This window comes from Canis lupus, chromosome 14 (genome assembly GCF_003254725.2).
Source record: "Canis lupus dingo isolate Sandy chromosome 14, ASM325472v2, whole genome shotgun sequence".
Lineage (NCBI taxonomy): Eukaryota > Metazoa > Chordata > Mammalia > Carnivora > Canidae > Canis > Canis lupus.
Window position 1 is genome coordinate 36,423,149 of NC_064256.1, and position 288,358 is coordinate 36,711,506.

Here is a 288,358-nt window from a genome sequence, read left to right on the forward strand (position 1 = left end):
CCCCCAGCGCAGCGAGGAGTCTGCTTCTCCCTTTGCTCCTCCCCTTCCCCCATGCTTTCTCTCTCCCTCCCCCTTTCAGATAAGTAAATAAAAAATTTTTAAAAAATAAAACAGAGGGGGGCAGCCCCGGGGGCGCAGCGGTTTGGTGCCACCTGCAGCCGGGGTGTGATCCTGGAGTCCCTGGATCGAGTCCCACGTCGGGCTCCCTGCGTGGAGCCTGCTTCTCCCTCTGCCTGTGTCTCTGCCTCTGTGTGTGTGTGTGTCTCATGAATAAATAAATAAATAAAATCTTAAATAAAAATATAAAGTAGGGACGCCTGGGCGGCTCAGTGGTTGAGCATCTGCCTTCGCCTCAGGGCATGATCCCAGAGTCCCGGGATCAAGTCCCAGGATCGAGTCCCACATCAGGCTCTCCTCGCAGGGCGCCTGCTTCTCCCTCTGCCTGTGTCTCTGCCTCTCTCTGTGTCTCTCATGAGTAAATAAATAAAATCTTAAAAAATAATAAAATGAAGTAGTCAGTCCCTCCAACCAAGCTAATCTCAAGTGTCCCAGTTTCGAGGCCCCAGTTTCCAGGAAGCCCCGCATCTCAACATCCCAAAGCCGACTAAGGCTGCAGGTGTCACCCGGGGCTGGGGGCTTCAGGGCGGGGCGGCGGTGCTCGGGCGCCTGCGGACCGCGCAGCGGGAAGGCGGGGCCGCGGGGGGCGGGGCGGGGGCGGCGCCGCGGGGCGGGGGCGGGGGCGGGGTGGGGACAGACCCCCGCGGTGTGGGGCGCCCGGAGCCTCAGCTAAGCCGCCGCCAGGGAGGGCACCGGACGCCGCTCGCAGAGGCGTCGGGCGGCGCGGGGCCGCGGGCTGCCGCCAGGGGGCGAGCGAGAGCCCCCGGGGCGGGTCCCGGCCGGGAGGGGCGCTCGGGGACCTCGCGGGAGGTCGCCCCCGGCCGCCGGGCCGCCGAGGCCTCTTTTAACCTTGGTCCCTCCCGCGCGCTCGCTCTTCCGCCCCGGCGCGCGACCCGGTAAGTGTCTCCCGAGCGGCTCGACGCCGGGACGGGCCACGTGGCCGGGGTCTCGGGGGGCGCCCACCGGGGGAGCCCCGGCGCGCGCCCCAGCCTCAGCTCGGGGCCCCCGAGCCCCGCAGAGGAGCCCCGCAGAGGAGCCGGGGAGCCCCGGACCCCGGGAAGCAGCCGCCCCGCCCCGCCCCGCCCCTGCAGGTGGCCCCGACGCCCGAGGCCCGCGGGCCCCAGGGAGCTTCAACCTCCTACTTCAACGAAAAGGGGGAGCGGAGGGGGGCGCGGAGCCGGGCTCCCACCTGCCGAGGCGACCCCGACCCGGCGGGTGTGGACAGAGCGAGGTGGTGGGTCGCAGCGCTGGAAGGTTCGGTGCGGAGCCGGCAGCAGGCGGGGCGTTCCCCGGGCACCTGGCGGGCACCCCGCGGGCACCGCCGCCCACACCAACGCCTTTTAAAGATTTATTTGTTTATTTATTCATGATAGAGATATATATAGAGAGAGAGAGGCAGAGACCCAGGCAGAGGGAGGAGCAGGCTCCATGCAGGGAGCCCGACGCGGGACTGGATCCCGGGTCCCCAGGATCACGCCCTGGGCTGAAGGCGGCGCTAAACGGCTGAGCCACCCAGGGATCCCCTACTTGGGCTTTTTTAAAAGTTCCGGGGTGAGTCTCGGCGGGAGCCGCAGGCTGCTGGGAGCCCTCGGGAGGGAGCCTGCAGCACCCACCCCCACCCCCCACCTTTTCCGGAGGTGCCTTGTGCAGCTCAGGACCCTCGCTTCCAGCATTTTCAGGGCGTGAGGCTCGTCTTGGTTTGTGTCCTGGGGAAAGAAATCTGAACCATTGGGGTTCTGATCTGTGTCCGCGGAGACGCTGGCACACCTTGCCGCAGAAAGGGTTATTCTCCGAATTTAGTAAAACTTGCAAAGATCTACACTGAGAGTGGAATGAAGGACTCGTCGTCGGTATCTCCTAGGCATCACGTGGTGATCTCCTCTTGAGATGTGAGGCTGGGGGGCTTTATAGGTTTGGCCTACCGTTATTGGAGACCTTTTCACTTGCTAGAAAATACCTAATTTTACTGATTAGGACACTGAGTGGGACATCCATTTTATCATGCTTTTAAAGAGGAAAAAAGGGCAGCCCCGATGGCCCAGCGGTTTGGCACCGCCTTCACCCCGGGGTGTGATCCTGGAGACCCAGGATCCTGCTTCTCCCTCTGCCTCTCTCTCTCTCTCTCTCTCTCTCCCATAAATAAACAAACAAACAAATAAATAAAATCTTAAAAAAAAAAAAAAAAGGAAAAAAAAGTAGCGTTGCAAGCTGTGCTGTAGGCACCCCTTTAGCAGCCGTGTGTTTGAGCCCAAAGCCCAGGGCCAATTTTCCCTGCTTGGAGTCCCTCAATCTGGTGACTCCCACTATGACACCGGGAAGCACGACGGTCAGGCTGTTTTACAACTGCTTTATGTGTGGGGGATCCCTCTGGGGCCCAACTGTTTCAACATTTCCCTCTGAGACCGAAACATGGGCGGAGAGAGCCAGACAGCATGACAAGGAAGCCGCAGCTTGAGCCAGAGTCTATTTAAGGATTGTGGAAACTGAACAGGAGCGGGGACTGTTCTCAACTTGCTAGCTCTGCTCTGGGTAAACAAGTTCCAGGCTTCCTTTGGTTTTTAAATCTGTTTAGAGTTTGTGACAGTGTTTCCTAGGTACAAACTGTTGCCAATAGTAGTCACTTTTTTTCTAAAATTGCTACTATTCCAAAAGAAAAAAAAATGCTACTATTCCATGCTAACTTAACAAAGAGATCAAGTTGGAAAGATCCTGGCTGGGGACATTATATTCTATGGAATCCCAGAGGATAGGAGCTTAATTCACTGCTCATTTTACTCCCGGCTGAAAGTTACCAAGGAGATTTCCCCAGTGAGGACGTTTTGGAGAATGTAGCCTTTTTACAGGAACTCTATTCACAGGGAGCTTTTTATTCATCGGGGGTAGCTACTAGATAATTACAATAAAAGACACTACAAAAAAAAAAAAAAAAAAAAGACACTCTACAAAACAAACAAAAACCCAAACCATAAAAAGCGACATAATTCTTACCGTTGTTCTTCTCACCTTCCTCAGGCTCAGTCCAGTTCAAGATGCTGATGAAGTTCAGGTATGGACCAAATGGAGGGAATTTTGCCTTGAATTATTAAAGAGCTGAATGGAATTCTTGGCCGAGGATGAGAAATCTAATCTGATTGGATATGCTTCTCTGATGGCGTTGAAGGATTTACCTGAGGCCAATGTGATAGGAATTGATTACTTGGTCAGTCCCTCCTCCCTTTAGGAAGTATGTTTTAAATAGGAAGGAGGAAAGCCTCTAGAAAACAGGTAATACTTAATTATGCCAAGAAAAGGTTATTTTTTAAATGGATTTTTAAGTAATTGACACTTAATCTTTCGAAGGATCTTTTCCAATGGTGGCCATTTTGCATTGGAGTCTTCCAGAAGGCTGAGGTGAACTGTTAGCTTTGGTAAGATAGGATTTGGTTAAACATTCACCTTTATGTCAGAATGTTGCTAAATCTGAGCTGTGAGCCCTGAGTTGACAATACATAGTATGTTAGGGAATTCTGTTTACTTAACTTGCATCGCTTTTATAAACATGGTCTAGAAACTTGTTTATTTTCTTAACAGCACATCTTATTCGGTACTTGCTGATCTAACCCCCTGCTGTGTTACTTCTTTTACAGGGCTGGTGCTTGAAAGACAATTGGGGTGCTTGAAAGAAGCTTTTCAAGTAGAAAAAGTGTATTTGAACATGTAATTGATACATAGAAGCTTTTGCTTTCCTTGTCCCTCTTGTGGTAGTAGCAGGGGTGAATTTTGTGATGACAATTATCTCTAAAAACCTATCCCTACCTGCTCCCATAGAGAATTTTGTAGAATATAGTTTATTATTTAATGTAGTCTTTCTACCAACCAACCAGCCCCAGCCTGAAGCTTGGCATAGGAACCAGACAAGCTATTCTACAACTGAAATCTTATTCTTTTGATTTGTCCTGAAGATATGTTTCAAAGTATCCTTTTAAAAATTTGGTTTTATATGCTTACAGATTTTTCCATAATAGATCATTTTAATGATTAAATGTGATCCTTTTGACAGGGGACAGATCAATGGATTCTCAAAGATTAGCAAGGGGTTGGTTACAAAGGGGCATGAGGGAGCTTTGAGGAAATGTTCCATATCTTGTCTATGGTAGTGATGGCATTTGTCAAATTTGGGGGTGAGTTTTGCCACATGTAAATTACACTTCAATAAATTGTGACTTTTAAAACTTTCCTGGTATTTTAATAACCTTTCCAATGAAATCTCTGGCAAGACAGTTTTGGATCAGCACTTGAATGAGTTCCTGAGATGTTAAAATGGCAAAAACATCAAAATCATTTTGGGGATATAAGTCACCTAAATGACTTGTGCATGTAATAAATACCTGAGAAACAGGATCAAAGGTTTATGTTAGCTACCCATCAAGGTTATAAAATTTCTCTTTATGAATCTTTCAGGCACTAACATATTCCTTGTTGTCTCTTTTTAGTTTTAAAGGGTTTTTTTTTTTTTTTAAGATTTTATTTATTCATGAGAGACACAGAAGCAGAGACATAGGCAGAGGGAGAAGCAGGCTCCCCCCAGGGAGGGAGTGTGGGACGTGATGCCGGGGACCCCCGGATCACGCCTTCAGCTGAAGGCCAACACTCAACCACTGAGCCACACAACTGTCCCTTCCTTGTTTTAACAGCTGCATCTTAAAAGTCAGCAGTCAGGCACTTCGCCGAATCTCTGGACAGTCCCTTCTAGTGGCCACAGGGTGGCAGAGTAAGGAGTGTGAAATTTCTATTATGTTTCTATGCCCTGTAGCCTTGATTGGCACTACTTTGGGTTTCTTCTAGCTTTGTTTCCACACTGTCAGTGTCCCATTCTAAGAAAATTGAGAATCGCCTTGACTGACACTGACTAGCCCGGGAATGTGGGAAATGAAGTGAGGCTTTAGCTGCTGAGTAATTGGGCTTGGGTTGGATCTCAAAGTGTGATGCATAAGCCACATGGTTTACTCCTGAAGAGTCTAAACTCTCCCTTTTCCTCAAGGGATATTCAAGGATGCTTTTGAAAGGAAGGATGGGCCAAGTATTGGCTGTGAGTCATTGTTCTTCACTGTAGGTAATAAGTAGTTGTAACCACAGAGCCTGTGGAGACCTGCCCCCTCCCCCCCACCATGTGTACTGAGGGCTGTGATGCCATCTCGCCTGCAGGCCAAGCAGTACCCTTTAGATGCCTGTGTGCTTCCAGGTTTGATACATTCTCTGCTGTCTCCCATCCCCTTCCCTCTATGATAGCAATACAGTTGCCCAACACCTTGGTTAAATAAGTCTAGCATACAGCAAGGAAGATGAGATTAGGAGTTGGAGCCCGTCCCACAGTTCTGCAGAGTCAGCTTGCCCTCCTTGGCACAGCACATGCCTGCATGCTGAGCAGAGCTAAGGCGAGAGTGGGACTATGCCAATAGGACTATTCAACTACCAGCCATTTTGTGCTCAAGTACCCTGAGAAGTGAAGAAACTGGAGTTGAGTGAAAAGTTCTCAAAGGGTCTATTAATTCCAAGGAGGAAGTTGGGCTTGAAGAGAATCTTTAATCCTATAAAAGAAAAAGTAATAGGGATATAACTTTATGCTAATGCTAATGTAACTGAACATAATTCCAGTCACTATCTTCCCCAGATGTGACATGCCCAGTATCATGGGAATGCTGTTGCTTATGTTGGTTCAGGTAGATTGAGTCATGTAATTGGATTTCAAGAATGGACATATCCCGTTTTTGACGTAGGCACTCTACAGTATTCTTAAGCTCTGACTACAAGTAGTTTCTTGTTCTTAAAAGCAAGCAAATCTCTGTAGTTCAAGTGAATATTCCAAACTAAGTATTTTTGAGGTTTCTAAAACCTTAAATATTTTCATAATCTGGCAAATAGTCACTGTTTCTCTTGTGTGTGAAATCCTGTGATAGATGATTCCTGCCTTTATGGTGTTTGCACAATGTGACTTCTACATATCACTATGTAAGATGAAGCCAGTTAGAATATGCCCCAGTCAACTTCTGTTATAAGGAATAACTTCGTATCTGAGTCAATATCTGAAAGATCCAATTGTTAGGACGAACTCTGAAGAGGCTGTTATATCTATTTTTACACAACACACATCACTACCACATTCCTGGAATGATTTAGGGCTTCTAAACAAACAGTAAACAATACAATAATTAGAAGAGGGGATAAAAGCCCAGCAAGAAGAGAGCAGGATTATAAAACCAAGCCATTAGACCTCATGCATTAGGCTCCTGCCAATTTGGCTCTGAGCCTCCTAGGAGCTGGAGAAAAGAGCCAATTGGCAAATTTGTCATTAGGCACTTGAATATAAACTTAAAATGGAGGAGGAAGTGGGGCCATTTGCATTCTAAGCTCCTTGGAACCAAAATGAAAAGATGTTTTTCTTCCCTTCAAGATCTCAAGTACCTTGAAGGGAAAAGTAGAACAGAAAAGGTGTCTGCATAACTAGACAAGGATTTAGAGATCAAGGAGACTAATGAATTTGACTCAGAATAATGAGGTCTGTCACTGGTGACCCCAGCTCATTGTCAAACCGAAGGGATAACACCTCTTGAGGAAAAAAAAAGCCATGTTGAGATTGTGTAAACAGACAGCTAGATATGTGTTGGAAAGGCTTATTTTTATTTTGTACTCATAAAGTTTGCCTTTCCAAAATCTACTGCATATTCATGAGCAAGAGTCCTGATTCCAATCTTACAAAATTCTGATTTAGCGCAGACTATGGAACCGTGACTAGGGGGCCCCCTCGTGGAGCTTATCTGCACTGCAAGGGGCTAATTCCTTGTACTCTTCCTCCGTTGCCATTTGCATTTCCAGAAGGACTGCTCCACATCAATCTATTTCAGAGATAAAGAGATAAAATCCAGTCAAATCAGTTTGATATATGTTACAATGATCTGTTTCTAAGAGCAGAGCAGAACAGTGCAGTTGATGGATCAGAGCCTAATACCATTGATTTTCCAGCTGGACAAATGCCCTGGCATGTTACCTCCATGCAGAATGGAGCACACGGTATCATTTATAGACCTTCTGTGATAGAGAAATATGTGGAACTTTGGGACTCATCATAGGGTCCAAACTGCACTCTTAAATGCAGTAGGCACTGACCACATGTCACTTAAGCACTTGAAACCTGGCTATGCCAAACTGACATGCTCTCAGGCATAAAAAACCATCAGCTTTGGAAGAATTCATATAAACAAAGAATGCAAAAAAAAATCTCAATTTTATATTGACTATAAGTTAGATTATAATATTTTGTATACTGGGTTAAATAAGAAAATTATGGAAATGCTATTTGCATCATATTTCTGTCAGGTAGTCCTAGTCTAAAGAATCAAAATATTCATGGGGACATGCAGTTAGTGTTTCCAGAGTCCCATGGAGAAAAAGGTGTTGCCATCCTACTATAGGACCTGGAAGAAAGGCAGTAGTAAAATTAGCACTCCCAATACAGAATTTACAGGTAAGCAGCTCTTCTTTCCAGGCAGGGAGCAGGAGTATGGAGTCCATGCCACCTAGAAGACTTGACGTAATTCTACCCTCAAGCTGCTAGCACTTCTAGGCATCATAAATAAAAGGCTTAAGGATGTGTTTATTAAATACTCTTTTGTCCTAAGACTATGTGCAAGTACTTGTGTGTTCATTAGAATAATAAAGGGCCCAAGGACTTGGTGTACTACATCTTGTCAAAATATAGCCTCCTTAGTGAAGAATCCATATGAAGAACAGTGCTGATTCCCTGACCTCTTTAGTCTCGGGTGTGTGTGTGTGTGTGTGTGTGTGTGTCCATGGCAATGTGTCTTTCATGTTTGATGAAAAGGGAAAGATTGAGGGAAGTGACACCATAACTATTACCAGAACTTACATAAAATACAATTTTTTAAAGAATATCTTATGTTAGGCAAAATGTTCCACAAAATTCTCCCTTTCCCTCATTTCACTTAGGTCTAAAAAGCTGGTCTGTGTAAAATCCCCTTTGGTAGTTTCCTTACTATTACTAATAATGACTTTTTATCATTTTGTCTTTTTAAAAAATTATTTATTTAAATTCAGTTTAGTTAACATATAGTGTATTATTAGTTACTGGGGTGAATTTAGTGATTCATCAGTTGCATACAACACCCACTGCTCATTACATCATGTGTCCTCCTTAATGCCCATCACCCGGTTACCCCATCCCTCCACCACCTCCCCTCCAGCAACCCTCAGTTTGTTTCCTAGGGTTCACCATTTCTTAGGTTTGCCTCCCTCTCTGTTTTTACCTTATTTTTCCTTCCCTTCCCCTAATTTCATGTTTTGTTTCTTAAATTCCACATATGATTGAAATAATATATTTGTCTTTCTCTGACTTATACCTAGCATAATACCCTCTAGTTCCATCCACATTGTTGCAAATGGCAAGATTTCATTCTTTTTGATCACTGAGTAATATTCCATTATAAATATATACCACATTGTCTTTTTTTTAAAAGATTTGTTTATTTATTCATGAAAGACACAGAAGGAGGCAGAGACATAGGCAGAGGGAGAAGCAGGCTCCTAGCAAGGAGCCCGATGTGGGACTCAATCCCTGAGCCCCAGGATCACACCCCGAGCCAAAGGCAAACGCTCAACCACTGAGCCACCCAGGAGTCCCAATATACCACATTGTCTTTATCCATTCATCAGTCGATGGACATTTGGACTCTCACCATAGTTTGGCTATTGTTGATAATGCTGCTACAAACATTGGGTGCACATGCCCCTTCAAATCAGCATTTTTGTATCCTTTGTGTAAATATGTAGTAGTGCATTTGCTGGGTCATAGGGCAGTTCTATTTTCAACTTCTTGAGGACCTTCCATACTGTTTTCCAGAGTGGCTGCACCAGTTTGCATTCCCACCAATAGTACAAGAGGGTTTCCCTTTCCCTGAATCCTCACCAACACCTGTTGTTTCCTGAGTTGTTAATTTTAGCCGTTCTGACTGGTGTGAGGTGGTACCTCATTGTGGTTTTGGTTTATATTTCCCTGATGCCAAGTGATGTGGAGCATTTTTTCATGTGTCTGCTGGCTGTTTGTAGGTGTTCCTTGGAGAAATGTCTGTTCATGTCTTCTGCCCATTTCTTGATTGGATTTTTTGGGTTTTTGGATGTTGAGTTTGATAAGTTCTTTATAGATTTTGGATATTAGCCCTTTATCTAATAAGACATTTGCAAATCTATTCTGTAGGTTCCTTTTTAGTTTTGTTCCCTTTGCTGTACAAAAACTTTTTATCCTGATAAAGTACCAATAGTTCATTTTTGCCTTTGTTTCCCTTGCCTCTGGAGATGTGTCTCACAAGAAGTTGCTACGGCCAAGGTCACAGAAGTTACTGCCTGTGTTCTCCTCTAGGATTTTGATGGATTCCTGTCTCCTGAAAGACATTTAGGTCTTTCATCCATTTTTTAGTTTATTTTTGTGTGTGGTATAAGGAAATGGTCCAGTTTCATTCTTTCGCATGTTGCCGTTCAATTTTCCCAACACCATTTGTTAAAGAGACTTTTTTTCTCTCTTGGATATTGTTTCCTGATTTGTCAAAGATCAGCTGACCATAGAGTTGAGGTTCGTCATTTTGTCTTTTAACAGAAAGTAGTGGGTTCTTCCCTTAGTTTTCACATTTCTCTTAAGCAGTGATTCTTTAGAGGGGTTGGGGTAGGAGACAATTTTGTCCTCCTTGGGGACCTTTGTATTGTCTGAACATCCTTTGATTCTCACAATTGGGTGCTGAGGGATATTACTGGCATCTTGTGAGCAGAGGCCAGAGATGCTGCAAAATATCCTATAATGCACAGGACAGCCCCCACAAAAAAAGAATTATCTAAACTAAAATGCTAATAGTGCAGAGGTTGAGAAAATATCTTAGAAAATGACATGCCCAACAATGCCAACCTAAGGTGCTACTGATTATGCTCAGGCCAATCCCAAAATGTGACTTTCCCATGAACAGAAAGGTTCTCTGGACTTTGAGGCCTGCAGGAGTTTGTTCACTAGCTTCATTGTTTTCACTTCTTTGTGAACTTATTTATCACAGCACTTACGAAATAGTAATTATTTTAAGCAAGGAACTATATGTATATGGATTTTCTTCTAAGCCTCTCAAAATATAGTTTTAGCATTGATTTTAAGTGGCCAGAAACTCAAAATTTGCTCATCACAAACTTGTGGTTTTCTTTCTTTTCTTAAGATTTATTTATTTTACAGAGACAGTGTATGTGTATACACAAGTTGGAGGGGGTGGGTGAGGAGAGAGTCTTAAGCTGATTCCATGTGCTGAGCTCTGAGCTGGACATGGGGCTCGATCACACAACCCATGAGATCATGGCCTAAGGCAAAACCAAGAGTCAGACATCCAACCACCTTCGCTACCCAAGTGCCCCCCAAATTGTGGTTTTCTTAACCAGAGGTGGTTGAACTGGAAGTCTTAGCTTGATCACCAAGGCAGAACTTGCCCCAAATCTGCTGAGGGATTGTCGGGTCCCTAGCCAGGCCATAAGAGTCCAAAAACCACCCCAAAATTGTTATAATGATCTATTTCTGTGATAAATAGCTTCAGGCTTCTCAAGGAGCCCTTAGCACATCACAAGAACATTCTCAATCCACCTGTAAGACAAAAACTCATATCCAAGGAATCGAGACCAAACATCACTGACCATGCTCCACCCTCTCTAATTTTAACATTGACCAAAAGATTCTAATTTTATAATTCAAGGAACAATTAAAACCTGAGAACATTGAATTACTCTGTTGGCAAAGTAAAACAATCCCCTTTAAGTCTGAATCTGGGTTCAGCTAATGGGCACCCCATGAGCGAGAGCCCTCTCAAACTACCCATCACTGCAAAGATGCATTGAGTGCAGTTGCTATGAGACGTAGCAGCAGGACAAAGCAGGTGCCCAGTAGCAATGTGGAATTATCACTGCACACAATGTGAGATGGGGCCAGTGTTACTGGAGCTCTGAGCAGTCAGGAGTGCTGCCTACCTCTCAGATTAAAGTGCCCTTCTTTGCTATCTTCTGAGCATAGCCATTTGTAATCTTATACTTTCTCACATTAAAAAATATATATGGCATGTGCCCCATGGTTACAAACAGTATGGAGATGGAGACCAGCACTCCAAACTGCTGAGGCCATGGGGCTAGTATGACGAGGACAAAGTGGATGAGGTCCATGAGGTAGTTCACGGGGCCCTGCACACCGTTCATAGCCCCTCGCTCTGCTTCTGGAATGTTCTCCTGAAGAAGCTGGGTCACAGTGAGGTCAAAGGACCAGAGACCTACAGGCCAGCAGTGTTGGGGGAGAATATAAACAGATATCAGAGACCTCAGTGAGAATCTCAGCTCCGGAACTGAATGGCATTGTCACGTTGGGTAAATGAAGCTTTCCGTGGCTCAGTTTCCTCATCTGGGAAATGGGAAGATTTAGAGCACTATCTCACTGGAGGATTAGATGAGACAGTGTTGTGAGGTGTATAGCCTGACCATCTCTGCGTGGTAGTTACCGTCATAATTTGTAGTATTATAAGTATTTCTTGAATTACCATCACTACCTAGCAATATAGCTTCACTCGGGGGAGGGGGGTACTTATGCCTCCACTCCAGGGAGCAACATCTTGAGCTTCTAATCTAGTTCCAATTCCAGACTCCCTCTCTTTGCTCCTGGTTTGGCACAGCAGGAATTAGCCTCTCTTTTCCTTGTATCCCTTTCAACCACATAAAGAAGCCCTATTTGGTTACTTCAGAAGCAGCCTCAGGACCTGCTATAGAGGCATCAAAGAGGGCAGAAGCCAGCCATGGTGACGACAGTGCTGTCCTTGAGCGGCTGCACCGGGGCCTCTCGTGCCTGCCTCCACAGGCGCTGCTCCCAGCTTCTGTCTGCCCAGTTGGTTTTCTGGTCAGCTGGCCTTCTAGATTCTCCCTGAGATCCAGCGTTGGCTCTGCAGAGGCCTCCTGGTTGCCTGTCCTGATCCCTGGACTTAGCTCTGAACTTCAGAATTATGTGGATTGATAGGCTTGTGTCCTCTGGGATCTGCCTTTGCAAAGCACCGGCCAGGCCTTCCACCTCCTGTGCTGCCCCTGCCACCCTGCTGTAACCTCCACCTGGGGGCCCTGACTAGTCCCCCATCCTCTGAGCTGTGTTGACCAGCATGGTCTCTCAGTCCCTAGGGATGTGGCCTGCCAAAGGCCTTGCCCTGTGCTAGACTCTGACTTGGAACTTGCCTGTCAAACCCTCAACAAGCAGAGCTTAGGAAGCATCTGTAAAATGCCCCCTTGACACAATGGAAGTGCCCAGAAGTGAGGGCCAGTTATTCACTGACAGAATTATTTCTACATTGAGGGCATAAAGAGTTACAGTTCTTAGATTTTTTTAAAGATTTATTTATCTTAGAAAGAGCGAGACCATGAGCAGGAGGGGCAGAGGGAGAGTGATAGAGAATCTCCCGCAAACCCCGTACTGGGCTCTAGCACTCAGTGTGGGGCTGCACCTCACGACCCTGAGATCATGACCTGAACCAAAACCAAGAGTCGGATCCTCACCGTGCACCACCCGGTGCCCTCACGGTTCTTAGATCTTAAAAAGCAAAGTGAGGGATCCCTGGGTGGCGCAGCAGTTTAGCGCCTGCCTTTGGCCCGGGGCACAATCCTGGAGACCCGGGATCAAATCCCATGTCGGGCTCCCGGTGCCTGGAGCCTGCTTCTCCCTCTGCCTGTGTCTCTGCCTCTCTCTCTCTCTCTCTCTCTCTCTCTCTCTCTCTCTCTCTCTGTGTGACTATCATAAATAAATAAAAATTAAAAAAAAAAGAATGTTTAGTGTAAAAAAAAAAAAAAGCAAAGTGACTTTTGGGCAATGTGCCAAATCTTCTTGTAGCCAGAGTTCTATAACTTAGTTTCCGTCAGAATGGAAACAAATTATTTACTCAACAAATGCCTAGGATGAGCCTGGCCTGGGGATACCTGGTGAAACGCCAAGGCTGGCCACAGGCCCCTCATCCTGGTGAGAGAACCAGTCACCAGATCCGACCATGCTGACCGTGCCAAGCAACACATAAGACATCCTTTTGGGCACTGGTGCTTTTAATGTGTGCAGTTTCAATGGCACAGTCCCTGGGCCATTTGGAATTCTGCCAGGAATAAAGATAAAGGGCACCTGTTGGCAGTGAGTGTGCAGGAGCCACGCAGCATCCATTTTGCTTGGCACTGTGGTTCTATGTCACCGCCCAGCCCACACCCCGCCCTTACACAACAATGTTCGTGAAAGCACCAGAAGTACAGCCAACATAGGATAATGGAGATGAGGGTTAATATTCGTTCTTAACAAGTAGCTCCTATGCTTGTGACTTCCCTGACAGGACCTCTCGTTCTGTCCCCATCTTACAGAAAAGGAAATGGTGACCCAGGGAACTTAGGTGAAGCCAATATCATCAGGCAGCCTGGCTCCAGGTCCCGAGCTGTCTCCTTCACGAGTGTCAAGAGTGTTCTGTGTCTCTGGAATCCTCATCCAGGATCAGCAAAAAGAACTATTGCAGGGGATCCCTGGGTGGCGCAGCGGTTTGGCGCCTGCCTTTGGCCCAGGGCGCGATCCTGGAGACCCGGGATCGAATCCCACATCGGGCTCCCGGTGCATGGAGCCTGCTTCTCCCTCTGCCTGTGTCTCTGCCTCTCTCTCTCTGTGACTACCATAAATAAATAAAAATTGAAAAAAAATTAAAAAAAAAAAAAAAAGAACTATTGCAGTAGAGAAAAGCTGGAAGCCTGTCATGCTAAATGCTTCTCTGGATTATAGACACTGCCGATGACACTCCACATTCTCCAAAGGCGATCATTTCCTTTGTGTCAAGAAGAGTCAAGGGGACCCCCCACCACCACCTTTTGAACTAAATAGTTTATTATCATCATGTGAACTGCATATATCTTACATGGTCAATCTGCTCTCAGTTGTTCATGCAACTAAAGGCCGGAAGTACACACCAAATACCTTAATAAAAAATAATCTACCTCTCAGGTACCTCACTTAAAATATTTCAGAAGTTGATGAAAGAACAGGTTTCTAAGTCAGTCATTTAGAATTGGGAACACAGTTTCTCTCTCACACACACACACTTCATCAGAGGAATGAGGTTGCCAGGCCAGCCCATGGTTCCATAACCTCTTGAATCTGATCTACAGAATCCTCATTTCCTCTCTCCCAATGTTCCAAAGCTTTTGTGGGCCAAGGCGTTCTGGGTCTCATGGCAGAAATAAGGAAAACATCCCTCCACTCCTGATATCTCCCCCCACTGTGGCTCTAGTGGTGAGAAGGTAAAGCTCTGAGCTCCTGGAGCTTGGGGACTTTGCTGAAGCCCAGGACCTAGTGCAGCAGGGGAGGTACACAGAAGAGGCCTGCAGGAAGACTTGTTGAATGAATGAAGAAGATAGATTTGGTTGTTAAGCCACACCTTCCACTACCCACTACCACACTTTCCACCCTCTCCATTTCTGACCTTGGCTTGGGGAATCCACGGGTGATGAGCTGTGACCTCAGGGAGGGGCTTTGAAGGTGGTGACTTTGGATTTCGGGAAGGGGGTAAGGCTTGGCTGGAAAACTTGATCTCAGGGATTCCATGTCTAAGTGAGGCCCAGGTTCTGCCCAGGTTGGGAATCTGCAGGTCTAATCACAGGGGTCAATAAGCTGTTAAGTGATTTTTATTGCCATCACCATTGATCCCAATATGTCACTGTTGCATTCACAAAGCAACTGATCAAACTTGAAAAAAACAACAATAAAACCCCCTTACTAAATCAGGTGAGTTCTGGGGTGCCTGGGTGGCTCAGTCAGTTAGCATCTGCCTTCAGCTCAGGTCATAATACCAGGGTCCTGGGATGGAGCCCTGCCTCATGCTCCCTGCTCAGTGAGGGGAGTGGGGAGCCTGCTTCTCCCTGTCCTCCCCACTCTTGCTCTCTGTCACTTTCTGTTAAATAAATAAATAAATTCTTTAAAAAATAAATCAAGTAAGTTCTCATTGGCATATATGAATGACACATGGTTAGTGGCAAAGTTCCAAGTCCAAGTTCTTGGGGCCGACAAGCTTGTAGACCTTCAAAGTTAGGCACCTTGTCCTGAGAAAAGATTTCCCTCCCCTCCCCTAAGCATCCAAGGAAGGTTTTGGCGCTACTGAGCTGTCCTCTTTCCTGTCTTTCCATCCCAGTTCCACAGAGAAAGAATCCAGGTCAAACTACTCCTTTAACATAGATGCCATCTATAGCATTGACATGCCTGATACCTAGGAAATAACTATTCTCACTTCTCCAAATTTCCATGTCTTCACATTTTAGCCTTTGTACAACTATCTAGCCTAGAACACTCTTTCTTCATGTCACCTGCTCAATTTGTTCTTCGGGGATCTCTTAATTGAGTCTCAAGTTAGGAAGACCAACTCTAACTCCCAAGACCAGGCTTGGTGTCCCTCCTCTGTATTCTCAATTTTCTCCCCCTACCTCCACAACATAGGTCCTCTTGCTTTGTATTGTTGACTGTTGTTGACTGTTCACTCAATGACCTTCCATCCCAATTGTATGCTCCATGGGGCTAAGAGTGTGTGATTAAACCACTCTTGTATCCCCAGTGTGTAGGGCAGTTCTTTTCATGTAACATGTTCTAGGTGAATGAACGACAGAGAGTTAACAATGGTACAATGGTGAGACCATCAAATGCTTCTAAGGTTATCTAACACTATTATAGTCTGCAGAATCCCATGTCTCACCTGACCCACTACTCACCTATCTTGCCAGGACCACACCTGAGAATAACAAGATGATGAAGATGTAAGACTCAGGATGCCTGGGGTCCTGCTTGCCTTCACACAGAACTGTGTTATTGGTCCAGTGGATGGAAAAGCAATCTGGGAGGATAGGCTGGTTCACGTTTCTTTCAAAGACATAAACATGGACCTGGTCCTCTTTTAGCAACTCATGGTTTGAAGAAGAGGTTTTGCTTAATGAAAGGGAGAAAACAGCCAGATCAAATGGACTTCCAGGAGCAAAGACAGAAAACACACAGAGCGTCAGACAACCTACACGGAGACAGCTGGATATGATTCCTGTGGCGACCAAGCCAGAATGTTCCCTGAGCCTGGTGAAGAGCATTGTGCCCATCAGGCAGAGAGAGCTGATAGGGCCCTGAGGATGCTAAGCAGGGAGCCTCCGATACCTTGGGTAGAGGTGTAGCTAGTGGTCATGTAGAGGAAGGCCAAACCCAAGCCCACCAGGAAGACAGTCTGCCTGTATGTAGGACACTTCCCACCCCTCATGGCACATGCGCAGCAGCCTTCAGGGGTTTCGGAGGCAGCAAGGAAGCACAGGTTGTGGCCTGTTGTCCTTCAAGGTTAGACTGGCTATCCTTTAACCCTCCCGAAGTTTTGAGCTTGTTGATGAATCCATCGGTGGTTTCCCCAGAGTCCATTTCACCTGAAATAAAATCCAATAAGCACTATGTCAGTGCCCTGCTCCAATGCCCTCAGCCCAGCCCTGCCCTTATGTGCTTCCTTGGTGGGCAACTTCCCTATGGGTGACAATGGCTTCCTAGCCCAAGCGCCGTGTCTTTCTGAGAGTCTCTCTCCAGCTCCACGAACAGAGGGCAGGCTGTACTGGATGTGCCTGGACATCACACCTCTGGGAACAGCACTTGGGAGAGAAATGTCCCAGTTTGCTTGGCTGTTGGTGGGACAGTTCTGAGGTAAATCCTACACAGTGTCTCACAGGGCCCTAGCAAGACTGAGCCCCAGTCGCAGTAACCTGCGTGCCAATATGCTCTATTTTGGCTCTTCACCCTTCCTGGCCTCATTTCCCACCCCCCTCCATTCTTTCTAGGATCACCTTCCAAGGAGATTACTTTTCATCCCAAATCCTCTCAAGAATTGCTTTGGAGAGAACCGGAATTAAGACACACAGTGAGGTCGGGAAGGCGGCCACTGACAGGAGAGAAAATACAGCAGAGCACGAAAGACAAATTTTCATGGCTTGAAACATGGTAATGAAGTCTTAAAAATAGTGATGGATGTTTCCTTTGTTTAGGTTTCTGAAGAAACAGATACTTGTGAAAAGAAAATGATAATAGCTTTTGGCCTTCCAGGATGGAACAGGCAATGGTTGTAAGCAGATTTAAAAAACAAAGAACCCCCAAAAAAAAAAAAAAAAAAACAAAGAACCCTTTGTGGGAGCCGTTTAGCATAGATGAAGGCAAGCTCTGGGGGAAAAAAATGACAGGAGTCAGGAGGGCTGTGAAGGAAGGAGAGGGGGTCAGGCTATCAGAACTATGAGGAGGGGAAAGCTCTTGGTTGTAGAAAATAATTTATTGCCAGCACAGCTTAAAAAAAAGCTAATAACAATAACAACACCAATGAAAAACCAGCTAACACAGACTTGTTTCACCACCTGCAGGGAAAAATGGGGTTTTGCAGAGGCGATCTTTCCACCACAGCAAGCCCGCAATCGGTCCTGCCGCTGTTACTCTTACTGTACAGACAGTGAGACACAGTGTCTGAGTAAAATGGCTCGGCCTGGTTACATGGCTAAAAGGGACAGAGGGGAAGATACAGCACAATTTATTTATCTGTCTCTCTAACTACTTACTAACTACTTACCTACCTGCCCATCCATCATTTTAATGCGTCTATCTCACTCTATAAAATACATATATTTTATTCATGCAATGAGATCTGGTGTGCTTCACTTGCAAAGCAACTTGAGAGAAAAGATAATTAATTATAAGAAGTCCAGAAAAAGAAACTGATCTCAGAAGCAAGGCCTCAGCTCTGTTATGCCAGGCAAATGGGCAGGCCCCCCTTCCTCCCATCTTCACCTTAATGCTAAGGAATCTCTGATTTAAAGACCACTACAGAGGGGCACCTGGTGGCTTAGTCAGTTGAGCATCTGACTGTTGATCTCAGCTCAAGTCTTGATCTTGGGTTCATGAATTCAAGCCTCAAATTGGGCTCCATGCTGGATGGGAACCTACTTTAAAAAAAAAACGGGGTGCCTGGGTGGCTCACTTAGTTATGCGCCTGCCTTCAGCTCAACTCATGATCCCAGGGTCCTGGGATCGAGACATGCCTTGGGCTCCCTGCTCAGCAGAGAGTCTGCTTCTCTCTCTCTCCCTCTGCCTGCCTCTCCCCCACTTGTGCTCTCTCTCTGTCAAATAAATAAATAAAATCTTTTAAAACAAACAAACAAAACCCACTGCTGATAGCAGAGACGGTCAATTCATCACATTGTCTTGACCAAAGAGCAGCCCACACTCTCTGAGATGGTTGTCTTTCTAACTTAGCGTCTTTAAGAAGGAGGATTATGAGTGAGAAAGGAAGAAGAAATTTGCCCCCAGAATCATGAAATAGGTTGTACAGGTTAATTACTGCACAGTTCCATGAGAGCGCTACTCACATGGCAGTCTCTCTAAATAAAGACCCTGGAATGAGGCAGTGTACAACCTGTGTAACTGCACGTGACAACCCCACCAGTGAGATCAACCATATGACCAATGGCATAGTTGGAACCTTCTTATTTTTTCACTGTTTCTAGGCACGTTTGCAGACAGAATGTGGAGATTATAATCAGACACGAGCTCTGGAAAGAAGAAATGAAATACATAAAGGAGGACAAAAGAACAATAGCTGTCTCTGAGTTTACCTTACCTTGAATGTTCTTAGCCTCCTATTGCCTTCCTTGGAAGTGCCCCCTGTTTGTTGCTGGGGTTTTACAGCCAATTGGGGAACTAGCTGATAAACTCTGGACAGAAATAGAAACTCCACAAGAAGTGAAACCAAGTTCCATCCAAGAATGAAACCACAACCGATCACATGAGATGCCCATGTCATCACCTGGCCCACGGACAGGGGAGCAAATATATTGATGATCTGGACGGCTGGGTTCATCCCTGTAAGCGAGAAGGGAACATTGCAACTCAGTGGCTAAGTCCTTCCTCCCAGTGAATTTAACATGGTGCATTTGCTAGGTTTGCTAGCCGTGCACTGGGTAAACTGTGGTGAAAACAGAAATTATCCCTTTCAGTCTAACTATGGATTCTTCATTGGATTTCAACCTAAAAAAAAAAGACTTCAAGGTCAGCTCTGTCGAACTTGAACAATTAACAGATGAGTAAACTGAAAACAAGGTTGCTTGGAGCTAATTACTCTAACTCCTGTCTCCTGCCTTCTCTTTTCTGTCACATCCCACTATCTTAACAACAACGATATTAACTAGTCATGATGTTATTATGACTGACATTATGACTGTCAACAAGGGGGAGGAGGACATAGGACAAAAATAGTTGAAAACTTCCTAATTCTAGGCGCCGAGTTCTAAGCCTTCTGCCTACAACCAGCTTATGTCCTCCTCACAACAACTCTAAGAGAACCACCGGGGCTCCATTTTACAAATTAAGAAGTAGAGGCACGAAGAGGTGAACATATTTGCTCAGGGTCACAGAGAAGGTAAGTAAGTGGTGGAGCCAAGGTTCAGGTCCGGGTGGTCTGACTCCAAAGCTTACTCTCTTAGCTATTTCACCATTGCTGAGGAACATGTTTGCAGGATCACTTTTAAAAATCATAGTGAGGGACACTTGGGTGGCTCTGTGGTTGAATGTCTACCTTTGGCTCAGGTTGTGATCCCGGAGTTCCGGGATCAGGTCCTACATCGGGCTCCCTGCAGGGAGCCAGATTCTCCCTCTGCCTGTGTCTCTGCCTCTCTCTGTGTGTCTCTCTCATGAATAAATAAATAAAATCTTAAAAAAATAAATCATAGTGAGCCTCAAAACAGATTCTGTGCTTACTTTTAGATTTCTTTAAGGGTAATTAAGAGAGGCTAGGAAGATTTTCTTTTACCCAGAAACAGAGGACACTCTCAACACCATGTCACCCGGCTTTTATCCACATAGCTGTTTTATTTTGGGTGGTGTTATTTAAGCCACAGTACATCCAAATAAGTGTAGTTTAGAAGAAGACATGATTATAAGGGGCTTCTACTCTTTGTAAGGAGTGTATTTTAATAGACTTCTCCGTGATAGCTTCCTTTATCTTGGCTACCAACTCACCAACATTTTCTAGCAGAGAATACCAATTCCGCAAATATAGGGTTGGACAAGATCTCCAGTTTTTAAGTTGGCAATTTGAATATATCACGATGTGAAGGATCCAAGTTAGAAACGGAAGAAAAAAAACAAAGAAGATGCCAGATCCTTCCGTTTAGCTCCATTGTTGAAAAAAATTCTTCCTCTCGCTATCAGTGATAAGTGATAATCAAGTCACATTTGCGGATGCATTTTTTGTTGGGGGAAGCAGCACCTTATCACTGGCCAGAAGTAAGACATCTTTTAATTCACTTATGTTGCAGGACTAAAATTGCCATGGAACTTCCATAACATATTTTGAGGGGCTTCTCTCCTCAAGGTACAGTTTATATATCTTTTTGATAATAACAATGTCATCCATTTCTGCCTGAGTGCAGATGTAGTGTTAAGTGCTTTACAAATCCCATTTCTCACAGAATTCTTCTCCACACTGAGTGGGCCTCAGTCTGGGGTGTGGGTATGAGGCCTATTTTCTCCCATTCTACAGATGAGGAAAGTAGAGTCTGGAGAAGTTAAGTCAATTGCAGCCAGTAAGACAGTAAGAATTTGAATTCAGCTGGATTCAAATCCAGGGCTGTTGGGCTCTGGATGTCTTTCTCTGAAAGGCCACTTTACTGCCCATCTCAGAGCCCTGACTCAGCACTTCTGTTCCCTGAGCCAGACCTGCTTCTCAACTGAACAGAGGACCAGGATGCCCCCGTGTGACCCAGGTCACCAGCCAGCTGGCCTCTGTCATCCCTGGTGAGGCTCACAATCCAGTCCTTCTGAGGGGTGATGACCCGGGCTGCACTGGCCAGCCTCGCCAAGACCTCCAGGGGTGTCACAGCCACGTAGCAGGCCCCTACGGGGGGTGAGGGTGGGAGGCCAAGTTTGGAATCCCCAAAACAGACCTTCTCAGTGCCTTGTGGCACATACCACACTTACTAATCTGACAGGTCAAGGAACATCCACAAAGCACGCAGAGACCTTTGACAGAAAGACGTTTGATGCAGGTTCAAAGCCAAACGCGACTGTGTTGAGTCTTCCCATTTCCTTCTTCCCAGCCCATCAGTTTTGGACCTGAGGCGAATTTGTGCCTTGTAGACACGACCCCTGCTGTTCTGGCTGCCACCGTGTCTGTGGGATTGGGGCTCTGATTCACAAACTAGGGGCGAGGAGACCCTGCCTCAAGGTTAACCAGATCCCAAACGGTGAGATGACTCCCTGAGGGGCGCGAGGCTTGTCTCTGGCATTCTCCGGTAGGGCCCAGGAGGGAGGGACATGCGGCACACGCTGGCCAGCCACCCGGCTCCCTCCTGCAGGACACAGCCTCGGCGCGGGCCATGGCAGGCATTCTGAGTGGAGAGCCAGGCATGAGCAACTGCGAATGGCCACGATATTCACTCTTGGTCTTAAGAGACAGGTCACGGCTACGTTATCATTTAATGCCGAGTAATCAATCACATTTGACCAAATCCCTGGGCCCGCTAGAGTTCTCCTTTTCATCAGCAATCAAGGGCTTGAGTAGGAGGCAAAGAGGAGGCTCACATGCTCTCTAAAGGCAAAGCCTCTGCAACCAAAAGAAAACAAACCACCAAACCTGAGCTTTACAAGTAAGTGAAAACATACTTTGAGAGAAGAATTCTATGAAAAGCAAGATACTTGGTAAGTCAGAGAATTTAAAGTGTTTCCACTGACACATCACACTCTTCTGGACGTGACCTGTGACTGAAGTTATCAGTATAGTCAAAGGACCAACTTTAAATAAGTTAGCTTTTCCAATGGCACAGCTTCAGAGAATGTCTTTCCAAGCCACCTAAGCAGGAATAAAATGTTGACTAGTAATCAAAATAAGAAAAATTTGAAATCCTACATTCTTACTTGGTAAAAGAGGGTTAAAAAGATATTAAAGCCAAAAGTGGGCCACCTGGGTGACTCAGCAGTTGAGCATTGTTATCCCGGGGTCCTGGGATTGAGTTCCAGGTTGGGTTCCCCGCAGAAAGCCTGCTTCTCCCTCTGCCTGTGTCTCTGCCTCTCTCTTTATGTCTCTCATGAATAAATAAATAAAATATTTTTTTAATGCACAAAAGCTAAAAATAGATCTACATTTGAATGACTAAGTCTCCAGGTATTAGTTCCTAATTTAGAGAGATTACTTGGTACCAAAGATATCTTTTACGCATAGAAACTGTCTTTAATAAAAAATAGCACAAGTATATTATACATAGGTAATATTAGAGTATTAAAAAGAAAGCATGTTTTCAGGAGTTTAATATTAAAAATCTATGATGGGCAAGTATCCAAAAACTACAATAAAACATTTTGCACATAATACCAGAAAATGGTACAAAGCAGTATAACCCTTTCCTAGTTTTTAAAAGTTATGCTCTCTATTAAGTTCATATCATATTTTATTTCACTAAATAGACAACAAAAAAAGCTACTGAGATCATAACTTACCTCATAATTATGCATCATGGTTAAGAGTATTACCTTTGTTTCTTGGTTTCCTGTCAATCCAATCACCAATTAAGACCCCAAATATTAATATAGAGCCAGCCACCATTAAGCCAAACATTGCTGTTAGGAGAATATTGTATCCATATAATTCTATCAGGAACACAGAAATGGCAAAGTGCCACATTCCATCTCTCTGCAAGGCGATGAAGCAAAGCATGTTTTAACTATTGACCTAAAAGATGGAACAAACTTAAAATACAGAAAGATATATTTCTCCCAAAGGATGTAATATGCAGGATGTAAAATCAGAATGTCAAAATTTTACTTTTATGCAGTACAGCTGTAACATTTTAAAAATGCAATGTAGTTATACTTTAAAAAGCTGGACAGAATATATTTTAAAACCTAAAAACCTCAAGAGCCAAGAATCCCATGAGAAATATCAAATAAATACTTCTAAGGACGTGAAAGCCCTAAGAGGTAAGCCCAGGTCCCCCTGAGACATCTGCTGATTCAGAGGAATTAGCTGTAAAACAGAACTGCAGTTTGGGTGGTATTAGAAAGTCAGATGATAGAAGTCCATGCTTACCAAAGATGAGACAAAGACAAAATAGTTCCTGCTTTAAGCTGAGATCCCATATAACTCTACCCTAAGGGTAAGACAGGGTAAATCACAGTACTCCGACCCTTGCCTGGACTTGAAGTCTAGCCTTACATCATCTGCACTGTCCAGGAAATCACAAGCCTTGAATTTGGATTAAACTGGTCTCAAATGGTGAGTGCCTACCACGTATCTGGTAAAAGCCAATTAAATTCCTCTCTAAAAAAAGATACTATCATCTTAGGCTTCAAAATACTCCTACAATAATTTTTAAATACAATGCCTAGCACATGATCAAATATAAACAGTTATACAAAGAAATGAAATATCACAAGCATGATCTACATAAATAACAGACAATAGAAACATCTACTGAGACTTCGAACATTTAAATGAACAGACATAGGCCATAAAAAACAATGATTATTTTTTTAAAGAAATTAATGCCGAGTCTGACAATCTGAGCAGGAGATTGGAAACCATAAAAAAAATGATATAGCCAGTTTGAAAAAGAACTACATAGAAATTCCAGGACAAAAAATATAAAAATAGAAATTAAAATTAAAAATCCAATTGGTATGTTCTATAGCAGATTATAACTAAAGAAAAATCAGTTAACTAGATATATGGAAAGAAAAATCCACACTAGAACACAGAAAGACAAATGAAGGGAAAATGGTAAGAACAGAAGATGAAAAAGAAGAAAAAAACATAATGAGCCAAATAGAAAACACAAAATAACATGATATGTTTAGACTAAATATGTAACTTGTTATCATTAAATATAAATGAATTTAAATGTTCCAGTTAAAGAATAAAGATGAACAAACTGGATTTTAAAATACAACTAGAGAGGCCCATGGGTGGCACAGTCAATTGAGTATCTGACTCTTGTTTTCAGCTCAGGTCATGATCTCAGGGTCATGGGATGAGCCCGGCATTGAGCTCTGTGCTCAGTGCAAAGTCTACTTAGGACACTCTCTCTTTCCTCCCTAAAATAAATAAAAATAAATCTTTAAAAATAAAATAAAATACAACTAGATGCTACTTACAAGAGACATATTAAAACAATAAAAAATCAAAAAAATAAAAAATAAAAAAAATAAAACAATAAAAAATCAGATTGAAAGATGGGTAATGATATACCATGCCAACAGTAAGCAAAAAGAATTTTGTCATTAAATTAGTATCAGACCAAGTAGAGTTTAAAGGGAAAAAAGAAAGTGTTGCTTACAATAAAAAGGATTACTTGATAATGACAAAGATTTAATCCATTAGGAAGATATAAAAATTCCAGTTTTGTATGTACTTAATAACAAGGACTCAAAATATAGGACTCAAAAATGTGTAAAAATTAAAAGAAGAAAAATATAAGCATTGTGGGAGATTTTAACTCACAACCTCTTGGTTACTGATAGAACAAGAAAATATATATAGTGTGTGTGTGTGTGTATTCTATTCGAAGCTTATATAAAAAACACTGTACTCAGTAATATCAGAATATACATACTTTATAAGCACATGAAACATTTGTAGGAAATGGCCAGATAATGGATTGCATTGCAAATCTTAATTTTAAATGTTGAACCACACAGAGGATAATCTCTGATCTCAAGGCAATTAAGCTAAAAGACAATAAGAAAAAAAAAAAACAGAGATTCCTCATCTGTTTGTAAATTTTAAAATATATTTAAAAATAATCCATTGGTCAAGCCAGCAATCACAAAGGACATTATAAAATGTTTTTAACAAAGCATATCAAAGTTTGTCAGATGCAGCTGAAATACTGTTAAAACAGAAATTATAGTCTTAAATACAGATATTAGGAAAGAAAGGCTGAATTTAATGAGCTAAGTATCTATATTAAGATGTTAAAGAAAGAACAGCAAATAAAAACCAAAGAAAATAGGAGGAAAAAAAAAGGAAAAAAAAAAGAAAATAGAAGAAAAGTAATAATAAAGAGCAGAAATTAATGATCTAGAAAAATGAAGGTACAATAAAAAGGCTTAAGCCAAAATTTGGCTCCTTGGCAAAACTAATTTAAAGATACCTTGTGGTTTATTATACAGTGAAATACTATATGGCAATGAAACGCACCAACCCAGGGCTAATTGTTTTTTTTTTTTTTTTTTTTTAAGATTTTTATTTACTTATTCATGAGAGACAGGGAGAGAGAGGGAGAGAGAGGCACAGAGCAGAGAGAGAAGCAGGCTCCATGCAGGGAGCCCAACACGGGACTCGATCCCGGGACTCCAGGATCACACCCTGGGCTGAAGGCAGGCGCTAAACCACTGAGCCACCCAGGGATCCTCCCAGGGCTAATTGTAACAACATGGATATTACAAAATAATGTTGAACAAAAGAGGACATAATAGAGCATATACGGTAGGACTACATTTACAGAATGCTCCAACCAAATTTGAACTAAACAAAACTACACAGAAGAGCAAGGAAAAGTGAGGCTCATGGTGACTTCTTATTGGTGAGGAAGGAGTGAGATTGAGAAGGGCTCCAGGAAGGACTTCTTAGGTGCTGGCTACACCCTTTTGACTTGAGTGGTGACTTCATGTACTCACTTTATAATTCCTCATACAAACATGTTTTACGTACTTTTCTATGTGCCACAGTTGGTAATTCAAAACACTTTTTAACAAAAATATACAGGCATCTTGTATCAGATATTTTGAGACATCCTAATTGCCTATTACGGCTCTCTTAACCATTCAAAATTCATTAATCTCAATTTGGTCTTACCCACATTGAAAGGCACAGCTTACATAAATCAAAAATCTTGGACTTTGAGGTAGATCAAAGTTGCTCCTAAAACACACATCTCCAAATGATAAACATCATTAAGTAGCTAGCTAGCTATTGATTGATTGATTGATTGATTGATTGATTGAAAATCTGGCCATTAACTCAGAGAAGTTAAAGTTTGGTGTGAATTCATTTTGTGAGTATAGCCCAGTGCTAACCAAAAATACAGGCAACAGAAAAGGTGGTTTTACTAAACACCTTCGGGGATTCTCAGGGCTCCTGTTATGCTTTTCAAAACAATCTTCATTCCCCTGAGTGACCACTAGGGAAATATTTGCCCATCTCCCTCTTCTCAAGTCTAGAGATGGAGGCAGAGAAGGAAGCAAGACTTGACACTACAATTCAGGCTTTAAAACAAGCAGCCCAGAGGGTAAGGGAGGAACATGGAAATGACAGCAGCTCCAGCTGGGGAGGCAGAGCGGTGGTTTTGAATAGAAGTCACTCCTGAGCAACATCTGAGGGCCAAGTGGGAGTTGAGCTCATAAGGAGGTTTGAGAGTGGAGATAGCTTTCCAAGTTGGGCAAAAGCCAGGAGAAAAGAGAAAGCATAACTGCAAACAAGAAAATGCAAAAAAAAAAAAAATGCAGAGGTTGGGGTGCAAAGCACAAAAGCTAGATTAGGAAGTAGGGAGAATGAAGCAGTCCAAAAGACGTTCCCTCTTTCTTAAAAGGAACAGGGAGGAGAGGCGAATCATCAACTGTGCCTGTCTGTGGATTCTCAGCTGCAGGCGGCCTCATCTCTGGCCTGTTAAACACACCCACTATGCTCTCAGGGCTGGGGCCTGGAACCCTCTCCGCTCCCCTTCTGCCCATCTTGGCCGTCATTCCTCACTCTGGCCTCTCTGACACTCTCACCAAAATGGCACCTGATCCCATCTGTGCTAGCCACTGACAGCTCCGGTCTTTGTGGTCTCTTCCTGCAACTTCCAGTGCATCTTCTTTGTTTTAGAGAACTCTGTTGAGCTCCCACCAACCCTCTACCTCCCTGCATTGCTGAATTTACTACAGATGCTACCACCAGTTCAGATCTACCTTTGCAACTGTCACCCAGAATATCAGGGATTCCACGTCTATTCCTGCCTGCATACCTGCCCTCTTTTAGGTTCTCATGCATTCAAAATCTATTTATTTATTGGTCATTCATTCATGAGAGACACACAGAGAGAGGCAGAGACAAAAGCAGAGGGAGAAGCAGGCTCCATGCAGGGAGCCTGATGTGGGACTCGATCCTGGGACTCCAGGATCACACCCTGGACCAAAGGCAGGCACTCAACCGCTGAGCCACCCAGGCATCCTGCATTCAAAATTTAATGAGCATCTACTATCTTTCAGGTATTTTACCAGGCACTGAGGACAACATGGTAAAAAAGTTCGAGTTCTTACTCTTCTGTTCTTTAGGGATAACAGACAAGAGACAATGAATTATAACTCACTATGATGAGCTTCATGTTAGCTGGGGCTGGGTGCCATAGAGTTACCCCACAAACCAGTCAAGGAGGAACCATGGTAGGTCACTTAAGAGGCCTCCTGGAGCTGAAAGGGCAGCATAAGGCACTGAAGAAGGATGTTAAAGCTGAACACACCATCTCCTGACCCAGGAGCACTACCCAGTCACCCACTCCAAAGCTGGAGACTAGTACTCTGGTCCTTCACAGCTCAGAGCCCACTAGTCCTGTGGTCAGCGCCCAAGGCTCCAGGATTTTGCTGTCCATATCACACCCCAGCACAGTGACAGGAACTGTACTGAAGAGCAAGGTCTTTGGCTGGCAGCACAGCCTATTCAGCCGGTCCCACTGGCCCCCAGCTGGTAGCAAGAACTTAGTAGGAGCTGACCTCTCACATCAGAAATTCTCTGGAATGTTCGCAGATCTTCCATCTGGCCCAGCCAGGAGACAGAGTCTGTGCAGTGGTTTATTACTCATGCTGGGCTCATCTCACTTCAGAACCACAAGTGGGTCCTCTGGCTGCCCCACCCTCATACAACATTTCTCCTATGCATTTCTTTCCCATTCTCCTTTTTCCTGCAATCCTTCCCACCCTCCCTCTGAGCTGGTGATCTTGCTTCCTGTGTCACTAAAGATACAAAAGCAGTGGAAGAGGACTTCCTTGAGTTCCCATCACCACACCTGCCCCCACTTGTGCTCTACCTTCCTTCCTGTTTCTATGAGTGCCTGTCTGCTCCCAGAAAAGTCAATTCCTCACCATACCTCTCTATTCTCCTCTCTGGGACATCAACCCTTCTTTAAAAAATAATATATCCTTGTCATATTAAGATTAAATTAAAAGGAAATGCTTCATATAAAAAGACTGGGGCAAATCAATTAAAATATTTATCCTGACAGTTAAATCTAAGTTTGGAGGTAGAACAGTCACATGGCTTCTATCAGAGACAGAACAGCTCCAAGGGGTGATTGCAGGGAGATGGCAAGCCACAGGTTACAGGTGCAGCCCCAAGAAGATCCTTGAGTCAGGGAGACTTTACCCTTGATAGTAAAGAAGGGTGCTCTTGGACTTGCTCCAAGCCAGCCACTCAGCAGAACCTCCGTGTAGCAGTCGATGTCACAGTCACGTGGCAGAGAATACCCAGAAACAGGGGACAGCCAGCTATGATAGACTTGAGTACAATGCCAGCCATCAATATCAAATGCTAAATCATCAGACAAATGGGCCATTGTAGTGGTGAGGGACTTCTGGACACTAAAAGACCTTTCAAACCCAGGTCATGCAATTCTGTGCCTTCCAAGGATGCATGATGATTGATCCCAGTGATGTTAGGTGGCTATTACTAGTCTGGGAATTTATTCCAACGCATTTACGGTGAGTGTGCCCATCCCTCCTAAAAGAAAGCTTACTCTCGTACAACAGGATAGTGAAGGGGACAAGAGGAAACTCTAGTTATGGCTGTTATTTACTATGGTCAATAAATGGGCTTCCATTAACCCAGATGTCAAAAGTCTCCTATTATATTGGCTTCACAAAGACTGGGGAGAAAGTAGAAATTGGAAAAGTTGCTAAAAACTTCCCGTTTTCTCTTTCTTTCTTAAATCTGGTAACTCAGACTCAGTTGAGACTTTTTATAACAGTCAGGTATATCCTTCTTCCCTTCTAAATGAGAAAACACTTGGCCCACCAGTACAGGCCCTCACATGCAGAGGATCAACTCTGGCTAATAATATAATGAGTAGTAGATCTTCTATTCTGCTGCAGAGTGTCTATCACAATGAGAACAGCCTTTAAAAGTAATGTGTACATTGAAATTGATTATCAAACTTGAAAATGAAACAAAAGATTGTTTTCATGCATGGTTAAAATGCTTCTATCACATTGGGCTGAAGAGACCATGTGCAGAAAGATAAGAAGCCTGAAGTCTCTTCTTAGACACCAGTCATCTTTCTCTTAAGCAGCAACATGATAGAGGAAAGAGAGTTGTAGTTTTACTTTCATCTGAAATCACTTCTACTCAGACGAGGCTATCTCCCCTCTAGAGGAAAAGGCCATCTGTTCAACAAACAGAAAATCGTCACCATATTCCCTTTTTCTTGTTTATAGAACATCAGTTTGGTCCAGGGAGACAGTGCATCCATAGCCAAGGGGATGAATCACAACGGATGAAGTCACTCGCTCTGATGTCATTTCCCAGACTCCCTGTAGCTAGGATTGGTTTCTGATTGTTCCAGCCACTGACATGTAAGCTGAAGTTTCTGGGGGGCTTCTGGGAAAGATTCTGCATTCTGATAAAAGAGGCAAGTGCAAGAGGAGAGCTTGCATTTGCTGTTCCCTATTCCCATCCCCTTGCTTTGGAATGTGGCTGTGAGGCCTAGAGCTGCCGCAGCTGCCTCACCATCATGACGTGACTGTGTCAGAAACCAGCTGGCTCAGGGTCACAAGGCAGATGGGCAGCTGGGATCCTGCTGGCATCACTGAGTTGCTGGACCAACCCTGAAGGGATAACCCCTGGACTTCTAATGTAGCAAGGAAACAATGTTCTTAAAGTTTAACCCTTTGTCAGTTGTCTTCTACGAGCAGTCGGAAACATTTCCAACTGATATACAGATCTTTCATTAGGGGTTCAATGACTGCCCATATATCCGGTATCAAAATTTCACTACTGCTAATATTTACCACGTTCACTTTATCTCTTAATATATCATCAATATATATTGAAAATAAGTTGTTATAACATCATAATACTTTATCCCTTCAGCACAGATCTAAAAATAAGCAGTTTCCTTCATGACCACAATGCCATTATCCCTCCTAAAAACATTGCCAGTTCTGAGATTTGATATTATCTGCAAGTTGATCCATATTCAATTTCTGCCATTTTCTTCTTGTACTTGAAGAAAACTTCCGTTTAAATGGTACAAGTGGGGGTACCTGGCTGGTTCGGTCAATTAAGCATCTGACTCTTGGTTTCAGCTTAGGTCATGATCTCAGGGTTGCGAGATGGAGCCCTGCATAGAGCTCTAGGCTCAGCATGGAGCCTGCTTGAGATTCTCTCTCTCCCCTTCCCACGGCCCCTCCCCCCCACTCACTCAAATGCTCGCTTGCTCTCTCTCTAAAATAAATAACCAAATCTTTTTAAAAAATAAATGGTACAAATGGAAATTGGGATTTTGTTTTACTTTTCCTTTTCTTTAAATAAAAAAGATTCACTGCTTCCTCTTCTTGTAAAAACATAGTTTCATTATCCAGCCCATTATGGCTTCTGAGCCCAGGAGAGCCCCTAAGACGATATGAATAAAGCTTTGGAGAGGATAACTAATCACCTAAAAACCTCAGCCAAAAGTGTTGCCCGAATTCCCATTTGGAAACGTATTCAGAATTGAGCTCTTGGTGAACAAATGCTCTTCTCAGTGAGGCAAAGGCCTCGGACATGTAGTGTGGAGTACAACATCCTCTCTGTGAGGCAAGCCTCTCTAGTTTGGGGACCTGACTTTAGTTCCCCCTCTCCAAATGACCCCACACATCCACTCCACAGTTTACATGTAATTGTAAAAAAATGGACAGGAGAGGACATTTTTTTTTTTTTTTTACCCACAATGGTGGTAATTATAACACTAATTGTGCGTTTGAAATATCAACACTCTTTATAAACATGATTAGGAAAAAATGAGACGGACCCAGACTCTGGAAGAGAGAGACAGGAAAACAAAGCTAATTGTTTTGTGACATTTAAATTAGTGAAATCAATTTGGATTTTTGTAGAACACATTATGTAAAAGGACAAATGTTGCTTGATTATCTTTGCTTATTTTCTTAACCTCTCATTTTAAGTGAAACCACCATGACTCAGAGGCACTAGGCAATTTCAGATTGATGTGACTGTTCCAGTATCGCCCCCCCCAACCCCACCCAGTGGCGATGCACCCCCTTTCTGTGGCAGAGTTCACTAAAGGAACATCTAACCAGAACTTACCTAAACGACTCTTCTCTTTCTTCATCCATCTGGTGCTTGAGGTTTTAGTCTGTTTTCCTTCATCTCTAGAATTTTCAATGTCATTTAATTCTCCCACCATTCTTATGTGCTGGGAGAAAAAGATTTCAAATCTTTTTAAACCAGTATAGTATGGTCATAAACTGGAAGAACTTGATGTGTTTTAATTTCTTCCCAGTTGGATTCTTCTAAAACCATTAATATTTCATTTATTTCAATGACAAAATTAATGTGTAATCTATTATCAGGGCTTTATTTATTGCATGTGAATAAAGTCAGAGCAATTGCTGTTGACAGAGGTGTATTATTAATGCTCAAAACCAGTTTGGGGGGAGGGGAACGTTTAGCCAGTTCTAATTAGAGACTCACAAATTTATCACACACCAAAACTGGTTAAAGCTACTTTTGACTACATTGTATGTACCATCGTTTAACTCAGGAACAATGGTGTAAATAATGTGTCCTCCTTTAACAGATGATTTTTCCAACTTTCGTTTTTTAAAAAGGCAAATTTACAAAGCTTGGTATAACAGATACAAATCATAAATAAATGCTTTGATGCATTTTCACAATCACGTATCTGCAAGAGCAAGTGCTTGCTTCTTCTAATGACTATTTTACCTGTAAACAGTTAAAAAAAAAAAGGAATTTCTAAAACTTAAGCATTCTGTTTACCAAACGGAGACAGCAGGAAGGTTTGGCTCTTTCATTAGACTTGCAGAGTCCTTCTAGAATGGTGAATCACAAAGCAGTGCATGGAAGAGCTTGTGAATCCCCACGGAACGGCTACTGTGGACCACTTTGTGCAGAAAGTGCTGGAGGTGCAAATGTTCCATGTGGGCTGTCAAAAGAGAGGTGAGCAGTTTCCGTCACCTCTGACCTCCCAGTACGATATGCTCTGGCGGGGACCCTTCTGGGCCTGTAGGCCACCGTGCTGGGAGAAATAGACATACCACCTCTCTTACCTCAGCTTGGACAAGGATAAGAGCTATCCAAAGCATCCCTGTGGACCCATGCAGGAGCCTGGCACAAGATGCCTTAACATTCGTTAAGATTCTTAAAGAAGGAATTTTTATTTTGCACTTTGAAGTAGGTCTTAAACCATTTAGAGGCCAACACAAGCTGACCCCCTGCAGAGTGAAGTGACAACCGGTCTGCAGATCACCTCCATGCTAGAGAGTGCCCCTCAGGGCCATGGTTCTCCAGGCCTTCCTCCCTCCAGGCTTTGAGGCGTTGATGCCCATCTGTGGTGCCTCATTCCCTCAGCAAACTGCACAGATGAAATCCTCCTGATGGTTAATGCCAAGCACAATTTGGGGATTGGTCCTCCTAGGCTGATTGACCTTCTTTCCTACAGCAATGCCAACCTAACCAAAAGGATTCCATTTTTTAATGAGAATTTTAGGAATCAGTCTTTTCTTTCAGGTGGAGAAGGGTAGGATTGGGGAGTTTCCGGTTCTTTGGTTCATAACATAATGGGTAACATTAGTAGCAGCTGTGGCCCCAAAAAATCGTTTTTTGTGTGTTTTCAGTTCCAAGACCTTAGAGCATTGGGTAGCCTTAAGGATCTGATTCAATTCATAATGATCTAAAATATTTCTTTCAGATAAGCTCTCAGATTTTTGAGCCTGCCTCCACGTTAAGTCCGTATATCTTGTTTGCAGTTGATGGCAGACAGTTGAGAAATCAAAGATAACAAAGCTTTTACTTTACAAATGTTCTACCAAAGAAAGCCAAAAACATATCATAAAACATTCAATCTGACACATCCAGATAAATTATTTAAATTTTGCTGCGAAGCTTCAGCCTAAAATAAATGGCTTTGCCTGTAGAAATATGTATGGTACCACACATTTGTCAAAACTCTCCACCCCTCTGAAAATGCTGTAGTCCTGGTAACTGGAAAGCTCAGCAGAGCTGAGAGCTCTGCAGGCTGGCAGGGTGTGACATAGACCCCATGAGGGCAGGGCTCGTGCCCACTTTATTCACCACCCTATCCTAGGTCCCAGGCTCAGGCCCAGGCCCAGGCCCAGAGCAGCCACTTGAGAATCGAGCCCATTTGCTATGTTTACAAGTATAATATGATAGCAATATACATACGTACTATATGCATCAGTGTATTCATATGTATTTAAACAAGGATGCCTGTGACTTACCTCAAGCTGTCCACGATGAATTAGAAATGCCTTGGTTACCAGTAGGGAAATAAGGAAATAATCCTCAAATTTTGGAATTGGGGGAGGGGAAGAGAGGAGGAGGGGTGGGGGAAAAATGGTTCCTTATTTAGCATGAGACAACCAGCTTCCTAAATAGTACCTTTCTCTACATAAACCATAAAAATCATTTCAAAATTCACCACTTTCTGGCTTTTCATGCCTTTAAGGAACAAAATTGACACAAACAGTCAATATTTTCAAAAAGAGCCAAGAGATTATTCACTGACCCCCCAGGAAGCCAGCCCTTCTCTCTTTTAAAAGATGTTTTCTATTGCTGCCGTTTTAAGTAAGAGGAGTTAGCAATTGAGAAATTGTTGTGAGGCTTATACATGACAGTAGATGAGATTTTACTCTCCAAAGGAGAATATTTTTCCCCTCACTACACACTGATAGAATCATGCACTTGATGTAGGAACCCAGCAGCAATTGAAACCTCAAATTGAAAGGCTCAGAGGAGCACAAAGGAGGAAGCAACGGGGAGCCAGATCACACAGAAGGTCCCTCCAAAGGCAAGCACATTCTAGTTCTGACCAGTTAGATCTTCCAACCTGGATGCACTCCTGGATGCACAACCTGGATGCAGACACCAGCAGCCGGCGTTTCTTCAAGCACGGAAAATGCCAACACCTGTGCCCCAGCACAAACTCAAGCCAAACAGTCTGGGTTCTGGTCCAGGCTCCTCCACTCAACAGCCAGGTGACTGCAGTCCGGTTCACTGATTTCTTCAAGCCTCAATTTCTCACCTCTAAAATGGGCCTAATAATAGTCCTTCCCTCAGAGTAGTGATAAAGATTTTAAAAAGAATGATAATGAAAGAAGACTCATGGAGGAGTATCTGGGGTAGAATTCGTGTTCAAAAGAGCATAGCTCTTGTCATGTGTTATTAGCAGGATTTGCATTCTTCCAGTGTTATCTTCATTATTATTATATTCAAGGAGTTTGGCCTGACCTGAGGTAGAGGTGTAGAGCGGCAGTCATCCTGAGGGAGAAGTAATGAGAAGTTTTGAGGAAACTAAAATTAAATCCACACTCTCTCCTTCCTGCCCCACCCCCTCCTGTCAGATTATCAACCCTGAAATTTTGGGATTAATCTAGGCTTTTCACGGGGATTAAGGTAATGAATGCCCTGAGTCCCTCTGAGCGAGACCCACAGTGGTAGAAACAAAGCTGTCAGGGTGACATGCAGTACAACAAGACTAGTTTTACTCTTTGGAATTAAGTCTTAAGTAATTACTCTCTAAATAGTTTCTCCTTAGAAAAATTCAAAAATAAGGAAAGACAAGCTTTCCTTTGACCAATATCCTCTACAGAAAAATTCAAGAATAAGGAAAGACAAGCTTTCCTTTGACTAATATCCTCTACTGCTAGGGCCGCCCAGAGGTAAGTACTGTGATCAGGGCGGAACGCATCCTTCAGATTTTGTCCATAGAAAATACACTATTCCTTTTGGTTCACATAAAAGGACTCACACTCTAGGTCCCATTTGGCAACTGCTTTTTTCATTCAATAATGTCTAGGGATGTTTCCAGATTGGCATATATAAATGGTTCTGACCTTTTCACTCTTCTCAGGGTGTGTCTATTCCTAATAACTGAATGGGGGGCCTTAATAGGTCCCATGACAGCCCATCTCTTGCCCGCTTCTGTCTGTCCTTTGTGGGCAACATGATCCTAGCTTGAGAGTCTGGAGATTTGTTCTTTGGTTCTAGTACTTCTAACTAGAAGTGAGACCTTGAGATCATCATTAAGGCCCTCGGGATAGATACTTTCAGGCCCCTTATCTAGCAAATGAGAGAATTGAATTACATGGGTTCTAATTTCTGGTACAACTACAGTCATCAGGGTTTGGGGTACTGGGACAGAAAAAATATTTCTTTCAGTATTAGAATGAGGAAAGTTGTGGGAGTGGGAAGAAGCTGATGAGTTCTGAAGACGTTCTTCCTGCAAACAGGTATCTGCTTTCCACAAAGTTAGAGCCATTCTTAAACTAACATCTGGTTTCCCTCATTCTTTGAATGCACACATAGCAGGGATGTGGGCTTTGTTTGATATCACAGGAGTCAAGATATTTTTAAGTAGTCACGCACACACCCAAATTACTCCGGTAGAATTTGGTTGAAAGTATTTGCATCTAGGCTGCTTATTGGGGATGGAATTAGGATGTGAGAGAGCAGGTTTGGGGAAGTGAGTACTAAAAGGGAGAGATTCTGAGTGCCCTAAAAAGGTTTGTTCGTTTAGTCAATAAGTAATGAACAACCATATCCAGGGGTGAGAGTAAAACAAAGAACCAAGACTGTTAGAACTGTGTGCTTCCAGAATCTTAGCCAACGTTCCTCACCTGAAGGGTGTCTGCGTTATGGGGTGATTCTCTTGCTCTCCAGTCCATCACCAAGATATTTTTCCTGCTGGATTGTTCAGATGTGACCTTAAGAACTGCTTGTCAGCAAGTCTTTTTAATAAGGTTCCCTTCAACCCAACCATCAATGTTTAAATCAGTAAAGAAGAGAGGGGTGGTTGACAATGACCATTTTATTACTATCTGTGTTTCTGGAATGTATAAAGAAATTATCATTTTTAACACCAAAAGGAAATATTATTTCACTAGAAAACAGAAAACTGGGACCTATTATGGCCTGGATGAGCAGTGATAAAATTTGGAGTGTGTGAGGAGGTTGTATTGAGGGCTGCAGTGTTCGATGAGCAGGAGAGAAAGACTCAGCAAACCATCACCTACCTTTTCCCCTATATCCTCTGAACTGCAGTAGGTTGTGAAGACTTGGGCGTCCTTAGTATGACCTGCCCCATACTCTCTGATGCTGAGCCCTTGGAAGCTAGTTCCCACTCCCCCACCCCTCCAATATTCTGTTGGACCAGCTCACATCCCCAGCTGCATCCCCACTCCCTAGATGTACTCCCAGAACTCCAAGACTGGGGTCTCCAGAACTTACTTCTCACTTTATTTCCAGGATCAGCCTTGTCTACTGAGTCAGAGAGACAAAGCACAGAAGCTGTCAACCCTATCTGGTTCTCTAGTTGACTAAGGAATTTCATTTCATAGCCTCCAGCCCGTAGACTCCCTGCGTCAAATAGAGTTACTGTTAAGTGGGCATTGGAATGAACCCTCGTTTTTGTTTTTGTTTTTGTTTTCACAGAAGGCTAAACATAAATTCACAAAAAGCAAGGCAAACCTTCCCTTCCTTCAACGCCACCTCCCCACCATCCCCCAGTCTCCCCACACTATTCAGAGGTTTAGAGCCTGCAGAGTTCAAGGCCCATCTTAGGTAAAGCTCTAAGGTAGCCCCTTTGGATGATGTTTTGTAGCTCCTTTTCCCTTGCAGTGACCTCCCTCTGTGCCGTCCCAGGGCCCCTGGATGTAGAGGACCCCTCTCAGCCTCACCTCCACCACAGTGCCCCTTTCTAGGGTCTGGGATGGCTCACACACATGCATCCTCATCCCCCAGCCCTGGGAATGCAGGCCAACCACGCCCTCCCATAGGAGTCCCATTGTATAAGAGGGTCCCTGGAGGCAACACTGTTTTTTAAAATTTTGTCTTTAATCATATATTTCAAACACTAACAGGTGAAAGGGAGTTGAAGTTTTCTGGTCGTGAAGCACCTCAAATCTTCCCACTTGCCCTGCAAATAATGGTAATTCATTATTCTTTAAGTTTTCCTGATGTCTCTTTTCATCCTCAAAACTTGAGGACTAAAACCAGGGACTGAAATTGTTAGATGCCTATAGTTCACCAAGAGAGCATGGACTGCAAGCTATAAATTATCTTTTATGTAAACTGAAAACAAGTTTAGTTATCAGCAAATTAAAACACGATTATATGGGGGCACCTGGGTGGCTCAGTCAGCTAAGCATCAGACTCTTGATTTCAGCTCAAGTCATGATCTCAGGTCATGAGATCAAGCCCCACATCAGGCTCTGAGCTCAGAGGGGGTCTGCTTGAGATTCTCTTTCTCCTTCTCCTGCTGCCCCTCCTTCCACTGGCACTCATGCACTCTCTTTTTCTGTCTCTCTCTCTCAATAAAATATATTTTTTAATGGATTATGTGGACACTTTGGCAAAAAATACTCAGGACTTTGAAAAGCAATGAATAAAACCACTATGTCTGTGTTAAACTGAAATTCCCAAAAATATTTCACAAGTACAACATGCACTCCTTTTCTGATAAACCATTCTATTCATGTTAATATCATGTCAGAAAAAGTTCTAACTGGCTTGATCTTGATATTTCCCTCGCAAGTGAAACTATTTATTATTGAAAATAAATTTCATTTTAGATAGTTAAAAATGCACATTTATGTTGTATGAGTGCATGTGTACACTTAATAATTTCTTTAGAATTATAATTCATTTCCACTGTCACTAAGAAGGGCATTTTAGGTGTGATGGAAAGATGAATATGTGAAAGTAAATAAATGGTCTAATGTGACTACTTCCTCATTTTTATTCATTTGCAACCATTTCCACACTACCAGCCTCTGTTAAAATTTAGTTCTATTTGAGGCATTTATATGTAAATGATACCTTGCCAAGACATCTCCAGAGGTGTGTGTGTGTGGGGGGAATTACAGAAATGTAAGAGCTCTGCAAACAGTCCCACTAAGTGCTGAAGCCCACCAAGTCATCCCTCTGGAAGCCCAGACCCCTGAATCCCACAGATGTGTGGGCCACCTCAGGTCAAAGGCTTTCCTTATGCCTTTAACCCTCCCTATGAACTGCTATGCCTTTCTGCCTTAAACACTATGTGACTTTCAGGCATTCTTATTACTTTCTTTTTTCCCCTCACATAAACTTTGCTTTGCCTCGACAGTGAGACAAACAACCCTGGAAGCATCATTTCCAAATTTCAAGTCCTCATATTGCTGCTGCTGAGGAATCCATTCATTGCGTCTTACTAGTCATCATGATTTCATATTCCACCCTTTAGATCTCTTGCACACACTGCTATTTCTGGAAACAGTAACATGCAGGAGATGGCATAGGGCAAAGATAGCACTGAACACCGGCACGGTAGAGAGGCTGTTTTTATTATTTTGATTTCCTTATGTTGCACACTCTGTGATATCCAGCTAGATGAGCTCTGTGGTTAATATTGTATTTGAAATGAAAAAGGTTCCAAGTTCTTCAAAATTTGTATTCTCAGAGGCTGTCTTCTTGGATTTCTACATCTTAAAAGCAATCTTCTGACAACTAAGATCATATTTAAATCGGCTTTGCAAATTCCAGCAAGAAACTGAGTCCACATCATCACTTGAGGCTCTATTCTGTCGACTTCCCTTGCTTCCCCCTAGCCAAAAAGATAAACCATTTAAAAATTTGTAAAGTTAAAAAAAATTATTTAACTATTCAACATAAAGCTACCCAGGCTTCCTGGGAATTATATTATAGAAGGAGAAAGGGACAAAAAGATATGATGCCAAGAACTGGAAGAGAAAAGTTCATAAATTAAATATAACTCTAAAGCAACAGAACAAAGCAAAAACTAATGGGCAGACTGCAATTCTGGTTTGGTTATTTTTGAACTAAGCTAGAATTTACTTGTTCAAAATGATCCCTCCAGAACTGCTTTAAGGGCACACAGCTCCCAGCTGTATGGATTTCTTTCATATAACAATTAAGCACCAAGGCTAAAGCATATGGCTATCTAACAAAATGCACAGCCCAGGAAGAGAAATGGGCTTTAGTTTCAGTTTACCTGCAGACTCCTGACTTGAAGCCTCTGAAAGTATCTGCACCTTCGTTTTACCTTTTGTACAATTCTATTTGGTTATTGCATACTTAAAAAAATAAAAAAACAACTTCCTTTGAACATTCCCTGGCAGAGAGGAGAAAGACCTTGTTCTGTTCCCATCTCCCATTCTGAGCTTCTCTACCATCTGTAGTTTTTTCGTTCCCAAAGAGGAGTCTTCTCTGACATTTTGGAAGTTCACAGTGCAAATCTACCCTTTATTAGCTCTATCTGGCAAGCGACTTGAGCTCTCTAAGCCACATGTATTCAACAAATATTGAGTTACTATATGCCAAATACTTTTCTAAAGGGAGAGCAAGACAAAGCACCCTCTTACTAAGCTCCCATTCTAATGAAAGGAGAAATAGTGAGCGCATGGATAAAGAAGCAGTTAATGGAATGTCAAGTGGCACCAAGAGCTGTTAAGACAAGTAAAGCAGGATGATGGGAAAAGAGTGAAGAAGGGGGGCAATTTTAGAGAAAGCCATCAGAAACGGGCTCTGTTGGGTATGAGATTAGGTCAGAGTCAAAAGCAGTAAGAAAGGGCATCATATCTTGGGGAGAGAACAACTGCAGACAGGAACAAAGCTTTGGAGAAGGGCAAAGAGCTAGTGTGGCTGGAGTGAGGTCCGTGTGGCAGAGCAGGAGTTGGGGGGAGCAGTGAGGGGGTGTGGGCAGGGCATATATGTGCCCATGAGCCACTGTGGACCTTTAGATTTTATTCAGTATCAGGACATAGTTGGAGAGTTTTAGCAGAAGAGTGACATGGCCTGATTTCATGTTATGTAAAATGGCTCCGATGGATTTTGTGGAGAATGGACTACATGGGAATAACTATGAAAGCAGAAAGACCAGAAAGGTTATAGTAATGGCTACAGCAAGGGATGATGGTAGCTCACTAATCTATAACACAAGGACAATGGTAGCAACACCTGCATGGGAGAATGACATCGGATAATACATGTAAGTGACTCACCATAGCATCAATATATAGCAACAACTCAACGTTAGCATTATTGTTGTTATCATCAGGATTATTTTGGGGTGATTCCCCTACCCCAACTGGTAGCTAATTTTCTAATCTTTGGCACATCCTTTGCATGAAGGATTTCAAATATTCTTTTTATCCCCTCTAAACATGTCGTCCTGTGTCCTAGAGCAGCTCTGCATACAGGAGGGTATATGTGTTTGGTCAAAGTTCAAAACGCTTTGTCAAGGCTATTTTTATTCATTGTGGTTGCCAGTCCTGCCATTTATGGTAGCAGATAAGCAGACTGGTGGAGAGTTCTGGACAGTATTGTTTTCCATGGAGCATCTGATAATGAGGGGGCAATTTCTGGATGTCACAACAACAGAGGGACTGTGCTGGCACTTAGTGGGTGAGGTCCAGCAAAGCTAAATAGGAAAGCCCTACACAATAAATGATTTCCTACCCAAACTGCCCATGCTGTTGCTCTGGGAAACACTTAGGTGGCAGGAGAGTCTCCATGCAAATTGTAGCAGCCCAATTCCAGGGAAGTTTGCAATGGGGGAAGAGAAGCCTGAGGATGCTGGTGTAGAGGAAAGAGCATTGGGTTGAGAAGCAGATCTTAGTCTCAACTACAACAATACAAGTCATGTGGATTTAAATTTTTCATTCATTGTTAAGACTCAGCTTCCCTATCCATAAAGTGGGAGAATTTTCCTTGACTACTTCCTTGGAAGGTTAAGGAAATTCAATAAGATAATAATGCCCATGTATGCATTTATTAAATTATAAATCATCATGAGGCTGAACAACCTATCTCTATACACACACAAGTTGTTAATGAGATAGAAAATACAGTCTCTGCCCTAGAGAATTTATAATTCAATCATCATTAAAAAAGAGCTGCAAGTTCCCATTAGAGAAGAAAGTAGGAAATGTGTTTTCAAAACCACAGGCCCAGTTTTTACAAGTCAAGCATTTTATATTTAATTAAACTTTGCAAATGCCAATTCTTCCCCCACCCCAACTAAGCTTATTTTCTCAAGTATGTCTATTGTACTAAAACATATGAAATAAAAGACACTAAAAAGGCTATGTGACCTTTTAAAAACAAAGTCACAAGCAACATTGTTTATGACACCTACTCTCTTTTAAAAATGGGAAACGAACTAGGGGTGGTAGAAGGGGAGGAGGGCAGGGGGTGGGAGTGATTGGGTGACGGGTACTGGGGGTTATTCTGTATGTTGGTAAATTGAACACCAATAAAAAAAATTTTTTTTAATAATTAAAAAAAATAAAAATGGGAAAGGAAACAACCCAATGGTCAATTAAGGTTTGTTTTTTTTTTTCCCTGTTTTGTTTTAATCATGATTGTCTCCTTTATGGCAAAATAATCTCATTGGAGGAAATTCTGATCCGCTAGGGTAAGTTTGAACTGATCTTTTATCAAATTTTATTTTTATAGTCAGAAAACATCTACTTCTATACATTCATTCATTACTCATTCATTCATTAATAGATTGTGATTATTATCTACTATAGAGGAGCTTTGTACAAACTTTGTCTTAAAGGGCACTCCTAACCCAAATAAACAACAAAATGGGAATAGGAGGTATAGTGGCAACAGATATTAAAAGTTAGAGTTTGCATACTACTTTGAAAGGGATAGATTTCCTTAGTAAAATAAATTATTAATAACAAAAAAAGAACTGTTTTTCAGTGTACTGAGATTAAAAGTTTGGCAAACTAGGTTTATTATATAAGATTAATCACTATGGTAGACACTGACTGTTTATCCTATATTCACTTCCCTTTCTCTGCTAACAAACACCAATTTATTCAGGTAGCAGGCAGAGACTCCTCTATTTCAATGTAGATGGATTTCTATACCATTTCCATAATGTGAATCTTAATTTGTGTAACGCAGTTGCTACCTGTGGACAATGATTGCTATGAAAGTAGAGATGAGAGCCAGTTTTAGTCAATGAGATATAAATAGACATCTGTTAGGTGAGCTTCCAGAATAGCTTTTGACCCACTGTATTAAAAAAACAAAGCCTAATTAGAGATGTATATTGCAATGCCAAGAGCAATCACTAAAAATAGCAATAACGTAAAGGGGAAGAGCCTAAATATCAGCAGATAAATTAAAATGGAATACTAAAAAAACTTTTTAAAAAGCTAGAGTGTAGGAACAGAAGAATAAGAAACAAGGGTTACAAAAGATGAATTATTAAATGATAGAAATAAATCTAACCATATCAATAATTACACTAGGTTTATGATCTAAACACATCATGTAAAGGGAAAAGATTGTGAGAGTGAATAAGAAAGCAAGATTTGGAGTGCCTGGGTAGCTCAGTTGGTTGGGTACCTGCCTTTGGATCAGGTCATGATCTCAGAGTCCTGGGATGGAACCCCACTTTGGGCTCTCTGCTCAGCGGAGAGCCTGCTCCTCCCTCTCCCTCTCCCTCTGTGCTCTCTGTCCCTCAAATAAATAAATAAATAACTTTTTTTTTTTAAAAGCAAGACTCAATTATATGCTCCCTACAAAAGGCATACTCTAAACAAAAAGATACAAATAGGTTTTGAAAGAAAACAGAATTTTTAAGAAATACAGTGTATTCTAAAACAATGTTTAAGAGACCCAGACTAAGAAAAAAAAAGAAAAGAAAACAAACAAAAACAGAGGAAACTGATAGAAAACAAATAGAATGGCAGGCTTAAGCCTTAACATATCAATAATTACATTAAATGCAAATGCTGTAATATGCCAATTAGAGGACAAAGATTGGCAGAATGAATAAAAGAACATGATTATCTATCTGCTGTCTACAGTGGGTGCAGAACACTGGATAAAGGTCATAAATGTTGTTAAGCATCCTACAATGCACAGGACAACTTTTAGCTCTTCCACAAAGAATTATTGGAGCCAAAATTTTAGTAGTTCTGAGGTGAGAAACTCTGTATCAAGACACTTTGCTATTGGCAAAGGTATAGTAAATAGACTAATGGAAGAGAATACAGTCTAGAAATAGAACCATTAGGTTGGCAGATTTTCTTTAAGTACCAAAGTAATTCAATGGAAAAAGGAAAATCTTTTCAACAAATGGTACCGGAGTAATTGTATAGCTATATGGAGAAAAATAAACATGAATTCTTTCTTCAAATCACATATAAAATTAGGTGAAACTGTATCACAGAATATAAACATAAAACCTAAATCTATAAAACTCCTAGATGAAAACAAAGGAAAAAAATCTTTTTTTTATCTCAGGATAAACAATATTTCTTAGATATAAATACTAAAATATGGATCGTAAAGGGAATAAAATAAATTGTACTTCAACAACCAAAGAAGATATATCAATGGCCATTAAGCACATAAAAAGATGCTCAATATCATTAGTCATTAGGGAACCGTAAATCAAAACCATAGTAAGATACCACTTCACATAAACTAGGATGGCTAGAGTTTTTTTAAAAACAGGCAATAACAACAACAAAAAGCAGGCTATAACAAGTGTTGGTAAGAAGGTGAAGTACTAGCAACTCTCATAAACTACTGGAGCGTGTATAAAATGGTGTAGCCATGTAGAAAACAGTTTGGTGATTTCTCAAAAGGTTAATCATAGAGTTACCATACAACCCAACAATACCTCTCAGCTGTGCTCTAAATGTTAGCATATCTCCCCTGTACCCCCCTACCCCATTCATATGTTGAAATCTTTTTTTTTAATAATAAATTTATTTTTTATTGGTGTTCAATTTGCCACATATGTTGAAATCTTAATGCCTGATGTGATAGTGTTAGGAGGTGGGGCCTTTGAAATGTGGTTAGGTCATAAAGGTGAAGCTCTTATGCATAGTAGTAGTGTTCTTGTAAAAGAGATGCTATAGGGCTCCCCAGACCCTTCCACCATATGAAGACACAATGAGAAGTCTCCAACCCTGAAGAATCCCTCATCTAACTATGCTGGTATCCTGATCTCAGACTTCCAGCTACCAGGACTGTGAGAAATAATTTTCTATTGTTTATTAACCACCCAGTCTGTGGTATTTTGTTAAAGCAGCCCAAACAGACTAAGACACACTCCTGTGCATATACCCAAGAGAAAGGAAAACATATGTCCACATAAACACTTGCATTCAAATATTCATATCTGCTTTATTTGTAATATACAAAAACTGCAAACAACTCAAATGTCCATCAACAGGTGAATAGCTAAACAAATTGTGATATATCCATCCACTGGACCACTATTTAGCTATCTTAACTACAAAAAAAGGATAAACTATTCATTCCCACCATAACATGGGTGAATCCCAAGACAATTATACTGAATAAAAGAACAAGTATGTACTTTATGATTCCATTTATAATTCTAGAAAATGGAAACTAATCAGACAGAAAGCAGATCAGTGATTGCCTCCTGATGGAATTAGAGGGAGAGATAAACACTTGATTTTCTTTAATTTTTAAATAATTTCTATACCTAAACTCACAACCCTGAGATCAAGAGTCCCATGCTGTACCCACTGAGCCAGCCAGGCACCCTGGGAGGGATACATTTTAAAGAGGTACAAAAAAACTTGTTTAGTTTTTTTTTTTTTTAAGGGGGAAAAAAAAGGTGTAGTAACAATATTTAAGCTTATATAGAAATAAAATAATGTGAATGCAATGGAATTGATTAAAAGAAGAAATATGATTTGACTAAGCTTCCTTTTAAAAAAGGATAAGTATCTCACATCCCTATGTTTATTGCAGCATCATTTATAATAGCCAATATGAAGCAACCCAAGCATCCATCAACAGATGAATGGATTGGGGCACCTGGGTGGCATAGTCAGTTAAGCACTCTAATCTTGGTTTCAGCTCAGGTCATGATCTCAGATTCATGAGATGGAGCCCCCCATTGGGCTCTGTGCTCAATGGGGAGTCTTCTTATGATTCTCTTTCCTTCTTCTGCCCTTCCCCTCTGTTCTCTCTCTCTCTGTCAAAACAAAACAAAAAAAAAGATGGATAAAGATGTTGTATATAGCGACACCTGGGTGGCTCAGCGGTTGAGCGCCTGCCTTTGGCTCCGGGCGTAATCCCGGGATCCAGGATCAAGTCCCACATTGTGCTCCCCAGAGGGAGCCTGCTTCTCCTTCTGCTTATGTCTCTGCTTCTCTCTGTGTGCCTCTCATGTATAAATAAATAAATCTTAAAAAAATATGTTATATATATATATATATATATATATATATATATATATATATACACACACAATGGAATATTACTTAGCTATAAAAAGACTAAGATCTTGCCGTTTGGAACAACATGGATGGACCTAGAGGGTATCATGCTAAGTGAAATAAGTCAAACAAAGAAGATAAATACTACATGATTTTACTTATGTGTAGAGCAAACAGCAGAAATAGACCTATAAATACAGAAAACAAAGTGATGGTTGCCAGAGGGAAGAGGGGTGAAGGGATGAGCGAAATGGGTGAAGGGGAGTGGGAGATCCAGGCTTCTCGTAATAGAATAAGTCATACAGAGAGAAGGTACAATATAGGGAATATAGTCAATAGTATTTTAATAACATTATATGGTGATAGATGGTAGTTACACTTATGGTGAGCAGAGCATAATGTGTAGAATTGTTGAATCATTATGTTGTACCCCTGTAACTAATATAACATTGTATGTCAACTTTACTTCAATTTAAAAAAGATAAATATCTGGATTAAAAAGAAATCCAATAAATCTGATGCGTTTAAAAGGCATCTTAAAAACACAAATACACAGAGGAACTAAAAATTAGGATGGCTTAAATTGAAAATGAAGAAAATTGAATTTTTTGATACAAGAAAAGTAGGGATTACTATCATGATAGTGAATAGAGCAGAGATCTTACCAAAAGCATTATGAAGTAAACAAGATCCCTATATGATTGTATAAGGTATATTTAAAAGAGAGGGAATGGAAAAGAGAGGCAAACCAAGAAACAGAGTCTTTATTACTATAGAAAACAAACTGAGGGGTGCTGGAGGGGAAGTGGTGAGGGGATTGGGTTAAATGGGTGGTGGGCATTAAGGAGTGCACCTGTGATGAGCACGGGGTGTTATATGTGAAAATCACCAAATTTTACGCCTGAAACAATATTACAGTCTATGTTAAGTAACTGGAATTAGATAAAAACTTGAAAAATAAAATAAAAAGAGAAAATCTAACATTGATATTATATATCCCAAACAATATAGCCACAAAAATATAATCTAGACAGTGCCTGAAATGCAAAAAGAAATAAAAATTAAAACATACTTTAAAGGGATCCCTGGGTGGCGCAGCGGTTTGGCGCCTGCCTTTGGCCCGGGGCGTGATCCTGGAGACCCGGGATCGAATCCCACATCGGGCTCCCGGTGCATGGAGCCTGCTTCTCCCTCTGCCTGTGTCTCTGCCTCTCTGTCTCTCTCTGTGTGACTATCATGAATAAATAAATAAAATCTTTAAAAAAAAAAAAAAACATACTTTAAAACCTCAATATTTGATTATCAGAAAGAATATGACAAAATACACACATAGACAAATGTTTTCTTAAAAATTAAAAGTTGAATAAAATGATACATTATGTAGTAATAACCCAGTTCATTTAAAAAAAACAATGATAAGGCGAGAAAACATTTTCTTTTAGTTATTGTGGGTTTTTCACAAAAAGTAACCACATTTTGGGGAACAATGACATAACTAGGAAATGCACAAAGGCAGAAATTCAGCAAACCACATACTCAGATCACAACAAAATGATCTACAACAACATTAGAATTTAAAAGTGTCCAGATAGGGCAGCCCAGGTGGCTCAGCAGTTTAGCGCCGCCTTCAGCCCAGGGCCTGATCCTGGAGACCCGGGATGAGTCCCATGTCGGGCTCCCTGCATGGAGCCTGCTTCTCCCTCTGCCTGTGTTCTCTGCCTCTCTCTATTTGTGTGTCTCTCATGAATAAATGAATAAAATCTTTTTTAAAAAATCTAAAAAAAAAAAAAAAAAAGTCCAGATAGAAGGGATACCTGGGTTGCTCAGTCGAGCAAGTAACTCTTAATCTCCGGTTGTGAGTTTGAGCTCCACATGGGGTGTAGAGGTTACTCAAACATAAAATCTTTTTTTTAAAAAGTGCCCAAATAGAAATATATTTCTATATGTTTTCCTAATGCTTGGCTAAATTACAAAGTAACACAATATGCAAATGCACTAAGTCAAAATTTATGGTATATTACAAAAGCAGAACATTATGGAATATTGTATTGTTCTAGAGGTTTCTAGTACTAAGAAATAAAAAGAGAAATATCAACTGGGTTTGTACTTTAGTTTGAGAAATAAAACAAACTAAATAGCAAGCCAAGAGAAAGTAGGAAAGGAGAAGTAATAAGAATAAGAATAAACATATTCTGAGGAGAAGAAAAACTAAAATTAATAACACCAATCATTGATTCTACCAAAAAAATTTAATAAAAGAACCCATTAACACAAGCAATGAGAAGAGAAAAAGAAAATGCCAGTCAGTAGAATTAACTGCTGCATTAATAACTATTTGTTGAAGAACAAACTAAGAGACAGCAAATACAAAAGTGAGTTAAAACAGGAGAAATATAATTTATATGTACAATATATATAATGTGAACATAAATAATTGTTGATTCAAGGAATCAGTATTTCTAATATTTGAAATTTTTATTATAAATTTTAGAAGAAAAATTAGGAGAATATAATTTTCTTATACCCTAACAAGATTTTTATTACTACTTAGGAATAGACAGCTACCAGAATACTATAAATACAATATTAAAACTGATAAAATAAAAGCAAGGAAATAAATAACATGGTAAGAGCAATAAAAATAGGTAATGTAAAAGTTCCAAATCCTAAAGAAAACTTAGTAATTGAAATTGAAAAAGAATTTGTCTTTGGAGCCTCATAGTGCTTATTTCTGGAATGCAAAGTGAAACAGAGCAGGCTTCTTCATGTTTTCAAGAGGAAAAGGGTATAAGTCATATTGTAAAAGAAAATATTTCATAAAAGTCATCATGTTTAATTTCTTCTCATAAGAATTTAATAATATCATTAAAGGAAATTTGCCAAAAAGAAAAAAATTACCATAATATTCTAAGTCTTTATTTCATATAAATCTTTCTAATCTTTTCCCAAATGCAGATATATTTTTACATGGCATTATGTATTCTGGCTTTTCACATAGGATATCAAATATGTTTAATTTCTACATGTTTTTTAATAAAAATGAAATATATTAGTTATGGAGATCTTCTTTATTCTGATTAACAATTTCACTAATAGAATGGATTTATTTACAGGAAAATACAAAACTCTAATAGAGGGGGAAAAGATAAATTTATGAAGACATATGACTTGTTCCTGTCTAAGAAAGCTAAGTAAAATATTAACATGTTTACTAAATTAGGTTAAATTAAATACCAGTTATACTCTCCAGCCCACTCTCTTGAAAAATTAATAGTGAAATTTATCTGGAGAAAATAGTAAACAAATCTATCATGTAGTTCCATTATTATTTGATAATGATGATGATGATTAATAATCATAGTAGTAGTAATAACAATATTATCATTATAATCTTAATGCTGGCATCCTTTTTTTCCAGAATAACACTGGTAGTCAGTGATTCGATTCAACTGTTTTCATCTCCACTGACTCCTTAGTAAAGAGGAGAAAATTCACATACCACTGTAAACAAAGAGGCAGTGTAGGGCAGAAATAATTCAAGAAGAGGGATAAGAGATTTTTTAATACATCAAAATTTAAAAAGAATTCCAAATAGGCTAGCATTAAACATTGAATGTATTTTTATTTTTTAAATTTCTAAAATTTGGGCAGCCCTGGTGGCTCAGCGGTTTGGTGCCGCCTTGAGTCCAGGGCCTGATCCTGGAGACAGGGAACTAGTTCCGCATCGGGCTCCCTGCATGGAGCCTGCTTCTCCCTCTGCCTGTATCTCTGCCTCTGTGTGTGTGTGTGTGTGTGTGTGTGTGTGTGTGTGTGTGTCTTATGAATAAATAAATAAAATCTTTTAAAAAAAAGTTTAAAAAAATAAATTTCTAAAATTTAAATTCGATTAATTAACAAAGAATGTATTATTAGTTTCAGAAGTAGTGTTCAGTAGTGATTCAGCAGTCTTATATATTACCCAGTGCTCATTATTTTTAAATATGGGGGGGGGTGGAATGGACTGGTGTATTTATCTCAGCTATAGAAGGCCAGTACATGATAAAATGGGGGCCATTTTCAGATTTATACATAAAATATAAAACTTTGTAAAGTATACAATATTAAAGCAAAGTCAAAGAAGAGAAATGTGTAATAAACTATTGATAAAAGTTTACTATCCAAATTATTGAACGGCAATTTCAAATATATAAGTTTAGTATCTCATTCTTCCTGATTTACAGTCAATATGGACAAACCATTTACACATACAAACTTGCAGACATCAACTTACCAAAATAAAAAATGCACAGTCTTGCTGTGCTTCTTTATTAAGGAAATGGACATTCTAGGGTATAATTGCACATCTATTAAAAATCAAAAGTAAGGGACCCCTGGGTGGCTCAGTGATTGAGCATCTGCCTCTGGCTTGGGTCATGATCCTAGGGTCCTAGGATCAAGTCCTGCATTGGGCTCTTGGCAGGGAGCCTGCTTCTCCCCCTGCCTATGTCTCTGCATCTCCAGAATAAATAAATAAAATCTTTTAAAAAAAATTAAAAGTAGATTAGAGGCACCTGGGTGGTACAGTTGGTTAAGTGCCTGACCCTTAGTTTTGGCCCAGGTCTGATCTCAGGGTGGTGAGATGCAGCCCCAGGTTGGGCTCCACACTCAGCATGGAGTCTGCTTGAGTTTCTTTCTCCCTCTCCCCTCTCTATACCCCCACTGCTCTCTCTTTCTCTCTCTCTCTCTCTCACTGAAATAAATAAATAAATCTTTTTAAAAAATTAAAAGTGAACCAAAGCCTAAGGTGGGGAGCACTGGTTGATGGAAGTGGGGTTGGAGGGTAGGGGAAAAATGTATAGTTGCTAATGCCTAGATGTCATGCATAATTTGTAGAAATACAATTTAAAAGAATTTTTTTAATCATTCAGAAAATCTACCTAGCAATAAGCCATGAAAGAACTAATGTCTTTAAGATGGTAATTCCATTTAGGGGACTATATAGGTAATAATTTGAACCAGTATGTTCAAAGTATTGCTATAACCCTGAACAAGTCATTTAATTCTTGGTTTTGTTTAACTATATATGATGCGTTGGTCTAAAGCAATGGTTCTTACATTTAGTCTGCAAATCAATCACCTGGCCAAGTCTGGTCTAAGCTCCCATCAAAGAACAAGTGTATCTAGGAGAGGTGAGGAAACTTCCCTCTTCTCCTTATTCAGTTTAGGTAAGACATGACTGGGTTTGTAAAAATAAATTTTTATTATGAAACAAAGGTAAAAAAGTAACGACAAAAAAAGTATCACCACCTGGTGACATCCAGACAGAGACTGGCTAAGGCTGGCTCATTACTTAGGTCTGTCTAGGTGACCTCAATACAGAAGCTCTTAGCCCTTCCGTCTAAATCCTTGAATCTAGGGGATCTGTTAGGAGAGTTAACTATCTGAAAAACATTTTTGAGGGCTTTCTAGGTGTCAGATACTTCATTGAAGCAAATGCTTTCCTGGGGCTTATTTAAACAAATCATCATGAGGAAGTAATTGTGTGTGCAAAACATTTTGAAGGACACATAGGTAGATCCAGAGTGACATGCTTATGAAAATGCAGATTCCCATGCTCCACTCCCAACCCCTCTCATCTGCTGAACCAGATTCTCTGTGGATGAGGATGGAAAATCTGCCCAAAAGATTCTTACACGGGCAGTTTGAATGCTACCTTTAAAATAAAAGTTGGACTTAAAAGAGTTTTAAAATCTTTTTTGCCCCCAATTTTTGAGTCTAAAAGAAATGTTTTTAAGATTTTATTTATTCATGATAGACACAGAGAGAGAGGCAGAGACACAGACAGAGGGAGAAGCAGGCTCCCACCAAGGAGCCTGATCCAGGACTCGGTCCCGACCCTAGGATCATGCCTTGAGTCAAAGGCAGACACTCAACCGCTGAGCCACCCAGGTATCCCTGAGTCTAAAATTTTGTTTTTAATAATTTAAAACTTAGAAATAGCTTTAGATGAAAAATGGGGAAATGAGTAAGGCATACTACTGTACAGTGGAATAGCACAAAGGTCTATTTGACAAATTTCTTTTGGAGGATTTAGTTAGATTTTATTAAATAATGAAAGCTTTAATGACCATTGCTGTAACTTTTTGCTCTAAGTTCCATTTATGCTCAATTTAAGTAGCTTTCCTTGGTTAGATATTCTGGTACAGCACTGTTATAAAACATATACTCCAATATTCTAGCACACAGACATAACTTAGCTTTTCTTTTGCTTATTATTTTGGTTTTATTATATCTCTATTGTGGTCTTCCTGGCACTATGTTGAGGGTATGCTGGGTAATTCAATGCATGTCTTTAATCTATGTCTTGTGTTAATGGCATTTACTCCCTCTCCATTTGTCACCACATCAGTAATTCTCTAACCTGCCACTAGCAACCTTCCCACCCTCAAATACATCCTGCATTCCCACCAGCATAGAATCTACATGCTTGGAGTGGTAAAGAATTAACCTTACCCAAAGAGAGGTCTGCATTTTTCCCTGAAGTCCTGGGAGGTGATCTCTAAGCCCTTAAAATGACCTGCTTAATAAGAGGGTCTTTGTTTACCCATGGACCTTGAATCACACTGGATAGTCCAACAATGTGGTTAATAGTGGAAGCTTCAGGCCCCTGACTTCCAGAGGGACTGTGTGCATGCCAAAGGCAGTGCGCCTCAAAGACTGATACCACACAGTGAGAGAAAACAGACCTTACTAAAATAATCTAGCCATATACACACCATCACCACCACCAATGTTACCCATAAACAACAACAAAAACAAGCCCCAGAGGGAGGAGAGGGAAATCAGAATCCATAGCCACAAAACATTACCTAAAATGTTCAATTTTCAAAAAAAATATTGAGACATGCAAAGAAACAGGAAAGTACGGGCAATACACGGGAAGTTTTTTAAAGAAACTGCCTGTGAGAAAGACCAGACGTCAGATTAACAAACAAAGATTTCAAAGTATTCCTTATAAATATACTCAGAGAATTCAAGGTAATGATGCATAAAGAAATTAAAAGAACTTATGATGACAATGTCCCATCAAATACAGAATATCAATAAATAGAAATTATAAATAAGAACCAAGTGGAAATTTTGGAATTGAAAAGCAGAATAACTGAGATGAAGAGTCATTAAAGAAACTCAGTGATAGATTTGAATTGGCAAAAAAAAAAAATCAGTAGATTCATAGAGATTATACAATCAGAAAACAGAAAAATAGAATGAAAAAATTAAGAATCTCAGAAAAAATATGAGACACCTTTAAGGACACTTCCAAGTAATAAGAGTACCAGAAAGAGAGAAAGAAGAGTGAAGCAGAAAAAATTTTGAAGAAATAATGGCTAAAAATGTACTAAATACTAAAATGTACTAAAAATGTTCACTTACATATCCAAGAAACTCAATAAACTCCAAGTGGGATAAGTGCAGAGATACAATCTGGCATATGCAGTTCTTGCCTCCTTTGTCTATGATTGATTGACCATATAAACATGGGTTTATTTCTGGGCTTTCTATTCTGTTCCAGTGATCTGTGTGTCTATTTTTGTGCCACTGTCATACTGTTTTGATTACAATAGCTTTGTAATAAAACTTGAACTCTGAAATTGTGATATTTCCAACTTTTTCGTTTTTAAAGATCATTTTGCTTATTCAGGGTCTTTTGTAGTTCCTTACAAATTTTTGGAATATTTGTTTTAGTTCTGTGGAAAAGGCTGTTGGTATTATAAAAGGGATTGCATTAAATCTATAGATTGCTTGGGGTAGTATGGATATTTTAACAGTGTTTGTTCTTCTGATCTATGAGCATGGAATACCTTTCCATTTCTTTATGTTCAATTTCTTTCATCAGAGTTTTATAGTTTTCAGGGTACAGATCTTTCACCTCTTTAGTTTATTTCTAGGTACTTTATTATTTTTGCCGCAATTGTAAATAGGACTGTTTTCTTAATTTCTCTGCTATTTCATTATTAGTGTATGGAAATGCAACAGATTTCTGTACATTGATTTTGCATCCTGCAACTTACTGAATTAATTGATCAGTTCTAGTAGTTTTGGTGGAGTCTTTGGGGTTTTCTATATTAGACTCATGTCACCCACAAATAGTGAAGTTTTACTTCTTCCTTACCTTTGGATGACTTTTATTTCTTTTTGTTGTCTGATTCCTATGGCAGGACTTCCAATTCTCTGTTGAAGATAAGTGGTGAGAGGGGGACTTCCTTGTCTTGTTCCTGACCTTAGGGGAAAAGATCTCAGTTTTTCCCCATTGAGTAGGATGTTCACTGTGAGTTTTCCATACAAGGCCTTTACTATATTCAGATTTGTTCCTGTAAACCTACTTTATTGAAGATTTTTATCATGAATGGATGTTGTACTTTGTCAAATGCTTTTTCTACATTGAAAGTGATCATATGGTTTTTATCCTTTCTCTTATTAATGTGACATATCATGTCAATTTGTGAAGATTGAACCACTCTTGCAACCCAGGAATAAATGCTATTTGATTGTGGTGAGTGATTTTTTAAAATTTATTGTTGGATTTGGTTTGCTAATATTTTGTTGGGGATTTTTGCATCTATGTTCATCAGGGATATTGGCTTGTAGTTCTCTTTTTCTCTCTGTGGTGTCTTTATCTGGTTTAAGTATCAGGGTTAATGCTGGCCTCATAGAATGAATCTAGAAGTTTTCCGACCTGTTCTATTTTTTGGAAAAGTTTAAGGATGGATATTAACTCTTTTTAAAATATTTGGTAGAATTCCCCTGTGAAGCCATCTGGTCCTGGACTTTTGTTTGTCGGAAGTTTTTTGATTACTGATTTAATTTTATTGCTAATAATCAGTCTGTTCAAATTTTCTATTTCTTCCTGCTTCAGTTTTGATAGTTTATACATTTACAGGAATTTATCCATTTCCTCTAGGTTGTCCAAATTGTTGGCATATAATTTTCATAATATTCTCTTATAATTCTTTGTATCTCTGTGGTATTGATTATTTCTCCTCTTTCATTTGTGACTTTGTTTGAGTTCTCTCTCTTTTATGAGTCTGGCTAGAAGTTTATCAATTTTGTTGATCTTTCAAAGAACAAACTCCTGGTTTCACTGATCTGTTTTATTATTATTTTTTAAGTTTCCAAATCATTTATTTCTGCTCTCATCTTTATTTCCTTCCTTCTGCTGGTTTTGGATTTTGTTTGCTGTTCTTTATCTAGTTCCTTTAGGTGTAAAGTTAGGTTTTTTGAAAATTTTCTTGCTTCTTGAGGTAGGCCTGTATTGCTGTAAACTTCCTGTTAGAATTACTTTTGCTACATCCCAAAGATTTTGGAATGTTGTGTTTTCATTTTCATTTGTCTCCGTTTGTTTCTTAACTTATTTTCTTGGTTGATCCATTGATTGTTTAGTAGCATGTTATTTAACTTCCATGTGTTTGTGCTCTTTTTATGTTGTCTCTTGTAGTAGATTTCAAGTTCATAGTGTTGTGGGGTCAGAAAAGATGCATGGTATGATTTCAATCTTTTTGAATTTCTTAAGACTTGTTTTGTGACCTAATAAATGATCTATTCTGGAGACTGTTTTGTGTGCAGTTGGAAATAATGTTTATTCTTCTGTTTTAGGATGTAACGTCTGGACTATTTTTGTTGAATACATCTCATCCAGTGTGTCATTCAAAGTCATTGTTTCCTTGTTGATTTTCTATTTACATGGTCTGTCCATTTGGTGTAAGTGGGGTATTAAAGTCCCCTACTATTATTGTATTACTATTGATTATTTCCTTTATGTGTTTTATAAGCTGTTTTATGTATTTGGGTGCCTTCATGTTAGGTACATAAATATTTATAATTGTTATGCCTTCTTGTTGCTTTGTTCCCTTTGTTATTATATGGTGTCCTTCTTGTCTCATGTTACAGTCTTTATTTTAAAGTCTAGTTTGTCTGATATAAGTATTCCTATCCTGGTGTTCTTTTCACAACCATTTGCATAATAAATGTTTCTCCATCCCTTCACTTTCAATCTGCATGTGTCTTTATGCCTGAAACTAGTCTCTTGTAAGTAGCATATATCTTTTTTAAAAGTCCATTCCATTACCCTATGTCTTTTGATTGGAGCATTTAGTCCATTTACACTCAAAGCAATTATTGATAAGTGTGTATTTGTTGATATTTTTATTTGTGTTTTGTGGGTCTTGGATTCCTTTTGCTTTATTTTTTGCGTATCTATTGTTGGTTTTGGTAGGCTTGTATATAACATCTTCTGCATATAGCAGTCTATATTAAGTTGATGGTTGCTTAAGTTGGAACCCATTCTTTACTTCTCTTGTGTCCATGTGTCATGCTTTACATCTTTTTTATTTTGTGAGTTCCTTGACTGATTTTTACAGATAGATTTATTCTTACTGATTTTGTGCTTTCTACTTTTATTTTTACTTGTGGTCTTTCCTTTCCACTCAGAGTTCCCATTAACATTTTTTGTAGGGCTGGTTTAGTGGTCATAAATTCCTTTAAATTTTGTCTGCAAAATTGTTTATCTCTCCTATTCTGAATGATAGCCATGCTGGATAGAGTATTCTTGGCTGCAGATTCTTTTTCTTCATATATATCTTTGAATATATCATCCACTCCCTTCTGACCTGCAAAGTTTCTGCTGAAAAGTTCACTGATAGCCTTATGAGGTTTCCCTTGAATATAACGGTCTTCTTTTCTCTTGCTGCTTTTAAAATTCTCTCTTCATCCCACTCTTTTGACATTTAAATTACTATGTCTCTTAGTGTGGACCTCCTTGGGTTGATTTTGTTAGGGACTCTCTGTGCATCCTGGATCTGAATTTGTTTTTTTCCCCAGATTTGGCAAGTTTTCAGCTATTATTTCTTCAAATAAATTGCCCTTTTTTCTCTCTCTTCTTCTTCTGGGATCCCTATAGTGTGAATGTTATTACACTTGATGGAGTCACAGAGTTCCCCAACTCTATTGTCATTTTGCATAATTTTCTTTCTCTCACCTGCTCAACCTGATTACTTTCCATGACTCTGTCCTCCAGATCACTGGTTCATTCTTCTGTTTCCTCAAGTTTACTACTTATTTCTTCTAGTGTATTTTTTATTTCAATTATTATGCTCTTCATCTCTGATTGGTTCTTTTTTTATCTCTTTGTTAAAGGTCTCACTGATGTCTTCCACTCTTTTCTCAAACCAGTGAGTATCTTTAAGATTATTACATTAAATCCTCTACCAGTTATGCACAGAGAGTCCCCTTTATTTCTGGAGGAGTCACCCAGAGATCTCTGTCCTTCTGGGACACTCTGACATGAGTAACTAATACCCTCTCATATGCCCCCAGGCATATTTTTCAAACTCCTGTTTCTATGCTCTTTCTCCACAGGCTGTTTTGCTTTCTGTTTAAGGACAGGGACTGTATGCTATTGCCTTCCAGGCACTCCCAGGACAGAACTCACTGATTTTTAAAGTTCCAGGCTGCTGGTTGTAAAAACTCAACAAAACTTGGTCCCTCTGGTTTTCAAAGCCAAATGTTACAAGGATTCATCTTCCCCATTTGACCTCTCAGGTCTGTTTCTCTCCCCTCTCAGCAGCCTGTCCATTTAGCTCTCTACCGCATCTCTAATCCTCCTATCCTCTTCAATGCGGCTTCTTCTCTACATTGAGTTGTGAAATTTGTTCTGTCAGTCTTCAGGGCATTTTCTGGGCTACTTACACTGATGTGATTGTTATCTAGTTCTGTCTGTGAGACAAGGTAGCTTAGGATCCTCTGGAAATCAAATTTCTGTTGTTTTAAGCCACAATTTTTGGTAATTTGTCACAGCAGCTCTAGGAAATTAATACACCAACCTTGAATTACTAGGGCAAATTCTTGTTGATCATCAGCCTCGTCATTATATCCATTATTGAAAGTGTACTATTGAATACGTCTGAAACTAACATAACACAGTATGTTACTTATACTTGAAATAAGAAAAAAAGAAATATGGTATTGAAGGCACCACTATTACTGAATTGTCTATTTCTCCCTTTAATTCTGACAGTTTTTACTTCATGTATTCTGGGGTTTTGTTTTTAGTGCATATGTTTAAAATTGTTATAACTTTGTGACACATTGATACTTTTACCAATATAAAATGACTTCTTTATCTCTCATAACATTTTGTTATCTTAATATCTAATGGTTTGATATTAGCATAACCATTTTGGCTTTCTTATGGTTTCTATTTGCATTGTAAATCTTTTTGGATTATTTTATTTTGAACCTCTGTCTTTGAATCTAAAGCATATCTTCTGTAGTCACCATATAGTTGATTTTTTTTTAATCAAGTCTAACAATCTCCCTCTTTTGTTTAGAATGGGTTAATACATTCTCCAATCTGCTTAAGCATATATATTGAGGTCTTAATTTTAGACTTTGTATTTTTTAGTTGTAGAATTTTAAATTGATTTTTAAAAAACAGATTCTGGTTCTCATGAAATTCTCCATCTTGACTCATTAATCAAAGCTATTTTTAAGTCCATCTTTGATAAGCCTCATAAGCAGGCCATCTGTGGATCCAGTTTTATTGCCTGTTTTTCCTTGTGGTTCTGCTCTTTGGTATTCTCCATAATTTTTACTTAATACTTGGTATTGTACATAATACACTGTACAATCTCTGGATGTTACCTTCCTACAGAAAGGGATCACCATATGCCCTGCTAGGAAAATAGTGTAGGCAGATCACATTAATCCAATCTATAATTCAGTGGATGTGAAACTAGGTTGCAATTTTATAAGGTTTAATTTACTCGGATTCTCTCCTGTGCTTAAGGTGTAACTCTCAGAGTTCTTAAATGAGATTCTGGAATATGTTCTAGAGCTTCTCTTGATAGGTTCTAAAATTCCTGAAATCCAGTTTTTGCCTCTTCAATACCATAATGCAGTATACATTTAAAAAATATCTTTGCTTTGGGTTTCAAGTTTCTCCCTTTTTGTTTTTTAAAATCCTGCTCTGAACAATCCAAGAATTCAGGCAAATACTCAAGGGGAAAATCAGCAGAGCGTCAGATTCATTTCCTTGAACCTTCCTGCTTTATTGAGATCTTAGTCTCCCAAATGCTGGTTGGCACAGTTGCCATAGTTTGTTTGCCTCTCTGATTCTTAGCAGTAACTTTCTTCTTGGCCTTTCTACTCAGATTTGTGTCAAAAGCTGATAATTCCATAAAGGAAGAAATAGCTGCAGTATGTTTGCTCACTTCTCTGATTACTGTGTTGCAAATCTCCAGGACAACTCACAAATTCAATGATTCCGGAGGACTCACAGGCCTCAGCATACTCATGAGTATGGTTTATTATAGCAAAGCAATACAAAGCAAAATCAGCAGCAGGGAAAATGTGCATGGAGTGAAATCCAGAGGAAGCCAGGCATCAACTTCTAAGAATCCTTTACCTGTGGAATCACACACGGGATGTGATTCATTTCTCCAATATTGAATTGTGACAACATATGTGAAATGTTGTCTGCCACAGACACTGATTAGATTGATTGCCCAAGGTTTGTATTGGAAGCTGGTCATAAGCACCTTCTGCCTAACATGTATCATAATTACAGACTCCCAGAAGGAAAGTAGGTGTTCAGCATAAACTATGCTGTTTGTATAAATAGTTTATACATAGTAAGCTATCTTATCAGTTAAGGAATGGTAGGAAAATTCTCATAATCCAAGTTTCCAGATGCCAGCCAAAGTCCACCATTATAAGCAGGGCTTTCTAAGGATAGTGCCTCAGGCCTGCTGTGTTAATTCTTTTCTGCACACCTTCTCTCTGGGATTTTGGCTTATAAAAGTCCTCTTTGCCTAAAAGTTCTTTGATGGCTTAAAACACTGGTTTTAAATAATATTATCTATGTCACTAGTTGTTATCATTGAGTGGTGGTGTGCTGTACAAGTGTCTGGTTACTTTTTCTTCTCTGCTGGACATTTAATTTGAAAAATTGTAGAATGATGAAGTTTTTTTTCCACCATGGAGTATTCATTTGTTTATTATTGAGCACCTATAGGATTACTTTAATCTAGTTTCAGGAACAAGGGATGATAAGTCCTTGTGTATGTGTGTAGAGGAGGTGGTAAATGTACTTTCAAGTAACTTTTACTTCTCTGGTGGATCTTTATGGGGTCTGGTACCCAACCATGGGAACCCAGGCTCTCTGCCATGACTTGGCAGGCACTAGTATCCAAGTTTTATCTTCCTATCTTGCCAGAGATAGTAAAAAACACTGTTTATCCCCTTAAGTACTTCTTCTGGAATCAGCCAACAACTCCAGGTAAGAAGGGCCCTAAGCTGGGATTGCTTTTGAGATTTTTATATTTTAAAAAGATGGTTTTCAGATTACCTAGTTGTCCATGGAAATTTTGATGTTAACTACATAGTTTGCCATTACTGGAGATAGAACTCCTCCTCTACCTTATTTCTTACACTATAAAATAAGCTCCTTAGATGCAACATTTTGAGGAAAATCATGATAAATAGGGTGTTTAGCATTGCACACAGAAGCACAGCATATAGGGAAGGCTAATCTAAATCCAGATTCACATTGTCCAGTCTATGAGGAAGAAGAACAGCTGCTTCTTTGGAGAAAAGAGCATCAACCTGGCACTAACCAACTATTTGTTCACCTTAAGGAATGACACCTAAGGATTGGTCCCTCCTGCCTGCAGACTGGGCTCTTAGCAGTCACAGTAATTAGGGTAGTCCTGACGAAAGGAGGGCAATATTGTTGAAGTCCATGTAAAGCCCCAATCTTTCCAGGATAGCCACTTTGTTCATAAGCTGGTTGAACAAGGATTGGGATATCAAAAAAGATCTGCCAACATCTTCAGAATCAACTTGACCATCTGATTATTTAGTATCTCCTTCACAATAGGGCCTTTGTTCAGTATTTATGTGGAAAACAATTATTCTTATAATCTGAGACAATTTTGAGAAGTTCAACCATACATTTAGTTCCCAAATTTTATCATTCATGTTCCTATCTTACTACTTCATGTCCTTCATCAACTATGTCATAAGATGGTGGAGTCCTAGAAATCTCACCTTCTGTGCAAAGCAGACAAGAAGTACTACTTAGATTTATTTCTCTAGTGACTTCTTGAGTTTCTTTCCTTACTGTTCTCCATACCATCACTGAGTGGGGTTGTAGTACTACTGTCTACTTCTAGCTAATACCAGCATACTCTGCAGTACTGCTTGTATAATCAGGCTCAGTTTTTTCCTCCTCAGTTAACTGGGAAATATAGTATTCTTCCTACTATAAATATAGTTCATGGGTTTGCTTGCTTGCTCATTTGTTTTCTCCTTCTTTCAGACATCCAGCCTCATTAAATTCAACTTGATGGATGTAATTAGATATGGAAACAAGATTCTACACTAGAGTAGAATTGAAACAGAAGAGGAAGTGGTGACATGTTGTTTCTCAGGGTTATATTTTAAAAGATTTGGAGAAGAAATGTTAGTAAAAATTATAGCATGAGGGCGGGGGCAGGATAGAAGGAAAAGCATCTCAGCTAAATAAAAAGAGTAAAAGTTTTAAGATAAATGTGCTACAAACCTTCATTAGGCAGTAATGGACCTGGGATACAAAAGTTAAATATATTTGTAGCTTCCATAAAAGGAAGCAAATGAAACAAGAAGTGAGGATTTACAGTATTGAGGTTAAGTCTTTCCTACTTTACTTCCTGAATAGCATAGATACAAAGAAAAGAATAGAAGAAACAAATAAATTTCAAATGCTAACCCAGAAAAATCTTCAGGCTATTCATTACTTTAAATATTGAAAAATTATATATTGTAATCTGCCTCTCAAAAAACCTTTATGCAGATACACTGTAAAGAACCAAAGTAGTCAGGTTTTAAACTTTCACCTTTATCTCTGTGTGGATGTATGTTGGAGAATCAAAGGAGTTTCCCAGAATTCTCTTGAAGAAGAGGAGCAACACAGATCTCCTATTTGTCATGCATTTCCTGGATTGAATTCACATTCTATTTAGCAAAACAAATCTTTATTTACTATTATGTAGTAGATATACTAAATTAACACACAGGGCAATAGTCCAGTGTGGAAGAGAGTATGGAAAGATAATCACAATACATTGCAATGAGGATTATGTTAGAGCACTTACCAAGTAGGAACCAAGAATGTTATAGGAGTCAAGAAGCTTTAGAAGAAATCTTTGAGTTTTTTAGTAGAACCAGAAGAAGTCACTAAGAGACATTATCAATATGCTGTATTTATAATATTGACTTACAATCTTTGAATAGGAAGAGAGAAACAGACCTGAAATCATTAGTATCAATATGACTTAGATAAAACTTGAGCTCACTTGTGTCAACATGATTTAGTTGTTTATTCCAGAAAATCTTTGCCTAGGACAGATAGGATTGTAAACAAAGCAAACAAAAAACCAAACAGAAACTGTCCCTAATTTTTTGTTTGCATAAAGAAATTCTGATAGGATGGAGACAATAATTTGCTTACCTGGGCAAACAGCTGGTTTATCAAACAATAGTTTATCAAGATTTTTCAAGTCCCTTGCTTACTGTGTCCACCAATCCAAAGTTAATTTCATTAACTTTGTCAAATCTGAGAAGTTTCCTCTCTTGACAGACCTACTTAAACCATCTGAGCTCAGATCCCAAACCTCTAATATCTAATTTTCTAGTTCTGAGATACTGCTAAGCACATCAAAGCAGTGTACTCTCCTATTGTAAGTTTTCATACTTCGTTTTGCTTTTATTAATAAGATCTCTTCAAGAAGTTTGTCCTTTCTGAAACAACTTAAATGTCCATTGATATGGATGAATGGATTAGGAAAATGTATATAGCTGACTCTTGAACAACAGGGGTTAAGGGTGGTGACCCTCCATGCAGTTGAAAATCCCCATACCAACTTTTGAATCCCCCCAAATTTAGCCTGTTGTTGACCACAAGTCTTACCAAAACATAAAAATCAATTAATACATAGTTTGTATGTTATATGTATTATATACCATATTGTTACAATGAAGTAAGCTAGAGAAAATATTAAGGAAATCATAAGAAAAAATACATTTACAGTACCATATTTATGGACAAAAATCTGCATAAAGGAGACCCATGCAGTTCAAACCTCTGTTGTTCAAAAAGAAAAAAAAAGAAAAAAAAAAAGAAAAACCTGTGTTGTTCAAGGGTCAATTGTACATATACAATGGAATAGTATTCAGCCATATGAAAGAAGGGAATTTTGCCATTTGCAGTAACATGGATGGATCCTGAGGGTATTATGCTAAGTGAAATTAAGTCAGAAGGTGGGGATGAAAAAGGGTGGGCAAAGTGGGTAAAGAGGGCCAAAAGGTACAAACTGCAGGGATAAAATAAATAAACTCTGTGGATATAATGTACAGTATGATGACTATACTTAATAATACTCTACTGCACACTTGAAAATTGCTAACATTGAGTAAATCTTATCACAAGAGAAAAAATATTGTAACTATGTATGGTGATGGATGTTAACTAGACTTTTGGTGACCATCTCTCAATATACACAAGTATTTAACCATTATGTTACAGGTGAAACTAATTTAACATTATATGTCAATTATACCTCAATTTAAAACTTAATCGATTATTTTTTTTAAAAGAAGTTTGTCTTTTCTAACTACAAACCACTACCAGACATACAAAAATAATCAATTCATTGCTATCAGCTACTAGGCCAAATGTTAAGTTTGTATGAGAATTAACTGATGAACTTGTTAGAAATATAGGTTTCCATACTTCATGCTTCACAGTGATTCTGATTTAGGAGGATTAGCACAAGGTCCAGGAATCTCTATTTTTAAAAGCGCCAGTTTTTTCTTAATGTAGGCTATACTTTGATCATGCTTAGAAAAATAATGCTTTTCTCTCTGCATACCAGCAAACATATGTTTGTGTACATGTGTATATTATATATTATACATATATACACATACATTATATACATATTACATGTTATATATACTATATATGTATATAGAAACATACAAAATAACACTCATATTAAATGTTCTGCATACTTTTTATGAAAATGGGCTCATACACATACATACACATATATATGACATTTTTTCAGGGAACATTATATAGTCTTTCTGAATCATCACATACAGATTTGCATTGTTTTTAATAGCTACATCTTATTCCACTATATGCCTGTACCATAATTTATTCTCCTCTATTAATGGCCATTTAGATTCCCTTTTTTGTTTCGTTTGTTTTTTGCTATTATAATGCTGCAATGAATACCTTTATGCATTTATGCTAAAATTTCTATAGAATATAAAGAATGGAAGGACATAGAAGAGTAGTATTGCTAGGTCAGAGGGTATGTGCACCTTAAAATTTGATAGATCTTGCTGAATTGCTCACCAACTTAGCTGCACTAATTGTCCTGCCAATTATCTTGGAGACTAATGTTTTCCCCACACTTATATAATACTAGTATCAATCTCTTTCATCTTTATCTACCTGGCAGGTAAATAAATAAATAAATAAAATCTTAACTTGCTTTTTACCATGTTTTTAATAGAATAAACAGCATTCAGTTTACCACTGAAATACAATTATCTAAAGTTCTACAAAATATATAACTCATCTGAATTAGCCCGTGCTTCTGGTATAATAAATAATCCATCAATCGCTCATGACCCATGGAGCTCATTTTCTTTTGGATAGACACCAATGGACCTATTGTACTTCCTATCTCTGAGCAAGGTAAAACATAAAGCCAGAAATGAGATGTCTTTGTCCTATGGCTTACTCCCAAAAGTTCTCAATGGCTCAACTCACCTAAGTCTTCCTCCTTTACTTTCTTCCTCCACATCATGACTTTTGCAAAAATTTATGATGACATTTTTTAATGAGTAAAATGATCTGGAAAAAATATTTTTTCAGTTTTTATTTTCAATAAAACAAAAGGCAACACTGCTGTATAAAGTATTGCATATGGACAACATTTACACAAATATACAAAACTTCAAAAAGCTAAACTCCAGTTTATTTCCATAGCCTTAAAAAGGTAGGGAGCACATAAAAATATGCAAAGTCATAGTTTATTCTTCAGGAATGTAAACTCTAGGAATACAATTAGAAACAAGTATATTTACTATGAAAAGATTAGTATCACTATATGATTAGAAGATAAGAGGTACACAAAAAACTCCACATTAGAGGAAGAAGCAAAGGTATGCAAAATAAGATCTTGAGTTTACTAATAGAAACTTCATATCAAGACACAAGTATTCTAGAACTCTACTATTAAAAAAACACACAAAAATATCTTCCAAAATGTTCACTGCTAGTCTCTTTAGATATGCACAAGTTACAAAGTACAGAAGACAACATATTTATGTTCTGATAAAGAATTTAACAAAATTAAACATAAATGTGAATAACTCAAAGCACTGAGTATAATTTTACTAAGCAACTAATCTAAAAGTATAAATTCATGCTAATTAAAGAAATAGTGAGTTTTTATTTTTCATCCAAAGGTTGGGTTGATACTATTTTACATTAATTTCTATCTACAATGCTTAATTTATATACCCATCAAATTATTATCCTTCTTTTAAATGGCTTTTTTAAAAACATTTTTTCAGTCACATTATTTACCATATAGATTCCTTGATGTGCTTCCCTTTAATAAAGTGTAAATTTATTGTGCCTATACTCAAATGTTAAACAGCCTTATTTTAAATATTTGTTTAAAATTATGTTTCAGAGTACATTTTTTCTCTTATAATTTAAATGTAAAAGTTTTAACATTTTAATTTTTTCTTCCAAAATAGGCATAATCCCTTAAAACTGAGATCGTTTTTATCTATTTTGGTTTAAAAAATATATTTCCCTTTAATTCAACTTGTTTTTATGTAAGTAAGTAATGTTTGCTAAGCAGTTGATTCATAATTGAAAATGGCCATGAAATATTGCTTTTTCAAAACAAATTGTCATCATTTAAGGACTGAGGATTTCTACCCCTCAAGTCTACAGAGCTGCCTTAAAAAGTTCCATGGTGGTGTACAAGGGATTCCAGGGTGCTCAACTGTCCTGGATCCTCTTGAAAATTCTACTTTCTCTCCCTACTTCATTCCAAAGGCAAATGCTGGGGCCCAGCTTCACTAGAATATCCCAGTAGTTGGGTATTTGAAGAGTAAGAGGTTGGGTAATTTCAAGAACCTCTAATGGCTTAAACTGTGGAATGGAACTACAATTTCGAAGTATGGGGTGTAAGGACCCATGCTGGGGCAGAATTCTTCTTGTGGTAAAGGGTATTATTCTGGATATGTAGGAGATCTGCGACCAAATGGCTACATCTAGGATTTTCATAAGAAAACAACCTACAAACATGACTTCAACTCAATATGGAAAGATGAATGGGAAGAGAGTAAAGGGATTAGCATTATCCAATATTAATAATTGCTATAAAAAATTTCAAATGTATAATCTTCACTTGAAACAGTATCAAAGGTACTATAAAATAATTTTACTGTTAACGTAGCATTGCATCCCAGAAAATCAACTGTTACAAATTATTTGAAGCAAAAATTCAGATCCACTCCACTAAGTAAGCCTTCAGAGTCTTTAAAAGAATATACACATGCAGATTTGTTCTGCATTGTATAAAAGGGTGGTACCCTTTGCATTAAAATTGTAGGCATCTGTAGCTGATTCCATTTATAGTTAACAAGAAAAATATAAAATGTTACATTTTATTGTAAAAATAAATGAAAGTCATTTAAAATTTAGAATTAAAGGATCTAATAAGTATCATGGACACTATTAAAAAATTCATTGGCTGTTAAAAACAATGAAGATTACGATATTTAGTACCTAACATACTTGATCTAGGATTGTGAGACACTGAGAATTCTAAATATTAGGTAATTTGTACTTTGATACTCTCTTCTCAAACTTTAACGTGCATAAAAATCACTTGATGATCTTGTTAAAAAGCAGACTATGATTCAATAGATCGAAAGAGGCTCTGAAATTCTACATTTTTAACAAGATGCCTAGTGATGCCAACTACATACTGGTCCTCAGATCATAGGAGCAGCAATGATCTAGAATAATACCAAAATGAAGATCATTACAGCAGTTGATCATTAAAATCTGATCTCTCATTTGTGCTAGCTGTTTCCTCAATCTTATTCTACAAGTTTCCTAAGCACTTTAACTTGCTTAAAATGTCAATCTTCTAAATTAGTTCTTAAGACTATCAATACTATTAGTAGCTACATGCTTAGGGGAAATTCTTTGTTAAAGGATTACAAAAAGACAATAGGAAATTCACAGTGACATTTTAAAATATTTTAAATTGTACACAGGATTCCTGTTAAATCAATACAGTATCAACTTTCACTGTCTAGTTGTCTTTTTTTTTTTTAAACTATTACAATATATACCAATAGATCTTATTCCATCTCTATTACTGGAACTAAAAACCTCAAATTCATTTATATTAAAAACCATATTCTATTCAGAATTAATGAATAAAAACTAGTTCATGCTTTTTTAAGAACTAGATTTAAAATGGTAGCCAAAGCAGTTACGGTCAAAATTACATTCATGGTGTATGATTTAGTACTCCTCAGGACATACAAATTTTTTACATTTGAGCTCTGCACAAGCAGGCACAAAATGAAAACTAGTATGTTCTGTGTGACCACAGCTAGGGACTGGGAATAAGGAAACTACTGTGTACTAACAGTGAAAACGACAAAGAGGGGACGTCCTAGGTCTTCCTTCCTAATCAACTTACTCTCATCCTCATTCTTGCTTTCTCTCTCTCTCCCTCTGACTTATTAGTTAAGTATACTTAATTTACAGAGAACCTCAACCATAGCCAAAATGACCACCACTAGCAAACACCAAACTTTTATGTCTATCTAGAGGTCACATGTTCTCCATAGTACATACTGGTTTGTTTAGCTTCTGCCATTTTGCCTTTTTAATTTTTATTTTTTGGTTGGGGGCAACTACATTGATTATTCTTTCTATCATAACAATATTTAAAATAGGCTTGTTCACAAACAAAACTTTTTTTTCACATTTTATAATTTTAATTTTAAGAACACAAATACAAATAACCTAAATTACTTAATATATAATTGTCCTTTGTCCATATTTCTCTATATTTTCTATTATGACATTTTATAAACAAAAAATTTACCTAATATCCTTCATTTTCCGACAAACAATTCAGTATTATATGGTTGACATTGGTATCTTGAGAGCTGTGTTGCACGATTTTCAATGATTTCCAGGAAGTTGTCAATGATGTGTGCTTTGAATTATAGGAAAACAACCTACCTAGGATTTCCAAAGTGAAGGAGCAGGGAAAGTCAGCTTTATAGCTTATTACATTTTAGAATTGAAGGGGATTTTCACCTGCTAAATCCAGATCAAATACTTCAAAACTACACATCTACTAGCAATCTGACTTTTAATATAAAAATGTTCCAAAGATAACAACAGAAATTCCTCTACCTAGCCCTTGGAATTATAAAATTAGTCTAAGTACTGAGTTAGTAGGCATTTTCCAGTGCTTCATATAAATAATTCCACTAATCTGAAGGATAATCTGATTATAAGCATTTTTATCAGGCACTTTTCATAAACATCATTTTTGTTTTTTTCATGTGCCTGTTTTTCAGACTGCTATGCTTCACATCAGCTGTTGATTTCTCAGAGCTGTACCTTTGCCTCCTTCTTTCAAAAACAGTTCCCATACATGGAGATTCCCTTTGACTCTAAAGGCCAAACACACAACTACCAAAGTAGGAGTTATTAAAAAATAAGAACTCACAACCTCTCATGAAATGTAACCAATCTGACCAGACAATTTGCCAAAATGTACTGTTACGCTGACAATCTTAGGGCAACAAAAACAAATAAGAAAGGAAAAAAAAAAAAATCAAATCAAGAGGGGAAAATATACCCAAGAAATAACAAAACCATATTTCAACTTACTGCAACCTACACATTATTCCCTTCATAATCAAGGTAGCCTTCAGAACTTAAGACATCAGGGCTCTTGTCTGGAATAAGGATGACAGACCCTAGGCTCTTTCAATAAAGAAGGAAAGTCGTATCTCTAGATCCACTGGTCAGGTGGGAAAACTATTACAAATTAATCTGTGGACAGAGTAATGCTAATACTAGGAGGTCTCTGCTGACCTGATTGATGCTTCATTGGAAGTTCAGTCCTTTCAGAAACGTAAATAAGCTTTTCTTCTTGGAGACTACAAGCAGAAAACCTATTGGCATCTGTCCCAGGCCCACAGCCAACCGCAGATGATGGATTATGTGGGACTGTGACACCACTGACTTGTTCAAAGGATTTACTAAACACAGTTGCAGCAGTCTTAGCCAAACCATGGCTACAAGGTTTAGGGAGAGATTGGCTGGTAGTTAATGTCAGTCTCTTCAAAGAGAGAAGCTCAAGATTCTCACTCTGGGCTCTTTGAGTTTGTTTTCGGGCAAAGTGATCTTTGCAAGACTCCCCTGTAGTTTCTTTTTCTTTTCCTCCAGTTTTGCTTCCTGCTGAGCGTCTCTGAGTCTTTCCTACACTTGTCTTGTTACTAGAATTGTTACTACTGTTTGATAAACCAGACTGGCTAGTACTAGATGCAGCCCTGGAATAAAATCCCTCGTCAACTTCAGATATCTCCATCAGTTCTTCTTGACCTGTTAATTCCGTATTTCCTAGACAAAGAAATAACAAAGATTAATTAATATCAAGTATTTTAAGTAATTCTTGTTTCATGATTAATACCAAATCAATTATAAACTTTAGCATAATTACATAAAGTAACAGATTATAGACCAAAATTAGATAAATCAAAACATTCTATAAAACATAAAAAACAGTTCATTGTAATTAAATAAGAGTAATTTAGGGTGTATTAAACAAAAAGCATGCCATAAACCACCCCCACCCCGACCCGTGTTTTTAGAAAGAGTTCTCTTACATGCAAAAGATCAGAAATAATTAGGAAAAATACCACACAGTTAAACTAGGGGTAAACTCTTCCCCGGTAGCAAAACAGTATAAAATCAAAGCTCTTACCAAGGAACTTTAAAAAACAAATGGTGTTAAAATATTTTAAAGATTTTTTTTTAAAGGTTGCATTCTACATTCTAGATTATTTTACTTAGATTTAAAAAAAAATAGACCATAACTATCATGAGCTCAATCTTGTTAAAATTCTATAAACATTATCCTTCAAATCAAAAATGGCAAAAATACAAAGATAAAAAATAATTTCAGATCTCAAAACATAAGCAGAAAATTATTTTGGAAGTAATTTTCTGCCTTAGTTTTCACAACAATTTACTCAGAGAAAATATAGGTACAACCATTCCAAGGAGCATTAGATCATTGAGAAATTGTGGTGCATAATTCATGCATTTTGATTATTAGATGACATGCATAATTTTGTGATTGTGCAACTGTTGCTTAAGACATGCAGCAGTGGTCCTTTGCCATGAGATACCTTGGAGGGCAGCTAGAAAGTGCTCTGCTAAAACTGCACTCTGCCAGGTGAGTTTATTCCATCCTCCATCATTTTTCTTACAGATTTTTGCCTCCTGATCTCTGGCAAGCCTTTGCTCTCAGTTCTAGGATCTGTGGCTGTTTCCTGCACACCCTGTATATGTTGAGCATCAATGTCTCCTAGTGTTCTGCCTTTTTCCCCATTCCCGGTTCTCTCTCCGGCCACATTTGTGACACTAATCTCAGGAATGACAAGGATGCCCAATTCAGTAGTATCATTACTGTTGTCAGGTTGCTCTAGAATTGAAGATGATAAGACAAAATGATGGCTGAAAACAAAACAAAATAAAAATGCAAAACAAGAAAAACAAAAGACCCAAAACAAAAACTGGATGACTGAATGTTATGGATTAAGTCAAATATCTGCACTGTAGAAATTTCTATAATTTACATTACTTTGACAGTATTGGAGACAAGTAGGGTCACATTCTATAATTTTAAATGATAGTGAAAAAACTCACAGAGCATCAATTCATGTTCTGCACTTTTTTCACACACATATTTGACACAGACCATGAAACAGAAATTTTTTAATAAATCAAAATAGAATTTCTATTGTTTTAAAGATAACATCGTGACCATTGAACTTAGGTCAAGCCTTGGGCAAATGTTCCAGGATGTACAGCCAAAACTCTAGCTCTTGTCAACATTAGGAACCAAAACACTTAGGAATTCCCCTCACATATTTAAAATTCTATTTTTTATTAGATTACACGGAGATTGACTTAATAAACTACAATATTGGGAAAATGATTATTCATTCATAATATCATGGTTAGCAATGCTGCAAGTACAGTTTTTGTCTAACACACCAATCATTGTGTGTATTGGCAAATATTAATGCAGCTGTGACACAATTAATTAGTCTACTCCTTCAGATTCATACTCATACCATAAATTTAGGCCAGCTTGTAATAGTTCATTACTAAACTGGAGAAAAATTAAAATGGACTTGGAAAAATAAAAAAGGACCAACTTCGCTGTTAGTCCTTTATTCTGAAAACAGCCATTGTAATCAAAACAAAAGAATGAAAGTCCTAAATAGTTATTACTTGTAGGTATTTTTTCTGTATCTTAAACCACAAAGCATGGTTTTATTTAAAGTTGTCAAAGAAATATCTGTAATAAATGGGAAAAAAAAAACATGAACATATCTACCTTGGGTCAGTAATGAAAATTAAAGTTCAAAACAACATAAGACTACGTAAAACAGTATATATCTTAAAAAATGTAGAACACAAATCTGCTTGAGAGACATTACCTACTACTTTCAAATGTTTCTCATGATAGGATTATCATCACTCACGGTGCTAAAGCATGTGTAACAGTAACAGGTTGTAAAAGAATGGAGGTCAGAGCCACACACTCCTAAGGATCTCAAGCTTTGCTACACATTAGTATCACCTGGTAATCTTTAAGAACTACTGATACCTGGCTCTCACCCTAGACATTCTGATTTAATTAGTATGAGGTATGACCCACACACTGGGATTTTTAAAAGTTCCCAGTGACTAATGTGCAGCAAATTTTGGGAACCACTGCTCTATTCAAATTCTTTCAAATTTTGAAAACTTAATGGAAAAGTTATTATGAATGCCCTGGATATTCTATACCCAGCAGCAATATGCACTTCAGGAGGCCCTCAAAGCTGCATGTTGCCCTGGACTGGTGGGCCAATGTGCTGGTATAATAATTTTCCATTTACTAGTGCTTCATAAACCTTTGACTGAAGGTTCTTGAAATGAAATGTTTACTTCCTAAACAGGCCAAAGCATGTTGGTGAGGTAGTATCACCTCTAATAAAGGTTAAATGAGATTAAAAAGTTCCAACAAGGCCTACTTCCCCTTGCTAATAGCTGTCTTCAAAGTGAGGGCAAGTAAATATCTAACTGAGATAAATGCCAGAGGCCACTGGAACTGAGAGTAAAATCACCATGGCATTGTTGGGTGACAAGCAAGACTTGTCCATTTACCTTACAGAAGCAAATTTCACAAAAGATCTACTAAAGGAACCATCTTGCTCCCCCAAAAAATAAGCTGAAGAAATTATCCAGACATAGCAAAGCCAATGAACATAAAAAATAAGCATAGGTGGCCTAATAGAAAACAACACTACTTACACTGAATGGTACTAAACAGTTTTTTTGAAAGCATTCATATATATTCTTCAATTATATTCTCTGAATTAGGCAATGACTCCCATTTACAGACAAGGAAACCGAAGTTTAGAAAGAGCTAATAACTATTCAGTGGGTAGGCTAAACAGTAAAATCTCTTGACTTCAAATGTCCATTCTAACATATTACAAAATCTAACTCTTCAATTCATTAAAGTCCATTTGAGTTAAATATACTCTGACATCCCTCAATTAGGTTTAACTTATTTGCTTAGATTCCTGGTCTTCTCATAGAGAGCAAATAATTTATTTTGGCTGAATAGAGAGCAAGAGCAGATAGAAGTGGGCAAGAAAACCTAAACAGGTCAATAACTCTCAAGGTTAGTTTTTCATTTTTTTAAATTTGGCTTATTTCTAAAAAGACATCAGTGAAAATCATCAATTTAAAATGGTGCTGCAATGATGAAAATTTTGTGAGAAAAACTAGAAAATGACAAGAGGAATAATATATAAAGCAGTACTAGGCAATGGGTTTGCCAGCCACATGTCTGGGATACTGGTCAAGATCTGTAGCTCCAAAAACGATATTAAAATTTTTTAAACTATTAAAATAAATGGCAAGTAGAAAATGAGATTATGTTTTTCCACAAGTACAAATTTTTGATTAATTTATGTAATGTTATCACTCAAAACGGTAAAAGTGGCAAATTTTAATCTGCTTATTAAGGTAATTTTGTCAAAAGAAAAGCATGTAATTCTGTATAGAGCTAGAAAGAACAAATATAATTCTCAGGAAAATTATGAAATAAAGATAACTATATGACTCAAACATTTGTTACATGATATTGTTCTCTATTATTTTTCCAACTTCTTCCCCTGTATGTGACCCAATCTCCCTGCACACATCTTCTTACTGGTCTTGCTATTCCAACTAGGCCTGGGATGTTCTTCCCTACATAGCTACCTACATGGCTCACCTCCTTTCAGATTTTTCTCAGAAATTTCCTTCTCAGTGAAACCTTACCTGATCATCCTATCGAGTTTCAATATCCTCCATATTTCATATACTCTATTCCTTACCTTGTTTCTTCTAAGCGCTTAATTATTCTCTAAACTACAATTATTTCTCTATCTTGTCCGCTAGACATAAGTTCCACAAGGGCAGGGATTTTCTGGTCACTCTTGCATACCTAATACCTGAAAAAAGTAGCTTGTATATAGTAGGTGCCCAATAAATATTTGTCTGATAAATTAAATGAATCTCCTGTTACATGGTGAAATTATTAAAATAAATGAAGGTGAGGAGACATGAGAAAGGTAATCTAGGGGGAAGCCCTGGTGGCTCAGTGGTTTAGCACCGCCTTCAGCCCGGGGTGTGGTCCTGGAGACCTGGGATCCAGTCCCACATCAGGCTCCCTGCATGGAGCCCGCTTCTCCCTCTGTCTGTGTCTCTGCCTCTCTCTCCTTCTGTGTCTCTCATGAATAAATAAATAAATAATCTTTAAAAAAAAAAAAAAAAAGAAAGGTAATCTAGGAATGTGCTACTTGACTAGGTAAAAAGGGAAATATACTATACAGCTTATACTAATAACAAGTTTTAGATGGCAGAGAAAGTAAAGTCTCTTTGTTTTGGAAAAGTAAAGTAGCCACCTCCAAATTCAGGTTTAGTAAAATGCTTAATAATGCTATATATATTTAAATCTACAGTTATTTTATTATGCTATCCTCTGGATAACATAGCTAAGGAGAAGAAGTGAATCTTTGTTTAAAAAAATTACAAGAGATGTTGTAAGGGAACATAAATGTATAAGAAAATAGAATCTGTTCAAAAGCCTCAAACTTAAATCTATGCAAAAGGTGTCATAGTTGTTTTATACCTATAAAAAACAATACTTACATTTGACTTCAAATAATTCGAAAAGTTCAAAAAAGATCCAAAGAGAAACGTCTCAGAGAATATTTTATTTGTATGACCTTTATAAACAGGTAAACTTCTCTCCACACAGAGAAATTAGGAGAGTTAAAGAATACTTTTAATAGACTTTTCCAAATTGGTTCTCAAAGGCACTCAAATCATTTCTCCCTATAAAACTTCTTCTGGCTTTGAGAAAAAAAAAAAAGGTAAAACAAATTGCAAATATCATTAAAACTGATCATGAAAAGTTGTGATTTCCTTCATATGTAATTTTATAATCCCAAATATCTATTCCATCACTCATGAAACTCCTTATTTTAGCTATTCTTGCTTTTTTTTTTCTTTTTATGGCTACCTTATTTGCTAAAAGTGACAACTTAGTAAAGGAATAATTTATTTATTCATAGAATTTACACAGCTCTGTATTCAGACTACTCTGTAAATCTAAAGGAATCTGGTTTATGACCCAAGGCACTTACTTACAAATTCCCTTGTGAAATTAATAAAATAAGTGAAAGCTTTAAAAAAATTAATCTAATCCTTAAATGTCTGCATCATACAATACTGACATTATGAAAAGTATTTTAGAGTAACTCTAAAAGAAAGTGATACACATTCTTTTACAATTTATAAGATATAAATATTTTAAATGTCATAATATACCTGAACAACTCCATACTTTTAATCCAATCAGTTTATGTTTATAATTTATCCTATTCAGTGGAAGAAAAATCCTATCTATATTCATTAAGCTATTCATTGCAGTGTTATCTATAATAGCAAAAAGTTAGAAACAAATTATTTGGCATAATAAGGAAATGATTAAGTAAACGATGGAATATCAACTCAATGTGGTACTATGTAGCCTTTAAAACAATTGGACTTATTAGGAGAATTTAGGAAAATGTTTGACAATGTTAACTGAACAAAAATAGAACATCAGAACGTTTTAAATAGAACACAACTATGAAAAAGACATATACATATGGGAAAAACCTTTAAAATGATAATTATTTAACTACTGGGATTATAAGTGAGTACCCCTCTACCCAGTTTACTACCATGTTACACCGTTTTTCAAAAAAAGAAGGAATGAATTGCTCAATCTCTATTATAAATTTATCATTCATTCACTCATTCAGGCATTCAGCTCCTATTTATTGTGCACCTATTATATGCCAGACATTGTTTTAGGCACTGGGGATACAATGGCCAACTAGACAAAGACCCTGCCCTCACAGAGCTTACACTGCAGTATGGGAATTAAGGAAACAACAGAATTTTAGATAGTGGAAAATGAGATAAAGGAATAAGTATATTGGGAAAGAGTAGGAAGCGTGGTAAGAAGGAAAGTCTACTTTAGATTGGTGGTCTGGGGACACCTTCTTGAGGAATGGACATTTGAGCTGCGATTTGAATGATGATAAATCACTGGCTATTCAAGGATGTGGAAGAAGACAGTTCAAGCTGCCACCTACTCATCATTTAAATTTTAGCTCAGTTACTCAAACTGGGAGGACAAAGCCCCTAAAACAGAAATTCCTCAGTGTGTTGAAGAGTTAGAAAGGTGAGAGAGGTCTTCCAGTGGGGTCAAAGTAATAGGCAAGATATCATATGACTAGGGCCACCTATGCCAAAGCACGGATCTTGGATTTCATTCTGATTGCAATGGGCAGCCATTGACAGGAACATAGATAGACTGTGTGTATTTTATTAGCATTTATCAACAGAAAACATATTTGTGTAAGATAATATTGAGCATGAAGTGTGTCCTGGGTTAGAAAAAACAACAACATTATAACAATCTACAACCTGGGCCAGGAATTTGTAAAGCAGCTTAGAGGCAATCAAAGCTGCCACAGAAACACAAAGTAAGGACCCTGAAGTTAAAGGGCTGTACTCTGAGCAAGGATGTTAACAAACACTAAGACTTAGATATACAGGTCCTGAAGCCAGAAGTAGACTTTCCAGGCAAGAAAAGAGCAGCCTGGGGCACAAAGAAAAACACAATAAAACATACTGGGTTAGGAGCTATTCCCAATTTTCTTAAGTAAAGATCAGTCAAGTCTTTAGCTTTTGTTGTGTATATAACAAATGATACAGTTCTTATTGAGGTGGGTGTAGTCACTTTCAATAACTTCTTTTGTCATCTTTATTTTTATTTTTTTTTAATTTTGTCATCTTTATTAAGTCTCAGGTTAAAAAAAAATCCCTTTGAGATCTGCAACATATGGATGCTGTTGGACCAGGTGAATCCTTCCTGATGATTAAAGATCCTCATGGCCAGATAGACCAAAAGCAGGTAAGCAAGATCTCTTACAAAAATACCTACAAAAGCTTATTTCTTCCTCTGTGTGCAATGTCTAACAAATGCTCCTAAAAAGGTAGTGCTCAAGGTAGGTGCTCAATGACAAGGTACATTAAATAATAAATTCCTTAACTATAGCAAAAACTCCTCTCCTCCTCATGAAGCCTCCTTAATAAAAAATGTAGAACACAATAATTTACAAATAAGTGTTTTTGCCTCATAAGACCAATAATTCTGAAATATTTTGCTTCTCTGTGTAGAAAAGTATTTTATTTAATCTAGAAATAAACTAAGATTTTTTGTTGTTTTCTTCTAAAGTTGGCTAACCCAGGATTCTGAGACTTTCCTCTTTAATGTTTATATGTGTTAATTGGACAACGTGATATTTTAGCTCTGGTTAACAGGTCCTTTTTCTTTGACTCATCTAATATTTCCTAATATTTTATTTTGTCCTACATGAGTATCAAGTTCCATATCAAGACTGCCAGTTTAAAAAAAAAAAAAGACTGCCAGTTAAAATTCATGTGATGCTAACTTTGGTCAAAAGGAAACGCTTATTTTTGGTTCAAATGTTTTATCATCTATATTGGGAAAGGAAAATTTGTTCCTCAAATAGCATTTTAGAATCTGAAAATAATGAAGCTTCTCAAAATGATACTAAAAACATTTAAACCCTTTTATAAAACTGCCAGATAACTTTTTCTAAATCTTCTTAACAAGTAAGACAACTTTTTTTTTTTGAGTAAGACAACTTTTAAAATAAAAACATTAGCATTATACATTTCTATTTGTAGGTGTGAAATTCCAATAGCCAATCCTTAAAAGTTTGCCACATTTGAGTTTAAAATTATTTCTGTGTTTTTTCTTTAAAAAAAAAAGATTTTTATTTATTTATTCATGAGAGACACAGAAAGAAAGGCAGAGACACAGGCAGAGGAAAGAGAAGTAGGATCCATGCAAGAAGCCTGATGTAGGGACTCGATCCTGGGAATCTGGGATCACACCCTGAGCCAAAAGCAGATACTCAACCGCTGAGCCACCAGGCATCCCGATTTCTGTGTTTTTTCAAAATGCTTTAGTAACTATTAGCAATTTTGTTTCTCAAATAAATGCTTTTCTTATAAAGTCATAAAATCAGATTCACAAAATAAATGTTTCATTTCAAGATTTATGACATTCATCTGTGGAATCTAGGAAAAGACTACCTCAAGGGTTTTGAAATATTTACATATAATTATTTTTAAAAATATTTAACTGAAATATACCTCTTATAATTATTCATATTTATTCAACAGTTGGAAAGTTAATGTTCTGTTTCATCAATATGTTATTATGCAATAAACGTATTAACATTTTCTAAATCAATAATCAATAATTTCTAAATCAATATTTTCCAACATGAACTGCATCTTTTTCTCCTGTTCTTTTTCTTTTCTCATCTAATAAGTTAGTACTAAACTATTCAGCAAATTAATCACATTTTTCATTATTTTTAAAAAACATAATCACAGGTCTCATTGAACTCTGTTATAATCATTTAAATTTATTTAAATATCTTGGCATCCATTCAATAGAAACTTAATATTAAAAATGCAATAAAACTGCTATAATAACATGAAACTTCCCTTTCTTTAATCTATGTAAATTGTATTTTGATTTTTCACTGAAACATTTCATATAATTAATTAAATACTCTAAAATTCCCAGGGTACTTATTTTGTATTATTATGCTGAAGATGTAAAAAATATACATAGTTCTCATTTTTATTTCTTTTTCACTACTTAACACTTTGTACTCTTGGATCTCCTAAGTCAAAATAATGAAATATAATGTTATAAAAATAAACCATTTAACATATGCCAGGACCGGACCAAAAGTAGGGCAAAATTCAAAGGATCTAGTTTATAAATATTGTTCTTATTATTGATGCTTACCTGCTGCAAACAGGTAAATATGAGAAATCCAATCTATTGGATTCAATCTATTCTATTTTCACATTAATTTGGGATTAAGTGAGATAACAGGTATTAAAACAACCTTCCAAAAAGTCCTGATTATAATGGTAATATAAATGTTAGATTAGGGTACTATATTTCAGGTCTACAAAATTACAAAAAAAATTATTAAATTGAATGTTACTGTTATATAACACATGTATACTTCTGTGTCTGATACTAACTCAGACTAAATGTTCATCTCAAACTGAGAAAATCCAAACTATAAATTTCAAAAACATCATTTTATGAGAAAGATCAATCGCAGGATCATTCACTCGCTAATAAAAACTTATCAAGAATACAGTTATGGTATAGCTCATAAAACAAAGTAAATAGTTCTTAATGAGTTAACAATCAGACTTTATGTAATGCTTTCAAGCATACCAAATGCTTTTCACTTACTTGCCTCATTATCTCACAAATAAATGCACAGGTAGAAAGAATGGTGGGCAGTAATAAAGAATTGAGATTTCATTAGATAAGCCTTTTTATTAGATAACCAGTTGGCAAAAATTACAAGCACTCATTATTTGCAACCATAATTTAATTAGGGGGCTTTTACAGAACAAAGGGGTGGCATTTCAACAAGTATTTTAAAAGAAAGGAGAAAAGTTGATTACCTTGTTCCAAATATAGGTAATTCTTTATAAAGTGGAAGAAGAAGAATGAGTCATAATAGTGGCAGTAGTAGGGAGACAGACCAAAAAAAAAAAAGCAATTAAATTTGCTCTGGAAGAGGAGAGGGAATGGAAAAACTACAAAGAAATAAACAAGTATAGATTGTATAGTAGAATCTTGAAGTAGTAAAGAATCATTCAGGGATTTAAGAAAAAGTGCTATAGCTGAAATGGTAAATGATGAAGATCGCTTTTAGAAGTAACATTTAAGAATGACTATAGAACTGAAGCATAATTGTAGAGAAATATTTTCTGTTTTCCTTTTAGCTAGTTCTATTTATTTTTTAAAGGAAATAAATATTTAATACAATTGCCTTTTGGTTATTTTAAAAATTAATAAATTATCTAATTATTTTATCTTCTTTTTCTTATCGGAATTTTCACTTTGATTCTTGCTATGGTCATAATCTATTCATTCCTCCCTTACCTTAATGCTTTTCAAATGTTTATTCTATTATTAACCTTTCCTAGGTGCATCTTACCTTCAAATTATACCTTCTAAATAGCCCTCAATCTCTAGATGGTCTGAAAATCTAGGTTTAAAATATAGACACAAATGTGGGACGCCTGGGTGGCTTAGTGGCTGGGTGTCTGCCTTTAGCTCAGGGCATGATCCTGAGTCCTGAGATCGAGTCCTACGTCAGGTTCCCTGGGGAAGCCTGTTTCTCCTTTCTGCCTATGTCTCTGCCTCTGTGTGTCTCTCATAAATAAATAAATAAAATCTTTAAATAAAAAAATTAAAAATATACACTAAATGAAACAGTGTGCTTAAAATAATTAACAATATGTAGATAAAACTACTAATTCTGAAATTATGATCCTTAGAAATTAAAAGCAGCAGTTCTACATTGTAATTTCACTTTCCGAACATAATACATATTGGCATGGAATTATAAAGTCATTAAACTTTTCTCAGAAATTTATATACAAAGTTTAAAAAGTTTGAAAACACAAGCCATGTCAGTACAATATTAAGATAATCAAGTAAGAAGGAAAATTAGGCAAACATACTAATTGTCAAATAGTCTTTAAATTAATATCTCAATAGAAACCAACCTTTCTTTAAAAGCTACCCTTTTTTAGTTGATATGAGGATACACTTTCTAGTCAAAATTAAAATTACAGGACCTTACAAATATAACTTTCTGGTGCAGGGTGTTGATATTGGAGGAGGACATATGTGTGTATGGGAGGGGTATGGTCTGAGGGTCCATTCAATTTTGCTGTGAACCTAAATCTGCTCTAAAAAATAAAGCCTACTCTTACTATCAAATAATAAATACAGGCCCAAGCAAATAAAACTGGTCAAAATACAATTCTAGAAATCTGGGTTGTTATTCAATAGTAACAAGACCATGACAAGGATTAAATGTTCTGAAATGTGTGGAAGTGTTAAAGCTATTAATTTTTTACCTTCTAAAAGAATGCTTTCTGTTAAAATATAAGCTTTGGATAATTCTTAAAGAATGGTGGATCTGCAATAAATTCTAGAAGAGCTCAGAAAAAAACTTTTTTAAATATTTTATTATTTATTTATTCATGAGAGAGAGAGAGAGAAAGGCAGAGATACAGGCAGAGGGAGAAGCAGGCTCCATGCAGGGAGCCCGACGTGGGACTCGATCCAGGGTCTCCAGGAAGACGGCCTGGTCCAAAGATAGCGCTAAACCGCTGAGCCACCCAGGCTGCCCAGAAAAAGAATTTTAATGTAAGAAATTAAAACTGTTCCAAATTAATTTTAAAATCACTAAAATATCGATTGGCTATTACTGTAAGGAAAATTAGTTTTTCTGTTGCAAATAAGACAAAAGAATATATGTGATTAATTGTTCCAATTTAACATGTTTGTTAGCATGTATAATTTTGGGTGACTCAAATATGCAAACATACTAATATGTTCATATGGCTTAATTATTTATATTCTTTACTAATAAAAAGAAATGGAGGGACGCCTGGGTCGCTCAGTGGTTGAGCGTCGGCCTTTGGCTCAGGGCGTGATCCCGGAATTCCAGGATCGAGGCCCATGTTGTGCTTCCTGAATGGAGCTGGCTTCTCCCTCTGCCTGTGTCTCTGCCTCTCTCTCTCTGTGTCTCTCATGAATAAATAAATAAAATCTTAAAAAAAAGAAATGGAAAGAAAGTAAACAAAAAAAGAAAGTTCTGCTCTGCTGCTTCCACAGGAGAACCTCATTTAGTCCTCTCCCTCATTTCCCCAGACAGGGTGGAAGAAGGAAAAAAAAAGAGACAGGCTATAAATAAAGACATGAATGTGGTAGCAACCTAAAAGTCCATCAATGGATGGATGAAGAAAATGTGCCATATATATATATAATGAAATATTATTCTGCCATAAAAGAGAAGAAAATCCTGTCATTTACAATAATATAGATGGACCTTGAGTGCATTATGCTAAGGGAAATGAATCCGATTAAGACAAATACCACATGATCTCACTTACATGTAGAACACAAACAAACAAACCATGCTCACAGATACAGGCAACACATTCACATTGATGGTTGTTAGAGGCAGGTGAGAGGCAGGCAGAGTGTGGTGAGCAAAATGGGTACAGATAGTCAGCAGGAATAAACCTCCAGTTATAAAATAAGTAAGTCCTGGGGATGTTAGGATATAAGGTGACTATAGTTAATACTATATTGTATATTTGAAAGTTGCTAAGAGAGTAGATCTTAAAAGTTCTCATCACACACACAAAAATATGTATAACTACGTGTAGCAATGGATATTAATTAGACCTGGTAGGCTCCAGAGTAGTAATCTTTTTTGCAATATATACATATGTTAAATCATTATGTTGTACACCAAAAACTAATATATGTCAATTATATCTCAATTTTTTAAAAAGACATAAATACAAGAAAAAAGAAAAAGGAAAGAGACCCAAGGAAAGAAAAAAGGACCAACTGCTTTCTTCTTTCCTGGTACTGGTGATAACAAAGAGAAAGGGGGGGGAAAGGGGAATATTCCTTAAAGTTCATGTTTCTTGTCCCTTCTCCTTCCTCAGTTCTCATCATCACTGTCTTAAAGTTGCATATTCCATGTTTCTATTGTATGATATAGTTCTGGGTCTGAGAAGAAATCCTTCTGGGAGGGTTGAGGTAGTAAGGGAGTGGTAGCAATACAGGTGGAATGGCAAACAATGCAGAGGTTTATCAAATAAAGAAACTCTAAATGTGTTTTCACACAGTTCTAAATTAAACTTACATCCTATGATTCAGAAACATTATGGGATTAAAGGCTTTTGTAGGTCACCCCGAAATCTACAAACCCCTTAACATTGTTTCTACAAAAAATAATGTATAAATTAAATTGTTAAAATTTATATAATTAACATATAAATGGAATAAATATAATTTATATATAAACAAACTTAAAAATCCATTTATAGCTTGAGAATTCTCTATATATTTAACAGCTATCATAAAGTTACCTATCTTCCCCACAAGAAGCCAGTGTCAATTAGAGAGCTCAGAATAATAAGGTTCTCAAAGTAGGAATCAGGATCACAAAAGTGGAAAACAGTAGTTTTTAATTCAACAGGACAGGATAACAATGAAAAATACTACTCTGGCAAGGAAAACCAAGACTACTGTCAAAAGGGAGAATGCAACCTATCTGTAGAGATAAATAAGTGTCTTAGAGTAGGCATATTTTGGTCATTGGATAAAGGGAATTCACACTATACAAGAGTGGTAAACAAGATAAGCCATATTCTACATCTGCTCCATGAACCTGACTTGCTTTTTTTTATAGTTCATTCGCTTCTAAATTCTCATCTGTGACTTTTTTGTCACCATAAATAGAGTTGCCTAAGTGTGAGAGTTTTGAAGGTTGGACTGAATGTAGGGGGCAGTTGATAAGGAAGATTACTTTAATGAGGCCATAGCCTTAAGACACAGGACCAATCCCTCAAATTGTAGCCAAAATGGACCCTGGAAGATATGTAAGACTCTAATAGATACAACATATTCAAGTAGTTTTTTTCTCTTTATTTTGGCAATTTATTCCTATAAAATATTTCTAGAAAATTGCTTCTTTTTACTACAGGGTAAAGATCTTACTCTGTTAAATGTATGCATGGACACATACACACACCTCTGTAACATACACATGCACAAATACAATCAAACTTCAATATTTCATATTATTAACTGCAGAACCTATATATTTTTTTCTCATTTCCCATACATTCACTACGGAGCAAGAAGGGAATGCGGAAAAGGAATTAAAATTCATTCTCGCATCTTCTGTAGTAGTTTAGGAACAATTATAGCTACAGTGGCCCATATGATCTGGTTCATTGTCTTTGTGCCATTTTCACCTCTTTCGGACAAAACATAAAATTGATCTCTAAGATGCCACCATACTAAGTAAATGACTTTCTACCTGTAATCTAGTCCCGTTCAGTAGTGTAAATTTCACTGAAGAAACTGAAGTATGTTTAGCCTCTATATGTTTTATATCATAGCATCATTTGCCTTGCTAATAATGGCAAATATTACCACCTCTTTCATGTCATCTTAAAGAAATTTCAACAATTGGCACACTCCTTTAAAAAATAAAAAAGACTGAAAATGATTTATTGGTTAAGCTGGAATTTTCCATCGTCACTCCCTGTGACATACTGTCTCCCAGATTTCCTAAGTAGGAACAATATTATCATCAACTTTCTTTTTCACCATGAATAATATTCGTCTCACTTTTGCATTTTCTCTGCAGAGAACCACAGAGACAACTGAAATAAAACATACCAAAAGGAGCTACATTTTCACCACAGTTTAAGTAAGAAGAAAAAAGAGTAATATATATGTTTGCTTGGGGCAAAGAAGTGGCTTTTTGCTTCTTGTCCTATGATTACCTTCTGAGGGAGGTAATAGTAATCTTCTTACACTGATTCTTGCCATTACAATAACTTGTAGGTAGGAGGGGAGTCAATAGAAAGAATAAGAAATTAAATTAAAAATAATAAGTTATAAGAAAAGATAGAGAAGTGGGAAAGCATTGAGAAGGCCATGATAAATAAAATTAATTCCCATAGAATTTTTAAGTAATAAAATGAAGCAGTCAAGGAGGAATATTAAAACAAACAGTCCTGGAAGAAAATTAACATCCAAGAAATAATAAGGCTTAGCTAGAGTTGTACCAATTTGATGGCATTGACTTGACCAGGAAGTACAAAAGAAAATGTCAAAGTCCCTATTAGTTGTTTGACTTCAATATGCAAGTTTACTTGTGAAAAAGTTCTTGAGAAATAAGAAACACTAAACAATATTTGCAAATGCTTTTGAATAGAAATCCATGTGTGAATAATTTTAACATGCATTTTCCTACTTTCCTATTCTATTGAAATAAGATTTAAAAACCAATACAATGTTTAAATAAATTTTCATTCGTATATGTAACATAAGGGACTGTATTTGTCTTACTGTTTATCACTTGTGGATAATAATTTAGGAATTAAAGGTGATCCAACAGCTCTTTCTTCCGTGCCACTACAATATTATTTACTAAAGTTAGAAGTTATAGCATTGCAAGTAAAGACAAAAATGTGACAGAATCAACAATCCTCTAATTTGAAGACTTTTTTACTTCTTACCATGTCTTTTCCACCTATGACCTCTTATTGACATGCTGGTTACTGCATTTCTTGATATTCGAGAGGAAGTTGGTGTGATTTCAACTTGAATACACCTTGTACCCTCCTTACTAGATTTCATGGCACCATGAGGCAGTGAAGCCTTTATGGCATTAGCAACCTAAGGAAAAAAAAATATGGTTTAAGATTGGCATTAACAGATATGTTACAGCCTTACAGAACACAAAGTGCCAAATTTTAACAAGTTTTTAAGAAGAATTCTTTCTCCAAGGTATTTCCTAAGATGATATATAAATCTTCTAGAATAAAGAGTAAGAGCTCAGAAACTAGAGTTAAAAATAATACGTAAATGGGGTGCGTGGGTGGCTCAGTCAGTTAAGCTCTGCCTTAGGCTCAGGACATGATCTCAGGATCCTGGGATCAAGCCCCATATTGGGCTCCCTGCTCAGTGGGAAGCCTGCTTCTCCCTCTCCTCCCCATTTGTGCTCTCTCTCACTGTCTCTGTCTGTTAAATAAATAAATAAAATATTTTAAAAATAATAATATGTAAATGATGAAATTTAAAATTCCAAAACATCGAAATTATATTTCCACATGCCTAATGCTAATTAATAAATGCAGCTCTAGTATGTTAAGGAGAACATTCTTTTAAGTTTAAAAGACTATTACTGGTATCTAAGCAGTTAGCTTAATGAAATTCTCAAATTATATATACCTTTTCAAGCATAAAATTTTCCTAATATAACAGAAGCATGAATCACTGAGTTTAATGACATTAATGCATTATGAATGGCTATTTCTCAATTTATAGTTCTAAATTGAGAAATTTTAAATTATCAAATTTACATAAACAAATGAGGCACCTACCAGCAATGGCTCTGGATATAATTCTAGCTGAGCTCTGTATATAATATCATCCAATGCTTTTTGAGCTAGATCCCATTCTCCATTATAACTGTAAAATTAAATAAAGTATAATTATTTTTAATTAATTCTATAAATTTGAACAAAATATGAGAACTGTTTACTGAATAAACTTAGCATTCTACCCTCCTTAAAACATATGATTAGCACACTGCTTAGCATTCTACCCTCCTAAGAAACATATTTTTATGTCTTTGAATTTCTTTCAATTGTATCTGAAAGCCTATTAATAGCAAAGAAAATTTTATAGATATATATTTCTTCTCTAATGAACATGTCTATTTATAGACCAGGTATCAAAAGTGAGGCAATCTCAAAGCATTTTACACTTTCAAAGCAAGTTAGAGCATAATAAGTTATATACCTTAGAATAATGTTCAGAACACTTTATGGTCAAATTATTCTGTAACTCCTACAGTTTTTAATGAGAATCTACAACTACTGTGGCTTAGAGTATCTTAAGTAGCTACTTCTTTGCATTCTGATGGTCATTTAGAAGTGTACATGATGTATCTTGCAAATGTCAGAGAGATATTGGGGGATAAAGTGTGTATGTATATTAATTTTCAAAGATATGGCCAAACTCTAAAATGAATTATATCGAGAGTGCAAGTGAGGACTAGAAAATGGAAAGAGCATTGCTCCCACCCTGAAAATAAAATAAAGTCAGATAATCTATAAAATCATAGCTTTCCATGAATTCAGCAAGGAGGTAAAAATCAGGGCATCCAAGTAGCCTGAAACCTAAGGACAGAGAGATGCCTCTAAGAAGAGACAGACCACAATGCACGAATAAGACTTCAGCTAAATTTTTAAACAAACTGCTAAAAGCCCAGTATGGGCCAGCACGAGTGTATAGAATCTCTAGAAATAGATACAAGAGGAGTTCACGCCCACTTATAAGTTCTTTTTCACAAACCACCTCTAGGCCCTCATAAGAAAAACTGGGGGCAAGGCAAGGGACCAGAAAAAGCTGCTCTTGGTAGTGTGGCCCTGAAGGAGAGAGTAAGCCACCTGAGCAAGAAAAGCCTGAAGACCCAGCCAGACCTTTTTCTCACGTGAAACAAAAGTTTTAAAGCCTTTGGGGAAAGAGCAACCAACAAACCCTTTCACCCCAAGGGAAGGGGTGAAGACTGACTATGGCTGTGAAAGAAAGAAAAAAAAAAAAAAAAACTCTATCTGTGGGAAAGGATCAGGAAACTGTCCTCAGTTGAGACCACTAGAGATCTCTTACCGCTGGAGGAGGGAAGGACCACTGAAGAGCTACCCCCTCCCGCCAACCACAGGTGCAGGGACTTAGGTCCTGCTTACGACTGAGACTGGACCAGGACAACAGAGAACGCGTCTCCCTCCAAATGTCCACCCAGGCCAGGACACATTCAGAAACAAGCAACTGCACTCTGTTGCTGAAGGAGGGACAAGAACATGGAGAAAGACTGTTTCTTTGGTGCAGACACACAGGGAAAGCTAAAAGCTGAGGATGGAGTAAGAATACTGAGAAAAACCCTCCAGGAATCCAGCTCACACCCTAACTGCCAGGTACCACAAGAAGAATCTGAGGTAGGTGGTACCATGAAGGTAAACAAGCAACAATAAAATCCAACCTCAGCTCACTCTTGCCTATAATAATGCTGCCAAAAGCCTATAAGAAAAGAGACATGTCATTTCTGGGCATAAATGATATTTACCTCAGTCACTACTGTTCTATCCATGAAAAAAAATGATAATCAAATATTACAAGGCACACAAAAAGCAAGAAAACAACCTCCTGGCAAGAGACAAAGAACAATAGAAACAAATTCATTAATGATTCAGATTTTACAGTAGGCAGGGAAATTAAAATAACTATAATTAATATATTAAAGGCTCTAGTGGAAAAGATGGAAAACATGTAGGAACAGATGGTGATTTCAGCAGAGAGATGGGAACCATAAGAAAGAGTCAAATAAAAAGACTAGAAATAAAGCACAGTAACAGAAATGAAGGAAGAATCCTTCCAATGGCTCATTAATAGACTCAACATCATCAAGAAAAGAATTAATGAATATGAAGATAGGTCAAGAGAAATTACTAAATCTGAAACACAAAGCAATAAAGACAGAAAATAAAACAGATCAGAGCATCCAAGAGCTGTGGAACAATATTAATGGTCTAACACAAGGGTCAATAAACTTTTTCTTTAAGGGCTAGATAATAAATATTTTAGGCTTGTGGGCCATACAATCCCTATTGCAACTATTCATCTCTGTCACTGTAGCACAAAATCAGCCATGGCAATATGTAAACAAACAGATGTAAATGTCTTTTAATAAAGCTTTTAAGGAAACAGGCAGCAAGCCATATTTAGTTCAAAGGATCATAAATTCGACCTTCAGTTAAGATGCTTATAATCTACTATAAAAAATTAATATATCAAATGAATATAATGCAAAGTGTAAGATGTGTAGTAGAAGATAGGGTTCAAAGAAAAACACTACTAAGTATTAAGTAAGACTGAGCACTAATATTAGAAATTAATAATAAGTTAATAATAAACTATCGGTGATCAAGGAAGTTCTCTAAGATGTTTTTTAAGAGTTAAAATTTCTGGAAATGGAAAAGATCTTCATTGGGAAAAAAAGCTTTTTGAAAATTATAGGAAAAAAAAAAGAGTAATAAAGAATCTGTGAGTATGTAAGGGTGTTGCTAATTTTCATTCTGAACTTGAGTTAAAGAGAGATGGAATGTTTGAGTTGGTTACAAATTCTCCAGAACATTAACAAATATGTTTTTGTTTTTGTCTTTTTGTTTTTGTTTTTTTTTCTTTTTTTAAAGAAATAGTTTTTTTTAAGAACTATGTTTTAAGTAATAAAACTATTAAGATCTTGATTCATATTCGGGTGCCTGGGTGGCTCAGTCAAGCATCTTGACTTCAGCTCAGGTCATGATCTCAGGTTCCTGGGATCCAGCCCTGGTCAGGTTACTCACTCATCAGGCAATCTGTTTATTCCTCTCCCTCTGCCCCTCTCCCTGCTTTTGCTCTCTCTTGTACCTCTCTCAAATGAATAAAATCTTAAAAAAAAAAAGACCACCTGGTGGCTCAGCAGTTGAGTTCTGCCTTCTGCTCAGAGCATGATCCTGGAGTCCCAGGATCAAGTCCCACATCAGGCTCCCTGCATGGAGCCTGCTTCTCCCTCTGCCTATGTCTCTGCCTCTCTCTGTGTGTCTCTCATGAATAAATAAATGAAATCTTAAAAAAAAATCTTGATTCAAAAGATATGCTGATTGTTTATCCAATGAGATTATAATGTAATAACAATAAAACAACAGACTGATTTTTCAGAGATCAAAGATTTATTTCTCATATTAAATAAACTTACAAGGCAAAATAAATCCCTGTTAACATTTGCACCATGAATCCTGAAGAAACTGGTATCCTGCTACTTATACCTTTGTATTTTCTTACATGTTGTCGGGGATAGCCACAAACACAGATTCTAGAAAAAAACAAAATAAATATATTGGTAAAATTTAGGTAATTTATTTTTTACATGTATAAGCCAACAATGTACTAGATATGCTCCCATAACAAACCTAACAGCTATGAAACAAATAATCTTCCCAAACAGAACATTTGTCTATAACATTTTCTTGAGTAAGAGAAACCAGGGGAAAAAATGTATAAAGCTAGAGGTATAGTATTATATAGTAAGTAAACCAGATTCTCAGAGTTGGTTCACTAATCTCATACAGTTCAATAACTAATAATTTTTAGTTACCATAAAACCTGAAATACATGAAAGTTGGTATTTTTATCATAAATAGATCTATGGTATGATCTTCTATTGCTAACAAAGTTCTTGACACATATTGCAACCTCCAAGAGAACACTCTAAAAGTAGATTCAAGCCCCATATACCTTAATACATTTCAGACAGATTGAAATTTTTAATGTTGAAAAACCATAAGAGAAGTAAAACATAAGCAAATCATTATATATCCTTTGCAAGTTTAAACATGACAGCAAAGGTAGAGTCCTAAAGAAAGACCGAATTTTTACTTTTTTTTTTTTAAAAAAGAAACTACCATGAACACAACTGAAATTTAAAGCATTTATTATAGTGAAGAATATTTAAGAAGTTATTAACATTAAGGTGTATTTACTATAGTGAATAGGAAGCTACCTAAAAGTCCAATACAGAGGATGAATTATATAAATAATTCAGGGAATACGATGAAATAATTAAACTTGATGTTTTGAAAACCTATTTAAATTGCAGGGGGGAGAAAAACTGTAAGAATAATACATGAAACCCACTCCCATTCTGTAATAAACAAATAGGTGAATGTTGTTTGTCACTACAAAAAGATCATATAAAATCAGAGTGAGCTCTGAGTTCTGAGACTATAGACTTATTTTCCTCCTTATATATATATTTTCTAAATTTTCTATTATCAACATGCACTACTTTTAAAATACTAAGTTTCTAATTTTAATAAAACTGGAAAAAAGCTGTTTTTTCATAATATGTTGTGGGTAATATAATAAGCCTTCACCTAATATAGTACAGTCAATAGACTGAATCTAAGCTTTCATTTAAACATACCCGAGTATACTACAGACCATTTCAAAATGGTCCCTTGAGAATATTGTCAATTCAAAGTAACTTTAAAGTAAACATAAAAATTCACTTGATGTTGAAAGGATCTTAGAATTCTTTTTAGAAACAAGAGTAGAAAGGAGCAGGGATATTTATGGACTGAATATTTGTGTTCCCTCCCAAGTTCATTTCCTGAAGCCCTAATACCCCAATATGATGGTATTTGGTTGTAGAACACTAAATGAGGTCACAAGGATGGGAGCCTCCATGATGGGTTTAGTGCCCTTTTAAAAAAAGAGTACGAGAGACTAGAACTCATTCTCTGTCATGTGAAGGACACAGTGAGGAAGGCAGTTTCCTGTAAGCCAGGAAGAAGGCCTTCACCAGGAACTGAATCTGCTGGTTACTTGACCTTAGATTGCTCAGCCAGAAGTGTAAGAAATGAACATCTACTGTTTAAGCCACCTAGCCTATGGTATTTTGTTAAAGGAACCAGAGTCCACTAAAATAAAAACTGAAAAAAAATTAACTGTACATGAAATAAAATCAACTTGAATTTAGATTTTATAAAAACATATTCAAAATAGACTAGAAACTCCTCTTATTATCTAAAAAAGTAAATGCAGAAAATTTTATTTTCTCACACCTTACATACCCTTATGATAGGGATGGTAGTAAATAACTAAGAACCAATATATAAAAGATTGGATTTTTTCAATTAATTCATTTATTCATTCAGTAAATATTTTTAAAGATTTATTTTGTGTCAGACACTAGGAATATAGATGAAAGATGTAGTTCCGTCAGGGATGCACAATTTAATCATGGAGACTGTGTAGTAAACAAATATCTGTAATGAATAAGTTACAGAGGTAGCAAAAGGAGACAGTGGTAAACTCTAGTGGAAGAAGCAGAGGGTCAGAGAAGGCTTCCCAGAATGAGCCTTGAAGAAAAAGTGGCATTTTCCTGGTGAAAATATAGGAATAGGCAAAAACAGAGTAGGATAAAAGAGCATGACACCAAGGAGACTGGGACAATAATAGTAGGAGGGAATGTTCAGACACTAGAAAATAACAGAGAAGCTAACTAGGGTTCAGTATCTTATAACTTGCAAGGTTTTATCATGCAGGCAATGGAAAGCAACTAAAGGTTTTTTGTTTTGTTATTTTAACAAGGGAGTGACATGATCAGACTGGTCTTTTCAAAATATCACTCAGGCTATGTTGGAACAGTGCACTGAAACTGGAGTGGAGTGTCAAAATACCCGCGAGTGTGATGAAGATGACCTGAACCAAAGAAATAATTGTGGGAAGAAGGAGAAAGGGTGGGATTGGAGTCCCACCTAGGAAGTATAATTATAGCTTAAGACTGAAAAAACAAGAGGAGTGTATAATTATTCCCACATTTAGTTTGGATAGCTGGCTGGATGGTAGTGGGATTAAATGAACTTGGACGAATAAGAATACTGTTTTGGAAGATGCTAAGTTTCAGATATGTTGATTTGTAGGTATATGGTATAGATGTCACTTTTGTCTACCATGACCTCTCCCCCTGCCACTAATGTCTTATTTTATTTTTAAAAAATATTTTATTTATTTATTCGTGAGAGAGAGAGAGAGAGAGAGAGAGAGACAGAGACACAGGCAGAGGGAGAAGCAGGCTCCATACAGGGAGCCCGATGTGGGACTCGATCCCAGGACTCCAGGATCATGCTCTGGGCCTAAGGCAGGTGCTAAACCGCTGAGCCACCTTAATGTCTTATTTTAATAGCACCTCTACTCCTCTTACCTTTAGGAACTAGTCTTTCCCTATATCGTCAAGTATAATTATGTGATTGTGGTATAAATAAAATAACAAAATCACCTGCGACAAGGTCAGTACCCTAACATCTATTTTTCCCTTCTTCCCTTTAATAACATATATAAGGTACCCTCTCCTCCATGCTCCTCAACTAATTTTAACTAGAACAGTGGCCACCCACAAGAGACCACATTTCCTGGCCCTCCTCGCATCTAAGTGTGACCATGTAATTAGTTCTGGACAACAGTGTGCTGGCTGAAATGGTGCGACTTCTAGGTTGCACCCTTAAAGAGCAGTTGCATGCCTTCCACTCTCTCTTTCTCCCTTCTTGCAGGATGGAAGGCAGATGTAAAAACAGTGATCCATCACCATTCCGACAAGAGTAACATCCTACGGAATGGCGGAATCTCAAGAAAGAAGGAGACTGAACACCTTAGAAACATCTGCCAACTTGGACTTTTATGGGAAAGAAAAATAAGTATCATTTAAGTTACCCTTATTTATCTTTAACAGCCAAACCAATATTTAAACTGATAAGTACTCTTCTAATAACACTAACAAACATGACCTCAGAGGGGTTTGTAGAAGCCTCAGGCTGGCAACGCCAGTCTTTTGTTGCCTGGTTTTTCACAGTAAAAACAGGAAAGGAGTGCTTTCTTCTGAGTTCATTAAAGGTAGACAATAATGTAAGCTTTTAGCTCCTTGTGGTCACCATTTTTATCACATGAAGGAAGCCTACCTACAGAAAGAAAAAAAAAACAATGCCAACAGAAGAAGATGAGATGAGAGAGATGAGAGAGTATATCCAGATAACAACTGAGCCTCTAAATCTACTTGATCTTTTTTTTTTTAAAGATTTTATTTATTTATTCATGAGAGACACAGAGAGAGAGGCAGAGACACAGGCAGAGGGAGAAGCAGGCTCCATGCAGGAAGCCCGACGTGGGACCCGATCCTGAAATCCAGGGATCATGCCCTGAGCCAAAGGCAGATGCTCAACTGATGAGCCACCCAGGCGTCCCTAAATCTACTTGATCTTGAGGCCAGTTCCATCCCTACTCTTCCCAGGTACAAAGAGCCAAAAATTTTTCTCTCTGGTATAATCTAGTTTTATATAGATTATCAGTTAGTTGCAGCAGAAAGAGTTCTAACTTTTACAAGGTATCTGTAGGACATCTTGATAGAGATGGCTACTGGATTGGATATACGGGTTTAGAAATAAGGAAATAAGTATAAGATTCAGGAGGCACAATATGAACAAAAAAATGTTATTGCAGTTAATACACAATTTTTTTTTAAAGAACAACTTTGCCCTAGGTCTAGAATGGTCAATCAACTTTTAAATTTACTTTAGGTAAGAACTAGAGAAACATTTCTCTCAAATATTAACACACTTGCAAGATTAACAAAAGAAACAAGATTCCAGGTTCTCTCATTTCCTCTACTAGCTGCCCATGAGGAAATCTGTTAGAGATTATACTAAAACATTTATTCAGAAATGCAAAGGATTAGTCTTAGTCCATTCAGACAGCTGTAACAAAATATAAAAAATGCGGTGGCCCTCTCTTCAGGGTTACAGACTTTTCATTATATCCTCAATGGCAGAAGGAACAAGGGAACTTTGTACCATCTCTTGGCTATGAGAACACCTCCTAATACCATCACATTAGGCATTAATATTTTAACATATGAATTTTGGGAAGATACAAACTTTTAGACCATAGCAGTTAATTTTTTATAACTACAAAAACTACACATTTGTGGCAACTGACTGCAGGAATTTTGCATTTATCAATGTAAGACTTTTAAAAAGCAAAAACCAAATTATTTCCTTTAATCTTAGTTGTATTTAATGGATCATAAATCTGAAGGGGGAAGAGATCATCTATTTTTCATTCATTTAACAAACAGTTCCTAGGTTTCTACCATATGCCAGGCACTTTTCTAAACTCTGAGAACACCATAAAGAACAAGACATCAAAGGTTCCTGACTTCGTGAAGTTCCAGCAGTTGATAGACTATATACCCAATGAAGAAACCAGGTAATTATAGTGTTATAAGAAGTGCTAAAAGAAAATAAATTGAGGTAAGAAGGTGCTACTTTAGAAAGATGGCCATGGAAGGTCTCTCCAAGGAAGTGACATTTGAGCTGAGACACAAAATAATCCAGTCCTATCCAGCTGCATCATTAATAGTACCTCTTAACCCTCCTTTCTCCATTCCTTTTAATCAAGAATTCTCTGATTTACTCTTTAGTTCTCTGATCTATTTAAGGATATTCTTTTCTCGGGATCCCTGGGTGGCGCAGCGGTTTGGCGCCTGCCTTTGGCCCAGGGCGCGATCCTGGAGACCCAGGATCGAATCCCACGTCGGGCTCCTGGTGCATGGAGCCTGCTTCTCCCTCTGCCAGTGTCTCTGCACCTCTCTCTCTCTCTCTCTCTCTGTGACTATCATAAATAAATAAAAATTTAAAAAAAAAGGATATTCTTTTCTCAGAGATCCTTTATTCAATTTAAATAAAATGCAGAACAAAATAAAAATATCAATGCCCTATGAATGCCTGACTCCTCTGTTTCAAAAGAGTATCCTAAAATTGTTTTCTTTTACAAATTCAAAACATAGGGACTCAACCCTACACAAAAGCACCTGAGTGATATAACTCCTATTTCTGTATTAAATTTACTCTTCAGTCACATATAGATGTTTCCCAAATTCATAGACCACATTAAAATAAAAATCCTTTTGGAAGGCATATTTTGTAAATACATTTCTTTTTTTTTTTAAGATTTTATTTATTCATTCATGAGAGACACACACAGAGAGAGAGAGAGAGAGAGAGGCAGAGACATAGGCAGAGGGAGAAGCAGGCCCCATGCAGGGAGCCCAATGCGGGACTCGATCCCGGGACCCCAGGATCACACCCCAGCCGAAGGCAGGCGCTAAACCTCTGAGCCACCTGGGGATCCCCAGTAAATATATTTCTGGTAGGAAGTTCTAAGTATCAATTTTTAGTGAGGAAAACTGTTGCCATGACACTGTTGAAAGACACTGTCTCATTCCAGCCTGAAAGTAAACTTTTGAGATTGTTGTCAAAATATTTTGAGTTATAAACCACAAAATAATCGGAAGGCACAATTCCAGTGAGGCTAACTGGAGGGAGTATTTATTCATGAATATGCCAGAATCTAAACTAGAAAAGAAAATAGATTAACTACTAACAGATCATCAGATCGGGTAGTAAAAATTAGCTGAATAAAGGGAAAAATATTTTTCTAATTTTTAATTTGAGAAATATTTATAACTTGGTCCAGTTCTACTTCCTCTCCAGCTGGGTAACAGATATAGATATGAAATAAAACAAAACAATTTTAAATCCTCTTCCTTTTCTGCTCTGCTTTTTAAGTAGTGGGGAAAGGGAAATAAGAAGTTCAGGTGAAGAGAAAACAGGGAAGTAGGGAAAAAAAAGAAAACAGAAGAACTGTTGCACAGTATTGGACACTATTCTGTTCCCATGCTTCTGCTTTTTGGAATGAGGAGCTTAATAAAGTCTGAATCTCCTATCACTTTCCTCAAGAGAATATCACACACAAAATTGTGCTCAAGTTGGAAGAGAAAAGATTGTTTTAATTGGGTTGTAAAGGATGGAGAATATTTAAATAGGTTAAAAAAGTTTATAAATAAAATAAGAAGTGAAAAGTCAACTATAGGTTCTTTCAAGAAGGAATGATCTAGTATAAGATATGCTCTAGAACTGTTGATAGTAGTAGCAAACAGGCAAGAAAAAAGAGATGCTAAGCATCCATAGTGAACATGTATGCTCATAATTACTGTATAATATATAATAGCTGTCATTTACTAAATGATGATAAGGTGGCATTACTGTGTTAAGTGTGTATGTATATAAATATAAAAATATATATTGATATATATTATGTGGGCATATTATATACACACACACACACATACACACACATATATATAGCTTTATCAGGAGAATTAATCCACAGAGTGGTTTAATTGCTCAAAGGTATTCTTAATAGAAGAAATCTGTTTATACGGTCAGGAAGGCTGATTTAGTAGTGAGGAGACAGGCAGGGTTTTACTGTAGATATATAAGAACAAATACACTGATCAAGAATTCATAGGAGTATACATCCTAGTCAGTCAACTAGGTGACTCACAGGTAAAGAAAATCAGGAGACTCCCTTTGACAGTGGGAAAGAATTTAACTTACTAGCTTAGTATAGTTTCATCTTTAAAATTTATATTCTACATCAAAAGGCAAGATAAGCCATTTGTTAAACAGCCTTGTGTTACAAAAGAAGTCAACAGTAAAAAAAGAAAATTATTTCCCACAGTTTAGAGGACTTCAGTATATACCAACAAAGCTTACTTGCAGTATTGGTGGTTACATTTCTTTTAGGAGGGCCATATATAATGTTTAGTATTAGGGAAAACAAAAATTTATTGACTGAAACTCATTCAGTCTAGTTCTTTTGACTCTTCTCAGGTCTCTTCTTTGAGTGTCCGTACATGCCATACAGCAGGAAAACAGGCTATCGAGCTGGCCATAAGCCTGAATCAGGAAAGCAAAGCTTACAGCAACCAAACAGATTTTTGCTGAGTAGAATGGATTTGTATGTATGGTGAAGGGTAGGAAGTGTCTAAGATTGTTTTAATTACTTCCACAATTCATTATAATCCGAAAGTTAAAGAAAGAATGGGATACATTGTCACTGAATCTAGCTCAAATATTCCATGACATATTTCTGGATATATATATATCCTTCCTCCTAGATGACCCACTCAATCATTTTGGCATAGTCATCAACAACTAAACTGAGCAGCAAATTCAAACAATTGCCATGTGGCCAAAAAGCTGGATTAGCCATAAAACAGTGTGATGACTTTATTCTGTAGGAAAATCTAAACTAGGACTAAGATCATCAGGAAGCTCTTGTTCTTTAAATATCATAACCATTTATAACTTATTGTCATCACAGTTCTGTAATCAATTTTCTTTCAATAGATATGGAGGAGGCTTTGCTTGATTAGATACAAGTGTTTTCTAATTCTTTTCTATTAGTCTTAAAATTGTACAAAATATCTTAATTAGAATATTTGATAAATGATTAAGAAAATCAGGAATTAAGAGAAATAACTAGATTTTAAGATACTGAGAACACAGTAATAGGGAATCAAAAAAAAGCAAACTAAAAAAAAGATATGAATGACAAATTTGAGAGTTCCTCTTCTATCACCTTCTGTAGCTTAAGAGTTAGCATTACTTAAATAGCTCATGTCTTTTGAATTAGTTAGATCTCTTTCCTCCCTCATTTTCTTAAAACTGATGAACATTGGGACACCTGGGTGGCTCAGTGGTTGAGCAATCCCTGAGTCCCGGGATCGAGTCCTAGATCGGGCTCCCCATAGGGAGCCTGCTTCTCCCTCTGCCTATGTCTCTGCCTCTCTCTCTGTCTCTCTCATGAATAAATAAATAAAATCTAAAAAAAAAAAAAAAAAAAAAAAAACAGAAAAACAACTGGTGAACATCTATACAAAATTGCTTTTTTTCAATTTTTCTTTGGCATAGAATTAATCTAATGTCTCTACTAAAATCTTCTTTGGCCAAAACCCTATAAGCTAGTTTTTAATCTGTATTTCTCTTTGTTTTTAAAACCAGGTAATACTTGTGTTTTTGAAGGCTTGTCCAGTTCTCTCATTAGTTAAAACTGGCATGTTAACAATTTTCTACCAAGAATGTAAAAGTAATTGTATTAGAGAGCAATTCATAGGAGTTACACAGGACAGAAACCAGTGACACATGTTCTTTCCTAACTTTTGTATCAGTAGTTTCAAGAAAATATCAATAGTTGTTCTTATTTAGGAGGTTATATTAGGACATCTATCTATATTAGAACATTAGAACTTCAAATGTATTAGAACATTATTCCTGGGTCCTACCACGTAAGACACTACTTTAGAGCAGAACCTGGGCTTTGTAGTACATTTTAAATTCTACAGGTAAAAGTTGCTGCATCAAGTTACCCCTTAAATAAATGTTTCTGAAGGACTTGACTGGTCTTCACATTCATTTTAGTCCATTAACAACGTTTTCCCTAGACCACAGTGAAATACAAAACAAGAAAAGCTAAACATCCCATTTTTAACATATAAATTGTTGTCCCTCTCTTCTACTCCCCGCCACCAACCTCTTTTGGTGTTAAAATGGTCTCCCTTTTGTTAAATAATGTTCATGATAGATATTTATAACATAATGACTTGACAAATAAAAGGGTGGCAATGTTATGTAGATACCCCACCCAGTCTAATTTTTTTTTGAAATTTTATAGATCCGTGAAATTCAAAACTCTGGACACCTCTGCCTTTAAAGGATTTAAAATGAGAAACATGTTAGAAAGACTCAGCAAATAGGAATATCAGCAAATTGGTGCCTTCCAAGGTCTAGGAAATATAACTAAATTCCAATTCAGGAGTCATCTGAAAGATTCCCCACTTCTCTATCTCTCTAACAAGTCTTCTGCCTTGTTACTTCCCTTCTCCCTCTAGTCCTGCATGGTTTTCTATCCTATTAGGTATCAATTTCTGCTTTTCTGTTTGTTTTGATTTGATTTCTAAGTATTGCTCTAGACACCCTCCCTCTTACCAACTTTCCAAAGTTGCATCTTCTAGGGGTGCCTGGATGGCTCAGTGGTTGAGCATCTGTCTTCGCCTCAGATTGTGATCCAAGGATCCTGGGATCAAGTCCTGCATCAGGTCCCTGTGGGGAAGCCTGCTTCTCCCTCTGCCTATGTCTCTGCCTCTTTCTCTGTGTCTCTCATGAATAAATAAATAAAATCTTTTAAAAAAACAAAATTGCATCTTCTAAATTAGTTCCCCAAAACTAAATTAGTCTAAAAACCCCTTAATTCCATTTTTCCCTTATTTACTTGAGTTACCAAAGGCATTTTCTGTCTTCTGTTTTGTTTTCTTTTTTAAAAAGTAATATGTTCACCATAGAAAATTTAAAGAATGATAAAAAATCATACAGGAGAAAATGAAATAAACCACAATTCCACTAATTAGATATAAGTATTATTAATATTCTGGTCATACTCAGTCAATGCTGGAATCATACCATATATACTATCATTAAATACCCATTTAAAATACAATTTTTAAACGTTTGCATAGTATACTTAGGAACTATCATAATTTATTTAAGCAACCTCTTGGCCCAATTTTTCTTTTCTTTTTTTTTTAGCAAACAGAGCCTAAAAACCAGTATCTCTTACTTGTTCTTGGTACCAGATTAGAGCACAATAAAAATAAATAAAAACAAAGTAACAAAACAAAAACCAAACACATGCCAAAAATCAAAAGGTCCTAACAGTTCCATCCTTTTAATTATACGGCATGATTCTTTTCTGATTAAATATTCAACTAATCTCCCTCCTCCTGTGTCTCTGCTTCTCTCTCTCTCATGCATAAATAAATAAATCTTTAAAAAAGAAAGGATCCCTGGGTGGCTCAGCGGTTTAGCGCCTTGCCTTTGGCCCGGGGCACGATCCTGGAGTCCCGGGATCGAGTCCCGCGTTGGGATCCCGGCATGGAGCCTGCTTCTCCCTCCTCCTGTGTCTCTGCTTCTCTCTCTCTCTCATGAATAAATAAATAAATCTTTAAAAAAATTAAAAAAAAATAAATATTCCACTAAAATGTTATTCACCTTTACCCTCTTCATTATGTTTTTTGGAGCTGTCATTTACTGGGAGCTTTCTGTATGTTGGCTAGGCTGAGATTTATATTAACTTCTTGAATGTTTTAAACAAAGGATTAAACAAAACAAAAATAACTTAGGTATGTAACAAACTAGCAATCCTAGATTCATATATTTCAATATTAAAAAAATTTGAATTTTTATTTACCTTGAACAAATTTGACACAATGATTGAAGAGAAACACTGGGCATGTAGGTTAAGGCAGCATTGTAACACAACAAAAGGAATGTTAACACTTCAAACCTGAAGACAAATGAAAACAATATTTACAAGCCTTTAGAATTCTAAGAAGTCAACCATAATTAGGCAGACATTATGGAAAGATACTATGTTATAGAATAGACCCATACAATATAACCATATCAATAACAATACAAAACTAAAAAGAAAAAAAAGACTTCTCAAGTCAGTCATCTGAAACTTATTTTAAAAATGTATTTTAAAAATACATCTGAATCGAAGTATAAAGAAGCAAGACAATGTGTTTTTCTCTTGTATTAAATGACCAAATATTTGTTAAATTGTCACATAGAGTTTATTAAACATTACTTATAAATCTATTAAAACAATTTTCTTAAATATCAGTGTAGTGGGATAGTAAGTTATATCTCCATGGTATACCTATTCTGTGCTGTCAGCATCTCCCTTTGGGGGTGAGGTCCACTGTACACAACTTTTGACAAACCATGCTGGGATAGTGCACTCTCAGTCAGAGCCATGGACCCAATGCTGGAAGGCTAAAGACATTTGAATAAAGAAAAAAAAAGCCATTCTGTTGAAAATATGTTAATATATACACCACTAAGAATGATCTCCATGAACATCATTTCTTAAGAATATTGTGACTCCCTACTAAATTTTCTGCTCAAAGGCTTAAAAATAATTAAAAACTAAACCACAAATAGAAATAAAAATAGTTTAACTTCAAAACTTTTATACCAATACAGATGATATATAGAATTGTTGAATATATTACATTGTATGTAAGCTACACTTGAATTAAAATAAGGACTTAATAAAAAATTCAACTCCAGAAATACATAATTGCCACATATAAAAATATTAGACTACTTTTATCCATCAGAAGAGAAAAATATTTCAAAATCAATATTTCAATAGATCTCTTAAACAATCAGATTTTAAAGTTTTATGATTCTGATTCCTCATTTCACTTTGGGAATAGTAAATACTTTTTCTGGCGTTTTTTACTTTTTAAGATACCAATAAATTAATCAATTTGGGGGGAGGAGCCTCAATAACCAGACTCTCATTTATAGGACCTACAAATCTTAGAACCAAAAAATTTACTTTGATAAAATGTCACTTACTTCATGATATACAGATGGTTTGGATAAAGATGGAATCGTAAAACTCAATACTTTGCTATGTCCCTGTTTGTCAACTATTTCCTATAAAAGTGAAAAAAAAATCTTAAAATATTTATTTCTTATGCATAAGCTTAAAAACTAATTTTAAACTGTTAGTCTAAAAAGAAACCTGAAAAAAAATAAATAAATAAATAAATAAAAAGAAACCTGAAAGGAAAGGAATTTTAAAGTTAGCTAAAAATCATAAACTATGGTAATCAATTATGAATTATTTATAAACACTAAGAGTTAATCTTCCTCTTTAAGATATAGTAATACAGGATGGCTGAAATAGAGATGTGTAGTATGTTAATAATCACTGATTTTTCTCATGTAAAAAGTTACATTTCCTAAACCAATTAACATAATTATGAAATATGTCAAGACAAGGCCTTAAATTTCTTTTCCTTTTTAAAAATAACAAACCTTAAATATCTAGAATACCTACTAATCGATACACAAAGAGAAGAGTAATGAAAACTATATTTAAATCAGTAGTATGAACTCATGAGACAGTCCAGATTTTATGAAATTTTGGTGTTACCTATTTCACTAGATCTTTTCTCCCAAGCGTTTTATGAAGGTCATTAAAAGACAATTTACAGACAATAGATTTTAAATTTGAAAAATTTAAAATTCAACACTAATTATTTTTAGATACCACCATAAAAGAACTGAAATGGTCTGATTTTTAGTCTTTAATCAATCCAAAAAATTTTATTTACATAATTATATGTATGCCCATATAGCTTTCAACCTCCATAGAGTTATTTTTGAGAGAATGAACTATGAATCATTTGATGTATGAAAACAAATATTAGCTTTACTAAACTGAAAAGTAGTTGATACTATGTATTCATTTTTGCCTAAAAGGTTATATATTTGCTTTTTGCAAACATTTGTTAAGTGCATTAAATACAAACCAAATTGTAAACCCCTAGAAGAAGAGCTTCAATACATCCACTGCTATGCACATTTCTGCTGGCTGAGACTGCAAGGTAGCACCAAATCAATTCTGGAAGAAACTGCAGTGTAAATCGAAGCAACTGTTCTTCTCCACTGCGATAGAATTCAAACAGCTGGTGACAGACAGGTTCTAGCAACTGGAAAAAAGGCAGTGTTAATTCAAGGATTAAATTATATTTGAATGACATCGACATATGAAATATAAATCGTTTTCCCTGATTGGTAATTACTGAAATATATAAATGTTTTCATGTTTTTGAAAGCAAAACTATTTACTGCTTAAGCTATTTAGCAAACCTTTGCAAGTTTACTTCCAGTGGAAGGCCAAACAGTTCAAAATAAATGTATTTGGAAGTACTTGTAAACTTTAAAATAATCTATAATTCTAAAGTGATATTGTTATTTATACCATATCTTTTTAACTTATTAAAATAGTTAGGTTGTAAGAAGTTTCTTCCTTAATATCCTATCTTCCTGATAAAACATGTCAATTTATACATGATTAGGTATAGAGTTGGAGAAATTGAAATGGGAACCCTAGGTAGTTATCATCATATCACCCTCCTGAGCTTATAATTAGGCAGCATCCAACAGCAATGTATGTGGAATAGCTGAATAATTACAGCACCCCTAAATCTAGATCCCTATCGTAACCATGGTTGATTGCCCCTGGGAAATCTAAACATTGCTGTCATTTTATTTGAAACACAATTTGGAGTTATCTCTAACCTTTTCTCTCCCACCACATGCCAGCATTACCCAGCTAACAGAGCTGACTGAATCTATATCATAGACCTTTTTTTAAATCAGAAAGTTAACATAAGAGACTCTTATTTATAAATACCATCTTACCAAAAAAAAAAATACCATCTTAAAGCATATACAATGATCACTCACATGTCATAGATATGTGAAGAGATTTACAAGGTACTGAATTTTCAAAACATTAGACTATTGTATTTTCCATGAACTATAATTCATTCACTTAACCAACTTAGGCAATTGATTTAAATCAATTTACTAAACAAATTTTCTATTTGCAGTAATTGTAATGAATAGAAACTAACATACAGTGGATATTTTTATTTCAAATATGCTAAATATGTAAATATTGGGTACAATTAAAGTCAGTATTACTTACACAAGATGTAGTGAAAGTTACACTTCAATAAACATTAAGTCAAACTAGTCTTTCCTGTTGAAAAATTATCTAACTTCTGACAGTTAAGGAATATTTTTCTCTCACTCCCAAAGTGGTTGTCAAGAGGCAACAGGCGTCTACTGTGGCACAGCAAGGGTAACAGGAAAGTGGAGGGTTGGAAGCAAAGTAACCCCATTCCTATGTCACAAGAGACATTTTTAAGGTAGGAATTTGGAATAATTGGGTTCAGGGTGGTAGGAAAAAAGAAAAACTGGAAGGGAAATGTTTGGCTTTCAAGGTAGGGTTTTTTAAATTTCTTCGTGGACCAACATCAGCAATCTTGTATTGTTGTGTAAGATCCCTCATCTTTAAATACCTGGGAAAACTTTGGTTAAATCAATTGATATTTTCTAACAAGTATTTGGGAAATTATGAAATCATATGTTGAAAATTTATTCAAAAAAATTTATTCAAGTCTGCATGAACACACAATTTTAATCAAAACACTTTCAAAAGGTCTTATAACCAATTAAAATCCAAAATTAATGGGATCCCTGGGTGGCGCAGCGGTTTGGCGCCTGCCTTTGGCCCAGGGCGCGATCCTGGAGACCCGGGATCGAATCCCACATCGGGCTCCCGGTGCATGGAGCCTGCTTCTCCCTCTGCCTGTGTCTCTGCCTCTCTCTCTCTCTCTGTGACTGTCATGAATAAATAAATAAAATCTTAAAAAAAAAAAAATCCAAAATTAAATGAGCTTTTGTTTTATGAAAGCAGAACCAAATGAAGACAGCTTCAAAGGGGTGGAGAAATCATTATGTTACAGTGAGGTTAGATGAAATTATGCATGTCAAACCAAGACAGAGGGAAATGCATTATCTGTGCAGTATTTTAATACATGCAAAATACTTTCAAAGTACCTGAACCTGTTCAATTCCCACAACATTGTAGGTAAAATATCATTATCCATACTTTCTACATATGGAAATTGAGACAAAGAGACTATCTACTATAACCAAAATTATGCAGCTCACAAAGGTCAGAACTGGGAGCTAACACTTTTTGACTCCTTTACAAACATACCTGAAAAATATCAGGAAAGATATAGAATGTAAGAAAAACAGGCAGTATTTGACTTACCTAACTTGAATATATTTGAGACAAGTAAATGGAACATTAGAATATGATGTATTAACAGTATTTGGTTTGAATTTTTGTACGTATTTTCTCATGGACATATTGTTATATTTGGTGGGTAGATTTTACAGTACTACTAAGAGAGCTGCACTTCAAGTATATTTTCAGGTATTAAATGGGCTTTTTATGGGTCTAATGAGAACCTAAAAATCATGTACCTTCTTTCCATTCTAAAATACATTATGGATTCTAAAACAAGTTAAGTTACAAATAAACTTTTACAAAAATCCATTTGCAGATAAGAAGACTAACCTCAGAGAGATTTCTAATAGTAATAGAAATGTGACATTAAAATACCTTTCAATGACTAAAGCAGGGATAGAAGTTGGGGAAAAGTTAAGAAAATCTTGCAAATTAATTTTTTTTTTTTTTTTACATTGAGCTATTCCTGAAGAACATAGGTAGGAAAAAGATTTTTAAAAAGTTGGAAGGATACCACCATTCAGGTGTTAGTAGGCCCTGAGTGGTCGCTCCATACTTTGGGCTCCTTATGCCCAGAACACCAAAGAGACACTATGTGGCTCTTTCACAAAACAACTGATTTCATAACACACTTGAGGTCTGTTAGCCTCTAATCATATGCCTGTCTTAAAGTTACAGTCAATTAAAAGGACCACTCAGGCAAACCGCATTGTACCCATAAACTGCCTCTATAATTTCTTGAACATACTACACATTTTCTATCACAGGGTCTTTGCAGTTACAACTACTCCCTCTCCTGGAAAACTCTTGCCCCTAGTTTTATTTTTTCTCCCTAATTCATTCAGAGCTGATTCAACCAATACCTCCTGAACCTCAACACAAACTTCCTCCTACTCCACTTTATTTTTCTTCATGGTTTTATCACTACCCAACACTGTATTATACATTTAAGTATTTGCTTAATGTCTATTTTACCTACCAGAATACAAGTTCTAATCCAAAAGATCAAGAATTAGGACTATATTGTTCACTGCTACATTTCTAAGTGATTTCTGGCACATTATATGGGTTCAATAAATACTTATTAAATAAAATAAACTGAATAGTAAAAAAGTTCTATTAATAAAATCCAAATACTAAATTTGCTAAACTTTAAAAAACACCCAAAACAATGTCCCAAATTTCAAAAATGCCAAAAGACAATGAATAATATCAACATTTTAGGAATATCTCCAAATTAAGATACAAAATATTCTAAAGAGAAAAAGGGAGGTTATGATATTAGATTACACCATTATATTTTAGAAGCACTTCTAAATATATTTTTTAAGATTGAGTTGTGTTTTAAGATATAGAATACACCATCTTTACCACATGAATCAAGTTAAAAACATAAAACAAACTTACATGCAAAACTTCCTAAACCAGTGTTTCTAAAAGTGTGGTCCATGAACCAAAGACTATCCACAAATGTCACCAGTGCCCAACAATGTAAATACAGAAATTGCGAGGAAACATTTAGAAACTTTTACATCCAAGTAGGTGATCAGCACCCTTACTGAACAGGATATAGTATAGATCAGTAGGGGTTTATCAAATTTGTGTGGTACTTCACATATGATGTGAGTTGCACATTCATCATGTATATTAGCTACATATATAGGTCTGTGACAGATTGAAACTTTTTAAAAAACTGGTCCTTCACCACAAATATTTTGAGAACTACTACTCTGAACCATGAGAACTGTATTCATTTTGAATAAAAGAAATGCTATGAACCAAGCTAGTCTATTAGAAACAAGATTTAATTAAAAAAATAATAAAACATATATCTATTCTTATTCTATTTGGTGAAATAATTCTCAAACATGAAAACTGTAAAATACCTTCCACCCAATAATTAAAAACTAAAACCCTTCAAGAAAATAAGCTACCTATACGTACTACACAAATTTAACATTGGGGAGAAGGAAGGAAGAAGCAAAATATGATTGTTTTATTCGGTTATTCCAAATAAAGTTTTGGGCTTATCAATTTCATCCCTACTCTTTTCTTCAGCCTGTAAAAGTCATGATGCACTTTATAGCATCATCAGTAGAAGATGGGTTTTTCCAGAACCCCTTTCCAAATAAATAAAATAAATAAAATAGACTGTAGTTTTAAGAGCTTCATCCAAAGGACACATAGATCCACATGGGACCAGACTCAAGATTATGTTATTTTACCACTGAATAATAACATTAGTGGTGTTAGACCTGCCATGTGATCTACCAAACTTGGGTACAAAAAGAACTACATACCTCATATCCCTCCCCTCTACTCCATCTCTTTCCATTCTCAATAGCTCCCTCCTAGGCTATTGTCCTAGCATCTGTTGCTTTCAATTTTTCTATTCTCCAATCTATCCTCCACATAGTCAACTTCCTGAAACAATAATCTGATCAAGTCATGCCTTTAGTGCAAAAAAAGTCTAAACTGCTTATGATGGAATTCAAGGCTCACCATGGTTACAGCCTAAACCAATCTTTCCAGCTTTAGTTCAGTACCACTCTTATTCTCTTGTTAACTATTGCATTAGCCTATTTTTTCCCCAAATGCCATGCCTTTTTTCCCATGCTATCTCCAATCCTTTTCTATTTCTACTATGAATGGTGGGATTTGTAAGCACCAGGATCTGGAGTATAGGTCATTTTATCACCTTCAAACTACATTTTCTTTCTAAAGAAGGAAAAAAGATGGGGGCAAGAGAAAAGAAGGAAGGACAGAGAAACACCAGCTGAGCCAAACTGGTTGCCATCCTTAAATGTTTTGCATTTTCTCAGCCCTCTATATACTAATCCAACAGTTTGGAATGTCCCTTCACCTTGCATACCTGGAATTGTGTATATCTATCTAGGCATTGCCTTGAAAACATGTATTTACTTATTTTCTCCCTCTTTCTTCTTTCAGAATAAAGACCATGTGTTATTTATCTTTGATTTTCTATTGCTTAGCATTGAAGCTAGCTCATAATGAGCAAACAAATATTTGTTGAATCTGTCAATACATATAATTATCTTGACTTTCTAGGCTACCTCTAACAAGATAGATAAACAGGCAAATAGGTAGAGGAAGAGGAGGAACATGTTCAGAGATGGCTTTTAGAATATGGTAGTAATCTTATCTCTTGGCCTAGGAGATGGTACAGTGAAGTTCATGTTACTATAGTTCTTTTCTTTTTCAACTCTACCAGTTTTTGAAGATATAGTATTTTACTCTTATCCTCTCCAACCCATTTCTCAAATGTAATCAGATAAAAATCCATAATATATATTAAAGTTCCTTAAACATATCTTTTCTTACTTTTCCATATATATGTTATATTTCATAATAAAAAATTTAAAATCAATCAATTGAATACTACTAGTACAATAAACTGTAAAAGTACTTACCTCACTTTGTGGTTCCTGGATAACTTTATACAGAGATGAAACTAAAGAACTCTTGTCTTTCAAATTTGTAGCATAATTTGATAAAGATGTTTCTGGTAGTGTCTAAACAAATTTTAAAAAATAGGTTTTATTTTTATGAAATGTCCAGAATACCCAAACCCATAAACAGAAAGTAGATCAGTTGTTGCCAGAGATAGGGGGAGGGGTAATTAGGAGTAACTAACTGGTATGGAGTTTCCTTTTGGTGTGATGGAATTAGATGCTGGTGTTAGTTGCACAACATTATTACTATACCAAAAACCACTATATTTTCACCCTAAAACAATGAATTTTATGTTATGTGAATCATGTCTCAACAAAAAATATATTTAATTTTCTTATCATCAACCGGGATAGAAATTAACATTATCATTTCATCTTTGATCACAATTTGGGGTTAGAAATGAGAATACAAAGCATGTGTAAATCCAAAGATATATTTCTTTGTAGCATTATATAAGTTACAAATCTCATTAGTGATATTGATCCTACTTCTTAATAAACATGTTATATAAGAATCTAATAATGTTTCAAACCTTAAAGCCACAGATCATCTATCAAAGTAACTACTGAGTTACATATAGTAACTATTAATTTAGGAGTAAGGGGCAAATTTTAGACCTTTCAGAACTAGAGAAAAAGCCACACTATCAACAAACTAGTTTTCCTTTTCTTTTTTTTCAAACTAGTTTTCCTAATGCCATTAAAACATGGACAACCAATTACAGCTTGCCAGCACCACCCATTCAGAAAAGACACCATGACCAGAGAGGAATGGGAAGAAATAAAATTTTAGTCAGACAGTTTTGGGTAAAAGTAATTGTGAAATCTGAAAACAAAAACAAAAACAAAACACTTCATTATAACAAATGAAAAAACTTACCCTTCTAGAGTATACCCCTTTCTTAATATCTGTCTCCAAGTCATTATTTTTTCTTATGTAAATTACTTCAATCAATTAACAAATACTAATCCTGCAGTACATATAATATCTCAAAATATTCCTAACAGTCATTCCAAGATGTACACTATTTTCTTACATGTCCCACCTCCTAGTATTTCATAATTTAAAACAGTTATGGTTAGTGCATGTAAGTGTACATGTCCATAAACAGACATAGAAAATTAAACAGCATAAATGTTTATACCATTGATATGTGATTCATTTTTACTTTACCATGAGCTCCTTAAGGGAAAGAACTATTTTATCATCCATCTCTCCATCCGTGGCACTCAGCACAAGGCCTCATATTCAAACCTTTGCTGAAGGGATTTATTATAGGTGAACAGAATAAGAAATAAACATTGCTACCATTTACACTTCAGTAGATTCTTTAAAAATAGGTCACATTTCATCTTAAGATATATAAGCGAATAGATTCTTTTTTTAAGTCAATAAAATAGTTTTGTTTACCAGAATGCTAAGTAAATGTGAACTACCTGGAAACCTTCCACCATTCTCCAAAGTTAAAAAAAAAAAAAAAAAAAGTTTCACAGCAACTACTTACATAAAGAGATTAGGGCATTCTTCAATATTTCAAAACCATGTAACAAAAGATCTCCAGGCAACATTTAATTTCCGTTATTTGATCAAGAGTAACCTAATACTAGGGGAATTTATATAAAAGGGAATAATGGTCAAATAAACAACAGATTTTTAAGTCCCTGAATGGAAGTGAATCTGACTTATATGTATAAAATACACTATCACAAAAAAAATACACTATTACATGTGTGTCTAACTATAAAATTTAAAACTAAATGAATTGAAATATAAATCTTAAAAAATGATTAGTGAATAAAAAATATTATAATATTACATATACTACCTAGGCCATAACATTCATAAAAAAGGTGAATTACAATTTTTAGTTTATGTACCAATTAACCTTCATGAGGTAAAATTCTTTCTTTCTTTTTTTTTTTGTAAAATACTTTCTGTGAAACAACTAAAGGCAAAAGGATAGCTCTTCTCTGAAAAGATAAACCCCAGAAAATACCCTGGGTCTAGGAATATACTGCTAAATGAGAGGAAAGGTCTTCTAAAAATTAGTGCACAATTCTGTCATTATTTCATTTTGTAAATGTGAGAAAAGCTACTTTCGTCTATAGAAGGGGAGGAAATATAATTGCTGTGTTTATGAACAATGCTTTGAAAAACTTAAAATCTAATAGAGACTGAAGGATTTAAATACTATTACAACAAACCTTTACATTTTCTTGCACTGTACTAGTTCAAAGCTACTAGCCTGAAATATCAGCTAAGTTTTCTCACTTTTCAGAAGGCAGAACTGGAGACAAAAAAATAAAATAAAATAATGGGAAATTAGTCTTGGCAAAATTTGAAGAAGACAGATGCTTCATACTAAAGTATCATTTGGCAGATGGCTTTTTAAAATGTAAGGAGGTGATATGGGTTGGGTGGAAGAGAATTAATGAAGACAGACAGATGGATGGAGAACCAATAAATAAAACAACTCTGTTCAGCAACATTATACACAAGATTAGATTTTAAGATTCAGTGACTACAGGAAAATTTAAAAAGTTAGGAGTCTAGAAATCTGCTAGATAAATATATACATAGCATTAAGAAAAGCACAATACAATCTGAAAGATAATACTTTATAAATAAATCTTTGAAAAGATTACAATGGAAGGGTGCCTGGGAGACTCATTCAGTTGAGTGGCCAGCTCTTGGTTTTGGCTCAGGTCATGATCTCAAGTCTTGGGATTAAGCCCTTCATCCAGCTCTGCACTCCAGGTGGAGTCTGCTTGAGAAATTCTCTCTCTCCCTCTCCTTCCCTCTCTGCCCCACACCCCACTTATGTATGTGCATGCTCTCTTTCTCTCTCTCTCAAATGAATAAACACATAAAACCTTGGGGTGCCTGGATAGCTCAATTGGTTGAGCATCTGACTCTTGGTTTTGGCCCAGGTCATGATCTCAGGGGTCCTGAGGTCTAGCCCTGCACCAGGATCCCTGCTCAGCAGGGAGTCTGTTTCTCTTCCTCTCCTTTTGTACCTCCCCCCCCAACAAAACCCATTCACTCATTCTCTCTCTCTCACATAAATATATATTTTTGAAAAATCTAAAAAAAAAAAAAAAAAGAAACAACTACTCATGAAATTCTTGAAATAATGAGTCTCAAGTCTAATCACTTTGTTGGTATATAAAAGAAATACTAATGAGGGCCCATAGCTAGAGTAGATATTGAATAGTTTTTCCAAAGAGGAAAAAAAAATTTGCACAAAGCAAACTGTGTTGTCTGTGCGCTTAGAAGTGTGGTGAATAAAGTTATAGGGTTGAGGGTTCAGACTTCGGCCATGGAACAATATAAAACTAAAATCATCCTCATAGACCAGCCACTTCACTTTTTCTGGTTAGGATACTGAAACCTAAAAAAGTTAATGTGATTTTTCCAACATCATGAAACTACCTAGCAGAATAATTATAATTACATCAAAGTGTTTCTGACTTCTCAGCCCTATATGCTTGTACTATACCTTTGTCAATCTGATGATCTTAGCCTTAATAGCACAATAGTTATCAAATTAAACAACCAGGGATGCCTGGGTGGCTTAGCAGTTGAGAGTCTGCCTTTGGCCCAGGGTGTCATTCTGGAGTCCTGGGATCAAGTCCCACATTGGGCTCCCTGCATAGAGCCTGCCTCTGCCTATGTCTCTGCCTCTCTCTGTGTGTGTCTCTCATGAATAAATAAATAAAATCTTAAAAAAAAAAAAAAAGCCAAAGAGAGGCTTCCCCCCCATCTCTCTCTCTCTCTCCCTCTATAGAGAGAGAGAGATCTATATCTCTATATATATATCTATATATATTATATATATATTTGTGTATATATATATAAATGAATCCAAACTTCCTTTCTTAAATATTTTAACCAAAACATGTAACATATATATATATATATATGTGGTTTTACATGTATAGCTTTATCATATACATATTTAGAACCATTAGTTCATATTGATTGTTCCAATTCCAGATTAACACCTTAGCATTCTTTCTTGTTTTTTCCTGTCCATGTTTCTAATTTCTTTCTCAGACACAGAGTAACCTAACTCTCATTATCCTCCATATATTTACTTACTTACTCAAAGTAACCAACTTACCAATGTAATCACTCTGGCTGAGTCTTCTACCTATTACCTCTGCAACCCTCTGCCCAACTATCCACTTCCTCAAACACTGGGGCAAACTATTGCCCATATTACTGCACTGCCCCATTACCCTTCACTGCAACACTTGCTAGGGTCACATATCCAAGCCAGGAGAAAGGGAATAAATAAATGGACAGGAAAGTAAGGGAATAAGTCATGATTTTCAATTATTTGCCTTAATAGTTGAACCCTCCCCGATACCCCATCCTTCAACATGCCCCCTTTCCTCAACTCCCATACTAAAACATGGCTAACTGGCTGGCTATGTTTGTTTTGCAAATTTGTATTCATTATTAAACATAACAATGCCCTAGAAGTAGTACTCAACTCTTACACTTGACAGTTTCCATCAACTTGTCAAAAAAAATCACGATGGGGCACCTGGGTGGCTCAGCCAGTTAAGAGTCTGTCTTTGGCTCAGGTCATGATCTCAGGGTCCTGGGATTAAGCTCCATGTCCGGCTGTTTGCTCAGAGGAGAGTCTGTTTCTCCCTCTGCCTCTCCCTGCACTCATGCATGTACACACATGTGGCTATCCCTCTCTTTCACAAATAATTATTTTTTTAAAAAATCATGATATAATGAACCATGTTAAACACTTCTGAAGCAAAAAAAAAAAAAAAAAAAGCTTGAAAACACTCTAAACACTCATAAAAATAACATATGCGGAAGGTTTAATCAAATTATTCAAACATGTAGAAGGTGAGACACCTGGGTGGCTCAGTGGTTAAGTGTCTGCCTTTGACCCGGGGCGTGATCCTGGAATCCTGGGCTCGAGTCCCACATCAGGTTCCCTGCATGGAGCCTGCTTCTCTCTATGTCTCTGCCTCTCTGTGTATCTCTCATGAATGAATAAATTAAATATTAAATATGTAGAAGGCACTATATACAGTGCACTTTTATAAGATTCTATATCACTTTATGATAACTTAGGGGATCCATAGAAGGATAATCAACTCATGACTATAATAACTGACAAAGTGAAAATCTGCCCAGCCATTTGTTAGAATGAGGTAATAATGGCTGATAAGGCCAGCTGCAAAATTAACAGGAAACATTACTTTTCTCAAGGACACACTGCAGCTGAAGCTTCATAACAACCTCCCTTTTTGAGTGACTAACTGTATTCTTACTCACTGAGAAGCCTTGTTATCTAAAATCATAAATATCAAAAACTTTGCTGTACGAACATACATCAGTAAGAATGAAACATCTCACTCTTGCCTGGAGGATCTAAGTCACCTTGACGCCAAGAAGCAGGCTTGATTTCCAACCAAGCCAGAGCTTCAGATAAGAAGCCAGAACTTCTGAACACAACATTCCACATAGATGTTAACTTTGTAGTTTCCAAGTCAACATGACCCTGGGTCCACTTTGAAGTCCACACCAGATTTATACACAGCCCTGCTTTGTTTTGAGCTCATCAAAATACTACTTCATTTACATTTCATCTAAACTTCACTTTTCCTCCAAATCCTGTAATTTTGTCTTGTCCTCTGTTTGGCAAGATGCCCATACAGTGCCTGTTGTACAGTCTCCCTCTTGGAAACAAGCCAATAAGTCTGACTTTGACAGACTATACATTTGTCCCTGAACATTGTGGGCTAACTAGGCTGGACAGTGACAGTTACAGCCCAAACCCTCATTCCTATGGTTCATCAACATGAAGTTCACATAATTATGTGTAAGAAGACCCAGAGGACCAGGAGCAAGCAATTAACTAGTTAAAGAATACAGTTTTAGGGTTGCCTGGGTAGCTCAGTTTGTTAAGGGTTCAACTAACTGCTGGTATTTGCTCAGATCATGATCTCAGGGTTGAAAGACAGAGCCCCATGTCAGGCTCTGCACTGGGGGTGGAGCCTGCTGAAGATTCCCTCTTTTTCTCCTTCTCCCTCTGCTGCTCCCCTCCCCCCCAAAAAAGAACACAATTTTATCTATTATAGAGAAAAATTCGTAAGAAAACAAAAATCAGCCAACTAGAGAAGGATCCATTGGTAGAAAGGTGGGCAGATACCTTCCCATCTTCTCATTGTTGATCATACCCACTCTCATTGCCCTCCAAATTGGGAGACACATTTCAATCACAAATCTTTGATGGTTGGAGAGGGTAACATTAACGTTCAGAAACTTTAACCATTCTTTGTGGTGTTGCTATGAAAAGGAGAAAACAAACTCTTTTAACCACTTGGGATAAAAAAGGAATTGATTTTCTGGAAAAAATTACTATGTGTAAATACTTCCTTATTAAGATTTGTTGGCCCATATTTTTGCTTCCGTAGATTCTTAGCCTTTCAGTCATAAAAAAATAAAAATTATAAGAAGTAAAATAATATTTAAAAAGAGCCACTGAGATTTAAGCCCCAAACAAGGGTGCCTGGGTGACTCAGTAGTTGAGCATCTGCTTTTGGCTTGGGTCAAGATCCCAGGGTCCTGGGATAAGTCCCGCATTACACTCTCCACAGGAAGCCTGCTTCTCCGTCTGCCTATGTCTCTGCCTCTCTGGGTCTCTCATGAATGAATAAATACAATCTTTAAAAAAAAAAAAAAAACTTCTTTGGTATATAATTATTATATTGAAACAATAATATTACCTTAAACTCTGACAACCATTCCTCCACAGCCCCTTTTTCTGAAGTGAACATCTTTCCACATCTGTTCTAGACCTTCGACCTGGAAGTTAACATAGAAAAATGCTAAAATTTTAAATACATTTTATAGTCAGATTACAATGAATAGAACTAATCCTCTAAAATGTAGTTACTTCTTATTTGTGAAATTAAAGCAGTTTCAAGCATAAATTACTAAGCTCATTTCAAAACAATGTACACAAACAAGCATTCAAACACAAATATTTGAATAAAAGTATAAATATCACAACGTAATGAAATTGGCTCTGCAATTTTCATTTAGCTTTCAGGAATGCCAGCTGCAAAACATACTGAACACTTTCCCCTAGTTTCAATGAAATAGTTCCAAAATATTATGCGTTTTAAGAAAATTGCAGAAAATATTTTAAAACTGTAAAAATATAAAAAGACATGCTAAAAAATGACTTCATAGAAAGCATTTAAGTAATTCAATTTGCTTATATTTTGATTCTTTATAATATATTTAGACCAGCGATTTGGTTCCCTGAAAGCTTAATACTCATAAAACAAGAGTAAAAGTGATAATATTCAGGATAATGATCATATTCAACAATAGTTATTCAGAAGACTGGGATTTAGTTAAATAAAAATAAGAAAAAAAAAGAAGCTAAAGAAAATACAAAACAAATTTATCTCAAGCAAAATTTTTGTGAAAGTACAATGTGGTTTTCTTCACCATTTGTATGAGAGTAAACCTAGAAACTGCCTCTTGAAGAAAAATCTTAGCTCTATCTGAATTTCCTAACCTCCTAATTCAGGCACAAATCCTGTATTAGGCTTCTTAATTTCCATCAGCATTATCAGGTAGTAGAAATAAAAGCATAATTGCCAGAAACTGAATCCTGATTCTATTACTTATTTGTAGTATTACCTTACTTTTTTCATCTGTGAAATACAGATAGCCACAGTACCTACTTTCAAGGGGTTATTGTGAGGATTAAAATAAAAAATGCAAATAAAAGCACTTATTACAGTAATAAATAATACAAATTAAAGCACTTATTACAGTGGCAATAAAGTTTTAATACTATGAAATATTACTATTGAAGAATATCAACTCATATAGCCTCTTCTCAGCTACCTATCAAAGTGTACAGAGAGGCCTTTTTTTTTACTGTGAAAGTTTTATTTAATCATTTTTGTTTACAACTTACAGATATGCCTTAATGAACAACACAGGTTCTTGCCAAAGAATATATTCTAAGGTTTCTATTATCCAATTCTCATTAAAAACATGGTTAAAAAATAAATAAATAAAACTATGGTTAAGAAAAATACGTATAAACACACACACACATATATTCATCCATTAATTAAGAATTGAGAGATATGCATGTTACTTTTTTAGAATTAAAAATAGCCCACTTATTTTTTATTCCAAATTTTATCCTTAGGTCAAGTCAAACTATCAAAAACCACATATTTGTATCATTCTACTGATTTTATAGAATTGTCCATTCAGATAAACTGGGCTTTGCAATGGTGTCCTAAATGTTACCCTGCTAGATCATATGTTATCACCTTTAAAATCCAAAAGAGGAAAAAAAAAAAAAAATCCAAAAGAGGAGAAAATTCACATCTTCAGTTTTTACCACCAGCAAGAACTCTTCTTTAGAATAACTGGTTTGTGGGGCACCTGAGTGGCTCAGTTAAGTGTCTGTCTGCCTTTGGCTCAGGTCATGATTCCAGGGTCCTGGGATTGAGCCCCACGACAGGCTCCCTGCTTGGCAGAAGTCTGTTTCTCCTTTTCACTCTGTGTGTATGCTAGCTCTCTCTCTCTCTGTCTCTCTCTCTAATAAATAAATAAAATCTTTAAAAAAATAGAATAATTAGTTTGCTTTTACATATGGATACTGTGACTCTCATAACTGACTATCTTTGCTTTGATTTTAATAAGATGGGAGTCACAGTTTCTGCCTATACATAAAAAAGCAGGCCTGAATTAATTCTTTCTCTTGTTTCACTTTTTTTCTGCCTGGGTCTACTTTTTCTTTAAAAGGTTTTATTTATTTATTTGAGAGAGAGAGAGAGAGAGCATGAGTGGAGGGTGAGGGTAAGGGCAGAGAGAGAGGGAAAGGGACAAGCAGACTCCCGGAGGGCGGGGCCTGATGACTTTGAGATCATGACCTTAGCTGAAGTCAGGCACTTAACCAACTGAGCCACCCCGGTACCCCAGGATCTACTTATTTTTATCTTGTTATATTATACTTATTTGTGAAACAAAATGGAACGAAGTAAATATAAATGCAAATAAGTGTTCTTTTTTTAAATTTATGCATTGTTTATCTAGTAGGACAGAAAATTATCACAAATAAAACCATTCTACATCAAATTACAGAGAATTGGGGAGATAAAATTTAAAATAACTCCCTACTTAAAATTAAGACTAATTTTTTAAAGGTTAAAAGGAATCAAGAGGGATTTGCAAAGGATCAAAGATAGTCAAAGCAATCTTGAAGAACAACAGAGCTATAGGACTTGAACTTCTAAATATCAGGGTTTACTAGAAAACTTACCAACATCATAGTAGTTAAGCCAGTGTGGTATTATCAGAAGGGCCAGGAAAAAAAAAAACAACAACAGTAATGAAACAGAGTAGCCAGAAACAGACTTACATATATATGTCACCTGATTTATAACAAAAGTGACACTGTAATTCAGTAGGAAAAGCACAGCCTTTAAATTAAATGAGGCTTAAGTCAATGGACAGTAACATGGGGTAGAAAGTGGGAAGAGAACCATGGCCTACTAGTTCACACTTTATGCAAAAATCAGTTTCATGGATCTATAGATTTAAGTGAAAAAAGGTAAAACAAAGCATTTGGAAGGAAACATAAAAGAATACTTTCAAAAAAAAGAATACTTTCATAAACTTGGAGTATGCAAAGGTTTCTTAAAAAAGAGGCACAAAAGCACTAATCATAAGGCAGTTAAAAAAATAAATTGGACTTCATTAAAAGTAAGTAAGAACTTCTGCCTGTCAACGGATGAATAAAGAAAATATAGCACACAACAGGATATTATTCAGTCCTAAAAAGAAGGCAGTTCTGCCATTTGTGACAACACAGATGAACCTGGAGGACATTATGCTAAGTGAAATAAACCAGACACAGAAAGACAAATGCTGGGGCAGCCCAGGTGGCTCAGCGGTTTAGCACCGCCTTCAGCCCAGGGCGTGATCCTAGAGACCCAGGGTCGAGTCCCACGTCGGGCTCCCTGCATGGAGCCTGCTTCTCCCTCTGCCTGTGTTTCTGCCTCTCTGTCTCTCATGAATAAATAAAATATTTAATAAAAATGAAATTTAAAAAAAGGAGTAAACTTTCAGTCATCTGATGAGTAAGTTCTGGAGATCCAATGTACATATAGTATAGTAACTACAGTTAAAAACGTATACTTGAAATTTACTAAGAGTAGATATCTCAATTAAGTGTTCTCACCACACACACACACACACACACACACACACAAAGATAACTATGTAAGGTGATGGATATATTAATCAGTTTGATTGTGGCATATCAAAACATCATTTATACCTTAAATATATAGAACTTTTGTCAATCATACATCAATAAAACTGGGGTGGGGAGGAAGAACTACTATTTATTAAAAGTTACCACTAAGAATAAAAAGGTAAAGCCACAGGGTAGGATAAAGATATTTGCATTTCACATATCTGACAAGAGCTTCATATCCAAAACATATACAGAACTCAAATTAGTAGGGAAAAGGCAAACAACTCCAATAGGAAAAACAAGCACGTCACTTACCCAAATGGAAACCTAACATATGAAAGGTGTTCAGCTTCATTAATTAAAACCCACAATAAAATATCACACACACACACACACACACACACACACACACACACATTTCAAAGTATGGCTAGAATGAATGACAAATAATACCAAGTGTTGAAAAAGGTATGGAGCAAACAGAATACGCATACAAGCTGGTGTGGATATAAATAAATACAATATCTTGGAAAACCTTTAGGCAATATCTTCTAAACTTAAAACACATTCATCTTCCATAGACCCAGCAATTCCACCCATAAAAAATATACCATATAGAAACATGGATATATGTTTTCTGAAAGATGTGCTTAGGAATTTTCATAGCAGCAGTTTTTGTAAATAGTTAAAAAGTAGAAACAGGGATGGCTGGGTGGCTCAGCGGTTGAGCATCTGCCTTGGGCTCAGGACGTGATCCTGGAGTCCCAGGATCGAGTCCCGCATCCAGCTCCACACATGAAGTGAACTATAATTATAATAGTGTCACAATGTTGTGGAAAAGAAGGCAGACAAAAGAAAATATACTCTATAATTATATTTGCATACACTTCAAGAACAGGCAAAACTAATCAATTGTTAAAAGTTAGGGTAACAAGGGACACCTGGGTGGCTCAGCGGTTTAGCATCAGCCTTCAGATCAGGGTGTGATCCTGGAGTCCTGGGATCCAGTCCCACATCAGGCTCCCTGCGTAGAGCCTGCTTCTCCCTCTGCCTGTGTCTCTGCCTCTCTCTCTCTGTGCCTCTCATGAATAAATAAATAAATCTTAAAAAAAAAAAAAAAAAAAAAAGCTAGGATAACGGTTGCCCTTAAGGGAATACTTTTTTGGTTCTAGTAATGTTATGCTTCTTGATGTAGGGGCTGGTTACACAGGTGTGTTCATTTGATGAAAATTCAACAAGCCCCACACTAATTTGTGCATTTTTCTGTGTGTATATTATACACGAGTAACACCAGACAGTTCAAGCCTCTTATCTTCCACTTGACAGAGATCAAATGGGAGCCCCCAATTGCATAGCTGAGTTAATCTGAATACTGACTTGTTTAGCATGTGCTCAAGCTCAAGTAAAATTGTCCTCTTTGCCTTCTTCTGCACTGCTCAAAAGAAAGGCTTCAAAATTCCTCCCCACCCTTGAAACTTTCACAGCCTCACCACCACTATGTGTTTCAGGTCTACCAAGACAAAAGTTATCATTCCCTTCACCCCTGGATCCTCGTTTATGTTGGCCACCACAAGAAACTACAGCTCCCAGGTTACACTCAGCCCTCACACACTAATCTTAACTCTTGCACATTCTCGGTTTTACCGCCATCTCCCATCCCACCCTAATTCTGGAAGGAAGTTTTTTCGCTGTGCCTTCTGAAACTGACAATCTGTTAGCAGCAAAATCCTCTATGTCCTTAACAATTCTCTGAATGTCTCTTTCTTCTTTTTCTAGTATGAAACCCAGGTCTCTTCTCTGAAGACACTGCTTTCCCTGTGGTCATCTCAGATGACTGCTTTTCCTCACATAGCCTTGGAAGAAACCACTAGGTCTGTCTTCCTTCCTCCTTATTATCATTTCAGATCATTCTTTCTCTCTCCTTTCAAACCATCCACCAGACGTTTCTTTGAAACTCATGTAGTTTTCGTCTATCAATCAATTCCCCTACCATCTTCCCCTTCATTTCTAAATGACCTTAGCTCTGGCTCACTGTCTGTCTTTCAAGCTACTCCTATTTAAATTCTTGGTGACTGGGGCACCAGGGTGGTGCAGTCGGTTAACTGTCTGACTCCTGGTTTCAACTGGGGTCATGATCCCACGGTTGTGACATCAAGTTCCTAGCCGGGCCCTGTGCTCAGCTAGAAGTCTGGTGGTTTCTTTCTCCTCCCTCTGCCACTCCTGTTTGTGCTCTCTCTTTCTCTCAGTCTTTAAATAAATAATAGGATCCCAGATTTATTTAATAATATCTAAATAATATTTAGCCCTGGTGAATAAAATCTTTAAAATATATATATCTAAAATTGTACATAAAATTATTTTTAAAAATCACTGAAGCTCTGAAATCGCTTTTTATTTATGTAGGTTAATATCTATTGATATTTACTATATTCAAAAACAAAACAGGGATCCCTGGGTGGCTCAGCGGTTGAGCACCTGCCTTCAGCCCAGGGTGTGATCCTGGAGTCCTAGGATCAAGTCCTGCATTGGGCTCCCTGCATGAAGCCTGCTTCTCCCTCTACCTATGTCTCTGCCTCTGTGTGTGCATGTCTCTCATGAATGAATAATAAAATCTTAAAAAAAAAAAAAAAGAAAAATTTAAAACACAAGACTTATAAGCATATATCCATTTAGTCATCATTTACATAGCCTCTGGAAACCAACACTATATACTCATTAATGGGAGTGAAAAAGACAAAAGCCCATTTTATTATGAAAATAGTTTTAAGCTTGTAGACTATATGAAAGGTTCTTAGGGACCCTCAAGAGGTCCTCATATGATACTTTGAGAACCACTGCCCTAGCCTTTGTTATTATCCCCTCTGACTTCTTCTATCTTTCCAGCACATCCTCCATGCAGACCCCAAAACCTTTTGACCATTCCAGGACCTAATGTTGCTTCCCAATATTCTCCTCACCATTTCAAATTCTTTAGTCAATTCTAATCATCATTTTTAATGTACTCCCTCAACTACTTTGCCCTTAATTGTTTATACACCCCTGGTAAAATCCGACTCTCCACCTGGTCCACTTCAGTACCCATGCAGCTTAACAAGGTAGAAAAAAACAATTAAAACAACACTTACAAATTATGACCACAAACTTTAAGCAAGCCCTCAATGCTGCGTGCCAATCATGCAGTTGCTTCACAATCTGTTCACTTTCCCCTGCTCATTCTACCTGGTGCTCAAAACTCTAAAACCTTCTTCCCATTCTTAATCTCAGCTGATAATCTTAATTTCTATTTCACTGAACAATCAGAAGAGAACTTCCACAAATTCCCAAATGTCTACCTATCTAGAAGCATCTGTATCTTTCTGCTCTATCTTCCCTTCTATTAATTACAAATGAATTGTCCATAATCCTGAGGCCAATCCTTTGAATTATGAACTGCAACCATCCTCTCTTGCCCACCTAACAAAATTGTTTTAACAAGTCTCTGTCTCTCCCTAATTAAATTTCTCTCTAACATTCACTCCCCCCAAAAAATTCTTAACCTCATTTCCTCTTCAGCTAGTTTCATATTTCTCTGTTCCTGTTTTACATTAAAACTCCTCAAAAGAGTTGTATGCTTATTTCTAATTCCTACCTGACCTTAGTTTTTTTAATTGTTAAATATTTTTTTAAATTGTTAAAAATCAACTTTGAGGTATAATTTATATACACTAAAATGTACACATTGAAAGTGTTCAGTTCTATGTAGCCATCCTTTCCAGTCAACCTTCCAACCCCCTAACCCAGGCAACTACTGATTTGATTTCTATCACTATAGATTACTTCAGCATGCATAAGAGCTTCTACATACAAATGGAATCATATATTATGTACATGTGTTTCTGGCTTCATCTTCTTATCATAATGTTTTTGAGATTTATTCATGCCATTGAGTGTATCTATAGCTTGGTCTTATGCGGACTTGTTCTTTCTTATTTTACCTATTTACTGGTTGATGGGCATACAGATTACTTCCAGTTTGGGGCTATTATGAATCAAGGCTTTAAACATTCATGTGATAGACTGTATTTTCTGAAGATGATCACAATATAATCTCCTTACAAGATAACTTGCACATACCTTTCATCAAGAAGTGGAATCAATGTAACTTCCTTTTGAATGTAAGTAAGCTTGGTATTATGACTAGGTCATACAAGTTTCCACCTGATTCTCTGTGGGACCATCATTCTTGAAACCTATCCACTGTATTATGAAAATGCCCAAGGACTAACACGGTGATGCCACCTGTAGGTGTTCTCCACAGACAATCTTACTGAGTCCTAGCTAAGAGTCAGCATCAACCAGCAGACTTAAGAGTGAGTTTTCAGATAATTCCAGCCCCCAATTAGCTCTAGCCTTTGAGCACTCTTAGCTAAGACCACAGACATTGGAGAAAGGGAAAAGTCATCTTCACCTGTCTTTTCTCAAATTCTTAACTACAGAATCCAAGACCATGATAAAACGGCTTTATTTATGCTACTAAATCTGGGATGGTTATGCAGCAATAGTAACTGGAACAATTTGTATACAAATCTTGTGGGCACATTTTATTTATCTTGGTAAAACATCTATGAATAGAACTGGTAGAACATATAGTAATGTGAGTTTCCTTGATGAGTAGTTTATCAATATATTTTTTTGTTTATCAATATTTTTTATCAAATTTGAGAAAATCCATCCATTATATCTTCAAAAATGCTTCCTATCATCATCACTCTCCTCTTCCAGGACTCCAATTACACACATGCAAAACTAATATTTTTCCACTGATCCTAGAGGCTCTATTCATTTTCTTTCAATCTTTTTTTTTTTTTTTTTGTATTTCTAAGATTGGATAATTTCTACTGACATTTCCTCTTTATTCTGTTTTCTCCAATCTGCTGTTAAGTTCATACAGGAAATCTTACCTTTAGAAAGAAAGAAAAATTTCCTTTTTTTTTCTTTTTTTAAGAAATGCAGACTGCACAGGCAGCTAAGTTCATACAGGAAATCTTTCCTGTAGAAAGAAAGAAAAATTTCCTTTTTTTTCTTTTTTTAAGAAATGCAGACTGCCACAGGCAGCACCTCATTTGGATGTGTCTGGAGTCTTGGAAACTTGACTACCCTATGTTCTACAAATAGACCTTGAGAGCTTATTTGGAGGTTCTAGCAGGGGAGCACAGCTACCTGTATACCTTTGACAGAAGAATGGTCCTCTCCTATCTGGGATGGTCACCCTCTTCAATACAGCACACAGCTTTGTGAGGGATGCACATGGAGCAGTGAGGGAGGAAGAGGATGGCCTAGCCAGACAGATCAGCCAAATCAAGCCTAGTGATCAATGGGGTGACAGATGTCACAACCAGATCACCCTCATATCCATCCATACAAGAAAATTTTCATTTATTTATTCCTCAGACCTAGGATTTGCATTTCACTTTCTTATTACACTTTCCTTTTTTTTCTGATATTCCCTATTAATTCATTTCCTTTAACTCTTTAAATATTATTTTAATTTTTGAGCATATTTATAATAGTTGCTTTATTTTTTTAAGATTTTATTTATTTATTTGAGAGCTAGACCGAGACAGAGTATGAGCAGAGTGGAGGAGGCAGAGGCAAGGGGAGAAGCAGATTCCCCACTGAGTAGAGAGCCTGATGCAAGGCTCAATTCCAGGACCCCAAGATCATGACCTGAGCTGAATGAAGGCAGATGCTTAACTGACTGAGCCACTCAGGCACCCCTATACTGGCTGTTTTAAAACCTTTCTCTGGGGCAGCCCTGGTGGCGCAGCGGTTTAGCGCCGCCTGCAGCCAAGGGCGTGATCCTGGAGACCCTGGATCGAGTCCCACGTCAGGCTCTCTGCGTGGAGCCTGCTTCTCCCTCTGCCTGTGTTTCTGCCTCTCTCTCTCTCTGCATCTCTATAAATAAATAAAATCTTAAAATAAAAATAAATAAAACCTTTCTCTGCTAAGTCCAGTTTTCTAATAATCTTAGAGTTGATATCTATTGACTGTTCATTTTGCTTGAGTGTCATTTTCCTTCTTTTTTGAATGACTATGAACTTTGATCATATACTGGACATTATGGATGATAAGTTTCAGAGATTCTGGTTTCTGTTATAATCTTCTAAAGAGTATTGACTTTTGTTCTAGTAATCAATTATTACTGGCTAATCACTTTGAATTACTGTAGGCTGACACAGACTTAGGTGTCAGTAAAAATTTCCCTAAGTAATTGACACTTTGGCTGAGATTTAACTAAGTATGAGTTTAAAAGGACCCGATGAGAAGGTACGATATGGTGTATGGTGTACCAGGTAAGCTGAATTTTATAGGAAAAGGCCCTGGAAAAAGAATCATTGGGTTTTTCAAGGAAAAGAAAAAAATCCATGTGGCTAGAGTGCAGAGAGTGATGGGAGACCCAAATGTCCCAGATAAAGGTGGCTCTTTCATCCTGGAAGGAGAGACATGTAGACAAAGCAACAACTAATCAACAATCACTAGGCAAGAAACAAACTGTTGCTGTAGAGATTTAACAGGCAGTCTGTTTTTACAACATAGGGGAATAATATACCAAGTAGAGATTGTACTGTGCTTTTAAAAGCAGGAACTAAATCTGGTTTTGCCCACATTCTATTCTCAGCACCTAATCCGGTACCTATCAGATGGGATATATTCCAGAAAGATCTCTTCAGTTAATAAATAGCCCCTATTTACATACATCGCAAGCTCTTTTTAAAAACCAATCTATCATATTTTATACATATATTATAGTTAATGTCAATATAATAAAGCTGACACATATTGGTTAGGCAAGTTCAGCAAGTTTTCAAAATTGCTCAGATTCCTTGACTCCAATCTGAACCAAGAATTTGAAAGCTAATTCCAAAGTGAATAAATAGAGATTTTTACTCTATTCTCTACAAAGAGGTGACAGTGTTAAGGAAGAAGAGAATCAATTTTTTAAAAAGTTAATAATTACTAATGAAAAGTAATTAAGCTGGGTTCATTTTTTTTTCTTTAAGATTGTATCTATCTATTTGAGAGACACAGAGAGAATGAGAGAAAGAGCGAGTATGAATGGGGTGAGGTAGAGGAAGAAGCAGACTCCTGCTGAGCAGGGAGCCTGATGCAGGACTTGATCCCAGAACTCCAGGATCATGACCCAAGTTGAAGGCAGGCGCTCAACCAACTGAGCCACCCAGGCACCCAAGCTGGGTTCTTTTTTAAAGACAGATTTATTTATTTATTTATTTATTTATTTATTTATTTATTTATTTATTTATGAGAGAAAGAGAGAGCATGTTGGGGGGCGGGAGGGGCAAAAGAAGAGAGAGAGAGATTGTTAAATAGACTCTGTGCTCAGCACAGAATGGGACTTGATCTCATGACCCTGAGATCACGACCTGAGCCAAAACCAAGAGTCCTCCACTCAACTGGCTGCCAATCAAGTGTCCCAAGCTGGGTTCTAATTGGGGGGAATCCCTGGATGGCTCAGCAGTTTAGTGCCTGCCTTTCGCCCAGAGTGTGGTCCTGGAGTCCTGGGATCGAGTCCCACATCCAGCTCCCTGCATGGAGGCTGCCTCTCTCTCTGCCTGTGTCTCTGCCTCTCTCTCTGTGTGTCTCTCATGAATAAATAAATAAAATCTTTTTAAAAAATCCTAATTGTATCTGCCTTACTTGCTATTCATATCTATTTACCCTCCTTTCAATATAGAAGATATTCATAAAATATCCTTCAAATTCCACTCTACCATATCATACTTACCTCAACATCCACAAAAGGGTATCATCCAGGTGACACATAAATTAATACAAAGAAAACTGACCTCACCAAGATGAGAGGTGAATATGATAAAAACTAGGGACTCAAGAAAATATTACACTAAAATTTAGAAATCTTCAAATCAGGGTAGTAATCACTATCTCTTTCTTTTAATTCCTCTGTTGTCATATTCTAAACCAAATTATTAAGGATATATACAGAAAATACTTTCTATAACTAATGTCTGCAAACAATCACTAAGACTATTTTTCTATGAATTTATAATGGCATGTTCCCTTAGAAGGTCAGAGAATTAAACTTATTTTGAAATACTCATAGATTTATAAAAAGTTGTAAAAAAATAGTACGGAAATAATGTTACCAAAAGTGGAGTAGAGAATTTCAGAGCTCTATCTCTCCACAAAAACAACTGATAAGCTGCCAAAAATTGTCAAATCAACTCTGGTAGAACTCTCTAATCTAGTCAAAAACCTGTAAGACTGATGAAAGATTGGTCAAGAAAGAAGCTGCTGCATTGTGATAAGCAAGCACTGAGACATTTTAAACTGCTCATCTACAATCCCAAACTTCTCAGATCAGCAGTGGTCATGAAGACAGAGAAGCCTAAATTCTTGGTGCAGGTTGCTAATGACACACAGAAAGTAATACAGACCTTATTCTCAAAGAACTGCAACTGCTTTAACATGTATGATGGCTCCTTTAAGGACTGTTGCAAAGGGCTGCCTTTGTTTTGCCCAATATGTGGTGATATGACCTGGGCTACAGCAGTTTCCTGGGTGGCAAATGGGTGGCTCAGCGGTGGCTGCCTTTAGCTCAGGGCATGATCCCGGAGTCCCAGGATCGAGTCCCACATTGGGCTTTCTGCATGCAGCCTGCTTCTGCCTGTGTCTCTGCCTCTTTCTTCTCTGTGTCTCTCATGAATAAATGAATAAAATCTTTAATAAAATAAAATAAAGGCAAAGGCAATGGGCCACAGCAGCCTGGAACTAGGGATAACAGTCAAGACAAGAACTGAAAAGCTGTTGGAAAGGAAGCTGTTGGGAAAGGAGATACATGGGTGAACAGAGCTTTTAAATGCTCCTGCTTCACTGATAAATATTACCAACATCTAAAGTATTAAGACTAATCCATCTCAAGCTCTTCCAAAAATAGAAGAGGAAATACTTCCTAACTCTAAGAAGTCAGAATTACTCTGATAACAAAACCATACAAAGATATTATAAGAGAACTATAGACCAATATCCCTTATGAATATAGATGCAAAAATCCTCAAGAAAACATTAACCAACCGAATCAAGCAGCATTTTAAGAAGATGAAACATCACAATCAAGTATGATTTATTCCAGGAATGCAAGGGTGATTCAACATTACAAAAATCAATCAATACACTATATTAATATAAGGAAGGAAAGAAAATACAAGATCAATTAATGCAGAAAAAGAAAAGCACTTGACAAAATCTAACACCTTTTCATGAAAAAAAAAAAGTACTCAAGGGGCATTTGGGTGGCTCAGTCAGTTAAGCATCTGCCTTTGGCTCAGGTGATGATACCAGGGTCTGCACCTGGAGTGGAATGACATGCCTCTTCCCCATTCCTGGTGGCCCATGGGGAGGGCAGGAGTAACCCGGCCCACGTGGCTGTGGGGGGTGGAGTGCGGGGGCTCACGCGTGGAGCCCTAAAGGGCGCTTCCCCCCACCCCCCCAGCTGTTGTTGTCCACTGAGGTGAGGGACTCAGCTGGCGGCCATCGGGGCAGGGCCGGCAAGCCCAGCCTCAGCCCTGGCTCACGGGCTGCCAGAGGAGGCCGGGTCGGGTTATTTTTACTACTAGGGAAAGTTTTATAAAGGGGAATTTATTGTAGCTGAGTGAGACGGTTCTTAATAAATGTTCATCTGAAGTCCGTAAAACAACAAACAAACAAAAAAAAGGCCCCACATCAGGCTCTCTGCTCAGCGGGGAGCCAACTTCTCCCTCTCCCTCTGCCTGCCACTCTCCCTTCTTGTGCTCTCTCTTTTTCTCTCTGTCAAATAAATAAATAAAATCTTTAATTTAATCTTTAAAAAAGAATAAAATACTTGAGAATTAATTTAACAAAAGGAACTCAGACTTGTACGCTGAAAACTACAAAATATTATTGGAAGAAATTAAAAATTACCTAAATAAATGGAAAATATTCATGTTTGTGAATTGGAAGACTTAACATGGTTATGATAGCAATACTTCCCCAAATGGTTTACAGATTTGATGTAATTCCTCTCAAAATCCCAAATGCCTTTTTGCAGAAATTGACATGCTGATCCTACAATTCATACGGAATTTCAATAAACTAATAGTCAAAACAATGTTGAAAAAGAAAAACAAAATTGGAGAACCTACATATCCCAATTTCAAAATGTACTACAAAGCTAGAGTTAACCAAACCACCATGGTACTGGCGTAGGGTAGACATACAGATCAATGGAGTAGAATTGAGACTTCAGTTGACTTTCAACAAGGGTACCAACACCATGCAATGGAGTAGGAAATAGTCTCTTCAACAAAGGTACTAGAACTACTGAATATATACATGAAAAAAAATGAAATTGCACCCTTACTTCATACCAAATTAAAAAAAAACTAACTCAAAATGAGTGAAGACCTAAATATAAAGCTAAAACTGTAGAATTCTTAGAAGAAAACATAGGGGTTAATTTTCATTATCTTGTTTTTGGCAATAATTTCTTATATATGACACTAAAAAGTAAGAGCAACCAAAGAAAAGGAATAGACTTCATCAACACTTATCAAGAAAGTGAAAAGACAACTCCAAGAATAGGAGAAAATATTTGCAATAATGTAGCAGATAAAGATCTAGTGTCCAGAATATATAAAGAACTCTTTCAACTCAACAACAACAACAAAAAAAAAAGACAGACCCAAATTTAAAAATGGAAAAAGGCCTGAAGAGCCTTTTCTCTAAATAGAATGTACAAATGGCCAACAAGCATAAGAAAAGATGTATACCATCTTTAGTCTTTGGGGAAATGCAAATCAAAATCACAAAATACCACTTTCTACTCATGAGGACACTGTAATAATTTTTTGAGGTATAATTGACATGTAACATTATATTAGTGTCAGGTATACAACATAATGACTCAATATTTATACTTATTATGAAATGACCACCACAATAAGTCTAGTAACATCCATCACCATAGTTACAAATATAGAAAATTTTTTCTATAATAAGACCTTTTAAGATCAACTCTCTTAGAAACTTTCAAATATGCAATAACAACTTTACTCTCATAAAGAAAATAACAGGGCAACCTGAGTGGCTCAGCGGTTTAGCGCCACCTTCAGCCCAGGGCCTGGTCCTGGGGTCCTGGGATGGAGTCCCACATCGGGCTCCCTGCATGGAGTCTGCTTCTCCCTCTGCCTGTGTCTCTGCCTCTCTCTCTCAATCTCTGTCTCTCTTTCTCTCTCTCTTTATGTATGTCTCTCATGAACAAATAAACAAAATCTTAAAAATAAATAAAATAACAAGTGTCGGCAAGCATGTAGAGAAATTATGACCTTTTACATTGCCAAAGGGAAGGTAAAAAGGTTTAGCCACTATGGAAAACAGTTTAGTAATTCTCAAAAATTCAAACATAGAATTACCATATGACCTAGCAATTCCACTCCTAGGAAAATACTCCAAAGAACTGAAAGTTGATATTCAGGGGTGCCTGGGTGGCTCAGTTGGTTGAGTGGCCAACTGTTGGTTTCAGCTCAGGTCATGATCTCTGGTCCTGGCATAGAGCCATCAGGTTCCCCACTGAGCGGGGAATTGGCTTGGGGATTTCTCTCTTCCTTTGCACCACCTCCTGCTCACTGTCTCCCTCTCTGTTTCTAAATAGATAAATAAATCTTTAAAAAAGAAAAGACAGAATGAATGGAGGAAAAAAAGAAAGAAGAAAGAAAGAAATAAAGAACGAAAGAAAAGAAAGAAAGAAAGAAAGACAGAAAGGGAGAAAAAGAGAGAGAGAGAGAGAGAGAAGAAAGAAAGACAGAAAGAAAGAAGAAAGAAGAAAAAGAAAGAAAGAAAGAAGAAGGAAGGAAGGAAGAGGAAGGAAAGAAGGAAGGAAGGAAGGAAGGAAGGAAGGAAAGGACGGAAAAGGAAGGAAGGAATGGAAGGAAGTAGGCAGTACTTACAGGAAGGAAGTGCCGTGGAGATACAGAGCTAGATGTAGGGACGACTGATCTTGTTCACAAACAACACTTTCCCACCCCCAATGTTCCTAGCAGCACCAGTCCCAATAAACAAAAGGCGTTACATTATCCATGAATAGATGAACTGATAAACAAAATGTGGCCTATCTCTCCAAAGGAATATTTTCAGTCACAAAAAGGAAGATTGATACATGAACAACATGAATATACCTCAAAAAAACTATGCTAAATAGGATAATTTAAACCCAAAAATCACATATTATATGATTCCATTCATATGAAATATTCAGAATAGGTAACTCCATAAAGATAGCAGATTAGTGGTTGTCAGGGTCTATGCAGAAGGAGAGTACAGAGAGGCTTAATGGGTATGGGGTTTCCTTTGGGGATGATAAAAATGTTTTGGTATTAGAGGCAATGGTTGAACAACACTGTAAATATACTAAATACCTCTGAATTGTACAATGTAAAATGGTTAATTTTATGTGAATTTTACCCCATTAGAAAAGTAGTACAGAGGGCAGCCCGGGTGGTAGAGTGGTTTAGCACTGCCTACAGCCTGGCGCGTGACCCTGGAGTCCCGGGATGGAGTCCCACATCGGGCTTCCTGCATGGAGCCTGCTTCTCCCTCTGCCTGTGTCTCTGCCTCTCTCTCTCTGAATAAATAAATAAATCTTTAAAAAAAAAAAAAGAAAGAAAGAAAGAAAGAAGAGAAGGAAGGAAGGAAGGAAGGAAGGAAGGAAGGAAGGAAGGAAGGAAGGAAGGAGGGAAGAAAGAGGAAGAAAAAAAGAAAGAAGAAAGAAAGAAAGAAAGAAAGAAAGAAAGAAAGAAAGAAAGAAAGAAAGAAAGAAAGAAAAGAAAGAAAAGTAGTACAGAGCGGTACATGTACTCTTTATTCAGTTTCCCTCAATGGTTACATTTTAGGTAAATATAATACCAAACCAGGAAATTGACATTGCTACAAAAAGAATGTTTCACTCTGTGCCATTTTATCATATATGTAGATTGTTGCAACCCTCCAGTGCAATCAAGATATAAAACTCCATTACCACAAAGATCTACCTAGTGCTACCCCCCCTTATAGTCACACCTACCTTCTTCACCTCCATCATCCCTAATTCCTGGCAAGCCCTAATCTGTTCTCCATCTCTATCATTTTGTTTGAGACTGTTATATAAATAAAATCATATATTACATGATTTTCTGAGATGGTCTTTTTTTCACTCAGCATAAGGTCCTCAAGATCTAGCCAAGTTGTTAGATGTATCAGTACTTTGTTCCTTTTTATTGCAATTTAGTACTCTATGGCATAAATATACCATAGTTTATTTAACCATTCACCTACTGAAGGACATTTGGATCGTTTCCAGTTTTTTACTATTACTGCTGCCATGATTGTATTCTCATACAGGTTTTTGTGCAAATAATAGTTTTCATTTCTCTGACATAAATGTCCAGGAGTGTGATTGTTGGTTCATGTGATAGTTGTATATTTAGTTTTTTGAGATACTGCCCAACTATTTTCCAGATATACTCTCTTCCAGCCTATAGATGTTCAAGTTAATTCAATTTCTCAACATCTTTGCCAGCATGTGGTAGCCACTACTTTTCATTTTACCGGTTCTAATGGGTGTATGGTTATATCACACTGCAGTCCTAATTTGCACTTCTCTAATGACTAGTTGATGTTCAATGTCTGCATAATGTAGAAATATATTAGCCACTATGTAGGGCAGATCTGAAATGAAAGTTAGTATAGACATTTCTGATTTTTAAAGGTAAATTTGTCAAATAAAGAATAATGTAGCCTATTATCTGCCACAAATGTAATTTGAACATGCTTTCCAAAAATGGGATTAAGATCACTTCAAAGATATTCATTACTTCTGATGACATTCTATATCATTCTTATTTTAAAATATATAGAAGAACACATAAAGCTTTGATTTCAATACTTTCATAATATTTGATTATACAAGGGCTTCTCAGATGGGTACATTATTGCCAAAGGGCACATTATTTTCCATTTTACCTTACTCTCTGCACTAAATTGAGGTGACAAAGAAACAAATTTATAAAGGAGATATACTAGTTCTTCTCCAGTTATTGCTGTAACTTAAAAAAAGAAAATCATTATAGTGCTGATTTACAAACACGAATGAAAATTCAAATCATGTTGGCTTGTCATTAGTTGGCTTTTTCTTTAAGAACAGAAATGTTTCAAAGCATTTTAGTTGTCTTTAAAGTGAGTCAAAGGGATCCCTGGGTGGCGCAGCGGTTTGGCGCCTGCCTTTGGCCCAGGGCGCGATCCTGGAGACCCGGGATCGAATCCCACGTCGGGCTCCCAGTGCATGGAGCCTGCTTCTCCCTCTGCCTGTGTCTCTGCCTCTCTCTCTCTCTCTCTCTCTCTGTGACTATCATAAATAAATAAAAATTTAAAAATAAATAAATAAATAGAGTCAAAAATCTTCAGTACAGTGTAGACATATCTTAAATTAAATTTATAATCTCATAGAAATATTAAACTATGCCAAAAAATGCTAATAAGTGAAAAACTCAAATGGCATTTACATAATTTTAGATTACCAAACCAAGATAGTTCAAAGCAAATCTAAATACGGTAAAACTTACCAAAAATCCTTGCAAATGATAAATTTTTAAAATCTTATAAAAGGAAAAGTACCTTAAGAAAAATATAAAATGTATAAACATTAAAAATGTGACCTGAAACACCCCAAAAATAAATAATACAGTTAAGAAATAAGCAGTAGATATTTCTCCCAAGGAGACATACATATGGCTAACAGACACCTGAAAAAATGCTGAACATCACTCATCATCAGGGAAATACAAATCAAAACCACAATGAGATACCACCTCACACCAGTCAGAATGGCTAAAATTAACAACAAAGGAAACAACAGATGTTGGTGAGGATGCAGAGAAAGGGAGCCCTCTTACACTGTTGGTGGGAATGCAAACCAGTGCAGCCACTCTGGAAAACAGTATGGAGGTTCCTCAAAAAGTTAAAAAGTGAACTACCCTACAACCCAGCAATTGCACTACTAGGTATTTATCTAAAGAATATAAAAACACTGATTTGAAGGGGCACATGCACCCCAATGTTTATAGCAGCACTATCAACAATACCCAAATTATGGAAAGAACCCAAATGTTCACTGACTAATGAAGGGATAAAGATACACACACACACACACACACACACACACACACACACAATGGAACATTATCCAGCCATCAGAAAAAAATGAAATCTTGCTATTGGCAACAACATGGATGGGACTAAAGTGTATTATGCTAAGCGAAGTAAATAAGTAGTCAGGGAAAGACAAATACCATATGATTTCAGTCATATGTGAAATTTAAGGAACAAAACAGATAAACATAGGAGAAGGGAAGAAAAAATGAAGTAAGATAAAAACAGAGAGGGAAGCAAACCATAAGAGACTCTTAAGTATAGAGAATAAAATGAAGGAGGAGCCTGGGTGGTACAGTCAGTTAAGCATCTGACTCTTGGTTTTGGCTCAGGTTGTGATCTCAGAGTCTTGAGACAGAGACTGCATCAGGCTCCACGTTCAGCATGGAGTCTGCTTGAGATTCTCTCTCCCTCTCCTCCTGCTCGTGCTCTGACTCTCTCAAAGAAATAAACAAATATTATTTTTAAAAAAGAGAGAACAAACTGAGGGTTTGCTGGGGGAAAGAGAGGGCAGTGGGAGGATGGGCTAAATGAGTGATGGGCACTAGGAGGGCACTTGTGACGAGCATTGGGTGTTGCACGTAAGTAATGAATCACTAAATTCTACTCCTGAAACCAGTACTACACTCTATGTTAATTAACTTGAATCGAAATAAAATCTTGGAAGAAAAAACAGAAATTAAAAAAATCAAAAAATTACTTAAATGTGACCTGAAATATCAATGCATTCTATGGGAAACAGAACAAAAGAATTTTATAACAGGGACTCAGGGCCAAAGTCCCAGGATGGAGTCCTACATCGGGCTCCCCATGGGGAGCCTGCTTCTCCCTCTAACCTATGTCTCTGCCTCTATCTGTGTGTCTCTCATGAATAAATAAATAGAATCTTTTAAAAATAAAAAGAAGGTGAAAAACCAACAGTGTTTTCCAGTTGATAGAAGCTTTTCTTTGTCCTTGCCATACATTGTAATGTTATTTTTTTTTTAAATCTTCTCTTCATCGGCCCTGGGCTCAAAGATGAGTAACAGTTATGACTAAAGTTACCACTAAAGACTAGGTAGAGGGCAGCCCCAGTGGCGCAGCGGTTTAGCACCGCCTGCAGCCCAGGGTGTGGGGACCCAGGATCAAGTCCCACATCGGGCTCCTTGCATGGAGCCTGCTTCTCCCTCTGCCTGTGTCTCAGCCTCTCTCTCTCTGTCTCTCATTAATAAATAAATAAAATCTTTAAAAAAAAAAAAAAAAAAGACTAGGTAGAGCAAAAAGCAAAGTGACCACAAAATAGGAACTATGATTTAAAAAACTGTTTCTTTCTACAAACACTCAGCAAGAGGCTCTCTATAGTTGCTAACCTACCTCCACATTTCATATCTAATATGTAACATATTAACATTTATGGCAGTCTTGATTATGTAACTTTGCAGCTTTATAAACCTGATTAGATGTCCCAAGTAATACTCAAAATATACTCTCATATTTTAAAAATCTTTATTCTTCTCAAAGGCAAAAGAACAAAACATGGATTGTTTTTGCTACGTAACTAACTTCCTATCTTTCTCAAATATATCTTGTAATAGAATATTTAAAATTATATTAGAAAGCTTGCTAGGATTCTATGTAGTATTTCATAAGCTGACAGTTTGTGTGAAATTAATTTTTTAATATTTTCAATATATAATAAGACCTTTCTAAACCTAGTGTCTGTTCTTCAGTTACCACATTATATTCTTATTTTAACCCTAACAACAATTCCTAAATTCCTCAAGCTTTCTAGAAAGCATACATAAGAGCATTATCATCAGAGACAAATACTCATTATAATTTCTTCATTATTATCCAATTAGGGAAGAACATAAAAAGAAAAATATAGAAAAGGCAACAAATAACAACTGTAGTCAGACGGCAGAGAAAAGGGAACCCTTGTGCACTGTTAGTAGGATTATAAATTGGTGCAGCCAATATGGAAAACAGTATGGAAATTCCTCAAAAAACTAAACACAGAAATACCATACAATCCAATAATTCTACTTCTGGGCATTTATCCAAAGAAAATGAAAATACTAATTTGAAAAGATATATGTACCACTATGTTTATTGCAGTATTATTTATAATAGCCAAAATATGGAAGCAATCCATGCATCCATCAAAAGATGAATGTATAAAGACGTGGTATACATATATACAATGGAATATAACTCAGCTATTAAAAGAATGAAATCTTGCCATTTGTGACAACAAATGGACAAGGTCCACAGATGGACCTAAAAAAATAGTATTATGTTAAGTGAAATTATGTTAAGTGAAATAAATCAGAGAGGGATCCCTGGGTGGCGCAGCGGTTTAGCGCCTGCCTTTGGCCCAGGGCGCGATCCTGGAGACCCAGGATCGAATCCCACGTCGGGCTCCCAGTGCATGGAGCCTGCTTCTCCTTCTGCCTGTGTCTCTGCCTCTCTCTCTCTCTCTCTGACTATCATAAATAAACAAAAATTTAAAAAAATATTTAAAAATAAATAAATAAACAAATAAATCAGAGAGAGACAAATATCATATGATTTCATTTATATGTGGAATCTAAAAAACCAAACAAGCAAACAAAACAAAATTTTAAAAGAAACAGATAAATAAGAGAACAAATTAGTGGTTGCCAGAGGGGAGTGGGTGGAGGGGATATGTAAAATAGGTGGAGGAGATTAAGAGATACAAACTTCCAGTTATAAAATAAATAAGTTATGGGAATGAAAAGTATAGCACAGGGAACACAGTCAATAATATTGTAATAACTTTAGGATGACAGAGGATAATTATACTTATCATGGTGAGTATTTTGTAATGTATATAATTGTTGAATCAGTATGTTATATATCTAAAACTAATATATGTCAACTATGCTTCAATTAAAATATATATATTTACAATATATATATTTACAACTATGCTTCAATTAAAATATTTATATATTTACATTGTAAATATATATATATAAAAATTTCCTTAGTTTTACTGTTATTTTACATCATCCCCTTTATCACGAAGTATTAACCATAATTTACTACCAAATCATTTATAATCATTTGTTTCTTATGTCATTATGAAAATCAAGTTCCTATAAATCTGTAGAACAACCAAATTTTTATAAATGCATTGTGAAACATCATGAAGTTTTAAACTTTTGTCTTATGAAATGGAGCCATAACAGTAAATTAAGTGCCACCAGAAGAGTATCAAGAAGCTTAGCCGAATTTCAGGAAAACAGAGCAGAAGGAAATGCTTAGATTACAGAATAAAATTACATTACAGAATAAAATTAATTTACTCTCAGGGATTTTTCTGCTTAGAAACTAACCAGTCAACTGGAATATCCTATGAAAGAACAGGGTATCTATGCTGCTGCTTAAAAAGAAGTTGCTCATTGCCTCACAATCTACCTGTGTCCTCAAGTGAATAAAAGCTTATCCCCCAAAGCACAGGGAGAAGAAACATAATTTATAGGACGCAGTATGGGAAGTCATTCCAAAGACCTATAACTTAGGCCTATTTTCCCCACAAATCACAAAACAAGTGTCTGGTTATCAAAAATTGAGCAGAGGTTTTTAACTATGGGAAACATGTTTTGATTAAAGCACCTGTGTCTACTCCAAGAACAAATAAATCATATTGGGATATCAATGTGCTCTAGCAACCAGGCAAGTATATCTCTGTTGGAAAAGTTAAGACAATTAAAAGAAATATAACAATCTCTCTTCTCATTTATGATTCCCATCTTCCTATTCTTCTCAAATCCTCCAGGACTTCAGGAGAATATTTTATCTAGGGAAAGGATATATGATTTGAACTGAAATAATAAAAGTTTTAAAAAAAAAACTATTTGTCAACAATCATTTTGATAATCTGGACTGACCCTATGAGTTGCTCTAACCAAAAGAATGCAATGAACAAAATACTGTAAAACTTCTGAGGCTAGGCCTTAAGAAATCCGCCACTTGCACGCATTTGGAATCAGGCTAATACTATAACAAGCCCAAACTACCATGGGAGTCTACATTAAAAAGAACAGAGGCGACTGCAAAGCCACCAATTGAGAGTTTGCACTAAGTATCAGCCATGTGACTGAGCCATTTTAGACATTCCAGCCAAGTCAAGTCTCCAGATGACTGCAGCTTCAGCTGACAACATGGAGCAGAAGCCCAAACAAGCTAAATTTAGGTCAACCTAAGATTTGTGAGACATAAAAAATATTTGCTGTTTGAACTCACTAAGTTTGGGGATGGTTCATTAAGCAGCAATGGATAACCAAAACACTGTCTTAATCAAACATTTAGGACAGACTTTTTTAGTGCAAGGCATTGTGCTAACTCTATCAGAGAATATTAGGCTGATCAAAACATGGTCCCTGCCATCAAGGAATTAGATTTTTCTCTGAAATTAGGCTTTTATGATAGTAAAACCTACCATAAATAGACATAACCTTCAATAAATGTGATTATATTCTGCATATGTATACTTTTTTACCTGATCCTATTGTTAATAATGGCAGATATTTTGCACTGGTTGGCTAGAATTCCAACAAAACTCACTGACTAATAATAATCACCCCATCATTAGTCCTATGCTTAATCAATGAAACCAATGTATCATAGTAACCATCACAGTTGCCACTATCTTTATTTATTTATTTATTTATTTATTTATTTATTTATTTAAAGATTTTATTTATTTATTCATGAGTGACACAGAGAGAGAGAGGCAGAGACATAGGCAGAGGAAGAAGCAGGCTCCCTCTGGGGAGCCTAATGTAGGACTCAATCCCAGGACTCCGGGATCACACCCTGAGCCAAAGACGTCCACTGAGCCACCCGGGCATCCCTCACAGTTTCCACTATATTAATAAAAGTTACTTTTATTCATTAGGTATAAACAATCTCATTTTGCACATATCCTGATGCCGGCATCTCAAAACTTTCCTGAGATGTCAATGACTCCACTGAAACTTTCAGTTAAGAAAAATGAAGTTTCATCTGATTTTGTGTAGTGTAGGACATTTGCAAATTTTGAGATGACAAAATATAAATTTTTAAGTCAAATGATATACTAAGGGATCCAGGTTGGCAGAATAATTAATAACTCCTATTCCTGGGAACTTCAATATAAAATAGGCTCCTGAGAGAAAACATACAATTTCCCAAATTCTTTAAAACAATGATAGATCTTTCATCTGTCTAGAAATTTGTAAATAAAATTCTCATGAAAATTAGGGGATAGGGGTGCCTCAGTCAGTTAAGCATCTCCCTTTGGCTCAGGTCATGATCGCAGGGTCCTGCTCAGCAAAGAATCTGCTTCTCTCTCTCTCTCTGACCATTCCCCCTGTTCATGCTCTCGCTCTCATTCTCTCTCAAATAAATGAATAAAAAAATCTTTAAAGAAAGAAAATTAGGGGATAATCTAAAAGATTTTTTAAGTCCCTGCTCATCCCACATCCATATATAAAAATAAATTACTCAAAATAAAGTTTAGCAAAATGTTATTACATTGTTAGACATTTTCAGATAATGTACTATCTTAATGTTAGATAGGGATATATATAGAAGACCACAAAACCCATATGTCCAATACCCATATTGCAAAGCATAGGAAGCATAGGATTAATATAGGTTGCTTTCATAGTGTTGCTATTTTCCAAGGAGATGATTTTCATTATTTCATGGCAAAATTCAGAGTATAATTCTATGTAAAATGCCTTTAAACTAAATAATCCTGATTACTGGAACTCATAAACTCTTATCATTCTACAAAAGGTGGGTGGAAAGATAAAGACTACAGAAGTGCTAACTGTACAATAAAACCACCAGAAATACATTTTCACTGTCAGGAAGCCACAGGTCATAAAACCCATCACAGACCACAGTATAAAACAGAACACTTAAGAATAATGTTGAACCACTAAGGCATGTGTTATGTTAATGTCAAAAAAAAGTGCTCATCTCAGTGATGGGGTTCCCAGAGATCTCATCATCTTGCCTGCTCTTACCTAAAAGAAATCTAATTTGACAATAAATTGCTGTTAAACAATATAAATAACATAGTCAAGGCTATTTGGATGCTCTTTTTAAAAAAGAGAATCTTTATTTATTCATGATAGTCACAGAGAGAGAGAGAGAGACAGAGAGAGAAGCAGAGCAAGAAGCAGGCTCCATGCACTGGGAGCCCGATGTGGGATTCGATCCCGGGTCTCCAGGATCGCGCCCTGGGCCAAAGGCAGGCGCCAAACCGCTGCGCCACCCAGGGATCCCTAAAAAAGAGAATCTTAAAAAAAAAAAAAAAAAGAGAATCTTGCAGAAATCCAAGGGTAAGAAATGCAACACCAACACAAAAGGGGCTTAAGGAAATTGAACCTAGGGATCCCTGGGTGGCGCAGTGGTTTAGCGCCTGCCTTTGGCCCAGGGCGCGATCCTGGAGACCCAGGATCGAATCCACGTCAGGCTCCCTACATGGAGCCTGCTTCTCCCTCTGCCTGTGTCTCTGCCTCTCTCATTCTGTGATGACTATCATAAATAAATAAAATTTAAAAAAAAAAAAAAGGAAATTGAACCTAAAAGCTAGAAACTATAACTTAAATCTTTATCTTCTAAAGGCAGTATATTTTCATTTCTCTGATTTTCTCAGTGCCATTCTTTATTTGCTGAATGTCTTCCTAACTTACTCACCCTGCCTATGTTCCATTATGGCTATTCTAGTTCTAACTATCTTGATCTTTCTGCTCCAGGCACACACTCTCCTTTGCACCTAAATCTGTATTTCTCAGTTTCCAAAATTTGAATTTTTTTTTAACAAATCTCTGATTGCACCAGATTCCTACTTTGATCCTGACTACAACTCACTAGCAAGCCTGGAGATTGGCCATCCATGGGACAGATATCTCCCCTGGGTCCAATGGGTTGAGATCAATGATATAGACTCATGTAAATACAGGTTTATTTAGAAAGGGCTGTACATAGGTAAAAATGGTAAATATATCCAGTATCTACTATAAATATAATATCCCAGGAGAAACCTAACAAACTGAATATGAGGCACAGTATTTTAATCAGGGAAACCTCAAATTTTTTAACTTTGCTCAGCAATCAAGTCTCACAGAAAGAGCTCATTTTATGCTTAGAATCAGCTAAACTCCAAGATCTTTTTCTTTTTTTTTTTTTTTTTTTTTTTTTTTTTTTTTCCAGATCTTTTTCATATTGATCTAATCAGTTCTTAAAAATCTAAGTTACAATTGGCCTTTTAAAACTGGCTCACGGGATCCCTGGGTGGCGCAGCGGTTTGGCGCCTGCCTTTGGCCCAGGGCGCGATCCTGGAGACCCGGGATCGAATCCCACGTCGGGCTCCCGGTGCATGGAGCCTGCTTCTCCCTCTGCCTATGTCTCTGCCTCTCTCTCTTTCTCTCTCTGTGACTATCATAGATAAATAAAAATTTAAAAAAAAATAAATATTAAAAAAAAAAAAGACAAAAATACTTATTGAGGGATGCCTGGGTGGCTCAGCAGTTGAGCGTCTGCCTTTGGATCAGGATGGGATCACTGAGTCCCACATCGGGTTTCCGGCGTGGAGCCCGCTTCTCCCTCTGCCTGTGTCTCTGTCTCTCTCTTTCTATGTCTCTCATGAGTAAATAAATAAAATCTTTAAAAATATATTTATAAAAAAAATAAAAAATAAATAAATAAATAAAACTGGCTCACACATAACAGGTTCATAAACATTTGCCCAATGAATGAATAAATGAACAAACCTTTGAATCTTTACTAGTTTGGGCCTTGAATTCCATTGTGAGTTTTTAATATAACATTTACTTTATTAATTAGCCCTTTGTGATAGTTCACATTATGGTATTCAATAAGTCATCCTGAATGCAAGGAATGTTATACTAAAGAAAAAGTAAGAAATCAGAGCTAAAGACCCATTGTAAAGCTATCTATGTATTAAGTAATTATGAGTGCAATAACAATAAATGACTTTTTCCAAAGTAGACATAGGCCAAACATAGGAAAAGCCATTTCTAATGTTTAGTATAAAGAAGGAATAGGCGTCTAGGATAAGAAAGGTTCCAAATGGGCCACGCAAATAGAAATCTATGAAATAGAAAACAGAAATATCAAAGAGAAAAGCAATAAAAGTGTGTGAGAATCTGATGAGTGTTCAGGAAGACAAAACAGAAAACAATTTTATTCCAATGGAATGAAATCATTGAAAGCGTGGGCTTTCACTGGGACCTAATGGAGAGAAAAATAAAAGCAATGATGTAGGCAGTATATTTACAAAGGTAAGGCGACAAAAGTTATTTTTTGCTTGTTGTAAATGGAGATAATACCATTAAATTTAAATTTTCAAGTCTGACTTACCCATCAGCAAGCTAGGATGTAATTTTACAACACGACGATTTACCTCCATTGTTTCACTCTGCCCTTATGTTTATATTCCAACATGCAAACTATTATGTATTATCTATATTACTTACAGAATATATTCTTTTATATTATAAGGATAATTAATGTGGCTCTTTGATGGGTATATACACACTTCACGCCATTGGCTTTACCAGAGAAAATGACATTGAACTTAAAGAGCTTTTCAGTTTCTTTTAAACTAACAACCTACTTTAAATACTACTCGATGTGGAAATCAAACTCACAAGTTATAAATTTCATTAAAATATATATCACAGGGGCGGGGGTCCCTGGGTGGCTCAGCAGTTGGGCACCTGCCTTCGGCCCAGGGCACAATCCTAGAGTCCCGGGATCAAGTCCTGCATCGGGCTCCCGCATGCAGCCTGCTTCTCCCTCTGCTGTATCTCTGCATCTCTCTCTGTGTCTCTCATGAATAAATAAAATATTTTTAAAAATATGTATCACAAATTGAATGATTTTAAACTTAATATTGGATAGAACTCAATAAGAGCAATTATTGGGGATGCCTGGATGGCTCAGCAGTTGAGCGTCTGCCTTTGGCTCAGGGCATGATCCCGGAGTCCCAGGATCGAGTCCCACATCGTGCTTCCTGCATGGAGCCTGCTTCTCCCTCTGCCTGTGTCTCTGCCGCCCTCTCTCCCGTGTCTCTCATGAAAAAATAAAATCTTGGGGAACCCTGGGTGGCGCAGCGGTTTGGCGCCTGCCTTTGGCCCAGGGCGCGATCCTGGAGACCCGGGATCGAATCCCACGTCGGGCTCCCGGTGCATGGAGCCTGCTTCTCCCTCTGCCTGTGTCTCTGCCCCTCTCTCTCTCTCTCTCTCTCTCTCTGTGACTATCATAAATAAATAAAATTAAAAAAAAAAAAAAAGAAAAAAGAAAATCTTAAAAAAAAAAAAAAAAGCAATTATTGGCTGAAATAAGATTTTCCAAAATGTTTGTAGCATCTTTAACAAAATATATAGTATGTACTAAATGACTCAAGTATTATCTAAGTAAGTCAAAATCTATGAAACTCTGAAAGGCAGAGACATAGGAAGAGGGAGAAGCAGGATTCCCAGAAGGAGCCTAATGTGGGACTCGATCAGAGACCCTGGGATCGTGCCCTGAACCAAAGGCAGACGTTCAACTGCCAAGGCACCCAGGCGTCCCTGAAAATTCTTTACTCTTAAAAAGTATTGTGAATCCCAAATAGCTTTTTTCTATGGTGGTTATATTTACATATTTACTGATATCGCATTTTAAATGTTTAATGACAAAACTTTAACACCTGTAACAATAACATTTTTTAACATAACACATTTTTATTAAAAATAACAATCTTCAGTGAATAAATCATGGGAATAAAAAGCATGACATAAGGAATACAGTCAATGATATCATAATAGCAATGTAAGGGACAGATGGTAGCTATACTTGCAGTGAACATAGCATAGTATATAACTTGTCAAATTACTAAGGTTAAACACCTGAAACTAATGCTACATTGTGTGTCAACTATACTCAAAAAATAATCAGAAATAAATAAATATAACAATTTTCCTACAAACAAAAGAAGTTATTGAGAAGAGTGGTTTTGCTTCACATTTGTATAAATTTCTTTATATTTCTATAAATGTCTTGCCTTAATAGGACTCAGCTGGATCCTCATAACTGCACCTGCCTTCAACTTGATATGATAATCAATTTTGATTTTTTTCACCACCCCCCCAAAAAAAAACAGACTGATTCTCCAAAACTTGATCCTTTTTACCTAATATACTCTGAACCTTTTCTCCCCCCATGTGTAGTAAACTAAACTGCATTTATGGCCTTCAACAAACCACCCCTTCTACTCTTTACACTTTCATGCAGTCCTCTCCCACATTGATACTGGGCTTGGCAATGTGACCTGTTTTAGCCAAAGGACTTTAACGAGCATGATGCCAGCAGAGGCTTAATAAGTGCTTGCACCTAGAGCATGTCCTCTAGAAATACTTTCTCTTAGAAGGAAGCCACCATGCTATAAAAGCTCAGGGGCAGGGATGCCTGGGTGGCTCAGTGGTTGAGTATCTGCCTTTGGCTCAGGGTATGATCCCAGGGTCCTGGGATCAAGTGCCACATCAGACTCCCTACAGGGACCCTGCTTCTCCCTCTGCCTATGACTGTGCCTCTCTCTGTGTGTCTCTTATGAATAAATCAATAAAATCTTTAAAAAGAAAAAAAGCTCAGACATATAGGAGAAGCCACATGGAGAAAGATCTCGGAAGATGAGAAGCCGCCTTGGGGATTTCAGCCTCATGCAAGCTCCCAGATGAACGCAGCTGCACAAGTGATTGCAGCTAGACTGATCTCAACTATAGAGAGGCAGAACTGCCCAGCTGAACCTAGTCAACCCATAAAATCATGAGAACAATAAATCTGTGTTATTTTTAAGCTACTAAATTTGGGGGTAATTTGTCACACAGCCACAGATAATTAATATACCACAGAACACATATAGAGAAATTGGTCTCTTTTGAAAAAAAAAAAAAAGCAAACTTCTGAATTTTACAATTTTAACTGAATCTGTTAGGGGTTATTTCCCATTTTTGAAAATTTTTTGAGTCCTTTAAAATGGTTGTCTCCAATTTTTGCTATTTAAACAATGCTGTGATAAATTTTCTTATATCTCTGCAAGTACTTCCAGAGGATAAACTGAAGAGGCTGGATCAAAGGTTACTTGTGATTGAAATTTAATTGCCCTCATTTCCCTATACCCTAACCAATTGTAGATATTATTAATCTTCTTAATTATTGCCAATTTTATGGGCCAAAAAAACCACACTGCAGACTTCCATTTGCATCTATTTGAAAATCTTTTCAAATGCTTATTGATTATTTCTATTTCTTCATCTGTGAATTGCCTACTCATATTTTGTCTATTTTTTTCCTTTAAATATATTTGTAGGTAAGGAGTTAAGATGGCAGAGGAATAAAGGACCCAATTTTGTCTGGTCCCTGGAAATTCATCTAGATAGTTATCAAATCATTCTGAACACTTGTGAAATCAATCAGCGATCTAAGAAAAGAACTGCTGCAATTCTACAAATAGAAAAGTGACCACTTTTTGCAAGGTAGGAGGAGGTATAGAGACATGAATCTGGAGAAATATATTGGAAGATAAACCCCAGGGAGAAGAAGCTTGCATAAGGAGGCTACCAGAAAGTACTATAAACAGCAGAGCACAAAACTGGAACTTTTAGAAGTCTGCTACAGTTGGGGATGTCCCTGGCCTAAAGGTGCTCAGGTAGCAAAGTGTGACAGTCTCCCAGGCAGGACAACATGGTCGTGGGGTCCTTGGGGTCACAAAAAGAAGAAGGGTGTCTAACTACAGCAGAGTTCCCAAGCATCAGGGCGAGGAAGCCAGCTGAAAACTGTGAGACTAGTAGGGTGACCGCTCTCCGAGCAGGGGCCCAGCAAACAGCAGCCCAGCAAACAGCAGAAGACCAGGGAGATCCCTCTCCCTCCCCAGGGAGAAATGGTGTGCATCAGTGCCACAGGAGTCTACAGTTTAGAGACTGGAAACTGGGTAGGTGACTAGCTAAAAACATTCAGTCACAGGCTAGATGAACACAGTTTGGTGGGAAACCAGGGAGACATGAGTGATTGACTGCTTTTCTGTGAGGGCTCACTGAACACTGTGGGGCACAAACTTTCAGCTCTGGGCTAGAGATCAGGGACTGCCATTTTAATTCCCCCTATCGGTGCTAAAAGCCTTCAGGGAGCAAAACAGTTCCACATAGTGCAATCCAGAGCTGTTTACACTGAGCCCAGCCCCCTGGCAAGGGGGGTAACAATTCCACCAGGGCAGACACCTGAGAATCAGTGCAACAGGGCCCCTCCCCCAGGAGACCAGCATGTTGGCTAAGACCAAATTTACCAATCATAGAGAACTGGAAAACTTCAGGTCTTGGGGAAAACAGTATTTAGCATTCATGGGGGTTTTGTTTTTGTTTTTGTTTTGTTTTACTATTCTTTCATCTTTCAGGGGGTTTTTTCAGCTATTTTCTTATTTTATCAATTTTTTTCTAATTTTATTTTTATATATACATCACACATATATATAATATATATATAGTTTCCTTTCATTGTATTTTCTTTAATTTTTGTATATATATGTTTCTTTCCTATTTTAGGATCTAGTTTACTATTTTCTGTTTTTTTACTTCTTGTTTGATTTTTTCTTGTTTGTTTCTGTTTTCTTCTGGTTTGTTTTGTTTGTATTTTTCTGGTATTGTTTTTGTTATTTTTGTCTTTTCTCTCTCTTTCATCTATTCTCTAGACATAATGACAAGACAGAGAAACTCACCCCAAAAGAATGAACAAGAGGCAGTACTCACTGCCAGGGATTCAATCAATATGGCTATAAGTAAGATGTCAGAACTAGAATTCAAAATAATTATAAAGATACTACCGGGATTGAAAAAAAGCATAGAAGACAGTAAAGAATGCCTTACTATAGAAAAAAGGAACTAAAATCTAATCAGGCCATGGATGTCTGGGTGGCTCAGTCAGTTGGACATCTGCCCTCGGTTTGGGTCATGATCCTAGGGTCCTGATGGAGCTACACATCAGGCTCCCTGCTCAGGAAAAGGTTTGCTTACCTTTCTCCCTCTGACCTCCCCCACCCCACCAACTCCTGTTCTCTCGGTCTCTTTCTCTCTCTCTCCTCTCTCTAATAAATAAAATATTTTTTTAAAAATCTAATCAGGCTGAAATTAAAGATGCTATCACTGTGATGCAGTCAAAAATGGAGGCTCTAACTGCTAGGATAAACAAGGCAGAAGAGAGAGCAGTAATATATAAGACAAAATGATGGAAAATAAGGAAGCTGAGAAAAAGAGAGAAAATTAACTACTGAATCAAGACTTCAAGAAATCAGTGATGCCATAAAAAAATATATATATTTGAATAATAAGGGTCTGAGAAGAGGAAGAGAGAAGGGGGCAGAAGATTTACTTGAACAAATTATAGCTGAGAATTTCCCTAATCTGGGGAAGGAAACAGGCACTCAAATCCAGGAAGCACAGAGTACCCCCACTCAAAATCAATAAAAATAGGTCAACATCCTGAAATATAATAGTGAATCTTGCAAATTTCGGAGATAAAGAGAAAACCCTGAAAGCAGCTCAGGACAAGAGGTCCTTAACCTAAAAGGGTAGAAATATAAGGCTGGCAGCCAACCTGTCCACAGAGACCTGGTAGGCCAGAAATGACTGGCATGATATATTCAATGTGCTAAATGGGAAAAATATACTGCCAAGAATACTTTATCCAGCAAGGCTGTCATTCAGAATAGAAGGAGAGATAAAGAGTTCCCAGGACAAACAAAAACTAGGAATCTGTGAACACTACACCAGCCCTGAAAGAAATATTAAAGGGGATCCTTTGAGCAAAGAAAGAGCCCAAAAATAACAAAGACCAGAAAGGAACAGAGATAATATACAGAAAAAGTGACTTTACAGATACTACAAAGCCACTAAATTTGTATCTTTTTTAATAGTTAATGTAAATGGGCTAAATGCTCCAATCAAAAAATACATAGTATCAGATTGGATTTAAAAAAAAAAAAAAAAGAAAAAGAAAAAGACTCATCTATATGCTGGACCTAAAGACACACACAGAGTGAAAGTGGTGGGGGTGGAGAACCATGTATTATGCTAACAGACATCAAAAGAAAGCTAGTGTAGCAATCTCCATATTAGACAAATTAGATTTTAAACTGAAGACTGTAATAAGAGATGAAGAAGGACACTATATTATAATGAAAGGGTCTATCCAACAAGAAGATCTAACAATTGTAAATACTTATGCCCCTAACACAGGAGCACCCATTTATATAGAAACCAATTAATAACAAAATTAAATAAGCATATTGATAATAATACAATAATAGTAGGAGACTTTAACACCCCACTCATAGCAATGGACAGACCATCTAAGCAAAAGATCAACAAGGAAATAATGGCTTTGAATGACACACTGGACCAGATGGACCTCACAGATATATTCAAAGCATTTCATCCTAAAGCAACAGAATACAGATTCTCGAGTGCACATGGAACATTCTCTAGAATAGATCACACACTGGGTCACAAATCAGGTCTCAAACAGTATCAAAAGATTGAGATTATGCCATGCATATTTTAGGCCACAATGCTTTAAAACTTGAATTCAATCACAAGAGAAAATTTGGAAAGAACACAAATACATGGAGGTTAAAGTACATCCTACTAAAAAATGAATGGGTCAACCAGGAAAGTAAAGAAAAATTTTAGAAGTACAAGGAAATAAATGAAAATGAAAAACATGACAGAACCTTTGGGATGCAGCAAAAGTGGTCCTAAGAGGGAAGTATATCGCAATACAGGCCTTTCTCAAGAAACAAGAAGTCTCAAATACATAACCTAAACTTACACACCTAAGGAGCTAGGAGAAAAACAGCAATTAAAATCTAAATCCAGCAGAAGGGAAATAATAAAGATCAGAATGGAAATCAATGATAAAGAACTCAAAAGAGCAGAACAAATCAATGAAACTAGAAGCTGGTTCTTTGAAGAATTAATAAGATCATTAAACCCCTAGCCAGACTTTTCAAAAAGAAAAGAAAAAGGATCCGAATAAGTAAAATCACAAATGAGAGAGATCACAACCAACACCTAAGAAATTCAATCATAAGAGAATATTATGAGCCATTATATGCCAACATATTAGTCAATCTGGAAGAAATGGATGCATTCTTGGAAATGTATAAACTACCAAAAATGAAACAGGAAGATACAGAAAAAAATCTGCACAGACCCATAACCAGCAAAGAAATTGAAGTAGTAATCAAAAATCTTCCAACAAACAAGATCCCAGGGTCAGATGGCCTCCCAGCAGAATTCTACCAAACATTTAAAGAAGAATTAATACCTATTCTTTTGAAGCTGCTTTAAAATTAGAAATGGAGGGATAAGTTCCAAATTCATTCTATGAGACCAGCATTAACTTGGTCCCCAAACCAAAGACCCCACAAAGGGTGGCTCAGTGGTTAAGTGTCTGCATTTGGCTCAGGTCGTGATCCCAGGTCCAGGGATCGAGTCCAGCATTGGGCTCCCTGCAGGGAGCCTGCTTCTCCCTCTGCCTATGTCTCTGTCTCTGCTTCTCTCTCTCTCTCTCTTTTTCTTTCTGTGCCTCGCATGAATAAATAAATAAATCCTTTTAAAAAATGCTGAAAATAATTGAGGCAACTCAGTATGATTGTGTAATGATCTGAGGGTACAGCAACTATCAAAACAATAGGCATGAGCCAAAGGATATAGTGCTTTATCCCTGCTGATTATCCCATGCTGATCATACACGGGCAAAATAATGTTGCTAAGATTATGTACAAGCAATTAGTTCAAATTAACATTATATTAAAAAGTATTTTACTCAGTCCTCCTCTTCCAGTTTCTACTTTGAAAAAGCAACCAGGTCTATTGGCAGATGCTCTTGAACACTTAAGAACACAAATACCCCATAAACACCTTCTCCTTGCCAAACCAAACTAATTCAATTGAACTAAAGAATCAGCCAGCTGCTTGCCATTGCCTGTACTGTAGAAGGAGCTGAAAAGAGATGAATAGTTATTACTTTCTCTATTGAGCCATCCAAATTTCTCTCTCCCATATCTTGCCAGGGGTGGGATGTAAAAAGTGTTAAGGTTTTAGCATTGAGCACTGCAAATTGTTCCTTGGGGATAGGTAAATTAAGAATATTTGGGATTTTGCTACATCCAAACAGACAAGTCACCCATATTAGTTTGCTATCGTTGCTGTAAAAAAGTACCACGGACTGTGGCCTAAATAACAGAAATTTATTTCCTCACATTTGTGGAGACTAGAAGTCCAACCTCAAGATGTCATCAGGATTGGTTCCTACTGAGAGTCATAAAGAAAGGATCTGTTGTTCCAGGCCTTTCTCCTTGGCTTATAGCCATCTTTTCCCGGTGTTTCCACATCATCTTCAGTCTGTACAAGTCATGTCCCAATTTCCCCTTAAAAGGACACCAGTTAGAGATGCCTGGGTGGCTCAGCAGTTGAGCATTTTTCTGCCTTTGGATCAGGGTGTGATCCGGGAGTTCCAGGATCAGAGTCTCACATCAGGCTCCCTGTGGGAAGCCTGCTTCTCCCTCTGCCTATGTCTCTGCCTTCTCTCTGTGTCGCTCGTGAATAAACAAATAAAATCTTTAAAAAAAAAAAAGGACACCAGTTATATAAGATTGGGGTCCACCATGATCACCTCATTTTAACTTACCCCTATAAAGACCCCATCTCCAATTATGGTTACATTCTGAAGTCCTGGGTATTAGGACTTCAATGTATAAAAAGGGGGACAGGAGACATGATTCAGCCCATTCTGCACTTTATTCAACTGCAATAAACTAGGGTTGAAGCAAGTAATCTCACTCTCTCTTCTTATACTAGAGGTGTTTAAATATCATCCATTTATTCATAAACTATTGAGTGTCTACAATGTTCTGGATGCTAGGTTTACAAAGCTGAATATAACATAGTCCCTGACTTGAGGGATTCACAGTCCACTAGATTAGTCCACTAAATCTAAAACACAGCAACAGTGAGTATCTTTTAATCCCTTTTGAAACAAAGCAAGGCAAATCAGTGTATAAGCAAATAATAAAAACAAATGTTATGAGGAAATGGGGGGGAATGTAAAAGAAAGCCCAATGTAAATTTTATCTTGCAGTCAATTTGATATCATTTGCCCCTTTTTCCTCACTCTTTCCCCAAAATAATAGCATACAGAAATACACTTTCCAAAGCACAGTGCTACTTTAATTTCTTTAAAGCTTTTTGCATTCTAAGTGGCCGTTTTCCCTGCTCTAATTTGGGGACAAAAGAGAAATGTTAAGAGAACCAAATCCCAGTTGACTTGTGGGTTGAGTTGATGTCTTAGAGTGAGTCACTGCCCTTTCATAAATTGGAATGAAATTCTCAACCATTAATAAAATCGGCCAATGGAGGCTCAGATGTTCAACTTGGAAATGACACAGGCAAAGGGAGGGTACAATGAGAAAACACAAGTAAACACAGTTAATGAAGGTAATGTAGAACATAATGTGGAAAACTAGTTAATGAAGGTACTAGTAGAACTATAATAATAAAGGTAACAGATCTTGACTGTGCTACAAAATTCCATTTGATTCTTCTCAGTCAGAAACTCAGTGGATATTAAAATACTTGTTTATCTTGGTTTAAAAATTATAGGAAACAAAGCAGCAATAAATAGTTCAGTATGATCATGCTGATTCATATTAGCTGGGGTAACAATCCATTTGTTTTAGCAGAGGCTGAATTACACATTTTTTAAAAATAAAGTTTTCAATAATATTTTATATCAGTATAACAAAATATAACTTAGATGTTGCTTTGCAATTGAATACGAAACTAAAAGTAGTACAACAAAAATTTCTATCTTGGTTCCTCCCCCAGGTATTTGAAAGTCCTGTAAGAATGTTTAGAATCTCTAACGTAGTTTAAGCATTTCTTTTTCAATTATGCATTGTTTCTGAACAAAGGGTTTATAACAGAAAACTAAACAACTGTTTGGACCCTTTCACCAATAACCAATTCCTGACTGATGGAATCCAAGTGCAATAAATCACATTATATTACTATGAACTCTGGAACTTTACAATCTGTCGACATGAAAAGTATCTGCCCTGATTACATGAGTGACCAGCTCAACACCATTTCCATAAAGAGGCTGGCCTTCCAGAGGTGCTACCTAAAACATACACCTATGTAGCATATCTGAAGTTCTCATAGTGAAAAGAACAAGTTTTACTCTTACTTTTCTTGATGTCAATTTTCTTGGCCTGTCCTTCCTCTCCCCTCAACCTGTTATAATGGATTTTTCAAAAAAAAATTTCATCTTCCCAAAAAGAGGACTTGTTAAAAATTGTTACATATATGATAGAGAGGCTTATTGAAAGGAATCCTTTTATAAAACATTGCCAATACAAATTGCAGTTAACATAAATTACAGTGAACATAGCTAAAATTTCTCTTCCACTCCTCTCTATTAGACAGTAATCATACCTTATAGTCCTTTTGCACCCTTCCCCCTACTGTTTTAACAAAGCTCAATAAATAGAAAAAGCAACATGGCACAATAGAGTCCAAAAAACTCACGCTCACCTTCCAGCAAATTACTTAAACTTTCTAATCTCAATTTCCTCCACTGTGAAAAGTAGTGATAAGATCTACATCACAGGAATGTTTTAGGGATTAAAAATAATATAAATAAAGCACTGGCACACCATTGATGCTCAATAAGAATAGCTCTAATTTTCACTAACAAAATATTTACCAAGTGGACAATTGAGAATGCATTTCAGAAGCTTACAGTTCCTGAAAGGGGAGATTGCAGGGCTGGGGATAAGAAGGAGGCTTCATTAGATTCTAATGCTCTCCAGCTACTTCTATCCTTATTTATTCTTCACCAATTAATTTTCTGATTTAGTAGCATAAGCTATTGCCACCTCCATTTATTTCACCACCAGTTTATTCCTTAACCTCCTTTACAGTATGTATTTGGTTCTCATCACATACTTTCCATCCCCTTAGAAATGACAAATCTATTGGGTTTTTCTTTTTTTCTTGATATTCTTTCTCTTTAACCTTGCCACAAGCATCTTCCCTTCCAAAACTCTAAAAAGACTTTACTGTCCTCAATATTCTGGTCTATCACCCATGTAACTAACCACTCTGACTTTCTGTACTTCTTGACCAGTCCATTCGGGATGCACATTTGTACCTTCCCTATTTAGTTTGACACTTCTCCCTCCTACCTACTTCCACCTTCCTCTCTATTCCCTTATCAGGACCTACTTGAAGGTTCATAATCTCCCAAAATAGTCTCTCCCTCTTCTACGCTACTGAAGCGTGCACTGCTTGGGGGCTATGTTGCCACTCCATCCACCACAGTAATGTCTATGGATTAACAAATCACAGGAAGATTGAGTTTTAGTTTAAAAGGGAATATATATACCTGGCAAGTTTAAAGAGACCAGATTGGCAACTTTTTATATGCCCATGGGCAGAAGTGGGGAGTACAGGATGTGTATGTTGATTAGAATTAATACCCTAAATTAATTAAATGTTCCTTATATTTGAAAGGGAGGGGAAAACAGGGAAGCTCAAAAAGATTAAAATAGAGTTCATAAGGGGCACCTGGGTGGCTCAATCACTTAAGCATCTGCCTTCAGCTCAGGTCATAATCCCAGGATCCTGGAGCCCCATGTCAGGCTCCCTGCTCAATGGGGAGTCTGCTTGTCCCCTCTGCCCCGCCCCACGGCTCATGGTCTTGCTCTCTCTTTCTCAATAAATAAATAGAATCTTAAAGAAACAGAGTTTATAACTGCTTGCCCAATTTAAGCACTTTTAAGGATTACATTATTCTCTCAAATTTCCAAGCCTAAACATCATTCTATAAGAGAGTAAATGTAAATCTTCCAATAGCTGAAGCTTCAAATAATTTTCATAGTACAGTTAAGAACTCATATACAATGTTTTCATTAAGTCAAGTACAAATAACTGAATGAATCCTTATGCATTTATATGAGAAAGCAACTAATGTTCAGCAGCTAATCAAAAGACTCTTTGTTCAGGAAAACACACACCAAACAAATATCACTTAACATTTACTACTAAAAGGCTACCCTGATGCAAGCCTCAACAATGACAAATATTTAAACTAAAATGGAAAAGTACTATGTCCACAATTTCTTGATCTTTTATCTGTGTTGCACTTAATATTCTTTACAAGGTACAAACAGAATTCAGGAATGCAAATTGATCTTGAACCCCCAATAAATTAAACTGTAAATTATATAAAACACATTATATATTTATCACCCCATTCCCATTCCAGGATCTTCTATCATAACCATACTTGGATCTATTTGTTAAAATAGCATAAGATATGATATCACATAGAACAGACTAGTAATAATTATGAGTTACCAAAACCTGAAACTAATTAGGCAAAAAGAAAAACAATAGGACACTCAAAAATGACTAAATTTATTTCTCAACAATCAAGAATAAGCAAAGAGTATGATTAGGAAAAAAATTAGGTTACTGATTTAAAAATATGAGATATGGCATCAGATAGCAATTCAGCTTAAATTCTACCACTAACTAGTTGTTGATTTTTTTTTTTAAGATTTTATTTATTTATTCATGAGAGACCCAGAACGAGAGGCAGAGACATAGGCAAAGGGAGAAGCAGGATCCTGGCAGGGAGCCCAATGCAGGACTCAATCCCAGGACCCAGGGATCACGACCTGAGCCAAAGGCAGTTGCTCAACCATGGAGCCACCCAGGTGCCTCTAGTTGGTGATCTTGAACAAGTATTTTAACCTCTTTGAGTCTCAGTTTATCTGTAGAGTAAGGATAATAATACTTACATGGCATAAAGTTGTACACAGATGAAATTAATTATGAATGAAATATAAATAATTATAAATGAAATTAATTATGCAAAGTACTTGGAAAGCAGCACATACGAAAATCTCAATAAATTGTATTCAATCCAAAAGCCTAGACATCTTTATAGCTAAACTATTCCAGATCTTAAGGACAATATTAATTGCTAGAGCAATTAATTAATTTCCAAAGATGGAAAGCTTCTCTCTTTTTAAAGATTATTTATATATTTGAAAGAGAGAGAGCATGCATGGAGGGAGGGGGTAGAGGGAGAGGGAAAGAATCTCCAGCAGACTCTCTGCTGAGTGGGGAGCCCAACATGGGGCTCAATCTCATGACCCTGAGATCCTGACTTGAGCTGAAATCAGGAGTCAGACACTTAACCCACTGAGTCACCCAGATGGCACTCCCTTTTATTTTGCAAAGCTAGTATATTCACAAACCGACACCTGAAAGAGAGAATATAAGAGGAATACTAAAGACAATGTTACAAAGCAATCAAATCTAGCACTACTTTACAAGGTATGCTATTATCAAGTTGCCTTTACCCCAAAGACAGCAATTGTTTGGTGAAATCTACTAGAAGTCCTCTAACATAACTCATCAACCAACAGATAAAAGAAGAAAAACTATATGATCATTTCAATGTACATCACGACGCTATGTGATCAAATTTAATATCTTTTTCCAATTAAATCTCAATTCCAAAAAGGAATTAAGGAAGACTATTTCCTTAACATAAAAAAAAAAGTTGTCAGAATACACAACTGTGAAACCCTGAAGGTATTCTCACTCAAATGAGAAATGAATCAAAGATGCTTCATTATTCACTAATACAACTTAATATTACTCTATATGTTTAATGAAAAAATGAAATAATTATTGACAAGAAGACAAAATTATCATCATTTACAAATGCTATTAACTGTCCTACTACAAAATGCAATAAAACCTAAGAATTAAGGGGCACCTGGGTGGTTTAGTCCGTTGAGCATTGGACTCTTGACTTCAGCTCAGGTCATGAACTCAGGGTTGTCAGACTGAGCCCCAGCCTGGCTCCCAGCTTAGCAAAGAGTCTACTTGAGATTCTCTTCCTCTCCCTCTGCCTCTCATCCCCATGCTGGCACATGCTTGCTCTCTCTCTCAAATAAATAAATTTAAACAATCTTAAAAAAAAACTATAATAATTAAAAAGTTCATGAAATGACCGGTTAGAAAACAGTTTACCTAAATCACCAACTTTTTTTGAGTGCCTTTGGGAAAATACAATCTTCTTAAAATACAATGAAAAAAAGATTCCATTCACAATAGCAAGTTTTGATACCAAAACTTTACTTTAAAAATAGGTAGAACCACATGAAGAAAACTATAAAACACTGAGTCATTTAAAAATGACTTGGGGGTGCCTGGCTGGCTCAGTCAGTCAGTAGAACTCAGTCTCATTGGGGGCTGAGTTCACTGAATAAAAAAATTTTTAAGGGATCCCTGGGTGGCGCAGCGGTTTGGCGCCTGCCTTTGGCCCAGGGCGCGATCCTGGAGACCCGGGATCGAATCCCACGTCGGGCTCCCGGTGCATGGAGCCTGCTTCTCCCTCTGCCTGTGTCTCTGCCTCTCTCTCTCTCTCTCTGTGTGACTATCATAAATAATTTTTTTAAAAAAATTTTTAAATATTTTTTTTAAAAATGACTTGAATAAATTATGAAAATATTGTAAAGATATAACAGCTATCTCAAAAAAATTACTTTGAAATTCTATTGGGGTTTTTTTGAGAGGTTAATAAATTGAATTAAAGGTAATCAGAAAAAAGAAATATATGAGACATGCTAAAAATGTTTTGAGAAAGATAATAGGAATTCACACAATCATATAGTAAGATACATTAAGAAGTTACAATAAACTGTAATTACTGGAGCAAAAAATAAACAGTCCCATGAAGCAGAATAGAAAGCCTATAAAAAAATCATATGTATATATGTATAAACCATGATTTAGTATATAATAGAGATGACATATAAAACCTCTGGGAAAAGGGGTGCCTGGGTGGCTCAAATGGTTGAGCGTCTGCCTTTGGTGCTGGTGGCGATCCCCAGGTCTTGGGATGGAGCCCCACATAAGGGTTCCCTGCTCAGAGCCAGCTTCTCCCTCTCTCTTTGCCTGTCACTCTGCCTGCTTGTGCGGTCTCTCTCTCTGTCAAATAAATAAATAAATAAATAAATACATACATACATACATACATACATACTTAAAAAAAAAAAAAACCTCTGGTAAAAGAGAATTGCTCACTAGTGTTATAATTGACTTACCTCGCTACACCAAACACACTCCAAGTATACTAAAGCTGTACATGTTTTTAAAAACTATGAAAGTAATACAAAAAAACAGAGGTAAATAGTTACGTAATTTGGGAATGTAGGAAGGCCTTTCTAAGCAGGCAGATACATAAAAGAAAAATTTGATATATTTAATTACACCAAAAATGTTAAAAAATCTACTTAAAAGAAAAACCCACACCAAAAACAAAATTTAGGATGTAAATGACAAACTGGAGAAATTACCTGCAATTTAACTTGGCAAAGATCTAATAGTTTTACATAGAAATAATTCTCATAAAAAAAGAAATAATTCTCATAACTCAGTTTTTTGAATCTCCAATATCATAATACACAAAAGACACTAATGATTCACAAAAGAAATAAAAATATTTAATGTCATTAATAATCAATGAAATTTAAAAATATAGAAGATACAATTTTTCATGTCACAATGGCAGTTTCTGGGCAGCCCAGGTGGCTCAGTGGTTTAGCGCCGCCTTCAGTCCAGGGCCTAACCCTGGAGACCCAGGATTGAGTCCCACGTCGGGCTCCCTGGATGGAGCCTGCTTCTCCCTCTGCCTGTGTCTCTGCCTCTCTCTCTGTGTGTGTCTCTCATGAATAAATAAATAAAATCTTTAAAAAAAAAAAAAAGAAGCAAAATGCTACAGTATTCATTCAAAATTATTGGAAAGAGCTTAAATTTTCAACACCTGAAATAAATGATAGTAAATCCATATACTGAAATATTAATCATAGATTTAAAATGCTTTTCCATAAAAGAATATTTTATTGACTCAGATAGGCATTTACGTATTTAAAAGTAGAAAATAAGCTAGTAACAAAGCAACATGTACAAAAAACAAAAACAGTACATACAGTATGGTTTCTTTTTGCTAAAAAAAAAAGTAAATATTCATTATAAACAACCCGTAAAGATATTCACCGAAGTGTTAGTAATTATCCCTGGGTAGAGGCATTAGAAGTGTTATTTATCATTTATGCATTCCTAAATTTTCCAAATTTCCGTTATTTTATCTTACATCAGTAATTAAGAAAATAGAGAATGTTTACAAAATTGCTGTCTCTATAGTAACAATAGTATCTAAAATCATACTAGCATTGATCTTCCCACTCTTTTAGACTACACCAAAATTAAGGATGCCTACTGTCTAAGATCATACTTTGATATTCTAATCCCAATGAAAGAAATTTTCAGAACTTTAGAAATCAGACAAAAGTTTTCACTCCACCTTTCTTTGTGATCAAATACAATGTCCAATATTATTGAGAATTAACCATTCTGGGGGTGCCTGGGTGGCTCAGTTGGCTAAGCACCTGCCTTCTGCTCAGGTTATAATCCCAAGGTCCTGGAACCTAGCCCCATTGTGAGCTTGCTTTTCCTTCTTCTTCTGCCACTCCCCCTACTTGTGGATCCATGCTCGCTCGCTCGCTCTCTCTCTCTCTCTCAAATAAATAAAATCTTAAAAAAAAAAAAAAAGTAGCCATTCTGCTTTCAGCTCCCTGACAAAGTTAAAAATCAAGTGTGAGGAATAAGCCCTGAACATCAGAACCAGTAGAGCTCAACTTTTAAATACATCCAAATCCTGAGCCAGACATTAAAAAGAAGAAAGAAAAGAAAAGAAAAGAAAAGAAAAGAAAAGAAAAGAAAAGAAAAGAAAAAAGAGAAGAGAAGAGAAGGGAAGGGAAGGGAAGGGAAGGGAAGAAAAGAAAAGAAAAGAAAAGAAAAGAAAAGAAAAGAAAAGAAAAGAAAAGAAAAGAAAAGAAAAGAAAAAAGAGAAGAGAAGGGAAGGGAAGGGAAGGGAAAGGAAAGAGGAAGGGAGGAAAATATTACCTTTCTCAGGATAGAAAGTATGGGTCCTTTGACAACTTCTAATCACAACTCTTCTTAGTCCCATTTGGGAGACAGAGGAATGATTTAATCCTACAATGTATTTAAAGGGCATATATCCAAAGGGCAAACAAATAGGATTTCTTCTGTGCAAAAAGATTATTTTCAAATGTTAAATATTCTCTTTCCTCAGAGCAGATATGCAGCCTAACTCCAAAAGGACCAAAAAAACTCTGGCAGTACTTGGGTCTCAACAACAAGCAATAGTCAAACTGTTATTTCCATCTGCTCCCATCCAAAAAATGACAAAGCATTACATGGTGGTGCCAGAGGTCCCAGCCTCCATTTAAGGAGTCTTCCAGAATAGCATCCATTTCCACAATACTAAGATGCTCTCTAATTTCTTTTGAGTACTTCAAAAAATCAATCTTGATACTACATGATAACTTAGATGCTGACAACAAAGAAATGCGCTATCTTTAACATCATATTCTTTGTTGCTTCCAAATTGTCTTCCTTTGTTATTTGTCAAAGCTCTGAATTTCATCCATCTCCTGAGAAACTCAGTTCTGGTAAATACCTCATTTTTCCTAAGTCTCTTACTTCTCACTTTCTTTATTCATGTAAAGAAACAAACATAACATTCCTTCAACCTATATCCCTCTTCAGTGGTTTTCAACCTTGCCAACATGTTGGAATTACCCAGGGAACTTTAATATACCTGTGCAACTAATCTATAGTGACAAAAAAACAGATCAGCAGTTTCCTGAGGATGAGATGGAGAAATTACAAAGGGACACAGGAAACTTTTGCAGGTGATTGATACTGTTCGTTATTTTGATTGTGGTTATAGTTTCATAAATGAAAACTTATATCAAACATTAAATTGCACGCTTTAAGTATGTGTAGTTTATTACACGCCAATTATATTACAACAAAGCTGTTGAAATAAATACTAATGCCTGGGTTACACTTCAACCCCAAGTTAGGATGAGCTTTCCCCTGGAAATCAACATTCTTAAAAGCTCCCTAGATGACTGTAAATGTGCAGCTAAGAATGAGAACCACTGCTCTATAGCTATCATTCTCTCCCTTCTTCAGTTTCCTTGAAATGCCTCACTCAAGCAGGTCTACTTTATCACCATCCACTCTTTCTCAATCTTCCAAAGACTGGCTTCTGAACCACTGAACTACTGTGAACTACTTAGTTAAAACTGTACTTGTTAAAGTCACCTATGGAATCCTGACCAATTCACTGGTCCCTGGAGTCCTCTCCTTACTTGCCACCTCTTCACAGCATTCAAAATTGTTGACCCATTCTACCTCTAGTTGAAATTCTCTCCATCTTTAGCATCTTTCCTAATGTTCCTTCTAACTACTACTCTTCTATTTCACATTACTCTTCTAGCCACTTCTGCTTTTTATCAGTCTGCTTTTTATCTCGCCGCTGCTTTGATGATATTAAAAGCTTTCCCTGAATCATTTCAATATAACCAAATCAATACAGCTTCAATTCAATCCCCAATCTGCCCTATAATCCCAATTTCTTTTATAAATTCCACATCCATGGATCCAAACATCTAATGACGTCTCCACCTGAATGCTCCACAGCTTCCTCAATTTCAAAAAACCCAAAATAGAATTTATCATCTTCCTTCCATTTTCCCTCACTTCCAATTTCAGAACCAATTCAAATCCTCAGGGTCCCAATTCCTCCTTCTTTCTTTCCAAACGTGACAAGACCGATCAGGTTCTACCTCACTCTGCCAGGGTGAGGGTCTAAAACAAAAATTCATTAAATGGCTTCTTACTCATCACCTTCAATGCAATACCCATAGCCAAGACACCATGCCCTGGTCTGAAGCACTACCATTATTCTCATCTTCCACCTTTCCTTACCAACCCCTGCATTTAAGTCACATTAATGTCAATGCTATTGACTTTGGACATGAAACTGACAATGACTTCTCTAAACTGCCATAGTTTCTCATGCCTCCTTGCCTTCTCACATATTATATTTTCCTCTTGGAAAGTTACTGACCTCCTGCACTGGGCTAAATTATATATTTCAAAACCGTACTGTGTGCTCCTCACTCTACCTACATCCAAACTGAGTTACCATCTCCTACTCTCCCTTACTACACTAGGCATATCTCTATTCACATGTATCAGATGATATTATAATTTTTACTTATCTGTCTTGTACATCAGAGTAAGTTCCTTGATGACAAGAGTTATGACATTCATTTCTGCCCTAGAACCTATTCAGCCAGGCTGAATAGGGCAGTGCAAAATAAAATTTATTTGATATAATTTCAATTATTTACAAAGTGTAAACTTGATACCCCCCCAAATGGTCCTGATATTAGCATTTTTCAAAGTTTTTAAATGTTCATTTAAAACATTATAAATGTCTACAAAATAAATAGCATGCAACAGGATCCTGAATAAAACAGCTGACTATAAGATATGTTTAAACTCTGTCAAAACAACACCAGTCTAAGAAATGCAACCAGGAATCAGATTTCATAAAATAAAAACACAAAAAAGAATGCATGGCAGGAATAACATACTGACCTAACCGACACCTTATCTGGATGTCTATATCTAAGTACTGTTCATGTTGATAACTAAGAGGTTTTATAATCCCTCTATGGTATAATAATTGTAGTAAATTAAAAAAAAAAAGAATAAAATAAGCCAAATTCAGAATTTTTAAATCTAAATATGTGATGGTTTTCCCCTGAGCCACTTTCTTTAAATGAGTTATTTGAATAACTGACTTTAAAGCTACTACTGGGGGATGCCTGGGTGGCTCAGGGGTTGAGTGCCTGCCTTTGGCCCAGGGTGTGATCCTGGAGTCCCAGGATCGAGTCCCACGTCGGGCTACCTGCATGGAGCGTTTCTCCCTCTGCCTATGTCTCTGCCTCCCTCATTCTGTGTCTCTCATGAATAAAATAAGTAATCTCTTAAAATAAATAAATAAATAACTAAAGCTACTACTGGGGCAGCCTGGGTGGCTCAGCGGTTTAGCGCCACCTTCGGCTTGGGGCGTGATCCTGGAGCCCCGGGATCAAGTCCCACGTCGGGCTCCCTGCATGGAGCCTGCTTCTCCCTCTGCCTGTGTCTCTGCCTCTCTCTCTCTCTCCCCCTCTGTGTGTGTGTCTCTCATGAATAAATAAATAAATCTTTAAAAAAATAAGTAGAGCATACTTTAAATAAATAAATAAATAAATAAATAAAGCAAGCAAGCTACTACTGGCCAAGCAGATCCTAATATTCTTTTTCTTTCTTGCCTTTCCCTACACTTGAAAGAAAGAAAGAAAGAAAGAAAGAAAGAAAGAAAGAAAGAAAGAAAGAAAGAAAGAAAGAAAGAAAGAAAGAAAGAAAGAAAAAATGGTGTTTGGCACCAATATTCATCTTGGAAACCTTGAAGCGTATTAACGCTAAGACAGGAGGTTTAGAAATTGGAGGGAGGTCTAATCTGGGGGTGTTAGGAGAACGTCCTTATGGAGAACAATCCTACTGGGTCTATCACATTGGCTCAAGGTTACACTGATCCTTAGGACTTTATGCAGATAAGATTTTAAAAGCGGAAAAATCTTAAACTGTCAAATGCCACACGAACCCAAGAGGCGGCATGTCGGCTCCAAAAAACTACTGTGCGACCCAAAGGACCTAGAATTTGCAAAAGGACGGCTTGGTCCTGCCGCCTGTCGCACGGTCTCGGAAATTCGGAGCTGCGGGTGGAACAAACTGCCCCTACCTGAAGAGCGGAGACTCTGCCAGCCGGGCGTGGAACAGCGTGGTGTCCCGGAGCCCCTCTCCCGGGCTGTACGAGACCACTAAGGGCAAAACCCAGACCTTTCAGGGATGCCTCAACTTAGGGCTGCACCGCACAGTCGCGCACGCGGAAGGGCGGATACGCGGTTCTGCTGAAGCGTGCAAACTTGGGGGGTGGGGGGGGGGGTCTTTCGATCGCAACCATTTTCAGACAAAACCCCGACGGATTCTCGAGGAGGCTGAACATCAGCCTCGGAAGAGGCATAACTCCTAGAGGCGGGGGGCGGGGAGGGGGAGCAAGTGCTCAAGAAGGGGGGGCTCTCCAGGGCAATGGCCGAGGAAGGCATGCTGGCTGCTTTCTCGACCTCGGCGCCCTGCGAGGGACACCGGGCTAGCGCTGCTTTCCAAGAGCGGGGGTGGGCGACGGTGACCATTTTGGCCACTAGACGGAAAGCGGCGAGCCCTCCCCGAAGTGGGAGAGGCCAGGCCAGGGCATCAGCTGCGGCGGGATGGGGCGGGGGGGAGGGGCGAGGGGCGCGGGGCCCCCTCAGAGCGGCGGCGGGTCCGGCCGAGGCGGCTGCACCCCGGGCGCGCCCGGAGTCTGGGCTGCTCCTCGCTGGGGCAAGAGAAAAGACCCGGGTCCACGAGCACAAAGCTGCCGCCGCCCCGGCGGTACACGGGCTGCGCCCAACTTCGGGGCGAGCAGCCGCCGGCCGCAGCCCACTCACCCCGCCCGGCCGCTCCGGCCCCTCAGACGCTCCCCAGCGCCCGGCGCCTTCTCGCGCCCACCCGCGGCGCCTCGTGAGGGAACCGTTACCCCCAACGAAGGCGCCGCCCCGGGGACCAGGTCTCGGTCCCCTCCCCGCCGCCGCCGCCGCCGCCGCCGCCTCGCCCCGGCTCCTCCCTGACAAAAAAAGTTACCGGTCGCCGGCCGCCCCGGGGCCCCCGCGTGGGTACAGCGCGGCCCGACTCACCAGAGCGGCTCCCCGAGCTCCACCTCAGAACCTCGACTAGTGTGCCTCGCGGCGACAGCGACCGCGGCTGCTCTGCTTCCTCCCGAGTAGCAGCACCACCTGCCCCCCTTCCTGCTAACAGAACGCGTCCCGGCGAGCCATCTTCCCCCTCCGCTCACTGACTGACAACCCAGCCCCGAGAGCCGCCGCTGCCGCCAGCCGCTCTGACAGGCACCGCTAGGGACCCGTCCCCGGGCAGCCAACCACCACCGCCCCACTCCGGTGCGGCCTATCGCCGTGCTCCGGGGCGGGACCCGAGCAACTTCTTCACCAATAGGAATCTCCCTCTGCTACGCCTGGGGCGGAGCCATGAGGTGGGCGGGAGGGCGGCTTCGGTGGGCGTGGCCCGGTCACGGGGCGTGGTCGGGCGCCAAAGGAAAAGTGATTGACCGTAGGATTTGCATCAGGGCCAGGGAGAGTCCTCGGCTAGCGTCTCTCAGACCCGGGGCCCATAGGATTTACGGCTCCCTCAGAAGGGTGTAAGCCTTAACCACAATCACGGAAGATGAACCAACTGATACTTTAATTTCTTGGGCAGGAGGATTTACTTCTCCAGTAATTCGAGTCGCAAAAATTTATTAGAATCTTATCAAATACCAGGAGGGGGGGGAAATGTACATTTTTCCAAAATGGTCATTAAAAACTCTTCCCACCTTATTATACATTGCTTTTGGCCTTGGTCTAGAAAAGGTCAAACACAGTCCCCCAGCTTTCTTTCCATGGGCTGTTTTTATTTTCTCCGCATTTTCTCCCTACTCTTCTTCTTCCAAACACATACTGAATATTTTTTGTGGCTACAAGAAGGTGAGCATATCTGAACCAGCTCCTACATACATAGTCCCTCTGTTTTTGACTTTTGTCAATTCCTCCTACCACATCCCTTTCAAGTGCAGTCAGGATTAATTAGAAGAGAAATGGACATCAATCTGGAAGGCAGGAAGTCGTCCCAGGTTTACACCAGAAAGGGGAAGGACTTCTAAAGTACCAAATAATTTTTTTAAACATCCCAAACACATGAATAACAAGCACATAAATAAGAAAATACTTGATATCAAACAGGCACCAAGCAAACAATCTCAGGTAACCATCAGGGCAGTCAGCATCTCCTTTCCAAGAGGATAGCCAAATTGATGGGTGAATAACAAAATACAGTGAGAGGGCAATAGCGCTAGGTTCAGTGAGCAAGGGAAACCCAGAGGAAGAAATTATTGTGTTTAGGAAGGCAAAGATTTTCACAAGGAAGGTAATGTTTGAGTTGGATATTAAAAGGTAAATAGGAGTTTGCCAGAGAAGAAAGTCAAAGGGCATTTCAGTAAAAAGAAACATCATATTCAAAGGTATGGAGTTGTAAAAGCACACTGAGTGATCGGGGAACATTGAGAAAGTAGGTGGGACTGAAGGTGAGTAGCAGCCAAAAATTAAAGTAGAGCAAAAGGTTGAGATGAAATTGTAAAAGGCCACATGAGCTACACTAAGGTATTTAGAAGAGCACTGTTCAACAGAGCTTTCTGCAATGATAGAAACATCCCGTATTTGTATTGTCCAATATAATAGCCACTAGTTACATAATATGACATAGCTAAGGAACTCTTTTTTAAGAAAGGCAGACTGCCACCTACAGCGCCTCATTTGAACGTGTCTGGAGTCTTAGAAGCTTAACTACCCTACCTTCTCCTACAAATGGATCTTGAGAGCTTGTTTGTAGGTTCTAGCAGGAGAGCACAGCTATTGGAAGAAGGATCTTCCTCTATCACGGCAAGTTGTCCTCTTCGACCTACGTTCAGCTTTGGGGGGGGAACACATGGAATGGTGAGGGAGGAAGGAGACACCCACCCAGCCAGACAGATCAACCAAATCAATCCTGGCAATCATTAGGATGACAGATGTCACAGCCAGATTGTTCTGACATCAGGAACTGACTTGTTGGGCAGCCCGGGTGATGCAGTCGTTTAGTGCCGCCTTCAGCCCAGGGCCAGATCCTGGAGACCTGGGATCAAGTCCCATGTCAGGCTCTCTGCATGGAGCCTGCTTCTCCCTCTGCCTGTGTCTCTGCCTTTCTCTCTCTGTGTCTCTCATGAATAAATAAATAAATAAAATATTTTTTTTAAAAAGGAACTGACTTGTTTATCTGGGTTTTAATCACTTCCGTATTGGACATCTCAGGTTTACACTTATTCTGCAGGCAATGAGGGACCAACAAGAACTTTCAATCATGTGGACAACTCAATCAGGTTTCTCCCAAAGGGTGAGAATCCTGAAGACAAGGTATAGAATGTCTGTTCTCTTGAAGGGGAATCTTGACAGATCAGAGCAAGGTGCTGGAAAAATAATTCAGGTCAATTGGGCCAGAGCCCGACCAGGGAAAGTGTTTGCCCAAAGGAATAGGGACAGGAAGATCCAGAAAGTATGTTATACTCTGACATCTTAAAGAATACAAGAGGTCAAAACCTGAGAAACTGAATTTTTCCATCAAGTCCTGGCGGAATAGGGAGTAGAAGAGTGAGGGAACAGAGGGGGAAAAGGAAGCTGAAGGGTCACCTAGAGTATATAAAACAGGAAGAGAGCAAGAATGAGCAGAGTAAAAGCATACAATTAGTTTTACTGGCCATTGGCCATGTGAGCCACTGAGGCGTTGGCCTGATTTAAAGAGCCAATGAGTCTGGAATCAAAAAGGCATAGTAGGACCAGGCAAGGCTCCAGGAGAAATCAAGACCTGAACCACACCTGTGGAAGCGAGGATGGAAGGGAGGCAGAGGTATCTCTGACTTCCTATACACTGTGCAAGGCCTTCAGCTTGTCAAAGATACAAAGTAATGCTAGAAGCTTACAGTGTAAGTAGCTGAGTAACACAGAAAAAAAGTGGGATTAATCTATTTAACACAACAGAAGAGATGACACAAAGCAGTGCATGACTGATGCATTGCTGAGATGATTTTCAAGGCAATCACTGCTGTTACGAGTTCAGAAGAGAAGCAAGACCTCTCATTGATCGGGGAAGGCTTCATAGAAGAGGTAAAAACCGTGCTGGATCTCAAAAAACGGTTAGGAATTTGAATCAGAAAAAAAAAAAAAAATGTGTGAGGAGGAAACTTTTGGAATGCCTGAAAAAGGAATAGAAGAGGGGAAGAAAGCACAAGCAACGTACCCAGGGCCCGTGCCTGGCAAGCTAAGTGGGGTGGGGGGTGGGGGAGGAGTTGGAAATTTGCCTTGAAGGCAAATGCAAATGTTCAGAGTCTGTCTTCTTGCCTAGTGGCTTCCTGTCTGCTCCTTAGAATTTTCCTTAGGATGCCTTTCAAAAAAAATGCCTGAACCACACCCACACCAAATAAATCAGAAAACTGGAGGGAGGGGCCTAGAAATAGGGTTTATTTTAAAAGCTTTCCAAGTGATTCTAATATAAAGCCAGAGTTAAGAACAGGAGAATGACATCAAAATATTTTACTAATGCTAAATCAGGACTGTGCATAAAATGGGCTGACTAGAGAGAGAGAGACAGAAGGCTGCCTATGTATCTTTACATATTTGTTTCCTTTCTGCAAAAAGACAGGAAGCAGTTTTTTGCTTGACTTCACTTCCTGTTTTATCACCGTGGTGAGATAATATAGAAGACAATTTAAGTCTTCCTTCTAAGTCAGAATAAAACCAAAACACAAATTTATGTTTGTAATCCACTCTGCATCACAATTTGTACATATAAAAATAATTCCCAACAATAACAGTCTGCAGTTAACTATTACACATAACCATTTATATTTTAGCAGCAAAGTGCCAGGAAAATGCCTGAGAACATTCTGTTTCAAAAGGGAAATGTTTTTAACCCGCTTCCCGAAAAATATTCCAGACCTTCCCTACCCATCTTTGCTAATCTCTAATATCTGTAGACACAATTCTCTATTAACTATTAAAATGTATTTACCTCTTGCAAATAAGCTTATTAAAATGCCAGGTAAGGGGCACCTGGGTGGTTCAGTTGGTTAAGTGTCTGCCTTCGGCTCAGATCATTATCCCAGGGTCTTGGGATTGAGCCCCACATTAGGCTTCCTACTTGGCGAAGAGCCTGCTTTTCCCTCTCCTGCCTGCCACTTCCCCTGCTTGTGCGCGCACTCTCTTTCTCTGTCAAATAAATAAATAAACCTTTAAAAAGTAATAAAAAGAATAAAATGCCAGTTGAACATTATAAAGCATGAACATTTCCCCCATAATATTAAATTTAAGGAACTTTAAGAAAGATTTAGCTCAAATATATTTCTATTAGAGTCAGCTGGGAAACAGCTAGGTAACATGACTATTTTTTTCCATCTTTATTGTTATATAATTGACATATAAAGTTGTCTAAGTTCAAGATGTACTACATGATGATTTAATATACATATATTGTGAAATGGTTACCACAATAAGGTTAGTTAACACATCTTTGACCTCACTGGTTTCCTTTTTTTTTTTCTTTTTTTTTTGTGGTGAGAACATCTGAGATCTACTCTTTCAGCAACTTTCAAGACTACAGTACAGTATTATTAACTATAGTCACCATGCTATACATTATAGCCTCAGTTCTTATTCACCTTACAGTTGGAAGTTTGTACCCTTTGACCAACATATCCCCATTTCCCCCAACCTCTAACCTTTGACAACCACCAATCTATTCTCTGTTTCCATGTAACATGACTATTTTAAACAAAAGGGTCAGGAGAATTTTGTCTTGAAAAAAAAAAACATGAAAAATATGTTACTTTAGTGGTATATTTTAAAAAAATTTTTTTTAACTCAATACAAGAAGAATGTGCCTAAGGTCATTCTGTCTGCTGTGACAGATTATGCTTCTAAAACAACTACTCCAGCCAGCACCCCTAGCTAAGGCAGCAGGTTGAGGCATGGTCTGTGCCTTACAATCTCCTTCATAAAACCATAGAACCTGCGGCAGCCAGGCCTAAAAGGTGACCTGATAAGAACACTCCACTCAAACAGGGATGGTGGTGACTGTCTATACCCATTCTCTTTCAAGAATTTGAACTGGAAGTGTGAAGAGAAAATCACATAGTGGGAGCAGAAATTTTATTAGAAAGACACCCTAGAAGCCCTAAGAAAGGCAAGTTATGAATAAAGTGAAGCCATTAGGCAGAAAAGAGACATAGAAGATGAAGTAATTGGTAACAAGGGACAGTAGAAGTAGAGACAGAGTAGAATGAGTCACTGTATAAAGACAGAGATCAATGAAGTCCTGCTGTCAAGGGGATGAGATAACCCATTCCTACAGCTGCACTGAATCAAACCAATTCCCATCTGTGTTCAACATCTGTGAGGTCCCAGCTGTTCCCAGAGTCCTTAAGATTCCCATCAGCATCACTTAAAATATTCTAAGTAAATTATTGTACCTTTTAGTCCTGTATAAGCCAAAAAGTAGACTCCCAGAATTGTGGACCATGTGAAAGAAGCCAGGTCAATTGCATTTTACAAAGAGAACTTTATCCTCAAGGTTGGTTATGAAGTTTTCTAGAAAAAACATCCCAGGAAAAAAAAAAACATCCTCCACATCTTAAAAAAAAGATTCATAAATTAAAATTAAAATTGCAATGTCTTTATAACAAATATTTTGAAAGGAAAAAGTCTTTTTTCTCTTATCTCTTACTAGTGGAGCCAATGTAGCTCCTATTTATGAGAAAGCCATAGAGGCAGGCAGGGTGGAAAACCTAATGACTAACTGCTATACTGAAGTGATATGGAATTGAAAAATGTCCACATATATCTCCCAAGATATTTTATTAACCAATGTCTTCTAGAAGAATTATTTTTGGGAGAGTCTTGTTATGTAGCTTTTATCAATTGAAAAAAATATTTTATGACAAGGGAAAAAGATGATTAAAAAACTGCATATATGACACGATCACAATCTTCAAATGTTCAGGTCAGGAGAATATATCAGCAACATAGAAGCATGGAGAAATCATGGGTGAATTTTATTTTCTTCTTCATACATATTTTCAATTTACCAAATGTTCTACAATAAAACAGGTACAGTTTTATGACCAAAAAAAAAAGGAAGTGCATATTATTTTTTTTAATGAACAGACACCAGACAGTATACTGCCTATTGTTAATTCTACCTAAGTAAACCTCAGGTAAACATTCTTCCCTTTACTTGTAGCCAATGCATTATTCAAAATTCTCTAAAGTGCTGTCATAAATTCTGCAGAGAAACTCTTATTACTGCTGACAAGCAAAAGACTTCACTAGTATTTAGTATAAAAGCACAGACTTGTATGTAGATTTTTCTCTTCTAAATGGAGACCCAGAGAACAGAAAACACAGAAAAAAAAATCTATAGATATCTGTGAGAAACAGTGACACTCCCCACTTCCTCTCCACTGTCTCACCCCAGAGGAAGTGGAACTGTGTTTTGTCATCTGTGGGTCTCCCACAATAGTAAAATTGCTTGGCCCACGGAGGAACTTCAGAAACACAAAGTTAAAGGAGAACGTGAAATTTGGCAGTTTTCTCTCCAGTCTCAGTTTGGTTTATGAATCATTTTCAGATCCCATAGGCCAAATGGAAACACAATTTCTCCCCTTTCTGACCACTCACTGTATTCATCAGATGCAAACTCTTTCAGCCATATTCAGTGTAACACTTAATTGTGTATCACCTGTGTATTTCCACAATTGTTTCTCCTGTGTTAACCTCATACCCAGAGAGTAGACAGCAATTTGGGCCACATGTTTCGTTGGTTTCCTTGCCAAGAGGTACCCCTGAAGCAATTCAACAAGCACAAGTACTGGTTGAAGGGTAAATGAACCTGGGAACTGAAAGCCCAGTTACAAGGACAGCGATGAAAAGGAATGGCAGAAAGAGGCACAGACCCAAAGAGTCTGGCCAGTGCATTTACTTTGGTCTGTAACTCTTGAGTTTAGAGAGTTCAGTGTATGAGTAATACTTCCATTTTTCAATTTTGTTCTCATCTACTTAGTCATCATCACCACACCCTGATATTTATGCCAAAAAAAAAAAAATCCAGTGAGCGAATTCAACATCATCACTGATGTTCAGTAAGGACAAGCCCAGCACCTGTTTCTTCTACCATGTTGAATCGACTCAGCCTGCCATCAGGCTGGTCTTTCTTGATACCTGCTATGCTAGTCCAGAACCTTGTCTGGACTTCTCTGCTCACCCGAGGCAAGTCCTCAACACAGGCTTGGAATACATGTTCAGGCCCAATTATCAATACTATGTTATTTAAAGGGTGTTGTCTCCAAACAAAGAACAAACAAACAAACAAAACCCTCTGGCCGAACCATTGTACTAATCCCTAAAAATCACTTTTTTTTAATGTATGTCTTTTTGTGGATAAATATTGTTTTTTTTTTAAGATTTTATTTATTTGAGAAAGAGAGTAAGAGCACACAGAGGCAGAGGGAGAAGCAGACTCCCTGCTGAGCAGGGAGCCCAACTCAGGGCTCGATTCCATGACCCCGAGATCATGACCTGAGCTGAAGGCAGACACTTAATGACTAAGCCACCCAGGCAGCCCCCCTAAAGTTACCCTTAAGAATTTTTTTTTAAAGATTTTATTTATTTATTCATGAGAGACACACAGAGAGAGGCAGAGACATAGGCAGCGGGAGAGGAAAGCTCCATGCAGGAAGCTCAACATGGGACTCCATCCCAGGACTCCAGGATCATGCCTGGCAGGCAATCAACCGCTGAGCCACCCACGCATCCCAATAATTTTTTTTCAAATTTGAATTTCACCAGGAAGAGAAGTCATATCAGTCATCAGAAAATTAGCAAAAGTTAATTGATCATGTCCCCAAGAAGACAGCAGAGCTGTAGAAAAGAAAATAGAGAGGGCAGAAGAAAGGATGTAGATATAGACTGAGCCTGGGACAATACCTAGGAAGGTCTCTCACTTTGGAGACCATGAGCAGTAAGACAGTACCAGGAGCTGAAAACAATCAGAAGAACTATTGAAGGAAATAAGATATCCTGAAAGGATCAAGGAGGAGCAGGCTCTGTTAACTTGGATCAGTTCTCCAGCACTGCAACTGTATTTTTTTTTTAATTGAAGTGTAGATACACGTAGAAAAATAGATAAAACAGAAATATGATTACATCAGCAGATTGTCACAGGTGAACCCTGCAACCACTGAGCCAGGTCAAGATAAAGAACATTGACAACCATCTAGAAGCTCCACTGGGCCTGCTTTCAGTTACCACTCCCTCCCTCTTTTCCAAAGCAACCTCAGCTTTGACTCCCATTGTTTTCATGTATCCACACCTATTACATTTTATATAAATGGAATAAAAGAAAATATATGCTTTGAGTCTTTTATCTCTCCATATTTTTTTCTCTCCATATTATGTTTGTGGAGCCCATCCATATTTCTTGTTGTGATTATATTCTTTTTCATTTGTGTGTTATTCTCCCATATAAATATGCTATAAAGTATCTGACAATTCTATAGCTGGTGACATTTGGGTTGTTTTCAGAGGAGGTCAATTAACTACAAAAAATGCTTCTGGGAACAGTCATGTATATGACTCTCAGTATAGGCATGTTCATTTTTGTGGTCTATATTCAAGAATGCAATCATTGGGTCTAGGGTCAGCATATGCTGTTCTTTGCATAATGTCAAGCCATTTTCCAAAGTAATTGTATCATTTACACACCCATAAGTGAAATACAAGAGTTCCAGTTGCTCCACATCCTTGTCAATATCTGTATTACCAGTCTTTTAAATTCTAGCCAACCTGGTGGGCTTGTAAATGTATCTCACTGTGGTTTTAATTTGCCTTTCCCTAATGACTAATTCAGACCTTTCCATGCTCTACAATTCTCAAGTATCTCTGCATATTTGTTTCTTTACAAATTACTGCTCACCACATTTTGATTCAGATTGAACACTCTTTTTTTAATTGAAATATAATTGACATATAACATTGTATAAGTTAAGATGTATATCATCAAATATATACTTGATATATTTCCATATTGTAATTTGATGACTATTGTAGCTACAGTTTGTACTTCCATCATGTCACATACTTATCATTTCTTTTTTGATCCAGACTTTTAGCAAGTTTGATGATTATAATAGAATATTGTTGTCTAGGGGATCCCTGGGTGGCTCAGCGGTTTAGCTCCTGCCTTTGGCCGGGGGCACGATCCTGGGGTCCCAGGATCGAGTCCCACGTCGGGCTCCCTGGATGGAGCCTGCTTCTCCCTCCTCCTGTGTCTCTGCCTCTCTCTCTCTCTCTCTCTCTCTCTGTCTATCATGAATAAATAAATAAATAAATCTTTAAAAAGATAAAAGAATATTGTTGTCTATATTCACCACACTGTGCATCAGATCTCCAGGACCTATTTATCTACTAATTACAAGGTCAATAATTAGTTATTAGGTCCCTACTGTGAACCAAAGACTATATGTGTTAATTACCTAGATGTGCCTGGCCTGAAAGTGCCAGTGAGAGATTCTGGATGAAGTGACTTCTGGTCATCCTGCTGTTTAGCTCCAGTATATTGTTACTCACATTATTGAGGTAACACTTCTGGGAGAAGAATGTACCAACAGAGGCTGGAGCAGTGGGACAGGAAAAAAGTTAAGTACAAAGAGTGAAAAACAGCTGAGTTTTCAAATTTTATATCTTGAAAATAGTTGATGGTAGTTTCTCTAGCTAAATAACTTAACCTATTAGCAATAAAATACGATGATGATTAATACCAGTTCAGATAATCCTAGTTCTTATAAGCAAGGAAAAAGTGAACTTTGACAGGTGTTTGGTCATTGTAAAATAAAAATCTCCCAGAAAGATCTTTATTTGAATGACTCATAGAACAGGTGTTCTGAAACTGTGGGTGAACCTCTAGTAATATGGAGTTCTATGAGAGCCAAATTCTACCTGGCAGAGGTTTTGGGTTTTCCCCTATTTTCCTATTGGCAACAGGAGCTGATGAGAAGCTCTCTTCTGTTTTATAAAGAGGCTATGAGGGGCACCTGGGTGGCTCTATTGGTTATGTGCCTGACTCTTGATATTGGCTCAGGTCTTGATCTTAGGTCATGAATTCAAGCCCCATGATGGGCTTCATGCTGGTTATGGAGCCTACTTAAGAAAGGAGGGGAGGGATCCCTGGGTGGCGCAGCGGTTTGGCGCCTGCCTTTGGCCCAGGGCACGATCCTGAAGACCCAGGATCGAATCCCACGTCGGGCTCCCGGTGCATGGAGCCTGCTTCTCCCTCTGCCTGTGTCTCTGCCTCTCTCTCTCTCTCTGTGACTATCATAAATAAATAAAAAATTTATAAAAAAAAAAGAAAGGAGGGGAGCTTGTACTGAGAATTTCAAACCTCTGCATCTCAACCAAGAGGTGGTAGCTAGATTATCTTCCCCCTGCTGCCTCTGTCACAGGTTGACTGGAGTCTATGAATACCTCATCATGGACTCTCTCTAAATATGGAGAATCTCTAAATGTGGAAGCAGTGGCCAGGAATGAGAATACGGGGAGAGTATTTGAGAAAGGGTAACATGTTAACACACTAACAACTCTGGGCAGTTAGACATGGTTTTATTTAGCAGATCTCCTTTTGAAATCTCACTGACAGGGAAACCCTAAAAGACACAAGGGCTTTGATGATCAAAGGGCAGTCGGAAATGCTGGGCCACCTTCAAGGAGGCCATACTCAAGTTGTGGGTGGAAGGGGAAAGACTAGCTTCTGGCTAATCTGGGAACTAGCTCATGACAACAGGAAAGAAATGAACCTTGGATGGAGTGGCCACCAGGAGACTTTAAGACAAAGATCAACCATTTCCCAATTTTCCCTAAGGCTGACCCTAAAGTATTGAAACCTAAAGTGCCCTGCATTCTCTGGGAGGCTAATGCCACAACTGAACCTAATAATAGATGCAGGATTTCAACCATGTTAATTATCCAGTCAGACTGTCACACAACACACCTATGGTACATTTGGAAGGATCAAGTTGACCTCTCCTGGTGAGCCAATTTTTTCTTATCCATTCAGCTTGCCCAAGGAGATGTATCTGGGCATGAATATAGTCATATTTTCATTTCTGTACATTGTGCGCCTTATTCAAATGAATAGCCCGGGGGTACCTGCATGACTCAGTCGGTTAAGTGTCTGCCTTTGGCTCAAGTCATGATCTTGGCGTCCTGAGATGGAGCCCACCTGGGGCTCCCAGCTTAGCAGGGCGTCTGCTTCTCCCTCCCCCTGTTCTTGTGCTCTCAACTTGTTCTCTCTCTCTCCCCCCCTTCCCTCTCGTACTTCCCCCCAAATAAATAAAATCTTAAAAAAAATGAATAGCCCAGTGTTGGTAGCATATGTCTGCCTGGAGAGGAAATTTTCATCTGTATTTTTCCTTCTCTAAAAGACACAGGAGATGTGAGAAATTGAATTTTGAGGCAGAAGTAAAACAACGAGTGGACACAGAGGGTCTGAAATACGCAGAGTGGTAGAGTGGAAAACACACATCACAAAGCTAGAAGTCACGATTGGGCTGAAACCTTACATTGATCTTGTAAGATGTGTGACTTTGTTTTTTTTGTTGTTGTTGTTTTTAAAGATTTTATTTTTTTTAATTTTTATTTATTTATGATAGTCACACACAGAGAGAGAGAGAGAGAGAGGCAGAGACACAGGCAGAGGGAGAAGCAAGGCTCCATGCACCGGGAGCCCGACGTGGGATTCGATCCCGGGTCTCCAGGATCGCGCCCTGGGCCAAAGGCAGGTGCTAAACCGCTGCGCCACCCAGGGATCCCAGATGTGTGACTTTGAATAAGCTTTGTGGTTCTCAGTTTCTCATCTATAAAATGAGGGGACTGACCTCTGATCCAAAATTAAAATTTCCTCTTTATTGACATATTGGATTCTTGTTCAAAGTTTTTACCCAGATGTTAGAAGTGTGGCAAAGAGTCCTGGTTATTCTCCATTTCCTCCTCAGAGCCTTTCTCTGGGTGCCCAAGTGATCTTACTATTCATACTACATACAGCTCCTGGACTCCTTTGCTCTCTGATTCTCATTCTGACCTGTGGAAGATACTTTGGGAGAACTGGAGACCGAAAGAGAGAAGAGAGGGAAGAGAGAGAGAGAGAGAGAGAACTGTTTCTTTCCTACCTCCTTTCTGTTTGGGTGTCCTATATTCACAAGTCCAGCTTCTATGGGGCAGTCCATCCTCCAGCAAACACCTTTCCTTTCCTTGTCTCATCAGACCTATTAATGGTAATAGCTTCTCACTGTTGCTAGTCCCTGGGTACTTCAACTTCCTTGCTGGCTCCCTTATCCATGCCCTCATCTCTGTAAATACTCCCTTTACTAAAACCTCTTCTAATGAATGGGGAATTCAGTTTCCAATCAGATTGCCAGTTTATGCAAAAGGGAAGCGATGAATTACAGAACTTCACAAGTCCCCCATCTCCCCAACTTCATACTATTATTCTTTTTTCCAGAGAATGATGGAATCTGATGGATGTATTTACTGAGAGGAGGGAAAGTTATCCAGAGTGAAGAAATTTCCCTCTTTTTGCTACTTATACTACTATTTACCAAGTGGACTTCATCAGTGCAGCAACTCACAACAGTATGCGGCTACACACTTCACACAAAAGAAATCCAGGTTTCGAAATAGTTAAGGTATTTAGCTAATATAAATGCCAAATTGTGCAATCCAAGTTCCAAAGACCATTTTCCTCCCTCTCCACACCTCCTCCTCCAAGAATTATTGGACAAGACTTTGAAACATGACAAGATTAAGCAGGCAGTTTCCAAGTTTTCCCTTTCATTTTGCATCCAGGATAAACACGATTCATGACTTTAATTTTTATACATTTTGGTTTCAGTAAGGAGTTGGCAGTTTTTCAGAAGGGCCATGCCAAGTTTCACTTATTCACTGAAATATACATTTTTTTTTCCTTCCTTCCTGGTTATAACCTTCTTCCCTATGTCTTCTTCCTTTCTCCCCTAGTCATTGTGGATCACAGCCACTATATCAGGCAGGAATGAAGGGGTTTGGGAATTGGATTGTCTATTATACCTATCTCAAATTTAACTAGAAATGTCTGTGAGGTCTGAAAACTAGATGTGTTGAAGATGCAGAAGATTGGCAGGGAGGTGGGGAATTTGCCATTGTGGAGCTTTTGAGCACCAGAGAGCTTTGATGTGGAAGGAGGAATGAAAAAAAAACTTTTTTAAAAAATTTAACTTAATTTATTTACTCATGAGAGACACACAGAGAGAGGTAAAGACACAGGCAGAGGAAGAAGCAGGCTGCCTCGCAGGGACCCTGATGTGGGACTTGATCCCAGACTAGGATCACGCCCTAAGCAGAAGGCAGACTCTCAACCGCTAAGCCACCCAGGCATCCCAAAAAAAAAAAAAACACTTTTAAAAGCAGAAATAGCTTGGATCAGACTTCCCTGAAATGTGTGCCATGGAACCCTAATACTGTACCTCCTCTGGCGGTAGAGGTGGGAGGGCATTATGGTCAAATAAGTTTGGGACATAACGTGAAAAATGTGGCACCTGATTGGAAAGCCCCAAAGCACATTAAAGGCATAGAGAACTTCTGTAGTCAAGGATTGTGTTTCATGGTTCAATTCCCACATTTCTCCTCAAATTTTTTAGTCATGGAAACTTTTTAAATAATACCTATTTATTCTTTTATGGAAATATGAAGGAACAAACTTTGAGAAAGATGGTGTGTCACAGTGCGAGCAGAAACCCAGGTAATAAAAAGAGAACATGATTTCTTTTTAAAGATTTATTTATTTTAGAAAGAGTGTGCATGAGTAGGGGGAAGGGCAGAAAAAGAGAGAGAGGAAACAGATTCACTGCTGATCCCAGGACCCTGAGATCATGACTTAAGCTAAAAGAGTCAGATGCTTAACTGACTAAGCCACTCAGGCACCCCTGAGAGAATATGATTTCTATCTTCTCCACCTCCTACCTTCTGAGCAATGTGGCTCTTGCCCTGGGATCCAAAATCAGACTGCTGTTTTTTTCCATCCCAATGAACATTCTAGCTGAAAATGGTCTGTAGTACCAGACTGGCAAATGTTAGGCATTCTGCAAATGTTTGTTGAATGAATTAATAATTGAATGAAATAAGAAAATCCCTGTGGAGCCCTTAGCATAATGCCCAACACAGACTAAGTAGCAATAAAAGCTGTTATTACAATTCATCATGATCTTTGGTTTAAAGGAAACAGAAAAACTCAAAACTCGTTATTGGCCACCTCCAAAATAACTTCAAGACTTAGACAGTCTCTGTCCCCAGGTAATATACATTTTCTGAAAGGGAACTAATTGATTATGCCACAATAAAATAACCTTCCACAGAGAGAAGACTTACACAGAAAATGTATCAGAATCACAGGCAAAAATGCTGTTTGCTGGGGCACCTGGGTGGCTCTGTCTACTGAGCATCTGCCTTTGGCTCAGGTCATGATTTCAGAATCCTGGGATTGAGCCCTATGTTGGGCTCCCTGCTCAGCAGGGAGTCTGCTTCTCCCCCTCCCTCTACCCCTCTCCCCACTTGTGTTTTTTCTCTCTCTCTCAAATAAATAAATAAATAAAATATTTTTTTAAAAATTGTTTGCTTACAGTCACAAGCAATAAATGGCATGTTTCTACAAGGAAGAAATGAACTGAGCAAAGAAAAAATTCAGTTCCATGATCCTAAAAGGAAGAGCTAATATGTTACTTGAGAGTTTTGCTTTTTAGTTTCTAATATCCTTATCATGGTTGCAGTTATTGACAGTAAAAATATAAAACATAAAGAAGTGAAGTAATTCATTTCTGATCCTTTCTGGACTTAAAAACCAGAATGGAGACTCTAACAAACTGCAATTACTAAGATTATTTGGATCAACATCCTCAGAAGGAATTTCTCTTATCTAAGAATTGCAAGTGTTTCCTAATTTAGTAATGTACTAAAATATGTTTCTTACAACTACTAACTAGTAACATAGAATCTTTTGAAAGAAAATTGGTTTTCCTATCCATAGTATATCACAAAAGCATTAGGAATAAGAACATGTTTTTATTGAGCACTTTCTGTGATTTAAAGCACAGAAATAGATTTATGTATTTACTATCTCATTAATGAAAGATAAAATGGTCACTTATTTGGAAAAGGAAATGTAGTCGTTAAATAAAAACAATAATTTCAAATACATTAATTTTCATTTTGTTGAGTTTTAGGAATGGATCTGACATTAAGCAGTTCCACATGGCCAAAATGACAGAAACTCTCATCTGGTGTAGCTTAAACAAGGAAAATTTACACAATCTTGCATTCGCATACCAGGAGGCAAGGAGAAAGAGAAAGCCCCTGGTTTGGCTGATTCAGCAGCTCAATGTTATGAAAGGCTTGGGCTCTATCCCTCTCTCTGCTATCTACAACACTGCCTCTTTACTCATGGTTCTGTCCTCATGGTAAGAAGATGGCTGCCAGCAACCAATAATTGTTCATTATTCATCTGCAACAGAACAAAGTAAATCCTCCAACCAAGGAATATGAATCATTGCCTTTGGTCAGAATGGACCAACTCACTATACCCACCCATCCCCAGAACAGAAGAATGGCATTGATTGTGCTCAACCAGTGATTCTCAAACTATAGTTCCCAGATCAGCAGTTGAAGCTTCCAGAACCTGGAACTCTGTTAGAAATACAAATTCTTGTGCTTTACTCCAGCTTTACTGAATCAGAAATGCTGGGGTTGGGATCCAGAACCTGGAACTCTGTTAGAAATACAAATTCTTGTGCTTTACTCCAGCTTTACTGAATCAGAAATGCTGGGGTTGGGATCCAGCAATCTGAGTTTTAACAAACCTTCCACATATTATAAAACACATTTTCCATGTGTTCACTGTCCTAAACTATGTAGAATCCACTCCTAGGGTTGGGAAAGGGGTGGACACCTGGACCAAATTGGGATTATGCTAGGAAGGAAGAAGAGGAAGATATGCCTTTTGAGATACTAACAGGATTCATATCTGGGTTTTTTAAAAAAGTATCTCAAATATTCTCTTGTATTTCCAATATTCTGTTCCATAGGGTTTGCAAAATGCAGTCATCATTAAAATAATTCACTTTCTTGAAATCTTCTTGTGAATGTACTATGTCTTGGAAAGAGCAAGACTCTATCAGGACCCCAAAGATCAGAGTTCCAATTCTAGTTTTGCCTCTGATGAACTTTATGTCTTTTAGAAATTCACTTAGACTCTCAGAACCCCAGCTTTTACTTCCTTAAGGTATTGGAATAAAGGGTCTTTAAATTCCTGAAAATGAAAACAATTAAAGCTAGAATTTATTGAGCACTTTTGTGCCATGCACTGTAATGATTTTATTTAGCACACTTACCATTTAGTACTAAGAATAGCCCCTATGGAGTATATGACTTGCCCAGACTCAGTGGCCTGTTGAGTAAAGAATCTGGGATTTAGATCTATCTGTTCCCACAGTCCATTTATCAAGCCACTACTCTACCCTGGCCCACTCTCCCCCACTCCCATCAAACTAACTCTGTAATTCTGTAATTCATTTGGTTTCATATGGTTTAACTCATTAAGCTTTTTAGGACAGATAGGGTTTAGTATAATGAAAAGAATGTGGACTTTGAATTCAGGCTATAATTTGAATGTTGGCTTCACCACTCTCCTGATATATGACTTTGGGAAAATTACTTAGCTTCTCTGAAACTTTAATTTTTTAATCTATAAAGTAACATTTTGCATGACATTTGTAAGAATTAAAGGAAATAATACATATAATAGTGCTTAGCACTGTGCCTGGATTATAATAGGTATTCAATAAATGTTTATTTTCTCCCCTGAGGACCATTCATTCATTCTTTAATTCATTTATTTCCCCAAATATTTTTCATTCACAAGTGACCTTATTAAGTAACACCAGGAATGGAAAAATTCTGTCTGTGACTTTTTGACTAAAACTTTTCTAAATGTAAAAACCCAGATAAAGGAACTTGTCAAGGACCTTCCATCAGCACCCTCGGATTCATATTCTCCTAACAATCTCTTCCCAGAGTTTTTTCAAGTGGGCTATGCAGGTCCACATTTGGATTTAAAAAAAATTTCAAATTTCAGAACTATTTTTCTTAACCTGTGTCAATCTCAAAATAGAACATCTCTTTGCAATAAAGAGCCCACTCTCTCCTTTCACAGTCACCCTCCCCTTGCAATGGAGGGGTAACAGCCCCCACAGACAGAGTTTAGGGGAAGTTATTTGGCTCATGACAACAAAGGCCATGAATCCCAGGGAAAGAATGCTCCCCTCAAAGCAACTACATTAAGAAGTGAAGAATTTTGAGATGCCTGGGTAGCTCAGCAGTTGAGCGGCTGCCTTTGACTCAGGCCCTGTTGTTCTCAAGGTCCCCAGATCAAGTCCCACATTTGGATTCCTGCATGGAGCCTGCTTCTTTCTCCCTCTGCTTATGTCTCTGCCTCTCTCTGTGTGTTCTCTCATGAAAAAATAAATAAAATCTTTAAAAAAAAAAAAAGAAGTGAAGAATTTTACTCTCTGGGCTCAGAAGGGTATGTGTTGTAAATACTTTATGATTCATTCTCTCTTTTTTTAAAGATTTTATTTATTTATTCATGAGAGACACACAGAGAGAGGCAGACACATAGGCAGAGGGAGAAAGAAGCAGGCTCCATGCAGGGAGCCATGTGGGACTTGATCTGGGGACCCTGAGAAAACGCCCCGAGCAAAAGGCAGCCACTCAACCGCTGAGCCACCCAGGCATCCCATGATTCATTCTCATGAGGTTTAAAGGGTTCTTCAGGACAAATTGTTTTATGGTTCTATCATCACATCATTTTTAATGGTGAAAAGTAATAGAATTAGGAAATTTAGCTCTTTCAAATACTTGAAAAGTAAGAAGCACCTATGTTTGCTTCATATTCTAATGCTATAGTTCATTGTGAGCTGCTTAATTTTGTCATCTTGAAAATAACAGAACTTTGGAATAAATTTACAGTAAATGGCTTCCGATTTTATTTAATGCTTGTATTTTCCTGCAACATTATTCAAGCTTGTATTTTCCTGCAACATTATTCAAGCAGCATTATTCAAACTCTGCTTGAATGGCCTGTGTTTCCAAGACCATGACCAATACCCCTTATAGTCATATTTTGAAGCAAATGTTTGAAATCAGACAATTCACCCAGAGAATAACTCCCTAAAATGCTTTCATTGTAACCATGAGGCAGGAATAGATCATGAAGATGAATGTATGTTATTATCCCTCTGCCTGATAAAGAAAACACAAAATGATAAAAGTTTGTTTTATGGCCCCTCTTTAACACAATGCCAGGAAAGCCTATGGCCATTTATCTTGTGTCTTCATGAACAGAGAAGAATATAAAATTGAGAAAATATCCAAAAATGCCATTATCAGTAGTCATTCTTAATGATTCAGCTCTATAATTGTGTCAGGTTTCCCTATAAAACTTTTATATATAATATACATATATCCTTATATATGTATATTTATATATAATTTCTCAAATATTACAATATGGATGTATGTTTTTAATTACTAGACACCAGAGGTAAGCTAATAACCAAGCACTATGAGACTGTGGGGTAACCCCCAGGCACTGTTGTTTTTTTCTTTTTTTAAAGCTCCTCAGGTGATTACAGCATGCAAGCAGAATTGAAAACCACTCAAAAGGTTCTACCAACACACATGAACATGAACACATATATTGTCTTAACTTCAATGGGAACACCTAATACTAGTAATACAATTTCACAGTAAGACAAGTTCAAGGGCTCTGCTGTTTCTTCCCTGCCTGCTTCCTCTCCCCATTATCCCTTTTTAACTTCCTCTTGAGTAGAATATCCAAGACTGGTTGCCAGTGAGAGAGAGAGAGAGTTTAGTTGAAAACCTCTGTTCTTTTTCCAAATATTTCCTTGAGATTAAATAAAGAAGACTGAACAAGCAGAAGTTACAGAACAGAAATGGAGTGCCTACAGCCCCCTCTGCTCTCCTACCCTCTTCTCCATCATTATTGGAACTCCAGGGCTCCCAGGGCACCATTTTAAAATCTGCCTGTAAGATGTTAGAGAACCTAGTTGTCTCACTTAGTGGCTTCCAGAAGGCTTATTTCAAATGTTATAGGAAGGGCCCCAGAACAATACACTGAATTGTACAATAGGCAGCTTCATTCAGGCAGTCCCCAATTGACCTCTACTTGCCTCTGGTCATGTTATGAAATACCAATTAAGCATGGATATTTAAACTGCTTTCCTCCAATTCCTGATACGAACAGTTCTAAGTGGGGCCTTTTCTAATGGGTGGTGAAACGAAGCAAACCATACTGTATGCTCTGCTCCATACCATCCTCCTGCCTCTAAATTGGGTCTCAGAGAACTTCCCAAGGGATCTGAAAGGATTACAAGTCACAAAAGGGCAACATATAGCCTAAAGGGGACTGTATAGAACATATAGCCGAAAGGGGATGTATAGAACAAGGGAGGATAGTTTGGCCTACTTTGGTTTGGTGATTTGAGGAAGTAGTTGTGGGTATGTGGCATATGAATCTTGGTCTTTTTAAAAAACAAAACAAGGGACGCCTGGGTGGCTCAGTCAGTTAAGCGACCAATCCTTGGTTTCAGCTCGGGTCATGAACTCTTGGTGGTAAGATCGAGTCCCACATTAGGCTCCATGGTCAGTGTGTAGTCTGCATCAGATTCTCTCTCCCTCTGGCCCTCCCCTTACTCTCCCTCAAATAAATAAATAAAATATTTAAAAAGTAAAAATAAAAGTATAAAACAAACAAATGAAGAAAGCTTCATTAACAACACATCCTCTCTCTGCCCACCTCTGACTGTCTGCCATTAGTCTATGTATCCACCAAGCCACCCATCCAGAGCTTGGGACCTGGACTAATCTTTTGATTCATCATACAAAAAAGTATTTGGTCAAAGGTGCTACCTGAAAGTTATAGGGTGCATAAATATTCTATGCCTGCCAACAACCTAATGGTGATTCTCAAAACCTATGTTTAGAAGGTTAACCAACTTGGCCAAGGTCGTGGAGTAGTGGAAATGGGATTCAATTTCATTCCTGTCTGACTCCAGAGCTTACAGGCTCTCCACTACACTTGCCTGTCCTTAGGACAGGGCCTTTTCTTTTCTTTAATATTTTATTTATTTATTCTTGAGAGACATAGAGAGAGGCAGAGACATAGGCAGAGAAAGAAGCAGGCTCCATGCAGAGACCCCAATGTGGGACTCGATCCCGGGACTCCAGGATCATGCCCTGGGCCAAAGGCAGACGCTGAACCACTGAGTCACCCAGGCATCCCAGGAAAGGGCTTTTAACTAGAGGATGAGTAAAGGATAGGCAATTTAGAGAATGGGTGAATTCAGAACCAGATCAAGTCTGTTTTTAGTAGAAGTCTCTAGGGAAACATGGGCCCCAGCCAAAAGGGAGCTAGGGAAGAAGAACAAGGAGGAGGGCACAGGAAACAAGCATTACCTACTCCAAAAACTTGACCACCATGCAACAGATTCTAATATTTGGGTATCACTAGGTGTTGTGTGGAAACTAAATATGTACAGCTCTTACATTTTTTTGTTGTGTTACATTTTCATCTGATAGAAGATCTACATTAAAATTCTGCATTTATTCAATTCTTCATCTTGTTTTTGAAGCAGTTAGTAAGGAAATGAAGATTATCTATTTTGTCATAGGTGGTCAAACACTGAAGCAGTTAGTAAGGAAATGAAGATTATCTATTTTGTCATAGGTGGTCAAACACTGTGAAACTTTGCATGTTGGTTAAGGTGTCAAAGTAATGATTCATTTCACAAAGATCACAAATGTGATTGACTTTCAGCTTTGTCTGTTCTGGTCTACATTAGAAATAGGTAAAGGGGATCAAGGGGAACCTGGGTGGCTCAGTGGTTGAGTGTCTGCCTTTGGCTCAGGTTGTAACCCCAGGGTCCTGGGATCCAGTCCTGCATCAGGAGGCCTGCCTCACCCTCTGCCTGTGTCTCTGCCTCTGTGTGTGTGTGTGTGTGTGTGTGTGTGTGTCATGAATAAATAAACAAAATCATTTTAAAAAGGGGGGGATCAAAAGGTTCAAACCTCCAGTTACAAAATAAATAAGCTCATTATAATGTACAGTATGGTGACTATGGCTAATAATAATGTATATTTGAAAGTACCTGAGAGAGTAGACTTTATTTTTTCTTTAATTTTTATTTATTTATGATAGTCACAGAGAGAGAGAGAGAGAGAGAGAGAGAGAGGCAGAGACAGAAGCAGGCTCCATGCACCGGGAGCCTGACGTGGGATTCGATCCCGGGTCTCCAGGATCGCGCCCTGGGCCAAAGGCAGGCGCCAAACCACTGCGCCACCCAGGGATCCCCAAGAGAGTAGACTTTAAAAGTTTTCAACACAAGGGAAAAAGCTGTAGCTCTGTGGTAATGAATGTTAACTAGACTTACTGTGGTGATCATTTCACAATATATACAAATACCAAGCCATTATGCTATATACCTGAAACTAATATAATGTCAATTATATCTCAATTAAAAAAAAAAAGAGAGACCCACAAATAACTCATCAATTCAGTAGTTCATTTACAATTTGTCACCGAGTTCCTCCTAGCTCCTATGCATGAGGATACAAAGATAGATAGACGAAATGAGCTGGTGTTTTAACTAGGTTAAACTATGTATCTCAACTAAAAACTAGCTCCAATGATCCTAATTCAAACAACCAACCATTAAAAAGAATGTATAAGACAATCAAGGAGGGACACCTGAGTGGCTCGGCTGTTGGGCATCTGCCTTTGCCTCGAAGCGTAATCCTGGAGTACCACATCAGGCTCCCTGCATGGAGCCTGCTTCTGCCTCTGCCTGTGTCTCTGCCTCTCTCTCTCTCTCTCTCTCTCTCTGTCTCTCATGAATAAATAAATAAAATCTTTAAAAAAAAAAGACAATCAGGGAAATAGGGACACTGACTACAGATTTCATGATGTTAAGAAATTTATTGCTTACTTCTTTTGATGTAATAACAGTATTGTGGGGTTTTTAAAAAAAGAATATTTATCTTTTATAGCTCCATACAAAAATATCTACAGATGAAATGATATGATGTCAGAGATTTGATACAAAATAATTTAGTAGTAGAAAGAAGGAATGGAGAAAAATAGGTGGGTAAAGATGAAACAAGACTGGCTGTGAATTAATATTTGGAGAAGCTGGGTGAAGAGAATAGGGAGTTTCATTACACTATCCCCTATTCTTTTTTTTCTGTTTAAAATTTTCCATTAAAAAGTTTTATTTTTCTGGGGCACCTGGGTGGCTCAGTTTAAGCAGCTGCCTTCAGCTCAGGTCATGATCCCAAGATGCTGGGATGGAGCCCCATGTCAGGCTCCCTGCTCACTGGGGAGTCTGTTTCTCCCTCTGCCCCTCCACTCACTTTCTCTTTTTCTCTCTCTCTCTCGAATAAATAAATAAAATTTTTTAAGTTTTATTTTACTGTATATAGATCTAATCAGTGTGACATTGTAAATTTCAAGGGCTGGGAGTCAGAAAGATCAACATGCAAATACTGGTTCATCACTAACCAGTTAGGGAATCTGGGGCAAGATTCTTAAGCTCACAGAGTTGCTTCTCCATCTTTTAAATAACTAACATGTTACCTCACAGTGCTACCGAGAATTAAAAGAAATAATACTGGGGCGCATGGGTGGCTCAGTTGGTTGAGCATCTGCCTTCAGCTCAGGTCATGATCCTGGAGTCCCAAGATCAAGCCTCTCACATCAGGCTGTCTGCTCAAAGGAGAGTCTGTTTCTTCCTCTTCCCCTCATCCCACTCATCTTCTCTCACACTCTCTCTCTCAAATAAATAAAATGAAAGAAAGAAAGAAAACCTCAGGGTGCCTGGGTGGCTCAGTTGATTAAGCATCTGACTCCTGATTTCAGTTCACCTCATGAGCACAGGATCATGAGATAGAGCCCTGTATCAGGCTCTGCCCTGGGCGTTGAGCTCGCTTGAGATTCTCTCTTTCCCTCTCCCTCTGCCCCTCTCCTGCCACCCCCAATCATCCACATGCCTTCTCTCTCTCTCTCTCTCTCTCTCTCTCTCTCTCTCTCGAAAAAAATAAAATAAAATAAAATAAAATAAAATTTAAAAGAAATAATATCTCTAAAGCACCTAGCACCGTGCCTGACATATACTAGACACTTGGTAGCTATTATTATAATTATAGAAAATACTGAAGACATATGCATTTCAAAGAAACTTGGAACAACATGTTCTGAGATTTCAAAAGAAATCTCAAAGCAGAATGAAATGAACCAACAAAGAAAAAAGTGGTAGCCTTTCACAGAGAGCCAGAGGTTAGAACTTATCTTCCTAGGCAACAAGACAATTATTCGAAACACAAAAGGAACAACTTTCTATTTATCTCATTTCTAAGGTAACCATTGTATCACTAGTGAAATAGTTCAGGAGTAAATTGCACATGGTTTGCAAGGTCTCAGATTCCATTCTGTTTTCATATGTATTTGAACGAGAAGGAGCAAAGAAATATGTCCTTGACTGGCAAAGAGGAGAATAAAATCCAGAATATATTTTTTACATCTTTTTCTAATTTGTTTATACTGCTTTCAGATTTCCAATATGAAAATGGATTTTTATTAGACAACTATGTTTAGAATTTGCTTTCTTCTATAATAACTTAACCCAGCTATTGGCTTCACAATCTCACCATTCAAACCAGAGCTCTGATAGATACACTGAATTCCGTTTTCTCCCTCCTCTCCCCCACACACTTGGAACTAATTCACAAGTCCAACAGCTTCCTCTCTCAGATATCTTTTGAAAGTGCCCCTCAATCTATAATTTCATTGTCAGAGGCCAGGTCTTCAGCATCTCACAATCATGTTTTTGCAGCAGCTGTAAAACTAGTTTCTCTATTTCTAGTTTCTTCTTTTTGTTTTTTTTTAAAGATTTTATTTATATATTTATTTGAGAATTTATGTATTTATTTGTGTTTTTATTTCTTTTGGGTAAAGACCTAGAAGATAAGCTAGGTTGTGTAGTAAGTACATGTTTAATTTTATAAGAAACTGTCACATAGTTTTTTCAAAGTGGCTGCACCATTTTATATTCCACCCACAATATATGAGAGATCCAGTGGCACAAGATCCTTGGCAGCAGTAAGTAGACTGTAGTAATATCTCACTGTGATTTTAATTTGCATTTCCCTAATGACTAAAAATATTTTCAGTGTTTATTTGCCACCCGCATCTCTTGCTTTGTAAAATGTCTGTTCAAATATATTGCTGATTTTTTTAAATGTATTGTCTGTTTTTTTTATTATTGAGTTGTCCAAATTCTTTGCATATTAAAGGAATCAGTCTTTTATTAGATAGTGTTTATAAATGCTTTTTCCAGTGGCTTCTTTTTTACTTTCTTAGCAGTGTCTATTGAGGAATAAGAGTTTTAAATTTTGATCACACCTAGTGTATCAATTCTTTCTTTTCTGGTCTGTACTTTTTGGATGCTATTTGAGAACTATTTGCCTAACTCAAGTTCACAAAGATTTTCACACGTTTTCTTCTAGAGATTTTATAGTTTAAGTTTTATACTTAGATCTATGATCTATTCTGAGTTACATTTTTAAAAGGCTGAGAGATATGGGTCAAGGTTCCTATTTTTATACATATACATCCAGCATATATTTTCCCAGCAGCATGTGTTTAAAGTCTATCCTTTCTCTATTCAACTACCTCAGCACATTTGTCAAAAATCAATTGACCATATATGAGTTGTTCTATATCTAGATTCTATTTTAGGAGTTAGACAACTTTTCCTGTAAAGGGACGGATAAATACTTTAGGCTTTGCAGGCCATACAGTCTCTATTACAACCATTCAACTCTATCATTCAGCACAACATGTAAAGAAATGAGGCTGGCTATATTTCTTTGTTTTTTTTTAAAGGTCTAGTCACTATATGAGTTCTTTTTTTTTTTTAAGATTTTATTTATTTATCTGAGAGAAAGAGAGAGAAGAGAGAACAAGCAGAAGAGGGACACAGGGAGAAGCAGACTCCCCCCAAGCAGGGAGGCCATGTCAGGGCTCGATCCCAGCACCCCAGGATCATGACCTGAGCTGAAGGCAGATGCTTAACTGACTGAGCCACCCAGAAACCCTGAACCTGACTATATTTCAAAATAGGCAACGAGCTAGATTAGGGCTTGAGGGTATAGTTTGACAATTTTTGTCTAGTCTGTTTCATTAATCAGCATCTATCCTTTTATCAATACCACACTCTTTTTTTAATGATTATTTTTGCTTCCATTGCAATTATTTTTTTTTTAAGTTTTGTTCATTTATTTTAGAGAGAGAGAGAGAAAGAGAGAGTATGAGTGGTGGAAGGGTTAGAGGGAGAGAGAGAATCCCAAGCAAACCCGCACTGAGTGTGGAGCCTAATGTGGCACTTGATCTCAACACCCTGAGATCACAACCTGAGCTGAAATCAAGAGTAAAATGTTCAACAACTGAGCCACCCCAGTGCCCCGATACCACACTATCTCAATTACTGTGGCCTGTAAGGGTTTTTTCTGGGTTTTTGTTTTTTCTTTTTCTTTAAAATTTTTATTTAAATTCCAATTACTTAATACACAGTATAATACTAGTTTCAGGTATAGAATGTCGTGATTCATCACTTACATACAACAGCCAGTTCTCAACACAACATGTACCCTCCTTAATATCCATCAATCATTTAACCCATCTCCCCACCCATCTCTTCCAGCAATCATCAGTTTGTTCTATATAGTTAACAGTCTGTTTTATGGTTTGCCTCTCTCTTTTTTTTTACCCCTATATTCATCTGATACATTTCTTAGATTCCACATATGAGTGAAATCACATAGTATTTGTCTTTCTTTCATTCATTTATTTCACTTAGCATAATACTCTTAGTCTCATCCATATCATTGCAAATGACAAAATTTCATTCTTTTTTATAGCTGAATAACATCCATTATATATTTTTTTTCATCAGTCAATGGACACTTGGGCTCTTTCCATAATTTAGCTATTGTTGATAAGGCTGCTATAAACATCAGGTTGCATATATCCCTTTGAACCATTATTTTTGTATACTTTGGGTAAATACCTAGTAGTACAATTGCTGGATCATAGGGTACTTCTATTTTTAAATTTTGAGGAACCTCCATACTGTTTTCCAGAGGGGCTGCACCAGTTTGCATCCCCTCCAACAGTGCAAGAGGGTTCCCCTTTCTCCACATCCTTGCCAAAATCTATTGTTTCCTGTGTTGTTAATTTAACCATTCTGATAGGTGTGAGGTGATATCTCATTATAGTTTTGATTTATATGTTCCTGATGATGAGTGATGTTGAGCATCTTTTCATGTATCTGTTAGCCATCTGGATGTCTTCTTTGGAAAAATGTCTGTTATGTCTTCTGCCCATTTTTTAATTGGATTATGGTAAGTTTTGAAATCAGGTAGTAGTGTGATTCCTCCAAATTTTTTCTTTTTTCAGAATTGTTTTGACTATTCCTTTGTTTTAGCCATTATTTTGCAGAATTGTTTGTCTATCCTTTGCTCTTCCATTTATGTTTAGGATTTACTTGCCTCTTTCTATAAAAGAAAAGGTTTGCCGAGGGTGCCTGGGCGACTCAATCAGTTAACTCAGTTAATTTCAGCTCAGGTCATGATCTCAGGGTTGTAAGATCAAGCCCTGCATCAGCCTCTGTGCTTGGCATGGAGCCTGCTTAAGATTCTCTCTCTCATTCTCCCTCTGCCCATCCCCTACCTTACTTCCTAAAAAAACAAAAAACAAAACAAAAACAAACAAACAAAAAAAAACAACACTGCTGGAATTTTTATTAGGATTGTGCTGGATCAATAATCAACTTGGGAATGATTATCATCTTAACAATCTTGAGTCTTTCAATCCATGAACACAGATACTTCTTTCTATAGAGATCTTTATTCTATCATCAATATTTTATAATTTTCGGCATACAAATCTTACCCATATTTTGTTAGATTTATACATAAGTATTTAATTATTTCAGTCCTATTGTTAAGTGATTTTTTATTTTAACTTCAATTGTTCATTGCTAATATATAGAAATATCATTGATTTTTGGGTATTGATCATATATTCTGCAAGCTTGCTAAATTCACTTATTAGTTCCAGTAGCCATTTTCTAGATTCTAGGGGTTTTTTTCTCTAGACAATCATATCATCTGTAAATAGAGACAGTTTTATTTCTTCCTTTTTAATCTTTTTGCATTTTTTTTCTCTTCCTTATTGCACTGGCTACTACCTCCAGTGAAGTATTAAATAGCAGTGGTAAGAGTATCCAGTTCTCCTTTGTCCCTGATCTTAAGGGAAAGCAGTCTTTCATCATTAAGTATGATGTCTGTGAAGTTTTTCATAGATGTTCTTATTAAATTGAGGAAGTTTCTTTCCATTTCTGCTTTACTTAGAATTTTCACCATGAATAAATACTGAATTTTGTTAAATGCTTTTTTGGCTTCTATTGAGATTATCAAACAGGTTTCCTTCTTTAGTCTATTGATATGATGAATTGCAGTGATTCAGTTTCAATATTGAGCCACCTTGCCTTCCCTTGCTCAGGATGTATTATATTTTTTGCCTAAGATTTGATTTGCTGGGCAGCCCTGGTGGCCCAGCAGTTTAGCGCCGCCTGCAGCCCAGGGTGTGATTCTGGAGATCTGGATCAAGTCCCACGTTGGGCTCCCTGCATGGAGCCTGCTTCTCCCTCTGCCTGTGTCTCTGCTTCTCACTCTCTGTGTCTGTCATGAATAAATAAAGAAAATCTTTTAAAAAAAATTTTTTATTTTAAAGATTTTATTCGCTAATACTTTGTTGGGGATTTTTGGATCTATGTTTATGCAGGATATTGGTTGTTAGTTTTCATTTTCTTGCAATTTTTGTCTGGTTTCAGTATCCGGGCAATGCTGAGCTCACAAAATGAATTTCTTATGTCAACCTTCCCACTACAAATTAGACAGCTTTTCAATTTTCACCCACTTACTTGATGAGCATTTTAAAACAAAGCAGCCTCTTCAAGGTGACTTCCTATATGAAAAAGAGTGTGCATTAGCAAGACCTCTTTTAGGATATGGATGCCAAGCAATAAACTAGACATACTCATTGGTTTAGTAACTGGCTCCAGAACCCTAAGCCCTTTGTATTAAAGAAAAATTCTAAGCCTCAGCACAATTGTATATTAGTGTACCTCATTAATTTCTTACTGGTTTACTAGCTAAAACACATGTTAAATCAGATTGAGGCTGGGTCTATGTAATTGCTAATCTAATTCTTCTTTCCAAAGACAAAAACAAAAATCACTTTCATCAGAAAAAAATCTCCTTATGGGCAGGGTATATAATTTATTCACCTTTGCATTTGCAATGCTCATAAAAAGCTTGGAAAATCTTGGACATTAGCATAATTTATTTAATAAATTAATGAGTACTTTAAAAATGAAAATGAGGCTTTTGATTTTTTAGTTCAGCTTTTCCTTGTACAAAGCTCTTATTTTACAATAGAATACTGTTGGAAACATAATGTATGTCATAAACACTAAAATTTAAATCTTTCACTGCAACTAGAAGCATTTAATTTGCCTTCGGATTTTATAGGAGAAAAGCCAAATGTTATTAAATGTAAGTAATAGTTATTATTGAATTTTCTTTACATGAAGGCTGTAATAAACCTGAAGATTATGTTGAAAGCTTAACAAGCTCAACTTTCCAACTACACATATATTTTTTTATAATAATACACATATATTAGAAAGTATATTGTTGAGGGCACCTGAGTGGCTCAGTGTTTGAGCACCTGCCTTTGGCTCAACCTAGGTCATGATCCTGGGGTCCTGGGATTGAGTCCCACATCAGGCTTCCCACAGGGAGCCACTTCTCCCTCTGCCTATGTCTCTGCCTCTCTCTCTCTCTCTGCATCTCTCATGAATAAATAAAATCTTAAAAAAAAAGAAATTACATTGTTGGTATACATATTCCCTCTGCAAAAATAATCTTTTATTTAGACTTCAAAATCTCCACTAACTGGGATGCCTGAGTGGCTCAGTGTTTGAGTGTCTGCCTTCAGCACAGTGCGTGATCCCTGGGTCCTGGTATCTAGTCCCACATCAGGCTCCCACAAGGAACTTGCTTCTCTCTCTGCTTGTGTCTCTGCCTCTCTCTGTATGTCTCTCATGAATAAATAAATAAAATCTTAACAAAAAAAAATCTCCTTTAACTTTCAAAATAACCACAACTTTATACTTGTGACAGCTCTGTATGTAAGACAAAAAATCCACATGATGCTTTTTTAATATGTATATACATAATGCATCAAGACAAAAAAAAAAAAAGCTAACTCATCAGTTAGTTGGCCTACACTACAATGACATCTACTGGCACAAGCAGGACTCAGCACCCAGAGTTAATCTTCAAAATGACAGAGCAGTTTGGAATCTTCCCCTATGATTAGTGATAACCTGAATTATACCAGCCTGAATTTCTTAAGAGATCATAAGTTTTTGAGCTATCTCTAGCTCAACATGGCCTGAGATTGGGGGCTGGACAAAGAACCTGAAGAGAATGGAGCAGGGCATAAGAGAGAGGAGGATTAGAAGAGTTGCAGGGAGAACCTGACTGATATGGCAGCCATGTAGGAGAGGACACTTGGTCAGTTTTTCTTCTACATAACAGAAGCCTCCTTCTATGTTACAACGAATAGTTCTTCCTCTCTTGGAAAATCTCAGGATTGGAGAACTGTGACCATGGACCCTTCTCCACAAAAGCACTCAAGATGCTCTGGATCTAACTGTACCTTTTGCAAAAGAGAACATTAATAATTAGAATAAAGCATTTAAATGCAAAAAAATGTATGTTTGTCACATTAAAGATGCTCTAAAATGTGTTGAATGATCATGAACATAATCGTCCATAATCTAATCTTTTAAAAAGCCTGGAATCTGAGCAATACTCTAAGAGTTAATTAGCTTTAATAATAATAATAATAATAATAATAATAATAAAATAATAATAATAATAAAATGCTCTAAAATGAAGACTCTGTCTTTGTGGTTGATAAACTTCTCTTAAAATCTAACAATAAAAATAAGTCTCATATTTCAAAAAAAAATCACACACAATTTTACACACAATCACACAAAAGTCTCAATCTGATCTGTAAACTCTTGGTTAAGAAGGTGGCTCAGCGATTTGACACCTGCCTTTGGCCCAGAGCACGATACTGGAGTCCGGGGACCGAGTCCCGCAATGGGCTCCCTGCATGGAGTCTGCTTGTCCCTCTGCCTGTGTCTCTGCCTCTTTCTCTCTCTCTCTCTCTCTCCGTGTGTGTGTCTGTCATTAAAAAAAAAAAAAAAAAAAAAAAAAACAGATCAGAAGTTACCAAAGTGTTTTGAGACACTTTAAAATGCATGTAAACAAATTAAAACAACAGTGAGATGTCACTATGTACCTGTTGGAATGGCTGAAATCTGAAACATTAACAACATCAATTACAGCAAGTATGTAGAGCAACAGGAACTCTCATTGTTGGTGGGAATGTGAAATGTTACAGTTTGACATTCCTTATAAAACTAAACATATGTGTGACCAAGCACTCATACTCCTTGGTATTTACCCAAGTGAGTTGAAAACTTATGTCCGCAAAAAAATCCATGTGCAAATGTTGACAGCAGCTTTATTCACATTTGCCAAAACTCAAAAGCAAGCAACCAGGATGTTCTTTAGTAGATGAATGGATAAACAAACTATTATATATTCATACTTCAAAATATTATTCAGAAATAAAAATAAACGAGGTGATTGGCTGGCTCAGTCAGTAAAGCATGCAACTCTTTTCTTTTTTTTTAAGATTTTATTTATTCATGAGAGACACACAGAGAAAGGCAGAGACACAGGCAGAGGGAGAAGCAGGCTCCATGCAGGGAGCCTGATGCAGGATTTGATCCTAGATCTCCAGGATCATGCCCTGAGCGGAAGGCGGATGGATACTCAACAGCTGAGCCACCCAGGCATCCCAAGCTTGCAACTCTTGATCTCAGGGTTGTGAGTTTGAGCCCCATGTTGGGTGTAAAATAAAATCTTACAAAATAAAATAAATAAATAAATTGTCAAGTCACAAAAACATGGATAAGCCTTAAATGCATATTGCTAAGTGAAAGAAACTGATCTGAAAAGGCTACATACTTTATATTTCCAACTATATGACATTCTGGAAAAGGTAAAACTATGGAGACAGAAAAAGTTTAGTAGTTGCCAAGGGTTAATGGGGAGGGAAGAATGAATAGGTGTAGAACGAGGATCTTTAGGACAGTGAAACTATTCTGTATGATACTGTAATGGTGGTTACATGTCATTATACATTTGTTCAATCCATAGAATGTACAAAACAAAGAGTGAACCCTAATGTAAACTATGGACTTTAACAGTAATAGATTAATACTGGTTCATTAACTGTAATAAATGTGCCACACTAATGCAAGATATTAATAATAGGAGAAACTATGAGGAGGGGGGAGGTGGTAAGGAGGAAGGGAAGTATATAAGAACTCTCTACTTTCTGCTTGATTTTTTGAAACCTAAAACTGCTCTTAAAATAGCCTATTCCTATTAATTTTAAAAAGAAAAAAATAAACTTTTATTATATTGACATTGAAGGATCTCTTTATTACAGGAAAAAAAAATGCATGTGGTCCCATAAGGAAGGAATTGAACAGGTTTATGTTCCCATGTTTTCCTCTGCTACAAGTTTAAATGACACATAATCTATGCCAGGAGTTTATTTTATGTGTTTGTGTAAGCAAGTCTCTCTAACAGAATGTTATTTTGCTATTATTTTGCTATTGCCCTAAGGAGAAAAAGACTTTTTACTTAATCCTTGGGTTGATGAAATTAAACATTTCATTTGGTGTGCTTTTCATTTTGATGCCCCTTAGGACTGGGAATTGCCTTTCTCAGAAAGTACTATAAATCAACCGTGAATTGCTGGAGTGATAAAGGGAAAAAGAATGATTCCATTATAGCTTCTGCCAAGAGCTCTCAGGCATATCTAGCAAGGCCCTGCCAAGAAATGCTTAATAGGCTGGTAGGGAGTTCTACTTCTTGAGTCCTTGTGAAAAACTGAAAATTGCTTTTGGCCTGTCAGTTCCATTCTAAAAAGGCTTAGGCTTTAAAATTGATTATCATTTTATCCCAGAAGGCAGAATGGTGGGCCAGCAAATCATGATTTCTATATGCCCTCATCTGAACTCCTAATACTTACCAAAGGGGAAATATTTTTCATTCGTTTCCATAAAACTCAAAGGGAAGTAGACATTTGGGCAACAGCTTGAGTAAGTTCAAGAAAGAACTTTATCTTCTGGCCTGAATTATTTGGAGTTTGGGTCCAAAAGTAAAAATTTCACAAAATAATAACTTTCTACCTTTAGGATTGAGTAGGCCTAACCTTAGCAAACAGAAAAAAGCAATTGTAAGATAAGATCATAGTTGTAACTGTTCATATTATTCACATTAAAAGATATTATTTTGGTCTCATGCTATTAAATGTGTCTAAGGAAAAGACCCTGTCCCAAATGAAGACATAAAACCAAAGGAAGTGAATCTCTGTACCCCCATGGAGGTACCTTGCACTCAGCTTGCTCGGGCATACCCTAATGCATATACAAAACTTAGTCTATTGGAGCTTCTGGGAGAGAAGCAGACTATGTGAGATGTGGGGAGCCTTAGAAAGTCTCCTACCAGACTAACCTCTGGTTAGAAATCCATTTATTTATCTTATTTCGTAAATTGTAGTTCTGGTTACTCACTATATATTGCAGTTATAGAGATCACAAATACTCTTGAGTGAATTCATTTGTCCAGATTTCCCTCTTCTGTAGCATCTGGCTAAGAATGGAGCCCTAAAGAAATCACATACTCTTTTCTTTTTTTATTGAAGTATCATTAACCTTCAATGTTATATTAGCTTTAGGTGTGCAATATATAACTCACCAATTCTTTTTATTTTATTTTTGCATCACTTTTTCTTTTAACTGAAAGACAAAAGTTGGTCACATTCAGAGATTAGCAGGCCTCATGCAGATATTTAAAACCATCCTTCTCTTTCTTGGTAACCACCTCCTAATTTTAAGTAATGTCCACAAGTTCTTTAGAGCCATCTGGAATTGTCCTCTGCGGAGCTCCACCACAGCAGTACAGTGCAGTACAGGGCAGGCATGAGCACACGTGCTCCTGGATGGCGTCTCACTGGATGTCATCATCATCAAACAGATCTTCAAAATCATTGAAAAAGTCTGCGTGAACTGCCTTCTCGTTGGCTGCCAAGTCCATCAGGAGCCCTGTGCTACCTCCTGCCTCGTCCAGGTCCACGTAGGGCCCGGGGCCCTCGGGGAACATCTCGTCCGCCGCCGGCTTCATCTCGCCGCCAGCGCCCTCCTAATTCAACAATTCTATACATTACCCAATGCTCACCACGAAATGTGTAGTCACCATACAACATTATTACAATGTTATTGGCTTTATTTCCTTTGGTTTACTTTTCATCTCTGTAACTTATCTATTTTATAACTGGAAGTTTGTACTTCTTAATCCCTTTTATTTATTTTGTCCATTCCTCACCCCTCTGACAATCACCAGTTTATTCTCTGTATTTAAGAGCCTGTGTTTGTTCATTTGTTTTGTTTTTTAGATTCCACACGTAAGTGAAATCATGGCATTTTTATTTCTCTGACTTATTTCACTTAACGTAATATCCTCTAGGACCATCCATGTTGTGCAAATGGCAATATCTCATTCTTTTTTATGATTAGTTATATTCTATTTTGTGTGTGTGTGTGTGTGTGTATGCCATACCTTTATCCATTCATCTATTCATGAACACTTGAGTTACTCCTATACCTTGGCTATTGTAAATGATGCTGCATTAAACATAGGGGTGCATATAACTTCTTCAATTAGTGTTTTCCTTTACTTTGAGTAATCATCTCTTATATATCTATTGAAGAGAGAGGAGGAATAATTTTGGAAGAAGAAAGAATTGGGACCCTCAGAAGATTGCCCAATCTACCATAGCAGTAGCCATTCTCCTTCAAGATTTTTATTATAAGTAGCAACGGCAAGGAGGCATGCATCTTTGCCTCCTACTTAATATCCAGATTCCTTTGCTGAGATATTCAGAAGACAAAATACTTAGTGGATAACTGTTATCTTTCCTAACATTCCCTCTTCCTTTAGTTCTTAAAACCACATTTTAAGTGTGGCACTCCTTTGGCCAGACGTTAATTTCAAATACTACACTCAGATCTAGTTATCTTTAGGGCAGAAGAGTCTGAGCAACTATACTCAAAGCAGCATCAACCTGATTTTACTAATCCCTTGTTATCAACCAGACCTATCAAAATAGGAAGAAATGAGTATAGAGGAAGAAGAAATGTTGTAGACATAATGTTACAAGCAGGTCTTATTCTTAAAACCCATTTATTAACACAAGCATATATAGGCACAGAGAGTCTAGAATTTTGGCTCAGATCATACAGATATTTAACGAGCAGAGGCAGGATTCAAACCCAAACCCATCTGATTGAAACCCACATTATTTCTACATCCTCTCAATGAACCATTAAATTTCAGCCACTGTTTTAAGGGCTTTCTATCCATTAACTCATTTAATCTTCCCTGAGGCTCTGTGAAGATGATAGCAATATTATCCCTATTTACACATGAAGATAATAAGGCAGTAGCAGCAGAAATAATTTGCAACTAGTAAACAGTAAAGCTTGGGGTTGATTCCAGGTAACCTTGAAAATACAATACTGCTTCTCTTAAACTGTAGTTCAAGAATTGTCTTCTTATGCATAGATCAATGGAACAGAATAGGGAACCCAGAAATTGATCCACAGCTATATGGTCAACTAATCTTTGCAAAGCAGGAAAGGATACCCAATGCAGGGGGAAAAAAAAAGTCTCTTCAACAAATGATGTTGAGCAAACTGGACAGCAACATGCAAAAGAATGAAACTGGACCACCTTCTTACTCCAGACACAAAAATAAATTAAGATTAAGGATCTAAATGTGAGACCTGACCTGAAACCATAAAATCTTAGAGGAAAGCATATAAAAAAGTTTATAAATTTAAAGATTACATACATGCTTAATAGTATTATTACAGATGACCAAAAATTAGTACTGTCATTAAAGCTCAAGATATTCCAAGGAATCTTTTTTTCTTATGAAATCACACAACTTCCTTTGAGCTCATTGAAGGGATTTTTTTCCTCCTGGATACCCTTTACTGGTGGATCTTCCCCAGATCTTTCTTCCACATAATCCCTTACTTCGTCACAACATTTGGAAACTAGCATTCTTTCCGGGGTCACTTCTATCTTGAGCTGGTCAACTTCCATCCATGGATTCTAACATCCATGGAATAATTGAATCACTATATTGTTCACCTGAAACTAATATTACGGTGTGTGTTAACTAATTGGAATTTATTATTTTTTAAAAAAGATTTCACTTATTTATTCATGAGAGACACAGAGAGGTAGAGACACAGGCAGAGGGAGAAGCAGACTTGTTGCTGAGCAGGGAGCCTGATGCAGTACTCAATCCCAGGACTCTGGGATTATGACCTGAGGGTTTAGCCACTGAGCCATCCAGGTGCCCCAACTAACTGGAATTTAAATAAAAACAAACAAACAAAAAAAGGAGTTTCTCCTTACAAATGAATTTTGAATTCCTCCTAAGTTTCAGTCAGTTTCAGCCATTATAAAACATCTGTCTTCCTACTGCCTTTCCCCACTCTGGTTCTTCATCTTTAGCAGATGATGTCATGAGCTTAATGAAAGCAACACTCCATAGTCATTAAGCGGGCTCAGTAGAGTCAGCAGATAGGATACAGAGCCTATCTCCCAGCTGTGTGAAATTGGGCAAGCCCTATAACCTCCCAAATTCTTAGTTCTGTTGTCTGTAAAATGAGATATATTCAACACTATCTCATGTAATTATTGTGAAATTTAAAAAATGCATCCGTGTATAAATATTCTCAGCCCAGTGGCTGGCACCATTCAATAAATGGTACATATCATCATCATCATCATCATCACTGTTGTAATTATATCAATCTGTGTTACTATTATACTGGGAACACAAAACATGATGATGAGGATGCTTGCTAATTTTATCATATATTTGTGTGCTTTTCCAAAGGAAAGTACTCAGATTTCCAATCCTGTGAAAAATGACTCATTGTTCTTTCTCAAAAACATTTGAAGCAAAGAGTGGGAATTTGGAACAATAGTATGCTTTATGTTAAAACACCATGTACCAACGAATGGCAGTTATTTCTCACAAGTGCAAACTCAGAAATTTGAATCCAATTTATTGCATTAATCCATGGGGCAGGGATGAGAGAGGAGCCTTAGCTATTAAGGAGGATCTTCTCCAACACATAAGAACAGTGACTCATCAGAGTAGCCTTGCTCACACAGATCCACCGTTATGAATCTTTGGCATAGGATCCTATAACAGGCATTGTAGATCCAAGTGCTTTTTCTTCCCGTCTCCATCACTACTAGAATGTCAAATTTGTCCAAGTATCAGATAGCAATATGCTCAGGGAAGGTTGACTCTGTCTCCAGGAATGAATCATAAGCAGCCAAAGCCAATCATGGTATTTCCATTTCCCTTCATTTACATTGGCTTAAGGATGAGAGTATGACACAACAGGGGGGTCAATTAATTTTAAGGAAAAATCAGCTGGGAGATAGTAAAAAGTTGTTCTTCCCTGATAAAAGAGAAAGTCATATGAGAAGAAAACCCTTTCCTTTTGCTAGTGTTGTCAGATGAGGGCAGAACATTTTGAATAGTGGCAGCTATCATGTGACCATGAGAAGAAAGCCAAGAGAAATGCAGCCTAACTGACCAAGAGCTCAAGTATCCTTAAGCTTCTGAGACCTTCCACTTCTAAATTTCTTTTCATGTTAGATAAAAGACTCCTATTGTTAGTCAGATAATCTGTTACTTACCCATCTTCTAATTAATTCAAGCCATAATCCATTTGGTTCTAAGCTAAAACCATTTCATGGGAATTAAGAGAATTCCAAAGCTCTCTATGTAAAGGATATGAGGCAATAACCAGTACCCAATCACATCATATTGTCATATAACCCCAAATTCCCTCATACATTAGGATGAAAAAAGAGTGAAAAGAAGATGAGCTTTAGAGTGAGACAGGTATGGGTGTGCCTGGGTGGCTGAGTCAGGTAGGTGTCTGCTTTCAGCTCAAGTCATGATCCCAGGGTCCTGGGGTCCAAGCTCCATATGGCTTCAGGCTCCCTGCTCAGCAGGGAGTCCACTTCTCTCTCTGCTTCTGCCCCGCTCATTCTCTCTCTCTCCTACTCTCTCTCAAATAAATAAATAAAAGCCTTTTAAAAACTATAGAATGAAATAGGTATGAACTTGAATCTTGGCTCTGCCATTTACCAGCAGTGCAAATTTAAGGAAATTATTTAACAACTCCAAGCCTCATTTTTGAAATGTGTCATACGGAAAGAACAATACTTACCTGGTAGCATTTTGTGGTAAGGGTCATATAGAAATACAGAGAAAACATTCTGTTACTTAATCTCTCCGTTGAATATGCAGACCCTGGCACATGGAGGGCCTTAATTGGATGCCTGTGTAATTTATTATTTAAACTGGGGTTCATTCAGGCAATCAAGACTTACAGTCATCTTAGGCTTCACAAGTGCACTCTCTTTCTTGCCCCCAACTCCCTCTCTGTCTCTTTGTCTATCCTGTCATCAATTTAGAAATAATCTTATTTAAACCCTTCATTTTTGCATGCAGGTATTTCCAGCTCCTCCTGCCACTTTCCTGGCCAAGAGAAACTCGGTGCTCTCTCCAGGATTTCAGTGACTTTCCACCTCGGGACCCCTCAGGTCCAGTCTCTAGTGGCCTCTGAAGCAGTTCCCACCACACATCACATTACCTCTTATGTCAAACCTGTCACCTTCTCTAGTTTCCACAACATCAAAATCAAAATCGCCCACATATAATATTCCAGATCAAGTATATTCCACCTAAGATTTCAGGGGAGACAGGGAGAGCTTACACTTAAGTAACCTAGGCACTTCATTCTTAAAAGACTCCTGGCTTGGGTTGCTACCATGGACTTCTGCTGGCTTTGCCTAATTCTGGCCTTTCTCTTGCTGCCTACTTTCTCCACTTTGTTGCCTTCATCTCCCCTTCCCTGTCCTTCCCCTTGTATGATAGAGCCTACCCCTAGCCCCAAATCTTTTTTTTTTTTTAAGATTTTATTTATTCATGATAGACACAGAGGGGGCTGGGGGCAGAGGCACAGGCAGAGGGAGAAGCAGGCTTCCATGCAGGGAGGGAGCCTGACGTGGGACTCGATCCCAGGTCTCCAGAATCAGGTCCTGGGCTGAAGGTGGCACTAAACCGCTGAGCCACCTGGGCTGCCCTCCAAATCTTAACCATAGCTCACATGCAAGCCCTCAGCAGGACTTACCTTCTCTCCCAAGTGTGGCAGACATACTCTGTCTGTAATAAACCTGTGGCCAGGGCTTAAGAAAAGCAACAGAGCCAGCATCCGTGGAAAAGCTTTACCATCTGAGGTCTGAAGGAGAGAGAATAGGGAGCAGTTACTAAAACCAGAGGGCCTATATCGGAAGGACTTCCTGACAGGAAGACCCAGCCAGCTTTAGCTTTGGTCACTTGAGATGGAAGGAGCGAGAGTAATAAATACCCTGACCTCACTGTCCTCCTCCCTATCTTCAGCCAGTGCCCTGCTTTTGCTGAATTTAACCAAAGCCAGAGAGAACAGGGGTCCTTTCTAGGGCAGTTCATCCAGGCTAGCCTCCCAGGGTGAGGAGGGTAGAAGAGAGTAGAAAGTAAATCAGTAGGGGGCATTCAAAGAAATCTGGCACAGTGGCTTACCCAGGGAGTGGGTGACAGAAATGGGACAAAGACCAGTGCCTCTGGCCTCAAGTCCCATCTTCCTTGGCCAAAAGCAGGGCAGAAATAATGGAGATGACAGGGTATCCAGGAAAAGAAAAATTTACTAATCGCAGATAGTGCTCCTTCTCCCTTCTTGTAAGCAGAGTCCGATATATAGTGAATACTCAATAAGATTTTACCAAATGAGGGAACTAAGTGAATTATGAAAGAAGTCTGACCACCTCACCTTCTGCAGGGATTTAGTGAGGCATGTTCACAGGCTCCACTGCCCTCCACACCCATGAACTTCCCTAAAACTGTCCCACCTGCTCTGAGCAGGCCAGCAGCCTTGGGCCACCAAGTCTCAGGCTACTCAGTTCTGACTCTCCAGCCAGCAGAACTAGATAAATGACCCCAGCATCTACCAAGCCCTGTTTATCCTCAGGTATACTATCACCCAAAAACCAGCCTCTGATCACCCAAAATACAGAACAACATTAGAGGCTGCAGCCAGCCCTGGTTCTAAGTTCTTTTTTTTTTTTTTTTAAAGATTTTATTTATTTATTCATATGAGACAGAGAGAGAGAGAGAGAGGCAGAGACACAGGCAGAGGGAGGAGCAGGCTCCATGCAGGGAGCCTGATGTGGGACTCGATCCCGGGACTCCAAGACCACGCCCTGGGCCAAAGGCAGGAGCTAAACTGCTGAGCCACCTGGGGATCCCCCTGATTCTAAGTTCTGTATAAATTGTGTACCCAGATCCTGGTGAGCAGGAAAAACACTAGTTCAGAAGTTGGCTGAGCTGGGTCCCATTGCCTTCTCTGTCATTATGGTGTACATTCATTTATTCATTCAACATCCTCTACTGAGAACCTCTCCTGTATCCAGCATTGTACCATGTGCTGGGATTATGATGATTTTTAAGACCCAGTATCCATCTTCAAAGAGTTTATACTAACCAGCTGGTGGGCCCTAGACAACTCACTCAACTTTAGCCTTTCCATCTGAAAAATATGAATGAGAGCACCCACTCCTCTTCTCTTTATTTTTAATAGCATTATTTTATTTTTTTAAGTAGGTTCCACACCCAGCATGGAGCCTCATGTAGGGCTTGAACTCATGACCTGGACATCAAGACCTGAGCCGAGAACAAGAGTCAAATATTTAATGGACTGAGTCACCCAGGTGCCTCTAATAGCATCATTTTACAGATGGATTTCACAGGGTTGTTATAGAGCAAACTAAAATGACTTACAGGAAATTTCTGGAATAAAGGTAAAATTCTGTGCAAATACCCTCTACCATGCAAAAAGAATTAAAATGCTTTTTTTTCCCTTTGAGCAATTGCTTGAATGGGAAATATCCTTTAACTTGAGCATATTACAAAAAGCAAAAAAGTTATACGTATGTGATCATTATTCCCAGATTATAATTATCCCAGATTATTATTGTTATCCTCAAATGCTGGCAACAGAGAACTGAATCATTTTTGTTTTAAACATGTGACAACTATATTATAGAAAGCAATTTGGGAAACAAATACATTATATATTTGTATTATATACTCTTTCTATAAAGAGAGTGTTTAGTGATTCACTATATCATGCCTCCCTTTAATAAACAAGTATTTCAATCCTTTCTGTAGTTTGTTTTAGAGAAACAATTTCTAAAATTTCCAAATATTGGGAAGCCTGGGTGGCTTAGTCAGTTGAGCATCCAACTCTTGGTTTCAGCTCAGGTCATGATCTTGGGGTCATGAGATCCAGCCCCCACGATGGGCTTCCCACTCAGTGGGGAATCTGCTTGAGATTCTCTTTCCCTCTCCTTCTGCTGCTCCACCCACTTTCTCTCTCTCTCTCTCTCTCTCTCTCTCTCTCTCATAAATAAATAAATAAAATCTTTAAAAATTTTTTCCAAATATAAATTTTTTTAAAAGATTTTATTTATTGATGAGAGACACAAAGAGAAGGCAGAGACATAGGCAGAGGGAGAAGCAGGCTCCATGCAGGGAGCCCAATGTGGGACTCCATCCTGGGACTCCAGGACCACGCCCTGAGCTGAAGGCAGACACTCAACTGCTGAGCTATCCAAGTGTCCCCCAAATATAAAATTATAACATTTGTTGAACAATCCAGACTCCATGGGAAACAAACAGAAAACAGCATAGTTGTGTGTGTGTTTTTTTTTTTTCTCCCCACTGCCCTTGCAAATCCTCTCTAATTGTTCCTTTCTGTCCTTTGGATAAAAGTTTTAGCATATCTCATAACTTTTCTAACCCCTCTCAGGCAATAAAGAGATGTTCCTTTTTTTTTTTCCAAGTCTTAAGTAACCCAGTTCAGTGAAATATCGAAACCCTCAACTCTCATCTATCTAATTGAAGATGTCTCTTGTCCCTCCTTTCTGCTCAGGTGGAATTAGAACTAGAACGCACAGGGGTGCTGCCTCAATTTCCTCTATCTCAGGTAATCCTTTCGCACATCTGCTGGCTGCAATTTAGCACCCCATATGGTACAGGTATGGGCCGGGGGTGCAGAGAAGGATAAGGGCAGGAATGGTCCCACGTGACCAATACAGTTGTATCTGGGTGTGCAACTTTCCAAATGCATGCTCTTTCTCTCTGGGATACCATTTTGGCCTCCTTGGTAAAGCTCCAGGCCTTATCCTTGTACCTTTCTTCCTCCAGAATCAGTGATCTCCACTTCCCTTGATGCCTTCTCCAGCTGCCTGCCTACACTTCAAGGGTCATTGGCAGCCTCTCCCTGCTATGGTTGCCTCGCTCTTGTTGGAAGGCCCTTTGGGGCACAGCCTCTTGCAAGACAAAAATGTAAACCACACCCAGGTTTAATCTTCAGGGTCCTTCCCTGACCCAGAGGAAATATGCAGGTGCTCTTGACCTGCTGAAGCACTTTCTACCCTGTCAGACCCAGGTGCAGCCTCTCAACTTCAGATTATTCAGCTGTGAGTCCAGCGTCAGTCTGTGTGTCCCTCTGACCCTAACATGCCAAGTGCTACATATGGCTCCACTGAAACTATTTCACTTAGCTCCAGGTGAAGCTTCAGTCTCTCCCCTCTGTGTTTTCCTTTCTTGGAGGCAAGAAAAAGAAATGCATAACATCCTGCACCCCTTTCCAAGCCCCCTTTAACTTTAATGCTTCTCATGCTCTGAAATAGTCTGGGAGTGGGTCATGAGCTGATGGCAGCAGAATAAGGCAATCCTGAAGTAGCCTAGCCTTTGCTTTAGGGCATGAGAGCACTTGGTATCGTATTCTTTTTGGCCTTTGAAGCTTCTGCTGAAACTCCAAGATAACAGGAAAAGTTCACTTAATATCCAGTTCCCAAAGCATATTATAGTATTATTTAATAGTATTATATATATTAGTACATAATATATACTAGTATTATAGTATTAAATAATAGCTTATTTAAGCTTGAAAAATTAATATCTTCTCTCAGAGACTCTTAAATACCCCTTCTGGGGGTGGTGCTCACTCCCATCTAGTTGAGGAAGATCACTGTTTTATACATGAAAAGCAATATTAAATTTCCTTGAGGTTCTCCTTGTGGCTTCATGCATCTTTGAATCTACCTAAATTCAGTGCCTGGAATTAAAGATCAGGAGAGACCTCTTCCCAGATATAACAAAATTTCTAAGATTGGTGAGCTGTACATGGTGGTTGAATTTGACAAGGTTTACAGCAAAAACTGACTCTTAGGCCCTCTACTGTTAGGGTCCCTTAGGTTCACAGGACTGTAAAGAATTTGTCTACGGGATTAGTTAAGACCTGAGCTTTGAGACATGGTTCCAATCACGTTTGCTTTGCTTTTCTTATGACTAGGAACATCTTGACGTTGGGATGCTCATTTAAGGCCATGAAATAAGGCCAAGGTAACTGTATCATAGAGATACAGAGAGATCTGAACCTACAACTTTAGCCTCACTGGCCTTCTGTTCATGCCAACTGGGTTCCTATTGCAAAGACTAGTGAGAAATGCAGCGGGGTCCCTGGAACGCTGTTTCTCCCTTTGTCCCAGAATGGTTCTAAAATAGTCGCAGCTCTTCTCTTGATTGGATTATCAATCCAAGAGTCCAGATTCTCCCATAAAGTGTACATCAATAAGATTCTGAGTTTTTAAAGGGTTTTAAAGGCCCAGGGAGATATATGAGAGAGATAAAATCTTCTACTAAGGAGCTTGTAACTCTTAGAGTATCGCTCCACAGGGCATGATGCTATCAAAGTGTCTTGTTATCAAGGTGTCTCTGTTAGCCTAGGTGCCAGCTCAGTAATAGAATAGAAGCAGTAGATGCAGTGTTTCTTTCTCATTGGAAAAATCAGTTCATTTCCCAGATCTTAGCAAGTCCTGGTGGAGTTGGGGATTGTATTGAAATCTCCTCTAAGAAATTCTATAGAACTCTACTCTGGATAGGATTTGAGAAGCTAAATGGTATGTATGACATGTTTTCCATTTCCTAAAAGCCCTAAAGAGCAAAAGCAACATTAATTCTGCAATTTATGGCTCCTGTTGGAATAGTGCTCCCAATCTTCCAGGGGCTGTCAACAAAGGGAAGAGGTGTTACCTCCTTCTGAAGTGCTTAATGAGCAGCGGGTCATTGTTCCAAAGTTGCTTATCCCGGGGCCTGGCCACAGAGAGAGGGCACAGGGAATCATGACAACACAAATGAGACTTCTTTAGATCAGAGATTAAGCGTGAGTGACAGATATGACAAGGATACCTATTGTCTAACCTACACGGACAGGTAATTTTGAGATGACTATTTTTCTTTCCTACTAGATAATTCTCATCATTCCTGGCTACCCCCTTCCTAGTCCCCAAAATACACACGTATAAAAAGTTCGTGGCTCTTTACAAGTGAATATCAGCTTTCATGTCCTGTATACTCTAGATTCTTCTCTACTATGTTTGCCTAAGAAGATCATAGATCTGAAAGTGGAAACAAATCTGACTTTCTGAAATATTATTTTCAACCTGAGTCCTGACAAATACAAAGTGTCAGTGTAACAGCAGGACTTTGAAACATCCACATGCTCTTCTCTTTTGCTCTGACTAGTCATGAGTTTCTCTTTAACAAGCTAAAAGCATCCCTCTGGGTACCTGTTGTGGGAAGGATGGTAATTATGAATGAAAGGAATAACAGTCAGCTTCTGACATGTAAACTAGTATTTTGCAATAAGAAACCGTCAAGATGAAAGAGATTTTCTACATTTCTTTGGCTCCACTTAACATGTTAAAAACTAGACTGGGCAAACCAAATCATAGAACTTTTCCTCTGTTGCCTATAAAACCATACCAAGAAACTGGTAGAAAAAGAATGGTGGTAGAAAAAGAATGTGATGAGAAGTAGAGTAAACCTTTTTCTGGTAGTCTAGGGGATCATGAGAAAGAAAAGAGGGTCAGAGGAATGGAAAGGTGGACAGTGAGAAGCTCATGCTCCAAGGTGGTCATCTTACCAATGTGGGATTCTGGGAGAGCTACATTGAGTGACTTCATCTCAACATGAGGTCCCCCAGCATGTTGAGGAAATTCGGTAGCTGGGGTCCATGGGAGAAATGGAGAGGTCAGGGGGGAGAACCTAATTCATACTCCAAAGCAGACCTTGGTAACATGGACACATTGTTGAGAGCCAGCAGCCTACCTTGTGACCTGTTGTGGCAATGGGAGAGATGATCCCACAGTAGAAGTATTCAGGATTCAGCCTGGCCAGGATCTAGATGGAAGGAGACTTCAAAAGGTCTACAGCCAAAGAGAGCTGAAATGGGCCCAAGCCAACAAGAAGGGTAATTAGGCCTTTCTGCACTGGAAAAGACAGACAACTTTAGCAGCTACTGAAGTTTTTAGCCAAAACTTGGATGAACTGACCAGTGCACAATCAAGAACCAAGACAAGGTCATAGGGATCCCTCTCCCTACCCATACTATAAGAATACAATAAGCTATACTCCTTCCCCATGTACTCTCATATAAAAGGCCCTAGAAACTCTTAGATAAAAGAGCAGTAAGGAGTAAAACTGTGGGAAATCTGAGAATTACCTAATGAGGTGGCTTAAATTACTGGATCAGAATTCACTTTAAACCAGATTAAATCACGTTTGTTTGGTTTTGTTTTATCTTTCCCACCACCTGCCAGGCCACAAGACCAACTCATTATAGACAAAATAAACAAAATAAATCTCCTTTAAGTTTCCGTGTCATTCGTAATTTTGCAATCCTGTTTCAAAAACACTAAGATCAAATAATGTTAAGTTCACATCATATTGCATTTGACCGCATAATAATAATCATTCACTACTCAGAACTTTGTTGTAGATAAAGTCTTCTATTTATGAGAGGCTTTTGTGTAACATCTAATATTTTGATCTAATATGTGTATTAATGTGATTACATTATTTGCTCAGAATTTCCCTGCCCTCCCTCTTTTGCCACAGTTTACTGTAGGCGGAGCATTCCTCCCTACCTCTTTGACACTGGCCTTGGCCCTGTGACTTGCTTTAGACAATGGAATGTGGACAGAAAAGAGTGCCTGTCAGTTTTGAGCCAAGGAATTACAGTAATCACCTGTTTCCACTTTCCTCTCTTGCACTTCTGCCATCTGCCTTAAGAAAAGCCCTGAGTAGCCCACTGGTCCCACAATAGAAACACATGGAGCATGTCTGAATTCAACTCAACTCTGAAAGAGAGCCACCCAGACTGCCTGAAGGCCATAAATATGAAATAAGTGACCTCGGGGTTACATTTTATACATCAGTATTGCAGGAGAAAACTAACTGATGCGTTAAGAAATTAGCATTTATTTATTTATTTTTAAAGATTTTGTTTATTGAGAGAACATAAGCAGGGGGATGGGCAGAGGGAGAGGGAAAAGCAAACTCCCCACTAAACAGGGAATCTCGACAGAGGGACCCAGGACCTTAGGATCATGACCTCAGCCAAAGACAGACACTTAACCAACTGAATCACTCAGGCCCCCCTTAGCATCCTTTTAAATACTAAGTGATGAACGTTATCCTAAACATTTACACACTATTCATACAACTGATAAACCAAATGACAGATGTAACAAGTTAAAATTTTCCAGATATTCAAACATTGATTATAAACTTATTTAATTATATTCTCTAAATAATTACTTAAAATCACAAATTTAATGTATCAAATTCTTATAAATGTCTCAAACAACTTAGAAATAAAACAGATGCACAGTATAATATTGACTACCAGGACTGCAGGATTTGCTTCTCAATTGGATTTGGAATCTGATCACACAGTCTAATGATTCTACTCCAAACCACTGGTTATCAAATTAAACCTCTACTATATAAATCTTCCTCAACTTATGATGTGGTTACATCTCAAAAATAGCATAAGTCAAAAATGCATTTAATACACCTAACTTAGTAAATATCATAGCTTAGCCTTGGCTACTTTAAACATACTCAGGGGCAGCCCCGGTGGCCCAGCAGTTTAGTGCCGCCTTCATCCCAGGGTGTGATCCTGAAGACCCGGGATCGAGTCCCACGTCAGGCTGCCTGCAAGGAGTCTGCTTCTCCCTCTGCCTGCCTGTCTCTCTCTCTCTGTGTCATGAATAAATAAATAAAATCTTTAAAAAAAATAAAATAAATAAACATACTCAAAATCTGACTCTTGGTTTCAGCTCAGGTCGTGATTTCAAGGTCGTGATCTTGGGGACATGAGATTGAGCCCTGTATCAGGTTCCACACTCAGGGTGGAGTCTGCTTCAGATTCTCTCTCTTCTGCTCCTGCCACTGGTGGTCTCCCCATCTTTCTCTCAAATAAATAAATAAACCTTAAAAAAAAAAAAAGCGTACTCATGTTAGGAGTTAGTTAGACAGGTGGTCAGGGCCAGGGTCCCTAACAAGAAAATATGGAGTCAGAACAGCTCATATAAAACACCAACATCCTGTTTTGCAGCTTAGACAGGACCACACTAGCATTCTGTTTTGCAGCATTTGCAGAAATGACTTCTGTAAAACATCCTAAAATAAGATAGCTAACCACAAGGCATTTGTCGTTATCACGGACAAGGGGCAATTAAGACATAAGACACCAGGTGTCAGCCAAAAAGACCATCAGCATGTAGACATTAATCTAATAGGCAGACGGATACGTGATCAAAGCCCTGATTGGCATGACTCAGCACACCCTGGTTGCTTAAGATAGTTCCACAAAGGAGCTCATAAAAACCCCTAAACTGAGAAACTCCACAGGCAACCCTCTCGGTCCCCTCCCTCTTAGGGAGCTTTGTACTATTGCTCAATAAACCTTAACCTCGGGATCCCTGGGTGGCGCAGCGGTTTGGCGCCTGCCTTTGGCCTAGGGTGCGATCCTGGAGACCTGGGATTGATCCCACGTCGGGCTCCCTGTGCATGGAGCCTGCTTCTCCCTCTGCCTGTGTCTCTGCCCCTCTGTGTGTGTGTGTGACTATCATAAATAAATAAATAAACTTTAACCTTTGCTTTGCTGCCCACCACTCTTACTGTCTGCTCTATGTCTTCATTCTTCCAAACAGTGTGACCAAGAACCGCAGGCACTAAAGCCAGAGAAATCCTGTAATACTCAGAACAATTACATTAGCCTACAGTTGGGCAAACTCATCCAACACAAAGCCTATTTTATAATAAAGTATTGAATATCTCACGTACCATATTGACTACTGTGCTGAAAGTGAAAAACAGAATAGCTCTATGTGTACGGAATGGTTCTAAGTGTATCAGTTGTTTGCCTTTGTGATTGGGTGGCTACTGGGACTCCTTCTGCCCAGCATCACCAGAGAGTGTCATAGGGCATTGCTGGCTAAGGAAAAGATCAAAATTCAAAATTTGAAATACAGTTTTTACTGAAAGCATATCACTGTTACACCATCATAAAGGCAAAAAAATCATGTCTAACCATCATAAGTCAAGGACGATCTACAGTTAAAACTCACTTTTACTTTCAGTTAAATGCTCTATCTATAGATTTTAAGTTTTTGATTCATAGTTTCTTTCTATAAAATGATACATTCTTTCATGTTTTCTACGCTGGCAGTATCTGTAACCAATAGTCTTATCACTATGGTATAATAGTGTGGCCTAAAGCTGTAATTGGAGACTTCTGTTTCATGAGTATCTCCTTGCAATTCGCAGAATATCTAGATTGGGGTTTTGCAAACTTTATGTTAGATCATTTAGGAAATATTGTTAAAATACAGACTTTGGTATAGTAGGTCTGGAGTAGGACCTGAGGTTCTGCATTTCTAATTGGCTTGCAAGTGATGCTGATGTTCTTGGTCCTAGAACCATACTTTGCATTGCAAGGATGTAGAGTTTTCTTCTCCTGGGTAGTCAAGGATTAAGCCTACATAGTTAATTCTCTTCTTTGGGAGAATTTGGCTTCTTTATTTTCTTGGACTATGTTATCTTCCTGCATGCCTATTATATGTGCTGAATAAAGGTCAAATCTCTATTCTTCTGGTCACTCCATGTAGCTGCTGGTTTGGGCCAGTTTTTCTCTTTCTAGGAATATCTACCTCCTCTGATGTTCCCTCCATACATTCTTTCTTTGTATGTGAAAATTAATCATGGGAAACCTCACTAAAATAGAAGCAAGAGCAAAAAATAATAAAATAAAATAAAAATAGAATCAGGAGCTTAAGCAGCAGTTTTCATGCTCTACCACCAGTAGTTAATTGCAACTCCAGCAGGAAGAGATGTACCTTACAAGCCAATGCTACTTTATATCCCAGCAGGAGGAAAAAAGGCTTTCCCCTTTAGCCCAAGAGCCCAGCCAATGAGAGAGTCACAACTCAGCCAATGAAAAGCCACTATACTTCAAACTCCCAGTTTACTCTGATGGACTTGTGATTTATAACAGCCCTTCAACTTCCCTGTGTCTTCTGTAAAAGTATACTGCTTTGTTTGGCAGACTTACCTATAGTTCTCGCCATGGTTGCTTGTCCCAGACTGCAATTCTCTGCTTTTCCCAAATAAACCTATTTTTCTTGTAACTGGCAGTTTTATTTTTTAGGTTAACAGCAACATAAAAAAAAAGGAAACATATTTTATAAAGAGACTATCAAGAAGTCTGTTTGTGAAAAATTGTGAAAGACTTTGACATAGGCAAAAAATAAAAATTATTGTCTGTCCTGTCTACCACATTTCTCCAAGTTTCATTGTCTTTGAAATTGATGGAGTTCAGGACACACTTCCCCAAAATATGGCATCTTGACATGTGGAATATTTTAAGCTGAAGGAATTTGAGAAATGGCATGTGTAGAAAGGGCTTTCTGACCTTCTGAAGCAAGTCATAAAATATTCATGTAAGAGGTTGCCCCTCCCCCCATACGCTGAGGAAAAGAACATCCTTGATCTCAGAGACTCCAAGAGGAATCTGAACAAACAGGTCTTCCTGTTTACCACTGCTGACTATACTAAACTCATACTCTTTTTTTGTCCTCACATTTTTCTACCACTCTCCACTCTTCATCAAACCTAGCATTAAAACCCTAAGGTATAACCATTTCCTCAGGCCTTCATTTCCTTATGAAGGTTCTCTTGTCACATAGAATTTATAGTAAACAAACTCTTGTGAATGTCTTTTGTTACAGAGGTCTCAGCCAAAAACTTTGAATGATAGAAAAATAATATATTTATTCCTCAACTACAAACTATTTTGCAACTCTGGCAATTGCAGTGAACTAGTAATAGTACAAATAATTTTGTCCATGCAAATGCAAGTTAATAGTTGAAGGCAATTTACTAATGCCTCTAGATAGGCCCATTTTGCATCTATCTGTAAATTCATTTCAGCTTTTCTTATTGCTTGTAATATGTAGTTCTTTGTGTTGTCCCTTGACCAAGTGGTAACATAGGGCTGGTTCTCTCGTTAATTAATGAGTTAAATAAACTCTTTCTCATAGGCATATGTATACCTATGTGAGAAAATCATATAGATAGAATGCCCTCTTTTAAAAAGTATCTTCTAGTGGGCAGCCCCGGTGGCCCAGTGGTTTAGCTCCACCTTTGGCCCAGGGCATGATCCTGGAGATCTGGAATCAAGTCCCACGTCAGGCTCCCTGCATGGAACCTGCTTCTCCAACTCTGCCTGTGTCTCTGCCTCTTTCTCTCTCTGTCTCTCATGAATAAATAAATAAAATCTATAAAAAATAAAATGTATCTTTTAGCAAGACATAGAAATTGAAAAGAAAAAACTACCTCCTGTCTTTACCAATTAGTTTCAATAAAAAGTAAAAATTGAACAAGTCTATTCAGCTTCACCATCTTTTTATTCACCTTTTTTTGACACTTACTTTAAACCTTTTGAGTATTATGATTAACTTGATAAAAATAATCATTTCATTTTTAGTTTTTCAACATTTAGTCAGTGGGCCATCTTTAATTTTGCTCTGCTGCCCTTTCAGCACTGGTGCTAATGTGTTTTTAAAGAATTCTTGTTTTCTGGCAATAGAAGGATATCTTCTGACGCATTTTCTTTTTCCTGTCACTAATCTTGGAAACTGCTGCAGTCCAAGGAATCCAGGCCCCTTCTAGTGGAGAAAGTATCAAAGACCCAAATCTGAGCATTTGTTGACAGAGGAAGAGTTGGTGAGTGACCAAACACTACTGCAGCTGGGGCATTTGACAAGACGCAGAGCTGGAAAATACACAGCTTTTTAAAGTCTTGAGTTCATACTGATTTGCCCAAGTCTATTAAGTTACTACATTCTACTTTTCTTATCTGCTCTAAGTCTTTCTACCATGTTTCTGCTAAGGAAAGGATGCTAAGGGCAGCCCGGTGGCTCAGCAGTTTAGTGCCACCTTCAGCCCAGGGCCTGATCCTGAAGACCCGGATCGAATCCCACATCGGGTTCCCTACATGGGGCCTGCTTCTCCCTCTGCATGTGTCTCTGCCTCTCTCTCTCTCTCTCTCTCTCTCTCTCTCTCTCTCTGTATGTCTCTCATGAATAAATAAATAAAATAAAATCTTTAAACAACAACAAAAAAGGAAAGGATGCTAAACCCATAGAAAAATACAGAAACCAAGGTTTCCAGATGCAAAGAGGCAGACTTTGGGGGATGGCTGCAAAACAAAGGTTTGTATTTTAATTGTCGTTCATTTTCTTGCTCTATTCTTGTATAGAGAGTTACTTACATTACCAGAGAAGGGAAAAGGGTTTGGGAAAATTGCTTTAGAGACAGAATAAGGACAACATAGGAGCCATGAGCAAGAACTCAAATATTCTGTCTCAAACCATCTTCGTTCCTCTGGGTTCAAACTGGGTCCACAAACTAGATGAAGTATGATATTCATTTTAGCCTCCTCCTTGGCAATGAGAGAGAAGTCCACTTTCTTCAAGGACACTGTAACTGTGGCTTACAAACTCCTAGAGATTTCTCTAAAGTAGGAAATACAATTTTTTTACACCAATGTGGGTGGGAGAGGAGAAAGAGGGTTTCAGTTTGCCCATGAAAATCAGGTATTATTGATTCTAAAGAGTTTTCCTCTCACCAGCTAATTCCCCCACTGAGTTTCCTCCCAGTAAGTGCAGGTTTCATCAGAACAAATTGCATTCTACCCCACCCAGAGGGCAAGGAACCATGACTAATGTGAGTCTGTGGGATCTAAGCAGCAAATATAGCCACATCTGAGTTAGAGGGCTCAGCATCCTCTCAGTTCTCTTGGAAGGCAGCCAGAGGGTGGAGAGAGGCTCCGGCTCCAGTATCACGGATTGGTTTTGCCTTAGCACAGAGCTCACATAACCTGAGCTGACCTTTCTCTCAAAATCTAGATTGTTCCTTGAACAAAAACAGCCAAATCAAACAGTTAAGTGCTCACTCTCTCTCTTACACAGAGATGCTCACACATAAAAACACACGAATGCACATGCAAAATAGGTAAATGTTGTTGCATTACAATAAGATTCTTCCTAAGACTATATCACAGATTACCAGGTAAAGAATAAACTCAAATGAGTTTTACAAACTTTGCAGGAATACGATAGGGTCTAAAACTGATATTATATTTCACTCTTGAAAATGGCTTCTTCCTTGCTTGTCTGAAGCATATAGCAGTTAATGCCAAGAGAGTATGAAGCAACAAAATGCTAGGTTCATACTTGATCACAAGTTAATACTGCCCCCAAGGAAGAGGAGTTATCCTCCAATAATCACAAATGAATCAAATTTGGGAACATATTTAAATTACTGTCTCTGAGGTTAACAGGATACCTCACTGCCCTACTTTTTGAAAAGATACTGAAATTTGAACAGGTAAATTCACAAACTCCATTTCTCCAATTTCACCACATTCCAGTATTGGACAAAGTTCATGGACAAAGTTACATTTGTATGTCTACTATGTGGCAGACCCTATGTTAGGAGTAGAGATACAAAGGCAAGGAGGGAGGGGGGGTCCCTGGGTGGTTCAGTGCGTTGGGTGGCTTGGATCTCAGGATTGTGGGATCCAGCTCGAAATCAGGCTCCTTCCTCAGCATGGAGCCTGCTTGGGATATCCTTTTCCCTCCGCTCCCCTGCTCATGCTCTCTCTTTCTCTCTCTCTCTCCCTCTTTCTTTCTTTCTCTCTCTCTCTCTCAAGTAAAATGAAATTTTTAAAAAGATAAGGAGGGAAAAAAAAAAATCCCTGCCACCAAGATCTCTCTTGGTCCTGGTTTTACAAACTGTTCTCTGGCTCTTGCATTGAGGAGAAGCAGCATCAGTAGTGAAGGCAGCTAGAAAAGGAACAGTCCTTTTGTCTAAATAGACCTCAGTGAGGAATTAGCTGGTAAGCAAAAGAGGTTTCTGAGGAGCCAAAATTGATTTCACACATTCCAAATACTGAAAGTCATGGGTTGAATCCCTAGATATGGCTCCTCCTATCTATTCTTCCTTTACACACAAGTCTAGCAATGATAGTGATGAGAGAGCAGAAGGCAAGCTGAGGACAAAGCACAAGATGACACCCCACAACCTCTCCACCCCCACTCCCAGATGGGATATGTGTGACATTCCTCAGGCATTCCTGGCTGCCCTAAAACTAAGGGAAGGGAAAAACAAATGGTTAACTAATAGAGATCACAGTCCAACAAAACCTAAGTCTCCATCAGTTTACCAACGTCTTGGTGACTTACAAGAAAAAAGCATTCTTATCAATAGCCTAACTTTCAGAGACTCTTACCTCAATTTCCTGGTGCTCTAACATCATCTTTCCTTCATGAGTGATTGTGGGAAACAGAAGCATAAGAAAATGTAAACAAAGTTAGGTTTCTTTGCAACCTACAGCCCATTGACAAGGACTTGTAACAGAAAGAGTAGAACATTCCTTCAGAAAGCTCCTAATTGTCTTAATGTTATTGCCTTACTAGAAGAAAAACAACCTTAAATGGGCCAGGCCTCCAGTATCCTGTAAATCTTCTTTAGCACATGAAAGTCCTTTTGAACACCTCCCTTTTTTTTCCGTCACCTCGCCCAAACCTCAAGTATATAATCAGCCACTCCTCACAACCCTGGTGCAGCAGCTCTTTCTGCCCACAGGTTCTGTCTCCAGGTTGTAATAAAATCACCTTTTTGCACCAAAGACATCTCAGGAATTCTTTCTTGGCTGTCTGCTCCGGACCTCACCAACATTCCAAACTACATCATTGGTATAGGAAAATACTGGCTCCTTTACAGAATAAATTGAGAACTTTCACAGATACTACTAGGAGACTCTGTAGAGGCAAGGTAGAGTGAAACTGAGCAGTCCTGGTTTACCCTCAACTGATTCTAGTGGCCATTATAACTTTGCTTTCAAAAAAAAAAATAAAAAAAAAAAAAAAAATAACTTTGCTTTCAAAGTGTATTTGACGGGGCAGTCCCGGTGGCGCAGCGGTTTGGCGCTGCCTGCAGCCTGGGGTGTGATCCTGGAGACCCAGGATCGAGTCCCATGTCGGGCTCCCTGCATAGAGCCTGTTTCTCCCTCTGCCTGTGTCTCAGTCTCTCTCTCTCTCTCTCTCTCTCTGAATAAAATAAATAAATCTTAAAAATAAACCTCGCCTTCAAAAAAAAAAAGTGTATTTGCCCAACAACTCACAACTGATAAAAGGTCAAATAGTGCTACAGCCTTTTAAATTTGATGGTTACCTGGACGTTTGGGTGGCTCAGCCGTTGGGCGTCTGCCTTCCGCTCAGGGCATGACCCCCAGGTCCCAGGATGGAGTCCTGCATCCAGCTCCCTGCAAGGAGCCTGCTTCTCCCTCCGGTTGTGTCTCGCCTCTCTCTGTGTTTCTCATAGCTAAATGAATAAAATCTTAAGAAAAAAAAAAAAAAGTTGAAGTTTACCCTTGAAGGACTTGATGTTATGATTTTATAGCCTTTAGAGAAATTAACCCTAAAGATGTTATGGTTTTATTGCCCTATAGAATGTGAACCAGTTTTGTGTCTCCATTAGTAATGCCTTCTTTTTGCTAATCGTGCAGACATTTGTGTATGTATGTATGTGTGAAAGCATTAATGGAAATCAGCTCTTTTATCTATTTGTCTAATTCTGGTTCCTTCACTACAAAATTTAATTAAAATTAGACACATTCTGATAAACAGCTGTTTAAGAACTTTGCTTTTAAAGCTCTGCATTGTACCACACGTTATCTGACATATTTACCTGCTTTTCCAGGACTGATAGAGGGATGTCTGGGTAGTTCAGGCAGTTAAGCATCTGACTCTTGCTTTTGGCTGAGGTCATGATCTCAGGGTCCTGGGATTGAGCCAGAATTGGGCTTTGCACTCATCTGGGAGTCTGCTTGAAATTCTCTCTCTCCATGTCATTTGCCTCTCCCTCCCTGCGCCTGCTCTCTCTCTCTCTCTCTCTCTCTCAAATAAATAAATCTTTAAAAAAAAAATTGACAGAGGTTCATAGGTACTTAACCTATGTCATTTTCTTCTTAGCTCCCACCCTGACTATGAAGAAGGGAACCATCTTAACATTCACTTCAGAGTATTGCTTTCTTTCTTTTTTTTTTTTTTATTTTTTTTTTATTTATTTATGATAGTCACAGAGAGAGAGAGAGAGAGAGAGGCAGAGACATAGGCAGAGGGAGAAGCATGCTCCATGCACCGAGAGCCCGATGTGGGATTCTATCCCGGGTCTCCAGGATCGCGCCCTGGGCCAAAGGCAGGCACTAACCCGCTGCGCCACCCAGGGATCCCCAGAGTATTGCTTTCTTGATAGTGTTGATGCCTTTGTGGTTGTGCTATTTCTGTTTCTTATTCATTTTCCTAGAATTAGTGGCAAAACTTAAAATAAGAGGAGCTTATGTTGAGGAGTTATGAGAATATTTTTCCTTTTTTTATTTCTGTTCTAAGATCTCTCATCCCTTTTATTTAAGCGTTGTTAGCAATTTGGTTTATAATTTGGTTTCCAGACAGATTTCCTATGTATTTTCAATATATTCCGCTATCTTGCCATGTCAAGAGGTTCTTTTTGAACCACTTCTTCACAATAATGAAAGATTTCCTTTTTCATGATTTTAATTATTTATTCATGAGAGATATACAGAGAGTGGCAGAGACATAGGCAGAGGAAGAAGCAGGCTCCTTGCAGGGAGCCCGATGTGGGACTTGATTCCACAATTCCAGGATCACACCCTGAGCCAAAGGCAGACACTCAACCACTGAGCCACCCAGGCATCCCAATAATGAAAGATTTTCCCAACAAATTTTGAATGTTGGTACAGCATTGTAACACTTGAAGACTGAATTCATCCTTTGTGGGGATTTAGAAAATCATTGTATTTTTTCCAGTTGTTGTGCCTATTGCTGGAAATGCTTGTGGAATATGGGGAAAGATAGATGGAAGTGGAGGGGAAAAGAATAGAAAATAAGTTTAGAGAAGCTGGAAAGTGCTACCTAGAAGTCTGGTCTGCAAGATCCCAGTGAGAAGGGAGTTGGGGGACAGAATTCCCACTGACTTTATAGGGCCACTCTCCTGTGTGTTTGTAGGGTAGAGAGGAGGGCAATGAGGAAGAATGAAGATAAATCTAAGTGCAGGAGAACAACCATTATTGGGGCGGGGAATGTGCACTGGGAGAAAGAGACAGCAGATGCATATTCAGAACAAGCCAGACAAAGATGTTAAATCTCAGTAGTAAGGAATTCAGAAGCATGTGCTTCTTCTACCCACTTGACCTGAGTTCTGAGGCAGAATTAAATGCCTCAGGCAGAAATCCTTTCATAGAAGGATTCATTGTCATGTTGTCTTCTTAACTAAAACAACATTTCAATTACAAGCTATAGTTACAGTGAATTAGAGTGTGACCCACAGGCATAACAGTCAATTAAGCAATTATAAGAAATGTACCAATCTTCTTGTATTTCCTGTGTTCCAAATAATTCCTTGAGTGCATTTGAGATATTTTCTTTGATTCCTAAGTCTTTTTTATTAGAGCACCTATGTGTATATTTCATATTTTTTAAACTGAGGGTGTGACTATAGTTTTTTACCATCATATAGCTTGGAAGACTAAATATGTTTGGCACTTGAATTGAAAAAAAAAGAACAACTGTGTTCCTGGTCATGGCCACTTGAATAAACCTATTGGCATATGGGCTGAAGACCACCGCCTTGTCCCTTTCCCAACACATTCGAAAGAACGTTGACTCTTTAATAATACTTTCAATATCGAATCTTCTCTTTGAGATTTAGACCCAATATAAATGGTTTTGAAAGACATTTTCTAAACTTCTTGCCTAGATATTGATGTGGGAAACAATGGCAGAAGAAAAATTATTAAGTCTCCTAGCTACTTACAGCCCATTGACAAGTCCTTGAAACAGGCAGAGTGACCTTCCTGTAGGGATTCACCTGCCTTGATGTCAATAGTTTGCTAAGGACATAAGGCGATCTTAGCCCAATCCCCAGGATCCTGTAGTTTACTTTAATATAAAAAAATTCCTTTGGAAGCTTTCTTTATCTCTATCCCCCAAGATACGTGTTGGCAATCATCCTCCAAGCATATGGCTCACTGATAGACATCTGAAGGATCTCATGACTAAGGTTTTATTAGACGGTAATAAATGACTTTTTCCCAATAATAGCTAGCCGCCCCCCCCCCCACACACACACACCAAGGTCCTAGAAACCTTGCTTTCAAAATTCCTGAGAGATTTATACTCTCCCTGGCCCCTTCCCAACTTGAAAGTATGTAATTGGCCTCTCCTCATAACCCTGGTGCAGCTCCTTCTGCCTGTGGGTCCTGTTCCCATGCTTTAATGAAATTGCCTTTTTGCACCAAAGGATGTCTCAAGAATTCTTTCTTGGCCATTGGCTTCAATCCCTAGCATCTCTTCTACATCAGATATTAATTAATTTTTTGGTAATATAACATTGAGAGAGTTAAGGCAATCTAGCCACCCAGAAAACCTCAAATTTGAGATTGGAAAAAAGAATACTGCTTGGCAACTGAATTACTCAGTTAAGAGTTCAGAGCAGAGCCCCATTCACCTGGCCTGTCCTATCATGTTCAAGACTCTTTTTGATCAGCCGTAGGTATGACGAGAGAATAAAGAGATATGTAAGAAATGTGGGAAATAAGTATCCACTCCACCAAAGCAAAGATCTTTTTGCAGTTGACAAAGTAATAACACACAATGGTTTTGATTAATTACTATGTACCAAACACCATACTAGGTACTCTAATTCCCACAACAATCCTGCAAGACACAGATTGTCATCCCCATTTTCTAGCTGAAGAACCTCAGGTTCAGGGAGGTTAAGGAACATGCCTAGGATTGCACAGCTAGTAAGAAGTGAAAGCCAGGATGGAATCAGAATGGCTTGATGCTATTATGCCACTCTGCTTCCTAAAAGTTAAACAACAAAAAAGTTTTGCCTGAGATCAAGGATAGATCCAGGGTCTAATGGTCATATAATTGGCGGGAGAAAACTTCTTTAAGAAAAACAATACAAAAATATCTTTTGCAATTTTTATAAAAATATACAAGCATGTGAATATATTGTGAGGGCCCTTCCTATCATCTGGAAGGGGTCAGAGTAAATAACACTTAAGCTTCATTAACATCATAGATATAGCCCCTCTCTGTTGGGAATTCAACATTTCAGGTTAACTTTGCCTGATTAATAGCGAGAGAAGGTGCTTTTGTAATGCCACAGGATGTTTTGATAGTACCCTCCAATCCCCAAAGGTATTCACTGCTGTTGAAAACTTAGATGCTGCTGGGAAAGACAGTGTATTGACCAACACCTGACAGTACTTTTAGGAGGAATGGAAGTGAGAACTTTCCCTCTCAAGTTCAAAAGAATCAAAATTGTTTGATGAACTTAAACAGCCCAACCCAAATTAGGCAACAAGGTTCCCTAGGAGGTAATTTACCATGAGAACAGGGAAAGACAGATGAAGAGATGAGCTGGGAAAAGTGAATCCCATATCTGGATTCATTACTGAATGTACCCTAACACAGCCAGCGGGAGGCAGACTTGGGCCTGCGTGTACCATAAGCATTTGAAGGTGGTAAGGCTGGGTTATATTGCATAGATCCCATCTGACAATGAATTGTGCACTTCTCCCCTGTACAATGAGGAACAACCATAGTCTGGGTTAGGATCTACAATATCCTTGGTGGCATAATTAGAGCCATAGCTCTGAGCCACAGCTGTTTGTCTTGGCCACGGTCAGCAGGCAGCACTGCTGAGGTTCAGCTCCAGCAACAGTAATGATGATACATATGATCACTGGGCGCCAGAAACATAACCTAGTCAAGGTATGTCTTCAAACTGCTGTGATTCCAGAAAACAGTTACCAGGTGTCTTAGCCAACCCTGCATCAGCAGCTCATTCTGGAGTTACAGCATCAGGGCAGTTCCATGGAATCCTCTAGTGTACCATGGAATCCATGGTACACTGACTTTTAGGCTTGCTTTAAAAAAAATTATAGGGCAGCCCCGGTGGCGCAGCGGTTTGGCGCCGCCTGCAGCGCGGGGTGTGATCCTGGAGACCAGGGATCGACTCCCACATCAGGCTCCTTGCATGGAGCCTGCTTCTCCTTCTGCCTGTGTCCCTGTCTCTCTCTGTGTCTCTCGTGAGTAAATAAATGTAATCTTTTTAAAAAATATATAGTTAGAATGACAAACATCTGGACATAAATCGGCACCCCTGGGGCTTCTTGCATATACTTAAGGAAGAAAACTCAAAAAGACTGGACCTCCCCCAGTCATGCATGGCACACTAAATTGTTAGTAAAAGGAAATGTGACTGGGAAGGATCATATAGGGACATGTTTTTCCAGGTCACTCTAAATCCTTCCCTTTTGCCTCTGCAGGATCCTTTTTCTCTTTGAGCTATGAATCAGTAATCTACTTTTGCTCATTGTATTCTTTTCTTGGAGACTTCATTATGCATCTTCAATGATTTACATTCTCTTAAACTCAATTTGCCTAAAACTCACCTCAGCAGAAAATGCTTACAAAATTTTTTTAAAAAGTGAACAAAGGACATAAATAGGCAATCCATGATAGAAAAAACACAAATGGCCAATAAGCATATGAAAAGATATTCAGGGATCCCTGGGTGGCGCAGCGGTTTGGCGCCTGCCTTTGGCCCAGGGCGCGATCCTGGAGACCCAGGATCGAATCCCACGTCAGGCTCCTGGTGCATGGAGCCTGCTTCTCTCTCTGCCTGTGTCTCTGCCCCTCTCTCTCTCTCTCTCTGTGTGACTATCATAAATAAATTTAAAAAAAAAAAAAAAAGATATTCAATCTCATTAGGAATTTTTTAAATAGCACTGAAAAATATTCTTTCTGCCTGTCATATTGATAAGGATTTCCCCAAAACCTACGTTTCCACTGTCCTATTTCTTTTTATTTTATTTTTTTTTTTAATTTTTATTTATTTGTGATAGTCACAGAGAGAGAGAGAATGAGGCAGAGACACAGGCAGAGGGGGAGAAGCAGGCTCCATGCAGCGGGAGCCCGATGTGGGATTCGATCCCGGGTCTCCAGGATCGCGCCCTGGGCCAAAGGCAGGCGCCAAACCGCTGCGCCACCCAGGGTTCCCCTCCACTGTCCTATTTCAAATCTAAAGCTCTTTTTAAAAAGGTGATCCCAATGTCTGCAAGCTTGTTACCAGCTTCCTTTGTCCACTTGGGACTCTTCTCTCCAGGTGAATGATCCCTCCACTCATCAAGTATCTTCACAAAAGGATCAAAGGAGGTCTTCTGACACTTTAGAAAAGCTAAGAAAACAGTATGGGTCCAACAAAATTAACCGATATTCTAAATGTTCATTCCTTCACTCTCTCCTGAGAGCAGTGGCAGAGCTGGATAAGAGCTGAAAAGACACTCTTACAAACACTCACCTGACTATTTTCACTTGCTACCATGATGTCTTTGATGCTTTCAGGTGTCTTGTAATCCTAATAGAATCTAAGCTTTTTAGGGAAGGTGGAAGAAGCCCAGGACTATGTTACATATCTTTGACTTCTGCTATAGTATTTCTCACACAGAAGATGTGAGATAAATGTTCATTCATTTCTTGATTACCTTCCACACAGCATAAAAATTTCAAAAATAAATTTAATTCAGAAAGGTGTAGAGATAGCATGGTTGTTAAGCACCTGAAGCCCAGCATTGGGCAGATTTAATTTCCTATCTGGATATTGCCATTTATTAGCTGCTTCTCGACTTTCCTAAGCTTTGTGTTCTTATCTGTAAAATGGGGAGATGGTAGTATGGTTCTTGACACAGAGTATGCACCCAATTAACATTATATTTGAGAAATTATCTTGTAAACAAGCTGTAATATGCAAACCTGTTAAGTCTTTAGATGCTTTTTTTTATAGCAGCAATGTCCACAATAGCCAAAATATGGAAAGAACCCAGATGTCCATTGATAGATGAATTGATAAAGAAGATGTGCTATATATATACAATGGAATATTACCCAGCCATCAAAAAAAAAAAAAAGAAATCTTGCCATTTGCAACAACATGGATTGAACTAGAGCATATTATGCTAAGCAAAATAACTAAGATAAAGACAAATATATGATTCCCCCATGTGTGGAATTTAAGAACAATACAGATAAACATAGGGGAAGGGAGGGAAAAATAAAATAAGATGAAATCAGAGAGAAAGAAAAACCGTAAAAGACTCTTAACTATAGGAAACAAATTGAGGGTTGCTGGAGGGGGGTGGGTGGGGAAATGGATACTAGGGTGATGGGCATTAAGGAGGGTACTTGAAGTAATGAACACTAAGTATTATATGAGACTGATGAATCACTGATCTCTACCTCTGAAACTAGTAATACATTATATGTTAATTGGTTTTAAATTTTTTTTAAATGGGGATCCCGGGGTGGCGCAGTGGTTTAGCGCCTGCCTTTGGCCCAGGGCGCGATCCTGGAGACCCGGGATTGAGTCCCACGTCGGGCTCCCGGTGCATGGAGCCTGCTTCTCTCTCTGCCTACGTCTCTGCCTCCCTCTCTCTCTCTCTCTCTCTCTCTCTCTCTCTGTGTGACTATCATAAATAAATTTTTAAAAAATTTAAATTTTTAAAAAATGAATATGATTTTAAGTTGAAAAATAAAATACCAGGCAAAGCAGATGCCCACTTAAAGAGAAAAAAAATCTTCAGATACTCTTTGAAAGTACTGAGCAGTTCAAAAAAATTAATTAAAAAATAAAAATAAAAGTACTGAGCAGTTCAAATAACAGTGTTTTGCTCACATGTATACAAAATCTCCATGACCTCATAGTTGTTTTTTTTTAAAACAACTGAGGAATAATGGATGTGTAATAAATTGCACATATTTAAAGTATACAATTTGATAATTTATATGTAATAATACTAATACCAAATATATATATATCACATTATGAACACTTAGGTTGTTTCCATATCTTTGGCTATTGTGATTAATGCTTCAATGAATGTGGGAGTGCAGATGTGTCTTTGAAATCCTGATTCGTTTCCTTTGGATATATATGCAGAAGTGGGATTCCTGAATCATATGGTGGTTCTATTTTTAACTTTCTGAAGAACTTTCATACTGTTTTCTATAGTTGCTGTACATTTTCACCAGCAGTGCAAGAGGATTCCCTTTTCTCACATCCTTGCAACTTGTTATCACTTGTCTTTTTGATGATGGCCATTCTAACAGGTGTAATGTGATCCCTCACTGCAGTTTTGATTTGCATTTTCCTAATGTTTAGTTGAGCACCTTTTAATGTATCTATTAGCCACTTGTATGTCTTCTTTGGAAAAATGTCCATTCAGGTTCTCTACCCATTTAAAAATCTGATTGTTTTTTGCAATTGAGTTGTATGGTTATTACATATATAGTTTGAATATTATATAATTTGAATATTAATATCAACTAGTTTGTTTGAAAATATTTTCTCCCACTCTGTAGATTGTCTTTTCATTTTGTTAATTCTTTTGCTGTGCTGAAACGTTTTAGTTTTGTGTAGTCCCACTTACTTATTTTTGCCTTGATTGCTTGTGCTTTTGATGTCATATCCAAAAAAGTTATTGTCAAGACCAAAGTCATGGAATCTTTGACGAACATTTTCTTCTAGGAATTTTATAGTTTCCACGCTTATGTTTAATTCCCTAGTTCACCTTGAGTTAATTCTTATCAGTAGTGAAATTTAAGGGTCCAATTTCATTCTTCTGCATGAGATTATCCTGTTCTTTTTCAAGACACTTATTATAGCTCCCTTTTCAACTATTAGTTGACCTTACAGGTAAGGATTTATTTCTGGGCTCTCAATTCTATCCCATTGCTTTATGAGCATATTTCATGCCAGTACCATACTGTTTTGAGTATTACAGCTTTATAGGACAGTTCAAAATTGCTAAGTGTGGTCCCTCCAATTTTGTTCTTTCTCATCATTGCTTTGGTTATTCAGGGTCTTTTGTGACTCCATAAAATTTTTAGCATTCTTTTTTCCATTTCTGTGAAAAATGCCACTGGAATTTTGACAACAATTGCATGGATCTATAGATGGCTTTGGGCAGTAGGAATACTTAACAATATTAATTTTTCTAATCCATGAGTGTGGGATATCTTTCCATTTCTTTGTGAATTTTCCAATTTTCCTCTTGTTATTGATTTCTGTTTTCATATTATTGTGGTCAGAGAAGATACTTGGTATGATTTCAATCTTCTTAAGTTGCTAAGACTTGTTTTGTGACCTCCCATATGATCTATCCTGGAGAATGTTTTATGTGTGCTTGAAAAGAATGTATATTCTACTGTTGCTGGATGGAATGCTCTGTGTATGCTTTATATACTAGTAGGTCTATTTGTCTATTTGGTCTAATGTATAGTTTAAGTTCAACATTTTCTTTTTAATAGTCTATCTATTGTTGAAAGGAGGGTATTGAAGTCACTTAGTATCATTGTGGTTTTTTTGTTTTTTTGTTTTGTCTATTTTCCCCTTTAGATCTGTTATTATTTGCTTAATACATTAGGTGCTCTAATGTTGAGTGTATATGTATTTACAATCATTATATACTCTGGATTTATTTTCTCCTTTACCATTATATAATGACCTTCTTTGTCTCTTGTCACAGCTTTTGAGTAAAAATCTATTTTGTCTGATATAAGTACAGCTAACCCTGTACTCTTTTGGCTTCATCTGCACAGAATTTTTTTACAACCCTTTTCTTTGAGCTTAAGTGTGTCCTTAAAAATGAAGTGAATTGGGAAGCCCCGGTGGTGCAGTGGTTTAGCACCGCCTGCAGCCCAGGGCGTGATCCTGGAGACCCAGGATACAGTCCCACATCCGGCTCCCTGCATGGAGCCTGCTTCTCCCTCTGCCTGTGTCTCTGCCTCTCTCTCTCTAGCTGTGTCTCTATGAATAAATAAATAAAATCTTTAAAAAAAAAATGAAGTGAGTTTCTTGTAGGCAGTATATTGTCCAGTCTTGCTTTTTCATCCATTCAGTCACTTTATGCCTTCTGATTAGATAATTTAATCTACCTAAAGTTAATTATTCATACAGAAGACTTACTAAAGCCATTTTTCTCATTGTTGTCAGGCTATTTTGTAGTTCTCTTGTTCTTTGTAAAAAAGATTTATTTATTCACTTGAGGGGGGAGGGGCAGTGGAAGAGGGAGAGGGAATCCTAAGCAGACTTCCCCCTGAAGTTGGAGCTTGATGTGGGACTCAATCCCAGGACCTGTCTCATGACCTGAGACAAAAATCAAGAGTTAGACACCCAACCGACCAAGCCACCCAGGTGCCCCTGTAATTCTCTTGTTCTTTTCTTCCTCTCTCACTTTCTTTGTGAATTGACAATTTTCCATAGTGGTATGCTTTGACTTCTTCTCTTCGTCTTTTGTATATTTATTGTAGGTTTCTACATTTTACCATGAGGCTATATAAAACATCTGATAGTATATTTATAGTATATTTTATACTGATAGCAACTTAACTCCAATTGCATACCAAAACTCTACCCTTTTAGCCTTTAATGTTTTTGATGTCACATATTTCTTATATTGTTTATTCATTAGCAAATTATTGTAGCTATAGTTATTTTTAATACTTTTATCCTTTAACCTTTTTATGAGGGTTAAATGGTAAACACATCACTGTATTATCCTATTAGAATATTCTGAATTTGACTACATACTTACCTTTACCTGCATGCTGTATATTTTCATATGTTACCAATTAGCAATTAGCATCCTTTCATTTCATCTTGAAAAATTCCTTGCAGCATTTCTTGCAAGGCAAGTCTAGTAATGATGAACTCCCTGTTTTTGTTTGTCTGAGAGTCTTTATGTCCTTCATTTCTAAAGGATGACTTTGCTGGATAAAGTATTCTTGGATGGCAGGTTTTTTTCTTTCAGCTCTTTGAATATATCATCCTACTTGCTATTTTAAGATTGCTGCTAAGAAATCTGCTGATAGACTTATGGGGGTTCCCTTGTAAGAGACAAGTTTCTTTTTTCCTGCCACTTTCAAGATAGTCTCTTTTTTTTTAAAATTTTTGACAATTTTATTACACTGTGTCTTGGAGATCTTTTTGAATTGAATTCTTAGGGGGACCTAAAAAGCTTTATGACCTTGGGTGACCAAATCTGATATAATAAGTACAGCTAACCCTGTATTCTTTTGGCTTCATCTGCACAAAATTTTTTTACAACCCTTTTCTTTGAGCTTATGTGTGTCCTTAAAAATGAAGTGAGTTTCTTGTAGGCAGTATATTGTCCAGTCTTGCTTTTTCATCCATTCAGCCACTTTATGCCTTTTGATTAGATAATCTAATCTACTTAAATTTAGATTAAATTAAATTACTTTAAATCTACTTAAATTTAGATTAAATTTCTGCTGAGAAATCTGATGATAGACTCATGGGAGTCCCCTTGTAAGAGACAAGTTTCTTTTTCCCTGCCACTTTTAAGATAGTCTCTTTATTTTTGATTTTTGACACTTTTATTACACTGCATCTTGGAGATCTTTTTGGGTTTTGTTTTGTTTTGTTTTGTTTTTTAAAGATTTTATTTATTTATTCATGAGAGGCAGAGAGAGAGAGAGGCAGAGGCACAGGCACAGGCAGAGGGAGAAGCAGGCTCTACACAGGGAGCCCGATGCGGACCCGATCCCAGGACTCCAGGATCACGCCCTGGGCCGAAGGCAGGCGCTAAACCGCTGAGCCACCCAGGGATCTTGGAGATCTTTTTGAATTCTTAGGGGGACCTATAAAGCTTCATGCCTTGGGTGACCAAATCTCTCCCCAGATTTGAGAAGTTCTTAGCCATCAATTCTTTAAATAAGCCTTCTCCCCCACAACCCCTCTTCTCCTCTCTTCTCTATTTGTGACTGCAGTAATTCACAGACCACTTCTTTTGATAGTATTCTATAGTTCATGTACATTTTGTTCCATCTTTTCCATTCTTTTTTCTTTGTTCTCCTCTTACTGGATAATTTCAAAGGTCTTGTCTTCCACTTCATAGATTCTTTCTTCTGTTTGATCCATTCTGTTGTTGATGTTCTCTGTTGTTGTTGCTACAGTTTTTCCAACTTCATTCATTGTATTCTTCACCTCTAATACTTCTGTTTGGTTCTTTTTTATGATTTCTATCTGTTTGGTAAACTTTTCATTTTGTTCATGTATTGTTTTCTTAATTTCATTGAATTATCTCTGTGTTTTCTGTTGGCTCATTGAGCTTCCTTAAAAAATTATTTTGAGGGACACCTGGGTGGCTTAGTGGTTGAGCATCTTCTTTCAGCTCAGAGTGTGATCCCAGGGTCCAGGGATGGAGTCCTGCATTGGGCTCCCTGCAGGGAGCCTGGTTCTTCCTCTGCCTATGTCTCTGCCCTCTCTCTGTGTCTCTCATGAATAAATAAATATATTTTTTTAAAAAGTTATTTTGGGGATGCCTGGGTGGCTCAGTGGTTGAGCATCTGCCTTTGGCTCAGGTCGTGATCCCAGAGTCCCGGGATTGAGTCCCACATTGGGCTTCCTGCATGGATCCTGTTTCTCCCTCTGCCTATGTCTCTGCCTCTCTCTCTCTCTCTCCTCCCTCTGTGTCTCTCATGAATAAATAAAATGTTTAAAAAAATAAATTAAAAAAATTAAAAAGTTATTTTGAACTCTTTATCAGGTAAATCACAGATCTTCATGTTTTGGGGGTTGGTTACTGAAAAATTGTTGTGAGGGGCACTTGGGTGGCTCCATTGGTTAAACGTCCAACTATTGATTTTGGCTCAGGTCTTCATCTCAGGGTCGTGTGTCCAAGCCCCACATTGGTCTCCACACTGAGCATGGAGCCTACTTTTTTAAAAAGGTGGGTGGGCACTCCAGGTGGCTCAGCAGTTTAGCACCGCCTTCAGCCCAGGGCCTGATCCTGGAGACCCGGGATCAAGTCCTACGTCGGGCTCCCTGCATGGAGCCTGCTTCTCCTTCTCCCTCTGCCTCTCTCTCTTTGTGTGTGTGTGTGTGTCTCTCATGAATAAATAAAATATTTAAAAAATAAAAATAAAAATTATAAAAAATAAAAAAGGTGCGTGCCTAAGTGGCTCAGTCAGTTGAGCATCCAGCTCTTGATTTTGGCTCTGTTCTTAGGTTGAAATTGAGCCTTGCATCAAGCTCCATACTTAGCACTGGGTCTGCTTGGGATTCTCTCCCTCTGCCTCTCTCCCTGTGCTCACACACTCTCTCTCAAATAAATAATCTTTAAAAAATAAAATTTTTTAAAAAATGTTGTGATCTTTGGTGATGTCATGTTTCCTTGATTTTTCATGTTTCTTGAAGTTTTGTGTTGCTATCTTTACATCTGAAGTGGCAGTCCCCTTCCCCCTGTCTTTACTGACTGACTGGAAGAGCCGTACCTGCTAGGCCCTGCTAGGGATACTGAGGCTGCTAGGGATACTAGGGATACTGAGGCTGTCTCAGACCTTCTATGAATATGCTTGCTTCATGTCTATTGCTCCCTCTTGTGGCAGAATTCTTAAATTCATATGCCTTGTCTTGGTCAAGTGTTGACAGCCTCCCTTATGTTTTCCCAAAGGAAGCACTAAATTCTCAAATTTGTGGTCTCTCCCAGGCTTACAGATCTGGGCTTTCTGTATGTGCTCACTAGCTGTCTGCAAAAGCTTTCTCTCACTACTATCGGGAGTGTGCTCAGGGACCTGGCCATGGGGTATAAGTGTATGTAGGGGAGGCACAGAGAGTGCTGGGGGTACCTGTGAGCCAACTGTGGGGGATCTGCAAACAAGACATCCCCAGTGGTTCATGGGAAAGCCTCCCAATGGAGTCCATGTCAGGGTTAAAGGATCTGTGTCCCTTACAGTCATCCCGATTCCTGCTTGCTATTCTCCCAGCTACTCACCACTTCTACCCTCTCACCACCACCACCGACCACCCTCATGCAGCTCCTGACTCAGTACTCTGGATTGGGATTAGGGATAAATGAGGCTTTTTGGCAGCATCCTACACAGATGGAAAAGCTAGGTGTTCACTCACATACTTTTAATTTCCCCTGTGGGGGAAAATCAGGAGCTGAGATGGGTTTTCTTAGTACTGAGCTGCACTACCTTGTAGGACAGTTGATGCAAATAGAGTCAAACTGTTCCTCTTAACCTCACCAACGCATTCAGTCTTGAATTTTGTTTGGGCTCCAAAGTGTGTTAGATCTTATCTGCTTGACCCTTGGACTTCCACAAAGGCTCTCTCATCTGCTTGAATCGATGTTCTCCAGGAGTTCCTGACTGTGGATAAGGGAGGCAGAAGCCAGTTCAAGGGCTACTTCAGTTTTCACAGCCTGGACTGAGGGCTGTATGGCTATTACCTAACCCACAAGTAGGCAAGTTCCTTCCCAGATCCCTTGGGGTATGGTGCTGGTAACAGAACCAAAGCCAAACAAGGCTGTAGCTAAGTCTTCAGAGGTATGGGACTACAGTATGTAGGTCAGCTGTCTAGTTGCAGGCCTGTCCTCCCAAAACAGCTCTCCTAATTCTTGGACTGCATAGGAGTTTTACAATCTCCTAACTGAATCCTGCAGCTTTCACAAAGGCACTTTTGTTCATGAATGGATATCAAATTGTCGTTGTTGAGGAGGGAATATAAGTAAGGGAAGTCTTATTCAGCCATCTTGCTGACATCGCCATTAGAGCTTCCTCAAATTTTTCTTCATGCCCCTTTGTAATCCTTCCCTTTTGTCCCTCCCCGACCCCAACCCATAGCCCAGGCAACCACTGATCCGCTTTCTATCAATACAGACTAGTTTGCATTGTCTAGAATTATATAAACAGACTCATACAATGCATTTTTTTTTTGCCTGCCTTCTTCTACTGAGCAAAATTATTTTGATATTCATCCATTTTTTGCATGTATCCAAATTTGTTCCTTTTTATTGGTGCAAAGTATTCCAATGTATGGATATATCACTCTTTTTTTTTTAATATCTTCACAGTTGAACATGGAATTGTTTCCAGTTTCAGGGTTTATACATAAGTCTTCTATAAATATTTTATTTATTTATTTATTTATTTATTTATTTATTTATTTATTTATTTATTTATTTATTTATGATAGTCACAGAGAGAGAGAGAGGCGCAGAGACACAGGCAGAGGGAGAAGCAGGCTCCATGCACTGGGAGCCCGATGTGGGATTCGATCCCGGGTCTCCAGGATCGCGCCCTGGGCCAAAGGCAGGCGCCAAACCGCTGCGCCACCCAGGGATCCCTATAAATATTTTTAAATAAATCTTTATAGGGCATATGCTTTCACTTCTCTGGTGTAAATACCTATAGGTTGAATGAGTGATTTATCTAGTGGGCATATGCTTACTTTTTAAAAAAAACTCCCAAGCACTTTATTAATTAGCTTCCTTTGGTTCAGGTGTTCAACTTTGACCCAATAAGCTGTACCAAGTGTAAGTAAGGTCCCGTAGAACAAGTGCATCTTTAGGATGCATACTATAAGTAGATGGAGAATTGAGTAATTCATGGAAAATAAGAATGGGCTAACCCGATGCCTCAAAAGACAGAATACTGTGGCAAAGTTGGTTAGGTTCAAGCAATAGGTACAGCAAAGTCTTTGCCGAACACTTCATATGCAAATATATTGTAGATTTTCTCTAAGAACAGCTATCTTATTTCCCAAAGTTGTAATCACAGGGATCCTATTTTAGGGGGAGGTAGGGATGGTTCATAGCATTAGTATTCTGAGGAACACATTTTGGCAATTCTGGATTAAATAAGAATAGTGAAATTATTAACTCGGTGAAGTAATATTATTTGTCTCAGGGTAGCACCAACTTAAGCATTTTTGTAATTTTTATATCAGTTCTGTGTGGCAGGTTATATTCTTACAAATAAAGAGACTGAGGCATAAGAGAAGTTGAGCAATTTGCCCAAAGTTGAATGAGTAAAGAGTGGGGGTGCTTGACTGGCATCAAAGTTTCATGCTTAACCTCTGTGTACTATACTGAAGTCTATTAAGTGTGCAATAGCATTATGTCTTAAAAAACAACATACATACCTTATTTTAAAATATTTTTATTGGGGTACCTGGTTGGTTCAGCTGGTTAAGTAGCTGACTCTTGGATTTCCTCTCAGGGTCCTGGGATTGAGCTCTGTATGACTGTGCTCTGTGGGGAGTCTGCTTGGGATTCTCTCTCACCCTCTCCTGCTGCCCCTTCCCCCAACTTATGCATATGATCTCTCATTCTCTCTCAAAAATAAATAAATCTTTTTTAAAAATTAAAAATATAATTTTATTGCTAAAAATCGGTAATCATCATCTGAACTCTCAACCAGCCAAAATCTTTTTCTGGTGGAGGGTCTTGCCTCAATGTTGATGGTTGATGACTGGTCAGGGTGGTGGCTACTAAAGGCTGTGTAATTTCTTAAAATAAGACAACAATGAAGTTTGCTGCCTCAATGGACTCTTCCTTTCACAGCTGATTTCTCTGTAGCATGTGATGCTCTTTTAAAAAATTTTTTAAAAGATTTTATTTATTTGACAGAGAGAAAAAACACAAGCAGGAGAGGGGAGGGGCAGAGAGAGAGGGAGAAGCAGATTCCCTGCTGAGCATGGAGCTCCATCCCAGGACCCTGAGATCATGACCTGAGCCAAAGGCAGACACTTAACTGGCTGAGCCATCTAGGCACCTCTAAAATAATGTTTTAAGATATTTCAGTATAGTTCCTAGAAGATTTTATTTATTCATGAGAGACACAGAGAGAGGCAGAGACATAGGCAGAGGCAGAAGTAGGCTCCTCACAGGGAGCCCGATGTGGGACTCGATTCCTGGACCAGGATCACGCCCTGAGCCAAAGGCAAACACTCAACCACTGAGCCACCCAGGTGTCCCAGCATAGTTCCTGGAAAGGAAAGTGCTCTATAATGAATAAGTTACTTAGTAGCTCATTGTTCAGAAATACTTTCTAAAACATGAGTTACAAATGCTTTTTTTAAAAATAAATTTATTTTTTATTGGTGTTCAATTTACCAACATACAGAATAACACCCAGTGCTCATCCCGTCAAGTGCCCCCCTCAGTGCCCGTCACCCATTCACCCCCACCCCCCGCCCTCCTCCCCTTCCACCACCCCTAGTTCGTTTCCCAGAGTTAGGAGTCTTCATGTTCTGTCTCCCTTTCTGATATTTCCCACACATTTCTTCTCCCTTCCCTTATATTCCCTTTCACTATTATTTATATTCCCCAAATGAATGAGAACATATAATGTTTGTCCTTCTCCGATTGACTTACTTCACTCAGCTACAAATGCTCTTAATGACATCTAAAATGATGAATACTTTCCAGAACATTTTCAATTTACTTTGCTCAAATTCATCAGAGGAATCACTATCTATGGCAGCTATAGCCTTATTAATTGTATTTCTCAAATAATAAGACTTAAAAGTCACAATTACTCTTTGATCCACAGGCTGCAGAATGGATGTGGTATTAGCAGGCATGAAAACATTAACCTTGTTTTACAGCTCCATCAGAGCTCTTGAGTGACCAGGAGTATTGTCAGTGAGAAATCATATTTTGAAGGGAATCTTTTTTTCTGAGCAGATCTCAAAGGTGAACCTAAAATATTAAGTAAGCCATGTTGTAAACAGATGTCTCATCTCCCAGGCTTTGTTGTTCCATGTATAGTGCACAAGCTGAGTAAATCTAGCATAATTCTTGAGGGCTCTAGGATTTTCGGAATGGTAAATGAGCATTGGCTTCAACTTAAAGTCACCGGCTTCATTAGCCCCTAACAAGAGAGTAACTCTGTCCTTTGAAACTTTAAAACCAGGCATTGATTTTTCTTCTTTAGCTATAAAAATCCCAAATAGCATCTTCTTTCAATAGAAGGCTGTTTCACCTACACGAAAAATCTGTTGTTTGATGTAGCCACCTTCATTAATTATCTTAGCTAGATCTTCTAAATAACTTGCTACAGCTTCTACATCATCACTACTTCATCTTACACTTTTGTGTTATGGACATGGCTTCTTTCCTTAACCTCACAAACCAATCTGTTAGCATAAAATTCCTGAAGCTCATTCAACCTTCACAGAATTGAAGAGAGTTAGGAGCTTGCTCTGGATTAGGCTTTGGCTTAAGGGAATGCTGTGGCTTGTTTGATTTTCTATCCATACTACTAGAACTTTCTCCATATAAGCAGTAAATCTGTTTCACTTTCTTACCATTTGTGTGTTCACTGGAGTAACACTTTTAATTCCCTTTAAGAATTTTCTTTCACATTCCTAAGTTGGCCAATAGTTTGGTACACAAGACCTAGGTTTGGGCCAATCTCAAGCTTTCAACATGCCTTCCTCACTAAGCTTAATCATTTCTAGCTTTTGATTTAAAGTGAAAGACCTGTGACTTCTTCCTCTCACTTGAACACTTAGAAGTCATTATAGGGTTATTAATTGGCCTAATTCCCATTCTGATGTGTCTCAGGGAATATGGAGGTCTAAAAAGAGAGAGACAGGGAAACAGCTGATTGGTGGAATAGTCAGAACACACACATTTATTAAGTTCACCATCTTATATAAAGGTGGTTTGTGGTAACCCAAAACAATTAGAATGGTAACGTCAAAGATCACTGATCAAGAGCACCATAAGAAATATAGAATGATGAAAAATATGAAATACTGTTACAATTACCAAAATGTGGCACACGGACACAAAATGAGCAAATGCTGTTGGAAAAATTGTGCTGATAGACTTGCTCAGTACAAGTGTTGCCACAAACCTTTAAATTGTAAAAAAAAAAAAAAAAAAAAGGCAATAACTGTGAAGTATAATGAAGAATAAAATGAGGTATATTCTGCAGTATGTGAAAGAAATGTTTCAAGTAGGATGATTGCTGTTCCTTGTTTCTTTTGCCTTGTTACAGAATAGTATTCCATTTCATCTCTCACATTTCTACCTTTGAATCATGGATCCTTAGTGTCTCCCAAGGGCTTCTCCACTTCCTTTCAATTTTTAACAGAAATTTGTTTTTAAGATTTTTAAAATTCATTTATTCATGAGAGAGAGAAACAGAGAGAGGCAGAGACATAGGCAGAGGGAGAAGCAGACCCCATGCAGGGAGCCCGATGTGGGACTCGATCCTGGGACCCCAGGATCACCGCCTGGGCCGAAGGCAGGTGCTCCACCGCTGCGCCACCCGGGCATCCCTAAAAGAAATGTTTAAACACACTCCTATTCTTCAGCGTTCTGGGTCATTTAATAAAGTAAACAAAATTTTCCTTGTTTCTCGTTTCATGAGGAACGAATGGTTTCTCTCTCCAGGGTCCACTCCAGAACCTCAAGCCATTGACTAGTTAAAATAGAAAATCTAAGAACCTCTAGATTTTTTTTAAATTTTTTTTTTTAATTTTTATTTATTTATGATAGTCACAGAGAGAGAGAGAGGCAGAGACACAGGCAGAGGGAGAAGCAGGCTCCATGCACCGGGAGCCTGACGTGGAATTCGATCCCGGGTCTCCAGGATCGCGCCCTGGGCCAAAGGCAGGCGCCAAACCACTGCGCCACCCAGGGATCCCTAAGAACCTCTAGATTAAGAGAAGAAAGATAAAGAGCACATAGGCATAAATAAATGCCTTACTCTTTGATAAAAATGGAGGCTTAGACGCCACTTGCTCTTTCATTTGAGTTACTGTATATCATTTGTCCTCAAGAGAAAGCATAATACTTCAGTAGTGTAAATTATTTCCCATAAAGCATGTCTCCGTCTATACCTGCATAGACCTAGGTAGAAAATTAAGAGGATATGTAGAAAATGTTCAGAATGTAAAATAATGTACCATTTCAAATCATCTTGTATACTACCATACACTGGAAAGAAATTATTATAGTTTGTTGTTGTTGTTTTTTAAGGCCTTTTCATGAGCTCTGTGATTGAGCTTCGTGTCCCGGTAGAATCCTTGGGGAAGACACACTGGACTAATTTAAGATTTTTTTTTTTTTTTTTTTGGAGCTGACACCTGAAACAGCAGGTAAACCAGCCTAAATAAGCAGGCATTCCACATCAAGGAGACGCCGTCGGGACTGGGTGCTTTTGCTTTATGAATCCCAAGTAAATAACTCTCGTGTTGCATATATTATGCCTTTCGTTTGCAGTACGTGATCATCTTTCATCCTGTAATAAGTATACATCGAGCGCCTACAATTTGCCAGTGTCTGATGCTGCAGGGAAGAAAACACCAACCCGGTTCCTCCGGTGCTTACTCTAACGGGAGACATCCTCCTGCGTCCTACCGCCTACGTATCCAAAAAAAAAAAGAAAGAAAGAAAAGAAAATTTCGCTACAAAAATCTAAATTCGTCAAACCTGACTTGGGCAAACGGAAGAGCACGCACGCCCTTGGAGCCGCTGCAAGTCGAAATCCCGCCGGCCCCCGGCGGCGACAAACACGCCCGCGCCGCGCCTCGCCTCGCCTCGTCGCGTCGCGTCACGTCACGTCACGCCGCCCGGGAGCCGCGCGCAGCTGTGACGCACAGGCCCCGCCCCCTGCTCCCGCCGTAGCGCCCCCGCCCCCCGCGCCCCCTCCGCGAGTGAAGTGCGCAGACTCCTCGGCCCGGCTCCGGTTCTGTCGGGACGCCGCCGAGCCCGCGACGTCGCCTCCCGGTGAGTTTCTGAGGGGGCCCGCCAGGCCTTGTCGTTCCGCCGTGGCCGCGCCGGCAGTAGGGCGCTGCAGCCGCAGTCCCGGCCGCGGTGTTTGGTAAACAGAAGCCCCAGCGTGCCCGCAGCGTGCGACCAACCCCTCGCTCGGCCCGGCCAACCCCGGGCGTGAACCGAGCTGACGGAGGATGGCAGCCTCCGGGGTGGAGAAGAGCAGCAAGAAGAAGACCGAGAAGAAACTTGCTGCTCGAGAAGAAGCTAAATTGTTGGCGGGCTTCATGGGCGTCATGAATAACATGCGGAAACAGGTACCGCCTTTGTGGGAGGGACGGGCGCCGGGGGGGGGGGGTCCGGGACTCGCGCCCGGGGGACCGCGGCTCTCCTCCGCGGTGCTCGCCCTTCCTGCCATTTTCCGCACGCCAGCCACCCTGCGGTGTGCGGTGTGCGGTGTGCGGTGTGGTGGCGGCGGGTCTCGTTAGGCCGTTCTCGAGCGCTAGCGTGCCCGTCTGCTGATGCTGCGGGGGACTGACTCCTCGGGCTGGCGTTCGGCAAAGCGCGTCGGTTGTGTAACAGCTCTGCCCTACTTATTATCTCTTTGTGAGGCGAGGATCCCTCCCTCGGAGAGCCGCTCCAAGGTGTCGTGAGATCTTGTGCGAAGGAGCCCATTGGCACAGCCCAATCCCAGGCCCCCGAAGAAGGGGAGGAAAAAAAAAAGCATCGCTGGCCTGAAATCAGCTAGTCTTAAATAAGGATTCCCCGCCCCTCCTCTGTGTCACCCGGTGGAGGTAGTCAAAGACAAATCCTCCCGTACGTGTTCATTTAAAGCCAAACACAGTCACGGGTAAATAAATACCGCGCAGTGTTTTAAGGCCCCTGTGCGCCTCTGTGATTAAGAGGAGCTCTTTGTTCTGCCTTTGATGTATGGCGCATTAATGAAAGTCTCCGCGTTGGCAAAAAGGTGGGTTATGAAAAGAATGGATTTTAACAGGGAGAATGTAGACTAGAGAGGGTTTTGTTTGTTTGTTTGTCTTTTAATTCCCTGACGTCTTTTACCAAAGAGCATATCAAAGTCACTTGGTTACTTTTTTTTTTATTCCGTAAGCTTTATTTCAATAATAATAATAATAATAATAATACGTATCTGAGGAGACGTGGGAGTGTTTCTGTTTTGTGATCGTGGTCCTGTCTTTAAAGAGGACAAAAGCAGGATGTGAGTATGAATAATGGCAAAAGCTGGTTTGCTTATCTAGTGATTCTGATGAGAATATGGACAACGGTACAGGGATTGAAGATTTGTGTGAAGACCCGAGGCTTCTGGTTTCATTAAGCAAACTCTCACTGCTGGGAGCTTGTCTTTGTTCATCAGCGGCTGGCGTGGTGCATGAATGCAGTAGGTATCTGTCCAAATGCCTTTAAACCTTTCCTGGCTTTGGTGCTGAAGTAGCTGTGGACCTCTGAATTCAGTATTATGTGTAACTTACTTTCACGTATCTATTTTCACGTATCCATTCAAGTTCCTTTCATGTAAAGCGTTTTACATTTACAACACCAACGGCTTCAAATTACTGGTGCATTTAACAAGTGTTGGCTTCTAAAGGTCCAACACCATTCACCAGTGCTCACATTTGTTTCCAGCAGTCCTCCCACTCCCCTCCAGATATGTGGTTTTTGTCTGTGGACTCCAGCGTGGTAAAGCATTGCCTCATTCCTTATGTAGATAGGGTGCAACGGGATTGCAGCATCAGTTGTTTACTTGAAAGAAGAGGTGATTTTCTGAAACTGGATGTTTAGCTCTTTGGGTTTGAAAATTTCTGATTCATATCCCTTTCTTATACTTAGCGTTAGACTATATTAACATCTGTTTATTTATTAAGTTAGAAATAAAGTTACTGAAAAAATCAGGATTCTGTTACTGTTACTGAGGAGGAAGGGGGAAATAGAAGCTGGGTGAACAACCAGAGATCTCTTTCACAGCGGTTAACTGACCTTAATCTGTTGGATTCTCTTTTTGTCAATAGCTTTACATGTCATTCGGGTATTCTCCAGTAGAACTTTTACCAACTTGGTGGAATCTTGCATCTTTTGCAAGATTTGTGTGATTTTTCAGTTTTCACTTTGCAGTTGATTTACATTGTACTTGTTTTGTTTAACATCATAACAGTAGAGACTCACCAAGAATGATTGACAAGGGCAGTTGTTGGGAATTGGCAGAAATAGAAACTGGTCTGAGCCGGAGGAAGAATGTTTGAGTGAGAACCAATTTTATGAGGGTTTTTGTTCTTTAGTGAATATTATATTGTGACTATTTTTGCTTCCCCATATGACCTCATCACTTTGGGGATCAGAGTAACGAGTGCCTGGATGAAAAGGACCCCTCTGTACACACCCAGAAACATTCTTACAAGAAGTTGAGCATATGGTAAAATTAGAATACCTGAATTCCAATCCTGCTCTACCATTAACTAGTTTTGTGATCTTAGATAAATATGATTTAGGTCATTTCATCTCTTGATAGCCTAATAGCCAATTTTATGTGTAGTAGTGAACGGGGGTTCTTCAGAGCCAGCAGTCTCTGCTGGTGCCTTTTCCTTCTTACGGAGCCTTTTCCTTCATCATCCTTGCAGTCATTTCTAGTTTTCAAGTAAACTTTCCAAAGAAGTATAGGATTCACTAAAGGATATAAATCATAAACATGCAACTCAATGAATTATCACAAAATATACATACCACCAACAAGAAGTAGAACATGAAGAACACACCAGAGGTCTCCATTTACACTCTTCTCAATCACTACCCACCCCCTAAATGTAACCACTGTTCTAACTTCTGTCACCATAGATTTGTTTTTCCTGTTTTAGAACTTATAAATGGAATCATACTCTTGGGTCTTGGTTTCTGAAAGCTAACATTATTTTTGTGAGATTTATTATGTTCCGTGTGGCTCTACTTCATCTTCATTGTATTTACTTATTTAGTATTCCATTGTATAAATACACCACAGTTTATCCATTCTATCATTATGGACATTTGAGTTATTTCTAGTTTGGCACTATGAAGAATAGTACTACTTTGAACATTTTTGTATGTTTTGTACATGTCTTTAGATGTGCACATGTATGCATTTCTGTTGGGAAGTACTCCTGAGAGTTGGGAGTTGTGGAGTCACAGGCTATGCTACACTCAACTTTAATAGATAACTGTCATAATGTTTTGAAGGTTGTGCCAGTTTATGCTAATGCCAGCTGTGTATTAGGCTTTTATTCTACATCCTGTCAGCACTTGATATTGTCAGTCTTTATAACGTTAGCCATTATATTGGGTATATAGGAGCATCTTACTTAAATAGGTTGAGCACTTTTTTTTCCCTTTTTTATTTTTTTTAATTTTATTTATTTATGATAGTCACACAGAGATAGAGAGAGAGGCAGAGACATAGGCAGAGGGAGAAGCAGGCTCCATGCACCGGGAGCCCGACGTGGGATTCGATCCCGGGTCTCCAGGATCGCGCCCTGGGCCAAAGGCAGGCGCTAAACCGCTGCGCCACCCTCCCTTTTTGTTTATATTAATTTTATTACCTGATACACTATAGAGGAGCTCTACAAAGTAGGGCTGGATCATAATCACTACTGCTCATGTCCAATTGCTGTTGCTCTTGTGTTAATTAAGTGTAGGAGAACCTTAACATTTAAGGGATATGTCGTAAGATCTTCCTAAGTACCACTATAGTTTACAGTTTCCCCCTGTTAAGTGAATTAAAGTATAATTAGAATTTAAAACCTTATGTTAAAACCCTGTTGAGAATTAAGAGAACCAAAAAAGCTGATTTAAGGATTGGATGCTGAGCAGTCAACTAGGCTTACTTACTAACTAAAATGACTTCTGTATACTCACCTCTTCAAGACTGTAAATTACTACTAGCCATTAATCTTTAGGGTGAATAATACAACTTCCTGCATTAAATTTTCAGTAATAGAAACACTTCTTGATCATTTATTTTCTACCAGCCATTCTGCAATGTGTTTAACATGCTTTGTCTCATTTAATTCCACCAACAACATCCATTGACTACTCCCATTATCCAGACTTTCTTATTTTTGACTCCAGGCTGTCTTCTTTTGTCTGCCCAGTTTAGGAGATAATCATCTCTCTCTTCGCTTCCTTCCAATGCCCCCAGGCTTTCTTGACCTTCCATCCTTTCTTCATATCTGTCTGGCAAAAAGCATTGATGACTATTTACCTTTTTTGTGCAAGGTTTCCAAGCACAGATGGAATATATCCCATTACTAGGCAGTTCGTTGTCAGGTGTCTTAATTTCAACTCAGCTGTCAGTACTGGTGATCAGTCCTGCTTTCTGTTAATTTTACTGTTTTCCTCTAAAATGAGTCCTCTATTTGCTTGCTTTCAATAGATCATCCCCCTTTTGATAGTGTAAATAAATAGAAGACATTATTTTGGAACTAACTCTTAGATTTCTACCCCCAAATCTATACACCTATTTTGACAATTTTTTATTTTGCTACAATGGAGAAGCTGCCTCTTTTTCATCTAAAGCCAGTGTTTTCACCTGGGCTTTGAATCCCTCAATATTAGCCTAGTCAGAAAAGTTACATTGTTTGTTATTACATCTCTTTTGAGCATCTTTAACTTCTTCTCTACCGGAGTCTAGCATTTAGGCATGTTTTAACTTCTTTAATTTTTTTAACCATCCACCCAAACCAGTCCATCCATTTTTAGTCTCAACACTCCCCTATAAATAATACCTCTCTCCTCCCTGTTAAAACCAGAGGATGGGTAGACTCACTGCCCCCTTTTCTTTTAGCTCACTATTGACTTATTCATCTAGCTCAGTTTGGCTTTCTAACACATCCATTTGGGTGAATACTTAGTGAGCCACTGCATGCTAGGCATTTTGCTAGATTCTGTACTTGCAAGTGATGAGCAAAACCAGACAATCTCTGCCCTGATGTAGTTTTAGTCTAGTAGGAGAGTGAGACATTTGTCAAGCAGTCACACAAAAAAATGTAAAATTGAAACAGTGGTAGGTATTATTGAAGAGAAGAACATGATACAATGAGGGCAGATGAGTGGATGATTTGACCATTAGGAAAATTTCCCCCAAGGAACTGGTGAATGAACTGAGAGCTGAAATAAAAGTACATGTTAAGGGATGCCTGGGTGGCTCTGCGGTTGGGTGTCTGCCTTAGGCTTAGGGCGTGATCCTGGAGTCTTAGGATCGAGTCCTGCATAGGGCTCCCTGCATGGAGCCTGCTTCTCCCTCTGCCTGTGTCTTTGCCTCTCTCTGTGTCTCTCATGAATAAATAAACAAACTTTTTTTTAAAAGAGTACATGGTAATCAGGCACCTTAAGGAAGAGCCTCTTAGGTAGATGGAACAGCAAATGCAGAGGCCCTAAGTCAGAGACCTGCTTACCATAGAATGGCAAATTCAAGAGACTGACTTAAGGCCAGTGTGACTGGAACACAGAACATAAGAGGGATGATAGTGTAAGATGAATCTGGAGAAGTAGCTAGAGACCTGCCCAGGCATAGTTTCATAAGTCAAGTTGGGTGGAGGGGTTGCCTTTATTCTAAAGCCCCTTCAGATGTATGTTGTGCATGCATGTTTCTGAGAAAGAGGAGGGATCTGCAAGTGTTTTTCTTTTGAAAAAGATGGTCTGATCCGTGGCAAATGAGAGAGCTCTCAGAGTGGTTGTTGGCAAACCAAACAGGAAGTTACTCAGTAACTCAGTGAGATGGTCCTTTGGATTAAGGTGGTAGCTACAATAGAAATGAAGAAAAGATGACATATTCAAGAAATTTAGGAGGTAAAATCCACCGGACTTGGTGATAATAACTTCCACCTGTGGATGTGATGACTAAATTAGATAACCAAATTAAGATGACTTAAAACAGGACCTGATAATAAGTTCCCAATAAATGTTGGCTATTTTTGTTGCTGTTATTATGGTTGACTGGATGCTGAGGGATTCAATACAAATTTTCAGTTATGACCTCTAGGGTTCTAGAATGCATAGCAAGGGAGATAGTGACACTATTCACTGAGAGAGGAGATACTGGAAAAGGATCAAGGCTTTGGGGAAAGGATTATAGTTTGTATTTTAGGTATGTTCAATTCACAGTGCTTATGAGACATTAAAGTATATATGATGAATTGACAGGTCTGGAGAGTTGTGGGTTAAAAGTGTAAATTCATGGGGCACCTGGCTAGTTCAGTCATACCATGTGCAACTCTTGATCTCGGGGTCATGAGTTCGAGCCCCACATTGAGGGTAGAGTTTACTTTAAAATACTCTTTTTGGTGGTGGTGAGGCGGGTAACCTGAATGGCTCAGATGGTTAAGCATCTGCCTTTGACTCAGGTCATGCTCTCCATGTCCTGGGATCTAGCCCCACATTGGACTCAGGAGAGCAGGAACCTGCTGCTGCTTCTGCCTCTGCTGCTCCTACCACTCATGCACATGTTCTCTCAGGTGAATAAATTTTATTTACTTATTTATTTTAGGGGTGTCTGGGTGACTCAGTTAAGTGTCTGGCTGAATTTTGGCTCAGGTCATGATCTCAGGGTGGTGAGATCAAGCCCCTTGTCAGGTTTGAGCTTAGTAGGGAGTCTGCTTCAGATTATCTCTCCCTTTCCCTCTGCCCCTTCTCCCACCCTTGCATGTGCGCACGCTCTCCCTCTCTCAAATCTTAAAAAAAATAAAAAAAAATTAAGTGTAAATTTGTGATTATCTGCAGATGTTAGATAACTTTTTTGTTAAAACCGTGGAGAATCTAGGATAAATGGGGAATGAGTCTATAAGGAGCCCCCTTCCCCCCCAAAAAAAATGTCCAGAAGAGTAAGAGGAAAAGGAGTTTCAGTTTTCAGAATCTGAGAAGAAATTGTTTCGGAAGGAGCATGGCAAATTTTGAAGCCAATGAGAAGTCAAGATATAGCAACACAGGGGAGTTATTGACTGTAGTGAGTGTTGTTTTGATGGGAGACAGATGGAAGTCAGATTATCATGAGTACAATATGAAACAATTGAAACAGCTTTATTGGAGAAATTTGGCCCTGAAGGAAGTAAGGGAGTCAAATAAAGGTCATTTGGTTTTGTTTAAATTGGAGAGGTACGAATGTGCTTAAAAACTGGAAGAATTCATTTGTTATGGAAAGAGCCCAGATGTCCATCAACAGAGGAATGGATAAAAAAGATGTGTGTGTACACACACACACACACACACACACACACACTGGAATATTACTCAACCATCAAAAAGAATGAAATCTTCCCATTTGCAACAACATAGATGGAACTAAGGGTATTCTGCTCAGCAAAATAAGTCAAAGACAAATACTCTGTGATTTCACTCATTTGTGGTACTTAAGAAACAAAACAGGTGAACATAGGGGAAGGGAAGGAAAAATAAGACAAAAACAGGGAGGCAAACAGTAAGAGATTCTTAACTATAGGAAACAGGGTTGCTGGAAAGGAGATGGGTAGGGGGATGGAGTAAGTGGGTGATGGGCATTAAGGAGGACTGAACACTAGGAATCAGAATAAAGGTGTTTCTGCTCTGAAAAGTAGGAGATGAGATCATTCACTAAAATGAAGGAGGAAGATGAAGCTAGAGGTTGAGGAAAGTAATTTTTGTGAAGAGTAGAATTGGTATGATGGCTGGCAGTATTTTTGAAGGTTTTTTGAATTTAGGTATCATGGATTTCTAACGAATATTTATCCTTAACCAAGCCTTTACAACCCTGTCTGATGTGATCCCAACCTATTTCTGTCAGATCTCATACCACTTTTCTCAGCCATTTCACTCCAGGCACCTGTCTTCCTTCAGAGCCTGCAATATTGTACCAATGCCTGTAATTCTTTTTCCCTCCTACTCATGCTTCAGTTTTGACTTTAATGCCACTTCCTCCCAGAATGCCCTACGTTATTTATGTCAAGGGCCTCTATTATATAGATTCTATTCCTTTTGTTCATGCACTGATCATCTCTATAAAGGCAAGAAACACTTCTTATTGTAATGTATGTCTTTGCTACTAGGCTCTAAGCTTCATGAGGACAGGGACACTGTCTCATTTGGTGCTGTATTGCCAACATCTACCACATAGGTGCTCAAATATTTGTTAAGTAAATAATTGATGTCATGGTTGATAACACCCAGAGGTTAAGGGCAGAGTAAGGAGAAAAGTGGACAGAGGATGAAACTCTGGGGGAACACCAATGTTTTAAAGGATAGAAAGAAAAGTACATTGGAGATTAAGGTACGGAAGCAAGAAAGCAGGGAATAATATCACTAAAACCAAGATACAGGTGACAAAGGAGAGACAGGAGTATCAAATGTAGTAGGGAGGCCAAAAAAGATAAAGTGTCCCCTGGGTTTGAAAAGTGATGGTTAAGTTTTAATGGAGTGGTGGGGGAAGGGGCAGATTTTAGAGGACAAAGGATGGATAGAATGGTGAGTACATGGAGAGGGACCTGCCTCCTGTGTTTGGCCCAGGCTTTTCAGAATAGGATTAATGTTCTTTAAACTCCAGTAGTATATACCCAAAGAATATAAAATACTAATTCAAAGGGATATATGCACCCCAACTTTTATAGCATCATTATCTATATAGTAGCCAAACTATGGAAACTGCTCAAATGCCCCTTGACTGATGAGTGGATGAAGATGTGTACACACACACACACACACACACATACCTACACTCACACATACACTCAAATATTACCCAGCCAGAAAAAAGATTGAAATCTTGCCATGTGCAAGCAACATGGAGAGAGCTAGAGAGTATTAAGTTAAGCAAAATAAGCCAGAGAAAGACAAATACTATATGATTTCAGTCATTTATGGAATTTTTAAAAATTATTTATTTGGGGGGGAGGGCAGAGGGAAAAGCAGACTCCCTGCTGAGCAGGAAGCCTGCTGCTGCTGCCTGGGATCAGGACCTGAGCTGAAGGCAGATATTTGAGCCACCTAGGTGCCATTCATGGAATTTAAGAAACAAACAAATGAGCAGAGGGGAGGGTTCACACTCTGGGCTGAAGGCAGGCACATTTTTTTAAATGAGCAGAGGGGAGGGGCAAACCAAGAAACAGACTCTTAAGTATAAAGGATAAACTGATGGTTTCTAGAAGGGAGGTGGGTGGGGGATGGGTTAAATGGGTGATGGGGATTAAAGGAGTGATCTTTTTTTTTTTTTTAAGATTTTATTTATTTATTCATTGAGACACACAGAGAGAGAGAGGCAGAGATACAGGCAGAGGGAGACGCAGGCTCCACACAGAGAGCCTGACGTGGGGACTTGATCCAGGGTCTCCAGGATCCCGCCCTGGGCTGCAGGCGGCGCTAAACCTCTGCACCACCGGGGCTGCCCTAAAGGAGTGATCTTACTGTGATGAGCACCAGGTGATGTATGGAAGTGATGAATCGCTATATTGTATACTTGAAACTAATATTACACAGTATGTTAACTGGAATTTAAATAAAAACTAAAATATATATATCTCCAAATTAAAAAAATTAAAAAATAAACTCCAGTAGTATAAAGTGCATACTGACAGCATGACACTTACCACATGTGTATTGAATGAATGAATACAGAAGCATATCGTAAGGGAGACATGATTATATTAAAATTTCCTTCTGCAGAGAAGACAATCAAGATTTGGGAGATGTAAGAACTATTCCAATCCTAAGGGCTTCTACCCTTTCTGTAGGAGCTGCCTTAATTGTACTTAAGCTCTGACTACTGCTAATCTATTTCTCTTTCAGAGTTTCAAATCCTGGATAGAGAGGCTGTGATAGACCTAATTTGGGTTGAGTGTTAGCCCTTTGAATCAATTTTCTATGGTAAGGAGAACAAGGTCATGGAGCACAAACATCTTGAAAGGCTTTTTATATACTGATACTCCCTTCACTCCTTTCCTGTGAAGGGAGAATACAAGTCAGGTAGCTACTCCAATTGACATCTGCTACAAAGATACGTGTCCTTGAAATAGTTGGCATATTAATACATTTTAGTAGGTAATAATATACAGCGTATAATTAGTTACATTCTGTTAAATGCCAAAAATGTGGTTGATTAATATTTAAGAGAGACATTCTTAAGAATATGCAATCTGGGGGCAGCCCGGGTGGCTCAGCAGTTTAGCGCCGCCTTCCACCCAGGGCCTGATCCTGGAGACCCGGGATCGAGTCCCACGTCGGGCTCCCCGGATGGAGCCTGCTTCTCCCTCTGCCTATGTCTCTGCCTCTCTTGCTCTCTCTGTGTCTCTCATGAATAAAAAATAAAATCTTTAAAAAAAAAAGAATATGCAATCTGTGTTAAATATCATAAATTCTATACTTAATTTCTGGTTAGCCTACTGGAAAAATGGTGTGTCAGGATTAAATGAGTTCTGTTTTAGACCTTCTCTTTGAATTGCACTTAAATTGAATCACAACATTATACTGTAAGCTTTTATCATGAAAAGTTATTCTAAAGTGGCTTTGTATCATTTATAAAACTTCTTTTAGTAGTGTTGTCTTTAGTCACTTATTGCTGTAGGAAACAGTATACTCTAGTGGAGCTAACATGGATTTGGTAATTAAACAGATCTAGGTTTGAATCTTAGCTCTGTCGTCTTACTAATTGTGTGACACTGGGCAAGTCCATAACTTCTTTAGCCTTTTATGTTTGTATCCACATGACAATGATCATAATACTATACTGACCTATCTTACTAATGTTGGGGATAGTGAGACAGAGAATGTGAAAACTCTTGATAAATTATTCAGCATTGTCAAATATTGTTGGTATTGTTATTATCACAGTGAATCTACTGGAATTCTTGGTTACCAGCAATGGAAATACCTTCTCTCTTAAGTCAAAATTTATTTATAAGAATATCAGGAGCGAGCAGCCCAGGTGGCTCAACGGTTTAGCGCTGCCTTCAGTCCAGGGTGTGATCCTAGAGACCTGGGATTGAGTCCCATGTCAGGCTCCCTGCACAGAGCTTGCTTCTCCCCCTGCCTGTGTCTCTGCCTCTCTCTCTCTCTGTTTCTCATGAATAAATAAATAAGAACCAAAAAAACCCAAAACAAATTATATATATATCTATATCTATCAGGAGCTTACCGTATTGACCATAGGCTGGAAGATGAGCAAGCAGGACAAACAAGCAGAAACCAGACATTCTTTGTTAGCTAGGCTTCAGAAACCGTGGAGTCCATTACATTGCAGGAGCAGTCTTGACTACTTGCTGTTGTTGCTGCTGCCACTGCCATAAAGATCTCCTCCATCTTCTGTTATTTGCTCAAAATTCAAAATCCTGAAAGTAGATATATAATTGGCTGGCCTTAGGTGGTTTGCCAAAGTTTGGCTCTGCCAAGCGAACAGAAGAAATAACTGACTTTTAGCTTCCATAATGAGAGGGAGACCCTGAGAATTGCCCTCTCACCAACATAGTTCATAATGAGGAATTTTTTCAGAAATGGGAGTTTGGGGTTCTAATAGGCAGGAAATTGGATGCTAGATTGCAGAATCCATAGGAAAAAAAAAGTCATCAAGTTTTTTCACTTACCATATCTAACTTCAAGTTCAAGATTACGTGGTGTGATACCATTCCTTCTATAGTCATTTCAAGATTCAAGATTCTTTTTTTTTTAATTTTGTTTTAAATTTTTTTAAAGATTATATTTATTTATTTATTATGAGACACAGGGGTGGGGACGGGGACAGAGACATAGGCAGAGGGAGAAGCAGGCTCCATGCAGGGAGCCTGATGTGGGACTCATCCCCAGACCAGGTTCACACTCTGGGCTGAAGGCAGGCACTTAACCACTGAGCCACCCAGGCATCCCTTATGTCACGATTCTAAGGCCTAAGTCTTAATAGATTCTTTATATGGAGAAAATTTCTTTGTGGAGGGAAAATTCTTTGTGGAGGGAAAAGTTTCATAGTTAAAAATTATATATAAGTTATATAAAACAAATATAAGAGCAAGGATGAAAATAAAAATAGCCACTTTCACTGTTATTTATTTGTTAATATTTTTATGCATTGTATTCATGATTTCTTCCTTCACTGTTCCTATTCTTTGTCTTTAGACAGCTCCTCAAGGTTCTTTATCTGGTGGGGTGACCTTTATTCCTAGGTATCTTGAACCTTTGGTCTTGTCGTAGAGGGTCACTTTAGTCTTTCATTAACATTTATTACTAGATTTAGCAATACCAGCAATGGGCTTGGAATTTGATTTTACGTTATTTATAAGCTGATTAGTTAGCCTGTTACTGTTTAATGGATGCTGGCGGGAGACATGAGACTCCTAGGTTAGAGACAGCAGTCTTGATTACTCAAAGCACACCATCATGAGCATCCACATGTATGTGTCAGTTCCCCTTATTTCCTGAGTACTATGAGGATGACCCACTGGGGCCCAGATGGATGTCATACACAAAATGTGTTTGTTCTGTAGCTGCGGAATGAACACAAGCTTAAGGAATCTGCCATTTTACAGCAAACAATAAGCAAACCTGGCCCTTAACTCTTGTGGGAAGACAGTATCTCATTCCTAGGGGTTGCTTGCTGGCAACATAACCTTCAGAAGTGGTGGCCCAGGTAAAAAGGTGTCAGGGCCTTGCCTTTTTGGCATGTCCAGGAAGATATGTAGGAATTCAAGAGACCCATGGAGAACTCTTCTCTCCCAACAACCAGAAGGTACCCAAGGTCATCTTGTAAGCTCCAGCTATCTTCTGTCCCATAGAGAACAGCAACCTTTTTTTCCCTTCCTGACCAGGTTCAGGCACCTAGCCAAATGTAGTAACTTTTACCCAGTGGCAAGTAGAAGCCAAAACACCCAGGTTGTAGTCTTAACTTCTAATTCTATAGACACTTTATTCTGTTGCTTGATTGAAGCATTCTTCTTTTGGGTCCTCATATCTTTAAACGAGCAGAATCCACCTCCAGAAAGACTAATTACTGAGATCAGAAGCAAAATATTTGTGAGTGAATCTAAGCAAAATAGTGAGGAGGCTTCTTCCATCCCTTGGTTGCCAGGCTGAGCCTAACTATATAGAAACCATTCATATCATTTGAAAATGGATTCTACCGCTTAAAAAGTCTGAAAACCACTGTTATAAGGCTTTTCCCTGAAAGGAGAAAAAAATATATAAATATATATACATATACACATATGTCTATATGTGGTGTGGGGAACAGCAGGCAAAGGGGCCGGGGCTGGGAAAACATTTTTTACCTTCACCTCACCCAAAGGAAAGAAAATGAGGTATAACGAGCTCATCCCTCTCTCCTACAAATTTTCTATTAATGGTAGGATTACTATTTTGAAATTCACATACTTCTGCTTAAGGTCTCCGCCTACTAAAGAGGATATGTAAAGTATGTCGTATGATGGACTCTGTAAGTTGGATTTGGGCCCAGCTATCCTTTTTTTCCACTATTGAACATATGAATATGCAAATTCCAAAATTTAGATTGGGATATACGAGTGTGAGTAGATGAGGGTTACCCAGTACTTACCCATTTATCAATAGTATTTTTTTAATGTTTTATAATTTTAAAGATTTTATTTACTTGAGAGAGCAGGCACACATGCACTAGCCAGGGTGGAAGTGGGCAGTGAGAAAAGCAGACTTCCCACTGAGTAGGAAGCCAGACATGGAGCTCCATCCCAGGACCCCAGGATCATGACCTGAGCGGAAGGTAGATGCTTAACTACCTGAGCCACCCAGGCACCCCAATAATGTGTTTTATTATGTCTCACTTGGCTATTAATCTTTGTATAAACTCCCTGATGAGAATCTCAAATGGCTGGATGGTAGAATTCAGGCATCAAAGCCCCATCTCAACTCCCAGCAGAAGGTAACTGTACCAATTAGCTGTAAATTCATATTTCCAAGATTTTGTTTTTTAAGATTTTTCTGTTTTTTTTTGTTTTTTTTTTTTTCCCCTGCACAGGGAGCATTTTGTTTTATCTTAAAGGCATCCTTTTTTTTTTTTTTTTTAAGATTTTTATTTATTCATTCACGATAGATAGAAAGAGACACAGGCAGAGGGAGAAGCAGGCTCCATGCAGAGAGCCCAACACGGGACCTGATCCTGGGTATCTGGGATCACGCCCCAAGCCAAAGGCACTCAACCACTGAGCCACCCAGGCATCCCATGGGGATCCTTTATCAATAACTATTCTTTTGTGTATCCTCTGTAGACCAGTTTAGAAAGGTTATTTAAGGGGCAACTGGTGGCTCAGTTGGTTCAGTTCTGGTCATGATTCTAGGTTCCTGTGAGTCCCATATTAGGGTCCCTGCTCAGCAGGGAGTTTGCTTCTCCCTCTCTTTCTGCCCCTCCACTTTTGGTCTCTCACTCACTTATGCTCACTTGCCCTCAAATAAATAAAATCTTTTTTTTTTTTTAAGTTTAATTTTTTTTACTCCAGAAATCTTTTAAATGGGTAGATGATCTCTTAACTCCTGATTGGAAATTTACTTCTATTTCCCATCTCAAATTTTTTTCAGCCAAGATTTCATTCATAGCTCTCCAGATTATCTGCAGTGAACAACCAAATGACAGCTTAGACTCTTAATTCTATACTAGCAACATGAAATCCCCCCAAATTTGACTCTTGTGAACCCACTCATGATTAAATTCCCACACCTGTGATTTCCCTCTGAGTTAAAATTAAAGGTCTTTCCAAATATGTGCTTTCCTTGGTTTCTTCGCTGCTCAATCTCAGCCAGAAGGCGTTCTCTTAAGTGTTGGATAGATTTGGGGAAGCTTTCTTCCATTGGAATATATTTAGTTTAGTGCTTCCAAAGATGAATTTCTCTAATTTCAAAGTAGTTGGTGCCACGTGTTTTCAGAATGTTGTAGGATTCCTAGGACTCTTAAGATCAGCACAGCAGCATCATCATCCCCACAGATCTGAAAAGATACAAGCAAATCTCCCATCTCTATAATAAATAGTGCAGATGTTGACACCTTACTATAAAGTCCTAACCCACATTATTGTTCTCAGACAAAAACAACAGAAACTCTGGTTTCTAGGGAACAGAGAATCTTCAAAGAAAACATAAAGATATCTTGGCTTTTTGCTTGCACAGATTGCTGCCAGACTGTTGGCTGTCTGTAATTTGCAGACTCTGAACTCAGATGAGAGAAATCACTTATCAAGAGGCTAATAGAGACACTTGACCATATAGGGAAGGAATTTCATCTGCTTCACTGGCATAGTCCTTGTTCTTGGAGAAATTTGCCAGGGGGATTTACTCAGCTGCCAGGTCTTCTAGAGTTTCCCTTTTTCCCCTGTTGTCTGTCCTGTGCATTTAAAGCTCAATAGTTATTTCTTTTTTGAACCTTAGGTAGCCCAGTGCTGAAGTAGTTGAGTTCTGTCTAGTGACAAAGTATTTTCTTTTGCGAGAATGATCCACGTTTGTAGCAGGCAGTCGTGCAGAGCAGTTTGTGGCCTTGCATTCTCTACAGTTCTGATCCACCTTGTTATTCTGCACCCTTGTGTCCCCATTATGATCCTGTCCTGTAGTGAAATTCCTTGTATCTACTAATCCTATCTCTTGGGGAGGGTCTTTTTTCCTTTCCATTTATTTCAGCTGGAGAATGACCTTTGTTCTAAAGTTTATGGTCCCTTTAGGGACTAACATGGCCTTTACAGTGTACTCTCAAAACCTTGTCCTTCCTCATTATTTGAGTTTTCCAGGCGTTGGAAACTAAGTGGTAGCAGACATACTCCTTTTTGCTACCTATGTGTGTCAAAATGGGCTGTGTCTCTGTCCTCTGTTTGTTCCTTTCAGGGATCCTCAGCTTAGTTGTTAACCTGTTCAAGTTGAATCCTTTCCTTTCTACATAGTATAGAGCTAACATTTTTTTTTTAAGATTTATTTATTTATTCATGAGAGACTGAGAGAGGCGGAGACACAGGGAGAAGCAGGCTCACCACAGGAGCCGGATACGGGACTGGATCCCAGATTCCAAGATCATGCCCTGAGCCGAAGGTAGACACTTAACTGCTGAGCCACCCAGGCATCCCAAGAGCTAACATTGTTTAGACCAGAATACCTTCCTTACTTTTTTTTTTTTTCCTTTTGACTTGAGGCCCAAATGTTTTTCTTCTTCCTCTTAGTGCCTTTCTTACAGACCCGGTCATAGTGGAAATCAAGAGGTCCATATGTTCAGGATTGATTGAGCTGCTGCCAGTCTTCACAACCCACAGTAAAGTAATTCCAATTATGGACAAGTTCAGCATCTAACTTAGGCTTGGATTATATCTGCATTACTTGGCTTCCCTTTAGTATGACCTAGTACTCTCCCTTACAGTCTTATTTCCACAGACTTCCCTGATATGTTCCACTATATATGTAGCTTTCCTGTCTTTCTACCCATATCACCTTGCAAATTACATACATAATGGATGAACTACTTTATAGTTGATCTTCCTTTTCAGAAACTGTACAAAGCTATTTGAATTTAATGTAATCACCTGTTACAACTGTCCCAATTTTTAAGGGCAGTCCTCTGATTATGTGTTTGATATCTTACCTTTGGCTTTAAGAGAGCTCTTAACAAAAATTTCTTCAATCCAGGCTTTTTCTGAGAACTGTTTTAGTCTACTGCTGAACTTTACTTTTCTCCCTCCATGTGTCTTTTTGGCTTATATGTCACCCTACTTGAATAAATAACAGTAAAGGTAACTTTTTTTTTTCTTAGTCCCGTCTTTTAAAGAGCATTTATACCGAACTGTATCTTCTTTCCTTTTTAAAGCTGTTTGACCTAACTTGTCATGTTTCCCTTAAAGAAAAAAATTCCCCTTTTCCTCTATTAATCTTATGTCTAACTTTGTTTTTCTTTCATTTTCTCACTTGCCTTATTGTGATTATATATGTGTATATCCACTGTTGTTTTTCTGAGCAATTAAGATTGCTAAGGGCTTTTTAATTTTTTTCTTAGCTTTTGAGTTTATTATGGCTTTGTTGAGGCTTTCCTAGTATCTCAATCCAAGAAGATGATTTATCCCCATATAATAAGGGCTGCATTTCCCTTTATTTTTTCAGTGATTTAAATCCACCACCCAACTATAGTTGAATCTACAGTCTACTCAGGGATTTATACCCAGGGCCAGCTTGAAATCACGCTGGGCAGGACTGATTGCAGAACCTTGTTGACAAGCTACTTAAATCCAAAGGTTAGTCATTCCTCAGTCCTCTTCTTGGGATATGATGAAGAATAGAATTTGGGAATAGAATTAGATGATTGCATGCCTCCTAGTAACGCCAACACATATTCTTAAAAGATAGAACCTCTTACAATGCTGTAGGGCTTACATGGCGTCTACTGCCTTTTGCAGTTTTACCTGGCAAACATGTAAAGACAGCAGAAGGTCATTCTACCAACACTTGCCTCAAATGCTTGCCTGTTTTGAAGTGAAATCTTTCCTAACCAAAGAACTGTTCCTGAAGAAATCCCTAATATTTGCAGGCACTAAAGTATCACCAAAGTTTCTTTACTGCGTTGAATATGGGTTTCAGCAGCTCTCTTCCACTGTTGGTTCCAAACCTTTGAGATGAGTTATGTCTACTTTGGGGCAGACTTATAAAAGAAAATCTACCAGAAGGCCTGGCAGTGTGTGGTCAGTGACCTCTCCTTTACTCTCGTTCATCATATAGACCGTCTTCCACAAGTGACAGTGGAGAAAAGGACTGAACTTTCCTTTCCAGTACTTAACTTGCCCAGAGGAAGAGCGACTACATTATGAAAGAGAAATCTAATGTTTCCCCTCAGTGGGTAACAGTTATACTAATGCCATTTTTCAATTATCCATTCTCACATCACATTTTTTAAATTAATAGACTTTGCTTTTTAGAGTAGTTTTATGTTTACCAAAAAATTGAGCAGAAAGTACTGAGTCCCCATTTTCCCTCTCCCCCTCCCAGTTTTCCCTATGTTAACTACTTGCTAACATAGCCATGATACATTTGTTAAGATTTTTGAGCCAGTATTGTTACATTATTATGAACTGTGGTCCACATTATGGTTTATTTTTTGTATTGTACATTCTGTGGATATTGACAAATGTATAGTGACATGTATCCACTGTTACAGTATCATAGGAAATAGTTTCACTGACCTAAACATTGCATGGGCTCCACCCTCTTGACACATTTTTGAAATAGTATCTTTATCATCTATCAAATTCCTACTTAAGGTAGCTCCCTCACATTTCTTAGGTTTATTTCTCAATATTTAATTATTTTGTTGCTGCTATGCTGGGTTGTTGTTTATCCCCCATTCATGTTTCTTTATGGCTTACTGCTCACATCTAGGTTAGCTGATTGCTTTTTCATATTTATCTTATTTATGCCTAGCCATCTTACTGACTTTTTATTTAATTCTACGAATGTTAAGTTTATCTTTACTTTCTTACCAATTTTATTACCTAAAAACCCAGTTTCAGCTGCTCATTGCTCAAAAAGCTGATACTGAAGAGACAAATTTTGATTGGAAAGGATTATGAGCTTTATTCAGGAGGCTGGCCACCTGGGGAGAAGGCAGACTTTTGTCTAAAAACCAACACTGAGGTTTTTGCCTGGCCCAAAGATTTTTAAAGGAATTTTAGGGCAGTTAATCAGTAAAAGGGAAGCACAGTGATCTATAACACTTCTTGGTTGCGTTTAGACTCAGTGGTACCAGCTACAGACATTATGGCAGTGTTTGAGATTGTGTATTGGTGCCCCAGAGTGAGGGGTAGGGGGGATTGTACAAGAGGGTTTGGTTCCCATACAAAGAAAGGTTCAGTTAATCACAAGGGCTAAAGGTGCTTGCTAACTCTTAAAGACTGGTAAATTGGCCAGAGTGGCTGAGGCAGAGGCTTCAGTTTGGCTAAAATTTCCAGAATAATAATTGAATAATAGTAATGATAGCATATGTTTCTCTGTTTCAGACTTCAATGAAATTGCCTCTTCTGTGTCACCATTAAATGTGATGTTTGCTCTTGAGTCAAATCACCTTCAGCATACATACACATCATTTTCTTTGTTAAAGAGTGTAAAAGGAAGTGAATTTTTCATTTTGCCATCTATTGAAGTTTTTCTACATAAAGTTTTAACCTGTCAGTATGCTGAATTACATTAAAGGATTATTGTTCTTGAACCTTCTTGCATTCCTAGAATATTTGACTAATAACCCTGCTGAATTCACTTTGCAAATATTTGACAGATCTATAAGTAAGTTCCTAAAACAAGAAAAAAGTACAAAAGTGCAAAGAAAATGTGACCAAAATAGCACCTGGTAGTTAAAGAAAAAAGAAGACAAGGAACCATAATAAATAGTGTAAAAGAAGATGGCCTATGTATGATGAAACATAAGTCATCAGTAATAATAAATCCTTCGATCTAAATCCTACTAAAAGTTATTTTAGATGGTGAGAATTTCAGATTAAGTCACAAATCTGTGTGCAATTTTAAGAGACTAAAATTCAAATGCTAAAAATATTAAAGATGTAACAGAATAGGGGGATATAAACAAATTGCAAGGTTTTCTTTTCCTTTATCCAGTAAACATGTACAAAAGGTAGTTTTGTTTGTTTCTTTTCAATTCACATAGGACTTGTTACCTTTCATATATTCTCCAATGTAACCCAGATCTCTGTCTCTTCCCATTTTCTGTCTGTAGATACACTCTTCCTGAGAAGAGTCTCTACTCTTTAAATCAATCCCATCTCTTGTTGAAACCTGTTAATCTAGTGTAGCACGGTCAGATGTACCGTTTGGATACAAAAAGTACCTCCCATTCCTTCCACAATGTTAATATCTAGCTGGAGACTATTCTTAACTAAATTGCTGTGCAGAGATCTCTCTGATTTCTTTCTTTAACTTACTGAAGTGCCTATGTATTCATGCAACTAAAATTCCCTATTGCTGAATATATATTTTGGCAAGGTTTTTTGCTACATTTCAGAATAGTTATACATCTTTCGGAACTTCTGTCAGCAGCCATAGACTCCTCCCTTATCTAATTTGCTTATTTGCTTGTTCTGTCAGAATTCTTTTTCTCACTCCTTTCCTTCTTTTCCTTCCACCTTTCTTTTTCTTTCTTTCTTTCCCCTTAGCAACTAGATCCACTTGTTTTGGTGGTAATCAAATAGTTGACTTGGTTTTGCTACCTGTTATTTTGGGTGTGGTATGTGGCAAAATCACCTGAGAACTATGCCTACCTACTCTACCTCTCCCACCAAGTCAAAGGAAATAAAAATTTAAAAATTCAAGACACTACTCAGATAATAATGGCTTAAGCTAGAAGTAATCTGCATGTAATATCTAAGCAGTAGGCCCTAGGCCTTATAGAAAAATCTTGACATAGCTGAAAAAGTAAAATTTTGTTCATCTTTTGGCCCATTATAAAATAAAAAATAAAGCCTGTTTCCTTTGTTGTTCTGAGCATTACCATCTCATTTGGATTTTTATTCGTGGAGTTATAAAGTAGAATGTAATGACTTACGTATCTGAAATTATATTAATAGTTTTAGTAAATACTTAACATTTACAAAATGCCATATCCTCTGAGCTACTAAGCCAATATTTAGATTTGTGATAAATTTTTTTTTTACGCTGAAAATACTGTCTCACGTTCCCAATGTTATAAGGAGTGCCTAACCTATCGCAAGCTCCAAATTTTCTCTGAGACTGTCCTGTACGTTATACCTGCCTTCTTTCAGGAACCTAGAGTGACAGATACCATTTTGGCCTTGGACAGAAATAACAATTTAAAAGTGGTTGCTATCCAGCTCCTATCAGACGTGCATTTGAAAGAAGTGTTACTTAAGGAAAGAGTACTGAATGGTCACTTAGTTTGTCCACTCTGTGCATTCAGAGTTATTCTTGTTTCAAATTAGATCTGTGTAGGCTACTCTCTTGGGAAATACAGTGTGCACTCTGGATCCTATCAAGAATAGATAATTTTTTAAAAATCCAGATTGCTGTGTTTGAAAAACCATCAAGGGCATTGCTCTTATGTTATTTAATGTCCCTGTAAAAATCTCACCATGAGAAATACCTTAGAATTTGTGTCAGGAAAAAAAAAATGGTTTCCTTAAGGGATTAGTAGATTACTTCTCAGATTATTTTCCCCTGTTTATACTGCTCAATGCCATTTTGATACAGCAAATCATGATAGCAACTCTGTAAGTCCTTCTTAAATGGGTCTTATGAACCAAGTCTGTGCTGGACAAAGATTGGATTTGAATAGAAAATAGAAATAAAGCATTTGGCAAGTGCTGATTTTGTGTATTTGCTAAGCCACGCCCAGTGAACCCGTTTTAATTTCATTTATATCTCTCTTAACTAGAAAACGTTGTGTGATGTAATCCTTATGGTCCAGGAAAGAAAGATACCTGCTCATCGAGTTGTCCTTGCAGCAGCCAGTCATTTTTTTAACTTAATGTTCACAAGTAAGTATCTTAAAGTAAAACATAGTATTTTTCCCATCAGAATAAAGTAGAGTCTAAATGAAAATATCTTCCTCGTTTTTAAAGCTCTTTAGAAATTAAGGCCATAAAACAATGAAGAGATTGAAAAGTGGTTATGATGAGGATTAAGCAAAAGAAAAATATCCTTTCATTAGCCCTGCAGGCCCAGGCCCTTTATGGATGAAGATACAGTTTCTATTTGAATGCCCAGTTTTCTTCTTAACCTCAGGTGGAAAGGCAAAGAAGAAAATAAATGTTAGAATAATTTATCAGTAAATTAAATAAAAATGAAATATGAGGTATAGCATACCATACTAGAAAGAACTCTAGATTTAGAGTTTGAGAACTGGGTCCAAGTCCTGGTTCCTCTGCTTAGTACTATTTTATGAGCTTGATAATAATATGTAATATATCTGCCTCAAATTTTCTCTTTGGTGCTCTGGCTACCTATGAGGTTTTTGGTAAAGAATGAGAGCTTTGCTAACTATAGCTTACTATATTTATATATAACTGTCGTCGTTCTTGTAGATTTTTGCTGGCTATGTCAGATGTAGTTTTTCTCATAGCAATTTAGAAGAGTGCTACTAAATTATTATAGGACTTGGGGAAATACTAAATCTAGTTTTATGCATATGTTTACATGGTCCTTTTTATTTTTTTTTAAAGAAGTACACTAATTCACTAATTTCTAAGCTTATTTTAAGGCACATAAATGTTGAGAATCAATATACATTTATTGTAGGAATGTTGGGCCGGCCTTCTGGGTATTTTTTTTTTCTCAGATCTCTGCCTATTACTGTTTTCTATACTTAACATGGCCTGGAATGATCTAGTCCTCAGTTAAACTGGTGATAGTACTCATACCATTTATATTTCTTCTCTTCATTTTAGCTAACATGCTTGAATCAAAGTCCTTTGAAGTTGAACTCAAAGATGCTGAACCTGACATTATCGAACAGCTTGTGGAATTTGCTTATACTGCTAGGTAAGTTAAGAAGGATCATTTCTGTTGTAGAGAGGTAAGATTGGGATCTACTGTGCAGAGAGCATTGTGGTGACACATTGATATGCTCCAAATTCTTCAACATGAAAAACTACAAGAACAGGGATGTTTGAGGAACATTAATGCCATACTGATGCAAGGACTGAAAAGCTTAATTTTCTGTTTAATTTCAGGGGTTAGTAGGATACGTTTTATAATAGCATTATTAAAATAATAAAAAAGAATTGTAGGAAATTAATATTCACTTTAACTTCTTTGCAGAATTTCTGTGAATAGCAACAACGTTCAGTCTTTGTTAGATGCAGCAAACCAGTACCAGATTGAACCTGTGAAGAAAATGTGTGTCGATTTTTTGAAAGAACAAGTTGATGCTTCAAATTGTCTTGGTAAGAAATCAGATTCCTATTTAAAATAAAAACAGGGATCCCTGGGTGGCGCAGCGGTTTAGCGCCTGCCTTTGGCCCAGGGCGCGATCCTGGAGACCCAGGATCGAATCCCACGTCAGGCTCTCTGCATGGAGCCTGCTTCTCCCTCTGCCTATGTCTCTGCCTCTCTCTCTCTCTCTGTGTGACTATCATAAATAAATGAAAAAAATTTAAAAAAAATAATAAAATAAAAACAAAACCAAATTTTAATGTGTATTTTAATTTTAAAAAGTGTGGTTATTATGAGCATCCTCATTTAATTTCAAAGACACTGTCCACTAGAAAATACACTCAAAATAAATTTTAAGAGATGCTTGGGGGGATACCTATTAACCTGGGCAGCAACAAGCCCATTAAATATTGTGTTAACATTTTCCAAAATATAAAATAGCTTTAATAATGAGTTTTTGTGTATCTAGAATGAAGAGTAAGGATTGCATCTGGTGGTGGTGTGATATATGATATCATTAATATGAATGTTCACCTTTGTTGAAGCACTTAAGATTGCTGCAGTCTGACTTGGATGAGAACTGAGGTTGTTTATATTGCCTGAGGTCTAATAGCTAGTATGTGGAGGTGGAGGTGCTGAGGTTGGAATTTAGGTAATCTTGTTCTTAACTACTACATTATGTTGCCTCTCCACATTGTCAGATGTGCTAACTGTTGTATACTAGAAGACTTAAAAATCCTAGAATATAAATTAAGATACTAATTCAGGGACTGCTATAGGGGGTGCCTGGGTGGGTCAGTCAAGCATCTGACTGTTGATTTCAGCTCAGGTCATGATCTTGGGGTCTTCAGATGGAGCCCCATGTTAGGCTGCACACTCAGCACGGAGTCTGCTTGTCCCTCTCCCTCTGCTGCCCCCTCCTCATGCATTCCCCCTCCCAAATAAATAAATAAATAAATAAATAAATAAATAAATAAATAAATACAATCTTTAGAAAGACCAGTCTCTAATCTCACCTGTGCAACAGGAACATTCTGGAATGAGTCCCTCTATTTCTCTGGACCATAGTCTCAGGTTCCATTTATCAATAAGATTTGTGTTCCTGAGATTTTACTTATTTCCCCTTATATAAATAAATATTCTCAGAAAATTTGTTGTAAAGAGAGAATTCAAAGAAGTTTTTGGAAGATGATGACTTTAAGTATTTTTCCCTAATTCCCTAGCACTCTAAATTTCTAACCAGGTGATTCAACTAGAAAGAAAAACAGCCAGAGTAGGGAGTGGATGTGGTGGTACAAACCATACTGTGGAACCTAGAGCAGGTTTGTGCTAACCATGTCTTAGGCTTTGGGCTTCTGAGACCATTTAGGAATTTTACTTCTGGATGCCTTCTGTCATTGTTTTCAAAGCTGAGAGGAAAGAGCTTAACAGCTTAGAAGGGAGCCTGATTCTCTGACTGAGCCTGGGGCAAAGATAGTGGCCCAGCCCGTTGCCAACTGCACTCTCAGTACCTAAGGGAACTGATTCAGCCTGCTTTCTATTTAGCCCTGAGCATGGCTCTCCCTGAACTGATCAGAGAACTCTGTTTTTACCACTTATCAATTCTCTGTTGCTTAGAAGATCCCAACAAGCTGGCTTCCTTGAATGCTAAAGGAGCCCATGGTACCTGATGGAATTGAGCAAAGATCATACTAGATTAAAGGAAACCCAGTAGTTTGAGAGACAGAATATCAAGCTAAACAGCTTGAAATGAATGTCTCCTGTAGACAGATTACTGTAAGAAATGGAGAACTTTTTTTAAAGATTTTATTTATGTATTCATGAGACACACACAGAGGCAGAGACACAGGCAGAGGGAGAAGCAGGCTCCATGCAGGGAACCTGACGTGGGACCGGGTCTCTAGGATCGCGCCCTGAGCCACCCAGGGATTCCCCAGAAATGGAGAACTTAAAATGCATATGAATAGGGTGGAGAGGAGGGTGTGATTTTCCATGAAGTTCAACTGCATTGAAAAGTAGAATGAATACTCCTAAAAATCAAACTTAAAGAAGATTAAACAGAGAAAACTGCTTCATAATAACAAAACAAAAATGCAGAGAAGTGGAGATCATTAGTGAAAGCATGAAAGACACGGATATGAAGTAGGAAGTCCAGAAGGAACAGATGAAGGAAAAGCAATATCAAAAAAATAATAAAACTTATTTGAGCTTAAAAAAAAAACGTTACCTTTCACAGTAAATTATGCTAATACAGACCTGATGAAGTAAGATACTCCTCTCCTAGATATATCCTAGTGATGTTTTTCCCAGGACCTGGGATCACACCCTGAGTCAAAGGCAGACACTCAACCACTGAGCCACCCAAGTGGCCCAGTTTTACCATACTTTTTAAAAAATTAATATAAAAAGAATTTATAAGCTTTTAGAGAGAAAGGGTATGGGGGTATGGTAGGTTAGCCAGAAATTGGCCACCAGTTCTTTCCATCCCTATATGTATAACCATTTATGTATGTGACTTTGTAGCTCCTCCATCAAGCCTAGTCTAGGCTGGCCATGTAGCAAATGTGACATGAGCAAAGGCCTTAAAAATGATTGTGCATTGGGGCTTGCCCTTCTTTGCTGCCAGGGGCTCTTCTGCCATCATGAACAGATTAGAGGCCATTTGAGGCACAGAAGAGCTATACTAACTGATGTCTGTACCAATCAGCTTTTCTATTACCAGATAAGTAAATGAGGCCTATCTAGACCATCCAGTTCCCAACTGAGCAACCAGCTAACTACAGATCAACCAGCCCAGATCAAAAGAACTACTCACTTGACTCCTAGAATTGCAAGAAATAATACATTTTTGTTACGTTGAGCCACCAAGTTCTGGGGTGGTTTTTCCTGTAGCAATAGATAAGTAATATAAAAGTTTATTTAGAAAAGAAAGAGAATCAGAATGATGTTACTTTTTTATCTGCAGTATGAAGTTATAAGATAATAGCATAAGATGCAAATGGTGGAGGTAGAAAAAAAGAATTACATTTTAAAACATCATTCATTTGAGACATTGCAAAGACAGCTTATAATCCACCTATAGCCTTCTATGAAAAGTATTAGGGGAAGTACCACAGCAAAGAAAGAGGTAATAAAGATCTCAAGATAGGGATTTGCTGGTCAGCTTCCCTAGTTACAAGCAAAATAAACTGACTGACTTACACAGAAAAAAAATTTAGTGAACGCTTTTGAGTTACTTATAGAATTGCCTAGAGGGGCACCCAGCTGGCTTAGTCGGTGGAGCATGTGAATCTTGATCTCGGGGTTATGAATTTGAGCCCCACGTGTGGCATGGAGTTCACTTAAAAAATTAAACATACACAAAAGAATCGCCTAGAAATCTCAAAAATAAAGCTTAGAAAAAGTATAAGGATTTGAACAACACAGACTTGTTTAGGTAGATATCATGGAATTTTTTACCCAGTAATCAAAGAATACAAATAGTTCTTGGATACCCTTGGAGTGTTTACAAATACTTCAGTCACAGAAAATCTGGAGCACCTCAAAGAGAAGAGACACAGGCTACATCTGCTTCTTACAGTGCAATAAAGCTGAACTAACGTCAAAAGGAAAGCTATTTCCTCCTACTCCATCCAGAACACTCAGATCCTTAACTGAAGAATTGTTTAGAAAGGTATTTTTTTTTATTTTTATTTTTTAGGAAGGTATTTTTAAAGAAGTATTAAAACTGAACTTACAGGCTATATAGAAATATGTGACAATAAGCACAGAATAAATCAAAACCTTTGGAATGTGACTGAAGTATTTCTTAAAAGGAAAGTTTATAAATGCAATCTGTCAAGAGAAAAAAATAACAATAAAAGTTTCCTTATCAGGCATAATCAGAACAATAGTTGGCTAATTTAAAATGTCACTAAGCAGTGCACCTGGTCAGTTGTTTGGGCAGCTGACTGTTGATTTCAGCTCAGGTCATGACCTCAGGGTTGTGAGATCGAGCCCCATCTGGGACACCACACTCCGTAAAGACTGTATTTGGGATTCTCTCTCCCTCTCCCTCTATCCTTACCCTGTTTGCCATCTCTGAATGAATGAATGAATGAATGAATGAATGAATACCTACCTACCACATACATATCTTTAAAAAAAATTAAAATGTTGTTAGGGATGCCTGAGTGGCTGTGTCAGTTAAGTGTCCAGTTCTTAATCTCAGCTCCAGTCTTGATCTCAGGGTCGTGAGTTCAATCCCTATGGAGCCTCCATACATATAATCCATAAAATGCCATTAAAACAGTGAGTGATTATTCTTTGCTATGAAGGTAGTTACTTTAACGTAATGTGTATACTAATGTATTAACGTTATTATGTTAATACTTATGTATACATATTACATACCAGTCTTCCAGTCTTTGAGGCCATACCTATTATTTCAATACTTATCTGTGTTTGTTTTTCATAAATCACACTAGTGATATATATAATTTTTTTTTAAATTTTTAGTTTCCTTGAAATGAATTGAGAATTTAGTGAGAGAGTCTGAGTATAGAATCCCCCTAGAGGGGTGCCTGGGTGGCTGACCTTGGCTTGCGTCATGATCTCATGGTCCCAGGATTGAGTCCCATTTTAGACTCCCTGCTCAACGGGGAGTCTGCTTATCCCTCTCCCTGCTTGTCCTTCAACTCATTCTCTTTCACTCTCTCTTAAAAGCTTTAAAAAAAAAAAAAAAAAGAATCCCCCTAGAATTGTGCAATATTTTCAGATCTTATTACTTATCTTCATCATTTCTAATTTGAGCTTTTCTCAAGTCTGTCTGAAACCTTAAGATTAATTTTCATAGGAGTAACTACTTTGTTTTCACATTCATGTTTTATTGATTTGCATGGTATTTATTTGGGTTGTATAATGACAACACATTCAACTGCCATAAATTAATTAGTAAACAAATACTGATTCTTGGTGAAAATACCATCTTGTTGCTGATAGCATAAGTATACAGATATAGCAGACTGCTCACCATGAGCATCTAGCATGCCATGGCATTGACTAGTATTCGAAAATGCCTAGTGATTTGACAAGTTCGTTGGCAGGCATCAGTTATGAGAACCTCTATGGTATAAATCTGAAAACATCAAAACTTATACCTGAAGACAACATGAGTTGAAACATGGAAAATCAAAGATAATGAACTGAAAAAAATTCGACTTATGACTTTGAAGGGAGGCCTGCGAAAGGATCACACACAATTATCAGTGACTTTATTTAGAAAGATTGGCAAACTTTTTCTGTAAAAGACCAGATAGTAAAAATTTTAGACTCTATGCCATGCACATGTCACATGTGGTCCTTGTCACTATTCCTCCTTTTCCCTTTCCCTCTGCCTCACTTTTTTTTTTTTTTAATGACCCTTTAGTAATATGAAAACTATCTTCAGCTGCTGACCCCTATAGCTGGCTGTGGGCTGGATTTGGTTCATTGACAGCACTTTTCAGATTCCTTAATATTAACAACTAATTGAGGGGACACTTCCTTCTCAAACAAAAAACGAAATAGCTAGGAAAAGGCTGAATGGAAAATGTGTAAGCGTTTATATAAAGAAAGCTGTGTAGGGAGGTGGGGAGGGGGGATGGGGTAATTGGGTGATGGGCATTATTATTATTTTTTTTAAGGAGGGCACTTGCAGTAATGAGCACTGGGTGTTATATTTAACTGGTGAATCACTAAATTCTACCTCGAAATACAGTATATGTCATTTAAATTGAATTCAAATAAAAACTTGTAAAAATACAGTGTATATATATATATATAAATATATACACAGTTCAGTATATATATATATATATAATACAGTATATGTCATTTAAATTGAATTCAAATAAAAACTTGTAAAAAAAGAATGCTGTATAGGGGCACCTGGGTGGCTCAGTCACTTAAGTGTCCTCCTCTGAATTTCAGCTCAGGTCATGATCTCAGGTCATGGGATCAAGCCCCACTTTGGGCTCTGTGCTCAGTGGAGAGTCTCCTCAAGATTTTCTCCCTCTGCCCATCCCCTACTCGTGCTCCCTTTCTTTCTCTAAAAATAAATCCTAAAAAAGCTGTGTAATTACATTGAACATCATAAAAAATCTGAATAAATGGAGATCCATGCCATGTTCCTAAGAGTAGCTCCTCCATGTTGTGGAACAATCAGCTGTCCCTAAAGTAATCCAGAAATTCAGTGCAATCCTAATTAAAATCATATCAGGATTTTTTACAGTAGAATGTTATAAGCTTATTTTAAAATTTATTTTCAAGAGAAAATGTTTAACAGTTAAGAAAAATGTGAAAAAATATTGAAGGGACTTTTCCTACAAAGTAACAAAATCAGCCATACTTAACTCAGTATACTATTGAAATAAGAATAAACAAATCAGTAGAACAGAAAAGGATCCAAATTTATGAAATTCATTCAGCCTCACTTTCCCAGAGTCATACTTTTTCTTCAGTGTATGTTTGGGGGCTTTTTAAAGTGATTTTCTATTCATTTATTTTCTTCTGTATTTAGGTATAAGTGTGTTAGCTGAGTGTCTGGATTGTCCTGAATTGAAAGCAACTGCAGATGACTTTATCCATCAGCATTTTACTGAAGTTTATAAAACTGATGAATTTCTGCAACTTGATGTCAAGCGAGTTACACATCTCCTCAATCAGGACACTCTGACTGTGAGAGCAGAGGATCAGGTGACTAAATTGTCTTCTCATGTTTTTCTTAGTAAAAATATCCTTATTGATTTCTTAGGTTTCATGTTTGGATACCTGACAAGGAAAAGAATCATATTAGGAGGGTATGTGTTCTTTACATTAAACAGAATATTCCAAAATCTCTTACATAGGAAAAGTAACTCTCCGGTGCTTTTACGGGCTTTCTATTTGAGAGATAGGCCATTTGATAGAAATAAAACTATTGGATACCATGATAGGAAGAACAGTGCTTCCCCTCCAAGGATGTCCACATCCTACTCCCCAGAACCTATGAGTGTGTTACCTTACATGGCTACTGGAAATTTGCAGATGTGGTTAAGGTAAAGATCTTTGAGATGAGATTATCCAGGTGGGCCCAGTGTAATCATGAGCGTCCTTAAATGTGGAGGAGGGAGGTAGAAGAGTCAGTGTCAAGAGTGGGAAAGAGTCAGTGATTGCTGGCTTTGAAGACGGAGGAAGAGGCCACAAGCCAGGGAATGCAGGTAGCTGTTAGAGTCTGGAAAAGACAAGGAAATACTTTCTCCTCTAGAGCCTTCAGGACAGCCCTGCTGACACATTGATTTTAACCCAGTGTGAGCCATTTTGGACTCAGTCTCCAGAACTGTCAAATAAACTGCTAGAGGTATAAGCTGGCACAGGCATTTGGAAGCTAGGTGGACTAACACAGACACTCTGACACTCAGTTAATTCCTATTTGCAGTCCCACATCCTTCTCTGTATTTTAAACCAATAAATTTGTGATAATTTGTTACATCAGCAATAGAAAACTAATAGAGGTTCTGTAAGATCATATGGTTTGAGTTACTTTTGTTCTAAAGATAAGAGATTTGCACTGAGCCATTTTTCTTTGGTCTTCTTAATGGCGCAGTCATAAGTTATATTCGTTGACAGGTTGAATCTGGAGGCAAAAAACAAAAATCACCTCAGTTCTATGACCTTAAAATTAACTGACTTATATGCATTACAGAAAGCGAACTAAAAAGTCACTTGAGTTTGAAGAAAAGCTGGCAAATGCTACATACAGGTCATCAAACCTGATGAGCACTACTCACAGGTTAATATTTTCAGTGATAAGTCATGTTGATATCATGCACCCTTCATATAATGTAAGGAGAATGGCATGGCATCTCTATGGTCTTCCTCCCAGAAGACTGTAATCCCATCTAATCATGAGAAAAACATCAGACAAACCCAAATTGAGTGACATTTTACAAAATACCTGACCAGAACTCAAAATTGTCAAAGTCATCAGAATAAAGGAAAGTCTGAGAAACTGTCATAGTCTAGAAGATTCTAAGATGACATGATGAGTAAATGTGATGTGGTATCTGTTATGGGATTATGAGATGGAGAAAAAAATTGGATAAAAAACTGAAGTTTTGGGAGTATGGACATTAGTTAGTAATGGACCAATACTGATTTATTGGTTGTGATAAGAGTATCATACTAGTGTAACATTTTAACAGTTGGGTCCAGGGTATTTGAGGACTCTGTGCTATCTTTGCAACTTTTCTGTAAATCTAAAATTTTTCCAAAATTAAAAGTTTATTTTAAAAAAATAGGCCAATCCCTATTAAAAATTCATATGGAGATTAGAACTTAGGCCATATTAACACCAATTTAAGCAGCTCAGACATGTATGTATGTAGCAGATATGTATATTTATGTTTTCATTGTGTTTAAATTCATGATTTGTGGGGCGCCTGGCTGGCTCAGTTGGTAGAGCATGCAACTCTTGATCTCAGGGCAATGACCTCAAGTCCCATGTTGGGCGGCATGGAGCCTACTTTATTTACTTATTTAAAAAAAAAAAAAAAAAGATTTATTGAGAGAGCATGTGCATGAGTGGGAGGGACAGAGGATGTGAGAGTGATAGAGGGAGAGAGTCTTAAGCGGACTCTGACCACAGAGCCAACCCAGGGTTTGAGCTCACAACCAAGAGTCAAATGCTTAACTGACTGCACCACCACCAGGGACCCCTGGGCATGGAGCCTACTTACAACAAAAACAAAAAGTGAGTGATTTACACATTAAATTGTGTTGATAAACTTGGACTTGTTTGGTAAAGGTAAATGAATGCTATAGTACTATTTTGAAAATAATTCAAATATAAATATCCTATGATGTTTTTTTTTAATTTTAAATTTTAAAATTTAAAGTTTCTGGAAAGCAGCTAAGTCTATCAATTCACAGTTCAGGAATATCATATTAAAATAAAATCATAGATGACCTTCATATCTTTTGGAATAGAAGTCCCCTTAAGAAATTAACCTGTTTTCCTGGTACCAAGTAAATATATATTGAAACTGTCATTGACCAATAGATATTTTTCCAGTAGAAATGTACATCATAGCTCCTTCTGAAAAGCTATATTTTAAAAAATCATAAATTCAGTATCCTTCCTATCATTACATTATATAGTAATAATTTGTTCTAAAAAACATTATGAGAATCAGTAGAACAGTATATAAGTACAGGCAAGTGTTTGGGAATGAAAGAAAATATCTGAATAAAATATTGGGAATAAATGGTTGTGTCTTTATGATATCCTCCTCCAACCTTCAGTGTAAGAGTAAATGTAGGTCATTGGAAATGTTGCTACCTTCTAAGAACTTTACTATGCTATTTTTCCCCCTTTAGGTTTATGATGCTGCTGTCAGATGGTTGAAATACGATGAGCCTAATCGCCAGCCATTTATGGTTGATATCCTTGCTAAAGTCAGGTTTCCTCTTATATCAAAGAATTTCTTAAGTAAAACAGTACAAGCTGAACCACTTATTCAAGACAATCCTGAATGCCTTAAGATGGTCATAAGTAAGTTGCCTTACTGTCCATTTATAACCTGATCCTGTAGCCAGTTTCTTTTGAGCTTCAGCCCTTTAGAATGGATCAGACTCGGCACCAGGGGAAACATTCAAGACTTAGCTCTTCTAGATAATTAGTCCATTGGGGTTCTCAGCTGTCTACTTGGAGGAGACTTAGCCCTAGCCCTTATTTTTTAGGGACGTGTGTGATAGAAGGTAAAAATTACTTCTACCTTATCTTCTTTTGTGTATGATAACTTTCGTGCACTTTTGTTTCTAGTGTTTCCTTTATATTCAGCCAGATAGTATACTGTGATCATTTTTCTTTTTTCTTTTTTGGCCCAGAGTTAATAACTGTGATATTTTTTACTTAGTTTTTCTTGATTTGCAGGCTAAGTCCCAACCCCTCTATAAAATGCTCCTTAATAAAATTGTACAATTAGACAGTCTGTTGTTTTTCTTTTATTTCTTAGAAACATCCTTGATAGAGACTGCCTTCTACATATTACAGTATGGACTGTTTGCACTCTAACCTTAAGGCACACTTGTCCTGGACTTCCCTTCTCTATCTTGGGATGTCCTATCACACCTCTGCTTTACTTAGACCCACTATCTTTGTGGACCCCATTTCTTCCCTTTTCTTAATTCTCTCTGTTGAATGGAATATATCCCCTAAAAGGTTCCTGAGAAAGTAGGTATGATAGTAAATATTTGGAGACTTGATGAATCTCTTATCTTTATTTTATCATAAAACATTGAAGGATTCTTAAATGGGGTATAGAATTATATTGAAAATAATTTTCAGTTAGAATTTTGAAGGCATTGTACCATTATTAACTAGCTTCCAGTGTTATTGAGAAATCTGATGCCAATCTGATCATTTTATTTTTTATTCTTCTATGTAAGCATTTCAAATCTTTTGGGGGGGGGGGGTGCGGTTGGCACCTGGGTGGCTCAGTCAGTTAAGCATCCAACTCTTGGTTTCTGTTCAGGTTATGATCTCTTGGGTTCTGAAATCAAGCCTGGCCTCAGGCTCTGCACTCAGCAGGGGGTCTGCTTGAAGAGTCTCTCCCTCTGTCCCTCACCCCACTACTCATGGATATGCACACTCTCTCTTTCAAATAAATAACAAATCTTTAAAAAATCTTTTTTTCATATCCCTGATGTTTTGGAAGTTCACAATAAGGTAACTGGGTATGCATTTTTTTAAGTTATCATGTTAGGTATTCTCTATCTTTTCAATAGATTTCTCTATTCTCTATTGTTATTGTGATTCTTCAGCAGATGAGTCTAATCTTTTCTTGTCTCTCTCTTTTTTTTTTTTTAAAGATTTTATTTATTTATTCATAGAGACACAGAGAGAGAGAGAGAGAGAGGCAGAGACAGGCAGAGGGAGAAGCAGGCACCATACAGAGAGCCTGATGTGGGATTCGATCCAGGGTCTCCAGGATCACGCCCTGGACTGCAGGCGGTGCCAAACCGCTGTGCCACCGGGGCTGCCCTTTTCTTGTCTCCCTTGTTATCCATCTTTTCTCTTTGTTCTGTCTTCTGGGAGATAGCGTTAATTTTTCTGTCAACACTTTTATTTCAGCTATTTTTAATTTCTGTGAGCTTTAACTTATTCTAGAACTTCTTATTTCATGGCTGTAATACCTTATTCTGAAATAGCATTATGTTGGCTTTCATGCTTCCTTGTCTGCCTTTTCTATATTACTTTTGAATTTTGTTTTTTTCTTCATTGCTATTGAAGGTTTTCTTAAATGTTTGGTATCATCTGTGAGTCATAGTTATAAGAGTAAGTTATTATAAAATCAGTAGATAACGCTGTATATGTGAATGGGCTTCTCACTTCTTGGGCTGAACCATAGAATAATCCGTGTAAACACAGTTTTTAAATTGAGGAGCCCTCAAGTGTCAGTATCTGTAGATATTTTCTCAGGTAGCTGGGTGCAGGCATTTGAGACCTGGGTAGTGAATATTTTGATACATAAACTTTGACTTAATCCTTGTCTTCAGGCTCATACCCTTCTCTGTGTGATTCCTCGAGACTGGAATATCTCTAAAGACCAGTCCTCATATCCTACAGTGGAAAAGTCATGGCAGGTTACCTGACTGTGTAGGAGGGGAAGGAGACTGGCAGTTCAAATGTTGTTTATTCAGAATTTTAGAGTTCTCTTATTTTCATCCCCAGTACACTCTCTGGGGTACTTCCTATCTCTAATTCTAAATCTTTCCAGAGTTCTGCAGGATAATTTGGCTTGCTGCTTATTGGTATCTCCTTCCATATCCATTTTGGTTTAGCATTCTATCTGCTACCTCTCTTCATTAACTGAGTTTTAGGGTTACAGATCTTCTGTTATCAAAAAGGTAGAGTTTGTGTTTGTTTCTTGCTTCCTTGTTTGGGATGGCTTTCAAGAAAAAAGAAAAAAAGGTCTTAAAATGGCACATTTAGGGGTGCCTGGGTGGCTCAGTCAGTTAAGCATGTGCCTTCAGCTCAGATCATGATCTTGGGGACCTGGGATTAGTCCTGCATCGGGCTCCATGATCTGTGGGGAGTCTGCTTCTCCCTCTCCCTCTGTCTGCCACTGCCCCTGCTTGTACACGCTCTCTCTCTCTCTCACATCCCCTCTCCTTCACTTCCCTGTCAAATAAATTTTAAAAATAGGGGCACCTGGGTGACTCAGTGGTTGAGCATCTGCCTTTGGCTCAGGTCATGATTCTGGGGTCCTGGGATCAAGTCCCGCATCAGTCTCCCCATGGGGAGCCTGCCTCTCCCTCTGCCTATGTTTCTGCCTCTCTCTTTGTGTCTCTCATGAATAAATAAAATCGTTTTAAAAATTAATTTAAAAATTTAAAAAATGAAATTATCATGCCCCATTTGGAAGGTTAAAAAAGAGAACTAAAATACAGAACAGGGATCCCTAGGTGGCGCAGCAGTTTGGCGCCTGCCTTTGGCCCAGGGCGCGATCCTGGAGACTCGGGATCAAGTCCCACGTCGGGCTCCCGGTGCATGGAGCCTGCTTCTCCCTCTGCCTGTGTCTCTGCCTCATTCTCTATCTCTCTCTGTGACTATCACAAATAAATAAAAATTAAAAAAAAAAATGTTTTAAATAAAAAAAAATACAGAACAACTAAACACATAAATATATAAATTGAATTAAATTGTCCTAAGATCCTTGTTTTCTTCTGGAGGAGGGTAGAAATATTAATGTCTAAGGTACATATATTAAAATAGATAACTATTAAAAAGACTGACACAGTGTATAAAAATTCTCTAGTAGAAGGAAAAATGAAGAGAAAAAGCCTCAACCCAAAAGGAGACAAGAAAGAAACATAGAAAACTTGAGATGAACCAAAAGTGCAAAATAAGGTATTAGAAAAAATTATAAATAGTACTTTAAATTATATGGAATATAATTTACCTGTTAAAAGATAGTCAGGGTTTAAAAAAGAAAATCAAGCTATATATTGTTTTCAAAAGATCTAACTAAAACATAAAGACACAAAGTGTTTGAAAAGACATAAAAGGATAAAAATAAGCCAGGAAAACACTAACCATATAAAAAGATAGGTTAGTTATATAACCATCTAATAAAATATAGGAAGGCAACAATCATTATTAGGGAAAAAGATCACTACATAAAGAGAAAAGGTTCCATTCACTAGGAAGAAAACATTGCTAAACTCATATTGAGTTTAAGCCCACAAAATATATAAAAGAAAAATTATCAGAATTACAGAAGAAACAAATTTAGTACAGTGGGTGAATATAATACAACTTTGTCAGTGACTGATAAGTTAACTAGATAAAAAAATTAGATCATAAAAAATACAAATGACAATTTTACAAAATTTGACAACTTTCAGTAAATACTAAAGAATTGTTAAAGAACATCTTTCACAAAGTTCATACATTTTATAGTCTATTTGTTATAAATTGTTTTGGCTATCTGGAAATGCCTTTTTTTTTTTCATGCTGTTCTTAAAGGTTAACTGGGCATGTAATTCTAGATCAAATACTTTGAAGATATTATTTCATCCTGCCTTCATCATTCTTGTTGATCCTTGCTGTTAGTTTGGTTGTCATTCTTTGTACATGATCCGAATTTTTTTCTGTAGCTTTTTATAAGAGCTTTTCTTCATATTTGGTGTTTAGCACCAAATGCTTCTGGACATTCATTTCTTTGGTTTATCCTGCTTGATATTTCTTTGTTTCCTGAGTCCAGTGATCTGTGTTTTTCATCGTTTAGAAAATTCTCAGCCATTTCAAATAATGCCACTACTTTGGGAATTTTAATTAGAAAAGTTGGCAAGTCTTTCCTTTCATTCTTTGTCTCTGTGTTACATTTGGGATAATTCTTGAAATCTATATTCCAGCTCACTAATTCTTCTTTCATCTATTTCTTTTCTAATCATTTGTTTAATGAGTTTTGAATAGTAATTAAATATTTCTTTTTTTTTCAGAGTGTTTTTTTTGCATGTGTTAAGAATTGTTGACATTATTTTATTGTTGGATCAGTAATAGTGCACATCATATATAGTTCAAAAAGACACAAAAGGATATATAGCGAAAAGTAGATATCTCCAGTACTCCTGCTCTCTACTCCCTTATCCTCTCATGCTGAAGGTTACTATTGCTATCTTATATATCCTTCCACAGGTAGTTTGCATATACATTTGCTTACATATACTTGTACAAATTATATCTATACCTATGTGTATATATACATAAAATATAAAATTTTAAAACAAATGTTATTTTACTGTGTACTCTGCTACATACTGCTTTTTTTTCATACCAGATTAGGTCTTAGAGATCATTCCATGGGTACATATTACCCTTTTTTATTTTCTTAACAGCCACATATAATATTCCATTGTATGAATATACAGTAATTTTTAACCACTTCCCTGACTGAAGTTTAGGTTGATAAACTCCTAGAAGAATTACTGACAAAAGAGTGTGTGCATTTCAGGGCACCTGAGTAGTTCAGTTGGTTAAGCATCTGCCTTCGGTTCAGTTCATGATCCCACTGTCCTAGGATGAGCCCTGCTCTGAGGCCCCTGCTTGGCAGGGGGTCTGCTTTTTCCTGCTGCCATTCCCCCTGCTCATGCTTGCTCATGCTCTCCATCAAATAAATAAATAAAACCTTAAAAAAAAAAGTGTATATGCATTTGTAATTTGAGGGGATCATAATATATTACCCTCCAAATAGTTTGTACCTGTCCATGTCCCCACCAGCAATGTGTAGGAAACATTGTGTGTTTCCCCACATGTATATTATACCCTGTGTTCCAGACAGTTTGATCATGGCCAATCTATTAAGTGAAAAAGTGTGATTTAACTTGTATTTCTCTAACTAGAGCTTGAATTTCTTTTCATATGGCTAAGAGTTGTTTGTAACTGTGTTCAGTTACTTAATGGAATTTTCTATTAGTAACTGGTCTTAATTTTATTAATTGATTATCTTTCAAATTTGTTATATGATTAATATTTTGCTAGTTATTGTCTTTTGGTTTGGTTTTTTCTGCAGCATGCAGTGATTTAACTTAAGATTTTATGTGGTTTGAATTTTTTTTCATGGCTGTGATTTTTGCCTTAGCTTCCCCTGGGGTCTTTTTTTTTTTTTTTTTTTTTTAAGATTTATTTATTGACTTGAGAGAGAGAGAGAGAGAGAGAGTACAAGCTGGAGGGGGCAAAGGGAGAGGGAGAGAGAATCTCCAGCAGACAACAGGGCTCAATCTCACAGCTATGAAATCAAAACCTGATCCAGAACCAAGAGTTGGTGGCTTAATTTCTCTACTCTCATGTGTTCTCTCACTTCCTCTCTCAAATAAATAAATATAAAAAAATCATCTAAGGCATCTACTTCTGAAAGCTTTATGTGCATCTGAATTACCTTGAAATCTTGTTAAATAAATACATAGATTCTGGGGTGTCTCAGTGGATTAACGCCACCTTCAGCCCAGGGCATGCATGATCCTGGAGACCCGGGATCAAGTCCCACATCAGGCTCCCTGCACAGAGCCTGCTTCTCCTTCTCCCTCTGCCTCTCTCTCTCTCTCTCTCTCTCTCTCTCTCTCATGAATAAATAAAATCTTTAAAAAAAAATGTAGGTTCTGATTCACTAAGCTTAGTAGATTTTGAGATTCAGTAGTTCTAACAAACTCCCAGATGCTGAAGCTGCTGGCCTTTGAACCACATTTTAAGTGACAATACTAGTGCCTGGACCCTACCAACAGAATTTTTTATTTGATGGGTCTGTGGCCATTTCAAAGATTTTCTAGGTGATTCTAATGCACAGTTAATATTGAGAAACTACTAGGTTAGGATATCTAAATTTGTCATTATTATTTTGGCAGCTATTGCTTGAAGAGCCAGATAATTGACCAGTATGTAGTAAGTGGATGGGGGGGGGAGTTCTTAGTGACTGCTGAGAATAATAAACTGGTTAGGACTCAGAACCCATTACACGTTTTCCTGCCTCTTTGCCCCTCACTCTTTCCTTAAATGCAATAGAGAGATAATAGAAAAACAGTTACAGAAACGAAAGCACTAGGATATTGATTATTTCCTTTTCAAAGCATTAAACTACCTGAAGTTCTTGAAAAGTTGCCATGTGTTTTTCTACAGGTGGAATGAGGTATCATCTGCTGTCTCCAGAGGATCGAGAAGAATTGGTAGAAGGCACAAGGCCCAGAAGAAAGAAACATGACTACCGCATAGCCCTATTTGGAGGCTCCCAGCCACAGTCTTGTAGATATTTTAACCCAAAGGTAACTTCTTTTTATTGTTTATGCTTTTGAAAGCTCTGAGCACATAACCACTCACCCACCACTAGTAATAATAGCTCTTTCCTTTAGAGAAGTTAGTTTATGTGTTCTTTCACGTATCTTTTGAGATATAGAATTCTCTTCATTTAACAAATAAGGCAATTGAGGCTTAGTCAGATTTTAAATGTTTCCATAATTGCCCTGGAGCACTGTATAATAACCACTATCAGAGAAAGTGGAAAACTAGTTCTTGTATTTTATCTCATTTTGTTAGCAACTCTTTGCTTTCCTCATGTGCTATTTTCAATGAATTTATTATGAAGCTATATGTGTTTATTTTTTCTTTAGTAATTATGTTTTAATGTAAAATAATGTATACTTATTCTAGAAAAATTGGAAAACCTAGAAAATAACAAAAAGATAAAGTTACCTCTAACTCCACCATCTAGAAATGATCACCAATTTTAATGTGTTTTCCAGTATATGTTATGCCATTTGGGCCAGCAAAGCCTGAGTCATGGGTCTAGAAACAATTTTTCTTAATGGATTATTAGTTAAAACTTTGAGTCCACTCAATTACTACCTCCTTGATTTTTAGACCTGTGTGTTTTGGCTATGAAAGAGATAATACCGTATTTTGCTGGTACTGCATGTATTGCTGAGGCAAAGCAAATATCACAGTCCTAAAAGATATCACCTGTAACTGGTGTTGAATCTAAGCATGTAACGGTCTCTTTCATCATTTTGTTGGCCCATTTTGGTTGATACTTGATGAGTCCAGAGCATCCTCTTCATATCACGTATTTATCTGATACTTAATACTGTAGTAGCAATGAACAAAACATTTATAAAAACACATATGGTGATGTCAAGAGTGTAAAACAGAGTAAAGGCCAATCCAAATCCAGAATCAGTATCAACTCCAATGAGGGCAGAGCACTGTCCCTTTAACAATTGGGGGGGGGGGGGGTCCCAGTATAGTTAGCCTGGTATTGGGTGACTAACTGGTTCCCTCAAGATGGGGTAACAAATCAAGGGCTCAGGCTTGGTCAGTATTCCTGACAAAGTGGGCACTGTCCAGTAGTGGATAGCCACAGTGGCCTTAGGGAGAGGAAGTACATTAGCTTCCATAGCGGCTGGCTTATGCAGCCTCTATCACTACCCTGTAGTCACTCATAAACCCATTGAGCAAGCCTCAGATTGATGAAGGAAGATAGAGATGCAGTACTATCCACATGATTATTAAGAGACTTTGCTGCAATTGTGGGCACTCTGGTAAGAATTCATAGGAGATGCAAATTTGTGTCCTTTTTAAAGGGTCATCTACATTATCCTTCCTCAAATCTTTTTGTCCACAGTCTTACATTGTTACTTATTTCAGGTCTGCATCCATCTGGGTAAACCATTAGCCACTATCTAGAATTGGTAAAAACTGACCTTAGCCTTTCCCTCCTGAATGGTATAATGGAAGATCAAAGGCACTGCTTAAAATTCTGCCGGGTCAGAAGGTTGCTTCTGAATCATCCTTCAGTACCACTTTGGAACAGACTATAATGCTCTAGCAGTTTACTCTTGGCTAGTACTGTCACGGAGGAACTGGGCTCAGTCTCATGTTTATCAGCTGATTTATAGGGACTGCCTCTATGAATACACAGCCCTGGTTGAGGCAGAAGGCCTCCTAGGAAAGGGTAGAATTAGTTCATTTTGTATTCTGCACCTTCGAGACCTCCAAAAGCCCAGGGTTATGTTTAAATCCCAAATTACTAGTCGAAGGCATGTTATTTGTGATTTGGTAGATTAGGTAAAACTGTTCAAATGTGTTAATAATATGGCCATCTGGTTTCCCTTGGTCAAACATTTGCTGTCTGTCAAGACCTAGTGGCTAGCCAGGGGCTATTTACTGAAGAAAATAGTAGCTGCTTAAAGGAGGTAGGCCTGGCTCCAGAATCCAAGCCATCACGTTCTGTAGTTCTGTTGGAACATGACCCAAACTAAGCAGCATGCTGATGTCCCGAGATCACAAAATAATCTGAGCAGCCAAGCTATTTTACTGTAGCCTGTCCCTCTTAGCTGTCTCCTGCTCTTGCTTTTACTTGCAACTGGCAGCCTTTTGGTTTACCCAGTAAAAGTATATAAGTGGGACATCCAGTTACAGGATATGCCATCTGTAATATGTAGGAGATACTTGGGGCAACAAGGTATATTCTTTGTTTCCAAGGAGCTATATACCAGCATGCCATAGCAGAACTTGACAAACTTTTTTTCTGTAAAAGACCACTTAATAAATATTTTCAGTTTTGTAGGCTACACAGTCTCTGTCATTACTGCTCAACTCTGATGCTGTGGCAGGAAAGCAGCCATAAACTGCATGAACAAATGGACATTGCTGTGTTCCAATAAAACTTTATTGACAAAAACAGGCAGTGGGCTAGACCTAGTTGGTCTACAGGTCATAATTTGCCAACCCCATCTCTAGACCTGTGGACATCTAGGAACTTTGTAGTGATGATTGTATTCTAGGATAAACCTCTGTCTTACCATGTCCTGTTCTCCAGAACTGATCAATATTATGGACATGAATATACAAAACCATATATGACTACCTTTGGTAAAGTGAGATAGACCAAGGCTACTGCAGCTTAGATTATAGCATATAGGGAGTCAAGAGATGCTTGAGGTCAGACCATGAGAGATGCTTGAGGTCAGACCATGAAATTATTTTATTTTCCCTGCCAGCTGAAAAGAAATCCCATTTAATTATCTGAGTAGACTAACAGAAATCCACATTAGTCAAAGTGTTAGCTGTATGACAAGTTTTAGTCGTCGTTTCAGTCTGGTCCAGTAAGATCAGGCCTGGTGCTGCCACAGCAATTAGAAGTACCGGTCTTGACAGTTCTTACAAAGCAGCAGTTCCTCCTCTATTTTGGGAGAGAAGGACTTACCAAAGAAGGCTTCTCCTTCTTACTGTAATACTTAACACCATGATTCATAGAGTAAATATGCTGGCAGATAACAAAAAGACCTCTCCAAGTAAGGAAGATCAGAGTTGGATTGATTAAACACCATCTGTTGGGCTGCTCTCAGCTCATCTGTCTCTGGCACATTCCTCCATCTCTGTAGGCTGATTTTCTTACAAAGACATCTGGCTTCCTTTCTCAGTAAAGATTGGGTATCTGGCAGGTACCCCAAGGCTTCATGGCCTTTGCAGCACAGTCCAATAAATACAAATGGCATTGTACTTAAGAGATTGATATACCTACTCATCTATTTCACACCAGATAATGTTAAGACTCTTGACATTTAAGTAGCTATTTAACTTCAGCGTTTTTTGTTTTTTTTTTTTTAATTTTTCAGGATCCTTTTGAATCAAGAGCAGGGAATCTATAAATATGATGCTTCTTTCCAAGCAAAAATTGAAGTCAAGGGCACCTGGGTGGCTCAGTCTGTTAACCATCTGCCTTTGGTGCAGCTCGTGATCCCAGAGTCCTGGGATCAAGTGCCACATCAGGCTCCCTGCCTGCTTCTCCTTTTCCCTCTACTGCTCTCTCTGCTTGTGTGCACGTGCGCGCTCTCTCTCTCTTTCTCTCTCTCTAAAATAAATAAAATATTTTTTTAAAAATTGAAATCCTAGTTTATAAGTCTATATATACTACAGCTTTCCAAAGCCTACTATAGTATTTATTTTTACAGTTAAAAGCAAAAAACCTAGCTATACTTGTGGTGAGCATAGCATAACATACAGGTTTGTTGGATTGCTATGTTGTATATCTAAAACTAATGTAATATTGTGTGTCAACTATACTTCAGTTTTTTAAAAAGGTAATTAAACAGGCATCCTGGGTGACTCGGCAGTTTAGTACCACCTTCAGCCCAGGACGTGATCCTGGAGACCTGGGATTGAGTCCCACGTCAGGCTCCTTGCATGGAGCCTGCTTCTCCCTCTGCCTGTGTCTCTGCCTCTCTCTCTCTCTGTGTCTCTCATGAGTAAATAAATCTTTTTTAAAAAAGTAATTAAAGTACATTTTGATATAAAATATTTTAAATTAAAATAAAGGTGGCTATTTTGATGTATAGAGAGACAGGAGAATCATGATTTCATTTAGGAGACCATAGCATTGTTTCTAGTATATGGCAAACGTGGAATGACTCTTAGCACTTTATTTTTGGTCTGTAGTTCTAACACTTTCCTTGATTTTTATTTTTTTTATTTCTTTTATTGGACAGTTGAAAAGAGACGCGTATTCTCTACAAGCCTGGAAGTGAGACTGTAACTTCAGAATTCCTATTTGCTATTATCAATGGCCCATACATACTTCTCTTTTGTATACTCAACCACAATTTTTTAGACTTTCAATGGAAGAATTCAAAAAATTGAGGATATAACTACCAATAAAAATATCCATTGATTGATTATATCAAATATCTCTTAGGTCCTGAAGCTAACATAAGTATAATCCCACTTAACTATTTATTAAATGTGTCTGTGAGAAATACCAGGCCCTCCCTTCTTTTAAAACTTTACCTTGAGAAAACTTTCACCCATTACTATTTTTGTGTATCTTAATACAAGTTGATTAGTCTTTATTCTAATAAAATAATTGAGAAGGCTGATTTCATTATAAGTTATTATATGTTATTATTTATCTTGACTCTGCCAAAGAGAACATTATTTCATTATTCAATTCAAATAGATTGCTTAATGAAAAGTACTATACTGGAATTATTTTAAAGTTTTTGAACTTAATCTCAGAAATTAGAATTCAGAATTCATAAATTCAGATTTGACTTTCATTAAGTGGGACCCATTTGTGCCCTATACTAGCCAAAAATTTACCGTTTTTATTGAATTGATCTCCTTCAAAGGGGGGCACTTTAAGTAGTGTTACTTAATAGAATTATCCAGAATTAAAACAGTATCCCTATAAGCTATTATCTTTAAATTTTCCTTGGATATGACTGGTGAGAAGAGGCAAATATTTGTATTAATTGTTGACTGAAAAATGATAAAAATCTTAACTTTCTTTTCTGAGTATTAACAGAAAAAGAAGTTATGGGTTGCTGTGTCTAAACTGAAATTATGTAATTCTTATTATGGTCCATATAGAGCTTGTTGAGCCTCCCTTTCCCCACCTGTACCTGTTTTTAAAGTTTTCAAGTGCTTAGTAAGTACTAAAAAAGTTGTTTATGTATACCCAGTGCTCTATTCTCTTAGTATTGATATTCTCAAATTGTAGGATGAGAATGTCTTATGATATTGATGCCTAAATAAAAGTTGACTTAACTGATCAGTTTTTATTTGGACTTTATCAATGAAATGATGAGCTCTAAGGACTTAGAACTTTGTAAGGATTTTGGCTCACCACTCTAATATGGTGGAGAAATAGGATACTATGCCCTAGAGAAAAGGGGATTCTGCATATTCCCTACCAAAAACAAAAAAAAGACTAAGACCAGTAGGGTAAGGGTCAAAATCTGCAAATTACAAAGACAGAAAACCATATGGTGCTGTATCACATGGAACTCTCAGGTTTGGAAGGTTTACCCTGAGTGCATTTTCTTATTCATAACTCTTAAGTAGACTCATCACTGAGCTTAATGTCTGGCCCAGTGTAGATACTCAAATTCGAAAGGATGAATAAACCAGTATAACTTTATATAGCATTTCACAAGCAATTTTATAGAACTGGATTTAAACATAGGTCGTCCCTAAATCAAAAGAAATGAAGTTACCTTCAACTCAGAACACACTTTCCTGTTGGAAATATTGTTTAATAAAGGCATCACAGTCCTTTTTCTCACAGTATCATAGCCACTTTACCTCTTAAAACAGCCCTCTCCTGAAGAGATGGTCCTACTCTGTGATCAGGGTGGAAATGGGCAGTTATACATTGCATGTGATTGTGAAAGATGTGCACAGAGAAATGTAAACCTTAAGTTAAAAAATTAGTAAGTCTTTTTATAAAAGTGTATCAGTAGTCCTTGGTACCTTCAAGAGTACTATAGAAGCAGTACACTGAGGTAAGAAGATGGGCACTGCTAAAATGATCAGGAGTGTCTAAAGGAACAAAATATCCAATGTGGGCAGCAGTCATCCCAAGTGGATTGGTCCTCTAGCTGTGTGCTCAGGGACTGACATTGTTACAATGCAAGTGTGGGTCATCATGGGTTTCCTGTAAGCTTCCTTACTTGTCATTATAATTGGCACCCAGTGGTAACAGTGTCCTCTGCAGTGGATGCATAGTAAGCATTCCTCAAGCTTGGTTGTTTTCAGGCATTTTGGTTAGACGGTTGGTCCTCATATTTGGTAGGAGAGATTGGAACACATTCTGAAGTAAATTCTCAGCAGAGTGCTCTGCCTTCCTAACATGTCTTCCAAAATATTGGAAGCCTCTATTCTTTTTTCAGGCATCTCCACCACACACTGTTTTGTAGATTTATTTTAAAATCAACCTGACAGGGCAGCCCCGGTGGCGCAGCGGTTTGGCGCCGCCTGCAGCCTGGGGTGTGATCCTGGAGACCCGGGATTGAGTCCCACATCGGGCTCCCTACATGGAGCCTGCTTCTCCCTCTGCCTGTGTCTCTGCCTCTCTCTCTGTGTCTATGAATAAATAAATAAAATCTTAAAATAAATAAATTTCCATTTAGAAAAAAATAAAATAAAATAAAATCAACCTGACAGCCCCTTGCATCCCACGAAGTTCCCCTTCAAGGATCTGTTTCGTTTTGTCACTCCATCTGCAAGAAACCCCAGGGAAATATGAGTAACCATGGGAGTGGTAATGTCAGACTCATTCTCTTTAAGCCATAATTATCATAAATTAACAGATCAGTCCCCTAAAAAAGTGGGGAGCGAGCAGAAATAGAACTGTAGGTATTTGAGTGAGGGCCATAAGTGGGAAGGAATGAGGAAACTAAAAATGGTCTCAGTGTGGTGATATTTTAAAAGACTCCAGCCATCCTGGAATTAACTGGAAAGTAGTAGGCATATGAACACAGGGCTACAGGGGTAAGGGTCAGGCTGAGGATAACCAGCAGAGAAGGAAATAAATTATCACTATTTACTATACCATGTCACTTGAAAATTTCTCTTAGCTACCTTGGTAATTGTTCATATGACACAGAGGCACAATAAGATCTGTCATCACAGAAGTATTAAAACATGTCCAAATAAGTTTGGTATGATTATTTTCTTTGAATATGGATCATCAGTATGAGATAATTATCCTCAGCTGTTATAAACAACAGAGCCTATTGTATGGAGTATGTATAGAAGCATGACGCAGTTAGAGGCTGAGGTCACTGAGGCAGTGACTGAACATAGCCATTTAAAAGTCCCAGTATGAAAAAATTTAAAAAAATAAAAAATAAATAAAAAAATAAAAGTCCCAGTATGGTGGCTTAGTCAGTTGGGCATCTGCCTTTAGCTCAGGTCATGATCTCAAGATCCTGGGATCAAGCAAGCCCCACCATTGGGCTCCCTGTTCCGTGAGGAGCCTGTTTTTCCCTCTCTCTGCTCTTACCCCTGCTTGTGCACTTGCTCTCTCTGTCGAATAAATAAAATCTTTAAATTAATTAATTAATTTGTTTATTAATTAATTAATTTAAAAAAGAAGTACCAGTACGGAGATGCCTGGATGACTCAGCTGGTTAAGCATCTGACTCTTGATCTCAGCTCAGGTGTTGATCTCAGGATTGAGTTCAAAGCCCCACATGTTGAGCTCCACACCCAGAGTGGAGAGCCTACTTTAAAAAAAAAAAAAAAAAAAAAGCTCCAATATGACAGGCAGTAACAGCCTTGTTAATTTGAAGAGCTCACTCTGAGTTGAATTTGTCCATGGAGGTTTTCTTGAAGGAAACTTATTGGTAGAGTTTGGATAGGAAGAAAGAGAAAAGACAAGAATATATTGAATCCTAAGTATGAATGCATCTTTTTGGCTTGATAAGTATGGTTATTAAAATTTTTCATATAAGCTTCTCAAGTATTATTTAACTGCATGGAATCTAATAGTTTTGTGCTTTAAAAAAAAAAAATGAAAGACATTAGAGGGGTGCCCAGGTGGCTGAGTGGTTGAGTGTCTGCCTTTGGCTTGGGTCGTGGTCCTGGGGCCCAGGATAGAGTCCCACATAGGACTCCCCCACAGGGAGCCTTTCAAGTTTAGCTAGATGAGCTTAGGCAAATCAGTTTATCTTTCTAAAGGTCAGTTTTCTGGTCTGTTAACAGAGTTGAAATCTCAGGATTTATGTGAATATCAGTTATGTTCACTTGACTCCATCTTTGATCTTTTTTTTTTTTTTAAGATTTTTATCTATTCATTCATGAGAGACACAGAGAAAGAGAGAGAGAGAGAGGCAGAGACACAGACAGAGGGAGAAGCAGGCTCCATGCAGGGAGCCCGACGTGGGACTCGATCCTGGGACTCCAGGATCACGCCCTGGGCCGAAGGCAGGCGCCAAACTGCTGAGCCACCCAGGGATCCCTCCATCTTTGATCTTAATTCAGTTTCAGGATTCCTCATTTTCCATATTTAAAAGTGAAAGTTCTTCATTTTAAGATTCAGGATAGTCATTTAAGGGGTAATATGCCTTCTTGTGCCAAGAATTAAAATAACAAAGCAGAGTTCATCTAAAGGCAAATCTTGTGTTGAAATACCTGGCAGAGTGCTAACACAGGGATACTTCCCTCCTATTTCATTTATTTTGTATTCAAAGGACAAGTGGTATTATCAAGCATAATCCTTCTTAGATTTCACTTTTGGATCGAATTTCATTTCATATTTAAATTTCTGAGTAGTTTAGGTTTGAGTTTTTGGTTTTTGGTAGTATGGTTTTCTTTTGAGAGTGGAAGGCAAGAACATTTTGTGATCCGATAAAGCACCAGTAATTCCCTTTAAGCTGGTCTCTGGCCTTATTCAGACTCCTTGTCAATGCTAACAATCACTGACAGCTGAGAAATGACCACTTACGGGTTTGTTCCTAATTTTATCTAGCAGTTTACAATAGCACAGTCATGCCTTCCCACCCCATCCAGCCTCCACTGTGGAAGCCTTTTTTCCTAACTACAGTGCTATATTTCTTGAAGAACTTGGGTTACTAAAATGTTTTCTTCTAATGGCTGATTTATGAAACCCTTTTCTGTACTTGGAGAGGTTAATATGTTTCCAGTGATATTTGCATGACCCTCTTGAAAATTAGTGTATTTCAAAATGGGTAAAACCTCTGAAATTATTGGGAATGATCAAGTGTTTACTTCCGAAAACCAGAATGCCCTAGTAAGTGTGCCACTTGGAAGGATGGCAAAGACTGATTCTGATCTGTCTTGTAGCTGAAATGCAGCCTCATAGTAAAGTAGCTGTTTTTCAGATCTTAAAACGTTAAATTAGTTTTACTTTGACCTTTTTGTTAAGATATTTAGCACTATTAAAAGCATTTGCTCTAAGAAGTTGTTTTCCTTGTGCCATACTTTTGGTACCATTTGCCTAGTTGTTGTATTAAAAATTTTTTTTGAAGATTTCATTTGAGAGCAAGCATGCGTAAGTGGGGAAAGGGGCAGAGGGAGAAGCCAACTCCCTGCTGAACAGGGAGCCCAGAATCAGGGCTCCCAGGATCATGACCTGAGCTGAAGGTAGATGCTTAACAGACTGAGCCACTCAGGTATCTTTTAAAATAATGATTAAGATATTTCAGCATAATTCCTGGAAAGGGAAGTGCTTGATAATGAATAAGTTAATTAGTAGCTCTTTGTTCAGAGGTACTTTCTAAAACATTTGGACCCTAAGATCATTGGATTTTAGGGCTGAAAGGGAGAAGCCCTAAATTCATCCAGTTCAGGCTTTTTGTTTTACAGGGAAGTGAACTAACATCCCTGAAAGATAAGTGACTCTGTGCATCCCAAGGCTTCTCCACAGCCTTGCTCAGTGCCCGTGTTTCCCAACTCCCTAGAGGTCCATTCTTTGTGATTTTGTGAAATGAATGAAGCTAGAACTGTTTTTATGTATTTTTCATGAAACTGCTTCCAGGAATATTCTTGCATCTGGCATAAGCCTGCTTTCTATATAGATTGTTGCCATAGTTCTGTGATTATTTTTAAACAGCCTTTAGAAACTAAAATAAATCAGATAATGGCTTAAGAAAAAGTGCTTATGATTTGGTCATCTTAAACTCAGATGGACTCCTTGAAATTTCTGCCAGAAAGCTTAAGGTTTTGCCATTTTTGTTCATTTTGCTTCCTTTTTTTTCTAAGACCAGTCTTCCCTATCTTTGGTATCCTTTCAAAATGATCCAAAATAAAATTCTCAAGCCTTAAAAATAAGTATTTCTTTTATTTTGGATTTTGGTTGTCTTATTAAAATCCATCTGTGCCATTTCTATTATTTGAAGATTCATGTGTTTTCAGAATGTGGATTAGTATAAAATCAGTCCTTACTCTCAAGGAAAATAGACTGATATTTTTGCCTTGTGGAATTTAGAGAGCTATTACAGCTCCTTACCTCAAGAAGCATTTCACTATCCTGTAGCATTGTACTACTGCTAGAAAAATCACACAGAGCAAGATATAGGAATGCTTATTCTTGAAGCCCAGACTTTAGTGTGGTGGGGATTTAGAAAAAAGCAGTCAGGGAAGCCTACAACAAGAAAAAGAGCCTTCAGCTTTAAAAAAAAAAAAAAGTCTAGAGTGTTGGTATATCACAGCAGAGACAAGAAAGTCTGACTAGGACCAGGGAAGACAGGACTTTATACATGAATGTGTATGTATGTGGATGCATAGACAGGTAACATATCAAAAGTTCCTTCTACTTCTGTCTTTTTTTTTTTTTTTTAAGATTTTATTTATTTATTAGAGACAGAGAGAGGCAGAGACACAGCCAGAGGTAGAAGCAGGCTCCATGCAGGGAGCCTGACATGAGACTCGATTCCGGGTCTCCAGGATCACGCCCTGGGCTGAAGGCAGTGCTAAACCGCTAAGCCACCAGGGCTGCCCCCTACCTCTGTCTTTTCCAGGCTTTCCAGTTTTACCATTTT

At 38.1% G+C, this 288,358-nt stretch overlaps 3 protein-coding genes, 2 long non-coding RNA genes and 1 other non-coding gene across 23 annotated transcripts in view; 2 read left to right on the forward strand and 4 right to left on the reverse strand.

Annotated features, from left to right (window-relative positions):
* Window positions 1-3,221: 3,221 nt before the first annotated feature.
* LOC112670938 (small nucleolar RNA SNORD93) lies at window positions 3,222-3,293 on the forward strand. Its single transcript, XR_003143313.1, has one exon. It is a non-coding gene; the product is annotated as a small nucleolar RNA SNORD93 (small nucleolar RNA).
* Window positions 3,294-6,586: 3,293 nt separating this feature from the next.
* Window positions 6,587-19,055, reverse strand: LOC112670566 (uncharacterized). The gene is made up of 3 exons (XR_003143029.3): window positions 18,837-19,055; window positions 15,646-16,614; window positions 6,587-14,818 (listed from the first exon to the last, which is right to left on the reverse strand). It is a non-coding gene; the product is annotated as an uncharacterized LOC112670566 (long non-coding RNA).
* Window positions 19,056-38,939: 19,884 nt separating this feature from the next.
* HYCC1 (hyccin PI4KA lipid kinase complex subunit 1) lies at window positions 38,940-163,702 on the reverse strand. 10 transcript variants are annotated; one of them, XR_007402047.1, is made up of 14 exons: window positions 163,476-163,701; window positions 114,885-114,963; window positions 108,081-108,182; window positions 102,350-102,529; window positions 101,388-101,468; window positions 100,681-100,796; window positions 100,207-100,302; window positions 89,261-89,377; window positions 85,845-85,932; window positions 84,978-85,137; window positions 68,973-69,500; window positions 64,584-64,667; window positions 46,797-46,979; window positions 38,940-39,078 (listed from the first exon to the last, which is right to left on the reverse strand). XR_007402047.1 is itself a non-coding variant. In XM_049093703.1 (13 exons), the coding sequence occupies exons 2-12, from the start codon at window positions 114,933-114,935 to the stop codon at window positions 67,966-67,968; spliced, it is 1,659 nt and encodes a 552-aa protein (XP_048949660.1). In that variant the 5' UTR covers window positions 114,936-114,963; window positions 163,230-163,249; the 3' UTR covers window positions 64,578-64,667. The 10 variants fall into 10 exon arrangements, 7 of the variants coding, with proteins under 7 accessions (XP_048949660.1, XP_048949662.1, XP_048949659.1 ...); XR_003143030.3 differs by lacking the exon at window positions 46,797-46,979 and adding an exon at window positions 67,966-68,105 and having other exon boundaries at window positions 39,024-39,078; XR_003143031.3 differs by lacking the exon at window positions 46,797-46,979.
* A 32,924-nt stretch (window positions 163,703-196,626) lies between these two features.
* Window positions 196,627-197,063, reverse strand: LOC112670872 (COP9 signalosome complex subunit 9-like). Its single transcript, XM_035698570.2, has one exon. The coding sequence runs from the start codon at window positions 197,028-197,030 to the stop codon at window positions 196,857-196,859; it is 174 nt and encodes a 57-aa protein (XP_035554463.1). The 5' UTR covers window positions 197,031-197,063; the 3' UTR covers window positions 196,627-196,856.
* A 5,080-nt stretch (window positions 197,064-202,143) lies between these two features.
* Window positions 202,144-210,387, reverse strand: LOC112670873 (uncharacterized). Its single transcript, XR_003143261.3, has 3 exons — window positions 210,216-210,387; window positions 208,225-208,338; window positions 202,144-202,252 (listed from the first exon to the last, which is right to left on the reverse strand). It is a non-coding gene; the product is annotated as an uncharacterized LOC112670873 (long non-coding RNA).
* Window positions 210,388-238,053: 27,666 nt separating this feature from the next.
* KLHL7 (kelch like family member 7) overlaps window positions 238,054-288,358 on the forward strand; it is a 65,994-nt gene continuing 15,689 nt past the window's right edge. Inside the window, exons 1-9 of one of the 9 annotated variants that reach the window (XM_025464353.3) lie at window positions 238,084-238,171; window positions 255,239-255,369; window positions 257,125-257,407; window positions 259,527-259,629; window positions 260,539-260,632; window positions 260,912-261,036; window positions 267,564-267,739; window positions 270,401-270,575; window positions 277,200-277,342. In XM_025464353.3, the coding sequence (XP_025320138.1) occupies window positions 259,551-259,629; window positions 260,539-260,632; window positions 260,912-261,036; window positions 267,564-267,739; window positions 270,401-270,575; window positions 277,200-277,342 (792 nt within the window). In that variant the 5' untranslated portion in view covers window positions 238,084-238,171; window positions 255,239-255,369; window positions 257,125-257,407; window positions 259,527-259,550. Of the gene's footprint in view, window positions 238,474-238,747; window positions 239,124-244,226; window positions 244,287-255,238; window positions 255,370-257,124; window positions 257,408-259,526; window positions 259,630-260,538; window positions 260,633-260,911; window positions 261,037-267,563; window positions 267,740-270,400; window positions 270,576-277,199; window positions 277,343-288,358 lie in introns of those variants that run through there. The other 8 variants (XM_025464351.3, XM_025464354.3, XM_025464355.3 and 5 more) reach the window with 8 other exon arrangements.

Bases quoted from the DNA above. Each gene is read 5' to 3' on its own strand.
- HYCC1 (XM_049093703.1), bottom strand. From the start codon at position 114,935: ATGTTCACTTCAGAAAAAGGGGCTGTGGAGGAATGGTTGTCAGAGTTT. The intron at 100,303-100,680 runs GTATACCATGGA...ATTTGTCTTCAG, and splicing joins ATGCTGACAGCACAGAATAG to GTTTGAAGTGTTAACATTCC. The intron at 69,501-84,977 runs GTAAGAAGTAAA...TTCTTTGTCTAG, and splicing joins TCATAGGTGGAAAAGACATG to GAAATACGGAATTAACAGGT.
- LOC112670872 (XM_035698570.2), bottom strand. From the start codon at position 197,030: ATGAAGCCGGCGGCGGACGAGATGTTCCCCGAGGGCCCCGGGCCCTAC.